The sequence below is a fragment of the Ornithorhynchus anatinus genome, chromosome 12, assembly GCF_004115215.2.
Source record: "Ornithorhynchus anatinus isolate Pmale09 chromosome 12, mOrnAna1.pri.v4, whole genome shotgun sequence".
Lineage (NCBI taxonomy): Eukaryota > Metazoa > Chordata > Mammalia > Monotremata > Ornithorhynchidae > Ornithorhynchus > Ornithorhynchus anatinus.
Window position 1 is genome coordinate 20,300,092 of NC_041739.1, and position 255,687 is coordinate 20,555,778.

General features: G+C 43.4%; 3 protein-coding genes across 7 annotated transcripts; 1 reads left to right on the top strand and 2 right to left on the bottom strand.

Annotated features, from left to right (window-relative positions):
- Window positions 1-58,059: 58,059 nt before the first annotated feature.
- Window positions 58,060-101,497, bottom strand: FHDC1 (FH2 domain containing 1). 2 transcript variants are annotated; one of them, XM_029076976.2, is made up of 12 exons: window positions 101,436-101,497; window positions 92,326-92,990; window positions 78,989-79,050; window positions 78,259-78,361; window positions 74,695-74,780; window positions 74,508-74,608; window positions 72,628-72,698; window positions 72,418-72,525; window positions 71,301-71,371; window positions 68,657-68,774; window positions 64,480-64,644; window positions 58,060-62,320 (listed from the first exon to the last, which is right to left on the bottom strand). In XM_029076976.2, the coding sequence occupies exons 2-12, from the start codon at window positions 92,836-92,838 to the stop codon at window positions 60,215-60,217; spliced, it is 3,504 nt and encodes a 1,167-aa protein (XP_028932809.1). In that variant the 5' UTR covers window positions 92,839-92,990; window positions 101,436-101,497; the 3' UTR covers window positions 58,060-60,214. The 2 variants fall into 2 exon arrangements, with proteins under 2 accessions (XP_028932809.1, XP_028932810.1); XM_029076977.2 differs by lacking the exon at window positions 101,436-101,497 and adding an exon at window positions 99,865-100,056.
- Window positions 101,498-114,766: 13,269 nt separating this feature from the next.
- ARFIP1 (ADP ribosylation factor interacting protein 1) lies at window positions 114,767-228,279 on the bottom strand. 4 transcript variants are annotated; one of them, XM_029076511.2, is made up of 10 exons: window positions 228,242-228,258; window positions 205,081-205,160; window positions 194,894-194,995; window positions 169,597-169,705; window positions 162,513-162,629; window positions 160,655-160,767; window positions 153,004-153,225; window positions 146,736-146,893; window positions 136,888-137,062; window positions 114,767-116,605 (listed from the first exon to the last, which is right to left on the bottom strand). In XM_029076511.2, the coding sequence occupies exons 2-10, from the start codon at window positions 205,156-205,158 to the stop codon at window positions 116,450-116,452; spliced, it is 1,230 nt and encodes a 409-aa protein (XP_028932344.1). In that variant the 5' UTR covers window positions 205,159-205,160; window positions 228,242-228,258; the 3' UTR covers window positions 114,767-116,449. The 4 variants fall into 4 exon arrangements, with proteins under 4 accessions (XP_028932344.1, XP_007669984.2, XP_028932345.1 ...); XM_007671794.4 differs by lacking the exon at window positions 228,242-228,258 and adding an exon at window positions 206,477-206,577; XM_029076512.2 differs by lacking the exon at window positions 205,081-205,160 and having other exon boundaries at window positions 228,242-228,279.
- Window positions 228,280-240,422: 12,143 nt separating this feature from the next.
- TIGD4 (tigger transposable element derived 4) lies at window positions 240,423-241,967 on the top strand. The gene has a single exon (XM_007671820.2). The coding sequence runs from the start codon at window positions 240,423-240,425 to the stop codon at window positions 241,965-241,967; it is 1,545 nt and encodes a 514-aa protein (XP_007670010.1).
- Window positions 241,968-255,687: the final 13,720 nt, after the last annotated feature.

Here is a 255,687-nt window from a genome sequence, read left to right on the forward strand (position 1 = left end):
ATACATCAGACTGCTCAAATTGGAGTGGGACAATCAGGCTGCTTCTTTTGGAGTCCTTTCTTCTTCAAGAAAGATCCTGCCATTTTAATTCCCCTGGTAAGCCTCAGGGAGCCAGCAGCAGCTCAAAACAAGTCTTTACTCAGCGAGGCATTGAGCCGCAGGTGAGTCACTCCTACATAGCGCCCTGCAGAAGCACAGTGCTCAGAGAACTTCCCCCAAAGAGAGCAAGATGGGCACGCTGTGAGCATAAACAAACCAGTACACCAGTGAGTGAAGTTCCACGGGACCAACCTCCCCTGGATTATCTCACGAGGTGGAGCTGGGGATGCCAAAATTCTTTTCTAAGGAAACTGCACAGTCTGATTACCCACACCCATTATGTCCAGGGTGAGGACACTGGGGCCCCAGGTGGGAAAGGGAACTGGGGTCACAGATGACTGATTGTTCAGCTGAGCTGAACTTGAGGAACAGCTTGAAATAAATCGGGTGTGGGAGGGTTGTCCTAGATGAGCTGGGGAACCCTGGAGTTGTGTGGCATTCATTTATAATTTAAGGTTGGGATCTTGTATATTTCATTTCTTCTGAAGTTTTAATTTACTGAGAACTAAGCCTTTTACTTCATCTAGGAACAAAGAGATCAAACTGGAGGGGGAAAAGACCAAAATACTATGTGCTAGGTTAAATACAAGATGATCAGTTTGGATACAGTCTATGACCACATTGAGCTCACAGTAGTAATCCCTGTTATACAGATGATGTAACAGAGGCATAGGGAAGTTAAGTGACTTTCCCAAGGTAACAGCAGATAAGTGGCAGAGCCTGGACTAGAATATAGTTACTTCTGACTCCTGGGCCCTTGCTCAATCCACTAGGCCACAATTTTCTGGTGAGAAATACTTCCAACCCTGGAATGAAGTAGTAAAAATGTCAAGGGCAAGTGAATTTTCTCCATTCTGTATATCTTGTTCATGTAAACCTAATGGTGGCGGAGTCTTCCGTCAGGATGAATGGATGAGGTGCAGTGCTGACACCTTAATAATAATATTTAAGTGCTTTCTGTGTGCAAAGCTATTCTAAACCCTGAGGTAAATTCAAGATAATCAGGTCAGACACAGTCCCTGTCCTTCATGGGCTCACAGTCAAAATAGGTGGGTGTAAAATTCCCATTTGACAAATGAGGAAACTGAAGCACAGAGAAGTTAAGTGATTGTTTAAAGGGGGAACATGGAAGTCACCCCAGTTTCCTACCACCTAATTGTGGCCCACATATACATATTTATGTATGTGTGCATAAATATATATATATATATATATATAAAATATAAAATTGCTGCTATTCTTATCCCTCTGGAGCTCTCACTGAAAGTCAATTTCTTCCACACTCTGCCTATGAAAAATATAGTGGGGTACCTTCCTAATCTCTTGTCATTTGGGGGAATATTGAATCTCAGACTGTAAGCCCGTCAAACGGCAGGGACTGTCTCTATCTGTTGCCGACTTGTTCATTCCAAGCGCTTAGTACAGTGCTCGCACATAGTAAGCGCTCAGTAAATACTATTGAATGAATGAATAAATAAAAGTCTACTGTCTACTTAAACATCAAGCTGTCAAAATACACTACTATCTCTCCATCAATAAGAGACCACAAAGGGCAGCTTCAGTTTCTTAGAATTTTAGCTTAAAGTTAGGGAGCATCGAAAAACATATCTTACTGCCAGCAGAACATGTGCTTGGTTTGAATTTGCACTAGTGGTGACGGTTTGCCCTAAGCCATCTACACTCTCTGGCCCTACCTCCCTGCGCCCAAGAGATTCTTTGCAAGATGGCTGGTGTGGCTGGCAGATTCACTCTTTCATCATGGAATAGACAAACTGCTAGACCACAACAGAACAGAACCCAGGACTCTCCTGAACCCACACCCACTTCATAAGCCGCTGTTCAGAATAGCACTCGGCCAGCTTCGGTAAGGCCCTTTTGCTTTCTTGCCAAAAAACTGTAGGAAAGAGATCAAAGAAAATGAATAATTCCACCAGCATATATGCACATTCTCCTCATGGAGAGAGTTCTTGGTCCCAGCATCAATCTTTCTAGCGAAACCCCTACCTAACTGTAAACCTAAACAATAGAGTTATGAACTTTAGGCAGGGATTGTGTCTACCAACAGCTATTGTACTTACTAAGCATGTGGCATTCAGTAAAGGACTCAAACACCTCTGACTGATTGGTGTTTGAACATGAAGGTGACACTTCTCATACATATGCATTTTGCCTCCCCTCCCACAAAGTCATGCTTTCCACAGAAATTGCAGTCCATCCTGCCCATTAGTTCATGACCACAAGCAAAGCCTGCCTTAAAGGCCCTGTCCTTCTGTAGGAGCCTGCCTTTTGCCTCTATGCCTAATCGGTTCCTTAAATCCTAAGCAAAAAACACAACAACCACAAACAACTTTGCTAGCCCCACTACCCCCATGAGGACAAAGAACTCTCTCGTTGATCCAAACTGCCTCCCCCCTAACCAAAACTCCCCCAAATTGTGAGAGTCAGAGCAGCTCAACAAGGACAGGAAGAAAGGATGCTGGTCATGAGGGAGCTTTTCTCAAGGGCCCACTGACAAGAATCTAAATGACTTCATGTTGAAGATTGAGCTGCAAGGTAACATTGGAGAAGTGCTGGAATGGGAAATAATAATAATAGTATTTTGCTAAGCACTTACTATGTGACAAGCACTGAACTAAGTGCTGGGGTAGACACAAGATATTCATGTTCCTATGCCTCATGGGGTTCCCAGTCTAAATAGGAGGGAGAAGAGGAGTTGAATCCCTATTTTACAGATGAGAAAATTGAGGCTTGGAGAAGCGATTTGTCCATGGTCACATAGCAAGCAAGTAGCACTGCAGGATTAGAACCCAGGCCCTCTCACTCCCTGGCCTGTGTTCTTCCTATTACATCACCCTGCTTCAAATGAATTGTTGCAACATTTCATTATTGAGAAGCAGTGTGGCTCACTGGAAAGAGCACGGGCTTTGGAGTCAGAGGTCATGGGTTTGAACCCCGGCTCTGCCACTTGCCAGCTGTGTGACTTTGGGCAAGTCACTTAACTTGTCGGTGCCTCAGTTCCCTCATCTGTAAAATGAGGATTAAGACTGTGAGCCCCACGTGGGACAACCTGATTCCCCTGTGTCTACCCCAGCGCTTAGAACAGTGCTCGGCACATAGTAAGCACTTATCAAATACCAACATTTGAGCCCAGACAAGGAACCCCCACCCTTACCCCTGAAAGCCACCATGGAAATGACTGTGTGAAGTTGATGAGTGAAAGGGTCTTCCCCAGCGGGGTGGAAACTGGGATGGGGGTAGAGGGTGCTGGGGAGGTGCTGCTTTTATAGCCCTGTCTTCTCCTTTGCCATTCTTTCCTAAAATTTGGTTACCCAGACCAAACCCAGAAAACTGGGGTCCCAGAGCTACTGACAGAAATTCTCATGCTGGGTAATGACTCTTCAACCTCTGCCCCTAAAAAGTCATCTGCCAAAAAGACATACAGTACCTCATCTTTCCACCCAAACCCTGTCTTTCCTATAACTATAGACAAAACCACTAACTCAAGAGTCTGTGACCTTGGCATTATCTTCTACTCATCTCTCTCATTCAACCCACATACTCAATATGTGACCAAATCCTGATGATTCTACCTTCTCTCCATTGTTAAAATCCACCCTTTCCTCTCCATCCAAACTGCAATTATGCTGAGCCTAGCACTTATCTTCTTCCACCCTGATTCAACCTCCTCACTGATCTCCTCCTGTCTCTCCCCACTCCAGTCCATACTTTTCTTTGCTTCCCGGATACCTTTTTTAAAAAACAAAAGCAAAAATATTAAGTCCATGTTTCCCCACTTCTCAAGAACCTCCAATACCCAACTACCCCTGCATTAAACAGAAATGCCTCACCAATGGCTTTAATGCACTCAAATCAGCTCACCCCTTCTTACCTTGCTTCACTGGTTTCCTACTACATCCCAGTCTGTACACTTGACTCTTCTGTCAACTTACTGTACCTCGATCTCATCTGTCTCTCCACCAAACCCTTGCCCATGTTCTCCCTTCTGATCTGGGAACCCTCCCCCTCCATATGTGACAGACTACCATTTTCTCTACCTTCAAAACCTTATAAAAATCTCAACTCTTCCAGAAGGTCTTCCTTACTTAAGCCCTCTTTTCCCTTACTCTCCTTTCTGCATCACTCATGCACTTCGATAATAATGTTGGTATTTGTTAAGCGCTTACTATGTGCAGAGCACTTTTCTATGCCCTGGGGTATACAAGGTAATCAGGTTGTCCCACATGAGGCTCACAGTCTTAATCCCCATTTTACAAATGAGGTAACTGAGGCACAGAGAAGTTAAGCGACTTGCCCACAGTCACACAGCTGACAAGTGGCAGAGTTGGGATTCGAACCCATGACCTCTGACTCCCAAGCCCGTGTTCTTTCAACTGAGCCACGCTCTTTATCCTTTATACGTTCAATATTCACCCCACCCTGATGGCACAAATCCATAATGCATTTATATTAATGTCTGTCTCCCACTCTAGACTGAAAGCTCCTTGAGGGAAGAGGACGTGTCTACCAATTGTTGTATTATACTCTCCCAAGCCCTAAGTACAGTGCTCTGCACATAGTAAACACCCAATAAATGCCACTGATTGACTGATTCACGTGGCAATTGTCAGTGAATAGCTCCCAGATCATAGTAATGAGAGAGAAGAGGAAAAAAAAGCTGCACGAGAGAGACAAAGCAAATAGAATGCAAATTTTGCAGCTCCAGAAAGTGTTATTTCAAGGTCGGAACTGAGGCAGTCAGGGTGACAGGTGTTCACTGTCAGCATGGCAGCGGCTGCTTGCCTCCCCGATTTCTCCCCCAGCTAGGCACAGGAAATCTTTTCATTTAAGCCATTGTCATGACTTCAAAGCTAGCATCTCGTGGCCCTCTCTGAGCTCCAGGCCAAGAAACTTGTGTGTACCTGCCTGTTAGTAGTCTTGACTGGAGTCCATTCTCTTTCGGGACAACAATGGCCAGTGGAACTTATACCAACCCTCTGGAGACTGAGATCAACAGCATCTTCCTGTAGGAAGCTGGGGCCGGAGGGTGGAGGCGGAAGGGCACGACAAGCTATTGCCACTGATGAAAAAGCCACCCCAGATACAGGTGGAGTTTAGGAGGAGGAGCTGGAAGCCATTGTAGGGACAAGGTATAGGTTCCTCTAACCACCCACCTCCCTATCCCTAGGAGGACTGCTGATCTCCAAAGTAGGATGCCCAAAGCTAATCCAGCCAGGGTCACTTGCCAAGACCCACCCACTTTCCAGTTGCTCTGATGATGCACAGATGACTGGCCTGGGAGAGCCTGTGGGGGCGAGGGTGTCCCAGGCTGCAGGCATCTCCCTCCTGGATGGAGAGGGATCCCAACGATCATTATCAGCCTCCTCACGCCCTCAGGGCTCTGACAAATCAAGTCCCTGAGGCTCCATCCTTCTAGCTCAACATTCGTGTGAAAAGCCCAAGGGTGGGGAAGGCACTGACAGCAGCTGGCAGATTCCAGCAGGGTCTCTCCTCTTTAACATTATGCTAGCTTTGCATAAGACTAGCAATGGGAAGTAGTGTGGCCGAATGGAAAGAGCATGAGCCTGGGAGTCAGAGGCTTTGGGTTCAAATCCCTAATCCTCCACTTACCTGCTGGAATCTGCCAGCTGCTCCCTTTGCATGCAGCGAGCCTAGTGCATAAGAGCACGGACCTGAGAGTCAGAAGGATGTGGGTTCTAATCTTGACTCACCTGGTCTGCTGCGTGATCTTGGACAAGTCACTTAACTTCTCTGTCCCTCAGTTCCCTCATATGCAAAATGGAGAGTCAACATTACCTATTCTCCCTCCTACTTATTCTGTGAGTCCCGTGTGGGGCCTGATTATCCTGTATCTACGCTGGCGCTTAGTATAATGTTTGGCATAAATAATAATAATGATATTTAAGTGCTTACTATGTGTCAAGCACTGTTCTAAGCGCTGAGGTAGAGACAAACTAATCCAGTTGGACAGAGTTCCTGTCCCTCATGGGGTTCATGGTCAATCCCCATTTTACAGATGAGGTAACTGAGGCACAGAGAATTTAAGTGACTTACCCAAGATCACACAGCAGACAAGTGATGGAGGTGGGATTAGAACCCACATCCTTCTGACTCCCAGGTCCTTACTCTTATTCACTAGGCTTGCTGTATGTAGTAAGCATTTAAATACCGCAGTTATTATTATTAGATCTAAAGAAATGTCGTTGGGAAAGAGGTCTTGGGTTAGGCTCATTCCAGAAGGATTTTTGGCTTGTCAAAAGGAAAGACCTCAAAACTGACCTTCTGTTAAGACCTGTGGCAACTACAGTCAATCAGTACTATTTATTGAGCACTTACTGTGTGCAGAGCACTGGATTAAGTACACTAAAATTTGTTGTCACAATCCCTGCCCTCAGGAGTTGACAATCTGGCAGAGGAGATAGACACGATGATAAATTACAGGAAAGGGCATCAGTTAAGTATAAAGCTACATACTTAAGTGAGATACTGGTCATAGGGAGATCTGGCTTCACTGAGAATTAGTTTCCCCCAATCTCTCTGTCAGCCATATTTGAATGGCGGAAGAGAATAAGGTTCCTGCTAGGGATGCTTATTCCCTGTTCTCAGAAAAATATTAAAAAAAAATATGCGACTCTCACCCATATTACGTTTTTAATTGGCAGCTCTTACAATCGTGAGGCTTGGCGACCCCTTCCGTATCAGCCCACGTGGCTGTGAGAGGAGGGGAAAACATTCCGGGTTACAACGGCCCCAGCAGGATCAGGTAGAAATGAGGGTCTGAAGGGGCAGGCAGTCAGTCCCTCAGTTATCAGCTCGTTGTTTACTGAGCCTCTTCAGTGTGCCCAGCACCATGGATACAGAAGCCAAACTCTTCTACTAAAAGACCTCCTTTGGCCCAGGGGAGCCCAAGAGAAAGGTCTCCGAATCTGCAGAAAGACCTGGCCACCAAGTGAGCTCATAACAAATACCTCCTCGTCCTATAAACCCATCAAGACCTGGTCACTGGAGACGAATCAACTTTGGGGAGGCTAGTGCTGGAGCCAATTGAGTTTCCTTTGACTACTCTGGGCCTGCTTGCCAGTAACAGAGGCAGCTCTCTTGGAGCTCTTTGATCATTGGTTGTTGGAAATTTGGCATGAGGTGCAGCCACTTGCATCCAGATTTCAATGAAAGAGAAGTGTCACTGACTTAATTTTGTTGTTTTCCAGAGATTTCAGAATTGTTCCATCTTGTTTTGAGAGCAACTAAGCAGGTCTCCCCTGAAGCCAGTAGCTTGGAAGGGCTGTCCAGTTGTTAGCTAGTTGCCCTTTTCTTCATTTTCCGGTAACTAAGGAGTTCAGTGAGGGAAGGACATTATGCTTGGGTTCTCATCCCCTCTGCACAAAGAGTATGCCAGTTTCAAAGGGAAACCTGTCCATATCCACCACTACCCTCACCACTGCCCCATCTCCACCAAAATACTGAGCGGCCATGCAGAAGACACTGAAATAAAGTTATTAATGATGAATGAAGCCACAGGTTATACCATGAAGACTTTCAAGAGACATCAGAGTGGCCCAGATGAGACTGTTGGCATCTGGCAGTTGGGCTCAGAAGGGCCCCCTATGTGGGAATGGAGGAGGGGGGTTTGGGCAACAGCTTAGGGTAGAGAGAAGAAGAAGAAGAGGAAGGGTCCTAAGAAGGGACTTCCCCTTTGGTGAGCTTCTTTCCCTGCCTGCTCAACCTTGGGAAAATGAGTTGTGCCAAGCTAGGCAGAGCGCTTCTTTTCAAAAGAATCAGTGGAGTCAGGAGAAGGTCACAGATGTGCCAATAAAGGACCAGGTGCCCCAGTTTCTAGGAGCCATCCAGATACAGAGGCTCTGGGGTGTGGGAAGAAGGGATTGATAAACTGATTGATTGATTAACAGAGAAGCAGCGTGGCTCAGTGGAAAGAGCATGGGCTAGGGAGTCAGAGATCACGGGTTCAAATCCCAGCTCTGCCGCTTATCAGCTGTGTGACTTTGGGCAAATCACTTAACTTCTCTATACCTGTTACCTCATCTGCAAAAGGGGATTAAGACTGTGAACCCCATATGGGACAACCTGATGACCTTGTATCCCCCGGGGCTTAGAACAGTGCTTTATAAAGCAGCATGGCATAGTGGCTACAGCACAGGCCTGGGAGTCACAAGGTCATGGGTTCTAATCCCGGCTCTGCCACTTGTCTGCTGTGTGAACTTGGGTAAGTCACTTCACTTCCTCTGTGCCTCGGTTACCTCACCTGTAAAATGGGGATTGAGACTGTGAACCTCATGTGAGACAGGGACTGTGTCCAACCTGATGTGGCTTGTATTCACCCCAGTGCTTTGAACAGTGCTTGGCACATAGTAAGCACTTAACAAATACCATGATAATTATTTTAGAGAAGCAGCGTGGCTCAGTGGAAAGAGCGCGGGCTTGGGAGTCAGAGGTCATGGGTTTGAATCCCCGCTCTGCCGTTTGCCAGCTGTGTGACTTTGGTCAAGTCACTTCACTTCTCTGTGCCTCAGTTACCTCATCTGTAAAATGGGGATTAAAAACTGTGAGCCCCATGCAGGACAACCTGATCACCTTGTATCCCCCCCAGCACTTAGAACAGTGCTTTGCACATAGTAAGCGCTTAACAAATACCACATTAGTATTATTATTATAATTATTATTATAAACTGTAGACCTATCAGTTAAGTTTCTTTTTCTCTCACTTTGCCTCTCATGGAATATCAGCCATGTTAACCTTCACTGGCCTTGTTAGGTGTGGACAATGGTCCCTCAAAATGACTTACTAGCCTAGGAGAAGGAAAGGACAATGGAAGTAACCACTAAAGCTCCCACCCCAAGAATCAGTGGAACTGGCAGCAGAAGGCAGATTTGCCATTTTGGCAAGAGTAAGAAATTGACAGCTGGCTAGATTGGAGAAACTTGTTTTGGGGGGTGGGTGAGAAAATTCAGAAACTTTTGCAAGTGGGAAGAATATTGAGGAGGTTGTTGTTAGGAGTAGATACACTGCGGAGGACTTGGCAGGAGACAGGGGAATGAATCACAGAAAGAGAGGGCTAGAAATTTGGGGCCTGAGTCAGCCCAGTCTGCCCAGGCCCAGCTTGCCCCTGGCCTGTTCCAGCCCATTCTAGTCCCAGCATGTACTGGGCCAGTACCAACTCCATTCCCACTACACAAAGAACTAGATCAGAAGTAACTTTATAGAGTTATTTATCTTTGCCTTTTATCTCTCTTGCATATGTCCTTAACTCCCTTTTCTTCATTATACTCCCTTCTCCATCCCTCATATGACACCTGAGCTCTAATCATTTCCATTTTGTTACTTAGACTTTAAGGAAGCAGCCTGGTGCTACCAAAACTCATCCTCAAACAGTACCCAAACACAGGCTACAGACTGGAGGAACTGGGGGTGGGGGGGGGGGGGGGGGTGTTAGGGGAGATTCTAACAATCCAAGATTTGGGGGTAATATTAGAATCATCATGGCGTTTTCAAAACATCTGCTACCCAACCTTTGACTCTACTCAAGAGAATTAAGGATATTTTCCCCGTGGATCTACCAAGGCCTTAGGGAAAGATTCACAGATTTTTATTTTTCATGGTTCTACAGAGGAGAGCTGTTGCTTCAGAACAATAGTTTATTGTGTGACACTGCTAACCTGTGGTGGCTCCTCAGAACATTCCCCACTGCTGGTTATAAAAATCATTTCATCACATTACAAGAAAAGGGCAGAAGAGATGACAGCTCTCCTATTTCTCTGGTATGGTAAGGCCACATGGTTGGCCAAGGCTTCAGCGGTAGCCCATGGTTTGGGAGACTACGGCCTCAGCCATTGGCTTCCATGGCCTCTGCCTTCCCCCAACTCTGTGCTACTCAGATAAGGATACAGTCAATCTCTTCTCTCATCGCACAAATCCCTTAGGGACGACAAGCCCCAACTCCCACAGAAAGGAATCTGTGGAACTTCAAGCAATGCAAAACTGAGTTTCCATTCTTGGAAATAAAAACTGTGCTCCACTAAATTCCATCATGGATACTTGCAAAGCTTAATCCTATCCTCAACGCTTGTGTGTGTGTCGATATTCTATATGTGTACATATTTAAAATATTTGTTCAACTGTTTAACCTGCTTATATTTTTCTTCCTCCACTTCTCACTAGCTGGAAGTAATTTTTATCTATCTCTCCATTAGATTATAAACTCCTTGAGCGCAAGCAACATATATGTCTTGCTTCTGTTGCGTTTTCCCAAGCCCTTAGTGCAATGTTTAGCAGTCAGTAGGCATTTGCTAAATGCCATTGATTGGTATTGACATGGATTTTTTTTTTGGAGAAAATTTAATCTTTGTATTGGAATCTTGGATGAAGCAAGCACTTAGAACATAGTTTTTTGCTACAGCCTATTAGCAATGTTCTCATTAGCATCACTGAACTCAAATAAAAATGACTGTAAAGCTGGACTGTTCATTATGAAATGGCTGAGGTTTATCTCTGGGCATTGACTTGCCCTTGATGACATGTAAGAACTTTAATAAACCCATAGCCTTTAAACCATACTTTTTCAGGCTATGGATGCTCACAGACTCAATAAATGCATTTTTCTAATGTCACTTTAAAAAAGGTGTGTGGAGGGGGAAGCTCCCCCATTTACCTTAATCTTAGTTGTAAGAAGTCAGACCTGCAGGAAAGGTATCAGAAGGTTACTGAGTGAAAACAGCAAACTAAAACAAAGTCGGTCAAGCAGAACACAACTGGTGATTTGGTGGGCTAAGCCAAAATTTATAAAACTCTCATTGGCAAGACTGAACATTTTTGAGTAGCTGATCAGATCAAAGTTTACCTACAAGCTATATTTATGTGGTAAAGACCTGGAGGAGGAGAGTCTAGTCTAATTAGAATTTTGCTGTTCTCTCACCCCCAGAAAAAGGATTTTCACACACTTTGTGGAGCTCAATTCCATTATTTTTTGGAGGGGGGAGAGGACAACCCTTCCCAGCTTTCAAGTTCCATACTGACCTGATAAGGATAGCGCTCCGAGATAATTGAGTTGAACCTTCCCCACTTTGGCCTTGACACCAGGGCAAGGGCAAAGCCAAGGCTCCTTTCTCTGTGTCCTTTTACCAGCCTCCAGTCAGGTCCCTTCGGGTTCAGGGCTCTGCCTTCAGGAATACGGCTAGTAAGAGAAGAAAATGAACGGCCTACATTGTACACCCAGGGCTTCTCCGCATAGTTTTGCATAGAGAGCCTTAATGCTTATTCACTATTTGCACACAATCCATAGTCTCCTTCTCTTCGTTTCTGCCGTAGAGACTTTGGCCTTAATTTACCTATCACCTGGGCCTGTCTTGCAATTAACGTTTTCACCTGAAACCTGTGAACCTGGCTTGCTATTGCTTCCCATCAAACAATAGAAAGCAATTTCAGCAGGTACTTAACTTAATAGGTCTGAAACCACACCTTCAAGGAGATCTTTCTGCTTCTTTAGGAAGTACCCTGCTCCCACATTTATTCATGGCTTTCACAGTCAATTCCTCAAGTATGCCCAATGCTTAGTTTTCTTTAGCTTCGATTACTTTCTTGCACAGAAAATGAGGGAGGGGAACTTTAGGTTCTGTCAAGATTTGCATATTTAACCTTATCAACAAAGTCCACGGCTGCATCATCATAATAATAACTAGGGTATTTGTTAAGCACTTACTATGTGCCAAGCACTGTTCTAAGCGCTGGGGTAGATACATGGTAATCAAGTTGTTCCACGAGGGGCTCACAGTCTTAATCCCCATTTTACAGATCAGGGAACAGGCACAGAGAAGTTAAGCGGCTTGCCCAAGGTCGCACAGCAGGAAAGTGGCAGAGCTGGAATTGGAACCCAAGTCCTCTGACTCCCAACCCTATGCTCTTGCCACTGAGCCACGCTGCTTCTCCAATAATTATGGTATTTGTTAAGTGCTAACAGTGCCAAGCACTGTTCTAAGTACTGGGGTAGATACAGGGTAATCAGGTTGTACCACGTGGGGTTCACGCTTTTAATCCCCATTTTACAGATGGGGTAAATGAGGCACAGAGAAGTTAAGTGACTTGCCCTAGGTTACACAGCAGACAAGTGCCAAAGCCGGGATTAGAACCCATGTCCTCTGACTCCCGCAGCCTGGTTGAGAAATGACTCGAGACTCATCCATTTTATCCACTGGTAAAATCCAGCTTCACTGTCCACCACCACTGTATTGCCCGGATGCCTATTTCATCCATTTTCTGTAGCATTTATTGTCAAACACCCTCAAATAACATGCTGAAGCCCAAGAAGGAGGCAATGTGAAAAGATGAGATTAGATAAAACTCATTAAGACCCCCAAACTCAACTGAAATCACCTTTAAATGATCTAGATGATTGAGGCACTTGAGAGACTGTAACAAAGTAGAATTAAAGCAGTGTTTTTGGTATCATTAGCGATAAGTCTTTGAGCCCCAGTAATCCCCTTACCAAAATGCGGGTAGACTTTCTGTGAAACTATTCCAAGCAGTTCAGTTCAGATATCGCAAAGCAGCTAGCCTTGTTCCCCAGGATCCCTGCCTCCTTTCTACAATCTCCCCCTTCCTTGAGCCAGTGTCTGTGTGGGCAGGTGAGGGCCTCATCAGCCACTGAGTGGCTCACAATCCCTTTTGCCACCTCTCTGACTCACAGTTGCTCCTTGTTTACATGAAGCTCCTCAGCCTGGAACTCCCTCCCCCTTCCTGCCCCACAGACCACCACTTTCCCCACCTTCAAAGCCCCACCAAAATCTTATCTCTGCCAAGAAGCCTTCCCTGAATCTCTTATCTCCCCACACTACTTGCCTTCCCTGAATCTCTCCTCTCCACCCTATTTGGCTTCCCTCCTGCATTACTTTTACACTGTACCCATTAAGCATTTTGCTTCTCACCCAACCCCACAGCACTTATGTACATATCCTTATACTCTGTCCCTTCCCCTAGCTATCATTTATTTTAATGTCTATCTCCCAGGTGAGATTATGAACTCCTTGAGGACAGGGATCTGTCTCCCAGGTGAGATTATAAACTCCTTGAGGGCGGGATGGGTCTACCTGTTCTATGGTATTGTAGTCTTCCAAGGATTTAGTGCAGTGCTCTGCACACAGCAAGCGTTCAGTAAATACTACTGATGTGAGAGTGACTTAGTAGGTGGAATTAAAGCAGCTCTTCTCCCCCCTCCCATCACCCAAATGGGACTACTTAGTAAGAATTTTGAGCAAGTCTGGCTCTGCCCAACCCACAAACATTGACTAGAGTTCTGTTCTTGTGCTGATATCTAGGGCTATATATTATTGTCTTTCTCTTTTGGAAATGACACTACTAACCACTTAGCCTTATCTTCGCACGCAAATATGACTGACAAGATCCATGCAGGATCAACACACTTCCCTGCCTTATTTACAGGTAAAGGGTACACTCCTTGAGGCTGGCAGGTTTGTCGTACATCTTGCCTATCTCTTTTGTCTTTGTGTGTTTGCATGTTTGTGTTCTTGGCACATATCCCATTCTATGTGTGCTCCCTTTAAGGTCTCTGTTTCTGTGTACACGTTTCTATATAACCCCTCTCCTGTTTTCTGCCCTCCAACCTGGTCTGTCTGTCTGCCTACTGCACTTATCTCCCAGAGGTCCACCGCTATGTCTCATTGTTTGAGACTGTGCTTCACTATGTCCAAAAAATATTTTTTCTACCCTCAGGGATTACACGGACTCCCTTTCAGTTCTCCATACAACTGCTTAAGTGTCCCGCTGTCGTCCATTTTCCTCACTTGTCTACCCGGCCGAGCTGCGTTTCTGGAAGCAGTGTTTCAATGCTAGAGAGCTGATGGCATTTGAGATCTCATGGTTGGTCATCCTACCCTGCCATTTGATGTTGCATAAGATTAACAGAGGGTGCTGATGAAACCAGTCCAGAAGCTTGATGTGTCTTTGGTAGTAGATCCACACTTCACAGCCATATCGAAAAGTGAATATCACTGCACCTTGGGGACCTTCAACTTGGTACTGAGCTTGTTGTCCTGCCGTCTCCACACTCTGTCCTGTGGTTTGATAGGCCATGCTGTCCTTTTTTATTGTTTTCTCTGTACTGGCAGCACACTGCTTACACTTGATTGCTTCCGCTACCTGAAATTTATTTCAATGACTGTCTTCCCCTGCTTGATTGTAAGCTCTCTGAGGGCAGGGATTGAGTCTTCATACTCTAGTCTCTCAAGGGCTTAATACAGTGCTCTGTACAGAGAAAATGCTCGATAAATGCCAGTGATGATGACAATGATGATAGATCAAAGATTAGGACAAGGTAGAAGAAAGTAAGAAAAAAGAACAATTTAACACAAATATTTAATCAGTTCTTATGTTGTGCTAAATACTGAAGTAGTTATACAATTCCTGCCCTATACAGGTTTATCAATCCAAATTTATCCTAATTTCTATTTAGAAAAGTATTCTTTTCAATATGCGTGATGGTAAATATCAGAGATCAAAACAGTGGTTAAGAGATCGATATGGTGACTTAATTGTTTTGGTAGACAAAGCTGACGCCATGCTGAAGAGGAAGAAAAATAATCCATTGGCATAATCTATGAGTGTTACATGCATTTTGCATCCATCTGAGCAGTTCTTTTCCTCACCATCTGTCTGGCAGAATCTCCTGACACATAAAACCCAACATCTTACTTTGCCGAGCTCTGAAAAAGGTGTGAAACTTGCTTTTGAATCACAATAGCAGGAGTGAGGAATCTGAGATCTTCTCTAAGAGTTGTAGAACATAAACTGAAGTGAGAAGATGATCTGAGTCTTGGTAAGTGGGCCCCAAAAGTCCGTGATTCAGATATGTAAAATATATTCCCTGCTGCAGGTGCTCTGGGGAGGAGAACCAGAGAGTTTTTCAACTCAAACGCTCCTGAGGCCCATGCCTGGTCTCTAAGCAGTCTCCAGAAGGCAGTCTGGGCTTCACACAGGTTCAGTATCCCTTTCCACCATGGCCATGGCCCAAACAATAGAGACTGGCAGACTCTCGAAACATGGGTCTTGATATCTCATGTCATCACAGTATGAGTCATCATCATCATGTGCAAGCCTGCCTCTTGCCACAACAAAGATGGGCCCTTAGATTGCAGCTGATTACTGTGGCTTCTCTGATTTCTATAAAGACCTCATTGTGGAAGTTATCTGCTCCCCATTTCTAACCTGACAACTCCCTTCTCCTCTTCCTCATGCTTTTCCTTTTCCCCTATGTCTTTTTCCTGCTCTCTCTCTCTCTCTCTCTCTCTCTCACACACACACACACATTTTAAAAATGACCAGCTCATGCTGTTTCTACAAACACAATTAGGTTATCTTTAAGGCAAACTGAAAATAGGAAAACCTTCATTGTAGTCACCTAATGACTCATCTTAGGGTTTAGTTAAAGTTAACAATGGGGGAAAACACTTTTGATCAACAAATATTTGGTAGTCTCTTCATCCTCTTTCCCTGCAGAGCAGAAGACTTCAGGCAAAAATCTCCAGTAATCCACCAGAGTCTAATTACTGACACCTCACCTCAGTGCAAGGCACTGAAGTTAAAGTTAAAGATGGCTGCCACAATACAAAAACATTTCCTTCACCATCGTCAATGGTATTTATTGAGCGATTACTATGTGCAGGGCACTGTACTGAATGTTGGGGCCAGTACAAGACAACAGAGCTGAAAGACATATTTCCTGCCCAGAACAAGCTTGCCAAAGAGAAATAATGCCTTCCCTGTATAGGCTGAGACTTCGGACTTCTTGTCATAAATTTGCCCAGTGTGAAAACGCTGTGTTTCTTTTCAGAACAAGGATTAAACACACTGCCTTTGGTCCCCGTGATCATTCAGTCCACTCTGTATTCTAGACTCAGCTGTTTTGGCAAAGGAAGAGTTACTGGCTCTCAATAACTCCATGCTATTCATCGCTTCTACCCAGACATTTGATTGTTTCTACTTTCAGATCGACACATTCATTACAGGTGGGGTCAATCACCAAGAAATATTGAACACGTCACAGATATGTTTACCTTTCCTCTCAGGAAGCAGATTGTGATTTCAGCCAAACCCAGTGACTGTTGGCCCAAAAAGGTTAATTGCCCATGAAGCACATCAGAGGAGCCAGAGAGACAGTGCTCAGCTCAGCAGGGAATTATAATGCCCCGGCAGTATTATTTTCCAGTGATAATCACCCCCACCCACCCTTCCCCTCTTTACTGTTTAGTTATCAAATCATGGATCTGGGAATGTGCCCCAGATCACAAGCCCACATGGAATATCTACAAGTTGTCAGAATTGGGCAGAGAAGCAACTCAAATGGTCAAGTGAGAGGTGGGCAGAGAAGCACAGCTTGGGCAAGAGAGGAAAAGGCTAAAAGAATCAGAGAGAAAAGGGATTCAGGGTCAAGGAACTAATTGGTTCCAGGAATCAATAAGGTGAGGAAGCAACTGGAGAAAGAAGAAGGGAGAAAAATAAAATTTGAAAAGAGAGAGAAGGGCCATGAAAAAGTGGATGGAAAGGAAAACAATTCTTCTTTCACCTCAGAATTCAAGAAGAGAAGTTCAGTTTCCATTGAATTTCTTTAGTTTAATCTGTACCCCGGTTACTTTCACTGCTTAGACCCAGCAGTTGGAGAACACTTTTTTCAATCTTCCCATGGCTCCAGCCATAATGAGAAGCTTTCGATCCAGCCCAGGCGTTTTCCATCTTTTCAGAAATTCAATATTCTTTCTTGGGAGAGCTTCAGTCCATCATCTGGACCAGAAAGGAGACAAGCATGACTGTCAAATGAAAGGACTTCCTTACATAGGAGTTTTGCTGAAATTCCTTTAGGATCATATCACAAAACATGAAAGTTGACGTGCTCCCTTCCTGAATGTTTTTGGTGCTGTCCCAGGAATAGCTGATCTTCCTGGGCTCTGTTTACCTTGGCTTCCTCCCCACTCCACCAGATCTCTGATCTACCTGATAGCAACACTCAGTACCTCCTTCCCAGGTGTCTACAAAACCATTTGTAGACTGGATCAGAAACCCAAGGGCTCTTTTTTTTATGATATTTGTTAAGCACTTATTATGTTCCAGGCACTGTACTAAGCTCTGGAGTAGATACAAGCTAATCAGGTTGGACAGTTTTGGTACAGTGCTGTGCACATTGTAAGCGCTCAATAAATACGATTGAATAAATGAATAACCAAGAGTTGACTGATGATCTCCGGTCATTTAACGATGGCCATGCTTAGGCCCAGTCATGAAGATTGGAACCTGCACGATTGTAGTGCTAGTGGTTTGCATAATGTCACTCACAGTCTCTCACTCCATCAACCATATTCTTCTGGGACAATGGATACAAGTGAGAAGAGGCAGGCAGAGACTAGTCTTCTTCTGTGCTCTTCTTCCCAGAATCTCTATTTCATCTTTCTTTTTTCTACTTATGTAGAGCCACTGGAATCCTTTCAGGGTTGCACTTGAAGAGTTTCCAGTGCTCTACAAATCTCGACTATGGGAGGAGGAATCAAGCAGAGGCATATCCATTCCATTACTAGCTTGGCCAGTGGCTAGTGAGTGGAAGACAACCTGCTACAAGTCAAAACACCTGTACTGAGCAGCAGTGGCATGGGAGTGTGTTGAGGGCAGAGACTGCATGGAAGAAGGCGATGGTAAACCAAGGAAACTGAACGACTGCAGATGGAGGTGGGGCTTTCTGGGAGAGATGTGTCCATGGAGTCACTCTGGGTTGGGAATGACTAGATGGTATAAGACAAGAGCCTCTGGCCTCTAATCACTTGCATTACACTGTACTAAACACTGGGATAGATAGAAGCTAATCAGGTTGGACATAATCCATGCCCCACATGGGGCTCACAGTGTTAGTCCCCATTTTAGAGATTAGGTAACTGAGGCACAGAGAAGTGAAGTGAGTGAAGCCCAAAGTCACACCCTTGGTAGACAAGTGGTGGAGTGGGGATTCAAATCCAAGCCCTTTGACTCCCAAGCCCAGGGTCTTTCCACCATGTCATGCTGCTTCTCTCCTCAGGGGCTCAGTTTCACTGCTTCCACCCCTGTGGGAAAAAGGAAGCAGCAAAACAGGGTGCAAGTCAGAGAGGGGAGCCCACCAGAGGGTGAGAAGCTCCAGGACTCTCAGCCATGGATGGTCACTTCCCCCCACTTCCAATCACATAGTCTTTTATCTCGCTCCCCCTCACTCCCTCTTCTACTTGACATGATTGTAGTTGCTAGGATAAGGTGGACAGGAAGCAGGGAAGGAAGGAGGAGTACCCCATGTGCCCTCTGGGCTGGGCTGGTTCTGCCTAAATGACCAAGCACATCTGTGATGCGGTTAGAATAAAACTGTGTGAAAATTAACAGAATGGAATGAATCAACTCACAATTATTTTGTGGTGATCAAGAGGAAGGCTTTTAGGCCTGGGAGATCAAACCTGAGCCTGTTTGCTAGCTCATTAACACGCCTTCCCTCCCACATACTCTTTGTGGTATTTAAATACTGGGGTCTAAAGAGGCAATATATCAATCCCCCGGCTGGGGTTCTGGCCCTGGACTCCAATCCCTAAAGGCAGCAACAGTGAGGATGCAGGAATAAAAGGGTGGGGGTGGGGGGTGAGTCGAATATAAGAGAAGGAATGAAGGAAATCACTGGGGAGCAGGATAGGATCCTCAGGTGCTGTCCAAGTCCGATGGCAAGCAGATATCATATCAGAGAGCATATTATCATATAAGCCATCTTACACCTTCACAGCATCCTTAGTGATTAATGAGGATTTGTGCCCCTGGGGAAATTCCTCCCCCACAGGGATACTGAGCCATCCAGCTCTGAAAATGATGAGAATGAGATGGCTCAGACAATTGGTTGGCTGATAGGGCAGTGGCCTAGTGGAAAGGGCTTTATTATTTTATTTGCTGCTGCATGACTTTAACTTGCTTGTGCCTCAGTTTTCCCATTTATAAAATTTATAAAAATGAGGCTAAAATAAGTATTCTCCTTCCCACTTAGACTGTGAGCCCAATGTAGAACAGGAACTGTGTCTGATCTCCTTATACTGTGTCAGCCTAGTGCTTAGGACAGGGCTCCACATTAATAATAATCATGATAGCTGTGGATTTTGTTATTATTTCCTGTCTACAGGCCCCAGAGCCTATGTCTTCATATAAAACAACCTGAGGGTCAAAATGTGAGAACAGACAAAAAACTGACTAGAAAGTATACTTGCCCTCAACGTAGGAAGTGATATAATCTTCAGGAGTTTTGCAGTTCCAAGGACAGTTGTTGGTTTTGTGTGGCTTGGACAGCTGGCTTAGGAAGGCGTTTGATCATGACTATTGTTTCATCACTTCACAATCACACACTAACTGTTTCCATGGCCTTGAGATGGCCAAGTTGCCAGGCATACAATAGCTAAGAGAAAATTATTTTCAAACCCTCTGTGCATTTTCCCTATAAGTGAGGGTTCTTCTTTTTCCAGAGGTTGATAAGCTTCACAGTATGTGTTTTTCCAAGGGATAATTATGCCTTTAGGAAAACTGAAGCCGCATATTTGTGTCCGCAGTAGTCAGGGAATTGTTTATTTTCTTGTAGCCACACCCTGTGATTAATTAGCCAACCGACTCCATGATTCTGGTGTCCAGGAGGTAACCAGCATCATTTCACAAAAGGCAAACATCTCCATGGTTCCAAGCAGAGGGAAGAGGAGAGCAGGCTGGACTGTAAGTTCCTTATGAACAGGAAACTTGTCTACTAACTCTGTTATATTGTATTCTCCCGATCACTTAGTACAGTGCTCTGCTCACAGAAAGTACTCAATAAATATGATTGATTGATTGATTGAAAGTATCCATGGAGCTCACATCCAGGTGTTGTTGAGTCAATTAGTAGAACAATGGCTCTTTCATGGTTGGCAGGTGTTTCAATTTCATCACAGCTCCGGAAGACAGACGAGAGTGGGACAGGATTGGTCTCTACAGACCTATCAGAAGGGAGGGTTGGAGGAATCAGTCTTCCACCTCACAGTATAGGAGGTTGTTGTATTGCACCCTCCCAAGCGCTTAGTACAGTGCTCTGCATATAATAAATGCTCAATAAATAAAACTAAATAAATCAACTTAAGTATATAAATCCATAAAACTGATAGAATAGGATAAAGAAGCAAGGCCTTGTGGAAAGGTTACTAGCCTAGAAATCAGAGGACCTGAGTTCTAATCCTGGTTCTGCTGCTTGCCTGCACGGTGACCTAGGACAAGTTGCTTAACTGCTCTGTGCCTCAGTTTCTCAACACAGAGTAAGCTCTCAAGAAATACATTTCAATGAATAAAATGGGGATTGAAATACCTGTTCTCCCTCCCTCTTAAAGTGTGAGCCCCTCATAGTACAGAGACTGTGTCTGCCCTGATCATCCTGTATATGCTTCAACATTTGACATGTAAAAAGCATTTAAATACCACAATTAGTAAGATAAGTGAAGGGCAAAGAGGATGCCTGGGTCTTCTGGGAGAGAGGGAGAGGGAGAGGGACTGTATACCTTGCAGGTTGGGAAGAAGGTGATCGCTACCCCAGAGACCTTCTGCAATATAAGCAGGGCCTGATTTACAACTCCTTGAGTTGAGACGAAAAGGATTCATGCTTCTAAGTTTATACCCTGCTTCAGCTTTACAAATCATAAGTTTCAGCTCTACGACAGTTTCATATTTGGCCCAACTTCCTTTTTCCAACTCACTTTACAGGGCTTCACCAGAGAGTCCCTGTTATTGAGTCAAGAAACTGGAATTCTAGTCCCTGCTCTGCAAGTAGGGGTGACTGCTGTGGCTAGGTCAAGAGTAGGAAAGGTTCCTGCTATTCATTCATTTAATCATAGGTGAGGGGTTGGGGGGAGACAGATGAGCTCAAGGTACTATGAGTAGGTTGGCATTACAGGAGCCAAGTGTGCAGGCTGGGTTGTAGTAGAAAATCAAAGTAGAAGGGGGGACAGTAATTGAATGCCTTAAAGCCAAAGATAAGGAGTTTCTGTTTGATGCATAGATGATAGGAAATCACTGGAGGTTTTTGAGGAGCAGGGAGGCTTGGATTGAACTTTTTTTGGAGAAAGTGATTTGGGCAGTAGGGTGAAGTATATCCTCTATTTCTTTTTCCTATTTGTAATACACTTAAGTGTCTGTTTCTCCTGTTAGATTGTAAGCTCCTTGAGGGCAGGGATCTTCTATTCTGGTTCTATTGAACACATCTAAGCACTTCATTCAGTCATATTTATCGAGCACTTACTGTGAGCAGAGCACTGTATTGAGACCTGGGGAAAGTGTAGCACAATTAAAAACAGTGATATTCCCTGCCCACAACGAGCTTACAGTCTAGAGGCTGGGAGATAGACACAAATACAAATAAATAAAATTACAGATATGTACATAAGTGCTGTGGGGCTGTGAGGAAAAGTAGACTTAGCCTGGGAAGGCCTCTTAGAGCGGGGAAGCGGGAGGCTTTAAAGGGGGAAAGAGTAATTGTCTGATGGATTTGAGGAGGGAGGGCATTCCAGGCCAGGGGCAGGATGTGGACTAGTGGGTCGATGGCGAGAGAGATGAGAATAGAGGCACAGTTAGAAGATTAGCAGTAGAGGGGTACTTCATACAGTGCCTGGCAGACAGTAGATACCCAATTGACTGATAGACTATTGCTTGAGTTGGTGCAGACGTTTTTATCTTAGGAGAATTCTTTGCTCTTTCCAGGAAAGGCAGCTGTTCCCCTGCCTGCCCACAGACCTCAAGAGAAAGTGACCACAGGGTTGGAAAACACCTGAGAGCTTAGTGATCCAAGTCCTAATTCTCTAGTCCACAGGTACCACTTTATCTGTTGTGGGGTCTTGTGTGAAAAGACAGCACTCCTCCTGCCATTTTCCCACAGGGACAAGTTGGGAGAAGACAGAGCTGTCACTGAAGACACAGTGAGGAATCTGTGGTTGGGAGGAGCTGGCTGACATAGGGCCACAGAAACAGGGACTGCATGATCAGGAGAGGGGGTGGGGGCTGGGACTGGAGGTAGCAAAGCATTGCATAGGCCCTTCTGGGACCAGCTGGAAGTTCCCAGCACATCACGGGGGCTTCCTATGTCCACAATAAGCAGCGTGGCCTCGAGGATAGAGCCCGGGCCTGGGAGTCAGAAGGACCTGGGTTACCTCATTTGCAAAATGGGGATTAAGACTGCGAACCCCATGTGGGACATGGACTGTGTCCAACCTGATGACACTGTATCTAACCCAGCACTTAGAACAGTGTCTGAAATATAGTAAGCACTTAAAAGATACCGTTTGTTTAAAAAAGGAAAAGCTTGCAGATTTCCCTTTCATTGTTTTATTCAAGGGTATGCCTGTCTTCCGGCCCTTCTGCCCTCTTCACCGAAAAGGGCCCAGCCTGAGATGGGTGAATTCCTGCTTGTTGTAAACCCTTCCACAGAAGAGAAGCATCGTGGCCTGGTGGAAAGAGCATAGGCCTGGGAGTCAGAGGACCTGGGTGCTAATGCTGGCTCCCCCACTTACTGGCTGTGTGACCTTGGGAAAGTATTTCACTTCTCTGTACCTCAGTGTCCTCATCTGTAAAGGGGAGATTAAATATATGTTCTCCCTCCTGGACTGTGATCCTCAAGGGAAAAAAGACTGTGTCCAAATCAATTATCTTATAATCAATCCATCAATGGTATTTACTAAGCACTGTGTGCAGAGCACTATATTAAGCCCTTGGGAGAGTACAACACAACAGAATTAGCAGACACATTCCCCGTCCATAATGAGCTTACAGTCTAGGGGTATTGTATCTACACCAATGCTTAGCATAATGTTTGGCTCATAGTAAGTTCCTCACTCTAGGCTTCGAGGCTCTCCATCACCTTGCCCCTTCCTACCTCTCCTCCCTTCTCTCTTTCTACCGCCCACCCCACACGCTCCGCTCCTCTGCCGCCCACCTCCTCACCGTCCCTCGGTCTCGCCTATCCCGCCGTCGACCCCTGGGCCACGTCCTCCCGCAGTCCTGGAACACCCTCCCTCCTCACCTCCGCCAAACTGATTCTCTTCTCCTCTTCAAAACCCTACTTAAAACTCACCTCCTCCAAGAGGCCTTCTCAGACTGGGCTCCTCTTCTCCCTCTACTCCCTCTGCCACCCCCCCTTTACCTCTCCGCAGCTAAACCCTCTTTTCCCCCTTTCCCTCTGCTCCTCCACCTCTCCCTTCCCATCCCCACAGCACTGTACTCGTCCGCTCAACTGTATATATTTCCATTACCCCATTTATTTTGTTAATGAATTGTACATTGCCTTAATTCTATTTAGTTGCCATTGTTTTTACGAGATGTTCTTCCCCTCGACTCCATTTATTGCCATTGTTCTTGTCTGTCCGTCTCCCCCGATTAGACTGTAAGCCCGTCAAACGGCAGGGACTGTCTTTGTCTGTTGCCGACTTGTTCATTCCAAGCGCTTAGTACAGTGCTCTGCACATAGTAAGCGCTCAATAAATACTATTGAATGAATGAATGAATGAATGAATGAATGAATGAACAAATACTACAATTATTATTACACCACTACTGCAGCACTAGTCGGCACTGACTCCTCAGTTTCGTTCCTCTGTTCCTCTGATTCCTCTGTTCTTGGAGCTGGACCCAGGGAGCATTGGCATTTTACAACATCACCAAGGAATAGTTATGAACCCTTATGGGTGCTTTGCAGTATTATGATGTAGGGAAAATATAATAATAATAGTTAAATACAATATTCCAAGCACTGCACTAAGCACTAGGGTAAATACAATACAAATAGGTCAGACACAGGCCCTATCCTTCATGGGACTCTCAGTCTTAGATGAAGAGAGAATAGGTATTTGGTTTCCACTTTGCAGATGGAAGGAAATGAGGCACAGAGAAGTTAAATGACTTCCCCAAAGTCATGGAAATCCAAACATAACCCCTGGATGATAAATCCTTTTTAAAAAATGGTGTTTGTTAAGTGCTCACTATGTGTCAAGCACTGGGGTAGATACAATTTTATCAGATTGGACACAGTCCCTGTCCCATATGGGGCTCACAGTATAAGTTGGAGGGTGGAGTATTTAATTCTCATTTTGCAGATGAGGTAACTGAGGCACAGAGAAGTTAAAGGACTTGACCAAGGTCACAAGCAATTGGCAGAGCCCGAATTAGAACCCAGGTCCTCTGGCTCCCAGGCCTGTGCTGTTTCTACTAGACCATGCAGTGTCTCTAAATACTTATGAAAGAAGAATAAAGAGAGTCAAACAAGAACTCAGCATATGTGCCTGGTACAGATATTAATTTTTGAAAGAGGCTATATAGCCTGTCCTCACTTTGCCAGCTTAAGGAAGAACTTTGTTGAGAAGAAGTAGAGTGACCTAGTGGATAGAGCATGAACCTGGGAATCAGAGTACCTGTTCTAATCCCAGCTCTGCCATTTGTCTGCTGTGTGACCTTGGACAAATCACTTAACTGCTCTGTATCTCAGTTACCTCAGCTGTAATATGAGGGCTAAGACTGTGAGTCCCATGTGAGACAGGAACTGTGTATAACCTGATTTGTTTATATCCACCCCGGTGTTTAGAATAGTGTCTGCCATATAGAAAGCGCTTTAACAAATGCCACAATTTATCATTATTATTATTATTATTATTATTATCGTTATTATTATTCTTCATTCATTCATTCAATAGTATTTATTGAGTGCTTACTATGTGCAGAGCACTGTACTAAGCACTTGGAATGTGCAATTTGGCAATAGATAGAGACAGTCCCTGCCCAATGAGGGGCTTACAGTCTAATTGGGGGAGACAGACGGACAAAAACAAGACAACATAATCATGACAAATAGAATCAAGGGGATGTACACCTCATTAACAAAATAAATAGGGTTATAAAAATATATACAAATGAGCACAGTGCTGAGGGGAGGGGAAGGGAGAGGGGGAGGAGCAGAGGGAAAGGGGGCTTAGCTGAGGGGAGGTGAAGGGGGGAAGGGGGAGGGACCAGAGGGCGGAGGAGGAGCAGAGAGGGAAAAGGGGAAGCTCAGTCTGGGAAGGCCTCTTGGAGGAGGTGAGCTCTCAGTAGGGCTTTGAAGAGGAGAAGAGAGTTTGGCGGAGGTCAGGAGGGAGGGCATTCCAGGACAGCAGGAGGACGTGGGCCAGAGGTCAACAGCAGGATATTACTGTGAGAGCTGTGCTACCAGCTACTGTCCAAGTAGGGAAATGGTCTCCCAGCTGATGGGACTTGTCCCTTAATTCCCTCCACCCCTGATGGCTCCCCCAACCTCCTCTGCCCCAACTGGAGAACCGAGTGAAGATCCAGAAAGTGAGCTTTGTCCCACACTGTTGTTCAATTAGCTCGTGCCCACTAACGTAATTTTACTAAGAGAAACAGAAATGCCTGGAGCTTTGTCATCAGCTAGGGTAGGTGTACACTTGTTGCTCAGAGCCCACCCCCACCAGCCAACGCTTTTACTTGTTCATGCCAATTCTCTCCCTTTGGACAAGTCCTCTCATAATTAGGGCAGGCACTGCAGATTTTGTACCACAGTGAACTCTTTAGTGGTATGATTTAGGCTACATTCAAATTAGCTTCTGCTCTCTGCTCTCGACTTTCCCTTCCTATCCGCTGCTGGAATTCTCTAAATTGGAACAAGGAGTCCCCCCGTCCTATATGGTCCTTCCCTCTGGGCTCCAAGGACCATTTCCCTCTGTGTGGAAACCAGGCTCAGGAGAAGTTCGTCCATCACGTTCTCCCACCCCCAGCGAACCAACCAACATGTCTAGTCAGCTCCAGCCCTGGGTGCCAGCCAAAAACCAAGTAGGGAAGGCTGTGTACACATGTCTGCAACCTTCAAAGGGTTAAACATGTAGCGACAAAGTGGTAAGCTTTTGTTGTAGCAGCCAAGACCCTGGGTCAGGTTAATGAGTGTTGGTGGAGAGGGTTGAAGTGACTGAGGAGGCCCCTTTATCATCTCCACCACAGACCTATTGTGTGATTTGGTGAGATGCAGGCACAGAGCAGCTAGGCCTCCAGCAGAAAGAAAGGCCAGCATCCCTGGCATTGGGCATTAAAATGTTTCAAGAGAAGCAGTGTGGCCTAGTGGAAAGAGTATAGGCCTGGAGTCAGAGGACCCGGGTTCTAATCCCAACTCTGCCACTTGTCTGATGTGTGCCCTTGGGCCAATCACTTAACTTCTCTGTGCCTCAGTTCCCTCATCTGTAAAATAGGGATTAAGACTCTGAACCTGATGTAGGACAGGGACTGTGTCCAACTTGAATATTTTATATCTACCCCAGAGCTTAGAATAGTGCCTGGTACATAGTAAGAGCTTTATAATCATTATTATTAAATACCACAATTATAAACACACTAATCCACCAAAGAAAATGTGAAGAGGGGACCATATCATTCAGGACATTAAGATTTAAGGATGCCGAGGGTTAGTGGAATGATGACTTGGAAGCACAGGGCTCTACCTCAGCTCCGCCACTAACTGATTTCAACTCTCAACTCCTCACCTGCCCCTCCACCAATGGCTTTCCGTACCTCACTCCTTCAGAAGGAAACTCCTGACCACTGGCTTCAAAGCACTCCCAATGCTCTCTCCCTTTTACTTATCTACTCTCTTCTACCACTACACCCCAGCTCGCCCTCTTTGTTTCTTCTCATTGTGCCTTTTTCTAGACTCTTCCACCTGCAATGCCTTCCTCACTCCCTTCCTCTTTCCTGGCACTCATTCTCCTTTCAAATCAGCAGAGCAAAAAACTTTCCTGAAATCCCACCTCCCCCTGTAGGCACTGCCAAATTGGCTTCCTCCCCCAGATCATTTCCTCCCAACTACCGCCTCGGATTTATATGGTCATGGCCACCCCTAGCATGTTTTTACATATTAATTTAGGTGCTCCATTATTTGAGCAATCATTTATCTCTGTTTCCAGTTTCTTTTTCCTCCTGTCTGTAAATTGACTATGATTTCTGTAGGAAATGATAAATGAGTCTCAGTCCTCTCTCTTCTCCTGCATTTTGAGGAGGGTGAAGAGGTCAAGACATGAGGCATTCGACAGATCACAAATTAAGCTCTGAATTCAATCAATCATTGGTATTTATTGGGCACTTATTGAGGGCAGAGCATTTTACAAAGATCAGGGGAGAGTACACTACTGTAGAAAAGATAAACACGATCCCTGCCCTCAAGGAGCTTTCGGGCTAGAGGGGGAGACAGACATTTCAATAAAATTACAGATGGATATATATAAAAATGCTATGAGGGTAGGATGAAAATCAAGGATTTAAGTTCACTGTGGACAGGGAATGTGTCTGTTTATTGTTATATTGTACTCTCCCAAGTGCTTAGTACAAGCTCTGTATACAGTATGGGCTCAATAAATACAACTGAATGAATGAAAAGAGAGGGCTTAATCAGGGAGACTTTAGAAGGGCTTTGTAGATGAGGGAATGATGGTCTGTTGGATATGAATGTGAGGGGGGCAGTTCTAGACCAGAAGGAGGGCTGGCAAGTGGTTGGGAGAGAGAAAAAGAAGCCATCGAGGTTCAATTAGTAGGTACACATTGGAGGAGACAAGTGTGTGAGCTGAGTTGTTCTGTTTCCCACATTAGATAGCAAACTCCTTGACAGCTGAAATTGTGTCTTTTGCTTCTACCTAACCGTCCCAAGCACTTACTGCAGCGTTCTGCACAGAGGAGAAAATAAATGAAATGAACTGACTGGTCATTACTTTTGGCTTTGGTTTTCTCACCTATCTAATGGGAAAAATTGTTAATAATTCTTGACAAGTTTCTGGCTATTATTTTCTGAATTATAATTCAGAAAAAGTTAAATTCTTCCCAGAGCCCCTATTCCCTCCTTCCTTTCCATCTAGCTCATTCAGAATCATTTTTATTTTCCAGTTCATTCATTCATTCAATCAATCATATTTATGGAGCACTTATTAGGTGCCAAGCACTGTACTAAACACTTGGAAGAGTACAGGGGTCATTCAAGGCCATTTCGCTCACAATCAGCAAGTCTTCAGCCTTACCACCATCTTCCAGAAAACTTTCTATGTCACTCTTCCTTCCCTAGTTCCCAAACTTAGGAACCTCTCTGGGCAAACTATTCTCATATGCCAAGACACGGCTGTTGAAGGCAGAGAGCCTGCAATGCTGCTTTTGTCTTCTGAGTTAGCTCCCTGGAGCCTTTTAATTCAGCTTCCCATTGCCACCTTAGGGAGCCCTGCTATATTTAGGGGCAAAGGGCAGGTAATGTGTCACTTTTTTTATTCTGTACTTCCTAAACACCTGTTGCACTAGAGTAATCCTAGCTCTGCCACATATCTCCTGTGGGATCTTGGGAAAGTCACTTCACTTCTCTGTGCCTCAGTTATCTCATCTGGAAAATGGGGATTTTACAGATGAGACATGGACTGTGTCCAACCTGATTAGCTTGCATCTACCCCAGTAGTCAGTACAGTGCCTGGCACATAGTACGCACTTAACAAATACCATAAAAAAGTCTGTATGCTCAGTAAATTCTGCTAATAACCACCACTATGACTGAAGCTTTCCCAGAATCACTTTCAGGAGATGTTTCCAAGTGGATGTAGTAATTTGTAACTGAATCCCGCTCTTCCAGGTATATGGAAGAGGAGAGCCTACTTCGTTGGGCAGCCTTAATCCCCTTCCAGTGCCCCATGAGTTCTAGTTTCTGTGCAGGGCTGCAGGCCATGAGACAATGCAGGAAAGGAAGATGAGGCCACTGTTGCGGACTCTGATCAGGTGTGACTTCTTGGAGTCATTTAACACTAGCCTTAGGGTACTCATCACTATTTAGGGCGGGGGTGTCTTCCTATGGCTGACAGGAACCAGGTGCCATGAGCAGATTGCCTTTTCACTATTCAAATCCTTCCAGGGAAGGGCAGACTGCCTGTTCCCACCGACCGATTTGTTTGTATGTAAATAAGCTTCTTCCCCAAACCTGTTCAGATTTCCTTAGGGGGAGAAAAAGACAAGAGACAGATCTTTACTCCTACATAAAGTAGGAGGCAGTGTGAACTAGTGGAAAGAACAGGGGCTGCAGAGCTAGAAGACCTGGTTTTTAATCCTGGCTCTGCGACTTGCCTTCTTTGTGACTTTGGAAAAGTCACTTAACCTCTCTGTGACTTAGTTTCCTCGTATGTAAAATGGGGAGAAGGTCCCTGCTCTCCTTTCCTTTGAGACGGTAAGCCCTATATAAAGCAAGGACTGTGTCCAATCTGATTATCCCCCCCCTTGATCTCCTCTATCTCACTGTCGATCCCTCGTCCGCGTCCTGCCTGTGTCCTGGAACACCCTCCCTCCTCAAATCCTACAATTGCTGGCCCCCTTATTGAAGGCACACTCCCCCAAAAGGCCTTCCTTGAATAAGCCCTCACTTCCTCTTCTCCCACTCCCTTCTGCTTCACCCTGACTTTCTCCCTTTCTTCCCGGCCCCACTGCACTTATATGCATGTCTGTAATTTATTTATATTAATGTCTGTCTCCCCCTTCTCTAGACTGTAAGCTCGTTGTGGGCAGGGAATGTGTCTGTTTACTGTTGAATTGTATTCTCCCCAGCGCTTAGTACAGTGTACTGCACACAGTAAGTGCTCATTAAATAAGATTGAATTGAATGAATGAACATGGCTTTCACCTTTCCCCACAACTCCTGTATGCCCCCGACCCCAAATCCACTCCTGCAGTTCCATGAAACAAGAGCAGAAACTCAAATAGCAGAAACGCAAATGCCTGGTGATTTGCTGGCATGGGCAGCCTTCATTGTCTCCTTCCGTTCCTTCTCTGTGGGCAGCTCTCTTCTCACCCTGAAACCCAGTTTTTACCCATTCCAGTGACCACTACTACAGTTAGCATTCTGTTTGAGAGTTGGAGCCCATTTTTCAGCCTTCAGGAGTCCCGTCTTGAGCCAGAGGGCCACAGGGCCACAGTCACAGCCGGCCACCGAAACTCTTCCGCATGGCTGGAATCAGGTTTCAAACTTCACGACCCGCCTCACTTTTAAGGTCAGGTCATTTGAGCATAACAATGAGCGCCCCTCACCTTTTTGCCCTCCATGTCCTACCCCTCCCACTCATCTGCCAGCTCCATCCTGAGTTAGGAATTAGGAAACCACCCTCCCTATTATGTTTTCTTTCTTTTTTTATAGAAAACATCAGCCACATTCCCTGCAACTCCCCTCCCCGCCTACAAAGTATATGAACAGCCTTCAAACTGGCTTCTCCTCCCTAGCTCTGGAGAGAGAGCCAGGTTCAGAAGGACCAGGCTCTGCAAAAAGCCACAGTGGAGCCGTTCTGGAACTGGGCTGAAAAATACCAGTGCCTTGTGAGTCAAGCATCTGAGTAGATGGACAGTCTGGGAGAATAGCCGCCTCCAGGCGCCATGTGTTGCAGGGGACGCCCACGTGAATCACACGGCTCCATTATCAGGGAAAGATCTTTAGGTAGGGAAGCGGACAGGCCACAGGCACTCAAGGCTGTCTCCATGGCCACAGGCGGAGGGCTCTTTACTGGGCATAACCTCATGCTCTCTTGCAGGACTGTCACAGATAATTATGGTACTTGTTAAGCGCTTACTACTTGTCAAGCACTGGGGTAGACACAAGTTAATCAGGTTGGACACAGTCCCTGTCCCACTTGGAGTTCACAGTCTTAATCCCCATTTTACAGATGAGGTAACTGAGGCCCAAAGAAGTGAACTGACTTGCCCAAGGTCACAGAGCAGACTTGCGGTGGAGCCAGTATTAGGAACCAGGTCCTTCTGACTTCCAGACCTATGCTTCTATCCACTAAGCCACGAAGCACAACCACAGGCCTTTTTTTGTTATCAGAGCTCTCCAGCATACTCAAACTTTGGGGTCTTTTACAGTCAGGTCTGAAGAGTTGTTCCGGATATGGCGGAGGCTCCTATTAATATTAATAATGTACAATAATAAAGGCATTTGTTAATACCTTGCTTTCCATATGGAATGATGTAGGCTAGGAAAAAATGATGTAGGACAGAAAAACTTGGTGGCCATGAAGTTGTTAAAATCTGCAGGAGGTTGCTGAGGGGAATCTTTTAAGACCGTATGTTTCGGGGCTCTGCTGGATGCTGTTCCCATTTTATAAGTAAGAACACAGAGTCAGAGCCAACGACCAAAAATGGAATCGCAACTGGGCCACATTTTAGAGAACAGATTGAAAATCATGCTAACACTCTAAGTGAAACAGATTGTGTTCCACCTGCTCAATAGTCATGTCCTCTAACTTTCAGCAAACTTTCCATCTTGGTTCCAGACATATATAGATCTGAGCTCTGTCAACTTCCTGGGAAATGCGGTTAAGTGACAATATCATCCACTGATTCTTTGTCAACTTCACTGAGGTAACTGAAAGAACACTAAAAATGGCATTTCAAAATTCACCATATTACTATGGAATTTTTTAATGTTTAAGGCTAGACATTCTGAAGACTCCCCAGGCGTGCTGAAAAATCAAAATATTGTTACGTGTGGTATTAAATCAATCCCGGGCCACAAATTCTTAGATGACAAGGGGGACAATTCACTAGCCCAAGAATTAGAGCAGCTGTTTGGCATGGCTGTATACTGAATATTCTCAGTGTTCTTACACTTGGATGATCAGTTCCCTGTGGGACAGAGTGGGTGCTCATTGATCGATTGTGCCTCATATCTTTCATTACTGCCAAATGCAGTAAAATCAACTTGATAAATGTCAGTAATAATAACATTGTTCTTTGTCACCAACCATAGATTATTTGAATAAATGGAATCTGGGGAGGGTAAATAACAAGAAACTGAAAGGCCTCTGATTGCTAACTAGAAGGAGGGGACAAACGGACACAACTAAGCAAGCATTTTTAAAAAGCTTTTACAGTATTAGTTGAAAGGCCCCATGAGAAGGAGTTTAATAAAAAGTAAAAGAGAATGTAAACTGTACTTGCTTTAAGGAAATGATATTAAGGCTATAAGAAAAGCCCAGTCCTTCTTGCCCAGATGAGATTGGGGAAAGGACGGAGGAAACATAGAGGCAAAATCAAGAGCTGAGACGCTGGGAGAGATTTCCAAGCGGGAATACCGAAAGGTATCAAATGTTTGGAGGAGATGAGTCCAGAAAGCTGAGGCAGGAAATTAAATGTAATATGCAAAGGACTTAAAGAGAAATAGAAAAGCATTTTTTAGATGTATTAGGACCAAGAGCAGGATAAAGAAAATACTGCCCACTTTTAGACAATGAGAGAAAAGCAGTAATAAGTAGCACCCAAAAAAATTTAATCTTTTTACCTCCATTGTTACACCAAACAAATGAACCTGAACCAGGAATAGACTGAGATTGGGAAAGACCTAGTGGAGAAGGAGAATAATAATAATTTTTTTTTACTTTAAGTGCTATGTGCCAAGTACTGAACAAAGCAAATGGGATAGATACAGAATCAGCAGGTCCTGTATGGAGCTTACAGTCTGAGGAAGGAGAACAGGTATTGAATCCCCATTTTGGAGATGAGGGAACTGAGGCACAGATAAGCTAAGTGACTTGTCCAAGGTCACCCACCAGACAAGTGGCAGAATCAGGATTAGAACCTAGGTCCTCCAACTCCCAGGCCCATGCTCTTTCCACTAGGCCATATTGCTTCATGTCAACTTGATGTTTTCAATTTGGAGGCCCTAATGACTCCCATCTCTGGTTACCAAAAGAAACCCAGGACTGCTAGCTGCGAGAGAGCATTTGATTATTCATGGTGAACTAGGGAAATGCCTAAGACTGGAAAAAAGGCCAAAATAGTCATGCCAATGTGTGAAAAGGGGAAGAAGAAACAGTGATAGGAATTTCAGGCCTTTTGTATCCAGAAATGCTCTAGGAAGGAAAACAATAACTTGAAAATCAACTTGCAAACACTTCGAGAAGAAGAAGCTAGTTAACAATCAACATGGCTTCACAAAAAATAAGTCCTGTCAGACAAATCTAATCTTCTATGACAGAGAAGTAGATCAAGGGAAAGCAATAATGTAATCTTTAGCAAGGCTTTTGCTTCTATCCTGCATGACATACGCTTTCATAAACTGGAATAATATGGTCTAGACCACAGTGATTAGGTGGGTACAGAGCTGAAAATGGTTATTAGAGGATCAGTGTCTGTCTACAGCATATAAATGGGTTCTGCAGAGGCTGGCCGAGTGTTGAAATATATTTTCATCAATAACCTTGATGATGGAATGTAGAGCTCACTCATTTAGTTCACAGAAGACTCCAAGAGGAAGAGATAGAAGAGAAGAAAGGGGAGAGAAGAGAAAAGAGAGAGGGAGGGAAGAGGAGAAGGAGAGAGAAATCAGCATAGTGTAATGGAAAGAGCATGGGCTTGGGAATCAGAGGACCTGGGTTCTAATGTCGGCTCCTCCAGTAGCCTGCTTTATGGCCTTGGGCAAGTCACAACTTCTCAGTGCCTTGTTACCCCATCTGTAAAATGGGGATTAAATCCTCCTCTCTCCAATTTAGACTTTAAACCCCAGGTGGGACAGGGACTGTGTTAAACCTGATAAACCTGTATCTACCCACAGCACTTAGAGCAATGCTTGACATATAATACAGTATTTGTTAAGTGCTTACTATGTGCCAAACACTGTACTAAGAGCTGGGGTAGATACAAGCAAATTGGGGTGGACACAGTCCCTGTCCCAAGTGGATCTCACAGTCTCAATCCTCATTTGACTGATGAGGTAACAGGCCCAGAGAAGTGAAGTGACTTGTCAATATCACACAACAGACAAGTGACAGAGCAGGAATTAGAACCCATTACCTTCTGACTCCCAGGCCTGTGCTCCATCCACTATGTCATGCTTATTATTATTATTAGCACTTAACAAATACCATTAAAAAGTGGAGGGGGGGAGTGAGTAGGGAAGCAGCATGGCCTATTGGAAAGAACATGGCCCCTTCCAAGCTCAACCAAAGCTGGAAGCAGTGTGGCCTAATGGAAAGAGCACAGGCCTGGGAGTCAAAAAATCAGGGTTCTAAGTCACTTCACTGCTCTAGTCCTGTTAACTCATCAGTAAAATGAGGATTGAGATGGTGAGATCCACATGGGACAGAGACCATATCCAACCCGATTTGCTCATATCCACCCCTGCTCTTAGTACAGTGCCTCAGTTTCTTCAACTATTAAGTGGGGATTAAATACCTGTTCTCCCTCCTACTTCGACTGTGAGCCCCATATGGGAGAGGGACTGTGTCCAACCTGATCAACTTGTATCTACCCCAATTTAGAATTATGACACACAGTCAGTGCTTGACAAATGCTCAGAAAAAAAAGGGAGGGAAGAGAGAGAATGATGAAGTAGGAGTGTGGAAGAGGAGCAAGTAGCTGAAACAACCAGGACTTAGGAGAATCAGAATTTGAAATGATCTTGGTAAACTGAGAACTGTACTCAGAATAAGCAGAATTAAGTTTAATACAAGAAAGAGGGATTCTGGCTCTTTGCAAGTAGACTTAATTCTCCTATAATGCTGGAGTTTCACTCCAGGTCAACACTGCATTGAGGAAAGCACTCACTATGGTAATCGAGCAATGGTATTTATTGAGTACTTATTACGTGCAGGTATCACAATTATTATTATGAAGTACAGTGATGTAGATCAGTCTTCTTTTGATTAGTTTTGGATAGACACTGGAAAAGTGTGAGCATCAAGGCAGGGAAGGAGATGTCCCCCTGGGCTCCCTAATAGAGTCAGAGTGGGAGTACCTGCTTACATGGAGCAGGGGAGACCTGCGGTGTGAAATGCTAAAACAATTTTATGCTGGGGGGTGGTGGGAGGGACGGGTGTCTGTGATTCGATTCCAGCCTCCTGAGAGTCAGTAAGCCTGCCTGCATCCTGGGGAGAGGGGGGGAGGGCCGTGTATGTATATGTGTCTGTGTGGTGGGTTTGTGTGGGGGACAGACGGTCTTTTATTAGACCTGCGCCTGCTGCTTGCTGATGGTCTCCTACAAATCATACAAGGCTTTCACTTTGATCTAATTACCAAAAACTCTCTGCAAATCCCAAGCTGGAGAGGCATAGCCGCCAGCAGAGAGGTTAAAGAAAGGACAGTGGGGTGTTCACAAAGAGAAACTGAGCTAACTTTTCATCCACAGAACCCCTCCACCCCAAGGGAGAGGCCCCAGTCGCAGCCCCGAATGCCCCCAGCAGCATCACCCTGCCCAGACCTCCAGAGAACAGGCCCCCTCCACCCACATAGAGGCTCTGCTCCAGGACCAGACTTCAGACTAGAGGAGGCCCAGACGTGGCTCTCACCTCCCATGGGGAACAGCCAGGCCCGGGAGACTTGAATCTTAACTTCCCTTAGCTGAGAAGGATCCCAGCTGGTGGAGAGGCTGGAAGGAGAGTGGGCCATCAGGCCTGCCTGGTCCCAGCTGAAGGAAATAGAGTGACTTTCTGCCTCCTCTTTCCCGTCACTCCCATCCCTGACACCAATTGGCCAATCAGGATTTGAGTGCTTATAATGTGTGCAGAACAGTGTACTAAGCAGTACAGTGTTCAACTTTCAGCAGTAGAGGGACCGGCAGTTACAGTGTTCAACTTTCAGCAGTAGAGGGACTGGCAGAATGGTGACTAGTCCCCCGCTTGTTTCCAATCCTCCTTGTATTTTGTGATTCCCTCAGAGTGGTGACTTTATTGTTATATTCTACTCTCCCAAGCACTTAGTACAGTGTTCTGTACACTGTAAGCACTCAATAAATACGATTGTCTGACTAGCGCAGTTAAGATTCAAGTCTCCCGGGCCTGGCTGTTCCCCATGGGAGGTGAGACCCACGTCTGGGCCTCCTCTAGTCTGAAGTCTGGTCCTGGAGCAGAGCCTCTATGTGGGTGGAGGTTGCCTATTTTCTGGAGGTCTGGGCAGGGTGATGCTACTGGGGGCATTTGGGACTATGAGAGCGGAGAGGGGTGAGGGGCCTAAATGGAGGCATAGCCCCTTCCGAACTCAAACCAAAAGTCAGAAGACCTGGGTTGGAATCCCAGGCCTGCCTCTTGCCTGCTGTGGGTCCTTGGATGAATCACTTCGCTTCTCTGTGCCTCAGTTTCTTTAGCTGTAATATGGGGGTAAAATACCTATTCTCCCTCGCACTTAGACTGTGTGACCCTTGTGGGACAGGGACTATAACCAACATAATTATCTTGGGGCTACTCCTATCATTAGCAAATAGTAATTGCTTAAATATTTATATTATTATTAAATAGTATTAGTAGAGTACCCTGTGCCAAGTGGGTACACAATAAACTCTACTCTTACTTTATAATCCCCCACAGAGTTTATTGAAGTCCAGGGCTTTGACTGACAATGTAAGCAAACGGAGCAGAAACCCCGCTCTTCCTGTTTCTTGTGCCCTGTTCCTCAGTCATTGGTGTTGGATCCATCCCAGAACAGCCTGGAGGACTCTGCCCTCATTCTTTGCCCAAGCACCCCACCGGTTAACTGAGAGGGCTCCTTCTTCCAGGATTCGGCTTCCATGAGCCCAGGGCAACGTGGGACTCGGCACAGACAATGAACCTGTAAAAAGCAGTGCCACTGGAGGAATTGGAAAGGAAGAAAGAGGCAGGGATACGTCAACTAGGCCGTTAACGGAGTTAGCCAAGAGGTCCCTCCTGGTGCCATTTCAGGGTCTGAACTTGATGCTTTCTCTGAAGCCTCCTTGTGCCCAAAACCACCATTACTTGAAGAAGTCCATAAACAAGCAGAACGAGGCATCCCGCTCACGGATGCGGTTTCACTCTGGAAAGTGCCATCTTCAAATGGAAGAACAGCTCTACTGTTTACAGCAGCAGTAATAATCCCTGAAATTTGTAAAGCGCTTTGATTTTATCAAAGCACTTTCACATTATTTACCTAGTTTTTATGCTCACAACGTACCTGAGCCATAGCGAGAGACAGACAGTATTATGCCCATTTTACTGATGAAGAAACTGAGCCCCAAGGTGGTTAAGTGACTTACCACAGGTCATACAACGAACCAGTGGCAGAGCTAAAACCAGAACACAGGTCCTCTGATTCCCAGGCTTGTGTTTTTTTTTCCCCACTAGATTACATTCCACATCTTGTGTACATCCCACCCTACTTTGGAAAAGAGGAGGCTCTCTGCCCCCCTGAGAATGCTACTCCTGCCTGACTCTAGTCCTGCTTGCTTTTCCCTTCTGACAGGCATGGCTGAGTGGAAAGAGTCTTTTTATCTGGGAATAAAAGGACCTGGGTTCTAATCTCTCTTCCAGTTCTTGCCTGCTGTGTGACTTTGGGCAACTCAATTCAATGCTTTGCCTCAATTTCATCATATGAAAAATGGGGATTAATGTCTGTTCTTCCTCTTACTTAGACTGTGAGCCTCATATGGGACAGGGACTGTGTTCCACATGATTAACTTGTACCTACCCCAGCACCTAGACCAGTGCTTGACACATAACAAGGGCTTGACACCACAAAGATAATTATTATTATCCACTCAGCACTAGTGCTGCTTCCATGTAACAGAGGGAAAGCTGACTCTAGGCTCCAATCTCACCTCTGCTCCTTATGAGTCTAATTTTTTTCCAAAGCTGCCTTGCCCAGGCAGTCTCAAGGAGACTGTAGGACTGAAGCTGTCTGTGCTGGGAAAGGAAGAAGGAAACGGGGGAGAGAAAGGAGTGAAGTTGATGCAAAGTACCTTCTCCTCTTTGGAGACCCATCTGCAGCTCCCACTGAGATCAGCCCCAAGGGCACAGAACCCCAGAATACACAGGCACACACACAGCTGTTTCCACCCAAATGCAGATCCTTTTCTGCCCTCATCCAGCCTCCAGTTTTTGGAGCAGATGGGGAGCAGAGGTGAGATTGGAGCCTAGAGTCAGCTTTCCCTCTGCTACACGGAAGCAGCACTAGTGCTGAGTGGATAAAAATAACCTTTGTACATACCAAGTGCTTAGTACAGTGCTATGCACATAGTAAGCACTCAATAAATACTAATGAATGAATGAATGGTGGAATCTGCAGTGCTTTGAGGAACTATGCTTCCTGGGAGCCAGGGGAAAACACTCCGTCCTAAAAGAGAGGTGGAAAGTCCCAATTTTCCAGTATTTTTTCCAGGGCACCCACAGATCTGATGATAGCTGCAGTAGGTGATGAGGAAAGTGAGGAATGGAGAGAGTGGGGAAGGAGTTTGCAGGCTGAAACCTCATTTTCCCCTGCTCATCCTCCCGGACACCCTACAGCCCAGGCTAAATATACTGTAGTCCAGTGCGCTGTGATTTGGCAGCATTTCTTGGGCCCACCCACTCTTTTCTCAAGGGCTCCCTAGCACAGGGAGTCAGGCTGATGGGTTCAGTTGGGGCTCAGGCAGCTCCCTTCATTCCCCCATTTGGGGTAAGTGGCACAGCTGCTGAGGGACCCTCCCACCCCCAAATCAGAAATGAGGCTGCACAATCCCTCCCAGTAGTCGCCAGGTGTACCCCAAGCCCCCAGAAATGAGTTTGGACACATCCACCATTGGACTTTGGCTTGCCTCCAGTCCAGCAGTCTGGAACCGGCTAATTAGGTGGGCCAGGTCAAGCTGAGTCTCTGCATTTCCATCCCATATAGCATTCTAAAATGGCAGCCATCAATCAGTGGAAACACAGACTTTCCCGGAGCCCAGGAAACTCCTTCCCACTTCCCCAGAATTCCACAGCAATGCAAAATGAGTGTTGAGGAAAGTCTAGTTCGGAGAGACTCTTTTGTGGGAGTGTCCCTGATCCCCACAAGTAGGGCCACCAGACAGCAGAAGCACCTCCATGGAGAACAACTATGACTTGTTTATTCTTCCAAAAACCCTCAGCACCTCGTTCAGAGCGCGGGCCAGTGTGGGGCCTTCCACACACTGCTGACTGACACTGACACTTTGCAATCGAGGGAGATTAGTTCCTGAGTGAGATTTGGGGTCTCTCTGTGTGGACCCAGGCCAACAGGGAACTTTTCTAACAGAGCTCCTCTATCCCTGTCCTGGATTCCTCTCCCTCTCCCCTCCCTCCCTCCCTGTCCTGGCTTTCCTTCAGATTTATTGATTCCAACAGCATGGATAATTGTCTGTCATTTGGAGCAGTGATGTATGGTGTTCATTTGACTAACTTTCTTTATTGTACTAATATGTTATTCATGGTCTGTAAGCTTTCTGTATTATGCATGAGGATGAATCAATCTGGAGAAGAGGTTTCCCAGGAGTGTCTTCCCTCTTTTCTGAAGTAGAGCTACAGCTGTCTCTTCTCTTCTTGGCCCTGCGGTTCTCAGACTGGGGAGAAAGGTCTCTTGTCAGATTAATAGTAGTTTTTATTAACTGCCTACTATGTGCCAAGTATAAGGAGCGTGAGAGGCAGCGTGGGCTAGTGGATAGAGCACGAGCCTGGGAGTCATAAGAAACCCAATTCTAATCCTGGGTCCGCCAGGTGTTTGCTGTGTGACCTTGGGCAAGCCACTTCACTTCTCTGTGCCTCAGTTAATTCACCTGGGGATTAAGACTGTGAGCACAATACGGGACATGAACTGTGTCCCACCTATATCTATCCCAGCATTTAGTACAGTGCCTGGCACTTAATGCCGTAAAAAAGTATAATCAGATCAGACAAGTGTTTATTACAGTGCTCTGCCCATAGTAAGCACTCAATAAATACCATCCCTGTCCCACTTGGAGTTCACTGTCTAAGGGGAAGGAAGAACAGTTTTAAATCCCCATTTTAAAGTTGAGGATTCTGAGGCACAGAGAAGTTAAGTGATTTTCCTAAGGTCACATAGCAGGAAAGTGGTAGATCTAGGATTAGAACCCAGGTCTCCTGAGTCCCAGTCCTACGCTCCTTCCTCTAGGCCATGCTGCATTTCTTTTTCTGGGCAAAGCTGGCAGCCCCTCACTCATCTTGTAAAGGTCAAGGTCATGCATGAATGCTTGAGCTTCATCAACATTTGCCTGAGTCATGGGCTGGGAGGAAGGCAGGAAGGAAGGTTCTCTGCCCCCTCCTTGCTTCCCACTTCTGTTCCCAGGGACCAGATGGCTCTATTCTCTAAAGCAGGATTTTTTCAGTGGCTGCCAAGTCCAGGCTCCTGGGGGCAGATGCTAGGAACAGGTTTGGGATGCTTAATGGCCTCCAACTTCCACTGGCCCCAAAGCTAGACACTGAACTTTACACACTGTCTAGAATAATAATGAGGGTATTTCTTAAGCTCTTAGTATGTGCCAAATACAGGACTAGATACAATCAGATCAGGCACAGTCTGACCCACCTGGGGCTCACAGTCTAAAGGAGGCAGAACAGGTACTGAATTCCCCTTTTAAGATAAGGAAACTGAAGCACTGAGACATAAAGTGACTTGCCCAAGGTCACCCAGAAGGCAAATGATAGAGATGGAAAATGCATCGCCCCTCCCAATAGCTCAGGATTTTACTCTCCCCCTGACTCGAGTCAGGCTGAAATCCAGAGAAGGGAGAAGGCCTGAAAAGTCACTCTGATCTCTCATGCGCGAATACCCAGCTCATTGCTGTCTCATGGCCCAGGTTTTAAAGCAGAGGCCTGAGAGACACACACAGACACCACTCACTTCTGCAATGTATTTCCATCCCCAGAGAAAGGCTGTGTGACCCCTGCTGTTATTTTTTTCCTGATACATACACTATTTGCCTTAGTCTACCTGTCGGATAATGCACGTTAAGAAAGGCCTCTTCATTCTCAGCCTATCTCCCAGAAAAAGGGTTTTGAATAATACACCGCATGGGAACGCCAAGCCCATAAACAGCGGCTACTAGGAATGCATCAACCAGAGTCCTCCAACAGGAAAGCTAAATCTAGAGTCTTGCTGTCTCAAAAAGACCGAGCAAGTCACAGGTTGGACAAGTAAGGAAAATGGGGCACTATGAATCAGCCTCACCAGCTCCTGTTCTTGAAAAAGAGAGAGTGACCTCACTCTACCTCAAGGCAGGGAAAGCGACTGGATTGCTCACATCTGAGTCAGGCAGAGAATGTCTGTTTGCAGAAGTTTCTCCCTAGGCAGACAAAGGTGGTTCTATAGTTTTTGCCTGCTTGGCTTGCTATTTCCACCTCCTTTTCATTCCCCTTCTACTCCTCCTTCCCCCCCACCTCCCCTGCTTATCTCTTTGTAGCCTCAGATGAGTCACAATATGGTAGAAAACTATCTTGGTAAATGGCTGACCACAAAAAATGCTCCAGGAGGCTGTGGAAATGGGAGGAAGAGATTACCTTTGTGAGGTCACTCCCAGCGACCACTCTGTCTTGATTTTGCGGGGGGACAACATAGTATTGTTTTTCCATTTCCTCTCAACCCCACAAAACTTCACTCCAAGGATCTGTGCAGAAATATTGGACAATCCTCTCTCCACAACCAAAAATGTACCAGGAGAACCCCCTGGAAGGAACTCTCTTCTGGCCATCCTGTACCTCACTAGGAAACAGTTGAGAATTCTGGACTTCCACGGGAAAGATGTAGATATGCCCAGGGCTTGCTGGGAACCCAGACTTCATGCATGTCTACCAGACCCTAGGAACCAACTTTGACCCCTGGAGGGAAGCAAGCAGATCTGGGCCTTTGACAATGATGATGATGGCATTTAAGTGCTTACTATGTACTGAGCATTGTACTATGCATTGGGGCTAGACACAAGATAATCAGGTTAGACATATTCATTCATTCAATCATACTCACTGAGCACTTACTGTGTGTAGAGCACTGTACTAAGTGCTTGGGAGAGTACAATACAAAAGACATTCCCTGCCCTGTCCCACATGAGGCTCACAATCTAAAGGGGAATACTACTACTAATAATAATAATGCTTTTTTGTTAAGTGCTACATGTCAAGTACTAAACAAATCATTGGGATAGATACAGGATCATCAGGTCCTGTATGGGGCTTACAGTCTGAGGAAGGAGAACAGGTATTAAATCCCCATTTAACAGATGAGAAAACTGAGGCACAGAAGTTAAGTGACTTGAAGACCACCCAGCAGAGGCAGGATTAGAACCCAACTACTCTGACTCTCAGACCCATTCTCTTTCCACTAGGCAATGCTGCTTTCTCAAACTGATGTTGACCCTGGTCGTTAGCTCCAGAGTTCCCAGACCAGCAGTGTCGTCCCAACTGGCTCAGTGCCAGCCTCCTGCTATTCCGTTTCCCCACTATCTGCTGTCTCATCTGAGGGCTGGGGAAAGAGGAAATCCAAACAACCAACTACACTGTGGAGTGGAAGAAAGGGCAGCATGAAAAGTGGGGATTCCCTTTTTCCACCCCAAAGAGGTAACATAGCTAGAAAATCTGGTGTGGTGAATGAAAGAAATCTTCTCTTTGCAGAACTGAAAGATCATTATGTTTCCCCTTCAGCTAACGCTGCTGTGAGCTACTACTAAGATCTTCTTGACTTTAAAAGCTTGACATTTCTTTGAATTTCCGGAGAGGAAAAAAAAAAGTGCTCACCATTATACTCACTGTGCACATGAATCAAAGAAAGAAAAACATTGGGATGACCTGGACATGGGCCACCAACTGAGTTCCCTATTATACAGAAACCTCATTTCTCCACATTGTTTCCTTGCAGGCATTAGCTCTAGATGGTGACACAGGGTACTTCCTCATGTCCCAGTTTGCAACGTGGCAATGGATTCCCACTCCCCGCCCCTCCCCCCTCCATGCCAAGAGACAAAACCAGCTGGAAACAATGGGGCACTTTGTCAGTCGGGTGGGGCTGGGTTGGGTTTTCCATCTCCCTTCAGAGTTTACTCACATCAATCAATAATATTTACAGAGCAACAACTATGTGCAGAGCACTGAACTAAGCACTAGGGAGTGTGCAGTACTTAAAGGCAATTTCTGCCCTCAAGAATGTTGCAATCTAGTGGAAGAAGAGAGAGAATGAAAGAGCTAACGGAAAAGTAGATGTGTGGATGACTGAGTGCTTCAATTTTAAAGCCTCTTCAATTTTAAAGCCTGTAAGTCAATATGTAGCCAAGTGCTTCCTTTGGTTCAGAATGCTGAAGTGGTAGCTGGGAGCATGTGACCGGGGATAAGAAATATTATTGGGAAAGGCCTCCTAGAGAGGGTGGGATTTCATAAGGGGTTTAAAGATGGGAGAGAGGCTGATTTAAATGAGAAGGGAGTTCCAGGCTAGGGGAAAGGCATCACAGGGTGTCGGAGGTGTAAGATGAGACTGAGACACAGTGAGTAGGGTAACTTGAGAGGAATGATAAGTGTGAGCTGGTGTGTAGTGGGAGAAGAGAGTGGATAAATAGGAGGGAGAGAAATAGTGCACTACCGTAATGTCAATGGATAGGAGTTTATGCTTGGGCAGAGAGAAATGGGCATCCATTGAAAATTTGAGAGAGTGAGAAGAGATATGCAGAATGGCTTAGTGGAAAGAGCACAGGCTTTGAAATCAGAGGTCATGGGTTCTAATCCTGACTCCATCCCTTATCAGCTGTGTGACTCGGGGGAAGTCACTTAACTCCTCTGTGCCTCAGTTACCTCATCTGTAAAATTGGGGTTAAGATTGTGAGCCCCATGTGGGACAACCTGATTACCTTGTATCTATCCCAGTGTTTAGAACAGTGCTTGGCACCTAGTAAGTGCTTAACAAATATGATTATTATTAATGATGTTTTAGAAAGAACAATCCATGTAGGAGAGTGAGTTATGGACTAGAGAGGGAAGAGAGGCTGATTCAGAAGTCTAGGTGGGGTGTGTGAGCACCAGGAGGCAGTTTGGATGCAGAGAAAGGGGTGGATTCAGAAAACATGAAGGAAAAATGGACAGGATTTAAAAATATGCTGTGGGGGGAGAGAAATGAAGAGTTCTTTTTGCAATTCATTATTTTAATTAAGGTATTTATTAAGTGTACACTATTGGCTAAGCACAGGGGGAGTTACAAGATAGTAATTATCACAGTCTCTGTTCGGTAAAGGGATCCCATTTTAAGAGGAGGCAAGTGCAGAAATCTTATCCCCATCTTACAGATGAGGAAACAAACCTAGAAAAGTTTAGTGGCTTCCTCAAGGTCACAGCTAGGAAGTGGCAGAGCTGAGTCTAGAACCCAGGTCTCCCGACTCCCAGTCCGGACTCTTTCCACTAAACCATGCTGCCTCCCAGAAAGGCTCAGGTTTCAGAGTGAAACCAAGATCCTCTTCAGGAAAGTGGAAAAAAAAAAGAACAAAACACCGAACCACCAGGTCCCTTCAGGCCCTCTCCACCACCTTGGCTTGCCCAGTTACATCCTAAGGAGTTTGAATCTAAATTTATAATGGAATGTATGTGCTAATTCTGCTGTATGGTAATAATAATAATAATGTTGGTATTTGTTAAGCGTTTACTATGTGCCGAGCACTGTTCTAAGCACTGGGGAGGTACAGGGTAATCAGGTCCCACATGAGGCTCACAGTTAATCCCCATTTTACAGATGAGGTAACTGAGGCACAGAGAAGTTAAGTGACTTGCCCACAGTCACACAGCTGACAAGTGGCAGAGCCGGGATTCAAACTCATGACCTCCGACTCCCAAGCCCGTGCTCTTTCCACTGAGCCATGCTGCTTCTCTGGTACTCTCCCAAGCTCTTAGTACAGTGCTCTGCACATAGTAAGTGCTCAATAAATATTGATTGGGCAAGTCATTGGCCCACCAGTTCTTCCCTACAGCGTTCTATCTCCACCCAAGGTCAGTGGTCTAGAAAGTACAGAACAGTCCTAAGAAGTCTGGTGTGGGTATCTGAAGACTCCTCAGAACTGCTAGTTTTGGGGGTCTCTCCAGGGTGTGAGTCATGGTCTGTGGGCTAGAACATCAATTCTATTTATTGAACACTTACTGTGTGCAGACCACCATACTAAGAGCTTGGGAGAGTTCTGTACATCAGAGTTGGTAGATACATTCCTGGGCCTTAACAAGCTTAAAGTCTAGAGGGGGAGACAGACATTAATGAGAGATATGTTTAGAAGTGCTGTGGGGCTGAGGGAGAGGTGACTAAAAGGTACAAATCCAAGTACCAGGGCAATGCAGAAAGCAATGGTTGACATCTGGAGACAGTGGGTATTGGTAATAGTATTGGTTAAGCACTTACTAGGAGCCAAGTACTATACTGAGCCCTGGGGCAGCTACAAGAGAATCAGAAGAACTGGGCACTGTTCTATATGGGGTTCACAGTCAAATGAACGCAGACCCTCTGAGTCCCAGGCCCATGCCCTTCCTACTAGGTCATGCCATTTCCAAAGCATGCAAACAGAACACCCTGAGTTTCTCCCCAAAGGAACAGACCCCACAAGAGCCCCTTGCTTCTCCAGCTCCATTTCACCACATTTGAGATGGAATCAATCTGTTTTCCTCCACTGTTCATCCCATAGCCTTTCCTCATTCTGGAGACTCTATGATCCAGGGAGATTGACTTCCTGCAGAACTTCAGCTGCAGGTGCCCTGGCCTGTTTCCCCTATTCAAGAGCTTCACTTGATCCTCATCCAGTATTAGCCTAAAGGGCTTTGCTGTATTTATTTTGTGCAGCACTGGACACTCAGCTTTAGAGCTGGTACATTTTATATCCTGTGTGGACTGGGAGTGAGGCTTCATGAAGGGAGGGGTGAAGCTAGCAGGGAAGAGAGTTTACCTTTGTTGTTCTGTGTTTTCCTTCCTTCCAGAGCAACCACCTCTGACCTCAAATGAGCTCATCAGCTCAGCTGGATGGATAAGCCCAGGATCTGGAGAGTGCTTTAGCCAGTGAAATTCAAGAGAGCTGGGGAACTAGAAGAAGGGTGGTCAGAGGGGGGACCAGGGCAGGAGGGAGGAAGGGAGAGGAAGGGGGGGATCTAGGGCGAGGTATGAAGAAAGAGGAGAAACTGAGGCAGAGGGTGGAGTTGTTTGGTGGAACAATTTCTGGAGAATTTCATGCTGAGGTGTATCAATGGGAAGGGACAAGGGTCTGACACCCTGCACCTGGCCAAGGAGCACTTTGCTATGCCTGAGATAAGGAGGGTAGAGACTGAAGTTTCCCTTGGGAAGACACACTCCCCTTCCCTTCCTGTTCTTGGCCATGCTATTAACAGCCTTTTCAGAGTAGCTGCATGTCAAAGGGAAAGATGTCTTATCACAGGAAACATTAGAAAAGTGTTAAATTCTAGTTCTCACTACCAAGAACAGAAACTGCAGCCCAACACATCCGCTGAATGAAAGTTCTGCTTCTGATAGCAGACAAGTGTCTAACACCATGGGACCCATCTCCCTTGGGTTTAAGGAGCACTGTCATTGTTAGACTGTAAGCTCCTTGAAGGCTGGGGTCTTATCTACTGAATCTATTGTAACGCCCTTTCCCAAACACTTAGTATAGGGCTCGGTCCAAAATAAGTGCTTAATAAATACTTTTAGTTGATTAAGGACCACCTTCTCCACTCTTACCTTGAGAAATGGGCAAGGGCACAGAGGTGTCTGCCAATGCTGAGACTTCACAGATATCCAGTTCTGTGAGCACAAACTGCAGTACCCACTGTTTCACAATACAGATCTCTGGGGCTTAAGGGGACCAGGAAGAAGAGCAGGGGTGATTCAGCACAACCTGCAGACATTCAAGCCTGTTCTGCTGCAGGTAAGTCAGATCTTCCCCTTTGTCCCCTCAAACCTGATCATGGCAGGAGTCCAGAAAAGATATCTTCACAAAGCATCCCAGAGACCCTCTCCAAAAATACTCACATTCACAGTTCCAAACCCCCCATAAGCAGCTGCAAATTCAACCAAAGGACAACTCAGTTACAGTCTACCTTCTTTTAGGCATTTAAATAACAGTCCGAGACCCTGAGAGAAGATGGAGGGATTTACCCCAGGTGGTGGGAGGACAGCAGCAGTAACTAATAATGAGGGAGTTTGGAAAGCAGGTTGAGCCCTTAGAGTGATGCTAGTACCAGGCAGAAAGCAACCTGGGTGACAGATTTGCTAGCCAATGATGCTAGGTCTGGTCTGGCCCAGCTGCTGCCAGTTCTGAGGATGAACTGGACTGCATCATTCCTGGCTCCTTTATTTCCTCTCTCACACCTACCCAGGATAGCAGGTCCCACTCCAGTGGAGGGGGAGAAGGGGTCTTGGGAGGAAAAAGTGACTACCAATCAGGATTGAACTAAAGTCTCCCTTGACAGCCATGCCTTCTCCCTCCTGAGATCCAAGGAGACAGTGGCCCAACGGAGGTTGGGTTAGAGATAAACAGGCAGGGGAGAAATAGAGGAAAGATTGTTGTGGTCAGGGAACATGTCTACTACCTCTTTTGTATTGTGCTCTCTGAAGCACTTAGTTTAGTGCTCTGCATACAGTGAGTGCTCAGTAAATACCACTGAGTGATTGACTGATGGGGAGATGAGGAGAAAGATAGAGGAATAGGAGGATGTTGGTAGTGATTGTGGCCATGCTGAAACAGGTCCTGCTGGGCCCCAAAGCAACTTCTCATGTGACTAGGCCATGGATTTTCAGCCTTACTGGAATGTCCCAGTCAAAATCTAGAAGTGACAGCTCAGCAGCTGCTGCTCCTTTGTAGGAGGAGGAGAACCTCTTCAGTGGCTGCACCTGTAGACACTACTGCCCTCCTCGCCATGACTGAAGGCCTCTCTTCTGCTTCCCCAGGGATAGTCTTAAGCTCTCTGTCAGATCATCATCAGTGTTATTTGTTGAGTGCTTACTATATGCAGAACACTATACTAAGAGCTTTGGAAAGTACGATACAGAGTTGGTAGACACAATACTTAAATCTGTCTTTTGGGTGAGCCTGGAGGAGTTACCGAGACATTACTCGGCAGTTTTTGAGAAGGGTGATGAGTGCAGTGTATGGTGCCTGCGTGAGAAAGCCCCGGGCCTGAAGGATTATGTCAGCAGCTAAAGCATTTGGCCCAATCTCCATTCTTCCTCCCATCCTAGGGTCCAGCCAAGGGTGAAACTTCACATTCACTTTTCCGAGCAGCTGCTTCATTCCCTGGGCTCAGGACACCTGCTCCGAGCGACATCACTTCCCCAGCTTCCTTTCTCTTAGCATTTGTTTTCCAAAGAGGGAATCGAAAGCCCAGACTCGGCTCACGTGGCCTGAATATGGGGACCAAGTCCACTTCAAGGCTACTGGTGCAAGATTGTTCTGGCTGTCTCTTTACAAGCTCTCTCATGTGGAGTGCACAGGTGACTGCTCATGTCATTTGGCAACCACAACGAGAAACAGCCAGAATTGGGTCTGCTGCCAGGGCCTATACTTTGGAACCTTTCTCAATGGAAGTGAAGAGGGTATTAATGTAGGCGATTAATTGAGCTTCATTAGAGAGGCAGGAGGCACCATAGGCCGAAAGGACCTTCTCACAGCTGCTTTGTGGTGGGGTGGGTGCCAGGAGAGAGATGCCTCAGCACCCATCTCCTGACCCTCCAGCCCCTAAGCCCTCACCTTGGCAGGTGGAAGGTGAAAAGGGAAGGAGCAAGAGGGAGGGGAGTGGGAGGGTGGGAAGTGAGAGGGGAAAGATGCTGGTTGGCATGTCAATGAGGAATTTGGGCTTTTTAAAAATCCCATCATGAAGCAGAGGCATTCCCACCAGCTGTGCTGGGCTACAACTCATTCCTGACTCTTGACTGTAGCATTAATTCCCCTCTCTAGACTGTAAGCATGTGGTGGGGAGGGAATGTATCTTTTATTGTTACAATGTACTCTCCCAAGCACTTAGTGCAATGCCTTGCACAGAGTAAGTGCTCAATAAATATGAGAGACTGACTGCAGCATCCCTATGCTCCTGAGGAAGCATCCTCTTTGGTATCTTTGAGGATGTCAATTTGGCTGGCAGGGAAACAGGAGGGAAGGATCCTTGCTGACAAGTTCTCTGCAAGAGGCAAGACTTACAGGTTGGATATGTCCCTTGCCAAATGTAGTTTTGTATTTGCTTCTGACAAGAACATTATGTTATTAGAAAGAGTACTTTGTATTTACATTGCACCTCTCATCCAAGATCAAAGCCTTTTCCCATAGTGAACTTGTTCACCTTTAACCCCCTGCTGAAGTCAGCAGGTGGCAAGTACCAGGTGTCACACCCGTGGAAGCCCAGAGGAAGCCCAGTGAGATGTTCAGAGTGTCAGCAGGGAGTCAGCAGGGACCTGGAGACAGAGCTGCCTAACTCTGAGACCCTCACCTCAAAGATTACACTGCTGACAGAGTTACTATCCACCTGTGTGGGAGGGGTTGTAAAGACTGATTCGGGATGACAAGTCCTTCCCACTCCGGGAAGTGCACGGAGTCTGCTCTTTGTCACCATTCAAATCTTCCTTTTGGGGCTTGCTAGTTGCCTGAAGCATTTGACCCAGGCTCTGACTGTCTGCCAGTGGCTGTAAATTGGGGTGTTTGTCTGCAGCTCTTGTCCCCCTAGCATGCCACTGTTTCAATCAACCACTTAAGTATCCTTCTGCTCCACCAGCATACACTTTCTCCATTTCAGGATTAGCAGTGTGGGCTAGAGGAAAAAGTCAGGTCTTGGGAATCAGGAGATCCAGGTTCTAATCCTGACTCTGCCCCCACCTGCCTGCTGTGTGACTTTGGGCAAATCATTTAACTCCACTGTACTTCAATTTCCTCATCTGAAAAGTGGGGATAAATACCTGCTCTCTCCTCCTCTTGGACAGAGTGTTCTGTGTAGATCAGGGTCTGTATCTTATATCTAACCTGGTATTTAATAAAGACCATTCTTTTTCATTATTCAGCCCACCATTCAGAGAATCCTACTGGCATAGCTGACTTTTCAATTTTGAACCTGGGGTTTCTTGAGGCTTCCAGGGAACAGGATGAAAAAAGACAGGAGAGTGAGAATGAATCTGGTCCCTTTCCTTCCCCAACCCTTACCCTCCAAGAGACACAACCAGAAACCCCAAACCAACTAGTCACAGAACACAGCCAGAAACAGACCTGGAGAGAGAGAGAGAGAGAGAGAGAGACAGGGAGAGACAGGGAGAAGCAGATCCACTCAGAAAATCAGGCAGACACAGAGATACTGGCAAAATGAGACAGAGTGCCTGTCTCACCTGCTCCTCCTGAAGTGAGATTCATCTGTTATTCTCCATCATCAGCAGTGTTTATTCATACCTACTGTGGGCACAGTGCTGAACTGTTGGGGAACATACAATAAAAATAAGTCATGATCCCTGTCCTCCAGGAGCTTATCATCCAATGGGGAAGACAAATAGCAAAACATACACTAGGAAAGAGAAAGAGGGTAGATAGAAATGGTTAAAAAAAAACAGGCAAAGCAATTAATGAAATGTACAGTTCTCCAATGTTCATAAAGCAAATCTATCAGTGGTATTATTGAGTGCTTACTGTCCTCAGAGCACTGTATTAAGTGCTTGGAAGATCCCAACTCCACAGTTAGTAGACAAATTCTTTGCCCACAGGCAGCTTACAGCCTAGATGGGTGACATTAAAATAAAGTACAGATATGGATATAAGTATTTTGAGACTGAGGGTGGGGTGAATATCAAGTGTTTAAAGGGAACAGATCCAAGTGCATGGGCAATTCAGAAGGGAGAGGGAGTAAGGGAAATGAGGGCTTAGTCGGGAAGGTCTCTTGGAGGAAGTGAGATTTTTAATAAGGCTTTGAAGGGGAGAGTGGTGGTCTGCTGTTTATGAAAGGGGAGAGAGTTCCAGGCCAGTTAAGGGGTCAGTGATGAGATAGATGAGATCAAAGTACAGTGAGTAGACTTGCTGTAAGTCAACAGCCCTGGGGCCCAGACAGTAAGATACTAGGTTACCTTGACCTTCTCCTGAATGATAGTTGAGATATTTATAGAGCACTTTTCTCTTGTATAAGTGCTCAATGAACATTACTTCATTGGGAATGAAGGTACTTTGGTCTTGAGGGTGAGTTCAGAGTCTTTGCCAGTAAATGCATTTATAGATCCAATAAATTATCCACACTTGAAATATTTGTATATTTCTGTAGCACATTCATCTCTACACCCCCACCCCCCAGTGTTTATTGAGCATCTCTGAGGGCAAAGGACTGTCCCCAAGGGCAGTGACCAGCTTGCCATTCTGAAAGAAGTGGAAGTGCAGGGCCCTGCCCAAGCTCACCCTGAAAGGGAGAGGAAGAACCAGAAGTAAAACTCCCTGTCCCTGTCATTTGCCCACAAAGCCATACCACCCTTGACACCCTTAGGCTCCTCCTCCCCCTCACAACTCAGTCCCCTGTAGAGAACAACTTAGCTCAAACTATATTCACCTCCTGGTCAGAGCATCTGGAGGGGTACCCTGTATCCTTGCCCTGCATTCCAGGTTGGCTTGAGGGCTTTCCCCTCAAAAACCACCTCCTTCACCCCTTGTTTAACTCAGCAAGTAGATGCGTCTTGGCAGTGTGTCTGTCTGCCATCCAAAGGTGAATGGTGTGTGTGATAGCTCCAGGGACCCGATCTCTAGGGGCCCCATTGGAGGCCCTAGAGCTGCCTCAGGCTCTTTAGTGGCTGTGCCTATGAAGAGCTGGGGTGGGCTGGGGTGGAGCTGCCTCTGGAGTCAGCTGCTACACACTCAGAGCAGCTACACTCAGAAACACCCAAGTAACCCCAGCTGGGGCTTGGTACCTATACCGGAGGATGGAGGCCTAGAACTCTAAAAGCCAGGGCCCACAGCAGATCAGGTCCAGTCTAGAGACCTCTTCCCTAGCACGGCAAAAACTGAGCCATGCCCTGAATAGTGTCCTGAGTGGTGCCTTGAACAGTGGCCTGATCAGGAGGGTGGCCTGTCCTTGAGACCTACAGTGGGGGACTGGGGCACACAGCCTCCACTCCCAGCAGGACAGACTTCAGGCCTCCATCTTTGTCCCTTCCATCATTTTACTACTTTCAGTACCGGAGATGGCTCTTTTCCAGTTGGTACATGGGCATTGGCATCAAAGGCTGCTCTCTTCTCTTTGGCTATCTAAGGAATTACTGGCAAAGACAATCCCATGCCTGCAGAACCACTGCCCCGAAATCCTACAGCAGTCAGGGGACATTGTACCAGCTGTCTGAGCTCCTGGGAATAGCGCTTTCCTTCGGGGAAGTTTGTCTTTGGCATCAGAATCTGAATCAGTCAAGGCTGACTACAGATGCCTCTAGTGCCTCCCCATCCCACTCTGTGGGGGCCTACAGGGCAGTAGCTGAGGCAAAGCTGGACCAGAAGAGAGCCCAGGCTGAATCCTCCATTCCTCACAAACCTCCAATGGCGACCCATCTCTCTTCGCCTCAAGCAAAAGCTCCTCACAGCTGGCTATGAGATTCTCCACTCATTTCCCCATTTTACTTATCTGTTCTCATCACTTAGTTCTCCTCAGCTTATACTTTTCACTCTCCCAAGCTCCCAACATTCCCACTATGGTCCGGCATTCCCCCAGCCTAGTACTTCCCCACCATCAACTCTGCCTGAACTCAGCCCTTCCCATCTAAAATCCTACCTTCTTCAGGAAGTCTTCCCCGACTTAGTCACATCAACAAGAGCCACCCTAGCTCTTTATTTCATTCTAATCTTCAGCACCTGTATACTTATGTATATTTCTATTTTTGTATTCAATTATTTAAGCTATTTTATCATGATGCAACTACAGATTCCTTCTCTACCCTTCTTTCTTCCACTCCCATTTTTAAAGAAATTTTTGTCTGTCTCCACCATTATATTGTAAACTCCTTGAGGGCAGGGAATGTGTACCTTGCTTCTGTTGTACTCTCCCAAGTGTTTAGTACAATGCCTCGCATTCAGTATCACTCTGCTGCAGAGGGAAGAGCAGTTGCTCTGCCATGGTCCTTAGGAATTGTTGATGGCTTCTAGTTTAAATGCCTGGACTGAAATTCGGTTTTTTCATTGAAAAATCTCCATGTGATTCCAGGATAGGAGGAGACAGGGATCAGAACTGGTGGCTTGGCAGCTAGAACAAGTAGTCTGGATCAGGAACCATCTAACTATCCTATTCCAAGGCCTGCTGTTGGCTTATTGTGTGTCTTTAAGCCAGTGACTTATCCTCTCTGGGCCTTAATTCCACCACGTGTTACGAGAGGATGGCATTTACCACCCACCTCATCTTGGGAGCAGGTGAGTAGGAATGACTAACTGTCTAGAAAGTACTGAGCATCTTGGGAGAAAGGCAGTAGCTGAACTCAAAGTATGACTATTATTATAATTATTATTAGTAGTGCAGAGGTTTGGGAAATAGCCTAAGAGCAATTAGACTCCTTTTACAGTGTTGATCAAGGATACGGACCTGGCATTTGGAGCTTCAGTATTAGGATAAAGTTGCAGAGTGAGAGATGTCTTTGTTCAGTTCATTTCCGAGGAGAAGAAGCCAATCATTGGTCTTAACTGAGCAGTTACTGTAAGCAGAGCACAGACTAAGTGCTTGGGACAGCTAATATCTTCCAATAAAACCTTTGTTGAATCTGCAAAATTTTCAAGCACCTCGTCGGCCTGAGTCTCTTCCTGGAAACCACTTGGGCCATGAAACCAACTAGATATTTTTACAGTTGTCTCAGAGGTCACATTGAGGGTGGGCAGTGGTCAGATGTTACAATGATAGAGAAATGAATGGAACCTATATTCTTTTCTTCCTGCCCAACAAAAAGGGACATTGTGGACAACTGGGTGAGTGACTAGTTCCCAAACTATCAGGTATTTCCCAATGGCAATTTTAGATGAAAATGTAAGCTTGTACCTCTGCTCCACCAATCCAAATCACTGCAAGTCGCCTCACCACAACACAACAATCCTTTAAAGATAAGAACAGTGAGAGATGGAGATTGGTGCAAAGTCAATGGAATTTGATGTTCCCAGCGGTGAGCTACCCAGAGTGCCTGTGGGAAACTACAATACCCCATTCGCGCCGCTAAAGCTAGACTGTAAGCTTGATCTGAACAGCGACTGTGCCACCAACTCAGTTATATTGTAGTCATCCAAGTATTTAGTACAGTAAGCACTCAATAAATACAATTGATTGTTTGATTGATAAGGTGACTGACAATGCTTTACACTAACAGTTCTGGAAATTCCTGTGTCCCACCCCAACCCTGAGAACCTCCATTATTTACAGAGAATGGCTGAAGTCTGTGGGAGTATCTTTCAGTTTCCATTTTGCACAAACCCACTCACACACTTCTCATCTACCAGACCCAAAATCAGCACCTGAGAATCTGACCCCATTTCCATCCCTATCGGTATGATCGGCAGCCAGATACTGGCCTCCCTCCTCCTATGATTGTGAGTCCCATGTGGGGTAGGGACTATAACCAACCTGATTAACTTGTATCTACTCCAGCATTTAGGGCAGTGCTTGACACACAGTAAGCACTTAACAAATACCATCGTTATCATTACTATTATTATCCGATTCCAATGATGAAAGAAGAGCAGCGCCACCCATGACTTCAAGCAAAGCTGACATAGCCCAAGCTAAGGTAGCACGGGACTCGTGGTGCTTATGGCCAAGAGAAATGTACATTAATTAATGAGTTGAAATCTGGGTGAGGGGCAGGAAGGGTAACCCCTCAAAACAGCAGACTTTTTCCTAAGAAGGTTCCAGAACCCACAGCACAAGCACGCACGCACACACACATAAACACGGTGCAGGTCAGTGTCGTTTTAGTCATGCCTTTGGAAGCCAGACCTGTTTAGTACTTACTTTTGCAAAGTGCTAAACAATCACTAAATTACAGTCTCTCAAATCATCAGCTGTTGCAGATGTACTTTGGGTAGTGTCACTTCCTGACTCCTGTAACAGTCATCCAGAAACCTCTGCCATCAGAGATTGGGATTCCACACTTTTAGGTCAAAGACTTAGTTGACTGAGGGAGCACAAGTTGGGGTACCTTGGGGAAAAGGTCTACAAATTACCTCAGTTTGGCTATTGCTCAGACATTTAACCAGAATGTAACCCTCTAAGAAACCAGCTCAGGAAGAGACTGGTGGGTTGCCTTTACATTGTGCTACAGTAAAGAGTAAGAAATGGTCCGGGAGTCTAGCTAGGAGTCATAAGGACCTGGGTTCTAAAACCAGCTCTGCCACTTGTTTGCCGTGTGATCTTGGGCAAGTTTCTTAACTTCTCTCTGCCTCAGTTACCTCATCTGTAAAATGGGGAAGTAGACTGTGAGCCCCATGTGGGACAAAGACTATGTCCACCTGATTACCTTGTATCTCCCCCAGTGTTTAGAACAGTGCCTGGCACATAGTAAGTGCTTAACAAATACCATTAAAAAACAAGAGAGTTATGTTCTTTTGGAGTTGACCCAGCTCAGTACAGCATCATTGGATCCACTGGGGTGTTGAGGGAATACCTAACAAGTCCATTTTTCTACAAAAACGGTCAGGACAGGTCACCACCGCTCCTCAAAAAACTTGTGGCTGCCCATCCACCTCTGCATCAAACAAAAACTCCTCACCCCTGGCTTTAAAGCACTCCACCACCTTGCCCCCTTCTACCTCACTTCACTTCTCTCCTTCTACAACCCAGTCTGCACACTTAGCTCCTCTAGTGCTAACCTTCTCACTGTGCCTCAATCTCTATCTCACCTGTCTTGTCAAGGACCCCTGGACCACTTCCTGCCTCTGGCCCTCCCTTCTCAAATCTGACAATTACTCTTCCCTGCTTCAAAGCCTTCTTGAGGAAGCTTCTCCTCCAAGAGGCCTTCCCAGACTAAGCCTCTCCTTTTCTCTTCACCCACTTCCCCCCGCATCGCCCTGACTTGTTCCGTTTGTTCTTCCCCCCTCCCAGCCCCATAGCACTATGTAGATATCTTTATTTGCATTGATGCCCCCCTCTAGACTATAAACTCACAGTGGGCAGTGAATGTGTCTGTTTATTGTTGTATTGTACTCTCCCAACTGCTAAGTGCAGTGTTCTCCACCCAGGAGGCGCTCAATAAATACGATGGAATGAATCAAAGATGATGGTGCCTGATCAACTAATTACTTTGGTCCATAGTTATCAGCCTTGCTAATAGCAGGTGTGATAGTCTATGGTCTCCAATGGTAAGGCCAGCCCTCTCCAAAAGAAAGCTCCATGTTTTGGGAATTTCCACTGAATGCCATGAGTGTGAAACTTTATGACCATTTTCCTCCCGAACAATAACCTTGAATAGTCTTGATACCCTGAGGCGTAATGTACTCTCCCAAGAACTTACCAGAGTGCTCTGCCCACAGTAAGCATTCAGTAAGTACCATCTAAGTGAATTCTATCTGAGAGACTTGTTGGTACTGCTCTGAGACAAAAGTCATTAAAGGAAAACCCAATCAGTTTAAACAACTTGAACACCTCACCTTTCATCTGGAAGCAGAAAACCATGGAACTAGGAGTTTCACTCCAGTGTTGAGGCTCTGTAAGTTTCAAATGAAAGACAGGAGGTTCATTTCCTCCTGCCTTAAGAAAAGCACGAATGATTCTAACTGAAAGAAGGCACTAGTTACAGGGCATTTTCCTGAAGGATGTTTTCATATGAACGAACTTCTGCTTTATTCTTATTGCTCTTGTGCTTTGTACTCTGCCCCCGTTCCAGCATCTCCTGGGAGCAGAGTCCAATCGCTCATCTTACAGAAGTAATGAAGAGCAAATGGAGATCCAAAGGTGAAAAGGACTGTAGTTGGAGAATGACAACATTCTAGTCACGTGGGTTTATGGTTCCGATCCCAGAAGGAGTAAGAGCCACCTACATCCCTATTTCAGGTTATGTATTTTTAAAGCAGCTCCCCATAACAGCTCACCAGATCTATAACTTAATAAATCGAGGGTGCAGAAGGGGAAAGATGGGCCTGATGATCTGCTCCAGTCCCTAGCAGATAGGAAGCACTTAATAAATGCCCTTTATTAAATTAACCGGATTCAAACCTGCTTGAAAATAAAGAGCCTTATGGAGAATTGAAGATACCACTACCCAAAGCAAGTATAAAAATATAAGGAATGACAGCACTTTGAAAAGTGTTCGGCACATAGTAAGTGCTTAGCAAATACCAACATTATTATTATTAAAAAGACAGTTTTTGCTGGGTGGGTTATAACGGCCACGGTCAATGCCAGGATTATGGGCTTGGTTGCCAGCCTTGTCAGCAATAAAAAGATGATCAAGCTGGCAAAATTAGGGTCTGAACCAGTTCCCGGAAACAGCAGCACAAGCACTCCTAGAGCACATGATGATCCAAGGACTTTTTAATCCTTTTTTAGGATCTGCCTCCTTCTTAGGCCTGAAACTCTTCTGCTTAAACTTTCCTGCTCTTCCTTCCCCTCTTCCTAACACCTTCCTGAAGCAACCTAGAGATGCTGACACCAATGAAGAGTGGGAAGGAGATGAAATTACACTTCATTCCCCTTTTTCTGCTCTTGCTAGTGTTGGAAGGCCTAACACAACACCCTTGCCATCTGCTGCTGTCTCTATGGCTCCTTCCTGAACCAGTCTGAGAGGTGAGCAGTGATTTCCCAAGAGTGCACTAAGCCCAAATGCATGAAGACACACAGTAGCAGATCCAGACTTGCTGGCCCCACAGAGATTACACAGAGCTTGGCCAGAATACGGGGAATGATTTGAGAGGGTAATAGGTGCCGAGCGTTCCTCGACCTCCCGTCATTTTGGATGCGTACTTGTGTTTCCACAATTCTGGCCCAGATCCCACTCTTGCCGTGGCAAACAGGGAGAGGCCTTGACAAGCGCTTAATGAAACTCAGGTTCTGGACTTTAAAAAAAAAAAAAAAAGACGTCATCTCTGCCTCCTTGGCTTCCTGCTTTTTAAATCAGGGCCACTTTAGATCTCATCCCCTCCCTCCCTTTGGGCTGGAGCAGGCTGAATACTCTAAAGCCCAGATCACTACTGCGTCAACAGAAAAATCCCAGGATAAAACATGACTCCCATAAATGGGAACTTTATTAAACTACATATTACTCAAAGATGTATAAATGGCCCATTAAATACATTCAGTTCATCTTACACAAATTTATATAGAAACTTATTTACATTCTGCAACACATTTAAATTATTTTTTCCAAGCTTACTACCAATAAAAGGTAATAAAATTAATCACCTGCTTACACAGATGAAAACAAAGAGGAAATACACAGGGCTGACTGAATAAAACACCACTTCATAATAAGTTTGTAAGTATAGAGAGCCCCAAAGGGTTATTTGATTTTTAAAACAACTCAAATGAGATCCTTTCTTTTGAGTGGCCTTAGAAATAAGGTCTTTGTTTTGAGATGCTCTGGTTTGGCTAGAAGCAGGCCTATGGGAAGAGCCAGATATCTTTTGGTGTGATTGGAGCCTGCTCCGGGTTTTCTTCCCTTTCTCTGAAGCTTTAGTGGTCAGTTGCCTTATGTATTTGTCAAAATGTTCACTTATTTGGCTGGTTGTGGAAGTTCACTCTGAAAGATGAGAATTTTCAATGGGCAGTTAGATACTCCTGAAGGAGAGAAACATTCATCCACCAAATGGATCTATTAGTAAATCGGCCAACACTTGGCTAAACAGATCTGCCCCGGCTGAATATAAAAATGAGGTTTCTTTAATAAAGGAGTAAAAAGGCAATTTTGCTTACAATTTTAAAAAGGTTTAAACAATACGCCCGGTTGCCCATCTAGGTTAGCTACCTCTGTTGGGTAACTAAAGGGCATTTGGTAAAGCTTGCTCAAAAACATTTCTTCCTCCTCTATACCCTCATTCCATCTTTTCTTTTCTGTAAATTCCCTTTAAAAGTAATTTTCTTAGGCCAGACATTTTTTCTTTGTTTTGGCTTCTTTCAGAATTCAAAAAGCATCACCAGACAGCGAAAGCTCAACGTACAAAAGACCACACGGTGTAAACAGTGTGTTTCCATGCTAAATAATCACACTGGTGACAAAGAAAGGAGGAAGGCCGGGAAACTGGAGGCTTTTTTCTACCCAGAGCTTTCACAAGCCATAGCAGCATTCAAATAACTTTACAGCAGATATCAGGGGGTGGGGGGAAGACTGGATGGCAAGGACTGGCCAGTGCTGACCTGAAAGCGGCTAGTCGCGCTGCTGGGGTGTGAATGATGTGCGTCGTTAAAGGCAGGGTGGCACCGCTGAATTCCATGAAGCCAGACAGGTTGGCCAGAGGCCGTCACTGGTCCGCCTTTGGCCGCTGGCCTCATGCCCGGCGGTGACTGTTACTTGTCAGGTAGCATGGGGCGGGTGGCCAGGTCCACACATCCCCCCGCCGCTCAGCCATTAACGGCCTGCACTTTTACATTGAAGATGAGGGAGTCAACAGTGAGAGCCAAGTCTCTGCCCGCAGAGCTCTTCCCTCCTTCCTCCCCACATGCGCAAACACACACACACACACACGCATACAGCACACACATGCACACGGTACACAAGCATGCTGGGAATTTGTTGAGAAAATGAAGCCAACCGTGAAATGTCCAGGTCCCACTTGAAGGTTTGCAGGCTGGCAGGTCCTGCTGAGTCCAATTGCCAGCAATGGACTCTGCAAGAGGCACACCAGACTCTTGAAGCCAGGGAATCGAAGAAGAAATCTTCATTTGAAGGGCATTTTTTTCCTGTTCCCCAGAAGGCATTTCAATGCTGACAAAGGAACCCACTAACACAGACGTTAATTTTCATACTGTATCTAAAAAAACCCAAAAAAAACCAAGCCTTCACTGTACAAAAACTGGCCAGAACCTTTTCTCTTTTTTGTTTTCACCAATGCTTTCTATTTTATACTTTCAAAATTCTTCAAGACATTTTCCTTCCTGGGACAGAGGAGCACTTAATCGCACATATTTCTGCCATCTGGGTGGGTGCTTCGGCCTGGACTCCCATCACAGTAGCATCACATACATTCAAAATTTTATTTACAGTCAGAGTGAGACCAGAACCCAACAGCCTCGTTCCTCAGAAGATGTACCTTTCAAGACAGGTGGCACCAACGTGCTGGGTTTGGTGAAATGGTATCATTTCCCCATCCCCACAAAATGGGTTCACATTCCAGGTGCCCAGGGAAGCAGGGATTGTGGAAGAGGGGCTGAGCCATCATTTCCACAGCGGGTTCAAGATTTTCCCCAGGGTGGTCCTACTTCCCTCTTTTAGTTTATGAGAGGGCTTCTCCGGTGGACCTCTGGCCCTCCCAGGACCCTCCCCTCTTGGTCCGGGGCTCTCGCTGGGCTCCGGGCCCCGCCTGGCAGCTCTGGCGCTGCTGGCTCGCCGCAGGACACCACTCTCCTTTGAGCCGGGGTCCTCGGGCCCTGTCTTGACCTTAAGCTGCCGCTGAGACGCTGCCCGCATCAGGCTCGGCGGCTTGGAAGCAGGAGGCAAATCCGATTTCAAGCGCCTGGAGGAAGAGGCGACGGTGTTCCGGGCAAAGCTTGGCGTAGGGGGAGGGACGCGGGGGGCGCTGGCCACCGGGGGGCTGGGGGCCGCTTCCTCGGGCCCCTCCGGCTCCCGGGAGTTGGAACGGCAGATCTTGGTCTCCTCGAGCTTCGGTTTGGGGAGGTTCCTGACGGGTTTCGCGCTGGGTTTCTTGAGCGAGCTCCTGCGCTGTGGCGGCTCCCTCCCTGGGCGGGTGGCTCCAGAGGCCGGGCCTCCCCTCAGCCACCTCTGCTCTTCGATGGCCACCACCATGGACCCCACCGGCCTCCTGGGCGAAGTATCCGCGGTGCCCCTCACGGAACTGCGCCGGGCCAGCCGGGCATCCGGACCACTCGAGGGGCCTTCTCGGGGGGCTCCCCGGCCCGGCCCCTCGGGCCGCTTCCAGCCACCGGACCCTCGGCTGGCCTTGGAGATGGGCACGACCTTTCGCATGCTCTCGTTCTCAGAGGAGTTGAGGGTCCTGATGGACTTGGCGACTGAGCCTTGGCCCCGGGGAGCGGTCCCTGGCTTCGGGGCACTTGCGGGCTGATCTTTCACAGAGTTTCTCTTCGGTGCTACAAGGTCTCGGCCTTTGGCGGCCCTGCACCCTCCAGTCGGGCCCCGCTTGGAGTTGGGCTCGTCCCTCCCGCTGAACAAAGCGGGCCCCTCTCCCACAGAGCTGCAGTTGGGGTCGGAGACCAGTCCGCTCCCTTTCTCCCCCTCCGGGTCACCGGACCCAGGCAGGACAGGGCCACCAGCTGCCTCATCCTCCGTCTCTCTGTCCGCAGTCTTCACGTCGTTTCCTTCCGAGCAGTCTAGGGTCAGCGAGCAGTCAGTGGTATCTGATATGTAAAACACAGGCCCGGGTTCTTTACTCTCTGAGTCACTTGTGTCCAAGGATGCGGGGGTGGTACTAGTCGGGAGTGACATGCCAGCTCCCACCCCGCGCTGATCCAGACCGCTCCCTTTCCAGTCAGCTGTATCCCGAGAGCAGGGGCTGTAGGGCCCAGAGCTGTCGTCGGCAGCGCTGAAAGACTGCAGGCTTATGTCGGCCTCCAGCGACTCCAATTCCATGGGGCTGAAGTCCTCCATGGTGACCCCGGACTGCTCTCCCGAACCCCTGGGCCCTTGGAGATCGAATCGGATCAGGCTTCCCACCAGTTCTCGCTCCTCGATTTCCACGGCCAGGGGGCAGCGGGCAGGGGCCGAAGCAGGGGCACTGCCTCCAGGACCACCCATCCTCTGCGGGTGATTAGCATTGGCCCTGTTCTGGGCCTGGTAGAGTCTAGCGCTGGTCGAGCGGGGCTCGTCCAGGTCCTGGAGGAGGCTGGGCTGCAGCGGAGGGGAGTTCCCACTGCTGCCCCCAGGTCCCGGGGCTGGGTCTAAGTGCACGTGGTTCGAATTGAGATCCCTGGTCTCCTGGGCCTCCATCCAGGTCTCCGCTGGCCAGGCTTGGCGGGCGCTGGCCCGAGGGAGGCTGTTGAATTTGTTGGGCTCCTCGCCCGTGGAGGTCTCCAGGAAAGTCAGCAGCTCCCGGTCCGCCGACGTTCCCAGGGACAGCCGGGAGCGCCGGGAGTTGGCGGGGACCCGGGAGGAGGGGCTGAGGGGCCTCTGCTGCAGGAAGGGGAGGAAGTCTTCCAGGCCTTTCTTTGTCAGCAACTCCACGTCGTTCTCACTGCTGCTCCTGCCGAACCCGCCGAGCTCGCCAGCAGCCCAGGACCGCCGCTTCCCCTCCACCTCCTTCAGTTTCTGCAGCTGGCGGAGTTCTTGTACCTCGCGTTCCCTGTTGTCCTGCGGGGAAGAAAGAGAGGGGCAGAGACATCACTGAAGGGGTCAAACACTACAGGGGCACATCTAACCACCTTTAAATGTCTTCTGACTGCAGCCTGGGCAGGGCGCAAGGCACGTTTAATAACTTTTGAGGCCACTGCTGTCACTTCTTTCCCTGCTCGCCCTCTTCCCTCCATCCCGACGATACAAAGCTTTTCCCATGCAGGCTCTCGTGGTGCTGGCAAGCAGAAGGAAAGGGAGAGTAAGCGTGGTGACAGACTCGCTGACATGGTTCCTGGTTCCCATGAGCCAACTCCCGAGTGCCAGCCAACTTCGAGCAAGACTTCACTCAGCAGGTGGCTTGCGATTCAGGCATAGGCTCCATTCCCCCAAATAAATCCACTTCTAATATTCACTTGGAGCCCCATTGGAAGGTGTGGAAGTGTCCATTCTGGGAACAGGGCAACTCTTTAGATCTGGAACACCTGGTGTCTACTATCAACGTGCCTGGGGGTGAATGCTCAAAGATGTTTACAGGTGCAAATGGCTGTCCTAGCAAATGACAAAATCTGCAGGGCCAGCAAAGGTGTTATGAAGGGAAAAGTGCTCTTCCTCCACCCTCACTTTACCCTCCCCACTGCCCTAACAATCTCCCAGCCGCACCCAAAACACTCTTAGGGGGAAAGGGGGAGGGGTCTGCTCAGTTCTTTGAATGTTTTGTTAGAGTGGTCTGACATATAAACTCAGGAACCTTATAACCCAAGGAAGCTGTAACATCAGTTTCTTTGTTCCTTAAAATAACCTTGACTATGAACCTTGACTATGGCTGGAATTTCTCTCTTTTCCTTCGGAATCTGGCCCCACAGCCACCACCACTGGACAACCCTGCCTCTTCCTCTCCCCCATCTACTCCCTCAGTCCTCCTGCAGGGCTCCTTCCCTCCCCCACTTTCTTTTGTGCCTTACTCTGGGCCCAGATGTGGCAGGGGTGGGGCCAACTTCACTGCTCCCACAAACAGCTGCACGAGGGCCATCCCGCTGCAGATGAACCACACAGGTGGCCTCATTAAAAAGAAAAGGCTGTTAGGAATCCAGCAGAGAAGCAGAGCCTTTGAAAAGACCATTGCCCCTGTGCTTCCCCAAGCCTGAGCTCACTGCTTGGATGGGGAATGTAAACATGATTAAGGGTTGGGCCCCCTTTCTGGGCTGAACTATAGGGAGGGAATCCTAGGTCTCCAGTAAGATCAGTCCAGAAGGAGATGAGCTACACGAAGCAAGCATTTCAACTGGACTAGGGAAAAAAAAAATCATTCAATCGTATTTATTGAGTGCTTACTGTGTGCAGAGTCTCAGACCATCCCTACTTCCTTGGCTTCTGGTCCACCAAAGGACTACTGTAGACCAGACTTGGCTCGGCCTCACGAGTGGGCTTCTGTGCATGCCAGTGTGGCATAGAACTCCAGCTCCCAGGGTTTCTTCACCTCTAGGGCAGGGTTTGTCCCTGGCAATAACAGTCCTGAGGACTTGAAGACAGTCCAAATGTAATGCTTATTTGTCTCTCCCGCTCCTGGTGGAGAGTCAACCAGGACCTTTCTGACCTTTCCTGCTGTTGGATGCCTCACAGTTCTGCCGCAGAAGTGAGAAGGAGATTCGTGGAAGTAGAAACAATTGGCACTTGGGATGAAAAGAAGCTGTGTGGCTAGCTGGCTTCCCATAACAGCCTAGTCTTCAGCTTGTGTTGGGAAGGTGCTCTTTGGCAGAGAGTTTCCATATTTATCAGGAGCTGGCAACCAAGGCCCCTGAGACAGGCTTCTAAAAAGGACTTTTGCTTTCACTAAAAAGTGTTTTCTGAGAGCTAGGAATGCATTAAGGGTTTTTGTTAAAGTGATGCTCAACAAAGCAATAAAAGCAGCAGAATGTTTGGTGGCCTGTAAGGATGTGAATGGGCTGGTCTGGAACAGACCCTTCCCTGCTGGACACTGGCAGGCCAAGACCTGGTTGCCTGGATTCCCTGGCCTCCAGTGCCAACTAAAACAATCATTCCTATGGCGGCGGAAATGCCAAAACTTCCCACAGCCTGAGCCAGAGGATCGATATCAACATATGGAAGTCCGTCTATAAGGAGGGAGGGAGAGAGGGAGGGTTCACTTCATTTCACATAATTTATTCAGTCTTCCTTACCTTAACGGCTTTATTGAATTTGGTACAGAAATCCCGAAATATCTGGAAACACTCATCGAGTTTCATGGTTTCTTTGTCTTCACAGAAAAAATCTATCAGGGTATGAGCCTCCTCCTGCAACACTTGCTTCCACTGCTCCAGCTCTTTCAGTTTTTTTAAAGCAAACTGCAGCAAAAACAAAGGGGCACACTTTTGGTCAATACCAGCAGATAAGATGCTGCTTAAGTGAGATATCCAACAGCTAATTAATCAGTCACTGAATAGTATTTATTGAGCACCTACTGGGTGCAGAGCACGGTCCTAATAATACACTGGCAGAGTACAATGGAATTGGTAGACATGATCCCTTCCTGCTCACTGTAGTTTACTACAATCTCAGGAGGGGAGACAGACACTAAAATTAATTACAGGCAGGAGGAAAAATAGAGTCTAAAGAGATATAGTAAGGGCTGCCAAATTGCCACCAAGGGCAAAGTGGAAATATACAGGATAATATCTATGTTGCCTTCCATTAAATTGCCACTGAAAAACACTAGTAAACACTAGAGGCACTAGGCTTCATCCAAAGACAGTCATGGCTTTGGCTTATCCTTTCCACTCCCCCAGGGCCCTTAGCAACAGAAGAAACGGGAGGATGCTGAAATACCCCATCCTCTTAACTGGGACCTGTCCAGAGTCAGGAGACTACAGAGTTGACGCTCCAGATACCTCAAGTTGACAGAAGTACTTCTGGGGCCTCTCTGGCGGCTGGATGTCAACCCTAGACTGTAAGCTCATCTCTAGACTCATTGTGGGCAGGGAATATTTCTGTTCATTGTTAACGTTCTCATATATAGTTGCTACACTATAGACTGACCCCAATTTTGGCCTGTGCCCCTTACCAATTAATTCATCATCTTTCAGGTTCTTATTTTTTCCTGATTTCCCCGAGTCCCCTGATTAACAAAGGCCTGGACCATTCAAGGCATCCGTCCTTCAGCCATTTCTACTCTTAATACCTTTAAGTGCTGCTTTTTCTTGGGGTTGGAATGGTTCAAACATCAGAGCAGACAGAAATGGAGAAAGAACCAGTGAACTTCCTTGAAGACCCCACGGAAAGTATTTAAGTATATTCTTATATATATTACTTATACTAAGTACTCTCCCAAGTGCTTAGTACAGGGCTCTGCACACAGTAAGCGCTCATAAATATGATTCACTGACTAACTCAGTGGTTGATTGACTCCCAAATCCATAAGGGGTGGGATTGGGTCAGACTGAATCTAGAGGATACGGATGGCTGGAGCTTGGGCGCCCGAAATTCTCTGGGTCCCAGAATGGCAACACCAGTGTAGATCCACCCAGGACTCAGGGTAATTATTCCCCAGGGCTGAAATTTAAGGCACTAAATATTACAGGCTTGGTGCCACCTCATAAACTTGGAAAAGGACAGAAAAATAATTCAACTCAACTAGGAGCCCAGGTAAACAGGATACGTTTCTGAGTGTGGACTCAAAGGAACAAAACTGGTATAAGATTTCAACCCCAGAAGGTGAACAAAAAAGAACTACCCAGGCTTAAGGGAAGTGATCCTCTTTACAGTTTTTATCTTCAACCTTCACTTAGGGCTTATTTCAGCCCAACTGCCTACCAAATCAAAAGTAAGAGTTTCTGAAAAAGGATCCAGTTACGCCTGCAAAGTTGATTGAGCGACAGTTTAATTCAATTACAAGTATCTGCAACAAAATCAGTTTTAATTTCCCTACTGAATTTGTGAAAGGACTATAGCCTGATCCCAATTTTGGCTTGTGCCCCTTACCAATTAATTCATCCTCTTTCAGGTTCTTATACTTTCCTAATTTCCCTCAGTCCCCTGATTAACAAAGTCCTGGACCATTCAAGGCATCCATCCTTCAGCCATTCCTACTCTTAATACCTTTAAGTGCTGCTTTTTCTTGGGGTTGGAATGGTTCAAACATTACAGGGCAACAGAGAACTTCCTTGGAAATGTTAAGAGGACTTCTTTCACATTTTAAAATGTTCTATGGGAGAGGGTTGGGTGGGTAGGGGAGTAGAGGAATGGAAGTTTAAGTATCAGAGATGAACTGGTATCTGAACATGCACAGAAAGCTGCAACGACCAACATTTTTGTATTTATTTATGTGACTAGTACGGATTCTTTTTGGTTGCACTGTCCAAATCAGCTGTCCTTTAAGAATATAAATGGAGATGGGAAAACAAAAAGTAAAAACGACGTTGTAAACCAGAACCCTGGAAGAAGCAACCTACTGAATTAGCAGCCCAGGGCATTAATGTTGCGGGGGGGAAGGGAGAGGCGAGGAGTGGTGTGTGGGTGTATGTGTGCGCACGCGCAAACTGTACCTTTATGGGGAGAAGAGAATTAATGAGAGGATAAATCTCGGCATGTTATTCTTGCAAAAGAAAAAATGGAATAGTGCCAAAAATAGAGAAAAATAGTGTTCTTGACAAGAATATACATGGAGAGCTAACTCCACCTTGTATATCTGTACTCCAGTTCCTGGTAATGATTTGACGAAGGCAAGCCAGAAACAGACAAAAAACCCAGCAGCATCAATTCCAGAACTTGCACCAAAAAAAAAAAAAATTGAGAAAGAGTGCAAATGAAGGATTGAATAGTATGAGAAAAGCCCTTGTTTATAGTTGGCACCTGTCCTAGCAAGCTTCATTTCTTGTGGTTCTCAAAGTAGAGAAACTACATTTTAGGGAGGGGAGGGAGGTGAAATATGCTTAAAGTTTTTTTGAGGCTCTAGTTTCAGTTGATGTCAACTGGTATATTAACTGTCAAGTTGGTCTCTATTACCCCAACCTATCAAGAACTGACAAAAAAACATCAGGGCCAATATTTACTGATTCAGATAAGCTAAAAATGTACCCTGTCTGAACATATTGATGGTTATACTTTGGGTTTAAATCCAGATGATCTAAGGAGGGGGTCAGGTTTTAAACTGATCTTGCCTTAGGGTAGAGGATGGCTAACTAGGTATGGAACCACCTTCATTCTTCTTCTCACACATCCAACAGAACTGATGGAGTCTTTTCCCCCAAAGCATCAACTGCAGTGGCAATTGACAGCCCTGTACCAAGCCTAATGGAAATTCAGTCCGCTGTCTGGCCAAATTGATCTCTTCCTTGGTGTAGTCCTGACTGTTAGCAAGCTATTTTATAAAGCTATCACATCTGTCTGTCCTCTCAGCACCTCGTACCGAGCTCACAATAAAGCGTTCCCCATACTGCTACTGACTGACTGACTCTCAGTGCCAATATGATCTCTGGCACACAGATACATTTCTGACATTTAGACTCATTTTCCAAAAGCACTTGAAGCAGCGTATGAATTTTATTGAAAGCTAAGAGTTATGAAAAGGTGCCACTTTTGTTTTTAACAAGAGAGATAAAAGGAGTATGTCATCCAGTGTAATTAATGAGTCATGATGAGCTGACACAAACATGTCCACTTGACTACTCTTTTGTTTATGTTATGCTGATCAACTTCTTGGACACACCCTGTTGGCCTATTGTATTCGCGTGTTGACGTGAAGGCTGCAAGATTTTACTGATTCCATTATGAGATACTCCAAAAATTTCACTTTGGGTCTTAAAACAACCAGAAGAAACAAACATGATCACACCTAGGTTACAAACTCGATGCAGAATTTCAGCCTCCAGCCAATGTTTTTGGCAGAGAGCTATAAATCCCAACAACTATGGCTTAAAAGGAAACCGCCCAGTGCAAAGAAAACTGCCAGACATAAGCATAATAATCCGACACGTGCAAGTTAAATACAAAGCAGTGATGTCATGTAAATTAGCAACGATGTTTGAGACTCTTATCTGGGTCAGTCATTCCCTAAAAATGGAAAAAAATTGACTCTTGATTTCTCGGGGTTCATGCCAATAGTACTCACTACTTAAAAGAAGGAATCTTTCCAGGATTAATGGCTGGCAAAAATAAGAACCCACAGACCAGTGATTCTAAATTACTGACTTTGGAAGTTCCATCTCTAAAAGGAAGTCTACCGCTTGTGCACAGATGTGCGTGTACACCCACACTCCCCAACTCCCCCACCCTCCCCCAGGTGCAAATTTTGCCAACTTGGGAAGTTGCTGCCATACTATGCAGTTAAAGGGACTCGTAATTTTTGGTTCCTCTACAGACCTGAATAAAGTCTTCCATCTGCTGAAACAGTTCAGGATCCCGCTGGATATTCTCCCTTAGACATCTTGTTCTGGCCGACAAGGAGTGAAGCTCTGCCTCTGTGTTATCCAGAGATAACCTAAAAGAAGAAAGGGGAGAGTGCATAATTCATGCAAGGAAAGAGCTGCCCATTATGTCAGATCTTTAGAAATCATTGTATGCCTTTGAGATATACATCAAAGGAGGTCTTCCTTGCCTGGAAACCAAAGCAGAATAGAAGAGGAGAGTTAACTGAGGAGCCAGGGCCTCCCAAGTCCTAATTCTTATATGTTTTTGAGAGAAGATGCTTTCAAAATGAGTATAACATCTCTTTGTCCAGCCCATTAGGCTCTCAGGTAGAGGGGGAAGTCGGAGCCTGGAACTGGCTTCCAGGTGTTGGCTCCTACTTCGGGATATGACTTCTTTACAATGCGGGCCTAATGAACACCAAATGGGCTCTCTGGTGGTCCCTGGGTGTGGGTGGGCAATATGGCTGAGACCAAGAATATGTCTTCCCCCCTCAGTTTATCAAACCACATTCCCACCTGAAAAGTCACGCCTCCAGGATGCATTCCCTGATGAATTACCCCCACTTTCCCAACCAGGCCACTCGGAGCCAACTCAGCAATGGGGTATGCATCTCTGTCTAGTTATCTGCATCCACTACTTAGGCTTATATTTTCTCTCTTAATTGTGATGCATTTTTTATTTGATATTTGTGAAGCACTTACTATATGCCAGGCACTGTACTAAGCGCTGGGGTAGATACAAGCTAATCAGGTTGGACACAGTCCATGTCGCACATGAGGCTCCCAGTCTTAATCCTCATTTTACAGATGAGGTAACTGAGGCACAGAAAGGTTAAGTGATTTATCCAATGTCACACAGCAGGCAAGTGGCAGGATTAAAACCCAGGATTAAAACCCAGGTGCTTCTGACTCCCAGGCCCACGTTCTACCCACTAGGCCACGATGCTTCCCACATTCATCAATTTATGTTTACTAATTTCACCATTAGTTGGTAAACTCCTTGAGGGCAGGGATTGTGCTTCCTTCCTACAGCAGGCCCTCTGCATACAGCAAACCCTCAAAATGCAATCAATCAAATTTACTGAGCTAAGCGCTTGGGAGAGTACGATATAGCAGATTCAGTAGACACGTTCCTTAACTGCAACAAGCTTACAGTCTAGGCAGTTGGTACTGATACAGCTCTGAACCATCGAGAACTGGACGGAATACCTGGGTGGCCCTGCCTGTGGACTGGTATGACTGGGATCCTGGGGGCTCGATCTAATTCTGGCAGAGTGCTGTTGGGAACTTTCTAAAACTAGCTCTGAATACACAAGCAAGATGATCAAAAAGTAGCAATCTTCAGTGCTTTAAGGCTTAAAGAATTTATTCCGTCCCTTATGAGCAAGCTCTACGATATACATATTGCGGATAATACTATCACACGACAGAGCCCAGGAGAATAGCTTCCATAATCTAAAATGGGCAGAACCGATATATATTTTTTTATTAGCAGATTGTCAGTTAGATCAAATTTAATCAGCAAGCAGTTCCCACTCATTAGAGGGTGCTCGCATAAATTTCCCTTAAAGCTTTAACCACCCATAGCTCTTAGCACTGTAGCTCAATAGCATCTACTCCAGTCAGATTTTTTGAGGATTGCCAAAAGTCTGTTGCATCACTACAGAGGTATAAATCCACGTACTTTGAACTCTTTTGTAGGTAGAATGTAATACAGTTCCTAACCCATGCTTAATAATGCTTCTCTTCATTAATGCAGATTATGTTTTGTTCTAAAATATTAAAAGTTTCAATAATAATGATGATGATGGCATTTATTATGCATTTACTACATGCCAATCACTGCACTAAGTGCTGGGATAGAAGATAAATCAGAACCGGTCTATGTCCCACATGGAGCTCCCAGTCCAATAATAACAACTGAATAACTGTGGTATTTGCTAAATGTTTACTCTGTGCCAAGCATTGTACTAAGTGGTGGGGTATATCTACGATAATCAGGTCAGGCATAGTTTCCCATCCCACATGTGGCTCACAGTCTAAGGGACAAGTATATAACCCCCTTTTTACAGAAGAGGTAACTGAAACACATTTAGATTAAATGACCCATCCAAGGTTACACAAAGCAGGCAAGTGGCAGCACAAGAACTAGAACCAGTTCCTTGGTCTTCCAGGTCTGGCTCTTTCCACTAGGTGATGTTGCATCTCCTCTAAGAGGAGAGGAGAATAAATACTTTATCCCCATTTCACAGATAAGGAAATTGACACATCAAGAAATTATCCAAAGGCACATAGCAGACAAGTGATGGAGCCAGGACTAGAACCAGGGTCTCCTGCCTCCCTGTCCCATGTTATTTCCACTAGATCATGCTGCCTCTAAAAAATGAATTAATCAAAACCCCACAGTTTATAAGATATGTATCGCCCACCTCCTGATGCAAATGGAAATGGAAAATGGAGCCTTGACAGCTAGGTGGGTGGCACCTCAAAATTCCCTTCTGAGGCCAAAAGCTTTGCAAAGTGCTTTAAAGTCCAGCAAGAAAAGTGGCAGAGGCTTTCACATTCTCACAATAAATCTTCAGCTTTTCTTTGCTTACCTGGCAGCATCCTGAACATGGTGTAATTTTTCTGAGAAGATTAGGAGAACAACATCTTTCTTTTGGGCTTCCTAAAACAAACACCCAATTTTTCTCTTTCAGTTATAGCTCATATTAAAATATTTCAGAAGAAAAACAAGTTCAAAAAAGAACCCATTTAAAAATTACTGATTAAATTTTCCTCCTTTTCTAAACAATTAAGTTACTGAGAAAATGAACTGCAACATCTTGAAATATTAGATAGTACATCCTGTCTAAACACAGATGATAATTCATGTATATTAAAGCTGTCAGGGCTTGATTGTTGAGTGGCCCCTGTGTTTCTGACAATAACTAATATTTCCTGACTGGGCACTCCCAGGCCTTCTGCTTTCGCCATTTAATGATCAAGATAGCTTCAGCTGTTACACCAGTTTGCAAGTTGAGTTTAATCACGAGGTGTTTGGGCTCTTTTCCTTGTCAAAGGGAGGAAAGGGAGTGATTACTGACTGATGAAACTTCTCACTACATGGGCAGGGACGCTTCCCAATTGCAGCAATTGAAAACATAAAACCAAAGTAGGAAGTAAATAAATCCGTCGTGATTAATGACGAGGCTTTCATTTCAATGGCTTGAAAATGAAAAATTTATAACACAAAATGGGTCATGCGAAAATACAGAGGGGGTGTCGTGCCCCAATCCCAGGTTCCTTTGACATTGTGGAGTCACTGAGGACTCTCTGCAACAGGAAGGTAAAGACTCCTAAATTGTTCAAGCCACATGAGCACTGGCCCATGAGGCTAAGGATTGGGGCAGACTTTTTTGTCTTCCTCAAACCACAGGCTGCCCTCGCTTGCTCTAACCATTCCTGAGAACATTCCGACTGGTCAAAGGATGGAGTGGGACCATGCTATCATCTGTCTAGAGTGGCTAAGACCTTTACAGTGCTGATATTTTCTTTCTGATTTCATGTCATCAGTACTCTAAAAACATTGCTTTTTAATTATAAACCTCTTCGGGGACAGACTAAATCTCCCCTCCCCCTCACAAAATAGCTTCTATGAAAGGTCATTCAGGCCCCGATTATATTGATGTTACTGACTTCCAGCTTCCCCATGGGGCTGTGGTTTTTACATACCAGAGCCACAAAGTGCAGCAGATTCATTCCAGGCTTGTTTGCTTTGGTGTCTGCTAGTTTGAGCAAAGAAGACAACTTAAAACCAACCGCATTGCCAGCATAACCTCCCTAAAGAGACAAATTGACAGAGATAGTATGCACCTTTAGCAAAGTGGAACATCAATGTTTGAAAACTGGGCATGCTGCGTTTTCATTTTGAATTGTACTTACTGCGTTCATAATATTCCCGGCCTGGAGGACTAAATGTAATATGGAATGTAACTCTTCACATGACATCAACTCTGTCAAGAGAAAAAGAAAACCATCCTTCAGAGGATTTTTAGCTGGTGGAATAGAGATTCACTCGATCCAATCACTATGGCATATTCTACACCAAATTATAAAAGGCAAAGGTGGAGCCCTAGAGTGAGCAGAAAGGTTGTGAGAGGTCAAATTTGCCATCAATGGTGACGTGCAAATCAGTTGTAAAGAATTTTCAACAGTCATTACTGCTGACCCTTGCACTTAATTTCAAAACTCTGTGTTTCACTGGCAAGAGATTCATCCAATCAAAAAGAAGGAAAATGAGGTTTATTCCAAAAAAGAAATTGTCCAAGTGATTTTTAAATAATGACTTTCCTGAGCACCTTTGCAAAATATGGTTTTGGCCCAATTTAAAACTGAGAGTTTACTGTGTGCAGAGCACTGTACTAAGCGCTCAGGAGAGTACAATAATTACAGAGTTGGCAGACATGGTCCCTGCCCATAACAAACTTGCAGTTACTTGCCATTCATAATTGCCATGAATTCGTGGGGATTATTTCAATGAAAGAGAATATACGAATAACCCCTTTCATGTTATACAACATTAATTTTAATAGGCTTATAGTGATGAAAAATCCCAAAGAACTTAAAACATGTTTAAAGAAATCCATTATTGTTTATAGACACAGATACATATAGAGTTATTTTTGCTGTAATGTACGGGTGACATCCTTGACGTACCTTGCATTAAGGAAAATTCACATTTCGTGTTATGAGTCTGACAGCATGGGATAGTAACCCAACTGACACTCATTGTGGAAAGAACATTTCCCGATCCCCAACTGCATTCTATCAAAGTAAATTCAGAAAATGGGGCTGGGTTGCCAAGAATGGCTGGGACTCCTGGGTCCATTTCCTACCTATAGCCCCATCCCCTGAGTGAGATTGAAGGGACTACTTTTATCTCACTTCCTGGCAGGAGTCCAAGTTACATGGGAGGTCAGAGAAAAGGGAAAGGGGTTGTCTCCACATAACCCCCAAATTTTAAAGACATATGTAATTTTTACTCTTATCAAAAGTGAAGAATTGCATTGCTCCAAAACCAAAATAGACCTGGACTTAAGACAGACCCTTAAAATATAGTTCAGAACAAAAAAATAATTAATCCCTCCATCCACCTTTCCTTACACTTTTGTGTCTGGTACTTGACTCTTGTCTCCACAAACCAACCTTTGGATCATCATCATCATCATCTCCTTCCCTTTTCCCCATTTTTCTTTAAGCAGAGAGCGGTAAATGAGGCCAAGCCCCTCATGCCATCTCTATGAAAAGCGAATCTGTCTCTCCACATTTAAAGAATAAGAAGGAAGTGGGAATTCTGAGCCAACGAAGTTCTGTCTGAGGCAGCAGGGATTACAGGGTTTAGAATTTGCCCTTTCCCATCTGCCATCATCCCGAGCAGTCATAAACTTAAATTATCTACTGTGGAGTTTTTATTTATTTTGAAATTCTGAATTGCTGCATATTAACCTTTGGCCTTATCTCTGGTCCTTCTCTCACTTTATGCATGGTTGAGAGAAAAGATATCTAATACCTAGTGACTTCACAGACCACAACGCTTTCTACATGCATGACAAATTTGATGACAACACCTCAAAACCCCCAAGTACCTCACACCACACTACTAAAGAGACCTCAAAAAATCTTCCTATCTCACTTTCTAGACATTATCAGCAACTGGAGATATGAGTTTCTGAATTTTCCCATTATGACTCCTCTAAATAGCAACAATCAAATGAATCTCAAAAATACATAAAAACAAAATGCAAACATGAAGACTGAATTACCCTTCGTGGCCGCTCTTAAAACTGTCATGTCTTTGTATAGAGAGGAACAAGAAGGTAAAAATTCCTTCTTTAGCACCATGGCTTCCATCCGAAGAGAATAACTGAAAAACAAATGAAATATGGTTTAGAATACAATGTCAACATTGAAGTGCTTACCAAGAATAGAATAAACCTAGTACCTCCTTACTTTGGCACCTGGATTAGGAAGTACATAAAAGAATCAGCCAGAGACAGTTTGGACACATCTCCACTAAATGCTTTTAATTTCTTTACCTAGAAAACAATCGAAAGGGGAATATAGTGAGCACAGTATACAATCAAAGTTTAATAATTGTTTAATTCTACTGTGAAATGTTTACAGAAAACATTATTTCAGTGCAAAATTGAATTTAATGCCAGCTGAACTTGAGCACAATCACACAAATTTGATTTCTGTAAATATTCTGAGACGCAAGTGGCCTACAGAGATAATGTCCAAAGGAAGGTAAAAGAGGAGAGCGGTTTGTTGGGGAGAGGGGTGAAGTAACGAGTGGAGACCTGGAGATATCTGATATCTTTCTCATGTAAACTCATTATGGGTAGGATACATATCTGCTAGTTCTGTTGTATTGTACTCTCCCAAGTGCTTAGTACAGTGCTCTGCATACTAAGCGCTCAATAAATACAACTCATGGATCTCTGTTGCCTAGCAACATATTCTGGCCCCTGGACTGCAGAGTTTTCAGGTCACACTTGAGGTCTATTTGTTTTATAAGATCCCTAGTGGAAAAAATAAAAACAAACCCCATAAACTGATAAAGCTCAGACCTCAAATGTGCTGGTAATGGGTACATGTCTACTTTCTCTTCTCAATTTAGAAAACAAATTCTCACTGAAGGTCACCCAATAAGTGCTGATAATCAAGAGCCTCTTGTCCCCTGTGCCAACTGAACTTCAGCCTTACCTGGTAGCAACTGCTAGCCAGTGTGTAATTCCTGGCCCTGTCGTGAAGGAGGATAATTAATCTGAGCAACCAAAAACGACACGGTGGTATGACAAGAACAACCCCCAATCTGTATTTGCATTGGGCTTTAGCCATTAGGCAAGTGTAAATGCTCCTGCTACTCCCTCCCTGCAGCACAGCTATTCTGGCTTGGTTTAGGGAGAAGAGAAGGAGTGTGGAACATCAGGGAGTGACTGCTGGAAGAAAGCTTACAGCTGAAAAAGGGAGGGTGCGGTGAACCGATGCCAAGAAGGCAGAACCGTCCCTAATGTAAACAAGGAGAGAAATTATTACAGTACTTCTAGGCTCTGAGGGGGGTGGTTCTGGTGCAGAAAAGTGTCAGTTTTTGCCAAATTCAGTTTCGAGGTTCTACTCTCTGATGATTCTCAGACCAGGACCTTATCTGTAATGTTAGGTAGCTGCTCAGGGTCGAAAAGAGCCTCAAGAAGATAGACATGTTCCCTGCCCACAAGGAATTTATGGTTACTTGTCATTCATAATTGCCATGAATTCTTGGGGATTATTTCGATGAAAGGGAATATAAAAATAACTCCCTTCATGTTATCCAACATCAGTTTTAATAAGTTTATAGTTCCTTGTGGGTTTCAGTAATCATGTTCTTAGCTTTAGAGACAGGCTCCCACAACCCCGTGTCCCCTCTCCCACTTGGGGTGGACCAGTGTGAATTTAAGGCCAGGAGGGGCGTTCTCCTGTGGAAGAAGGGTCATGGCTGGGTGTGAGGGGGGCGGCGGATGTCAGCACATTGTATTAATCCCTTTACTGCCCAGCTAGATAGCAGCACAGTTTGAAAAAGAAAAAAAGATAGGGGAAGGGAAGGAAAAGGGCATGCGTGCTTGGAAAGGGAAGCAAGAGCCAATTCAAATCAGTGTAAGAGTTCAGGAAGGTCTATAATTATATAATCAGAGCTGGGCCACAGGTGTTAAACTGTCCAGTTTGCCCTTGACCTCTTCCAAGCCACAAGGAAATCTGAAACACATTTTTGGAACTGCTAATTTGGGCTTTAAAAAAATTCCTCAATCTTTTACAATATTTGCTGTAATAATTTTTTTATTAGAAATAGGAACGAAAGACACTACAACAACCTCACTTCATCAATCCCCTGAAACTGGCAGAATGCAGAACATTTGCCCCTCATCCAACTCTCTAATGCTTTTCAGATCTCCAACTGCCTCGAAAATACCAGTTGTCTACACAAACCAGACTTTGCTACCAGGAAGAGGTGGTGAAGGCGCTCTAGCTAATATGTTTGAGGCTTAGAACATGAAATGTAGAATTGATAGGTTTAGTACCAACAGAACCCTAATTAGAAAAACTCAGGAAAGGGCCTGATTAAGATAACCCCCAAATTGAATCAAAACAAACAAATACTTTAGCTTTTGTCAAAAATAATCCTTTTCCATATTACTCCGATTGAGTCTAAATAACCTGAATGGCTTTTTCATGCCAATGAGTAAGAAATTATTTAATATATAAGATCCAGAATAAATGACAATTTTAGGACTCCTTTTATCCAAAGATCACAAAACTCTTTACCGAAAACTTTAATTAACTCTCGCTTGTTCTTACCCTGTAATATTGCTATCTACTTTACAAATAAGGAATCTGAGGCACACATAATTTATCAAACACGCTTCAGCTCAGTTACCCCTTAACTTCTTGAGCTTGACATTCATTGTAACCCTATAGATGTTTAAAAATTCCTGCTTGAAATTTTGAGAGAAAATTGTGGTGGAGGAACTGGAAAATGGCCCCATTGTTTAACACATGGCTTTGAAAGTCAGATATTCAGTAATGAGTTTGATATGACAAAGCCTGATTATCGCTCTAAAACCACTTTTTTCCTGTTCTTTTGCTTTTTGGACGACAAACGCAAATGTTTTCCTTTTAGAAAAAAACAAAAGTCTAAGTCTCCTCTCCCGCTGAGGGAGGTAAAGGTCTGAGGGATGGAGAGGGCGTGCCGTGAGGATCCTGGAGGAAGCACAGAACACCACGACTGTGTTCCTTCCTGCCAAATCCATCTGTAACCTTGGGTGGTGATCAGAGGTTGGTGAATGGCCCTCCACCCTACTTCCACCGCCAATCCCCCCAACGGACATGAATGTGTATCAAGTGTGTGAGGGGGGAGGGTGGAAAAGAGGGTTCCAACCTAGAAGAAAGAAGTCTGAATCTACACAATTTGTCTGCCTTGTGCAATGATTCCTACACAGTCCAATAAGGGAGGGGGTCCTGAAGACCCACATCAGAAACAAATGGAAAGAAGGGGCAGCTCTCCAGATCCTCTGCTCTCCTTCTCACCATTCAAAAACGTCTCCTGCGTGCAAGGCACTGTACCAGGCCCTGGGTATATACACACCCAACCCCTGGGCGTGAGTATTGCAAAACCTAGCCAAACGAGTCCTACGCCTACTGTCCTCACATTCGTTCCCCCAAAATGGTCAGGTTGCCAGTTCAGCATAAGGTCTGGTCCCCACACAGCGGGCTTGAGGATTATTTGACATCTCTGGGCACCAAGCCGTGCAATTCTCTGTAACAATCCCAGGGAAAAGGGAGATAATCAGAAGCCTAACTCAGATGAAGAAGTCTCCTTTACAAATGCTTTATATTTTTACCAACATCAGGAGAGCCCCCTTTAGGCAAAAGCAAGGGCTCTGGAACGGAAACATCCACCCATTCACCCCCAGGTGTCCCAGGGCAACGCACACATCATTAACCTTGCTACTGGAACCCTGCACCCGTGGCCCAGGTTACCTCTTCTGACTCCGGCAAAACCTTAAGAAATTCCCGCAACGTTTCTGAGCCGTAGTGTTCGCTTTTTCCCCGGTGAATATCTTCGACTATGAACTGAGGAGACCTTGAAAAGACAATTGATCAAATCCCATTTCAAATGTTGGCAGGGCAGCTTCAGTGGCACAATTAAATGGAAATGAAAACAACCGTGCAACCCCACCCTTCCCATCCTGCCTTCTTCCCACAGTTTGACAGGCTGCTTTGTATCAATAGTCACAACAGCTGCTATTGCCAGGGAAACAGCGTGACTCTAGTGCTCTGTTCAATGTTGCCTTTCCACCAAGGAACACTTCTCAAGCAGCCTAGGAAGCCTTTAGAAGCACCAGTTCACTCGCAGGGAGGAAAAAAAATAGATAAAAACTTCTTTGTTTCACTCAAGCTCTCATTTCAGGAAAAGGAACCTCCTATAGAGACCAATCTTTTCACATTAGCTCTCTTGAACTTACCAGCTTTTTGCCTCTGCTGTTTTAACCTCTTTACTCAAGGAGCAGTGCTAATAATTAAACTACGAAGAAAAATTTTGTATACCATACAGTAACCAAGTCTAGATGAACAGCTAGGGGGAGAAGAGAGGAAGGGAAGTCACACAGACATCTCAGAATTTAATTATTCACTCATGCCCAGCGTTCGATGATGACAGCACTACTATTAGTAATGTTAGGTTCAAGTGAAGAAAAAGCAAAAATCTTACTTTTTGAATTGCTTGAGAAATATTCCAACGTTCATACTTCGTTTTGCATCCAAAATTGTACTCTGAAAAACAGCACAAAGCTAAGATTCTTAAAATGCAAGCAGGAGGCAAGGGAAAAAACTTACAACGTACCAAAGTACCAAACTGTTTGTGATAAGAGAACTGTCAGCTGCATACAAGCCTACTAAATAAAAGATAGGCCTGGATGTCCAGAAGAAAGCTTATTCAATAGCAAAACAGCATACTCTCGGCACAACATGTGTCATCCGCCACAACAGCCACAATTCAGAAAGAGATGTCTGAGGTGGGTACACAGAACTGACCTAGCAGAGTCAATCTATCCCTGAGGACATGAAAACTACACTTTCAACCAAGTAGCAAAATAAGCAAACTTGCAATTTCCTATTTCACAATCACTCTACCTTATCATTAAAACAGAGTCTTCTGTCCTAGGAGACACATGGAGTATGCAGCAGCAAAAATCTTTGGGGACCATACAATGTCAATACATCCAAATAAAGCTCTCAATTCTCAATGACTGTTTCGTGAGATAAATTAGCATTTGCATTGCAATGAATCACCATAACAATAATTCTTCCTTAGTACTTTTCCCTAATTAGTTACTTGATCTAATCGGAAATTGGAAAAAATTTGTTTTTTTCCAATTGGAAAAAGCTTTTTTGTTTTTTTTGCACTACCCTCTCACTTCATTGCTCTGGAAGCAAAAAAGTAAACGAAGAAATATATGTCCAGGATGTGTGGGGTAAAGATAACCCTAAAGCTGCAACAATTTTTTCCTTTTGTTTTTTACTATAAGAGAGACTATGGCTACAAATAGGAATGTTGTTCTAACCCTTTTCCTTTCCAAATATATGTTATTCATTCTAGACAAAAGAGACTCACATTTCCCACAAAAATGCCTTCTCTGGACTTGTCTACATATCAACATAGAACCCAAAGAAGCCAACTAAACCATCCTAGACAATAGCAAGCCACCTCCAACTGCAATGAGAAGCAATGTGAAGCAATGAGAAGCACAGACCTGGGAATCAAAGGACCTGGGTTCTAATCCTGGCCCTGCCACCTGTATGACCTTGGGCAGGTCATTTAACTTCTCTGTACCTCAGATGTAAAATGTGAATTACGACTCTGTACCCTAAGTGGACTGTGTCCCACTTAGTGCAGTGTCTCCACATAGTAAGTGCTTAACAATTACCATTTTTAAAAAAGTAAAGTTTTACTAGAGAATGTACGTTTGCTTTCATTGACAGTCATAAACAAGTATATAATTTACTAACCAGAGGAATTTATATCATGTTAATTTACAGTTATCATCTATCAGCCATAAAAACAATTTCAGATCCAGAGATTAGCAGACTCTTTTTTAACAACTCCACCGAGTGCTACTTTCAGTTCAAGTTCAGTGTGAAATATGGGGGAGGATGGTAAAGGAAGCTCAGGAGGAAAAAATAAAGAAAAAAGTTAAAAAAAAACCCAGCAATGAAAACTCAATGCCCTCATTGCCTTGAAAATCATGCAAGATTAAAAAAACATAAACAGAGGAATTAATTCTCTGCATCAAGAAGAGCTCCACTAGGTAGCTAGAAAAGCAACATGGTCTACTGGAAAGAGCAAAGAATGCGAGTCAGGAGACCTGGCTTTTGATCCCAGCTCTGCCACTTAATTGTGTGTGACCGTGGGCAAGTCACATTTGTGCCTTGGTTTCTTCATCTATAAAATGGGAATGAAATACCTGTTCTCTCTCCCCCTTAGATTGTGAACCCCATGTGGGACAAGGGCTGCTTCCGATCTGCATATAGTTTAACAGACCCAGCCCTTAGTACAGTGATTGGCATCTAATAAGTGTCTAAGTGGGCAGGGAATGTGTTTATTGTTATAGTGTACTCTCCCAAGCCCTTAGTAGAGTGTTCAGCACAGAGTAAGCTCTCAATAAATATGACTGAATGAATGAAGAAGTAACAATTATTATTTATTGCTAATCCACTATAGTGGCCTGATTCAAAACTGGAGAGGAATTAAAATTGAGAAAAACATTTTTTTCTTTAGGTTTTGCTCAAAAAAATCTACACTTCAACTCCAAGCTTACCCCTAAACAGCATCTCCATGTTTCTTTTTTAGGATGGGTGGTATTTATTAAGAGCTTACTATGTGCCAGGCATTGTATTAGCATTGGGGTAGATACAATATAATCAGGCTGGTTACAGTCCATGTCCCACGTAGGTCTCACATTCTTAATCACCACTCTACAGGTAAGGTAACTGATGCAAACAGAGAAGTTAAGTGACTAGTCCAAGGTCACAGAGCAGACAAGTGGCAGAGCTAGGATTAGGACCCAGGTCCTCTGACTCCCTAGCCCATGCTCTAGCCACTAGACCACACTGCTTCTCTAACTCCTGCACTCACAGAGTCCCTCACTCTCCTTACCTACCATTCTCCTTCTGAACAGTAAAGGAGACAAGAGTGAGCTCTGGGAGTGAGACAGACAGAGGGGCAGTCTGATCAACGTTGGCGACAAAGAGTCCCACACGGTCTGGTCAGCCTACGGACTCTGGAGCTGATGGCTTCAGGCTACAATGAGCTGCCCCAAAAGAAACAAGGCCAACTGGGGCTGAACAGCAGCACCCCAGAACCCTGTAAACATTTACCTCAGGCTCAGAGGACTGAAAGCAGAGTGGAGGAAGGGGTAGTTTAACCAGGCAACGCTGCACCCCATAGTACATGCCGGGGCCTATCGTGCTGAATACACTTGCACCCTGCTTGCCGAGCAGGTATATCAGGGATTTAAAGAGGCAATGCCCACTTTAAAATCTTAGGGCCTCCTACGCCCTAGCCTTTAAAAAAGCTGGGGTTTCCAGCCCAAAAATTTTCACTGCCTACTGGGCCTGGGAGGGAGCCATTTGGGGTCACACCTAGACAAGGCTCTGATTGGCGATAGTCATCATTATCGTGGTGATCATTAATGGTATTTACTGACCACTGACTATGTGCAAAGCAGTGTACTAAGTGCTTGGGAGAGTATAATATAACAGAACTGGTAGTCACATTTCCTGCCCACCTATTCATTAGTCCAGGCTTCCTCCCATACCATCATACCCTGTCCCCAGGCTTTTCAGACTCAACCCCCAAGCCTCTGTTTCCCTGCTCCTTCTCTGCTAGTCCAGGTGACTGAGGAGCAACAGCAACTTAACGCTTTCGGTTTAAGGCCCACATATGAAAAAGCAAATCAGTAGAAGGTGTGCTCAATTTTGAGACTGCCGATGGAAGGATACATGAGATTGTTGCTCTTTTTTGATGAGAATCCTAGTTTTTGGGGATGCACCACCTAATTCCCCCTAACATTTCCCCTCCACATCCTTAAGTTTATCTGTGGTAACACATTCTAGACAGCTCATCCACACCCCCAGAACCTAACTACCCTGGTGAGCAGAGTTTACCCATAAAGTGGGTTAAAGGACAAAGATACCTGTTTCATGCTTGCAAAGAGGGGTTAGATGACTAGTTTAACATGACTTGTTTAATTTAACTCTTGGGGAGTTAAAAAGAGATGTCCAGCAAAATTAACTTCTCCACCAAAGGGTGTGAGACATGAGACACAGAGAAGGAGAGAGAGATAAACTGCATGCAACTGTGATTGCAGAGTTTTAGAGGCAAACTAAGGAAGTGCTTGCTTTAAAATTGTTCAGAGAAGTTATGATTACAAATATTTTGTAGAGCGACAGAGCAAGATAAATTGACCAGGCATCCACCCTGGGGGACCATCACAAAAATCTGTGACTTCTTCCCATCACCCAGACAAATCAATTAAACCATAAATCAATCAGTTGACCAATCAGAGCTATTTGAACACTTACTGGGTGCAAAGAACTATACACTCTGCATTGGAGAAAGTACAAGAGAAGCAAGACACCCATTCCTTGCCCTCAAGAACCTTACAATCTGAGGCAAATGTGTTTGGCTTCTGCCATGACAGCAATCAATCCATTTTACTGTGTGTAGAGCACTGTACTAAGTACTTGGGAGAGTACGAATTAAGAGAGTTGGCAGACATGTTCCCTGCCCCCAGAGAGCTTACAGTCTAAAGAGGGAGAAAGACTATAAATAAATTACAGATATGGACATAAGTGCTGAGGGACAGAAGAGGTAAAAAGTCCAGGGGAGCTGGCAGTGAGCCTGTGTGGGAAGGCTTGTGTACCAGCAGGGCACACCAGTAACTCTTCTGCCCCAAAACAGTCAGAAATGACTGTGCCCAGTACACAAGGTTTGCTGACTTAGGTGTTCTCTGGGAAGGAGAAAGGTTCGTCCCTACCAACTGAAAGGAGGGGTGATAGCGATGGTTCTGGCCACCACAAGGCTGGGATTACGGCCCGCAAGAGGTGCTGCCACCTGCTTCCTGGGCTCCGTGCCACTACCCTCTAGGCCCAGAGGAAGTGAGCAGAATCAATCATTCAATGGTATTTCCTGAGTGCTTACTGTGTGCACAGCACTGTACTTGGTGCTTGGGAGAGAATTATATAACAGAGTCGGTAGACAGGATCCCTGCCCTCAAGGAGCTTACAGTCCAGTACTCCCATCTTCTCCAGCTGCATACTATACCTGCAGCAGCAACTCAGCTGGGCACTTGTTTCTTTCGGGGCAAGGAATTGTCCTCTCACCTTCCAGGCCCTACACAAAGGCCTCAGCCGTTTCTGATTCCAAGGGAAGATGGGAGGAGTTGGTGCCTGGAGCTGAGAGGTTCCCAGTTGGGCTCTGCTGCATGTAACAGCCTGACCCCGGGGCCGAACTCCCTCAAACACAAAACACACTTAGCCCACAGTACAAAATGTGTACATCTAAAAGTCCTTTGTGTGTGCATGTATGTGTGCCTGAGTGTGTTTGTGTGACATTGCCTTTCAATATCTTCCTCACCTGGGCTTCATGGTTTTCTCTCTGTATCTGCTCCTGCTTCTCCCATGACCTGCATTTGGCTCTTACTCCAGCCTTTTTCTCCTTTCCCTCAATCCTCTCCCCTCCCCCACAGATAATTGTTGGGATTAATTATCACTTCCACTGGAAATTTGATCTCTTCCCCCCTCCCCGTTAACTAGAGAAAATATGGTCACTTTAAGAAGTATTTGGAAGTGAATCAAAGAGATGGTGATCGTCTATGCTGGTATATAAATCAGCACATTAAGGTTCCTGAAGAACTTCCAGTATCACGGAACTAGGCAAATTCAGGACTCAAGTCGAACTCTTCCAAGTAAAAGAAATCTCCCTCCATCGTCTCAGAAACAGCAAGCCAGGTGGTGCCTCTAGTTCTCCTATTATGCAGGGTTTGTACTCTTGCAGAATACTATGACAGAGAAAACTCACAATGCAGAGCTCACCATGTCTGATATTACATGCATGCACACAACCCATTTCTTTCGACATTGAAGCACACTGTGTCTAAACAAGCTTGCCTTGCCAGACTAGCGTTACCTAATTGCCTTACAACATTTTAGCCAAAATGCCTAGGGACAGCACACGCTAAGGTTGAATATAGGGATTAAAAGCCCATTTAAACAGCCCTTTGTTCTCTAGTGTTAAATAATGAGAGATCTCTAGTATGTTAGTTCAAAGTGTCCTTTTGCCAAATGGAATATGAAAGATCTCTCTCTGAAAATCAAGCATTTATACAGATCAATCTATATATATGTTGATATACACACAAATAGCATTTTATATGTAGATATAGATGCAAAACATTTAATGTAGGTATATATATAAAAACATTTAATTCATAGTAGTTTGTAAACTATTTACATTATTATTTGATTATTCAGGAATTCTGTCTACCAACTCTGTTGTACTCTCCCAAGAACTTAAGTACAGTGCTCTGCACAGAGTATGAGCTCAATTAATACCATTGATTGATCATGTAACTATTATGCTTTTAATATATTCATATTTTGCTCTTTTTTATATTGGGAAGGGTATCATTGCACGTCACACCATTTCCTGTAGGAAATCACTCTTTGTTTAGTGCTCCATTGACTTTCATGAACCCAAAGTCTCACTTCACTGCAGTGTGGGAATAAAACAGACAGAAGTCGGGGAATGCCTTCTGGAGCTAAGGCATTAATTAGCAGGGAAGGTTTTTGACCAAAGTACCAACTAAAGCATCAGAAACCTTCTAAAACATCTTTTGTGGTGGACAGGCTCAACAGAAATCCTGAAAATGGCTGGCTAACAAGGACAGCGAAGACTGCAGCAAGTACCAAGGAAGCTAACCTAGCAACCGCCTGCTGGGCTATTATGCCAGAGCACAGCACCTTCGCTAGGCTGAGGCTGCTTTGGCCACAGCTGGGTTTTGTTCATAAATTTTTTGTGTGAACTTTACAGTGCACTGCACCTCTGCCCAGCTACTTGCTTTTAGCACCCACTGTCCCAGCGAAAACAAAGCTGGCATTATAGACAATTTTTTCTGTTCTAAAATGGTATTTGTTAAGCACTTACTATATGCCAGGCAATGTATAAAAGCTGGGATAGATACAAGATAATCAGGTTGGACACAGTTCCTTTAATCCCTATTTTACAAATGAGGTAACTGAGGCATAGAGAACTTAAGCTACTTGACCAAGGTCACACAGCAGTCCAGTAGCAGAACTGGGATTAAAACCCAGGTCCTCTGACTCCCAGGCCTGAGCTCTTTTCACTAGACCACACTGCTTCTCTGCTTTTCATTTGCACAGTTCTCAGATGGAAAGTCTTCTTGACTGGACCAAGCCTCATCTGCCACTTATGACCGGAGACTCCCTCATCCTGAATACACAAAAGGCAATTACTGAATCAGACCACGATTTGGTCTCTGACCATGGAGGAATCTGATAACTGCCTTCCTTGACGTCTGTTTTCAAGGCTACAAATAGGCCTTGCACCTCTAACTTTTCCTCTGAATCCCTAAATAACCATCAGTGTTATTTTCCCAGGGGCAGCCTAATCAAAAATGGCTTCCCATGTTTTCTTGTAATTATTTAGTTTTATTAATACCTGTCTCCCCCTCTAGACTGCAAGCTCGTTGTGGGCAGAGAACGTGTCTGTTTATTGTCACACTGTACTCTCCCAAGCTCTTAGTACAGTGCTCTGCACACAGTAAGCACTGAATATATATGACTGAATGAATGAAGTTCTCAAAAATGAAAGGAAGAAATGAGGTTTCTGTTTTCAAGTCATTTCTATATGTCAAAGCAGAGTGTCCTGTTTACATATCTTCTTGGCTAGAACCTTAAAAACAGCATCAGGAAAGATTACTGTTCTTGTTAGGTTCTGGGGAAAGAAACCCAAGACTCTCCACATAAGGGCCAATGTGGCACTACACTGATTTCAGGGTTTTAACTGAGATTTTAAACAATTTTCAAAAGTTCCTGTAAAACACCACATTTACAATCTCCAATTTCCAATGATGAGAACATTCCTAGTCCCCTTGGCCTGTTGCATGTTGTGATCCATGGCGTTAATTCAGAAGGGAGTGTGGCTGATTTCCCTACTGGCAAAATAGCACTGTGAATTTGGCGACATGGGTTACATCAATACAGCTCAAATGAACAGGAGGATTGAACCACTGTCTTTGTAAAAAGCCCAGATGATCATTTAGGCCAAAAAGTGAATTTTTTTGCCTGGATTATTTGATTGAAATAATAACCTCTAAGAACAATACAACTGGATAATCACCTAATTATCCACTTTCACTTGAGCTTTGTTAAAAATTAACCCTTGAATTAACCCTAAATATTCTCCCCTACTTTGCTTTTTTTAAAAAAAGATGATACTAACTTCAAATCACCATTATTATATTAAATTACTAAGTATGCTGTCAATTTTATTATGCTAAATTGCCACTTGCTATTTCCATTATGATGTGCTTCTCATTATCTCTCCACTAGGGAGGTGCACAGTTCATGAGAAACTTTCAGCTGCATGCAATATGCAGGGGCCCTTATTTTTTCATCCTTTTTCTGCCTGAATATCATCTAACTTTATATTTTTCTCATTCTTTCCTCAATGTGGAATGCTTTTACAACTTAAAGCCTTTTCTAGATTAGACAACTCTGCCAATAAAAGCGTTCTATTTCTTTTTTGTTTCAAGTATTTCCAATTTCAGCATTTGCTTTGATCCCATTTTACTTCACCTTCCCAGCTGAGTATTCCACTTAGTGCTTAACCTGGGAGTAGGCTGCTTTCCTGCTGATTAAGACTCTTTGATTATCTCCATTGTACTGTTCCAACTTCAAGAAGACATCCCTCAGGAAATCATTACAACACTATGTAACGCTCACTGCATTTCTATCTTTTGCCATACTAAAGGAAAGACTGTGGGAGAACTTTGGCAACAGAATCTATAATTTGGCAATATTGACTATGGGCTATAGTGGTTTATTTCATCCTTCATATTAAAAGGTCTTTCTCCAAAGGAGGAACTTTTTTAATCCAGAAAAAAATCAGCATTTCACCTTTACAATGAACAACAAATCATTTTCCCCTCAAAGCTTAACCTGGTAGCCTAGCACGGAGAGCTCACCACCTTCAAGAGGCCTTCTCAGACTGAGCTTCCCCTTTTCCCTCTGCTCCCTCTCTGCTCCCCCTCCACCCTCTAGTCCCTCCCCCTTCCCCCCTTCACCTCCCCTCAGCTAAGCCCCCTTTTCTCTCTGCTCCTCATCCCCTCTCCTCAGCACAGTGCTCATTTGTATATATTTTTATTACCCTATTCATTTTGTTAATGAGGTGTACATCCCCTTGATTCTTTTAATTGTGATTATGTTGTCTTGTTCTTGTCTATCTGTCTCCCTGATTAAACTGTAAGCCCGTCATTAGGCAGGGATTGTCTCTATTTGTAGCTGAATTGTATATTCCAAGCACTTAGTACAGTGCTCTGCACATAGTAAGCGCTCAATAAATACTATTGAATGAATAAATGACTGAATTGTCCCAGTTCTTATTCCCATTTTCACCTATAGCTAGATACTTCTGTTTCTTCCTTGAGGCAAGGAGGCCAACAGTAAGGTTGGTAGTTGTGCTAGTATATACAGGAAGCAGAATTTCTGCAAATCATGTGCCCCACTGGGCCAATGTAACTCTCTCTCTCCCCCTCTCTCTCTCCCTCTGTCTCTCTCTCTCTCTCTCTCTCTCGTTTGACACTGTAATGCTTGGCATCAATGTCCTGATAAACTTTTCCAGTGGATCCTAAAAGTAGACAAATAGGCTCAAGTTAAAACAGGGAGGGCAAGAACTTTAAATCAGTCGAGCATCAAGTTCAGATGGACATCTTTCCTCACCCATGGGATTGTAATTTCTAGTGATGGGCAAACTTTGGAATGTAGGTCTGCCTCCCTGTTTAGGAAGCGTAGTAACTACAACACATTTGTCAGCTTGGTTCTATATTTTATGGGAAAACAAATCTACTTACTCCATAGTAGGAATTGATTGTGAGTCACTTGAGGAACAGGGTCCATGCCTAATTCCCACTTGTGCTTAATATAGTGCTTCACGTCCAATAAGCACTTATTCCTCCTACGAATGACAAACCCCCCTGGTAAACAGGCTTTTCCAGGAAGACACAGGCTTTTCCAGGAAGACACCCTGACACCAGGCTGGATCTCACCCAAACCCTTCCTTCTGGGGGGGGAGGGGGCTACTTTATTGTCCCCGATAATTCTGAGACATTTCTGTGGGGTGGAATGCCGCCGCTGACTCCTTATCATGTCCTTCCTCTGGCCTGCAACTCCCTCCCCCTTTATATACCACAGACCACTGCTCTCCCCACCTAAAATCACATCTCCTCCAACAAAGTCCTCTTTTCCCTTACTTGTTCTCCCTTCTGCATCGTTAATGCACTTGGATCTGTACTGTTTAAGGACTTGACATTCACCTCATCTTTTGCCCCACAGCACTCATGTACAGCACTCATTAATGTATTAAGTCTGGCTCCCCCTAGAAACTGTAAGCTTCCTGTAGCCACAAAATGTGTCTACCAAGTTGTGTTGTACTCTCCCAAGCGCTTAGCACAGTGCTCTGCACTAAAAACCCTCTAGAATGTACACTCGTTGTGGACAAGGAACAAGTCTAGTGTTACACTGTACTCTCCCAAACACTCAGTACAGTGCTCTGCATACAGTAAGTACTCATTAAATATTATTGATTGATCGGCACCCCTCCATCTCCAGATTTGAGTCTGTCAACTCTGAACTGACCATTTCCATTTTCAGAGGGGCAGCATGTACAGGGGTTCAGTGGAAAGTATAAAAATGCACCACCCCATCACCAGAGACTACATCTCTCAAAAGACCCAACACTTTATACTTCTACCCTGGCTGCCCCATCTGAAGGCAGCTGGGAAGGGAAGGGCTTTGGGAGACAGGGGAACTGAAAAAAGTAACGTCAATATCATCAGCAATTCGGGGGCATCTACTGTGTGCCTATAATAGGCGGTTGGGAGATCTCAATCCCAGACTGAGCCCCTCCCTTTTCCTCTGCTCCTCCTCCCCTCCCCCCTCCATAGCCCCTATTCCCTCCCTCTGTTCTACTCCCTTCCCCTTTCTACAGCATCTGCATATATCTGTATATATTTATTACTCTCTGTTATTGATATGTATATATTTATAATTCTATTTATCTATTTTGATGGTATTGAAGCCTAATTGTTTTGTTGTCTGTCTCCTCCTTCTAGACTGTGAGCCCCTTGTTGGGTAGGGATTGTCTCTCTGTTGCCGATTTGTACTTTCCAAGCACTTAGTACGGTGCTCTGCACACAGTAAACACTCAATAAATGCGACTGAATCAATCAAGGCAGAAGGCATGGCCCCCTTCCTCATGGAGTTTAGAGCCGAATGGGGGAGTTTACATCTCAGAACAGTCCTGGTCATTAGAGTATAAACTCCTAGTGCGGCAGGGGCCGAACTGACCCATGCCCTCCACTGAGGGAGGGGACACAGCCATTCGGCAAACAGGCAAATTTCCATGATGCGAGATCAGCAGGCACAGCCTCTAAGGGTGAAGCTTCCGAGGATAAGTGACATCTTGTGTAATAGCATTAGGAGTTGGGTTGGGCCACATCAGGAACAATTCTGCTTCTCCACTCACCCTATCCACTCCCTGAAGTACAGTGGGAATGACTTTCGTACTAGTTCAACCCTGAGCAAGACTTCGATGCTGAGTGTCCCATTTAGTGAAATACCTCAGCTATGACTGTATGATCCAATGGAAATCAGAAAAGAGCAAACACTAAATACCAAAAAAGAAGCTTAGTAAAACATTTACTCTTGGCCTAACATTTTTCAGCCCAGTGAAAATATTCAGAAGCTCGATAATTAAATTTTCTGAGGTTGGTCATTCTTACGATTGTATTTGTTAAGTGATTACTATGTGTCGAGCGCTATTCTATGTGCTGAGGTAGATGCATGTTAACCAGGTTGGACAGTCACTGTGCCACATGACGCTCACAGTCTCAGTAAGAGGGAGAACAGGGATGAAATCTCCATTTTACAGATGAGGAAAACGAGGCACAGAGAAGTTAAATGACTTGCCCAAGGTCACACAGCAAGCAACTGGCAAAGCCAGGAATACAACCCAGGGCTTCTGATGCCCACTAGGCTCTTTCCACTAGGCCACACTACTTCTTATCCATGGAACCTCTTGGGTGGAGAAGGAAATCAGAGACAGGACAAAGGGAAGAAATTGAGGCCACCTCCTGGGAGATTTTTGGTGGGGTGCAGGAAGGGAAAAAGGGCTGTGTGAACTTGGATTAACCATGGTTCTATTCAAAGTCATTTCCCATCTATCTTCCACCAATCCAGATTTAACAACCCTTAGAAATATTCTGATTTCTTAAAAATGCTAATGAACAAACATCACCAGTGGTATTAGCCTTCTTTGCTTAGAAATACCTTCTTCATGCTGTCTACACAGTGGAACAAAACAAGGCAGAAAAATGCAACATTGGTATAGCTTTGGACCCAACCACAGTGAATTTACAAGTAACTGAACCAGGAAGAATAGTTGTCCACAGAGATCCACATTTCTGTGAAGAAAACGTAATAATGCAAGGGCCTGTTACATTCCACAGTCAATACCCATTTCCAGTAAGTTCAGCCCCAACTTTTGACCTATAGATTTTACATAGGTGAGGAACGTATCTACCAACTCTGTTGTATCATATTCTCTGAAGCACTTAGGGTAGTGTTCTACACACAGTAAGCATTCAATAAATGCCTTTGAGTGACTGACCTCCCTTTCTTCATTACAACAGCTAGGTCTTTCTTTCATTTGAGTAGGTATTATACATAAATACACTCATCTAACTCTCCCTATTGGTTTTCTGGTTGTTGTGGAATTTTTCATTTCTTTTCATTTCCAAGCTCTATGTTTTGGCTAAAATAAGCTTAGCTTTATGGTTCCAATGTTGCTTCGTCGACTCTGTTAAAGCCAACAAGACCCCACTGTAAAATTTCCTTGGAGGAAAACTGGCGCTGTAACACTCACCCATTCCACTGCCCAGGACCTGCCCACACGTTGGTTCTTCTAACAAGGTGTAGACAAACCAGGTAGCGCTGACAGATGGAGGAATGTTTGCTAATCCCCTAAGAACAATCAAGCCCAAACGTGTAGTGAAAACCCACATTATGGGAGAAGTGGGTGTTTTTGACTGTTTACTTTCTTCCGTCTAATCTGAATCACTGGTTTCTTCTGAAATAATCCACTTTTGAACCTTTTTCTCTCAAGTGCTTAATATAGCGGTCTGCACACTCTATAATACCTTTGATTGACTGACTGATTGTCCCATCTGTTTTACACCCTTTCCTCACGCTTAGAAATTTCCCTAAGTTTTGAAAGTTGAAATATGGGAGAAAAGGGAAATGACAGAATGAACAATAACCCAAAACATAAAAAGAACTAAGTAAATTTTTTAGGGTATTTGTTAAATGCTTACTAAGCACTGTTCCAAGGATCAGGGTAAATACATATCAATTGGGTCAGACACAGTCCCTGTCCCACATGGGACTCATGATGTAAGTAGGAGAGAGAACAGGAATTTCGACCCCATTTTACAGTTGGGGAAACAGAGGCACAGAAGTTAACTGATCTGCCCAAATTAACACAGCAGGCCAGTGGCAGAGCCGGGTTGAGAACCCACACCCTCTGACTCCCAGACCTGTTTTCTCTCCACTCGATCTCACTGCTTCCCATGGAGAGTGTCAAGATTCCCAGAGTAAAATACAACATGTTACAGCAGATTTTCCAAGGGCCTACCCTCAGACACAGACAACAGGAGGAAAAGCAAGTCTTGTGGGGATCTGAATTCCTACCTCTTCCTTAGCATCTTTGAAGGATGAATTCAAACTTCCACTTCTCCTGAAAGCTGGTGAGTTGGTGTCCTCCTGCTGCCCAAAGAGCTCCTCAACAGTTTTTGTATCAATCTGGTAGTGGTGTTGCTGCCTTGCAGCTATTGTCCATATGTTGGTTTTACCACGAACTTGCTCTTCTGGAATTGTTTTCCAGAAGAAATTCCGCATGCGCTTTTTCTTACTAAGGTGGCCGTGTCCGTTGTAAAAGGGGGAAGGAGGAGGTAATCCTGGAGGAGGTGGTGGTGGTGCAGGAGGACCCCCTGGCAGGGGTGGAGGAGGAGGGGGTGGGGGAGGAAGAGGAGGAGCAAATCCAGCATCTGGAAATGGACATGGTGGAAGAGGAGGGGGAGGAGGAGGTGGAGGAGGTGGAGGTGGCGGTGGAGGTGGTGTTTGCCCAATCATTAATCCAGCTGTAACAGAGATATCCCCATTTTCTTTATCACTGGCCAAGGAGACACAATTCATAACATGCATCGTTCGGTTGCCGTCAATGGAAGTAATGTCTTCGCTCCAGGGGAGCTGCCTGATACCTGCAACAATGAAATGACCATGCGTGTCATACCCTTTCAAATTCTAGTCTGCCATCCAAGAGAAACGTGCAGGAGCTGCGATGCCATCTTCAAAACCTGCAACAATAAAACACCATTGAAATTCACTGCTGCCAGAATCCAGTAATAGTTTTACTTTTTCTCCTAAAGTTTAAACAAGTGATAACGTTCTGCTTCTCCTAACCAGCCCACTTATTCCTCCCACTCTTCTCACGCTGAATGTTGATTTTCAGAATCTTGGGAGTGTGCTCAAGAGGTTCTGGGAACCAACCGATATCCTTGCTGATGGATTCCATAGCCAAACCGAAGACCCACTGTGGGCTGGAGGTAGAAGGGAATGGGAAAGAGAATGGATCCAAGGACATCTATCTGTGGCCCTTAAGAGTTTAGACTCACTCTCTGGTAGTGTAACACCCATCTCACACACTAAACATTCATTATCCAGCTAACTCCTAGACTCATTCTCTGGTAGTCTAACACCCACCTCACAAACTAAACATTCATTATCCAGCTAACTCCTACACTAACATACCAATCAATCACCTTTTATTTAATTAGTTTACAATGGGGGGGTTGCTTTTGTTTTTATTTTCTAGTTTGGAAGACTTTGGTAGACTTGCATACATGAAGAAAAACAATTCATTCCACATAGATTTGTGGGAGCCTCTAAAGATCAGTTCTCCCAATCAGTTCAATTTGAAGACTAGAGAATTTAGTGTTTTATTTTAGTCTTGAGACTAAACCAAAACGTTCAGAAGCTTTCGTTTTTGTCAGTCATATTAAAGAACTGCGTTTTTTTAATTGAAAAGATATTTTTTAATTTTCATCTTATATTACCTGCTTTCAAAATTATGTATTGAACACCAACAAACTGTTAAATAACTTTAAATTAACTGGATAACAACTTTACTTAGCTGGATATCTCTTACTTTGCTCAGGTATGTAACTCATTTAAAAATATTCCATGAAGTATGCAAAAAATTAATTTAAGTGTATCCCTAGCAATGTTAGAAAAATTAACTTATGGCACTTAAGTTTCAAAATTTTAAATGAGTTTTTTGAAATTTTGGTGCTCATGGTTTATTGTGAACCATTAATACAATAGAAAAATGAGTGTTTAAAACCAAATTAAAAAAAAAAATATTTGAACATCTAAGTTAACAGAACCACACAAATATAAGGATGGGGCGGGGCCGCCTACGGTCAAAATATTAATTGAAAGCATATATAACCCAACATCTTTACACTGACAAAATGACAACTTTCTACCCAAAATACACTAGCAAATACATATTATGGCATAAAAGGTAACAGCACTTTCAAAATCAGTAGGATTAAACTACGCTACTTTTACATGTAGCACCCTTGAAAGAAGTGACACCACCATTTATAGTGTTTAGTTATATTTGAAGTCTTCTCTTTTCAATAAGGCATTGGCTATTTTGGTAGGTTATTCTTGATTATATTTTCAAAACATACAATATGTAGCAAAAAACAACCTCTTCTATATACCGTTTGTCAACCACATGGATTATGGTTTCATCCTACTAATGCCAGTCTAAAACCTTCTCCAGTGAATATTTGCTGATGTGACTAGATTGTAGTCCTCTAGACTGTAAACTCATTGTGGGTAGGGAAAGTGTCTATTAAACTGTACTCTCCCAAGTCCTTTTAGTATAGTGCTCAGTACACAGTAAGCACTTAATAATAATAATAGCTGTGGTATTTGTTAAGTGCTTATTATGTGCCAGGCACTGTACGGAGCGCCAGGAGGGATTCAAGCAAAAAATACGACTGATTTGATTGATTGATGTGACGGGACATTATACCAGTCAGAGACACTCCCATGTAATTTGTTTGGAAAGAGGAAATAACACACATTAGGACTAAACACTAGTACCTTCTAATGTGTGTAACCTGATTACCTTGCACCTACTCAAGTGTTTAGTACAGTGCTTGGCACACAAAAAGTGCTTAATAAATACCATTAGGATTATTATCATTATTGTACACAAGTCCAGAAGAAGAAAACTACTAACAAAGCTCAAAGATATGCAATAACTGATGACTCTGTATTTCCATTTTTCTGACTACGGTGTCCAAAAAAAGGTGATTCCCTAAGAAATAAAGACTTTTGATAGTTTTGCAGTATCACTACCACGACATAGCATTTTCTCATCTTGATTTCCTCCTATCCACTGTAGCCTCCCCCATCGGCTTCTGAAGAACCCAGTTCAAGGTTAATAGTCGGCCACTATGGAGTATAGTAATTCTCTAAAGGTACATGATTGACCCCATGAAAATGGAGTTTCAGGTGAATTAAAGATGTTAAGGAAGAGAGCGTAATCTGTCATTAAAATTTTTCAACACTTTCTGAGATGCAGGCAACCAAATGTATACAATTTTGAAAGGGATGAAAGAAACAATATGTGATTTGAAAAGAGCCCTTTCCAAAGTCAAGGTATAGGAAAGTGCTTTCCAGTGCACCTGAAGAGACAGCTTAATAATAACGATGGCATTATACACTGGCATAGAATGACAATGAACATGAAATTAATTATGAAATTAATTCCTCCTCCATCCTTAAGGTGTCAGGGGCGTCATCCATCCATCCATTCGGGATAGGCTGAAACACAAGTGGAGCCTATGTTTAATGTCTCACCAACCCCTGAGACTAAAATCCAACAACATGGAATACAGCCCTTCCAGTGGGAAGTCCCTTACCAGTTCAGAGGGCACCGTGAAATATTGTTCTGGCAATTTTAATCTCTTACTGTTAGCCACAGAGATGTTTACTTTTCTTCTGGACACACTGGGCTTTCTATTCGGCAAAATGGGGTCACGTTGATTCAGGCAACATCCCCATTTTCCATGTTAAATTGTGGTTCAATTCAAACTGCTCCCAACTATGCTGGATTTGATGTCAGACTCCCTACCTAGTCCACCAAGGTCTACTGCAAATACTCGAAGCACTACCAAAACTATTAATTAAATTGGAAGGGATGAATAAAGGATCCTAAAATAAATATGGCCAGAAATGTCTTCAGAGAAAAATGACTGCAAAAATGACCTCACTCCAAGATAGGGCCCACCCTTGAGCCCGTATTAGAAGACATTATCTTGTAAAGTCTCAGCAAGGGGACAAGAGAGGTCGGGAAAGGGCAGAGAGCGTGGGGAAAATGCAGGTTTTTCCCCACTAGAAAACAACTTTCACAAGGATCGGGGGGTTCCACGGTCTCACCAATTTGAGATGATCGCGCACCCTGTGGCGAAGGGAAGACTAAAGATCACAGATGAAGAGCGGGAAGCACCAGAGAAAATCCATCAGAAAACCCTTGCAACATCCTCTCATTACATGAGTCACCGCTTCAGGCGGTGGCAGAGTAGGTGAGCTCACACCCTTTCTGATGATGAATGAGAGGGAACTAAACCTGGCCTGGAGAAGGGAGACCGACCAACCCAACATAAACACACACATGGGAGAGGAAGACGGGGAAAAAAACCCCCACCAAATACTTGTCATAAAATTGAAATTTTACTAATCAAAAAAGGGTACAGGAACACCCTACTCTAAGTCAAATTAAAAGGTCTACTAAAGGTTTGCCATACTACGAGGGATGGCAAAATCTTCAATCCGACAGAGAACGTAGGTATCAATACAACCTTCCAGGTGCACTACAGATTGCCAACGTCCAATTTTCGGTCTTGGCACATTTGCAAAACTTAAATTGATCTGTTCATAATGAAAAGCTCAAGACACTGCGTGTGTCTTCAGTCAACACATTGAACTTGTATACGCAACATAAATACTTCACAAAGCCAGGATTCTTCAGAGCTAGAGACAAGGCAGAACATTAATGCCTAAAACGGTTTGCAAATTTTCCACTTTGTTTCTTCTACCGTTTTGTCCGTTTTTGCAGGAGAGGGGAAAAAGAACCCAACAATCCCGCTGTATTAATGCCTTTGTACAATAATCAAGTAACTGTATGTGGTACCCCGAAAGGCAATCCGGGGTGCGAAAGAAACATTCCAGGGACAATTGTTGGTCCCGAATCTGGAGAGGTGGTGGAGGGGATCGAGGACTTGTTAGTCGCTTTAGAAGAAGTAGTTTCCTGGGCCGCCCTGTGTCGTCCACCTCACTGACCCCGCCCAGGCACCACAGCCATCGTGGCGACCCCAGGCCTCTCCCGAGAGTGCAGGCCGCAAGGTCACAGTAGCTAAGCAAAGGAGCCAACTGGTTGTTAGCCCTGTTTGGATGAACTCCCCAGAGGAGGGGTAGGAGATGGGGGGCAGAGGGGAGTGACCCCCAGACCTTCCAGGGTTTCCTGGAGAGACTCACGTGGCTGCCCATGCAAGGGTGCCCAGAGGGTGTAGGGGGTCACAAGTTGGGCCCAAAGAGCGAGGAGCCGGGTGCCCTGGGTTCCCTGGTTCTGGGATGGATGGTGCCCAGTTCAGTGCCCCTCGTGACCAGGGTGCTACCTCCCCCGGGGCCTGGACCTGTCTCTGTGTATGTGTGTCAGTCAAACGTATTTACAGAGTACTGTACTAATCGCCTGGGAGAGTACGACACACCAATACAACAGACAATACAATACAACATTCCCTACCCACATCGAGATCTGTCCCGTCTCTCCGTGTCTATGTCCGAGGACTGGGGGTGGGGGGGAGTGTGTGTGTGTGTGTGGTGCGAGGGCACAGGGGGCAGAAGGGGAGAGACACCGGACTTCCGAGATGAAAGCGCCGAAGTAGGCGGCAGCCTGGGCTTAATTTATTCATTCAATTGCATTTATTGAGTGCTTACTGAGTGCGGCACTGTACTAAGCGCTTGGATAATTTTGCTGTTTCCCCCTTCGAGACTGTGAGCCCGTTGTTGGGCAGGGATCGTCTCTATCTGTTGCCCAAACGTCTATTCCGAGCGCTTAGTCCAGTGCCTTGCACACAGTCAGCGCTCAATAAATATGATTGAATAAATGAGTGAATGAAAGGGGGGGGGGACGCACGTGTGCCGCCGGAGCCAGAAGCAGAGCGGGCCGGCCGGTCCTTATTCATTCAGTAGTATTTAGTGAACGCTTACCATGTGCTGATGTGCTGAGCACTGTACTAAGCGCTTGGAATGTACAGTTCAGCAACAGAGAGGGACCATCCCTGCCCAAAGACAGGCTCATGTGCATTCATTCATTCAACAGCATTTACTGAACACTTACTATGCAGAGCACTGTACTAAGCGCTTGGGATGTACAGTTTGGCAAGAGAGAGACCATCCCTGCCCAATGAAGGGCTCATGTGCATTCATTCATTCAATCGTATTTATTGAGCGCTTACTATGTGCACAGCACTGTACTAAGCGCTTGGACTGTACAGTTCGGCAACAGAAAGAAACAATCCCTGCCCAATGATGGGCTCATGTGCATTCATTCATTCAACAGTATTTATTGAACGCTTACTATGTGCAGAGCACTGTACTAAGCGCCTGGAATGTACAGTTCGGCAACAGAGACCATCCCTGCCCAATGACGGCCTCACGTACATTCATTCAACAGTATTTACTGAGCGCTTACAATTTGCAGAGCACTGTACTAAGCGCTTGGAATAAATAGTTCGGCAACAGAGAGAGACAGTCCCTGTCCTCGCTCGCCTTCACTGCGCCCTAAGCAGGGGATGGTCCGGCACCTTCACTGGCCGGGCTCACCCGGGCCCAGGACACCCCAACCCGTGCCCAGGCCGCCCCACCCGTGCCCAGGACACCCTCACCCGTGCCCAGGCCTCCCCCACCCGTGCCCAGGACACCCCCACCCGTGTCCAAACCGTTCCGAAGCCCCCTAGACCCCGCACTCCGCCCCCAGCCCATTATTGGGCAAGGACTGTCTCTCTTGCCGAATTGCACATTCCGAGCGCTTAGTCCAGTGCTCTGCACCTAGTCGGCGCTCACTAAATAGGAAGGAACGAATGCAAGCAGCCGCCAGGCCGGGTGCGCCCCCAAGTCCCGGCCGCCGTCCACTCAATCGTATTTATTGAGCGCTTACTACGTGCAGAGCACTGGACTAAGCGCTTGGAATGGACAATTGGGCAACAGAGAAGGCCCATCCCGGCCCAATGAGGGGCTCACAATCTCGCCGAGCCTCCCGGAGCCGAGGAGAAAAGCAGACGCCGCCACAGTCAACAAGGCCGGGATGATAATAATAACTAAAAATAATAATAATAATAGTGGTATTTGTTAACCGTTTACTCTGTGCCAAACACTGTGCTAAGCGCTGGGGTAGATACAAGCTAATCAAGTTGTCCCACATGGGGCTCACTGTCTTCATCCCCATTTTACGGATGAGGTCACCGAGGCCCGGAGAAGTGACTTGCCCAAGGTCACACTGCAGACGAGGGGCGGAGCCGGGATTAGAACCCACGACCTCTGACTCCCAAGCACGGACTCTTGCCACTAAGCCACGGAAGAAAACGACACCCGCACCCCCAGTGGCACTTCTCCCCGGAGGGCCATTTCACCCGAAAAGCAAAATAATAAAATAATAATAATAAATCACGCCCGGGCGTGTGCTCACCCACCCGGCGGGGTGGGTAGGGCGAGTCCCCCTCACCCTCCCGGTGCCCTTAAATTTCCGCGAAGGGAGGGCGCTTTAAATCAGAAATAATAATAATAACGACGGCATCTGTTAAGCGCTTACTAGATGCAAAGCACTGTTCTAAGCGCTGGAGAGGATACGAGGTGATGAAGTTGTCCCCCAAGGGGCTCACAGTCTTCATCCCCCTTTTACAGAACTGGGGCACAGAGAAGCGACTTACCCAAAGTCACACGGCTGCCAAAGCCGGGATTTGAACCCATGACCTCTGACTCCCCCAGCCCGGGCCCTTTCCACGCTAAAGAAAATCACCCGCCAGGCCAACTCTGCCCACCGACCGCTGGAGAGGAAAAAAGGACCGGCCCGGGCACACCGCCCCTCACCCAAGAGGAAGGCTGGGGTTTCCTGGGTGCAGCCCGCCACCGATCAGCCAATGCGGGACCCCGCGTCTGCAGGAAAGTTGGGGGGCCGTTGGGGAGCAGCCTCGGGCGGGGGTCGTTGGGGCTGCAGCAAAATTAAAATCAACCGCTCCTGCAGAAAGGGATGGTGCTCGGCGCGGGCGACCAGCTCACTTCTCCTCGACACAAACTCTGGGTCTGTGTGTGTTGGCGGGGAGGGGGCCGAGGTGGGAGTGGGCGGTGCAAACTGCCCCGGGATCTGCAGCTGTGCAAAAGGGAGGGTGCTCGGAGCGGGCGACCAGCTCCATTCGTCTCTGCACAAATTGTGTGTGTTTGCGTGCAGGGGGCAGAAGGGGGAATGGGCGGTGCAAATTGCCCTGGGATCTGTAACTGTGCAAAAGGGAGGGTGGTCGCCGCCAGCTCAATTCGTCTCCACACAAACTGTGTGTGTGCTGGTGGGGAAGGGGCAGAGGTGAGAATGGGCGGTGCAAATTGCCCTGGGATCTGCAACTGTGCAAAAGGGATGGTGCTCGGAGCTCAATTCGTCTCTACACAAACTCTGGGTGTTTGTGTGTGTGCTGGTGGGGAAGGGGTAGAGGTGGGAATGGGCGGTGCAAATTCCCCTGGGATCTGCAACAGTGCAAAAGGGATGGTGCTCGGAGAGGGCGACCAGCTCCATTCGTCTGTGCACAAATTGTGTGTGTGTGTGCGCGCTTGTGTGTAGGGGGCAGAGGTGGGGATGGGGGGTGCAAATTATCCTCGGATCTGCAACTGTGCAGAAGGGATGGTGCTCGGAGCGGGCGACCTGCTCCATTCATCTCTGCACAAATTGCGTGTGTGTGTGTGGTAGAGGTGGGAATGGGCGGTGCAAATGGCCCTGGGTTTCATTCAATCGTACTTATTGAGCGCCTACTATGTGCAGAGCACTGTACTAAGCGGTTGGAATGGCCAATTCGGCAACAGATAGAGACGATCCCTGCCCAGTGACGGATCTGCAAGTGTGCAAAAGGGATGGTGCTCGGGGCGGGCGACCGGCTCCATTCGTCTCTGCACAAACTGTGTGTGTGTGTGTGTGTGTAGGGGGCAGAGGTGGGAATGGGCGGTGCAAACTGCCCTGGGATCCGCAACGGTGCAAGGCTTCCTTCCCCCGGGCCCTGCCTCCCCCACCCCAAGCTGCGGCTGCCGGCGGCGCGACGCAGAAATGGCCTTAGTGCTGATGTGCACTTTCCGAGCGCTGAGCCCAGTGCTCTGCACACACTAAGCGCCGTTTGGAGGGCGAGCCCCTCGTTTAGACTGTGAGCCCGTCGTTGGGCAGGGACTGTCTCTCTCGGTGGCCCAATTGTACGTTCCAAGCGCCCAGTCCAGTGCTCTGCACCTAGTGAGCGCTCAATAAACCCGACCGAATGAATAAATAGGATTGGACGAATGAGTGAAGGGGGGCGGGTGGGTCGGCCGCCCCCCGCCTCGCCTCGCCTCGTCCTCGGTGGCATTGCATTGCCCGGCCCCTGCCCGCTCCCCGAGCCGCCTTCCTCCTCCGGCCCCCCGGTGCCGCTCACCTCTCTCCTCCCGGACCGGCGTCGGGGCTTGGTCCCGTCCCTCCCGGGCCGGGGCTGGGGCTGGGGCTGGGGCTGGGGCTGGGGCTGGGGCTGGGGCTGGGGCCGGGGCCCGGTCTTCCCATGCCCCCGCCGCTCCGGTGCTCCCGGGGACCGAGCCCGGGGGGCGGGGCTGCCAGCTCGCCCGCCCAACTCCTTACTCGCCCGCCTCCTTTCTCGCCGGCCCGCTCGCCCGTCCGCCTGCTCCCTTTGCCCGCCCCAGCTAACAATGCTGCCTCCTTCCCCTCTCCTCCTGCTTCTTGCACTTCTCCTCCTCCTTTTCCTCCTCCTCCCCTCCCTCCCTCCTCCTCCCCTCCCTCCTCTTCTCCTCTCCCTCCTCCTGTCCCTCCTCTTCTCCTCCTCTCCCTCTCCCCACTCTTCTCCTCCTCTCCCTCTTCTCCTCCTCCTCTCTCTCCTCCTCTCCCTCCTCTCCTCCTCCTCTCCCTATCCCTTCTCTCCCTTTTCCTCTTCTCCTCTCCTCCTCCTCTCCCTATCCCTTCTCTCCCTTTTCCTCTTCTCCTCCTCCTCTCCCTATCCCTTCTCTCCCTTTCCCTCCTCCTCTTCTCCTCTCCCTCCTCCTGCTCTCCCTCCTCCTTCTCCTCTTCCTCTTCCTCTCCTCCTCCTCCTCCTCCCGGGGCTCAGGGCAGCCACGCCCTCTTCTCCCCTCCCCCCACCTTGCGGTCCTCTTTCCCGGCGATGGCGATGGCGAGTCCTGGGCGAGGAAGAGGAGAGGGGAAAGACGGGGAGAGAGCCGAGGAAACCCGCTCCTTCCCAGGGGGTTATTAGGAGCTATTAATAGCTCCGGGAGAAGGGACCCTGGGGAAGGGGGAAGGAGAAGACGGCGCCTTCATCCTCCTCTCTTTCCCTTCCTTCTCTCTACCTTTGCTTTCATTCATTCAGTCGTATTTATTGAGCCCTGACTGTGTGCAGAGCACTGGACTAAGCGCTCGAAACGTACAATTGGGCAACGGAAAGAGACAACGGGCTCGCAGTTTAAAAGGGGAAGACAGCAAAACGAAACAAGCAGTTTGGCTCAGTGGAACGAACATGAGCTTGGGAGGCAGAGGTCATGGGTTCTAATTCCGGCTCCACTGCTTGTCAGCTGTGTGACTTTGGGCAAGTCACTTAACTTCTCTGTGCCTCAGTTCCCTCATCTGTAAAATGGAGATGAAGACTGTGAGCCCTATGTGGGACAACCTGATTATCTTCAATCTACCCCAGAGCTTAGAACGGTGCTTGGCACATAGCACTTAACAAATACCAACATTATTATTAAGTAGTCAGGCATAAATAACAACAAAATAGATAAATAGAATCATAGGACCTGGGTAGTTGGGGGATCTGGGGAAGAGGGGAAAAAACCCAAAAGCCAATCTATATCAGGAAGGCATGGCTGCTCCCAGGGCAGCATTAAGATCCAAATGATTTTTTAAAATAACCCTATCAAAAAATCTCTTCTAGAAAGTCATTTTCCCACCTGGATGAGCCAAACTTTTGAACAGGGTGCACTGTCATAGCTGTGGGGCTAGGATAAGTCTAGCATGGTGGAAGCTTTGTTAAGGGGCTGCAGGTCTTTCCTGGCCGAGCCCCACTTGCTCTATTGCCTTTAAGAGGCCTCTTTCTGTCTAACAGACAGAACTACTGGTATTTCATTTTAAAAAAAATTACCCCCCCAAAACCCCAGTCCGAACTGACGCTGACATTGCATGACGAAGAAAGCTAGGCAATATGGGGGGGAAAAGCAAGAGGAATATTCTTAAACTTCATTATTGTGAACTTTGACACCAGCGAGCAAGAAGCGATGTTGTAGAAGTCTCTCCTAAGCTGAACTTTGACACCAGGGAGCAAGAAGTGATGTTGTGGAAGTCTCTCTTAAGCAAACCAGCTCTGTCCAAAATAACTGCTGGAGCCAACGACTGGATCAACTGTGCTTTTTGCATTCCTCTCCGTGCCTTTCCATGTGGATTTTCCCGGTTCCACCCTCAATCACTAGGCTAATTTCCCCAATCTTCCAAAGCACCATATTCTGGTTTAATGATCAGACAGGATGGATCAGCATCTATAAAAGGAGATATCTCATCCTAAAGGAATATACAACCTAGTTAAAATGACATCTATATCCACCTTTAATGCTGTTGTTGTTTATTCAGGTGTACATTTGGTTATTAATTTTGACTACTTTAGTTGCAAGCGACTTTATATCTGCCCCCCAGAACAATGTAGGTTCCTTAAGGGCAGAGAACATGTCATTTCTTTATTCTATACTTCCCAAATGCCTAGTTCAGTGCACTGCACCAAGTAGGTACTGAATACATACTATTACTAATTACTACTACAATTTTTAATTTAAGTAGTACTATAATAGAAATAGAAGAATAGAGATACCATAGTAAACCCCAAATCAAATCAGTGCAATGGGGGATTGGGTGAGTGGGAGCCTTGTAGCCTTCCCTATAAGCGTCATACACTTAAATTCTGCTATTTCCTCTGTCTGTAATTAATTTTAATATATTTCTCCCTCACTAGACTGAATGCTCCTTGACAGGGTTCAGGTGTGTACAGTACTGATGGGGTTCATTCATTCAATCGTATTTATTGAGCGCTTACTATGTGAAGAGCATTGTACTAAGCACTTGTAATGTACGATTGGGCAACAGATAGAGACAATCCCTGCCCAACAGCGGGTTCGCAGTCTAAACGAGGGAGACAGACAACAAAACAAAGCAAGTAGGCATCAATACCATCAAGATAAATAGAATCATAGATATATACATAATTAATAAAATAGAGTAATAAATATCCATGTCATCAGGACTCTGAACTTTTTACTAATCTTAGGAAAAAGTGTTCTCTGAACTATTTAAACTATTTACTCCATTCACTCTAATACTCTGAATTGTATACCCACTGTAAAAACACAAGTATTGGCATCAAAGTTGCTTTGTTCCCTTCTCAAGGGGTTAGACTTGAATACTTGGGCATTATAAATTTCTGCATTTGTGTGAGGGGAGGAGTAATCTGAAATTATCGTTTCACAAAGGGATGAGATGAGGTAATTGAACACTCAGTGACCATTGTCTCCTCAGGTTCCCCTTCCCTCCCCAGAGCAAATTGTCTCTTGTATTTTTGTTTATATGTATGGGCGTGAATAAGGGGAAGAGGGAGAAGGGAGGAGGGGAAATTTCACCTGTTCGTGTTTTGTCTATTTTCACATTCAGAAGGCTTCAAGGAAGGGTTCTTGGGAATATGTGCTAAATATATGGTGTTAAGTGATGATGTCTGCAGTTTTGAAGGGATTTTTCATTCCAGCCTCTGGCACAAGGACCCCTGAACTCCCTCCTCAAAAACGTAAACATTGTTTTCATTAATAGCAATCAGTTGCTGATCATTCTAAGGCTGAACTACATAGCTTTAGCTTCAGCTACTGAAGAGATATGGGGAACTGTTTTCTTTTCTCTAAGAGGTAGGAATAGCAAACAGTAATTTGAAACTATGACACAGTGAGTAGGGACAGTCCACAAACAGAAACTCAAATCAAGGAGATCCTTTTATGGGGGGGGGGGCTGGAGAGGAGATGTTATCTCTGTGGTGCTTCACTTACTTGAAAGTGTCTTTGCTTTTCCCAAATTGTAAAAAACACACACACACAAACCCTGAATTCGTAGGAATAAAAAGTAAAAAATCCAAGATGGTTTTATAGTTATTACTCTACATCCTCTAGGCCAGCCCTTTGTGGTTCTGTCCAATGCACAGCATTAATTCCTTCCAATTAATTTAATACGGTGTTATTGGCACGACAGATTATGAAACTAGGAGCAGTGTTGCTAAAAAAAAAGTTTCTAAATAAGTTTAAGGGAATGTTCTAAATGTTAGTTTTTAGGCCCAGCAAAGAGTGCTTTCCTGGATCAAAAGCCAGTTCTTTCGCATTGAGCCTCTCGGGAAAGATGTCCTGTTGGAGAAGGAAACCTCTATCTTTATACTTCTGTGGACTGAAAGTTACCATCATAATATGGCTTTCTAGTTGTGGCTTTAAGTCCGAGGAGGATGTCCACATCACAACATTTACCATCACAATCAGGACTTATTAGCATCCCTCTGTAGACAGAAACAATGGACCAGGCATGGGAGGGGGTGGGGGCTGGCCAGTGGGGTCAAACCTGGGACTTCTTTGCTTGCAGTTACACGCTCACCCCCTACTGAAATGCATAAGGAGAATCCTGCATTGAAATCCAGCTAGGAACTGTGAGGGCAAAACATGCAAGGATCTGTCTGCCTTTCAAGGGTAAGAGATCGAAATGCATTTTTTGCCTTTATTCCAGAATTGGTCTCCGTCCTGATTCTTGCCAAACCACTGAAATCACACAGATTCCATTTACTTGGCATATTTTATCCTAACAGGTTAATGTTAACTCAGAGATATAGGGACGATTGAGAAGACCAAGAAAGTTGCAGATAGATTCAATTAAAATTTGCTTGAGGGGGTGGGTCTTGCTCCATACTGATTCTGGCTAACATCTGTGCTCACTGAGCCATGCAGTACATATTATGGCTAGGACATTGGGAAATAGCTTGGCATGGAGCATCTTTCTTAGCAATGTCTAGGCCACACACAAAAATTGTAAATTCGGTTTAATTGAGAGAGAGAGGGGAAGAGGATGGAGAGAAGGTACTGGGCACGTTCCCATTTCCAAGATGAAGATATATTTCTCAACCACTTTGTCTGCTCTCACTAAAGGAAAGCATATGAAATAACTCTTTCCCTGCTCTGCCCACAGGAAGGCTTCCGACCTGCTAAATGAATATGCTCAGTTCTCCCATAACAGATCTTTTCACTAAGGGTTTCAGAGAGAGTACTGCTCAGAAATTAGAAAATGTGCTTCTGATAACCTGTCAGGAAAGAACGTTTTTCCGTATCAAGGAGCTAATCAGACCCATGCTTTGAAATACCTGGCTGCAGTACTTCAGGAAGACAGAGTGAGCTTTTCTCCAGCTGCTTCTTGTCCCCCAAGCCCAGGGGACAAAATCTTCTGGGGTCGAACATCATGCAATGACCCTGGGCAGCTGAGATCCTGAGATCTTCCACCTGTCGGGAAGACGGTAGAATCAGCCCTGGTGAAATTTCAGCCAGACTTGTCCCCTCTCAAGTTCTGGTCCGGTTGCTTTTCCGGATTCTGCTTTCTCTTCAGCCTCCCCCATGCTGCTCCAGTCGATGGAGAAACCTGGATTCCTGTGGGACCCCTTGACTCCACCAGGGAACAGACGCATTAACGGAGTCTGCGGGTCTTGACGAACGTCTGTGGAAATGGCCATCCGGGAATTCCTATAAGCTAACAATGACACCCTGGTAGCACACAAACATACAAGAGTTAGGCAACTATGATCGGTCTGTTTTTTCAAAATAGGTCCTAGCTACAGGCTGACCACAAGCTTGAAGGTGAGGACACATTCCAGAGGGGAAACTGAAAACTGACTCATAACACAGTGGGAAAAGGGGGATTGAAAGGTCCCTGACCACTTGGAGGAGACCAGGCATGGGACGCTGTGGGGACAACATTCCCTGCCTGCAATGACCGTACAGTCTAGAGGGGGAGATGGACATTAATTTAAATAAATTGCAGCTATATAAGTAATCAGTTGTATTTATTGAACAGAAATTCATATGCAGATGAACTGTATAATTTGTCTGGAGTCAGGACTGAGGTAGAATAGATCTTTCTAGAAGATCTATGCTCCTTTACCAGCGATTTCAACCCAGAAGAAAACAAGGTCAGGGTTGGGGTCTGCAATAAGGTAGTGCAGTACCTTTGGGTTGAAGCTGCTTGTGTTTGGCAGGGAAAAGGGTTGCTTTCATTGTTCCTGATCATGAGTACAAATATTCATTCCCAAAACACTGAAAACCCAAAACAAACATGAGAGCCTGATGTTATATCACTGTATTAATTTAGGAAAAAGACCTAGGCAAGTTAAAGCTAGAGCCTGGCTGTAAAGCTCTATTGCTGAATGCTCCCTGGCCTTGTGGGTTGAGGCAGGAGCCTCTGGTTGAAATGGTTTCTTGCCAGGGGAAGGCACACTCACCTCCTCCTCCTTCAGCTGCTTGGTCCCTTTTATTTCTCTCCAGGGAAACCTGTAGGAGACCTGGATAAAATTGAGAGTCTCAAAAGACTTGGGAAAACAGAGGTGGGGTTATAAAATAGAAAGCCTTACTATTATGGGCTCTCGTTATATCCCGGCTAGACTACTGTGTCAGCCTTCTCTCTGACCTCCCTTCCTCCTCTCTCGCCCCGCTCCGGTCTATTCTTCACTCCGCTGCCCGGCTCATCTTCCTGCAGAAACGATCTGGGCATGTCACTCCCCTTCTTAAACAACTCCAGTGGTTGCCTATCAACCTCCGCTCCAAACAAAAACTCCTCACTCTAGGCTTCAAGGCTGTCCATCACCTTGCCCCTTCCTACCTCTCCTCCCTTCTCCCTTTCTACCGCCCACCCCGCACGCTCCGCTCCTCTGCCGCCCACCTCCTCACCGTCCCTCGGTCTCGCCTATCCCGCCGTCGACCCCTGGGTCACGTCCTCCCGCGGTCCTGGAACGCCCTCCCTCCTCACCTCCGCCAAACTGATTCTCTTTCCCTCTTCAAAACCCTACTTAAAAATCACCTCCTCCAAGAGGCGTTCCCAGACTGAGCTCCTCTTCCCCCTCTACTCCCTCTGCCATCCCCCCTTTACCTCTCCGCAGCTAAAGCCTCATTTTCCCCTTTTCCCTCTGCTCCTCCACCTCTCCCTTCCCATCCCCACAGCACTGTACTCGTCCGCTCAACTGTATATATTTTCGTTACCCTATTTATTTTGTTAATGAATTGTACATCGCCTTGATTCTATTTAGTTGCCATTGTTTTTACGAGATGTTCTTCCCCTTGACGCTGTTTAGTGCCATTGTTCTTGTCTGTCCGTCTCCCCCGATTAGACTGTAAGCCCGTCAAACGGCAGGGACTGTCTCTATCTGTTGCCGACTTGTTCATCCCAAGCGCTTAGTACAGTGCTCTGCACATAGTAAGCGCTCAATAAATACTATTGAATGAAATACTATTGAATGAATGAAAAAAAAATCAAGAAGCTGGTGAGATAAGGATCTCTAAAGATGAGATCCACTGATGCAGAAGCGGCAGTAGGGATATTTAGCGCCATTTTAGAGATCAGAGGCTCTCAGCTGGTGGAGGAGGGGGAGATGGGTGGTGGAATCAGGTGGAAAAAAATAATTATATAAAGAAACTGACAGCACAAATCTATTTTGACCTCTTTGTATACATATTTTCCAACCCCCATTCCCATAACGCTCATGGTTCCTGGTACAAGATCATCTAAGTAAGAACTGACTTGGCTACTGCTGTACCTGAGTGCTGGGGGAGGTCTCGGTTCCTCAGCCTCCTCAGTAGAACACAACTGTACGAATCCCTATGGTATAATCAACAGTTTAAGGTAAAATGTTTAGCAAGATTGGGTCTGGCTTTCTTGACCACTGGAGCACATTGACCATGCTAATAACTAAAAGGGACAGTTTTTCATTTGGAGCCAGGGGGTGGAAGTTGGGGCAGGAATTTTAGGGAGCTTGAGGACTGGTAGAGCACAGACTTTAAAGAGCTCATAGACCAGGAAGCCACTGTGTTCGGTCTTTTCAATCCTGATTGTAAATCTCTCAAGGCCCAGGTCTAAAAGCTGGGATGCCGGGGATGGGGGCATCACCCCTGTGGGGTGGATACCTATGCTAATAATAATGTTGGTATTTGTTAAGTGCTTACTATGTGCAGAGCACTGTTCTAAGCACTGGGATAGATACAGGGTAATCGGATTATCCCACATGAGGCTCCCAGTCTTCATCCCCATTTTACAGATGAGGGAACTGAGGCCCAAAGAAGTGAAGTGACTTGCCCACAGTCACACAGTTGGCAAGTGGCAGAACCAGAACTTGAACCCATGACTCTGACTCCCAAGCCCGGGCTCTTTCCACTGAGCCACATTAGAGAAGCACTATGGCCTAGTGGATAGAGCATGGGCCTGGAAGTTAGGAGGATCTGGGTTCTAATCCTGGATCTGCCACGTGTCTCCTGTGTGACCTTGGGCAAGTCACTTAACTTCTCTGTGCCTTAGTCACCTCATCTGTAAAATGAGGATTAAGACTGTGAGCCCTATGTGGGACATGGACTGTGTCCAACATGATTAACTTGTATCTATCCCAGTGCTTAGAATAGTTCTTGGCACATAGTAAGCACTGAACAAGAGCCATAAAAAAAAGAAAAAAAAATGATTAAAGCCATACTACGCTACTGCTACTACTAAATAGTGGTGCTAACTGACAATGCCAGTGTTCAACAGAAAAATCTAATGGAGGGATCTCCTGTGAGATCCCAACTGATAAACTTGGATTTACAACACGCTTTTGTCTACTATAAAACATTCCTGCTTCACTTGGCTGCTCTTTCTTCTCATGCCCCCTCCCCATTTTCTTTTAGGGTATTTGTTAAGCACTTACTATGTGCCCAGCACTGTTATAGGAAGAGCATCATACCACTGACACAATGAAAATGGCCTTGGGACTGGAAATCAGTGTTTGGAGGGTCAAAGAACAATAGCCCAGCCAAGGAACAAACACATCACTCCTACAGTAATATCACTCCTACAGTACCCAGGAAAGATACCAGTCTCACCTTTACAATATTGCCAAGATCCGGCCCTTTCCTCTCCATCCAAGCAATTATCTTACTGGTACAAGCTCTCATAATATCCCAGCTAGATTATTGTGTCAGCCTTCTCTCTGATCTCCCTTCCTCCTCTCTCCCTGCTCCAACCTATTCTTCATTCCGCTGCCCAGATCATCTTCCTGCAGAATCGCTCTGGGCATGTCACTTGCCCCCTCCTACCTGTCCTCCTTTCTCTTTTTCTACTGCCCACCCTGCACGCTACGCTCCTCAGCCGCTCACCTCCTCATCGTCCCCTATTCTCCCCTATCCCGCCCGACCCCTGGGTCACGTCCTCCCGCTGTCCTGGAATGCCCTCTCTCCTCACCTCTGCCAAACTCTCTTCCCCTCTTCAAAGCCCTACTGAGAGCTCACCTCCTCCAAGAGGCCTTCCCAGACTGAGCTTCCCCTTTTCTCTCTGCTCCCTCTCTGCCCCCCCTTCACCTCCCCTCAGCTAAGCCCCCTTTCCCCCCTTTCCCTCTGCACCTCCCCCTCTCCCTCCTCCTCCCCTCAGCACTGTGCTCATTTGTTTATATTTTTATTACCCTATTTATTTTGTTAATAAGATGTACATCCCCTTGATTCTATTTATCATTACTAAGTTGTCTTGTTTTTGTCCGTCTGTCTCCCCCAATTAGACTGTAAGCCCGTCAATGGTCAGGGATTGTCTCTGTTGCCGAATTGTACATTCCTAGCGTTTAGTACAGTGTTCTGCACATAGTAAGTGCTCAATAAATACTATTGAATGAATGAATAGGATTTTAGAGCTATGCAAATTTGATTGGAATCAGATGGGAATCCTCAACTTTGGGCACACTTTGGCTGGGAGAAGAACCCTTAATAGAGGAGAAAGTAGGGAATGGGAATGTGACTGCACAAGGGCATAGTGAATTGAGGTGCCCATTTAGCCACTCCGATCCTACTTGCCCAGTGCCCTGCCCAGTGGAGAACTAGGACTGCCCTAGACCAACCGCAGGACTTGTCCCTCCCCCCCAGCCCTCCCCTAATCTCTCCCTTCTTGTTTCCACCACTTTCCCAACACCTTTAAGGAGAGACCAAAACTGTTAGTCTTGCTAAGAGTCTGGTCACTACATCACCTTTCTCCCTTCCTCCTCTTCCTCCTCTCCCAGGTTCATCCAAGGTTTGTGGCATTATAGGTCCCACCCTCGTGGTGACAGCAGGACATCCAGGTAGAGGTGTTTTGAAGGTAGGAGGAAATGTGATACTGCAGAGAGGGAGAGATCAGGGCTGGAGATGAATATTTGGGAATCATCTGCATAGATGTAGTAGTTGAAGCCATGAGAGCTAATGAGTTCTCCAAGGGAGCGGGTGTAGATGGAGAACAGAAGGGAAGCCAGAACTGAACCTTGAAGGACACCCATAGTTAGGGGACAGGAGGCAGAGGAGGAACCTCTGTTTAATTGATCAGTTGCAAGCCATGGTAATGGCAAGGTAATTTACCAAAATGGGACAGGGTGAAGGGGTGGGTGCCAGCTTCAAGACACAAAACTGCTTTATGATGGAAAGATATTAATCAAATACTCCTGGCAGACAGTGAATATTCCCAAAAATGAACTGATTTAAAATGAAGCACCATTTTCCAAATGTGTTGAACTCACACTTTAAAAATGTAATGACATAAATTGTGCAACTTCTTCCAGAGATGAGGTAATGAAGAGAAGGCAAATTCCAGTGCAGGCTAAATTTTACAAAGGCATTACTCAGGGGTCAGAAAACAGTGACTTAGAACACTTTTATTAAGGGGTGTAAATGACAACTCTAATTATATAATTAGTTAAAACAAACACAACACATTATTGTTTGATCCTGAAGTTAAAATGATCTTTGAACTCATCAGGTATACCCTTTGTTCTTTAAAAGGAGAGTCATTTACAACAAACTTTTTAGCGCATAAACTAAGAACCAGTAAGGCTATTTTAAAAAGATGCAATTGCTTCTTTCAGCCAACATTTAGAAAAGTTCAGAAAAGGAATGTTTTTTTTTTCCCCCAACAGTGTCCTTAAGCTGTACAGGAGACAGAAATAGCATATTTATGTTGCAAAGACTTGAAAAGCCAAATCCTTTTGTACAAATGATTCTGCTGAATAGGTCCAAAATCTGTTCCCCTTTGTCCAGTGACCATAATTTAAATAATCCAGGTTATAATGTTGAATTTCAACCTCACATACACCCTTAGGTGACCAGCAGCATTTTCTTTCAGTATGAAGGGCAATATGCCCTTTTATTTTATATGATATCCTTAGCTTGCGGAGCCCAAGGAGGTAGTGTAGTACATATCTATCCTCTGAACTACACTGCATAGTATGGCAATTTTAAGTTTTAAGTTATGAAATCGTTCAAAAAAGAAATCACTATACAATTAACTCAGACATCTCAGGTAACTCTTCCTTCTAAATGAAAAGTCACCTTCCATCATTACGTCCTTTAGTTGGCTAGATTTTTCTCTACTGAAATATTTCAATTCAGTGACTACATACAGTTCAAAGACATATAGATTATGCATTCTCTTGCCTTTTGTTACCGCTCTTAAACTTTCGTAACAAACTTCTGGAGTGTCTCAAGTCATGGCCGTGCCTCAAGCCTTGCAAATTATGGGTCTCAATGTGTCCATTTTAGCAAAAATCCTCTTTGTAGATATTGTGTAAGTACCTAGGAACACTATTTGGAGACATCTTAATCTATAATTTCTTCTCCTAGAATAGTCGCTGAGACTTCTTGCTGGTGGTACAGCTAGCCCTTCTGCATCACCACCACCTTATAGGCTGGGTATGTAGTGCACACATACACTGCTTTCTACAGTGCTTTCCCCTGCTTTCTACAGGGGAAGCAGCATGGCTCAGTGGAAAGAGCCTGGGCTTCGGAGTCAGAGGTCATGGGTTCGACTCCCGGTTCTGCCACTTGTCAGCTGTGTGACTGTGGGCAAGTCACTTCACTTCTCTGTGCCTCAGTTACCTCATCTGTAAAATGGGGATTAACTGTGAGCCTCACGTGGGACAACCTGATTACCCTGTATCTACCCCAGTGCTTAGAACAGTGCTCTGCACATAGTAAGCGCTTAACAAATACCAACATTATTATTATTATTATTACAGTGCACATCTAAGGACTTAGGTGAATCAACGGTGGAAGTTTTAGCTATAATAATCATCACTGTGGCATTTGTTAGTATGTGCCAGGCACTGTACTAAGCACTGGGGTAGATACAAGATAATCAGGTTCCATATCGGGCTCGCAGTCCAAGAGGGAGGGAGAAGTACTGAATCCCCACTTTGCAGATAGGGGAACTGAGGCACAGAGAAATTAAGTGCCTCACCCAAGGTCACCAAGCAGGTATGTGATGATGCCAGAATTAGAACCCGGGTCCTCTGACTCCCAGTAGGCCACACTGCTTCTCTAAGCTATCTACTCCTATATTCTAACCTCCTTAAACATTAGTGATAATAACCTTGATGAAAAAGCAAAACTGTAGACTGGAAACTCCTCTGTAGACTGTAAGCTCCTTGTGAGCAGGGATCATGCCTATTGACTCTGTTGTACTATACTCTCCCAGGCACTTAGTACAGTGCTCAGCACCCAGTAACCACTCAATAAATAGCACTGATGGATAGATTGATCACAAATATTTCCATTCCACACTCGTTAGAACCAAAAACTGGTAACTATATTGCCTTGATCTGTTAAAACTCTACCAAATGAGTTCCCATGGTCTAGAACAAAAGCTATAGATTGGGAGCCAGGAGACCTGGGCTCTAATCCCAGCTCTGCACCTTGTCTGCTGTGTGATCTTGGGCAAGTCACAACTGCTCTGGGCTTTTATTTCCTCAACTGCCAAATGGAGATAAGATATCTGCTCTTCCTCCCTCTAAGACTGTGAGTCCTGGGTGAGCCAGGGATAGTGACTGGGCTCATTATCTTGTGCTTAGCACGTAAAAAGTGCTCAACAAAGATCATCATTATTACAGTTATGTGGAGAAAATTGGGATGAATGACAGTAATCTCAAACTTCCTTCATGCTATTTGAACCTCTTTGGCTTTTCCTTAGAGCAAGCTCGTTATGGGCAGGGAACGTATCCGCAAATTCTGTTTTATTGTTCTCTCCCAAGTTCTTAGTACAGGCTTCTGCACACGGTAAGTGTTCACTAAATACCACTGATTCATTTTTTTAAAGTATTAACAAAGCCTTCATTTTTACAGTTCACCCAATTCTCTCACAACCCAGAGAAGCACTCTTGCCAAACCTCGTGTCAAGAACTCACCAGTTTGGACTCCGCATGCCCGCACGCACAGGCAGTTTCTTCCAGTAACATGGCCCACTGCATCCAAGAGGAGCTTTGCCAGAAAAAGTTCCCTAACTCCCCAAAGATGGTCTAACCAAAGTGCTTAGTGGAATGTTTACTTCGGCAGGACTGGGTAGGTTCCCCTTCTCTCTGCCTCACAAGAGCAATCAGTGGTTATTTGCTTTTGAGCCCAATATGGCTCAGGATTGTGCATTCCCCACCACCACCCTCCTTTCACTACTCCACAAACCACACCAAATCAAGAAACAAAAGACTGCAGCAAACACCTTTAATAAGAATACAAAATTCACACTGGGGCACGTTCTGGGGAATGTAAATGAACTATTATTACAAGTAGTAATTCTGCCAAAAGAATAAAATAAGGTTCTGCCAGAATACAAATATACAATAAGGAATGATTTAAAATAGGTTGTGATTTACAGTCACGTTACATTGCGTTAAGCACTGAAAACAGCCATATTAATAAAAAGCCAGCTGAAAGACATTTGAACACATAGAACATAAATCCTAGAGTTCTTGGTGGTAAATAACAGTTATATTTAAAGTACTTCATTTCAACACAAAAAATATGGGAACGTGTGTATGAGATGGCTCCCCTGCCCCAAATGATATTAATTTAAAAGATCTATGACAAAAATCAATTTTACATTTAATAAGGATTACAATACTGAAGAAATATTGCAACTTTCAGAGAGCAACCTCATGCAAGGAATTCTGCTCTGTAACTAACATAGTACTGGCCCTACTTCACTGTTTCCCTCCTTGCTCTTCCTATGCCCACTGAAAAAAAAAAAAAAAAAAAAAAAACCCCAAAATTTATTTCAACTTGATTTGTAGACTAAAAACTAGAACACACCCCAAACATCCCCACAGGGCCCCTTTCCTGGCTTGGAACTGACCTCCTAGATATCTTGAAAGGACTCTCCTGTGGATTTAGTTTCCCCCACTCGAACAGGAGTTATCCACTAAGGCACATACCTGTGATTTAAGGCTAAGGCGGTATTATTTTATATGGAAAGTACATTATAAACTGCCTAGGAGATCACTGCTATAGAGCACTGCTACTGGATGGGCACCTCCTTAAACCTGGCCAGACTCTAGGTACTGAACTGCCAAGTACCTGGACCAGGAAACCTCTCTTCTGTGGAATGGCAGGTGACCTTCTTAAGTAAATTTCATGCAATGAATCAAAACTGAGTCTGCTAATGCATCAGGGCTTTACCCTGCAAATGACCTACTGAATGTAAATGCAAGACATTGATGCCTCATGGAAGTGACAATGTGATTCTTGCTTCTCTAAAGAGTTTCAGGCAAATTTCCAATATCCCTACAGACTCACCTTTAAAGAAAGTACTTGCTGCATTTTGCTCTCCTCTCCAGCTGCCTCCTCTGCCTAGGTGCTACATCTAAGCTTAAAATATTACTCTTCAAAATAGTTTTACTCTCTCCTTTAAAACAAATTCATGAAAGTGAATCTTTTAAAGATGTTTACTATATTCATATATATAAAATATCAGCTGTTGATACAAATCATGTAAACCTCCCTTTGGAAAAATGACAGCTAGCCCGTGTCTCAAGGACCAGATGCCACAAATTTTATCACATCAGTGCAAAACTATATTAGATGTTTTCGAGCTACAGAAAAAGCCATCAATCCTTACATACAAAAGGAGTCTCCAAAAGGGAAATTATAGAAATTATGTCTAGGTTATAGAAATTATGTTTATATTACAGTTCCCCACATTCCCACAAAATTGAAGCGTTCGATCATTAAAGTATTAAAAAGAGAGAAATTAAAGCTATCTGTGCAAGAATCACTTCAATGGTTCTTCCTCCACCCTGCCCCACTCCCCCCCCCTTCAATCCATCCCCACCTGCCCCCTCACTCCTGATCAGGGTTAAGGATTCTTGGTCTTCCTTGATTTTCCTTCCAATTATTGCTCTTCGAGCCAGGATGGAGCATCCACTCCTGGAGTTTTCAATTTGATGTGGAATTGTTTAAGTGTCTGTTCAAGCTGCTTCTGATTCCCGGCAAAGTAAGCCGCGATGGCATTGTGGAAAAGAACTAGCTGATTATGCAACACCTTCACCTGTGGACAACAAGGGCAGGAAGTTAGGGACATCATAGACATCATTATCAGCATCATGAGGATACATGCCAATGAAATCTCTTCATAAATTAAGTAGCTCGAGCCCTGACAATTAAGAAAAAGTTTCTGCCTACTGATCTATAACTGCTAAGTTATATGCTTGGAGCACTCGAGGCATTCTTTAAAATCACCTCCCCTTAAATGAAGGGGAATTTAGAGAGTGCTTATAATTTCCATTAGACAGAATTTGAATCGCTATTACTTAAAATGCATATTTATAGAACTTAAATCAGCATTTATGTAAATAACCATTTTCATACCAAATACAGAATACAGCATTAAAAAGTTAAGGCATTCAATAATTCTAAAAAGATACTTGTGGAAATGCTGTCTGCAAAGCAGAAGAGGATATTAAAGTATTTGACTCTGTAGTTGAAAGGTTTTTCCCTCTAAGGTGACTTGGAAAATAAAGCACACTGCAGTCAGGACTTTCCATAAAAATGAACTGATTCATATGGGTTGTCCTTGACCTAAAATGAGCGGCATCTAAGATGTTTCTACATTTACACCTTTGCTTCAGCTTTACAACACATGGGTTTCAATTTTTTAATATTTGCCACCTATATGGCTCCAGCTCCATGGCATGGGAAAATGGAGGGGTGCATGGGAGTCATGGGAAAATGGGGAAACAATCTTAAAAGCAATGAGGTAGCAGTGGAGATGAGGGGAGGAAAGTTTAAAGAGGATAGGGGAAGCACAGCAGAAAGATTACCAGATGCCAGGCATCACCAGGGAGGGTTGACACATTCATTGTATTTCCAAGGAAGTAAAAATCAGCTAACCAACCGTAAAACTTCTCAGATGCCAAACAGATACATTAATGTAGCTCTATTCTTCATCTATAATTGATTTACTATAGAATATTGGGTAAATTTGGTTAAAAATACGGTAACTGACCTTGGTACAGGAACCAACCCCCCATTTCTAGCATTGTTCTTATGAAAAAATTGGATCCAATTTTAAATGTTTCAATTTAAGATACAGCTTCCAGGAACCAACTGTGTTGTTAACTGGAAAAATGCCTCTACCATGAATACGTAACTTTCATATTTAGCCATTTTCAAATATGGCTTCCATTGGCTTATATAATGGGCCATGTTTTCCAATGTCACTGGAATGAATCTTCTAGCAGCCAGCACAGCTCTTAGAAATTGTTGCTTATTGTTCTGCCAGGATTACAAAAAAGACGAGGAATTTCCAGTAATTCTATTTTTTCCAAACACATTCCTCATTTAGTGCATAGCTATTTTCTTCATTTAAAAATGTATGTTTAACAGAAACCTGAATCAAGGGCAAAAAAAAAAAAATATGGCCTTCCGAGGAGGAAGACATTTTTCCCACGAGGAACTAGATTTCCATCTTTGTAATATCATTAAATCGTATTTATTGAGCGCTTACTGTGTGCAGAGCACTGTACTAAGTGCTTGGAAAGTACAATTCAGCAATGGAGAAAGACAATCCCTGCCCACACTGGGCTTAGAGCCTAGAAATCAAATATTAAACAAAATATACATGATCAGAAATACAACACTGACTTCTCACTACTCAACTAGCTGTGTTTATTTTATCCTCCTACGACCTAAAAATACCAGCACAGAGGGGTAATTAAGTGATCATGAAAATGAGGCTAATTGCACCCTCTGGGTGCCAGGCCCAGTTTGAAAGTAAAACCCTCGTAAACAACTGAAGCAGCTCCATAAAGACTCACAAGTTCATTCCTACAATTTCGGGTCCAAGCTTCCTGCTGTCAGGGTTAAATGATACTATACTGGGTTGTCGTTTCACCATAGATCTAAAGAAAAAGTAGAGGCCAAATCTGCTTTCACTCCTGATTTAATCAGTAGTTGAATTAGAAACAAGAAAGGCTAGACTAGACTTCTCAAAACCTGTGAATCATTTTCCCTGGCCAGACAACTTATTAAGAAATTCACTGAAAATGAAACAATGAAACTGCTCATATGCTTCTCTCCTAAAAACATTGCTGGGCCTTGGTATCTTCCAAGTCACTTTCTGTAAAATTGTTTCCACAGCCTGTAAGATCATCGTTTACCCTGGATCAGGCACTAGCCAGGTTGACATAAAATACCTAGAGCATAGCTCTCTCTGGGGAAGTTACAAACCCACGAAATTACAGCTTTCCAAACTCCCTGTCTACTGACAACTGATGGGCCCCACCTGGAAATCCCAATGGTGCCCATCTTAAACTAAATGGAGCACTCCAAAAGGAACGTCTTTCCTTAATGCCTAGATTTAGAGCCGGACCAATCATCCTCAGGTGTGTCACAAATACTCTGAACCTCATTTGCTCTCTTGGAGGGCCCTCTTACTTCCAAGCAATACAGGTTCTTTCTCATTCAGACTGGCTGCAAGACCAGTAGAACGATGATGATGGAACTCAAGGGACTCCTGAATTCCCAACATAGACAAGCCAGTGCACTTGAAAATGAGACAGGACTCAGTCCAGTTGCAGAGCTGATATAGCATTGCTTAGTGAATAACACCTGTATTCTGCAGGAGTGATTTTTTTTGCGGGGAGGGGGTGGTGGTGAAAAATATTCTAAAAAATCTAATCTCTTTGATGAAGTGACCACTGTTAAATAAATGGGATTAGAAATATTACTGCAATGATCTCCGGCCAGCCTTCGCTGTGTCTGAGCAGTGGGACACAGAAATCATTATTATTGTTGGATTTGTTAAGTGCTTACTATATGTCATGCACTATTCTATTAGAATAGAATTCTATTCTATTAGAGAAGCTGCGTGGTTTAGTGGAAAGAGCCTGGCCTTGGGAGTCAGAGGACATGGGGTCTAATCCCTGCTCCGCCACTCGTCAGCTGTATGACTTTGGGCAAGTCACTTAACTTCTCTGTGCCTGTTACCTCACCTGTAAAATAGGGATTACACGTGGGACAACTTGATAACCTTGTATACATCCCAGCGCTTAAAACAGTGCTTGGCACATAGTAAGCAGTTAAATACCATCATCATTATTATTATTATTCTATGCACTGGGGTCGATACACATTAATCACGTTGGACATATCCCCTATCCCACCTGGGGTTCTCAGTCTACGTAAGAGGGAGAAAAGGGATTGAAGCCCCACTTTATAGATGAGGAAACTGAGGCCAGGAAAAGTTAAGTGACTTGCCCAAGGTCACACAGCAGGCAACTGGCAGAGCCGGGAATAGAACCCAGGCCCGGCTCTTTCAGGAGGCCACACTGCTTCTCGTTGCTCTGTATGCACCAAGGTTTCCAGATATAACCAGGGAGCTAGAGCCTGAGTATAGTTTCCCCAAAAAGCAATGAAAATGAAGCAGTCTGTCTACTCAATAATAATTATGGCATTTGTTAAGCACTTACTATGTGCCAGGCCCCATATTAAGCACTAGAGTAGATACAAGCAAATGGGTTTGGATACAGTCTGTCCCATGTGGGGCTCACAGTCTCAATCCCCATTTTACAAATGAGGTAACTGAGGCACAGAGAAGTGAGGTGACTTGCCCGAGGTCACACAGCAGACAAGTGGCAGAGTCGGGATTCGAGCCCATGATCTTCTGATTCCCATACCCCGTGCTCTATCCACTAGGCCATGCTGCTTCTCACCAATGACCCCCTGAAAACATTCCCACCGAACCCAGAGAGATCTCTAAAGGAGAATTCAACTGAAAGGCCTCTCTACACAGGAACCCAAAAGAAACCTCGAAACAAGAAATCTAGTAGACCTAATAGTTCAAAACTATATCAAACCTTGAAGACAAGCAGAGTAGGCTTCCAACTATTTGAGCCTCCAGGGTGTCAAACACACTGTTGATTCACTCACAGGTTCTAACAAAAAGAATTTTCCCTCTTCCTCAAACGGAGATAAGTTAACAGATAAGGAGCCTCTGACACACTATGGAGCTCACCGGGAGCTAAACTGAACTCCTGGAACAACAGGAAGACTATTAGCTTTATGCTAGTTGGACCTCAGAGGTCTATAATCTGACAATTTTTTCTAGGAAAATACCTTAAACCATACAGAACATAGGCTTGAATCTGGTAACCTTATCTTGCCTTTCAATTTTTTCATTTGGAGCCAGAGAGATGATATGTAAAAGGTTGAGAACAGAACTTAAATATGACTGTGCTAACAGGATTAGTCACACACATTTTACATCCGTTGATCACAGAGGACTTTAAAAATACTTCCATGTTTCATAATGTCCTATTATTTTACTAAATCATTTCCCTATCAGTTCTGGGTTTCTTACATGAGAACTGTTTTCCATAACCTTCAGTTCGCTGTGTTTCAGCTGTTGTTCTGCAAATAATTTGTACAGATGAGAATTTAGCTGTCAGGTAGAATTTAGTTGTCAGGTATTATATAGTCTGTAGGAATAATGCAATTATGTTTTCTATAACTACTAGTCCTAATACAAAAATGCAGCATTTATTTCAAATAGTCAAAGAGTGTCACATTATTCTCATTTATCTCTTTGAGGAAGGGAAGGGGCAGATCATTTTATAGATGAGACAAGCTAAGATCACAGGTGAACTAGTATTAGTCTCCTGATTTCCAGTTCATTACTCTTTCTACTTTCAGTCCACCTTATCTCTCTAATTAGAGAGTGTATGTTTTTAAAATATATATTTAAAATGAACAAATTAAAAATAAAACCACAATTTTTATTTCAAATCCTCTCTCTAGCATTTAATTCTAGTTCCCCTCAAAATTCAAAGACAGATTTCAAATTAATTAAGAGTATTTGGATTGGGAGGATTTGGGAGATCAAAATTCCAAGAGTTAGATGTCAGCTCAAATCCGTTCTGCAAACCCAAGTAACTTACTGGGTCTCTCAAATTATGTAGACAGTAAGACGCGCTCGAGCGTGCACACACACACTTTTAAACACAGTTTCTTTCCCCCATTCGATCAAATTAATTGAGCACCATACTAAGCACTTGGGGGGAGCGCAATATAACAGAGTTGGTAGAAATGATCCCTGCTCACAAGAGTTTACAGTCTAGAGGTGAAGCTAACACCCTTCCTGTCTCCACCCCCTACCCTCACATGGAAAAATTAGTCAATCATATTTATTGAGTGCTTACTGTATGCAGAGCACTACACTAAGCACTTGGGAGAGTACAATATAGCACATTCCCTGCCCACAGTGAATTTTCAGTTCAGGATTAAAGCCTCAACAGAGGAACCCAAAAGAAACCTCGAATCAAAAAGAAATCTAGTAGGCCTAGTAGTTCAAAACTATATCAAATCTTGAAGACAAGCAGAATAGGCTTCCAACTACTGTACAAGAACCATCCAGTCTCCTAGTTTATGACAGACTAACAAACAGCCTGAATTCTCAATCTATATACCAACCCACACTTAGCATATGGCCAAGTACTTCCATTAGTTAGCCAGCAGTGAATTCTGCAACTCAGGTAGCCCACTGTTCAGAGATGCTACAAGAAGCACAGAAGAATACTGAACCAAGAAGTTCAGAATGTCTTAGAAGACTGAGTAAAGCACCAATATGGCAACAAGATTAAGATTAATTGATGAGCTATTAAATGACTGCAGTATCCAGCCTTCTATGTGGGTCAGTGGGAGTCTTTCACAAGAAGGCAAATGTCCTAGCACTGAAATGGACTGAGGGTCCAAGAAAGCGTCAAGAAGCCTAACTCAGTTGGCCTTATTGGGTTTGGGACAAGAAGCAGCGTGGCTTAGCAAAAAGAGTACGGGACTGGGTTCTACTACCAGCTCCGTCACCTGTCCGCGGTATGGCCTTGGGCAATTAATGGGCATTAAACTCAGCTCCCTTTGACTGTAAACTTCAAGTGGGGCAGGGACCATTATCTTTTATCTAACCTAATGCTTAATAACAGTGTTTGGGACATTGTAAGGGCTTAACACATACCACAGTTTTTATTTCAGCCATGGTTGAGAATCAAGAACACCAGGGCTTCGAGGCACACTCTCTGTGAACACCACAGAATGATCACTGATCAGATGCTCCATGAGATCTGCATTTTGAAACCGAGGTTCCTTCCTAGAAGAATGCATCCCCAATTATACAAATGGAAGTCAGTAGGAAAATAGGTTTTGTTATTTGAACTTCTCAGCCAAGTATCCCATCACCATATCAAGTATTTAAATACAAAGTCCAAGACGTGAGAAACCGGCTAATATTTGGGTTAAGGATGAGGTCACCCCGATAAAACACATTTATGTTAAGTGGCTTGTGATATTCATTAGCTATTTCTCCCAGTGATCCAATGAGGTAAGTAAACATTATTATCCATGACGTAAAGAAGAGGAAAGAAACGTGGGCTGTGCAGCTCCGGAGCCTGAAGGAAGGGAAGGAGAGAAATCTCCTCAGATGGTCTTCACAGCATCTGACAAAAGTTCCAGATGACAACAATGAAAAATGTCAGGAACTTTTGCGAGGTTTGTTTCTTTAAAAAAATACTATTACACTCCATCTTGGTATGGATATTGGTCTCTGTTTTCATGACTGATCTTCTCTCAGCAGATAAAAGTGCCAGAAGCCTGGCTAATACGAAAGCAGCATTACCATACTTAGCCTTCCATTAGGGTTGTGATATGTAATTTTATTAGTCCATAATAACTGTGGAAATACCAGTCATGTCAGAGCAGCCGCGAGTTGAGACAGAGGAGAGGTACGATCAGAACTAAGGGTGTGGGCAGTGGGAAGGGAGCGAGAGGAGCAAAGACAAATACAAAATGCAAGAGGAGGTGGGTGAACAGATTTTACTTCACTGACTCACTAGGCGAGATTTCATCATATCACAGGCAGGCATAAGGTAACAAAACAGGAAGTCATGGACAGGATGGAAGTCCTCCATTCTAAAAAGCCTTCTGTAAATCTTCCTGGTGAAGCAACAGTAAATGTAAATTCCAGAATATCAGAACCCAATTGAAGTGTAGAACTCTGTCTTAGCGGTGTTTTCAATCACGTTTTGGCCAGAGTGCAATTTAGGGAATGTCCTTGGGACAATATTAATTTGTCTAGGCTTGATGGGCCATGGTATCAAAGAAGCTGCTTGTACACATGTGTGTGGTGTTGGAACAGGTGAGCCAAACAGGGCAAGTTTTCCTTAATGGAAAGTTTCGCAAGAACAAAGCCTTGTGTTGGAGAACAGGTTGTACCACGTTTAAGCCACAAACTATGGACAGATCACCAGTCCTTTATTTCCAAATCCAAACTTGAAATTATAAACACACTCTTTGACATTTTCCCTCTAAGCTCTCTCACCTCTCTCTTCCGAGGTGAGAGCTGTGTTAGAGTACTCTGTGTTAGAAGAATGGCTCTTCCCTTGTTTCCACAGCTCTTTCCTCTTCTACTCAACTATCCTTCGGTGTTCCTTACAACGTACCAATAATCTCCATTCTTTCTGTCACCCAATTTTCCAGGGGTTTCCTCATCATATAGTTCCCTCATCACCTCCTCCCCTTATAACCACCACTAAACCTGAACCCTTGGTTCCTTTTTTGTCTCTCACACAAGATTTCATTTTTTACCTCTTTTGTTCCCGGGAAAGCAAGGAGTGTATCACAGCTACCCAAATGAATACGATGTCCAAACGTTCTTACTAATACTGGGGCATTGTGGAAAATTCACTAGATCTACTTAAATTAGCTGTGGGGCAACATTTAAATGTTGACTTAATTTCCTTTATCACTGCATTCGGAGCAATGAACATTTTATTCAAAAGAAATTCCACCTCAATTTCAGTTTCAGAAACACCTCAATAACGTGATTCAGAGCTGTAGCCACTGTGGTGTGGCTGCACTTGGTTTAAACAGTCTGGCAGAGGGCAGCCTTAGGAGATTTCAGGAATGACTTCATTCTCATCCTGATCAGATCTGGCCAGACACCATAAGCACCAGGATTCTCAAGTCAAGCCTATGCTACAATCCTCTGGACTGTAAGCTGCTTGTGAGAAGGAATCATGTCGACCGTCTCTATTGTATTGGACTTTCCCAATTGTTGGATTGATGGACGGAATCTATCGAGATATAAGCCCTCCTTTTATCTCCCTTCCAAATAAATTTCATCTTCTATTCCACTTCCATAATTTGAGGAAATCCAGAGTTAGGAGGGTGGGGGCATCTGGTTCCAAATTTGTCAAGAAATGCTTGTCCGTAACCACAACGGCCCAAAACTAATGGAGTTATTCACAACATCTTGCACTTGCTAGATTCATCGCACAATGACTTTCAAGGTATTTTTATTTTGGTTAGTTAATTCTCTCGGCAATTTAATAAGTAAGACTCTGGCAACTGTGGGAGTGCAGGAATCAGAATATTCTAAACACCCATTTTTTATTTGAACAGATTGTGATCCTGTGCCCATGACAGTTTCTGTTCACAAATAGAGTTGATTCTTTCTCTGGAATTGTGCCTCTCTTAAAAAAAAAAAAAAAAAAGCAAACTTTTAAAACTGGGTCACAATAGTGTCTACAAGTTTTCATAGCTACCTACGATTTAAGAGACTCTGCTTTCTAAAGTTTTTGTTTTTTTAGAAATAATGCAGTTCTGTAGATGTTAAGGAATACAGAGAATCAAACCAAAGAAAACTCCTTTTGTGCAGCAAGAGTAATGAGGTCATTTAGAATTAAAATATATAAAGCCTCATAAATAAAACAATAAAATTAAATACTTTTGAAGAAAGGGGGCAGGCAGACAAAAGTGAGGGCTTGCTGCTACCTAATTGGAGTGGGGAGACAGGATGGAGGAGGGGAAAGGTTGCTAAGTGACAGGGAGTTAACTGCTTCTAAATTCTACCTGTCCCTTCCAGAAGTGCCCTTATTTCAAAATAGTCATTTCTGCTATTACACCGTTATTGTGCTCTTGAAGAATCTTGTGTTACGGGGAAATCATGATCTAGTATACCCAGTCTTACATGTCCTTGCAGAACCTCAAGTTAAGAAGAACCGAGGCTGCAGAACTCGCCCTATGTCCGACACCCATCTGCATGCTCATAATGATTTGTCTGACACAGCATAGTGCTCTTACCCAGACATATGCATGTTGCTGCAAGAACATTCCCTAATTCTACTGTCAGATTCTATCCAAAATTAAATACACTGTTCGTGTCTTCTGTTGTGGGTCCTTCCATTGTGTTTTACCCAAATTATGTAATAAAGGCACTTGGTACAGCAGAAGTGCCTGTACTTCACCACTGGTAATTTTCAAGCAAACCTGAAAGGGCTGGACTATTTCTCTTCTGCTACTTACAAACGTTATCTTTAGAACTGAGAGAGGGCTGGAGCATAAGCATTAGTGAATAGTCAACTGACCTGTAACTACAGATTCAAATCCAAGGGTCTTCCCTGAATAAGCCCTCCTTTCTCCAGCTCCCCCTCCTTTCAATGTCATCTCTGCACTGGGATCCGTGACCTTTGGGCATTTGATATTCGTTCCACCCTCGCCCCACGGCACTTATGTTCACATATATTATACATTACAAATTATTTATTTATATTGATGTCTGTCTTCTCCTCTAGACTGTAAGCTTGTTGTGGGCAGGGAACTTGTCTACTTAATCTGCTGTACTCTCCCAACCACTTAGTATAGTGCTCCGCACAGAGTAGGCACTCAAATACCAATGATGACGATAAGGGGAAAAAAAAATCCATGTTTCAGTTCAATCTTTCCTGGACACTCGTCATCTCACAAAACCTGACACATTTTGGCATGATGTACATAGGCAGCGTGACCTGGTGGAAAGAACGTGGGTCTGGGGATCAAAGGACCTGGGTTTTAATGCCAGCTTTACCACTTACCTGCTGTGGCAAATTACTTAACTTCTCTGTGCCTCAGTTTCCTCATCTGTAAAATGGGGGTTCAATACCTAATCTCCCTCCTACTTACACTATGAGCCCCATGTGGGACAAAGATTATGTCCAACTTGTTATCTTGTATCTGCCCCTGTGCATAGTTCAGTGCTTGACACAAAGTGCTCCACAAATACATGTCTAATAATTCTTATTAGAGGCATATAAGACATTCAATTAGTTTGGTCAATGCAGCTAACCATTCTGGAAATTCTGCTCCCACCCCGCCTCGCAGTCTTCAACATTTCTTCCTCTTCCAAAATTGATTCATCTGGATAATTGCTCTCCCTTCCAAGCTAATCCCTGAAACTTTGGTGTAGCATCATCCTTTTTTAAAAAATGGTATTTGTTAAGTGTTTACTCTGTGCCAGGCACAGTTCTAAGCACTGGAATGAATACGAGTTAATAAGGTTGGATGCAAGCCATAGCCCACATGGAGCCCACAGTTGTTTACAGATGTCATTTTACAATCTTTTGCAGTCTTGTTTACAGATGAGGTAACTGAGGCACAGAGAAGTTAAGTGACTTGCCCAAGGTCACACAACAGATACGTGGAGGAGCCGAAATTGGAACACTAGGTCCTCTGACTCCCAAGCCCGTCCTCTTTCCACTAGGCCACTCTGCCAAATATATCTCTACAGGCAAAAACCCTGCTCTCAAAGACACAATATGCAAAATTTGGAGCTCTGTATGCACTAATCGCTGACGCTGCCCAGGACCCATAAGCCCTCTCTTGTCATTACGTCCAATCAGCGCAAGGGAAGTCAATTCCCTCCCTGCTCTGCTCCTCCCACCGCTCCCCAGACACACAGTGAAAGCCTACTTCTCTATGCAATCTGAAAGCAGCAGGGAATTGTGGCGTAGGAGGAAAGGCAGTCTAAAATCTCTGCCTTTCTACCTCAGCCCAGTTCTGTGCTACTTTAGAATGTGCCAGAGAATCCTCCGATTAGGCAGTGCTCAGCCCTGTCTCATGCAAATGCGTATGGGCCGCCTGCCCCTCTACATTGCCCTCAGCGCCCCCACAAACTGGAAGATACCTTCTCTTCTCTAAGCAAAAGCATCTTAGAAAATCTTAGAAATCTCTATGCTTCTACCTTCTCCCCAATTTTGTGCTGCTTTTGGATGAAGCAGAGAAACTCCCTACCCCCCAGTAGTGAGGGAGGAGGAGGAGGTTGTCATGGCTGCTCCCGAGGCTAGAATCTTAACTCCATCACCAGCTAAAATTTGGGGATTAAAAAGTCTTGCATCCATTTTCCAGAGAGCAGATGAACTTTTTAAAATGATTCAAGACCCTGAGAGAGAGAGGACTCCAGTGGTGCGCAGAGATGTACCGAAGACTTAGAATACTACAAAATGCTTAATGAAGAAAAGAAGGCTGCTATTCAACCTAAATTGGACTAATTTTTCCACTCTAGTTAAAAGCACACCACCACTTGCAGAAAAACAAGCTGCTACTTTTGCAGGCTCCAGCAAAGACTAATAATCACATTAAAACTCCTTGTGATGTTATGCTTTGAATTATTTTAAAAGAATAAATAATAGGTTAGTGTGTTTAATGTTACAGAACACTCCATGTAAAGGAATTTCATATTATCTTTCTAGAGGTTTTAGAACAAATTATGATTTACGATATACGTCTACAGGAACACGTACCCAGCGATACAATGATTTATGATCTGTCCCCATTTTTTAGAGAAGGTATCATGCGGTATTTAGAAATCTTAGCATACCTTAAAAACCATTCTGCATGTAGCCTGGAAAACACACTCAAAGTTGATTTCTTGCTGATTGGCTAGGTGAAAAGTAGGCAGATTTTGTTTTCCAAACTATGCATACTCTCCCTTGTTTACTAGATTTCCTTCTGCCTGGTTCTGAAGATGCTAAGAAGGTAGCGCAGATGTGGGCCTCTCCCTCAGGCACCCACCTTTGCTTTGGGGAAAATAAGCAGGCCATTTGAAGCTAAACCAGTTTTTTTCTTTTAAGTGTAGACCTGAAAGACAGTTGCATCACTTGTTTGTTTTTTTACGATACTTATTATGTGCTTACTATGTGTCAGGCACTGTACTAAGCTCTGGGGTAGATACAAGATATTCAAGTTGGGCACAGTCTCTGTCCCACATGGGACTCACAGTGTAAGTCAGAGAGAGAAGGATTTAATCCCCATATCACAGATGAGGTAACTGAGGCAGATAAATTAAGTGATTTGCACAAGGTCACATAGAAGACACGTGATAGAGCTGGGATTATAACCCAGGCCTTAGCTCTTTCCACTAGGCCATGCTGCTTTTCCTTTAATATGTTCTTTTCAATATTAGTCTCCTGGACAAATGATCTAGATTTCCCAATTCTCATTATCTACAATCTATTTTGATTTAAGGTTACATAAGAATTCAGCACTAAGTCAGCATTTGGCTAGTGAATGGTTCACTGGTCAAGATTAATTTTAGAGAAACTAGGCAAATATAATTATCCATTCCTGTTGAATCTGATATCATTATTCACCTGATGTGAGCATTTACTGTTATTACTTTCTGGTAATAAACAGATTCTGTCCAAGAGCGTTCTCTAAAACGGCACAATGTTAAAACTAAATGTACTTAAAAAAAATTTTTGGTACATACTTTTACTGATTCTGGTTCCTCTGCTTCGATTAAACAGAAGCCCATGTTGAGAGGGAAATGAAAAGTCTACTGACTGAAAGAAGTCTTTAAATGGCCTAAGGGTTGACCTTTCTGAAATTAGGAGAATGGTCAAGGTGACCCCCAGGTCCCTTTCACCCCCAGAATTCTGCGATCTGGAAAGGGCCGAAAAAGCAACTTCCTGACATAAGCTTTAATAAAAATCTTGATCCATAAACAAAGAAAAGCAACACGGCCTAGTGGAAAGGGTAAAGGCTTGGGAATCAGAGGACCTAGGTTCTAATTCCGGCTCTGCCAATTACTTGCTGGGTGACCTTGGGCAAGTTAGCCAACTTCTCTGTTCCTCAGTTTGCCCAAATATAAAACAAGGATTAAATACCTGTTCTCCCTCCTCTTTAGACAGGGAGTCCCTTATGGGACAGGGCCTGTGTCTGATGCAATTAACTTATATCTAACCCCAGGGTTTAGAACAGTGCTTGACACATAGTAAGTGTTTAATAAGCAATAATAATAATAAGTAACCACAACAAGGAGCTAAGCGTTCTGGTTCCTGAAAATCTTGTTGTGACCACTCCTTGTAGAATTGTCCTGGGGTTGTTATGTTGCTCTGAGTTCCCCTTTAGGAAAAACTCTTTAGGATATCAAGTCTATTGTCGATTTTTTTGTTTAAACTACTTGAGGGAAAATAGGTTCATGATGAAATAACCCAAATTAGAAACTTCAGTTTGGATTAAGAGCACCAAAGTACAAATCAAAATGGGCTACAACAAGTTTAATGGGTTCATTCTTAGTGGCATGGAAATCACGTTATTGGAACACATAATAATAATAATGATAATGTTGGTATTTGTTAAGCGCTTACTATGTGCAGAGCACTGTTTTATGCGCTGGGGTAGATACAGGGTAATCAGGTTGTCCCACGTGAGGCTCACAGTCAATCCCCATTTTACAGATGAGGTCACTGAGGCACAGAGAAGTGAAGTGACTTGCCCACAGTCACACAGCTGACAAGTGGCAGAGCCAGGAGTCGAACCCATGACCTTTGACTCCGAAGCCCAGGCTCTTTCCACTGAGCCATGCTGCTTCCCACATGATAGTGAAAACTTGATCATGCTGAACTGAATATAAATCCTCTCCGATAAAGGTCAGCCTGAAAGGGAATGGTAGCTATTGGTTTGCTTGCTCATTACCACCTCCTTAGAAGGAATACTTTAGTCCTGGCAATCTAAAGAGGGTAAAAAATGGATAGTTTAATGAATTAGAAAACCAATCTGTGTCCACCTGAAGGGTGCACCTCATTGCTTAGGGTTAGCCTATGTACACTTTACCTATTCCTATATTTAAACGAATTCTTTAAAAAAGAGCTTGCCTTTCACAGTTCTAGGTGAGTGACGAAAAAGACTTATGGATTGACTAGGGAGCTCACTGGTGGGAGGAAGACTAGAGTGGGAAATTCAGACTCCTTCACAGGGTAAAAAATAATATAACATATAGACTCTAAAGGGAGGGATAAATCTGAATTTAAATAAGGCCAAAGAAACATTGGTGAGGAGAAAAATCCAACATGAACTTGCAATACAAAATAGCAGAAAGAAATCAAAGGTGTATGAAACCAAAGGTCTGTATAAGGAAAGTACAGGACTACCCGGTAACTCTCCTTTATAACAGTGTTAGGAAACTACTGCCTGAATGCAGGATTCTGTTTCTGACAGCCTAATGTTAGGAAAATGTAATGAAACTGTGGGAGTTCAGAGGTGGGTAACCAAAGAAAAAAGGGAAAATATCTCTGAGGTGACAAAAATGAGTAAAATGTAGGTGTTTTCACAAAGCAGCACCTAGAACAGGGTAAAAGTATCCGTTTCCCATTTTGTCATCATGATATACGTAGATATGATGGGGCGAGAAAGGAGAAGGAAAAACATACGCTAACAATAATTAAACCTATGGCAGAAACACCCAGAATCTGGATCCCAGTGTAAAATAATTGGAATTTTATGCTAAAATAAGTCTTAAAGCTGGCAATGGGATAGATTACTTAACTGAAAAAGTATTTTCCACATAAAATTCCAAAAAAATCAAGTCTGTGTTATGTGCTTTTAAGAAGCATATATTCATACTGAAAAGCTGAGAGTCAGGACAAATGCCCACTGTGTGGCTCGGAAGAGATGAGATTCTGTTATTTCACACTGTTTCCAAAGGCGTTTTAGAAAAAATATTCCCTGCTAACAACAGTTAGTGTGTGTGCTCTCCACAGGGGATTCCTTTTCCTTGGCTCTGAAATGACCTTCGGGGCTTCTGGTTACAGGCTCTCTGACAATTTCTCTATGGTCCAAAGATGTCGTACACATCACTCTCTGAACTGGAGCAGATGAGGCACTCATAAAATTCAAATGAGGAGGATAAGGATGAACTATCCCCACTATCCTTGGCTTATAAAATAACAATTCAGATACTTTTACTAGTAAGGCTGGGAAAAGGAGCTGGGAAATATACCTTAATAAGACATCAAACACAGAAGGTGCCACTAATGTGGGACCATGAAAACTCAAGAAAGAATAACTAGCATAATTCTGTGCATATACAATTAGTCTGTTCTGACTCAGTGTGTCATTTCTTGCACTTATGTACTTATTTATGTTCATCCTCATCACTTCCGTATATTTATATTGGACTGGTGATTCATCTTCATTTTTCCCGATTCCACTGCTTAGGAATATTTTTATGTCCATCTCTCATTACAGTGAAAGTTCCTTGTGGGCAGGAAACGTGTCTTATGCATCTATCATTATTTGCAAGTGCTTAGTAGTGTGCACTACATTCAGTAGTGAAATCGGTTGAAGGGTTGGTCAGATTTGGGGTATTGATAATTAGTAGGGGAAGATTTTAGGAGGGGTTTAAAGTTGGAGAGGTCTGGGAAATTTGGAAGGGTGGGGAGTACCCAAGGCTTGGGGATGACATGAGCAAGGGGTGAAAGGTGGATAAGATGAGAATAGGGTATAGCGAAGAGATACAAGAGCAGAAAGTGAGGACAGGGGAGCCACAGGTGAAGAGAGTCGGAAAGGTGGAACAGCCGAGGGTGGAGAGCCTTTAAGCCAATGATAAGACATCTTTACTTGATGTGCACAGAGCGAGGCAGCCATTGGAGGGTCCTGAGGAGAGGAGGGGGAGGTGGGCTGAGCTTCTCTTTGTTCTCCACATCAACCTTCTCTACCCCCGGACCTAATGCCAAAAAGGAGGCTGACAGAGTTAAAATAGTGAAAATTTAGAAAAGTGCATGCTGTTCATTTTAAGCCCAAAACATCTGAAGTTAAGGGTTGCCTGTATTAGTAAATCATTCCTGAGAATTTGCAAAGAACGTTTCTCATTCTGTCATGAAAGTTGCAACCTTTTTACAAATTGGCAGGTGGGTACAAAACAGACATATCAATCAGTGGCACTTATTAAATGCCTATTGAGTGCCAAGCACTGTACTGAGCACTTGGAGGAGTACAACAAAAGCAAGACCCACATTCCCTTGCAAAATTGTATTTATGAGACCCATATATATTTTTGGCACACGGAACAGAACCCCTCCCCCGACCCAACCTGTTTTCGAGCCCGAGCAATGGCAGCCTAGACTGCATTTCTGAGATGAGTGCTGCTACCTGTCTCCTCTTATTGTTCACCTCTAATGCCCCCCTCTGTTGGGTCAAACTCTAACCTGACTCCAATTTAAGTCTTTGCTAAAAGTCACCTTTTCCAAGAGGCATTCTCGGACTTGATTTGAAAAGGGAGGGGAGTTTTCAGGAAGGGTGAAGGGAACGAGCGATGATGGTTCATGGTTGGAGATGAGAATGAGGTCCGGTAGGAAGGTTGGCTTGGGAGGAGCAAAGAGTGTAAGCTAGTGTAAGGGCATGGAAGATGAAAAGAACCAATACATAAACAGAGAGCTGGTTCCGAGCTTTGAAGCCAACAGCTGGGAACTTCTGACTGATGCGTGATGATGGGTAGCCACTGGACATTTTTGAGTGGGGAAATGTTCAGGATATTTCAGAAGGTTTAGAATATTTACTACTTGAGCAGTAGGATATAAAACCAGACTGAAGAGGGGAGAGATTGGAAGCAGGGAGATCAGTGAGGAAGTTCATTCAATAGTATTTATTCAATAGCATTTATTGAGCGCTTACTATGTGCAGAGCACTGTACTAAGCACTTGGAATGAACAAGTCGGCAACAGATAGAGACAGTCCCTGCCGTTTGACGGGTTTACAGTCTAATCGGGGGAGACGGACAGACGAGAACGATGGCTATAAATAGAGTCAAGGGGAAGAACATCTCGTAAAAACAATGGCAACTAAATAGAATCAAGGCGATGTACATTTCATTAACAAAATAAATAGGGTAATAAATATATACAGTTGAGCAGACGAGTACAGTGCTGAGGGGACGGGAAGGGAGAGGGGGAGGAGCAGAGGGAAAGGGGGGAAAAGAGGGTTTAGCTGCGGAGAGGTGAAGGGGGGGTGGTAGAGGGAGTAGAGGGAGAAGAGGAGCTCAGTCTGGGAAGGCCTCTTGGAGGAGGTGCGTTTTAAGAAGGGTTTTGAAGAGGGGAAGAGAATCAGTTTGGCGGAGGTGAGGAGGGAGGGCGTTCCAGGACCGCAGGAGGACGTGGCCCAGGGGTCGACGGTGGGATAGGCGAGACCGAGGGACGGTGAGGAGGTGGGCGGCGGAGGAGCGGAGCGTGCGGGGTGAGCGGTAGAAAGAGAGAAGGGAGGAGAGGTAGGAAGGGGCAAGGTGATGTAGAGCCTTGAAGCGTAGAGTGAGGAGTTTTTGTTTGGAGCAGAGGTTGATAGGTAACCACTGGAGTTGTTTAAGAAGGGGAGTGACATGCCCAGATCGTTTCTGCAGTTGATTCAATAGTCCAGTTGGGAGATCACATGTACTTAAACTTGGGTTGTGGCCATAAATACAGACAGAAAAGGGGCATATTCGTGAAAACTGTGGTAAAAATAAGAGTCAAAAGTGACAGCAAGATCATGAGCTTCTGGGATTGAAGGATGGTGATTCGATCAGCTCACAAACATATCTATTTCCCATTTATAAAACTGCTTTGTTATATTTGTCTCAATTCTATTTATTCTCTCTCTTGAACCAATTGTTTATTTGGCAATTTGTATCTGCTTGCTCTCCCTTTAGACTGCAAGCACCTTAAGGGCAGGGACCATGAATTTTACTTCCAAGGTGTGTTCCCAAACATACATAACAGAGCTCTATACATTGGATGTGCTCAAAAAATGCTGCTGCTATTTCTTAGCATAAAGAAGCTAGGGGACCTGAGTTCTCATCCCAGCTCCACCACTTGCTCACCGTGTGACTCTGGGCAAGTCACTTAACTTCTCTGTGCCTCGGGTTTCCTCCTCTATAAAATAGGATGAAATTACCTGTTCTCCCTCCCACTTAGATTGTGAGCCCCATGTTTAGACAGGGATTGTCTCTGACCAGATTAACTTGTATGTACCCCAGCATTTAGTACTGGGGTACAAAGTACTATAATGTATCAAACAACACAATTTTTACTATTAACATGCATATTTCACTGAATCGTCCTGAACGGTCTCTCTCTGAGCTCCTGGAATTTGGGACAGGTTTTTGGAAGCACCATGGGATCCAGCCTGTGCAGAGCTCAGAAGGAGGAGAATTGTACAGAAACCCAAAGCGGAAGATAAAACATTACGTATGAGAGCTCTCACTCCCCTCGTTTGACCTTCTCAAAGCAGACTACAGCTGTACAGGTCTTTGCTAAAAGAACAAAATGTATTTCAAGTAAAGACTGAAAAAAAAATAAAACTAAACCAGAACCTAAGCCTCTGCAATGAGTCCAAGTCCTCTTTCAAAATACCTATCTGGAACAATACATCTTTATATTCTTAAACATCTTGAGGAAGACTCTCAAGGACAACTACCTGTTTCGAGTTTTCCCACAGCAAAGTAAAAACAATTAAAAAAAAGGTGCTTCCAGGATTTTTTATGGCAAAAACTCCTTGAAAATATGGGTGATCTTTTGTGAGCCCATTGTGGGCAGGGATTGTCTCTATTTGTTGCTGAATTGTACTTCCCAAGTGCTTAGTCCAGTGCTCTGCATACAGTAAGCGTTCAGTAAATACAAATGAATGAATGATTTTTAAAGTGAACAGGAAAATTGGGCACAGGACCTATGAAAATATGATGATCTGAGCCAAAGCTCTTCTACAGCAGCTGGGTAAATAAATGGTGCAGAACAAATAAGGGAGGGAAATTATAATGAGGCAAAAAGAGAGGAATATTAAGGGTGAACAGGTGAATGAATCTATAGTCTATAGTTCTACTATTGTTCTAGGCAGGGGAACGGCAGAGATAAGGATCTTCATGTGCTTTGGGTAGCTAACACTCTTCCTCTTTGGGCAGTCACACCCAAAGGCTGTCAAAGAGTTAGATAAACCACTCCAATAAACACAGTCGGGCCTTACACCAGGTCTTCCTGACAACTCAACTCTCCCCTTGCCAACTGCTGCCAAAATAGGGCAAGGACAGAGTAGGCCGGAATGGAGTGAGTACACCACGTAATACCATATGCAGGGACAGCCCACGCCCATGTGAAAATGGCACCAAAATGATGTAACATAACATAACTTCAAGCTAGCGTATAGAATAGCATGGCACCCTGACGTGCAGACCTTTTTGCCTAGCCCCTGGGGTAGCAGGTCCAGCTATGAGCAGCGTGGCTCACTGGAAAGAGCACGGGCTTTGGAGTCAGAGGTCATGGGTTCGAACCCCGGCTCTGCCACTTGTCAGCTGGGTGACTTTGGGCAAGTCACTTAACTTCTCGGTGCCTCAGTTCCCTCATCTGTAAAATGGGGATTAAGACTGTGAGCCCCACGTGGGACAACCTGATTCCCCTGTGTCTACCCCAGCGCTTAGAACAGTGCTCGGCACACAGTAAGCACTTAACAAATACCAACATTATTATTATTATTATTATTATTATTATTATTATTATTATTATTACGAGACGCAATCACGAAGGTCCATATCTGGGGATGGTTAAAGGGAGAGTGACTAACAGCCACCTTCCTCTCTATCACCACCGTAGAGAAGCAGCATGGAGTAGTAGCTAGAGCATGGGACTGGGAGTCAGAAGGCCATGGGTTCTAATCCAGGCTCAGCCACTTGTCTGCTGTGTGACCGTGGCATGTCACTTCACTTTCCTGGGCCTCAGTTCCCTCATCTTTAAAAAGGGGATTGAGACTGTTAAACCCCACATGGGATAGGGACTGTGTACAACCCGATTTGCTTGTAACCACTCCAGTGCTTAGTACAGTGCCTGGCACACAGTAAGTGCTTACCAAATACCACCATCATAGCTCCTGTCCAAGCTCTTAATGCCGTTTTCCAGGCTTGGCAAAACATGGGTATTCAGTGTAGATAAGGACCCAAAAGTGATCGATCTAGTAAGAAAAAACTTCTTAAAAGCATGGCCACTCCATGCCAATAGGCTTTTTTGAGTTCATTTCATCACCCTGATTTAGGGAAGAATGACCTTTTATGTGAAAGCCTAAGGGAGAGTCAGATAAAAGACAAAAACCCCCATCTTTTTGCCTAGATTGATTTTCCCACCCACCAATCTGGAAGTGTTTTTACCTTAAAGTTGGAGCTGCAGCCTCAAAACAAAAATGTTCATTTCAAAGGAGCAGAGACAAGATATTTCAGAAGTTAGATTGTTATTTTACCTTATTTTCTTCTAGAAATTTTAATTTGATAGAAACATCGTTGCGCATTTTATCATATTTTTCCTTATGGGCCTGGAACAGATGCTGTGACTGCTCAATCTTTGGCAGAGTGTTCGCATCACGGGGTCCGAGATTCAATTCCTCTAAGTCTGTGCGGTATGCGTCATATTCAATCCTGGCAAAAACAAAGTTCATTCAATTCATTTAATTGTATTTATTGAATGCTTACTGTGTGCAGAGCACTGTACTAAGTGCTTGGGAAAATACAATGTAAAAATAAAGAGACACATTCCCTGCCCACAACGAGCTTACGGTCTAGAGGGGGAGACGGACATTAATATAAATAAATTATAGGTATACACATAATTGTTGTGAGGCTTGGAAGGGGGATGAATAAAGGGAGCAAGTCAGGGTGACACAGAAGGGAGTGGGAGAAGAGGAAAGAAGGGCTTAGTCAGGGAAGGTCTCTTGGAGGATATATGCCTCAGTAAGACTTTGAAGAGGGGGAGAGTAACTGTCTGTCAGATTTGAGGAGGGAGGGCATTCCAAGCCAGAGGCAGGACGAGGTCGGTGGCGAGATAGACGAGATCGAGGTATAGTGAGAAGGTTAACATTAGAGAGTGAAGTGTGCAGGCTTGGTTATAGTAGGAGAGTAGCACGGTGAGGTAGGAGAGTAGCACGGAGTGGTAGGAGGGGACAAGGTGACGGAGTGCTTTAAAGCCAAAGGGGAGGAGTTTCTGTTTGATGAGGAGATAGATGGGCAACCACTGGAGTTTCCTGAGGAATGGGGAAACATGTCCTGAATGTTTCTGTAGAATAATGAACTGGACAGCAGAGTGAAGTATGGACTAGAGTGGGGAGACAGGACACTGGAATATCAGCAAGGAGACTGACACAGTAATCAAGATGGGATAGGATAAGTGACTGTATTAACGTGGCAGCAGTTTGGATGGAGGAAAGGTGGATTTTAGTGATGCTGTGAAGGTGGAATCTACAGGATTTAGTGATATTTGGGTTGAATGAGAGAGGAGTCAAAGATATGCCAAAGTTATGGGCTTGTAAGACAGGAAGGATGGTGGTGCCATTTACAGTGATGGGAAAGTCAGGGGAAGGACAGGGTTTGGGTGGGAAGATAAGGAATACTGTTTTGGATATGCTACGCTTGAGGTGATGGGAGGACATCTAAGTAGAGATGTCTTGAAGGCAGGAGGAAACGCGAGACTGCAGAGAGGGAGAGAGATTAGGGCTAGATATGTAGATTTGAGTATCATCCATAAAGATGAACTGGATACAACAAATTTATCAGACAGATGGGAGTGGCAGACATTGACACAGTACACATATATTTTGAAGGGCTATTTCTCTAAATATATTACATTATTTTATGAGTTAGAACACAGGAATAGAGAGATGCCACTAGTGGGTCACACCAATAGTCCATTCAGCCTAGTTCTGTCTCTGACAGTGTCGCCAGGATGTTTGGAAGAACAGTGTGATAGCTTCTTTCTTTCATAGCCATCTTAATGGCTTTGGGAGACTTGATCCCTAATTTTCCCTCCAGCAGCTCATATGGACCTCTCATCAAGAAATTTATTTGAACCCTGACTGAACCTAATGATGCGTTTGGCCTGCACAACTTCCTGTGTCTAGGAAATTCCATAAGCCTGCTCCCCTCTGAAAAAGAAGCATTCAATGGATTACAGCTGGTGTCAAGTCTGAAATACCAATATTCCATTTCTCAAAGTCAGCCTGCCATCTTATACTGCAAGACTTACAGGTCTGCTGAAAATTTTAAATTGAGTATATAATACTACACGGAAAGCTATAAAAAGGAAAGTTATTTTAGAGCAGTTAAAACATTTACTTCACGGGAGGCTTCAGAGAAAACTGACCCCTCAAACAGGCTTTAATCTTGTCCCAAGAAAGACCACTGGAAAAATGCCAGAGAATGCTATGGATACTGCCAAACTAAGAGACCAGTTCTTTTTGGGATGCCCACTAGAAGATGAACTCAAGCAGCAACTGGTAAAGTCATCATCCATTATAAACCTGAACTGGGAGAAGAGACAGGGACCATTCAATATTTGCCTAATCCCAAATTGATAACAATTTCTAAAATCAATCAACAAGTATTTAATGAAATGGAAGAGTTTAAGAATATGTACATAAGTGTGCTAGGGTGAATATCAAGTCCTTAAGGGATACAGATCTAAGTGCAAAGGCAACATGGGAAGGGAAGGTGAATAAGGGAAATAGGGGCTTAGTCGGAAGGGGATCTTGGAAGGGATATGATTTTAGGAGGGCTTTCAAAGCAGAAAGAGTAGTGATTTGTCAAGGGAGTTCAGGGTCAGAGGAGGATGCAGGCAAGGGGTTGGCAGCAAGACAGATGGGATCGAAGTACACTGAGTAGGTTGGTGTTAGAAGAGCAGAGTATGTGAGCTGGGTTGTAGGAGATTAGCGAGGTGAGGTAGGACAGGAAGAGCTAATTGAGTACTTTAAATCAATCAGTGGTATTTACTGAGTACTTAATGTTTACAGGGCACTGTACTAAGCCCTTGGGATACTACAAAAGAATTGTTACACATTTTCCATATGGAAAAGAGTTTTTGTTTGACATGGAGGTAGATGGGCGATCATTGGAGGTTTTGTTTGACATGTCGGGTGGGGAGAGACCGGAGGCAGGGAGGGCAGCAAGGATCAGTCAATCAACTGCATTTACTGACCACGTACAGAGCACTGTATTGAGTGCTTGAGAGAATACAAAACAAGAGAATTGGCAGGTGTGTTCCCTGCCCATAATGAGCTTACAGTTTAGAGGGATATTATTATTATGGTACCTAAGTGCTTACTATGTTCCAAGCACTGGGGTAGGTACAAGTTAATCAGGTTAGACACAGTCCCCATTCCACATGGGACTCACACACTTAATCCCCATTTTACAGATGAGGTAAATGAGGAACAGAAGTGGAGTGACTTGCCCAAGGTCACAGACCAAACGTGTGGTGAAGCTGGCCTTAGAATCCAGGTCCTTCTGACTCCCAAGGCCGTGTTCTATCTACTAAGCCATGTTGCTTGATAAGTGCTTGGATCAGTATGGTAGCACTTTGGACGGAGGGGAAAAGGGTGGATCCTAGAGATGTTGTGAAGGTATAACAGACAGGATTTGGTGACAGATTGAGTACGTGGGATGAGTGCGAGAGAGGAAGCATATAGGAAAATTCTGAATTCTAAATTCAAGCAATTTTTAGAATCACTGGGAATGCTAGAGAACAGCAGCAGTGAAAAAAGCAGGTAGAGATACAATTAAGAGTCAAGGTAGGTCTTTTAGAGCAAAGACAATATGCCAACTGTGAAACGAAGAAGCAGAGCTACAAACCACAACAGTTTCAACTAAAAGTGGTAAAGACTACTGACAAGGTACTAGTCCTTTCAACTAGACCCACATGAAGACCTCGATATCATGAGCTTTGCTATTTGAAAAGATAAAGACCCCCGTCAAACGGCAGGGACTGTCTCTATCTGTTGCCGACTTGTTCATCCCAAGCGCTTAGTACAGTGCTCTGCACATAGTAAGCGCTCAATAAATACTATTGAATGAATATTCACCAGCTTGAAGAAACACATGAATGTTAAATGGTTATCTCTGATTATAACTAAACAGAATTAAAGAAATCCCAAGTTTATTATGTCTTTGTTGATTAGATCACCTCTACATAAATCTTTGCACAAATCCATTTGAATTCATTATTTGCCTTCTTTCAGTTTTAAGCAAATTAAACTAATCCCAGAAAGTCGGAATTTTAGTAATGTTCCCACACTCTTTAATTTTGCACAATCACTTCACATCTTTAAATCACAGCAAGACAAGACTGGAAGCAACAAGCTTTGAATCTTATTCCCATTAGCTTTAAAGACCCCTGCATGGTCTAACCTCTTTTTTCCCAATAAGTACTAACTTCTTTTCTAGGGGAAAAAAAATACAAGTATTTATTTTTAAAAAATTAGTATTCTCTGCTTTTACGATCTAAGGAGACTACACATTAGGAGCCCTAACACAATGTCCCTGTTAAAACTAGGTTGCTCACATCTTTCCTACTTTTACCCTGTAATGATAAAAGGAATAGTCCCTCTCAATTGAGTTGTGTTCATCTCGCTCCCTTTTATTTCAAGGCAAAATAGGGCCCCACTGCTCCTTTGAACTTTTTCTCCCTTCTAGCACATGAATGCATAACCCTTCAAGTGCTTTCAGCGCGATGTGTAAATACATGAAAAACAATCAATGCTTTGAACACTTAGGAGAGTTTATTTAAAAGATATGATAGCAGCATGAATTTTCATGGTTTGGTATGCCCCTAAACCAGGATACTTGCACAATAATTACCAACCTGAATGATGCTGATTATTCAGGACCTTTTCCCCCAAGAACTTAACTTTTCTATGCTTCAAATTTGTCTCCTTTAAAATAGGGATGATTTCCCCCTCAAATTCCAACCTTACTTCAAAGGGACATTAAATTGAATGAAAGTGTTTGCTAAGTGATTTGTCCAAGGTCACACAGGTGATAATTAATGGAATAAGGGCCGAATTCTCATCTCCTGGCTCCCAGTCCAGGTCTCCTTCTATTAGCCACTGCCTCTCTGAACCCTACTGGGGGGCAGGGAGGAGGGAGAAATAATCCAAAGGTAATAGTTGAGGCAGCACTCACCAAAATGACCCCATAGACGAAAGGTAGGAGAGGTTGAGGAACCTGGCTTCATCCATTTCATTTGGTGAGTTGTTTTAGGGTAAAAACAAAATCTCACTCCCTTGCATTCAGATGGATTTCTACACTGAGGAAATTTTGAAATGAGTAACTTGAGGGTCCATACCTTTTCCTTTGGGGACTTAGGGAAGTCACCAGCTACACTGATTAGTGACTTACAGGTATCTAATCTTGGATGAGAGGGCAGTAGGACTCCAGAGGATTTACAATCCTGTCACAGAATCTTACGCATGATGCTTTGTTTGCTCTTTTCCACAGAAAAGACTCCAATTAGGCCTAGAGTTTAGAAGAAGCAAGGAAGTTAGACAAAAAAAATCCATATCAATTTTGCTTTGGTCATCCTTCACAAAGACTTGGAATGTGATCAGAACAAGTGTGAAATTTGCCTCTTGATAATAACATTAGGATCTCACTACACCCAGTCCTCCTAAAATGCATGGGGGTGGGAGGAGGAAAGGGGGGGATGACAATGATGCATCTATCCTCCTAAAACCCAGGTAAACTTGCCTATAACACTCCTATTATCTGATGCTGTACATATGCACAAAAAAAAAATTCTTCTGAGACCAATGACAGGCTTGAGTTGCCAGATGAGCATTCTCTAACAATGTTCTAGTCAAAACAGTGAGAAGCAGCGTGTCTTAGTGGAAAGAGCATGGGCTTGGGAGTCAGAGGTCATGGGTTCTAATCCTGACTCCGCCACTTCTCAGCTGTGAGACTTTGGGCGAGTCACTTCACTTCTCTATGCCTCAGTTACCTCATCTGTAAGATGGGGATTAAGATGGTGAGCCCCACGTGGGACACCTGATTACCTTGTATCTACCCACATAATGCTTGGCACATAGTAAGCACTTACATACCATTAAAAACCAAAACAAAACAAAAAACCAGTGAAAACATGCATTCTGGTGAACTGGCTGCATCTTTTCCACTAGCAGTCAGTAGGAGTGTGGGACAAAAGGAGGGGTACTAAAGGAGGGTAACTTGAGGGTATGAACAGCAAAGAGGACTTTCTACTTCTTTTCCTATATGACCACCACTTGGCCATCACCATTTTTAGACAGCCGAGCTGTAATAGCTGTCATAGCTAGGGGTTGATTCCTCCTCTTCTACTGGCCTGAACTCGCCAGAAAATCCTCACCACTACATTTCCCACCGTAGCAAATGGCTTCCCAGCAACCAGAACTGAGAAGCCTCAAATTCCAGCCCTTCCCTTGGCAACTTGAACACACCTATCTCTCCATTAACACCAATTTTTAAAGTAAAATAGAATTCTGCTCAACTGGAAAGCCTCATCTATCAGATGAAAACCACTTTTCACACAGAAGGCCCTCCATAAATACAGTTAATTGTCTGAATATTCCCAACAGCTAGAAGAATTTGAGAAAAGGAAAGTTTAGGGAAACACATGAAATAATGGTGCAGCTATATGAAATACACAACTGCACATACTAAGCCTATATAAACTGCCTCCAGCTACCTCACAGTGAAGATCTGCTCCTCATTCATAACAAGAAAATAATACTTCAACTTTTAAAAGGTTACTAGTGCAGCTCAATTATCATAAACCCAGATTTATGCACTTTAGGTTTGGAGGGGAGGATCGGGGGGCTCGATTCAACCTTTTAATTCCAAGACTGGTTGTTGTCAGTACTGGTTGATGGGTGGATGGCTTAAGTGAAATGAACTGATATCCTTAGTTCTAGGGCAGGTGGCTACATCTAACAACCTTTAACCACAATTGATCCCCTTGTTGGCAGTCCCTGAAGAGAAGGAAACTACTGAATGGGCCGTTATTGAGACTTGGTATTCCCCGAACACCAGAGGGCCTAGGAATATTCACATACAATACATAATAGACAACACCCAAGGCCAATCAACCAATTGGTCACATTGCCACTTTTGGTCTGGATCAAATAGATGACCCTTGGCCCAAAAGCCAGCAAGTTCTGACTTTAACAGAGAAGCAAAGTCTATCACTAAAGAACTTTTAACCTTGAGATTCTCTTAGAATGCCGGTCTCCAGTGTTTCAACTTCATGGAGTAACTCCACCAGTTAATGGTCGGGCTAGTTCATAAGACAAAAAGCCATCTGCCAGACTAGATAGTCACACTCCAAACTTTGGATAAGTGAGTCACATTTTAACCAAAATTGAAACAAATACCATTTACATAATTAGGTTCATCAGTTATTCATTCAATCATATTTATTGATCACTAACTGTGTGCAAAGCACCATACTAAGTGCTTGGGAGAGTACAACATAACAATAAGCAGACAAATTCACTTCCCACAATGAACTTACAGTCTAGAGGGATATAAAAGGTTTATTTTAATTTAGTTTAAATAACAGTGAGGCCTATTGTCAAGAATAGTGTGAAGCAGGGACAGGTTGGAGTGAAAAACTGAACTGATACTGCATGTGCTGGACTCATGCACCTAAAGGTTTTAGCAGAGCCAACAGAGGAAAGCCCAGGTTCAATCAATCAGTATTTACTAAGCAGCTACTGTAGAGAGCCCTGTACTAAACGCTTAGAAGAGTAGAATGAAATTACTAGACATGATATCTGACCTCAAAGAGTTTACAATGCAGAGGGGGAGAAAACCAACACTAAAATAAATTACAGGTAGAAGTAATAGAGCATATAAAATGTACCTATAGTTCTTTGGGGTTGTAAAAATGTAAGTCCTTAGGTGGCACCAATGGGCTGATTGGGGAGTTGGGGGACAAAAGGTGTGGGGATTAGAAATTAATTGGGGCAGGTCAACTGGAGGATATGTAATTTCAGAAGGACTTTGAAGATAAGGAGAGCAGAGATAGGTGGGATATGAAGTGGGAGGAGTCCCAGGCAGGAGGCAGGATATGAGCAAGAGGTTAGGGGTGGGGGAGATGAAAAAGAGGCACAGTGAGTGGGTCAGCTGAAGAGGAATAAAGCGTGTGATCTGTGTGCAGGGGAAGAAAGGACTGGATATGTATGAGGGGAAAAAACAGACTGAAGGTCTTAAAACCAATTACCATAAATTCCTGATTGATGCAAGGGGAGTGGATAATCACTAGATGCTTCTGAAGAGTAGAGAGACATTTGCAGAATGTCCCTAAAAAATGACCTGGGCCGCAGAGTGAAGTATACACAGGTGAGGGGTGAGACTGGAGAGAAGGTGATCAGAGAAGAGGCAGATGCAATACTCAGGCTAGGATATGAAAAATGCTTGGCCCAGCAGGGTGGCCATTATTGAGGGAGAGGAAGAGGTTGCACCCAAGAGATGTGGTGGAGGGGGAAACAACAAGATTTGGTGACACTGAACGTGGGGGTTCAAAGAGAGGGAGGAGTCAGGGATAAACCCAAAGTTCAGGCTTGAGAGGTGGGGAGGATTGGGGTGGTGTTAATGCTAAGGGAAAACTCTTTCCTCTCTAATCAAGTGTCCATAATGTTTTAGGTAAAGCACCAAACCAGGGGTAAAGAGTAACTTTCCCCCCAGGCACTTGGGAATGCATCACCTGGAACAAGGATAACACTGGAGAGGCAAGGCAACAGGGGCCAAGAACTCATCTTAAACTGTCTCAAAGCATCCCCAGGAGAGGACAGGGAACAATGAAACTTCACAGGACTCCCAAGTCTATAGATTCATCATCTTGGGTCCCCCAACTACGTAAAGCACAAGGATCGAATCCTATTTCACCAGTTCCTACCTCCTATTCCTAGTCAATAGCACTGAGATATGAGTAAGAAAAGTTTTACATGAGAGAAAAAGAAGATTCCTGAGTTTTGTTTAGTTTCTTTATTCTTGCAGCTATGGACTAAGGGTTTTGATCAACCTCAACTGTAGGTAGAACTTCAAGACTTGACTGGGGGCCTGTGCCGGCACTCTGTATTTTGGGGGAAAATCTGCTATTAGTAGAAATACCTCAAAACACAGGTAACCTGAACTTTAAAAAAGGAAGAAAATCCAAAGCCAAAAAATTATTCCAGAGAAAATTATATGTAGCTTTTTGTGGCAGCAATATTTAAAACACAATTAAGATTAAATCAGTTTATCTGCTTTTAAGAATCATGGTAAATTTTACTGATTCATTCAGTAAAGATTTAGTCTCCTGAAAGTTTTGGAAACCATTCAGTTTTTCTCAAAAGAAAAAACATTACTTGTCATACAACAATGGAGAAGCTGCAGAATTAAACATGTCCCGCTACATTAAGCACATAAGTAATAATAATTCTTAGCATTATAAAGTGCTTTTCATTCAACTTGCTCAAAATGCTTTTCAAACACTACCTCATTAATCCAAGGAACTTTCCTGGGAGGTTGGCAGCAAATATCTCCACTTCACAAACAAAGAATCTGGGGGACCAAGAGATTAAGCACCTTGCCCAAGTCAGGTAGCAAATCTGACAGTAGAAAATGAACCCACTCTTAATTCCTAGTCTACTGCTCTGACCTCTGACCAGCGTTGAGAGATTTTTGCCTGCCCTTTGCGGATAAAGATTGTAAAGGTTTTGAAGCCAAACTAGATGCACCATGAATACTTCCCCTGGACTATTTGAAAAATAGTAATAGTGCAGAGGATGACATTAGTGTCAAGGCTGGGGGCAATATTTCAATAGCCCCAGGAAAACTGACACTCACCGCCTCAGTGGGGAGAAAGGAGGAGAGGGCTGTCAAGAGGTGGAATTAGCTCTTTAAACGGAGCCCCGGTCCCAGCCCTTACAGTCCCTCCCAACTGAACGATCCCCCAACTGAGCCTGCAATGTTCCAGGAGCTTCTTCACCCCTCCACATCAGGGCCCGGCTCTTTGTCAGTACAAGGGTAGAAATCTTCAGGGTGAGCTCTGAAAAGGGTTGCTGAATTAAGTGGTTCCTTAAAACTGGTGGCCCTGGGCAGCTTCCCCTTTGCCCATCACTAAAGCCAGCTTGGGTTATTAGAAATGTCCTAGTTTAAGCGAATGTCCGATTCCCAACTTTCCTCATCGTTGGATTTTCAATGTTGTTAGCATAATTCAATTTCCAATGCCTCCAACACAGGGACTGCCTAAATTATGGATAATTGGCTGCTCAAAAGAGAGCATTAAAATTGCCAAACATACACCTACCTGGCACTTTCATATTGCTTCACAGTCATCAACGTATCCTCGATTGTTTTGTTCACCAATGTGTTCACACTGGCAGTGAAAAAATTAATAGCCCCAAGAAGAGTTTCTCCATTTTTAGCCAGAAGTTTCTGGGTATCTGCATTGTAGCCAAACTCTTCCTATAACAAAGAAAATGCTTAAGTTACATATCCAACCCAGCTATTCATTAGCAAATACGAGAGGAAAAAAAAAAATCTAAGCTTATCACTAGTAGGAAAATATTTAATCTGGAAACTCGACTTTAACCTTCAAGGCACCAGTTTGTTCCTTCAGTCTTTAAACAAATAGAAAAAAGAATTATTTGACAATTAGCTAAAGAATTATGAAAATAACTCTAGGCCCCATCTCATTGACTATGAACACCACAATATATCCACACAATTAGGAAGTATGAACTTTGGAGACTTTCTCGCTATTTATATTTCATTTTTAACGTACTGTAGTCACAAATGCTTTGGAATGTATATGGATCACCATTTCAACAGTGAAATACAAGCAGATAGTTCTTAGACTCAACTTTAATAGTGAATGGCTTGACCTTGGAACCATTGAGTAGGGAGCAATACTTTTCCTCTGACTAGATTTTATTGAATCCAACTTTCCACTGCAAATTTAAACTACCTCCATCCAAAGGCTAAAACCAATTATTCTCTTGCGTAGATTATTTTGGCTTAGAGAGCAGGATATATTTATTTGAATAGCTTCAGCAACTAAGAAGTGATCTGATGTACAAATGGGCATGGCGTTAAAATTTCAGTTGGGGAGGTAGGCATCAGTGTCAGAAGTTGATAATCTAGTACTGCCAAAGCATGAGACTCGTGAAAAATTACTCAGGCCCAGTTTCCTCCCACTCTTCATTCCAATCACCAGCAACAACTCAATATTCACAATCTGTGCTGGAGAGAGAGAGAGAGAGAGAGAGAGAGAGAGAGAGAGAGTGTGTGTGAACTAAACATTCATTTCTGAGATGTCAGAGGAATTCTAAATGGTATTAATAATAATAATAATGTTGGTATTTGTTAAGTGCTTACTATGTGCCGAGCACTGTTCTAAGCGCTGGGGTAGATACAGGGTAATCAGGTTGTCCCACGTGAGGCTCACAGTTAATCCCCATTTTATAGATGAGGTAACTGAGGCACAGAGAAGTGAAGTGACTTGCCCACTGTCACACAGCTGACAAGTGGCAGATTCAGGATTCGAACTCATGACCTCTGACTCCCAAGCCCGTGCTCTTTCCACTCAGCCACGCTGCTTCTCACAAATCGGTTTTACAATGCTTGATGGTCTGCTAATCAGCTCAACTCAGCAAATTAGAGTTATTACTAATACTGCATTATTAGCATTTTCCTCCATGCAAGTTGGGATTATGTGGTCTCTCAAATTCCAAGACCTGGTTATTTTCATTTCATGGGCCTGGAAAGTAGTCCACAATCTCAGGGTGGCACTCAAGGAAAATGAAAGGAAACCAATATTTTAAAATTAAACTAATTAAAAATTAAACAGAGTTAAATAACAATAGCTACTCCTTTACTACTGATTGATTGATTGCTGCAAATTGTGAGTCACATGCCAATGCCTGATTAAATCATCACTTAGGTGGGGTGGAGTAGTAGAAAGGCTTCAGTTTAAAATGTGCCCATTGTATCACAGCATCAAATAAAGATCCTTTTATAACCTGTGCATTGAACCAGTAAAACACGTTACCATGAAACTCTACTATAGCTCAGTTCCTTTGGCACTGCTTAGGAGACAAAAGCAATCGGTAAATACCAAATAAAACAGATAAAATAGAAAAGATTCAGTTCAGAAAACAAAACAAAAAAAAGGGAAGCTTCCTCTCCTTCCAGACTTTCCAGTTAAGCATACCCTGCCGAACCAGGTCCCAGTAACAGAAATTACATTTGTCACAACCCCTGCCCTCCATGGCCCTTCAGAATCCATTCTGAAGTTCCCATGGGAGACACTCAGAAAGTCCCTATCCAATTCAAGATCACCGTTCTTCAGTTGTCAAGAACTACGAAGTAGATTAGAAGGAAAGAAGCAATAGGTTCAACGGACATGGTGGAAAGATGCTTTGGAATGTGGCAACAAATGCTTATCAGATTGTAACCCATCATCAGAAATTACCTTGGAACAGATTGGAAGAGGAAACTGACCACATTTTAACTGATAACAGAGAAGGGTTGCAAAATATGAAGTTTTTGGCCTCTGAATAAAAAACATCTAAGGGATCTCACCTTCCTCTACAAGAACAGAATTTCAAATCTACAGGTGATAATTGGGAATGATAGACAAAACTTAATTTTTCATATTAGAGATAGCAGTTAAAAATGGTAACACTTAGATCACACGAAAATGGTAGTGAATCAAGTAGAAGTGTGCCAGAGAGAATTCCTGCCTACTAATCACTGAGAAGAAAAATTTAATCAATCATTTGTATTTTGAGCACTTACTGTATGCAGAGCACTGTACTAAGCGCTTATGAGTACACTCTAACAGAGTTGGTAGATAGGTTCCCTGACCACAGTGAATTTTACAGCATAGAGGATTTAAAGGATATTGACCATTCTAAAGTCTCTGAAGAAGCAGTATCAGCTGAGGATATCTTCTCAACATTAAATCCTCTACGGGCTGCCATCTCCTTGTGACTACACCATTTTTTCCTGTACATGCGCCTCCCCAGAAACATCTGCAGCAGACATAAAATGCCATGGGGGCTTCCCTCTAGACTGAAGCTCCCCATCTATACTGCAAGCTCTAGGTGGGCAGGGAGCATGTCTATCATCTCTGCTGCATGGTACTCTCCCAGGTGCTTAGTAGAGTTGCTCTGCACACAAGTGCTCAATAAATACCACTGATTGATTGATTCTATGTCCAGAAAAAAACAAAACACACTGGACCCTACTGGGACTGGAAGGAAATCACCTACCGGAGTCTTAAACAAGTTTATATTTTACCCTTCACACTACTGCAGGCCCAGACATGGAGGAAAAGATGTTCCTCTTCAAACCCAGGCTTAAATTGGTAACAAAGGAAGGCTGCATCCTGCTCTAGACCCTGCTAGAGAGTTAAGGGGACACTCTTCTCATTCCCAGAGTTGCAAAGGACACCCTCATGAGAGTTGAAACATGTTTTCTGCTGGATAATCCTTTTCCCTAGCACTCTCTCATTCTACAAACTCCTCTATTCTGAGGGTTTTTCCTCCCCAGATAGCTTCTTCCCCTGATTATCTTTTCTACTAAATACCTTGCCTCTCTAGGTCATGGCCTAGTGGATCGAGATGGGCCTGGGAGTCAGAAGGATCTGGGTTCTAATCCCGGCTCCACCACGTGTCTGCTGTGTGATCTTGGGTAAACCACTTCTCTGGGCCTCAGTTACCTCATCTGTAAAATGGGGATTAAGATTGTAAATCCCACGTGGGACAGGGAGTCCTTGCAATCTGATTTGCTTGTATACACCCCAGTGCTTAGAACTGTGCCTGGCACATAGTAAGCGCTTAACAAATACCACAATGATTATGTTCTCACTTTCCCACTCCTCACAAATGCCATATTAAACTAGAACCATTCTTCCTCTGTCTTCTGCCCTTCTGCCCTTTATCCCCACAGTTCTTCTTCCCCAAATGCCCTCTTCCTCCAGAAATAATGATAGGTGTGATATTTGTTAAACATTTACTATGTACCAAATGCTGTACTAAGTGCTGGGATAGATACAAGATAATCAGATTAGACATAGTCCCTATACCACATGGGGCTCACAGTCTAAGGGGGAGGAAGGACGGGTATTTACTCCCCATTTTCAGATAAGAAAACTGAGGCACAGAAAAATTAAGTGACTTGTCCAAGTTCTCATGGCGGGCAAGTGACTGGGAATGGAATCTAGGTCCTCTGACTCCCAGGCCTGTTCTCTTTCCACTAGGCCACACTGCTTCTCCAATGTCCTATCCCCTTAAACACCATATTCCTGGAGATCCTCTCTCACACCCTCCCCCTCAGGTTCCTTCCTTGTCCTTCTGAGCCCTTGCCCAAAGGAATCTTTTGCCTCTCATAGATATATCGGACCATGGAAGACTAGGTGGAAATGAGGATCCTGGGAAGAGGGAAAATGGGGGATGAAGGTATTTGGGGCAAAAGGAGCAAGGAGTTCATGGTAGAGAGCACTCATCATCATAAACAGCATTTACTCTATACCTACTGAGTGCAGTGCACTATTCCAGGATATAAGTGAGAGGGGGCCCTTGGCAGCAGAAGGCAAAGCCCCTCTCCCAGCCCCCCAGTACTTACATACGTATCTGTAATGTATATTTTTATATTAACAACTGTCTCCCCCTCTAGACTGTAAGCTCGCTGTGGGCTGGGATTGGGTCTGTTATAATGTAATAATAATAATAATGTTGGTATCTGTTAAGCGCCTACTATGTGCAGAGCACTGTTCTAAGCGCTGGGGTAGATACAGGGTCATCAGGTTGTCCCACTTGAGGCTCAAAGTCTTCATCCCAATTTTACAGATGAGGTCACTGAGGCACAGAGAAGTTAAGTTGACTTGCCCAAAGTCACACAGCTGAGAAGTGGCAGAGCTGAGATTCAAACCCATGACCTCTGACTTCCAAGCCTAGGCTCTTTTCACTGAGCCACGCTGCTTACTCTCCCAAGTGCTTAGTACAGTGCTCTGCACACAGTAAGCGCTCGATAAATTCTGACTGACTGTGAGCCCACTGTAGGGTAGGGGTTGTCTCTATCCGTTGCCGAACTGTACTTTCCGAGCCCTTAGTACAGTGCTCTGCCCACAGTAAGTGCTCAGTAAATATGACTGAATGAATGATGAAAGGATCGAGATGCCTTGAAGAAACAGAAGAATGGGAGAGAGATGGCTGCTGGGTATGGGAGATGGGTATGGCTTAAGAATTCATCTCACCCATAAGAAAATGTGACTTTCAGGATGCTCTGAGAAGCAGCCATAAATAGTAATTATGAAGATCCCCTACAGAGAAGCCCAAGTTTTGTTTGGGCCTTTTTTAAAATTATAGACTAATTATGGAAACATCTTCCTGGAATGAAAATAACCAGGTTTTAGCAATACAATTATGTTCAGGTAAATAAAACTATACAACAGAGGGCAGGCATATCATTATTGGAAATGTTGCAAACAATTTAGGTTTAAGAGGCAGAGACAGATTTTTACCACCCTGAGAAGAGAAAGTTCACATAGGAGTCCTTGGTTACCAAAAGTTGAGAATGACAAGAAACTGAATGGCCATTTTAGGATGGAATGTGCTGAAAAAACAAAAGTAGTTCACAGTCTAAGAGATGTGGTTCTCAATACACTTCAGGTAAACAAAGCATAAATCAAAAAATCCGGCCAGGCTCATGTCTCCCTAACCGGAGGCAAGAGACATGGCCAAGTTGGGCTGATTTTGCAGCTTCCTGGGCGCACCGCCACTCGTGTGATGGGGTCAAGTGCTGGAGGCATGGTGGGAGTTCCTCTCTAAGTCACGAGGAGAAGGCTCACTGCTCTCCTCTCTTCAACAATACTTCCCCGCTGTTCCCTAGTGCCTCCTGCTTCTGCCCACTCCAGTTGAGCAATCTTGCCAACGGCCCCCTCGTTTGTTCTCCTTACAGTTCTAATTACTCACAGTAAAACTGGATGCAAAGTCTGAAAGTGAGATGCGTATCAACACTCCAAAGAAGAGTTGGTGTCAGTTACTACTTCTGTGCAATTACTGGAGCCCCAGATGACCAAATTATTCTTCGTTAAATATTTACCAATATTCTGATTGATTCTTATGGGAATCTGATAATTAACAACATTCCCAGACAAAGCCCCGCTTTTCCTCAGCTCGCCCTCCCTTCCGCATCATCACAACTCCCTCCCTTCACTCTTTCCCCCCTCCCCTCCCCACAGCATTTATGTATATATGTATATATCTATAATTCTATTTATTTATATTGCTCCCTGTTTACTTGTATTGATGTTTGTCTGCCCCCGCTAGACTGTGAGCCCGTTGTGGGCAAGGGTTGTCTCTCTTTATTGCTGGACTGTACTTTCCAAGCATTTAATACATGTTCTGCATGCAGTGAGTGCGCAATAAATACAACTGAATGAATGAAAAAAGTTTGTCACATTAGACTGACATCCCATTCCAGCAACCTTGCCAAAGGCAGTTCTTCCTTTCGGACATTTACTGTTTCCTCCACTGTTTTAGATGATCGACCTTACAAAAGAATCTTACATGGAGTTCCAATGTCTTCAAACTCAGGTCCGCAAATGCATCTCCAAGTTGCCTCTGGGTGTGTACCATCTGGTAGAGTTGGGTGGACAAAGTCTGAGCCAGTTTCAATATGTTTTCATACTTTTTCTTGTTATCTCTCAATATATCAATCTGGGCTTCCAGTTCAAGGTCCACAGTTCTTGAGCCACGGCCTAGTTTTTCAGAGATAATCTGACGGGTGCACTAAAAGAAGAAAGATGCACTTTATACTCAAAAATGGTGAAAATTATTTAACAGCTCAAAAGCACATATGCTGTAACATGGTGTAAACCTGCCTTGGCTTCCAAGAAGTGATTGAGAGAATCTTACACAATCCTCCCAATTTAAGAATGCACACCAAACGGGGAAATTGTCAGAATCCTCAGAAGTTTATCGGCACTCAGCAAGAGTATTCACTGGACAAGTCTCAACTCTTTCTAATAAGAATATTTACATTTGTTTATAGAAAGTATTTAGAATTAACTAGCTAATTATATTCTGTCAAATGAGGGAACTTATACAATCAAATATTATGTTTGGTGCACTTGTCTAGATGAAAGTATCTTGTGTGCCATATATACAGGAAGAAACAGCATTACGCATTTCAAATAGGAAAGTATGAGCTCTAAATCAATCAATAGCAATTACTAAGCACTTGCTTTGTGCAGAGCACTCTACTAAGTGTTTAGGAGAGTACAATTCGATAGAGTTGGTAGTCCCATTCCCTACCCATAAGGAGTTTAAAGTCTAAAGTGGGAAACAGACATTAAAATAAATGACAGATTATGACAGCACCATTGACAATGACCAAATGACAGCACCATTCTAGCCCCACACATATTTTTTTATCATTTCTCACTCCAAATCCCTTCTCACCTTTCCCCAAAATAGCTAATGCCCGAAAGGATGCATATTTTAGCACTATGCTATTTTCACGAAAGTAGACGTCCAAAGGCTCGTTTTCTGGTAATAATTTAGCTACAAACCACCTGCCCCAACAGGGAGAGACCAGGGAAATTAATTGTATATGTTAAGTATTTTTGAAAGCCTACCCATCCTCAAACCAAATACTAAGTGCTTATTACTACCAGAAAAAATACACAACCTAGTTGATAATCCAAAGGAAGGTCACTTCAGATTTAAGCAGAACCTCTGCCTACTCTCCTGTGGCTATTCTTCAGTTTCAAAGTCTGCTGTGGATGCAGAATTTGAGTTGAACTCTTAAGAAGGAGTGGAACTCTTAGGGAGGGGGAGAGGAAGAGCAGTGGGTGTGTGAAAGTTACAAAAAGAAAATAGGGGAGATTTAGGGGAGGTGCCATTCATTCCAGAAGACAGTGTAATGTCACTGGGATTTTGTCAAAAGAAAATGGTGACAAAATCAATAGTAAAAGATAGTTACAATTAAATTATCCTAGTAATATCATTTATTACCACCCCCGTGCCTCCCTTTGAGTCTTTTTAAGTCCCACCATCATGTTAGCACTTTATTTTTTTTTCTCATAAAAGTAATAAAATCTACACCCAAAATCATGGATGACCCGAGGAGTTTTTCTAAAGTAAGGTCAAACAGCTAGGGGTCACAGAAAGAGCTTTTGAAAAGGGGGCAGAAAGCAATGTCCACTGTTGACCAAGTGGCAGATGATGGCAGAGAGATAAAGGGCAAGAGTAGTCACCAACAACTTGAGGTTGTAAAGAGGTTTAATGAGGAAATGTTTTTTGTTTCCAGGAGATTAGGGAACTGGAAGGAAAAACAAAGAGAAAAGGTGTTGGCTTTCAGACTGGAAAGAAAATTGGATAAATGGATCTTACTACTGTAAGTTAAAAGTTGGGCTTGATAAACTAGTATTTTTAAATCTTGATATTGTAAATTAACAATTCACAGCTGGGGCTACTTTTAGGGAAAATACTGGTGTTAATCCAAATGACCAAGTATTGAGTTTGAACACCGTTTGTTTAAGGTTTCTTTGTATTCTGTTGCAAAGAGTACTGTTTAGGTCACATTCCATACAGCAGGGAAAGCAGCTCACACTACCCCCATCACCCTCCTTTTCTTGGAAGAAGCCTGGCCTAGAGGCCCTTAAATCGGGCTGTTTCTTTCAACTGCTTCCTTATCCTCATCAGTTTCATAACTAAATATAAAATAAATACTAAATTAACAAGAAACCCCTAACTTCACCTTCCCATTTTATGAATTCCTTAATGATCTGGTAGTATTTTCCAAGTCTTTCTCAAATTTGCCAATGAAAAATCATCTGGACTCTAGTTAACTTAATTGGGGGGTTGGGGTCAGGGCTAGAAAGAATAGTTGGGTAATTAGGCTACTCTCATACTGTAGTTGAATACAAGCTTGAGTTTTAACTTACTTCAAGTCATACACCAAGCCATTACCACACCAGGGAGAGCAAGATTGCACAGGAATAGTTGCAAGATATTAAAAGGTTAATTAAAGTGGAGGACAGAGAAGGAATACGGGAGAGGGGGTGGCAGGGGAGTGAAGAGAATAGGTGAAAATATTAACAAATGAGCAGGGGAAATAGGTCAGGCAATAAATAACCTAAGGAAGACAACTAGAAAAACAGGACTGAAAGTTTAGAAGACACTTGTTTAGAGAAAGTAAAGATTAATTTGATGAGGGTGTGAACACTGATCATAGAGTCTGAAAGATTTTTTTAAAGGGTATTTAATGCTTGGGAAAGGTGCCAAAGAAACAGCTCTGGAGTCTGAAGTCCCAGCTATTCATTTAGAAAAGAATGATGCATGGTTCTTCACCCTGCCATGTCCTGAAGCAGAAGGAACGAATTCCTTTTTCAAGCTTTCTTGGAGGAAACAGCAAAGTCGCCTTGTCATTTTTTGAGGTGGAAAGGCAACTATTAGAAACTATCTTAAAATGGCCAATCTGCCACAAGTTTTAACACTGGAGCTGGGTTGCATACCACCACCAGAGAATAAAGGAACAATATCACTTGCCCAGTTTCGCATAATTTGGGGTATCAAAAATAAGGAGAAAATACCAGTCTGAGATGTTTTCCTCACGGACACCAGTAAAGTCGATCCATTAGCGAGCTACTCAGTCAGTGAAAAAAATGAATAAAATGATGGCTATGCCCCCACCTAAAATTACGGGGTGACCTGGAATCCCTGGTCAGTGACTTCAGCAAACAGGGAGTGGGTAGCCAGTCTGAGAATGCATGGTATGGGTCTATGTAGGTGGTTGTCCCTGGTTGCCCTAATGGGCTGCTAGGATTTGAAGTCCCAGGTGCTGAGAGGGACAAGCACCCAGGTATGGGAGCCCAATAGAATGCAGTGTGGTACCTACACTGCACCTGAGCCACTGCACTGAGAATACTCCGCCTGCTAAAGAGGTTCCAGCCGCTGCCACCGCTTGATCGGTTTAAAGGCGGGTCTAGTTACAAAAGAGGAGAAGCAAAGCATAAAATTCTGAGGCGTTTCTTCAGGAGAAATAATTAAGACACAGAAACACCTAGTTTACAAAGTTTCCACTTGATTAGTAGAGGAGGAGTGGGCTAGGTTTGAGATGGAAGTAATTTATTACTGCTCAAATTTGATAAAAATAATTACAGGGAAAGTTCCTCCTTCCTTCATGCTTTCTGGTATGACTGATAGTCAAGTACCCTTAGGCTAATGTGCAGTGGGTCAAAAACTCATTTAGACATCTGTTTGCCCATGTTTTATTGGATGACCAAAGTGAGTTTTCCTTAATCAAGTGTTTAAAAAACCCAAACTTGATTATCACTGGAATGTGTAAAGCTGACCAATACTTTTAAAAAAGGTTGTACTAACATCCAACCAACATAGATTGACATTAATATAACTCCTATGAGCCTGAGCCTGGGGAAGAATAGGTCAAAGAATAATACTAAAATTTAGGTATGGAATAAGGTAGGCTTAGGCCACCATGAAAACTAACATAGGCATTCCTACATGGGGCTGGAAATAAAGTAAGCCTTTAAGTGATTCAAAAGTAAACATAAAAGCTCACCAATGCCAAACAGGATTTCATCCTATAAAATGTGTTTTAATTTTAAATAGACGATGCGACCTACCACAGCAGTACTGAACACTTTTACCATGAACACCAGATGTGTCAGGTTAATATTTATTTTTAAGCATTTCCTCTAAGTCAAGCATTGTAGTAGGCACTAGGGTAGATACAAGATGATCAGTCCCTTTCCCACCTGGGACTCAAAGCTTCAGTAGGAAGGACAAGTATTTAATCCCCATTTTACAAATGAGGAAACTGAGGTACAGAGAATATAAGTGATTTGCTCAGGATCCCACAGCAGGTAAATGGCAGGGATGGAATTAGCGCACACAGCCTCTAACTCCAAGGCCCATGTTCTTCCCACTACGTAACTCTTACTTTTTGTGAATGACTTTGATGGGAAAAAAATGGATGACAAAAATTTTGGAATTTGATCAAATAAAAAAATCAGAAGAATGAGAGGATTATTGTAGTGGTGAGCAAATCTCCCAGGACAAACAATTTAGAGAAGCAGTGTGGATCAGTGGAAAGAGCCTGGGTCTGAAAGTTAGTGGCCTAAGTTTTAAACCCAAATCTACCACCTGCGTACTGTAGAAACTTGGGCAAGACCCCTAACTTCTTTGGGCCTCAGTTCCCTCTTCTCTAAAATAGATATTCAATACCTGTTGTCCCTCTACTTAGACTGTAAGCTCCACGTGGGACAGGGACTATGCCCAACCTCTTGATCTTGTACGTACCCACTTAGTACAGTGCTTGGAATGCCTATTATTATTATTACTACGAGTCAAGAAAGAGCAGAGTGGAAAGACAGGAATTGAAAGAAAGGCACGTTACAGATGTAAGCAATTGTAGACTCTGAGTCTTGGAGATTGCAATTTTTTTTTGTTAACTTCTACTGAACGTTCCCAAGCCCCCACCCTGCTCTGGATGTAGTAGACACTCAATGAATATCGATGACGATTATGTCAGCGATAGTAGTATAAGTGAAACTCTAGGGTTTGTTTCATAAATGTGCTCTTATTTTCCTTGTACTGAGATGTTTGAAACATGTCATTTGAGATGCTACCTCAGCAGGCAACTTCCACTCTTGGCAGAAAAAAAGTAACTGGTAACTTGTCTGCTGAGTGACCTTGGGCAAGTCACTTAACTTCTCTGTGTCTGTTATCTCATCTGTAAAACGGAGATTAATATTGAGTCCCAACTGGACATGGACTGTGCTAACCTGATTATCTTGTACCTACCTCAGCGCTCAGTACAGTGCCTGGCCCTTGTAAGCAAGTGCTCAACAAATACCATAAAAATAAACAAAAAAACAGAGAAATTTTCTAATGCCAGGTTCCTTCCTCAGATATTTCAAGCACGAAAATAAAGGGAAAGGTTTCTCAAGAATGGGTTCAGGTGTCCTAATGTTTAGGGGTACTTGAGTAGAGAAAGCAAGTCAATTAAACAGGAGGGGCAGGTAGAGTAAGGGATTTAGGCAGATTTCAATATTTGAAGATCCCTGGGCACTTTCCACAGGTTTTACATGGGTATAAGCAAAATCAAGTATAGACTTGATAATTTCAAACAATACAGGTTTAGCTGACCCTGAGGTCACTTTCCCCAATCAAATAAATCTGTCATTTCAAACATTTCAATGGGGTGTAAACACATCATCCAATCTTAAGTTAACTAGGATTTAGCTCTTATCCTGCAATACCTAAGCCAATGGAGACAAGCCCTAAGGGCAATGAAGGGTGGGCAAGAAGTGGAGCAAGGAAGAAAGAAGCATCTCATAAATGAGGTACCCAGTGCTTTACAGGTGCCCAAGAATTAAACAGCAGAAGGGGTCCCTTTAAACTCTTTTATTTCCAATCCCTCTTCCTATTTATAAAAGGCAGGAAGTGAGAAAGTTTGGGAAAACAAAGCCCCTTGACCAAAAAAGACTGGCTCCAGGTGCTCTCAGTCTTTAATAGGATTTATCTCATGTTAATTTTTTTCCCCAACAAGCTAGCAGAGTAGCCAAAACAAGTAAGGTGATTCTGGAATAAAAAGACAAAATAAAACACAAATCACAAAACCACGTAGTATCCTTTGACTATGAAGCTATGCTCAGCAAGGAGTTAAACTGTAACTTGTCCAAAGAAAGAAAAAGTAAACAGAGGAGGGATTAAAGTTTAGGGAGGGGAGGGGAAGTGGGGGGACGGACATCTTTTTCTCATCCTTCAAAGGGGCACAGAAGAACTCTGAGTTTAAAATATTCAAGGGCAATTAATCTTAGCTATGGCAGAATGATGCCTAAAATTCCCGGGTACCAGAGTGGCATCCTAAAAGAAAAGAGACTAAACCAAAGTTTTAAATAAGACACATCAGAAGAAAGATGTTTTGTTGTTGAGATGCAATTCAGATAACATATTAATATGAATATATCATCGAAGACAAGCGCAGAGAGCTTTCTGTGGGTGCTTAAAGACGAACAGATCTTAAAAGGCAAGGGGCTTGGAGTGCCATACTTAATTTAAAATATAGCAGGACAACCAAGGCCCTAATCAGTTTACTAAAAAAAAAAAATCACATTTACGGAATTCTTAAGTACTCAATACATTATGATGATTAGCTAATGGATCAAATTGATAGGCAGTGACATTTCCAACCTCTTCTTTCTCTCCCTCCTATCACTTTTCATTTAAGGTGTAGTCTTCTGGATAAATTTAGGAACACATTTTAAAAATACACTCAGTTCTCCTTCTATGTGGGGCATGTAGTCTTGCAAAACCCGCTTTAAAGAAAACTCATGCCCCTGGCAGAGGCCTGCACACAAATATTCCAACACTACTGTGGCTTGAATCCAGACAAATTCATGTTGTCAGATGAAAATTTCCTAATGCGCTAATACTGTCCTAATCAAAACTTGTAGTAAGACTACATGAGTTGGCTGAATTTGGATGTATAACTGGATATTTTCATGGGCTAAGAATCCACCCTCTCTAATAGCATTCAACAAATTTGTTCATTTTTCTAAAGTATAACTGCTGAAAAAGGCTTTGTTGAAAGTTTTGGTCATGAATGGAAACACTGAAGTGACAATCAATTTAAGCCTATTTCAATATTATTTTCATCTATTTACACTTCTAACACATTTATATTTTTAACAGTAGTGATTGCATATTTTCTATGACCTAAAGCATTGTGCTGTGTGCCAGGGCAGACACGGGGGCTCACAATCTAAGAGATGGGGAGAGTAGATATACTCATTTCACAGATGAAGAAGCTGAACAAAGAAAGGTTCAATCATTCAATAGCATTTACTGAGCACTTACTGTGTGCAAAGCACTGTACTAAGTACTTGGGAGAGTATAACAGTTAACAGACAAATCCCTGCCCACAATGAGTTTATTGCCTAACTTCACAAAGCAGACCTAATGGCACAGCAGGGATTACACTAGGGGTCACTCTTTACATTCAGACACTGACTCTAATATATAAATATTGGAAACTATTCAATGTTTAAATTCTTCAGTATTTTCTCCTCTGTATTCAAGAGGCAGCAGGCTACCTCTCAGGTTTCTTATATTACAAAAGGATCATTTTATACAACATTCACAGTACATTGGAAATTTACACTGTAATTTTATCCAAAAACGTGCAAACCTTGTATGTGTTCAGACTCCATTTTCTTACAAGTTCTAATTTCTCCATAGCAGGATTTTTAATTTCATCTGCTAGAACAACTGGTCCACTTTTTTGCTGTGTTCTCTGGCCATCTATATGATTGTGACAAAAGCAATTGGTAAAGGCAAATAGGGAAGGAAAATACAATGACAAATACAATCCAGGCATTCATTAATAATTTTCAGGAAATGCGATTACTGAGATCTTTAAGGTCGGCTTTCACGCCAACTAGAAACAACCTTGCAGTTCTTTGTTTGCAAATTTCAAAAGCAATAATAAACGATGTCTTTCTGTAACTGCCTTAGTTTTCTTGAATCTCATTGATTTTCGGTAGTAAAGGTAAATTAGGACACAGTAAATATGCTCAATTAATTACATGTTCTTCACACTAGTGAAAGCACCAAAGTAATGAATTGTCTGTCACTGGCAACAAGAAGATCAAAGACAAAAAGATGCTTCAAAAGATTCTAATATTTGTTACACAGAATCAAAACATCAGTACATCTTTGTATACTACATAAAAGGGTTTAAATTACATCTGAATTTAACCTCCCCAAAGATACACTGATAACGTGTTGCTACAAGAAAATATACACAAGATAACCGCAAAACAGAAGGGGATACCAAAAAGAGCATCACAAACAGTGAATCTGGATGCATCATCTCTACTCTAATACCTTATAACAAGGGAGAGTAATCTTACATCATGTCTGTCAGAAAAGACGACCCCATGCCAAATATCAACCATGTTCCTCAATATAAAGAGATGTATTGAGGGTCTTCCGTGGCTGGCTCCCCAAAGCTATTTATATCCCTGCCAGGATTATAATGTGATGCTAGTGAACAAAGGACTGTGATGAAAGAGCTCTTTTTCATTTCAGATAGCTCACTTATGAAAAGAGGCAAATTCTACAAATAAAGCCTGTGGGGTTTAAAAATGTTCAATCTGCTTCAACAGTTCACCTTCCCTACTATTGCTCATATTGAAACACTAAGAGAACCGAGGCATATCTTTCGAATCAAATGCATTCAACAGTCACCGACAACTTCCTGTCAAAATGAAACATGAAGGAGAGGCAAAGCTTCTTTAATATCTTTTGGCTTCCTCCGCTGCCTGATTTTTTTTTTTTTAAGTTCTGGGCCCTTGCTGATTTTTACAGCTGAATCCTGGGAATGGTTACAATACCATCCCAAACATCATAAAAGAAAAACTGCTTTAACAGAAAACTAAAGGCTGAAAGCTAGTTGGTAGGCAAGGCTGTACATTTTAAACTAAGTTCTTCTTAAACCAGAAGAAGCTGTGTACCTCCACAGCAGCTTACCTCGGTACAATTTAAACGTAACATACATCACCCACATCCTTAAATGGGACTTGTAAACACTAGGTCAGAAGAGGAAACACATTCCCTCCCTTAATAATTATCCCTTGGCCCCCACACTCCCTTCCCACCAAAATTTCCCCAAGGAGAGAGGTACATTTGCTGGAAAAATGACACAAAGCTGGGAGCTGCAAAGCTAGGGAGTTGCAAAGCACAGAATAACCTATACATCTCACTGTTAAGCAAGGAAATTTTAAAGGAGTGTACATATTTCACTACCTTTATGTATCTTGTAATGAGATAATTTTCCAAATTTGGGTGATCTTGCAGGTTTTGGAAAAAGGAAGCAGGTGTTAGGTGAAGACAGTGCCAAATCTGCTAAGAGCTAAAAATGACAGCCACCAAAAAAAGCAGGAATCACACACATCTAATATACAAGGGAAATCATTACAGAATTTAGGGAATTAGTGTAGCTCAGCAAGGACAAAAAGGTGCTATCCAGTCCGTGCTGTGAATACCTGAAGGAACAATTAAATCACTTCCTTGTCCAGCCAGTCTGCTAGCTGCAGCATTACTAGGTGGTATAACAGATGACATGGGTGGTGCTGAGGAACCTGAAAAGGGCATATGCTTCTCTATGGGAAAAAAAAATCAATATTCATCTTAGAACACTGTATATTTTATGCAGTACATAATAATTTTCACTAATAGACAAAAGCTTGTTTTAGTAGGATATTCTAAAACTGGAATATGGATGATGCAGTGTCAATTTAGAATACTGGGTGGTTACGCCGATGAAGACTACTTCACAGATGTTTTACCTGGAGCTAATCATATCTTCAATTATTGGAAAACGAGTGACCCAATTTAACAAATTTAATATTTCATAAGACTTGGATTTTGCATATTTTCAAGACTGGTAATCAATTATCAGGTTCTACAGAAAACCCGAGACGTGATGTCTTTACCTGCCTTCGCCAATTAAGACCTCTTTTCCCCAGCTTGCTCTCCCTATCTTATTCATCTATGCACTTGGATCTGTGACCTTTGGACAATTTGATAATCACCCCACCCTCAACCCTACAGCACTTATGTACAAACCTTTAAATATTAGAAATCATTTACTTATATTAATGTCTGTCTCCCCCTCTAGACTGTAAGCTCATTATGGGCAGGGAACATGTCTAATTCTGCTATATTCTCCTAAATGCTTAGTATAGTGCTCTGCACATATTAAGTGCTCTATAAATACCATTAATTGATTTAGAGATTCTAGATTTCATTCTGTCAGAATATCAAATTTTAAAATTATTTCAGGAGCTATATAAATAAAATTTCTGAATACAGGACATCAGAAGTATCTCAGGTTTTAAAACTGTATTTTATGCCATTTACTTCCGAGCATTTACACTTGGAATAATTAAATATGAACTGTAGTTATACTACTGACAGAAAAAGGGAAAGAGTGGCCTGGTACTATCTTCAAAGATCCAGTAGACAGTCACAGCTTTGTACTCTTAGACACTACAAAAATAAAGCAAATCACCACACAAAAGTCCAGGAGTCAAGTAATATACTTTTAAGATACCCCATAAGATTCATTACAGGCCCTAAATCCACATCGGTCATTAGGTACACATTTATTATAATACCGAGTAATTGACCTTCATTCTTTAAACTTTTAAGATACATTAACAGTTTCTAATCCTAATACAAAAAACTTTACATTTCAGTATCATAAATTTATATCCAGGTATTTAAATATAAGCTTCAAATGTTGTAGTTAGCTTTCTGCTTACTGTTATCTAAAAGTCATACAAAGCAGGAACAGAGTTGGAAGGAGTCAGGAACTAGTACTTCAGTTTTCTTATTTCAATATCTTCTTGGGCTTATCATCATATTTTTCATTAACTTTGGCAGTGTTAAAACAAGAAGCTGCCCTGGGAATACCAACTTCTGATGATGTAAAATGTAATGTAAATGAAAAAGTAAAAAGGCCTCTTGGAATAAGACATGAGGGAAAGGTCAATTTGATACAATTTTTTAAATCTGACTAGAAGATATTGGCAATTATTTTGAAAGTGAGTCAGTTTAACCCTTGCTAAATTTGCTCCTGAATTCAGAGATCAATCAACAAAGAATTCATTCTAGAATACCTAGATATAAAATATCCTGATGGGTCATCTCTTTCTGGCCTCTGGATTCAGGCAGGAAATGGCTGCCTCTCTAACTCCTAAATTACTTTAAAGAATTACAAACAGTCCATATTTCTTGAGCACCTACTACGTGCAGAACGCTCTACTAAGCACTTGAGTGTCCAACAGAATTAGTAGTTATGATCTCTCCCCTCTGAGGAGCTTGCAGTTTAGCAAGGGAGACAGACACTAAGATAATTTTAGATCAGAAGGAAAAGGGGATAGGTACAAGAGTGATTAAGTAATAGGAAATATTCCTAGGAGTGTGTTTAATATCCCTTGGTAGTCTGTTAACTTGTAAGTATTCCTCTGAACATTTTCTTCAAATATGGAAACCAAGAATGAATCATCTCTAGCGAGCACTTAACCAATGCCCAGTACTGTGGAATGGTTACTTTACGCCTTAATTTTATTAGTACATAACTATAGCATGTTGTTATTATTTTTAAAAAATCCTAAAGAAATCATGTTTCGTTGCAGCCATCCCAGAGCATATTTATTCTAGGATTAAGACTTGTTTATAAACAAATTAAAATGATTCAATGTTGACCCCTTGCAGTTTAACAACCAAATGGCATATAGTCTGGTATTACCATACCCTGACTTGTGCTTTTCCTTAAAAATAAACAAGAGAAAACAAAATATGGCATTTATATGGTTCTGTTTAAAACAATTTAAGAATTCTAAAAATAGAAACTATTTTTGGTGTGGTATTCGATGAGTTTGGTCAAATATTTAGTTTACGGATTTGTGATTGTTAAATTCTAGCAGCAAATACACAGTGGGTTTTAAACAGACCCAACAGCTGCTCATTAAGTATTCAGGCAAACTTTTCAAATTCATATTTTCCTCTAGATGAAAAGAGAATTATACAATGATTAATTAAGAACTTTATCTTCCTACATGTTTTCTTTAATCTTCAAACTATTGAAATATTAAAGTGATACCACTGACTAATTTATGCTTTGTTTTTAAACAGCCGGCTTTGAGCTATGAGAATACCATAGTGGTATTCTCATGCTGCTGCTTAATTGCATTTAAAAGGATATTTTAATAACCTAATGGCTTTTGATGAAAATAACACTCACAAATAGTATAGAATTCGACTCAACATTCTGTGCCAAACAAGAAGATAGAAGGCTTTCTATAGCAGATAAGAAGATTTAAAAATAATGGTGAGGATTTTAATAATCTCATTTACCATCAATAAGCGGTACTGGACTTTGGCAGTGGGATCAGGCTATTGTCCATTGGACTTCTGCAGGGAAAAACTGAAATAACCTTTGAGAGAGGTAGGCTTGTGTCCTGAAAGTTTCCTAAACCATGAGGAGCAGTGGCAAAATCTGCTCTGTTGGAAGCAAGGGGTGTTTCTGCATGGCATCTGCTCACTGGGCAAGCATTAGCCCTGGGTCTGCCCCCACTTCAGTAAGAGAGTGGGCTGATGGCCACCCACAGTGTGGCCAGGGGAAAAGTGAACTGGGCTAATGGAAATGGAGGTTGAGTGTGCACTGTCGGGTAGCTGGGAGGCTGCTTGAAAGGGGACAAGCTTCCAGGAGTTAGAGAGAGGGGAGAGGAGAAGGGCAGAAGCGTATAAAGCAGAAGCAAAAATAAAAGGGGTGGGGTGGGTAGAGACGCAATGACAAGGGGGAAGGTCTGGAGAAGGACAGGGAAGGAAAATAATGTACATAGAGATATCTATTGTGGAACTAACAGGAAAAACAAAAGATAATGCAAAAAAAAGATTCCAAGGGGGTAAAGTGGAACAAGAAGCAAGAATTACAGAAGGTACAAGAAGGACGATAAGATGCTAGTAAAAATGAAAAGAAAAAAGAATAAAGGAGAAAAAAGAAAAATGAGAAGTGATCAAAAGAAAATAGAAATGTCTGAGGACTATAGCATGGATTTAGTGAAAGAATGGATAGATGGGAGGTAGTAGCAGATAAATGGATCAGAATGGGTCAGGTGGCAGACACAGGATGGTAAAATAGGGAATCCTATGTAGGTTTGTGGGTGGGTAAGTAGAAAAATTTGGAAAGGGGTTGGTAGTTGGGAGAGAGAGAAGGAATTTGGTAGGAAGCTAAATCCAAAGGAAGTGAATTTTACTAGCACATTTGTCAATTATATGTCTGTTTGTCTTTCCCGTGATACTGTAAATCCTTAAGTGCAGGGACTCTATGCTTTTACTTCTTCTCTATGGTCCCCAAGAACTTATTACAGTGTAGTTGATTGCTGACCACCCACTTTGCCTTGGATTACTATTGTATCCTGGTTTTGCCAGCACCCTAATCTCTTGACTCCTCTCTAAATCTCTAACTGCTCCTCTGTTTCTTTCGCTGGCGTGATTTCCACTTCTCATCTCCTAACTGTGGGTGTTTCGCAGGAATCTGTTCTGGGTCCCCTACTGATCTGCCTCTACACTCTCCCTTTTGGGGAGCTCACCTCCTTTCATGACTTCAGCTTCAACCTCTACCTGCTTCCATGACTTCAGCTTTTGCCCCGATGCATGTGATTCCCCAAATCTACCTCTCTAGCCCTGACTTCAATCCTACTAGTCCACTTTGTGCCTCTTCCAGCTTAAGTCCCCTTGCTGGCTGGCGGGACCTCAAACTCGGCATGTCCAAAACTGAACTTCTCACCTGCTCTCCACATAACTTTCCCACCGTAGTCAAAAACTTGACCGAAATCTGCCACCTTGGTGCTATCCTCAAATCCCCTCTGTCATTCAGCTTTCACAACCAATCAACTGCTAAATCCCGTCAACTATTCCTCCAAAACATTTCCTCGATCCAGCCCTTTTCCTCCACCCAAACACCCCTCCTGGCTCCACCGTGGATTAAGCATACATCTGAATCAGCCTCCTCATTGATCTCCCTGCCTTTGGGCTCTCTCCTGTTTCAGGACGTACTCCTCCTTACCACCTGGATCATCTTCCTGAAACACCACTCAGCAGAGGTCTTTCCACTCCTCAAAAATCTCCAATCGTTGCCTGTCTCCTTCCACAAACAAAAACTCCTTACAACTGGTTTCAAGGCTTTCCACCAGCTTTCTCTATCTTAAATATCAGCTATCTTCACCTGCTACTCCTCATCTCAACTCCTGACTGTCCCCTGCTCTTTAACAAGTGCTCAAAATATACCACTGATTGATTTCTTCCAACCCCCAGGCCTATGCTGTAGGCCCAGTCTGGAACTTCCTCATTTTCCAAACCTATCACACCTCAGCTCAGCTTACCTTCAAAGCCCCTCTAAAATTCCATCTCCTCCAATAAATCATACCCAATTGATTCTCCAAACCCCAGCATAACAATGTTGCTGCCATCTCTAGCCTTAGCACATATGCATACACACTAATATTCTATTATACATTCAATTATTCTATCTAATTTTGGCAAATTTGGTCAACTCAGTATCTGATCATACTCCTCTTATTATTGCCACAATTTTAAAGTACTTTAATGCCTCCCTTAAGATTAGCTTATAAACTCCTTGCAGGCAGAAAATGCATCTTGTACTTAGAGGGCATTTAGTAGGTACTAAATAATACTGTTACTATTACTAGTTCCACTGACAATTATGACAGTAATGTGGGACTCTAGTGGAATACCCTGCTTGAAATGCTGGATTTTTTATATGATTTTTCAGCTTTGAAACCTCTCTTCTGTAGCATCATTTGGTCTAGTTCATTCATTTTTTACTTGGGGGAGGGGAAAAAAAAGGTTCCAGAACAGTCAACTTCCAAATCCAAGCCTAGATGTAAGAATGAGGACAGAGGATAAAATTTCTCAAAAATGCTGGTTTGTGAAGCAAAACTGGGGACAAAACAGCTGATTGCTGGGGGAAAGGGAAGATAGAAAAGGAGATGTATAGTGAGGGTTTTTTTTTTTTTAAGGCCTGCATATTTGCTTTTCTGCTCTTTACTATTCCACTTAACTGTAAGCTCCTCCATGGCAGAAATCACATCTACCAATTCTACTGCACTGTTCTGTCCCAAGTGCTTAGTATAGTGCTCTATCTATAGGAGATTATCAAAAAGTACCACTGACCCATTATGACAGTATTTCTCAACATCTATTGACAAATACACAGGAGCCATGTTCCCTTGGGACATTCCTTCAGAAAACGGTCTACTTGATGATGGTGATCTTAAATAAATCCTCCAATTCCTTCAAAATAGATTTATTTTAATATTACTGGGCCTCAATGAGAAATCAATTGATGGTATTTGAGTGCTTACTATTCATTCATTCAATCGTATCTATTGAACGCTTACTGTGTGCAGAGCACTGAACTAAGTGCTTGGAAAGTACAATTCAGCAAGAGATAGAGACAATCCCTACCCACCAACAGGTTCACAGTCTAGATGCAGAGCACTGTACTAAGTACTGGGAGAGTACCACACCAGAATTTAGAAGACACGTTCCATGCCCGTGACGTGCTTACAGCCCTAGAAGGGGGAGATGACACTAATACAGAGAAAACCACAATCCTGCGAAGCTACACCCTTAGACATCTCATCCTTAGACATCTCATCTTGAAGCGCATTCTTGCTGACCCACCTGATGGATGTATTCTGATCATATCAATAAGTCTCAAACCACCCACCAACCAGTACCACAGTTCTAAAGATAAGAAATAATCTATTTTGGACATTCTGAACATTTAGAGAGTTTGCTTAAATCTAGTAGCTGTTCTGTTCAACCATTTTCAAAATATATAAAGCAGTAAAATTCTCTGGAAACACTGAGGTTCTGAACATTGAGATTCTATATTTTTTTTTCCAACATTTCCAAAGATTTTACTATTTTGACTATTCTGGAAAGGGTTGAACAGAAGGGTTACTAGATTTAGACACTATTCCACATACTATGAAGTACTTCAAGGAAGAAATTTATTTGTCTACAATAACAGTGAAACTATATAAACAAGGGAATGGGGGTGCTAGAGGGATTTTCCTTCAAATACTGGATTTAAAATATGGTACTGTACATTTGCACACATACATCCATTTTAACAGTAAAATAACTAATAGGACTGAAAATTGTTCCACTGAAATGGTTCAACAATATTTAAGGTAATTATAACAAAAATCTAACCTTTGATTTAAACACTTCTTAACAATTTTCTAAAATATGGCAGGTATAGAACAAAAGATGTTTATGTTATGAAGATAAAATTAGACAAAGGGTATGAACAGGCTTTCAAACCTAAAGTACTGAACAAATTTGAGGTGCTATTCATTAAAAAACTAGGCAAGATTATTTAATATAAGATTTAGATGGTGGCTGAACACTGTTTAAGGAAGAAGTAAAAACCGATGTTCAGTACAAACTTAAAAGATGGAGATATTTCTCCATTAATTCTCCACTCCCTGCACATTTTAAAAACAAACGTGTAAAATGCACACTTACCTTGAAATGGTCCCGCTTCAACAACGCCTTCTTTGGTGCTGTCAAAGCCATGAGAAGTAATCTGGGTTTCCGACAGACCGAGTCCAGCTGGTAATGAACGCTTCAACTCCTTGGAAATATGTGAATAAATGGGAAGTTGCATATAAAAATCCCAAAGTAGAGAACACTTAGGCATAATGGTATCCTTTTTTCCACAGTCTTATCTAAACTTCTCAAGCATCTGAAATTATGATGTCACAGCATTCTAATATGATGTGCTGGCTGCAAACACTCTTTCTATAAAGATGCTATTACAAATATTACAAATTCAAATTTGCTTCTGATTTAAATGACACCTAGATGTTTAAAAATTATCTTTCAAATTTCTAACAAAACACGCTGTCTTTCAAAGACAGTTCACTGAAGGATGATTCTGGTGCTTAGTATAGTGCTTGGCATATAGTAAGCACTTAACAAATACCATTACCATCATAATAAGAATTACTGCTAGCAGTTAGTCATTTTTTAAAATCAGAGCGAAAGAATCCCTGATTAGACCAATGTATGACTAACAATCCCACCTGCACTGTGAGTACCTCCAGACGGCCCTCAGCTGAATGGTTGTTTTTGTGCCTGTCATTGTTTTCACTTCTTCCTGGAAAAAGCCTCAGGCAGTTCTGAAGTCACCCCATTTCTGACTGCTGCATGTCGAGCTGGCCTGCCTTCAGCAGCGATCTCCCAACTGCCCTATTACTCTATTTCAGCACATCCTAGAGCAGTTGTTTGGGTATCCTGCTGCTTCCATTCTCCTCACATGTCCTGCATACTAGGGATCTGGCTGGATTCTTGATGATATAAAAAAAATGTCATTTGTTAAGTGCTTATGTGCCCAGCACTGTTCTAAGCACTGGTACAGACACAAGGTAATCAAGATTGTCTCAGGTGGGGCTGTAGAACCCCATTCTACATATGAAGGAACTGAGGCACCAAGAAGTAAAGTGTCTTGCCCAAAGTCTCATGGCTGACAGGTGGCGGAGCCAGGATTAGAACCCATGACCTCTGACTCAGGTCCCTAAAAATGAATTCTCAGGATAACCAGTGGAAACGTTCAGTAAAAATAATGAGGCTTTAGACCAAGGTTAAAAAGAGCAGTTTGGAGTTTTATTTCTTCCCTCTACAAGTCATTTCTGAGATCTTACTGGATGTGACCTGCTTTATCATTGCTCTTACCTAAAAAGATGGAGAGTGGCAAATAAATTGAAGAAAAGAATCCATAATATACCCAGTGAAATTCTGATGAAATTTCCCACCCATTACAATTTGGATCTTTTGCTGGTTACATGCCTTTAAAATCCTGGGCAATGTTATATAGTCTTAATAACCTCAAAAGAAAAATTAGAAGGGATAAATATAAAATATCTAATAGAGATAAACTCCCAGACATCATCCAAAATGATCCAAAAGGAGAATAAGCAAAGCTAGCGGAGAGAAATGAGGCAGATGGACTAATGTTCAGAAATCTGCTTCCATCTTCAAAAATCATTTCAGTACAGAACTGTTCTGGGCATTGCATAAATGTGATTAAATCACTGTGCTTCACGGAGTGCTTCTCAACATAAAAATAAAATTTTGCAATCACACGGGATAAGGTTTGCTCTCTTAAAAAAAATAAGAAAAAGGGAAGTGGCAGATACAGTTCTTTTACCTTGGATTATTACTTCTAAATCCCAATCTCAATCAAATAAAGGGGAAGTAATGATAATAAGCAACTAAATTTTAAGACTTTGATGACATTTAATAATCACACCCTACAAAATAAGCAAAGACAGATAACTAGATCATGAATCTTCGATACACACAGTCTCAAGAGAATGAAATTATTAGATCAAAGGCATATCCTCAATTTCTAAGTAAACAACTTTAGTTCAGCTATTTTGATTTAATGCCGGCAGTGAAATTGCAGGAAGTCATGCTGTCATATTCTGCAACAGAGGCCACATGTTAAGCACTTCTATAAAGCAAGCCTTATAGACCTTTGGGAAATCTAACCTAAAATCAACAAGCCAAGGATCATTGTAGTACAAAAGATTATTACCATGAACAAGATAATAAAACCTTATATTCAACTGTATTAATAGATATTAAATTTTCTAGGGAAGAACTGTTAATATTCATGATTGCCAAAGAAAGAAGAAATCAGATTCCCCACACCTGCTTTCCATCGAACCAAACACGAATGAAAATTTAGGGGAAATTTAAAAGAACAAGTGTAAAGAAAAGGGGGATAAAGAGCAATAACAGCTATTGTCAGAAAAGCAACCTCGAACAAGAGCAGGGATCAATTTGTTGTGGCAACACAACACCCTCTTCTTTGAAAAGGAAAATTAAATTTATTTGAGCGCTGGTGGATAGAGCACTATACTAAGCACTTGGGAGACTGGCAAAATCACCCTGGTGTTCATATTTCCATTTCAAATGTTCTGCAGGGTGAGCACAGCCACAGAAAAAACACACCGAAGAAGAGATTCATTCATTCAAAAGTATTTATTAAGCACTTACTGTGTGTAGACCACTGTACTAAGCACTTGGGAAAGACACAGTGACAATCCTTGCCCGCAATTAGCTCCACAACCGGGCATCAGTGGAGCAAGAAAAATGAGGCAGGGAGATGAGGAAGGGAGATGTGTTGAGGGCATGAATTTGTACATCAAGGAAGGGATGGGTTGCTAGGAATTCTGGCCGGGGGGAGGGAGGGTGCTCAGATCAGAGGTCGCTGTGAGGGGAAAACACAGATCTGCAGAGTGAAAGGATGTGGGTAAAGTGGCATTTTGGAGTTGTGATGGTAAAAATGGTTCAGGGACTTGTGATGACTCGATTCCAGTTGTCATATAATAATTATGGTAATGATTATGGTATTTGTTAAGCGATTATTATATGGCAGCCACTATTCTAAGTGCTAGATACAAACAAATCGGGTTGGACTCAGTCCCTGTCCCATAAAGGGCTCAGAGTTTCAATCCCCATTTTATAGATAAGGAAACAGAGGCCCAGAGAAGTAAGTGACTTACCCAAGGTCACAAAGCAGAGAAGTGGCAGAGGTGGGATTGGAACCCATGACCTTCAGACTCTCAGACCCGTGCTCTATCCACTACACCATGCTGCTTCTCAGCATGGTAGATGGGTGAGGAGTGGAAAGAATTTAACTGCTGAAGATACAGTTCCTTAGACATCCATGTGAATAAGTACTGACAAAATAATAACTTTGCCTAAATCAATCCATGGTATTTATCAGGCTCTTATTGTACTGCACACTTAGGAAAGTACAATACAGTACAGTTGGTAGATGAGATCCCTGCCCACAAGGAGCTTTAGGAAAAGCCAATACCCATCTTGCGGGCGGAAGTCTCAGGTCGCTATTTCTCTCTCGTGTCATAAGACTGGTATTTATCAGGTGTTTCCTGCAAAGCCTCTTAAAATCCTATTTTTTAATATGACAGATTTTCATCATCATTAACGACATACTGAGGGCCTACTAATGGGAGCAGTGCATGTGGGAAACATACTAAAGAAGCAAAAGACATGAGCCCTTCCCTTTTGGGACTGTCTGTCTAATGGGGGAGATAAGCAGGGGGCATAAATGTAGGTAATTAACACATAAACAAATTAATAAGAATGCAATTTTGATACTCTTTTTAGATTTCATTTATAATAACCATTTCGGGATTTGTTTAATGCTTACTTTTTTGCCAAACACTGTATTAAGCCTCGAGGTCAATTCAATACTAACAGATCGGGTTCAGTCCCTGTCCCACAAAGGGCTCACAGTCGGGGGAGGAGGAGGTAGATAGAACAAGATGGGATATGCACTTAATCCTCCATTTTACCCAAGAGGAAACTGAGGCATAGATAAGTTAAGTCACTTGCCCAAGGTCACATAGCAGGCAAGTCCCATATCTAGGCCTTAGTCTTCCCTTCATTGCCCTGATTTGATTTTACTCACTCAGGATTCAACCTCTGAGAACAATATAAAATGCTACGATAGCTATGACACCTGCACTGTAACCAACCCACCTCCCACACATATTCTTCAGTTTTCTGGCATCTAGAGAATTATTTTACACATCTATTGTGAATATACTCCAACTCCTCTCCCCCAGCTATTCGACTGATTCCAGACCAGTCTAGAAGAGAATCAATCTTGGAATCTAAAATGCTAATCAGTCCATTTTCATAAAGCACTGATTTCCCAATTCCAAATATTTTAGATAGATTGCATCGGGGGAGAAGGATCCATGCAGCAAATACCGCTTGTGAAGAGTTTCAGGGTCTGGAAAGGAGCAGCAAAGAAGAAAATTGAATGAAGAGCAGAAAAAAAAAGAAGCATGAAAGAAAGGGTGATACAAATTAAATGAAATCTATCCACTATTGCTAAGCAACATAAGCTTTCACAAATAAACAACTACAATATGAGACTTTGAAAACCCTTGTGATTGCCAGTCTTGCACAGTAATCAGCAGAGTTCTTTTCAACACCTCAGATGCTTAACCTAGTGGCATTTTTGAGGAAATAGGCTAGATGAACATACTAATCTAAGGAACTGCATTTTCAGCATTGAGAACAGGGCTTGGCACATAGTACGCACTTCAGAAATACCACCATCATCATTCTGACTACTAAATAAGTGATGATATTCTACATGTCCAATCCAAACAATTCAATACAGTTTGAAAAATGAAGGGGTCATATTAGGGAAAGGATAATACTGCTTTCTGGTCTCATGGGTATTTGGAAAGGCCAGGTTTCCTTAAGATCAGCCTCTTCAAACCTCAATCTTCCCCTTACACTTGTTACAGGAAAACCTGATTTTCTTAATTTGCTTCTATCTTTTAATCTGATGTCATCTTTTACAATAATGGCAAGTTCATGATCTACAAAAGCTTTAGCATGTGTTTTTATTCTCTCTACCATCTATCAATATCATTTATTGAACACCTACTATGTGCAAGCAGGGTACTAAGTGCTTGGAAGAGTATAACAGAAAGGAATTTACAGTCTAGGAGGACACAGAGAGAGACACTATAAGTTACAGGTAGGAAGTAACAGCGTATAAAGCTATGTATTTTTTATGGCATTTAAGTGCTTACTACAAATCAAACACTGCTCTAAATGCTGAGGTAGATAACAAGTTAATCAGGTCATTAACTGTCCCTGTCCCAAATGGGGCTCACAGCCTAAGTAGAAGGGAGAACAGGTATCAAATTCCCATTTCACAGTTGAGGAAACTGAGGCAGAGAGAAGTTCAGTGACTTGCCAAAAGTCACAGCGCAGGCAAATGGTGGAAGCGGATCAGAACCAGGATCCTCTGGCTACCAGGCCCATGATTTATCCACTAGGCCATGATGTTTCTCCTATGTATATAGAAGTGCTTTGGAGAAAGTGTCCATACCCAAGTGCTTAGGTGGTGGTGAAGGGCTGAGGAGGCAGAATGAAGAATGGACTGGAGGGGGGAAAAACTGGAGACAGAGAGGTCAACGAGCAGTCCGACAGCAGTTTAGCCAGGTTATGACAAGAGCCTGGAACAGTATGCTCGTCGTTGGGAGCGAGAGGAAGGAAAAGATTCTGGAAATGTGGAAGAAAAATAAATAGGATTTGGAGACACAGTGAAAATGAGTTTAAAGTAAAGTCTGTATATTTGTAAACTCAGAATCAACATAGTGAATTACCGTATGAATTCCCATAGCTCCGGTGATTTCCAGAACTTTTTCCCTTCGTAAATCAGAATATTCTCTTTCCAGTGCTGCAGATCACTGGGATGAACATTTCTGATCTCCATTTTATCTGAGACTTATTTTACCAACCATAATGTAAATGACGGTTTAGGTCTTTTTCTGAAGGAGTCAAAAGAGAATCTTATCTACTTTTCTTTTTTAACTACTGATTTTTGCTAATAATAATCACATCAAGAAAACAGTTAAGAATCAAATACTTAGCTGGCTATTTTACATATATATGTTGCTATTATATTACTTGATCTTTTTAGCAACCACAGTTGCCTTCAAAATTATAATGAAGGCTTAGAAGAGATTGAAAATTTATCAACCGAAAAAAGGTACTGCTTAACGGTTCAGGATTTCAATTTACTTTTTTTGGCATTCTATTTGAATAAGGCATGGCCCAAGTTATTTTTAGGGTATTTTATTATTTTAAGATAATTTTGTAAGATATACCCGCTAGGAAAAAGTTAAGCTTTTAATACCTGGATATTAACCTGGCTGTCAGAATCAAAATCTCATGACTCTTAAACATTAAAATTTTGACAGCAATCACTGAATAGACGATCAACTTTAACTTCCCAACTTCAGAGATAGATTGTTTTGTACAAATAGCCAAAAGCACCCTCCGCTCCCTGCTTTGGAGATTTCTGTAATACAGAAGGTAATTCTTATTGTAAGTGATTTTATCAGTATTTTGAATAAGAAAGAACAATTCCTCAGGCTTGAAGGTTTGCATGTTTTTCCCTGGGAAGGAAGTTGAATTGATATATTTTATGTTCTGAAAAGTTTCTTGGAATCTTAGCTTGTGCAAGCTGAATGATTAGCCTGGCGCGGGTGGTGGGCATGGGGTGGGTTTGGTGCGTGGGACATGCAGCACCTGATAAGGGCTCCTCTTGCCCTCTGCCCGGATCAGTTTTTAAACCTAATACTGTGCCACACCCTAAAACACAGAGTTTAGCAAGAGGTAATTATAAATCATGACATGGTTTCATTACTATAGTACACTTAAAATTCATAGTACAGCACTATCATTAGTCATGGGTGAGTCTGAAACAGAGGACTGATGGTGTAACTAATTATAATTGGTGGCAATTAGCCACGGACAAAGTTTGGGAGTGTACAACTTGAGTCTGTTGTATACGTAGCCAGTATATTATGGCAACCCAATACCCCATCAAGCCAAAATAATATTCTCCCTGAAAAACTGAGAAGCAGCATGACCTAGTGGATAGAGCATGGGCCTGGGAGCCAGAGGGTCTGGGTTCTAATCGTGGCTCCACCACTTGTCTGTAGTGCTTCAGCACTTAGAACAGGGCTTCAGTGCTTAGAACAGTGCTTGGCACATAGTAAGTGCTTAACAAACGCCATCATTATTATTATTATTGTGTGACCATGGGCAAGTCGCTTCATTTTTCTGTGCTTCAGTTACCTCCTCTTTAAAGTGGGGATTAAGACTGGGAGCCCCATGTAGGACATGGACTAAGTCCAACCCAATTATCTTGTATCTACTCCAGCATTTAGTTCAGTGCCTGGCACACAGAAAGTGCTCAACCAATACCATTAAAAGAAAACAAAAAACTGAACAAATTTTTGAAAAACGTCTTAGGTATATAAGGTACAAGAATCTGCAAATTGTTCATGCCAAAAAGACAAATTAAATGAAGGCTTTGAGCAGTTGCTGTGCAATTCGTCATATCATACAATTTAAACTGAAGGAGGAGGGAAGAAAAGAAAAAGGAGAGGAGGAAAGAGGGCTAAGGAGTGAAATTCATTCATTCAGTCATACTTATTGAGATCTTACTGTGTGCACAGCACTATACTAAGAGCTTGGAAAGTACAATTCAGCAATAAAGACAATCCCTGCCCAAACTGGGCTTTCGGTCTAAAAAGGGGGAGACAGACATCAGAACAAGAAAACAGGCACTAATGTAAGTAAATACAATCATAGATTTATGCACACCAAAACAAGTAAAAAATGAAGAGAGATGGTGAAAGTGACAGAGACAAAACACAACCTTGGTTCTGGTTCATTTGGGAACAGAAATGTGAGGGTAAGTGGCAGAGTAGCAAAGTACTGAGTTGGCTGTGGTCGTGCCTCACTTCTCCCCACCTCCCCTCACCCCATCCCTTCCTCCAGCTCCTACTCCTCCTAACCCCCCTGCACTGCTCTGAGACACATCAGCTCATGGGGGGTGTTCTTGTCTCTTGTCCCCAGATTTCCCTGACCAGCATGTGGCGAATCTTCGAGTGTGATACCCAACTCCTGTGGAGGGCTTCTGAATTCTCCTTCCCTGCCCGGCTTGGTCGCTACTTGCTCGGGCACTGGGTAGGGGGGAGGAAGGAGAGGAGCAGCTCTGGCTTGTCAGGCCTCCCAGTGAGGACAGAGGGAACCCCCCAATTCCGGGCCGGGCTGCATCCTGCCACCAGGGACCAAAGAGTAGAGCCACCGTCTCAATTTCCCCTCACCCTTTTCTGGCTTAAAGGGACAGGATGGGAAAGTAGTGAGGAAAAAGATAAGGGTGACCCCCTCAGAGTTCCAAATCCAGCCACCGAGTGCGTGCCTGTGATCGACAGCCACATCTGGAATCATGAAGAACCACATCTAACCTATAAGCCATAGCTTCCTGACCCCAGTATAAGTAAATTATGTCATCAGGATACATTTTCCAAGCAGGGAAACAGGTTCTATTTTTGAAAATTTCAAGTATAATTTCAAAATTTCCATTCTGTCTATTGGGAGGATAGAAAGAAAAATGAACAAAGATTGTATAAGTCACTTAACACCACATTTAAATGGAGTCTTTAAGAGGAAGAGACTTCCGTCCTGCCATTTCACCTCCTCCTCCTTTCTTGATTTTGCAGTGAATGCTAGAACTTGTGTCAGTTGTTTCTATAGCAACAGGAGAACGTTACCAGATTTGGTGGCAAGATCTGGAATAAGTAGCAAATTCCAAACATAAATATCAGGAAGAGAAAAAGGAAACAAAGGACTACCCAGATCAATTAGGTTATACCTTACCATAAATTTGCTTCACAATTAAATATACACAGATCTTCCATCAGGTATTTTCCACTTATGTGCTTTGAGAGAACACTATGGCATGTTCTGGGCAGTACAAGAAGTGATTTGGAAAAAAAACCCAAAACAGTTGAGCAAAGGTGTGTGGCAGCAGCCCTGCAGAGAAATAGCTGTGTTACAGGGAAATGAGCATATTAGAACTCTAAAGCAAATAAGTCACTGCTATGAGAGGTACAGAATTAAGTTTCAGTACTCTAAAATTTGAATTAAAAGTTGAGCATGATGAACAGTGAAAGAACTCACAGTACTGGGTATCACAGAAACCCTAGAACTTTCAGATATTCTCCTGAAAATATATACAGATATATATCTCTCTACATAAATACATAGAGAGCGGTAGCTATTCACAATCTCAAAGCATATATACTCTTTGCTACTCTGCCACCTACTCTCGCTTATCCCAAATATATATATCTATATACAGATATATAGATATATCTAAATATATAGATATATTTATATAGCCTCAGTAGACTATATTCATGAAATATCATGATTGTCTAGATCTTGGAGATTGAAATGGGACAATGGCGCAACTCGAGACAGGAACTTGAAGTTGGTATAGATCACTTGGAAGCAAATATCGCCAAAGCCTATGACCTTTCAACAGATGACCTTTCAACAGATGACCCATATCCCTTCCCACTCAGTAAAAGCCCATAGAGAGAACTACTCTGAAAAATAGACAAAGGACAACGCCATTATCTCTCCAAACTGCAAAGACCTCACCTGAGAGATTTCCCCAAGCTTCAACTAGCAGAAACACTGGTTATTGTCCAGGCCATATACTTCTCTTCCTTCATTGTAGGTCTTCCCAAATTTCTTTGTGTATACACCTAGAGACATAAATACAACTAACCAGACATTCGTGAATATAAGAAATGGGATAGATCAGCGGCTTTTCTACGTGTGATCTCTAGGGTGCTTGAATCAGTGGCATTTACTGAGTGCTTACTGTGTGCACAACACTGTACTAAGTGCTTGAGAGAGTACAAGAGAGTTGGTAGACACATTCCTTGGCCACAAGGAGCATGAAGAGTCTAAGTACTGTCATCTGTCTGGATGAATTATTCACTCAATTGTATTTATTTACTGAGCGCTTACAGTGTGCAAAGCATTACACTAAGCGCTTGGAAAAGTACAGTACAGCAAGAGAGAGAGACAATCTCTGTCCACAACAGGCTCACAGTCTAGAGGTGGGGGAGACAGCCATCAATACAAGTAAACAGACATCAATATAAATAAAACTAACATCCTTATCTTTTATTTTTCCAGAAGCAATCCTTTATGAGACTCCTGTCTGGGAATTTTTACAAACTCCTCAAGAACCTGACACTTTCTCAACTGCACAACTTCCAGTGATATTAAATTCCATATCCACTCCTCATTCCATAATCACCATTACTTGCATGCCTTGAGCATCTGGTTCAATATTCTGTGCATAAAAGTTGTTCTTTAAATACTGATAGTGTTGTCCTAAAGATAAGCTCTGGACCAGACTCATAGTAGCCCAAGCCAAGTGGACAATCATGCTTCCTGGTTGGCACTGCCCAGGCAAACCCAGGACTCAGAGCAGCCATCCAAATCACGTATTCTTAAAATTTTAAACACTTCAATAACAGGTTTTCTTTAAATGGCAATCCAATTTCTAAACCACATTATCTTAATTAATAGAGGCTCTTCAAGGAACATCGAATTTGTATGCAACAGAGCCATTAAAGTACCAGAATGATCTCCCATAGTTTCAGTACTAGCCAAAGAGCATAATAATAATCTTCAAGATTAGTATTATAGATACCTGAAAGTCTACGTATGAAACCTTTTCAAATGTAGCCTAGCTAGAATGAGTGGCTCCTAAAGTGGGCTTCCGTATTTAAGACAGCAGTTTTAACCCACTCATTACAGCTCTGGCAGATCGGTGGTTACAGGCTACCTCATCATCTTTCATCATCATAATCATCAATGAGATTTCTCAAACCCCTACTGGATGCGAAGTATAATATTAGTCCCTTCAGAGAGTTCACCAGAAGCATGAAACACGGTCCCTGCTTCTAGGTACCCTTCCAGAAAATTCTTAATTCAGAATTTCCTTCTAGTGCAGAACCAAAAAATCTACTTCTACCTACCTAGCTTGTTTCTTACTTCAACTAAATATCTGTAGCCATTTTCCTATGGTGTGCACCACTCCATTTTAATCTTAATTTTATCTTAAAAGCAATTTGAACCTGAATTGTAAGAAATTCTAAAAGTTGCATTGCTATGCTAATTTAAGTATTGCTTTTACCTTGCTTTCTACCTGGTTTCTTCTCTTTTTACACTGTTCATATTGAACTTTCTCTTTTCCATCTGATTTTTAGTATTTAAGACTTTTCATCCAGGTTTTCCTGCTAAAATAGCTATTCAACATGAAACCCAACTTAAAGGTCTTATTTCTTAGAGTACAATACAGCTATATCATTTTTCTCATGAGGAAATGCACCATTTACAAGTCACAGACATATTTTGGGGCTGTGAGGGGCCTAAAATCTGGCTATTCCCTTCATGTTTATTTTGTCAACCTTGTCTTTTGTTTGTTTGATCTTTACTTAGATTGCAAACCCCTTGTGGACAAGGGACCGTGTCTATATCTCATCTGTAGACTTCTTTCCCAGTGCTTAATGCAGCATTTTACACAAGGAAAACACTTACTACTACTCTATTACTTTAGCACCATGTCTATGCTAAGATCACTACCTGCCAAATTACCAAATTCCTCCTTTCAGAATTTGGTTTCCTTGGAGGTCTCATTTAAAAACTGAGAAGGGTAAGGATTTGAAAAGCGCTCTTTAATATATAACAGAAATGAGCACAAAAGACTCCCGTCTTGAGAATAGAAGGTGTCAAGCGTTACAGAAAATGCTAAAATCAAAAGGTGAGCTTTTCCATTTTTGTACTTCCTCCAAATGTTTTTTCTCTTGCTTCAGGAGCTAATAATTACTGAGACTTCTCCTAACTGGTATTTTAGAGTCAGGTTTAGCATGTACTTTATTCTTCTGAAACATTCTCCTACCAAAATACATTATGCTTCCACATTGCAGTTCTTTTACCTATTATGCTGACTGGACTTTACATCAGTTTCTTCAGTTACATTTAAAAAAAAGAGTTTAGGATGAACAGAACTGTAAAAATGTGACTTTCTCCATACTTACGCTCAAAGGGGAGAAATTTTGTAGAAACAATTACTAAAATTCTAAATAAAAATCCTATCTTCAGTCAGCAGGGTTTCTTTCAGTAAGTACAGTCCCAAAAAAAGCTAGGACAGATTAGTTCCCCCAGCAACAACCTTTTCTAGAAAGAACAAAGCTCCTAACATCTGAAAATAGCACCACTTTTAGGTATGAAAAGATTTTAAGTTTCAGCAAACAGAATGACTCCAGTGATCTTGAAGAGCTACAAATGCATCACTTCAGAGTCTTAACAGAACTGTTATTTTGACAGTGGTATGGCATCCATATGCAGCACACAAAATGACAGTGTACTGGGGGGTGCAGGGTGAGGAGGGTAGGAATGCGTGACTTATGAGAAATTTAACACACACCACACACACTAGAGTCTTATTAGCTTTTACAAGCTCTCTGTCCCCAATCAAAAAAGTTCCTTTGGTGCTACACTGTTTTATTTCCTTTATAACTCTGAAGATTTCTAAATATTCCTTAATTCCTATCTGAACAGTTCAAGTGTTCATTTTAAAGGTTCTGTTTTGCACTCATAGTATACAACCCCCATAGCTGGCATAAAATTGGCTTATGCATTTACTGAACTGGATATGAGACAATGAGCACTATTATATCCAAAACCAGAAACTAGTCCTAAATGCATTTCTTAATGGGTAGGATTCAATCTTAAACTCAAAAAATACTGACAAGATATGATAATTTTATACGGAAACTGATTATGAAGCTCAAGCCTTGTTCTCGAGAGCACATTAAAACTGAGAGAATACTTGTGATATTTTTCATAATTTTTACACAACTTGACAATTTTTCAAATAATTAAGAAAGGCCAGAGTAAAATACTGTAAGTTATTTCCAAAGCAAATTAAAAGGTTACAAATATTCTTAAAAGATTCCCTATTAAATCATTGCATTTTTATTAAAACTGTCATCACTGACACACGCTGCTCCTTTGCCTTGGATTTTTTCCTAATTCATAATCAAAATACTCACCTTTTCTTTTTCAGTTTTACAAGCTTTGCTGGAACTAAAAATGAAAATAATATTCTGCAAATGAATTAATTACATTTGTGAGGCTTAAACCCTCAATTTTAAAGTATTCAATTTTTAATATTCTAGAAGGGCAACAGTATCACAGTTATAGTTTCCACTTCACCCTACATAATTGAAGATAAGTGATCTCAATGATCATACTTCAAGCCCAATATGTACCTGAATACTAACAGTAATTATGATGATGATGATCGAATTTATTAAGTGCTTATCCGTTGGGGTAGATGGAAAAGATCAGTTCTGACACAATCCCTGTCCCACACTGGGCTCTCAATCTGAAAGGAAGAACAGGTATTTTTTTCCCAAACTGGCACAAAAGTTAAAGTGATTTGCCCAACACCACAAAGCAGGCAAGTGGCAAAGCTGGGACTCAAACCAGGATATATTGACTCCCTAGTCCTGTGCTCTTTCCAATCTATGAACACAGACCTGTCAAATAAACAAAAACACAACTAAATTGGACCTGCCTGGACTTGGGGCCAGGCCCCTGGCAGTAGCAGCTGAGAAACTGTAATTTAAAAACAGCTTCCTCCTAGTCAAAAGTTTACTCTGGAGGACCAATGAATGTGACATCTGGGGACTCTACTCACAGTATAAGGAAGTGCAAACACACAGCAAAAAAGATCTGTCCTTCTTTGAGCCTGCCTTAAAAGTAGGTATTGTGGATGAGAGACACTTTGGAAAATTGCCGGGATGGTCTTAAAACTGCTGACTGCAGGCGTGTAAATAGCATGTTGCCCATTGGCAAAGGGAGATTGGGTGACAAGCTGTGTGGCAGTAAAGATGTGCAGTAGGTAGTCTCTCAAGCATTGATACTACTCAATCAATCAATAGTATTTATTGAGCCCTTACTGTGTTCAGAGCTCTGCAGTCAGCGCATGGGAAAGTACAATAAAACAGAGTTGGTAGATGTGATCCCTGTCCACAAGCAACTCATTGTCTATATCATCTCCCTTGTGCTCAATGGAGCACAGCAGAGCTCAACTTCAAGGTTGGACTCCGTCTTAATTTAAAGTCTTGTTCATCAGGTTCACCAACTTCTTTTCAGAGTTTTCTCAACTTATTAGCAACTCAGCCTGGGTAGACTTTTATAGGGAGGGGGAAGGGGGAAGAACTTTATTCGGTAGTAAGATGGTTGAATTTTTCTGAAGTTTTCTCTGTCTTTTAAATAGAAATACTAACAGAGTAAAATATTCACTCAAGAAATAACACCCCCCTTTTCAAATGCTTATTACTTTCTCTAAAAAAAAAAAAATCAACTGAAAATGTACATGCTTAGCATAGCCCAAAAAGTGAGCAGTATGTGGGGGCCTGACTCTTTATCATTAAAAATTCCTTAAAGTATAAAATATCAGGCGTGACATGACTGGAGTTCTCGGTATCAAGGAAAAATAAAGCCAATTCTGAACAAATAACTGTGATTAATAACAAAATTAATAGAAGAAACATCCCTTGGAGTTTTTCTGAATTCTAAACTCCACTTATAATAGAAAAAAGATAAAAACCAAAACTGCCCATTAACATAATAGCAGCTGTGAGAAATTTGGCAGAAAAAAATATCTGTACACAAGCATAATTATATATTCACCATCATGATGAACTGGAAACAGGGAACTGTAGTAGGTACTTGGGAACATACAACAGAAGTCAAGATTTTTTGTTTCGTAAATAGTATTTGTTAAGCACTTGCTACGGGCAAAGCACCGTACTAAGCGCCGGGGTAGCTTCAAGAAAATCAGGTTCGACAGAGTCCCTGTCCCACTTGGGGCTCACAGTTGAAGACCCTTGAGGAGCTTACAATGTCCTAGTGAAGGCATACTTTAAGATAAAGTCTGACAAAGGTTGGAACACTTTTCTACCTGGACTCATCTACCAACCCCATTGCTGCCTGTAACAGCTGCAGAAGCTCACCTAGGACCAAGCAGGAGGGCCGAGTTCTGGAACAGGAGAATGCTGAATGTGAAAAAAAATGCACCCTCTGTCCAGATTTGCAATGCCTAGTGGAATGATGATAGTGCCAGTGTCTTCTAGCTTTGGCACCCTAGACACTCCTGCTGGCAAACAAGTGACGACTGACAACATTTCATCCTTCCCACTCCCCAGCCTCAACTCATCAAGAAACGGGGAATGATACAGTATACAGCTCACTTGAACATTCCTACTCCATTCCTTGCACTTGGATTTGCACTCTTTATTCACCCCTCCCTCAGCCCCAAGGCACTCAGGCATATATCCATAATTTATTTATATTAGTGTCCGCATCTCCCTATAGACTGTAAGCTCACTGTGGGCAAGGAAGGTGCCTACGAACTCTATTATATTGTACTCTGTCAAGCTCTTTATACAGTGCTCTGCACACAGTAAGCACTCAAATACGACTTACTGATAGACTGACTGATTCAACCTCCTGCAATGCTCCTCTCTCCATCTCCGTCTCTCTCCATTCTGTTTAGACTGTGAGCCCGTTACTGGGCAGGGATTGTCTCTATCTGTTGCCGAACTGTACGCTCCACGCGCTTAGTACAGTCCTCTGCACATAGTAAGCACTCAATAAATACTATTGAATGAATAAATCTCGTGCTTTTGGACCCTCTGAGTTTCTCATTAACCCCTGCCTCCCCAAGACTAAAAGGAATACAAATTAAACTGTCAGGAACCAACCTATTTCCCTGAAGTGTTTGGGAGCAGAGAAGACCTGGAGCCAGGCCAAACCTTGCAGGGGAGCCCCAAGACAGGCTAGTCCCGACTTGAACCAAGAGGCCAGAACTTGACAGGCCACAGGAATGCAACTGACTCCAATGACTGCCATTTGGAACCCAGCCAGTCACGGAAAGATAGAGTCTCCAGGCCACTTGGAACACCTGACAAGATGTTTAGTTGGAGAGAGAAGTCGTAGAACCTTGGTTGCCTACCTGCCTGGCCTTTCCTTCAGTAGCTCTAGCATTGAGAAAATCTCTCAACATTTCTGGCCGCACTAACTGTCCTGTAAGGTGTTTGCCACTTAAAAAATGCTTAACGACTACCACAATTATTAGGAGGAGGAGAAGGAAGGTGAGAATGCTGACAGTTGTAACTATAGGGATAAAACATTGCCTCACATCACTGACAAGATGCTGACCAACCCTATTTATTCAGTGTTTAATAGGTGCAGAGCACTCTACAAAGCCCTTGAGAGAGCACGGTATAAGAGTTGGTAGATGTGTTACTTGACCAGCAGCTACTGCACAACTTTTTCACATGAGTGTAAGCTCATTGTGGGCAAGGAATGTGTCAGTTGTTGCACTGTACTCTAAATGCTTACTACAGTGCTCTGCACACAGAAAGCACTCAATAAATACAATGAATGAATATCCGATCCACGGCTCAAACTTTTTCCTCTCTCTGGAGCTCTTTCCCCCTTCCATCCATCGAGACTGCAGTTAGGGTTGCTTAGTTCATAGTGATCACACAGCGACTACACAGTGACATTGCTGGGTATACTGGAATGTAGTGCAACGAGTCCATTACTCTGTGTCAGTTTTGCTAAGAAGGTTCTTTAAGGGATCTGATCTTATTGAATCTACTTTCAATAGTATTTATTGAGCGCTACTATGTGCAGGGCACTGTACTAAGCGCTTGGAATGAACAAGTCAGCAACAGATAGAGACAGTCCCTGCCATTTGACGGGCTTACAGTCTAATCAGGGGAGACGGACAGACAAGAACGATGGCAATAAATAGAGTCAAGGGGAAGAACATCTCGTAAAAACAATGGCAACTAAATAGAATCAAGGCGATGTACATTTCATTAACAAAATAAATAGGGTAATGAAAATATATACAGTTGAGTGGACGAGTACAGTGCTGAGGGGATGGGAAGGGAGAGGGGGAGGAGCAGAGGGAGATGGGGAGAAAAGAGGGTTAAGCTGCGGAAAAGTGAAGGGGGGTCAGTAGAGGGAGTAGAGGGAGAAGGGGAGCTCAGTCTGGGAACGCCTCTTGGAGGAGGTGAGTTTTAAGTAGGGTTTTGAAGAGGGGAAGAGAATTAGTTTGGCGGAGGTGAGGAGGGAGGGCGTTCCAGGACCGCGGGAGGACGTGGCCCAGGGGTCGATAGCGGGATAGGCGAGACTGAGGGACGGTGAGGAGGTGGGCAGCAGAGGAGCGGAGCGTGCGGGGTGAGCAGTAGAAAGAGAGAAGGGAGGAGATATAGCCACACTGAAGGATTCATTAAGGAAGGCAGAAGCTGGCGGTAGACAATATTTTCAGTCTTTTGAGAAATGCAGAACAAAGCAGGGCCTGGGAACCAGAAGACCTGGGTTTTAAACCCGGCTCTATCGCTTGCCTGCTGTGTGACCCTGGGCAAGTCACTTAACCTCCCTGTGCCTCAGCTTCCTCAACTGTAAAATGGGAATTCAGTGGCTGATCTCCTTCCTACTTGACTATGAGCCTCACGTGGAACAGGGACTACGCCTCATGTGGGACAGGGACTGTGCCCCACCTAATTAACTTGTAGCTACCTTGGTGCTTAAAACAGTGCTTGAAACATAGTAAACACAGAATACCATAAAAAAAAAAAACCCAACAAAAAACAAATTTCCAGCACAACAGACTGCAAGTGTTATTCATAATCTTTGAGATAGTAATCAAGGAACTGTTCACTCTGTGATATGACAAACAAGAAATTAAAAAACGCTGCTTCTCAAATTCGGCCACCGGGGTCACACTGCAGTCATCAAAAGGTTTCTACGTGGATCTAAAAACACAGCATTAAAGAGAAGGGCCAGACCGGATAGAGACAAAAACTGAGGGACACAGAGATGCAGACTGTGACATAAATAGCAAGGATATTTTAGAAAATGTTATTTTTCCATGGCTTCTACTGATTTTTCCAATATTAACTTATTTTTTAAAAGGAACATACCCAACAAAATGTTCTTTCAGAATCTCTGCTAAATATCTTTTTGTAGTCAGGATAGCCCAATGCTTTAGAGTCTGAAAGATATAACTGAAGAGAAAAGCTACATACTAACCTGAAGCAGGAAAACTACCCACAGCAAAAGATTTTTATGGCTGTAAAGTGTCAGTCTTTCATAATACTCCAATATTCATTTATTGTTCACTCAGCAGGCATAGCCAAGCAATGAATGAATTCAATAATATTTAACACCTATTGTGTGCAGAGCACTGTAATAGCATTTAAGATTCAGCTCAATAAAATTAAGAGCCATAATCTCAACCCTCACAGATCTTAAAATCATGCAATCAATAGTATGTTTATTAAGCAACAGCTATACACATAGCATTATACTTAAGGCTTGGGAGAGTACAGAAGAACTAACAGACATGGATACTGCCTCTCGGGAGTCTAAAATCTAGAAGGAGAGATAAATACTAAAATAAATTGCAGGTAAATGCATGAGTAGGGGCAGGAGTGATGAGTACTTAAGTGTCTGGATGACTTGAAAAGTGCTGAAGATGGGATGAGGGGATAGGGTGGTGGAGGAAAGACTGATCAGGTACGACCTCCTGGGGGCAATGTGATTTCACAATCTACTGGGGGAGTCAGACATACAAATTATATCTGTATTCAGGGGTAGCAGCAGAAAAATGCAGCTTTAAGTGGCAACAGTAAGAGTATGGAAAATGAAGAAATGGAGTTCAATCAGTACACAACATGATAGGACAGGGTGCCCATGTACAGCTAAGGGCCAAGTTGGCTGTTGGAATGAGGGGATTAGGCTTGGAAACAATGACCTAAGAAGATCTCCTGAAGAAGACAGACTTTCAGGAGGACTCTGAAGAGGGAGAGGCTGGAGTCTGATGGGTGGGATGGTGGAGGGAGTTCCAGAGAGGAAAGGGTCTGAACAATGAATCCGATAAGGAAGAGTCAATAGCAAGGTTAGTTTAGGATTATCCCTCTGACAGATTATAAAATTTGATTCATGGAGGATAAAAAGTCCCATATTATTCCAATTTTGAAGGGGACATGGAACCCAGGGGCAGAATCTCCTCCATTACCCTTAATTCACCTTTATGCTTTTCCAAACCTACACCTTCACCTCACACTGCTCAAAAACCTTCTAAAATCCTCTGGTAGTTTAATAACTGGATTCAGGGGTAAGGAAATGTTTTATGGCTGGCATTATGAACCTTAACCAAGTGGGGCAAATTTGCCTGCTTAACCTCTCCCAGGACATGGATGTGCTTCCTTCACAGGGAACCCAAAGCCTCCTAATCAGGTTCACACATTTGCCTCTGAAAAATTGCTTGCCATTTCCATTTTAACAGCTGTTTGGCTTCTATATAAAACCTTTTTTTTAAAAAAAAAAACTCACTAACTTGCTATTATATAGCTAGGAGTTGCATAATATTCACACAGCAGCTATTTTTAAATTCACCTTAATGGCTGTTAGATATGCCTATTATATCTCATTTTAGGTTGTTAGAGCAGCCAACTACTGACATGAATCCATGACATCCAGTTCTCCTATAGTGTGGGGGCTGAGTTCTTGCAAAATTCCGCATTAAGGAAAATTAACCTGGTAATTGTCACCATTCCCGATGCCACGTATACATGAACAACCATTTCTCTCCAAACTGCTCTGTGCTGTATCCAGAAGAAGCTCGCAGTGCCAGAAGAATGTCCCCCAATTCCCAAACAATATTCTAGTCAAAATTTAAAGTGAAAGCCCGTGTTGAGATCGAATTGAGTGCATTATGACCACCGGGAGCTCTTCTGATCCACAAGAAAGCTTGCAGAAGCTGCAAATGCTTAGCCTACTCTGGGCCCCTGAAATTTTGTATTTGTTTCTCTGATCTCCAAATCCAAAGCTTATTGATAAGTGAGTGAATGTGCATTTTAAGTATCTCAGTGAATTTTTCACTCAGCTAATCTCCCTCAGATGGTCCCACCCAGTAGGGTGCCGTACGTATGTGTACTTAAATGCTTTCTGATGATTTTTCTGAGCATTTATGAGGAGACTTCTCCGAAAGTGCTTGGAGGGAGGGAGTGGAAATGGAAAGGAAGCATGTAAAACTGTTTGCAACCACCTGGCCTTTTAAAAGGGCCATGTAAAAACCATTCAGTATTCTACATTCTGCCAAAATCTGTGCTTTCAGCCAAAGAGGTGTATCCCAAAGCCCACGAGGGGAGACTGGAGGAGGGAGAGAGCAAGGAGAAGGCAGAGCAATTGATTCCACAGAAGGACAGACACAGACTGTCAAAGGGACATTGTGGGGAGAAGGGGGAAATGATGAACAAGGGTGATCAAATTACAAATAATGATTAGAGTTTATCTTTGCCCCAGTGGGTGCAGGGAATTGAATTGAATGTTCTGTGGTAGTCTCCCTACACCTATCCTAGGGGTTAGTAGTGAATAGGAGAAGGATGGAAGAGAGAAATCAGAGCTAAAAGGAAAGAGGTTAAGGAAGGTGTAGCATTAGGTTATAAAAGAAATGTTAGGTCAAGTGATTATAATCAATAGCTCTTATAGAAGTAATTGTAGTAAGAGTATTTATTAAGCAATTACTGCATTCAGAGTCCTGTGCTAACTGCTGGGAGAAAATTTACAGGTAAACGTTAACAGTCCTTGTCCCTCAGAGGGCTAAATATATAGCTGATTTTGGTAATTGTAATAGGATTACTATGTGTCAAGCACTGCTTTAAGCGTCGGGGTTGATACAAGTTAATTAGGTCAGACACAGTCCCTGTCCCATATGGGGCTCACAGTCTAAGAAGGAGGGAGAACTGGTATTGACTCCCCATCTTACAGATAGGAAACTGAGGAAAAGAGAAGCTAAGTGATTTGCCCAAGGTCACAAAGCAGGCAAGTGACAGAGGTGGGATTAGAACCAAGGTCCTCTGATTCCCAGGACCCTGCTCTTTCCACTAAGCCATGCTGCTTCTCAAGTACTGTATCATATTAATATTTAAACTACGATTCCAAATGCCACTATGTGAATTAGACCATATGAACTGAAGGCATATATTGCAAAAATATCTAGGAGTTCCTCCCAAATGTGACAAAGCATTGCCATTCTTTCCAGAATACACACAACTTAAAATATTAAACTGCTCATCTAAAGTGCTGACCCTTCACAGTATAAGGCTCCCCAAGTTAAAGATTAAATGAGAACTTCAAGCAGACTCAAATGCCCCATTAATATGTTGGTGACTAAGTCTTGGTTTTTAATTCATTTCAGTGTAACTCAGCTCTTGAAGTAGAAATATAATTTGTACTAGAACAGCTTGGAAACATGAAAAATATACCCAGAAAGTTCTTAAAACTACTGAGCTTGGATTATAAAGTTTGGGTTTGAAGAATGATAAGAGGTAGAGTGGATTAATTATTCATTTACAAATCCTTATCAGGTAACTGGTAGGACAAATTAAACTGCTGACATTTCTTGCTATGTGGTATAACCCTGAAGAATTAACATATAGGGACATTTCTTTTCCCCTATTAAACTCAGAGGGCTTCAATTTGCTTCATCTCTTTAGTGAATGGCACCACACCCCTCCTATTAATGCGTGCTCTATCACAGAATCCACTTTTCAGAAGCAAGTTAAAAAAAAAGGGCAGTGGGTAAAATGAAGTTCTCTCTAGTAAATTTCAAAAGTTTAAGTCAAAATGAATTTATTTTCCTTTAAGGTGCTAGTTCACATTGAAATCTCTCCTTATCTACTAAATTTCAGTCATGTTCTATTCCTACTTTGTAAAGGGGAAAACAAGGGTCACCCTGACCAATCTCATGCACTGAGTTAGTGATTTGTTCTGAGGGAGAATGCAACTGGTCTAACTACTAGTTGCCTTACAAACCTGAGTGTCTTAAGAATATGCCACACACAATTCGACATCACCTGTAGTGGACAGAGCACAGGCCTCAGAGTCAGATCGTGGATTCTTATCCTGGCTCCGCTACTTGTCTGCTCGGAGACCTTGGGCAAGTCACTTCACTTCTCTGGGTCTCAGTTACCTCGTCTGTAAAATGGGGATTGAGACTGTGAGCCTCACATGGCACAGGGACACTGTCCAACCTCACGCGCCTTATATCCAACCCAACGACTGGTACAATACTTAGCAGATAGTAAGCACTTAAATACCACAATTATTAACTAGAAACTGAGCACTTATACTTCCACTGAGTGCAGCCTAACTGCACAGAAGAGATGAGTTTGATGGATTCTTTCAGTTGGCACCTGCAGGGCCAGAAGAGGATGGAGAGAGTCAGAGAGACAAGTGTCACAACCCAAGGATCTGGGCCAATCCCAACACCACAATGGTTGAGGATGTAGTGCCTCGGTGCTTTGCCTAGCATCAGTACGGTGCTGCTAACGGCTTTGGGCGCTTCAGCCCTGGCAAACCACCCCGGCTCACCAAGAGGTCATGCTGCCCTAGGGAAGGGGAGGCAAGCGGCCAAGCAGTAAATAGAGCTCACAGCAGAGTGACCTGTGGATGCAACTGGGGAAGCACAGAGTCCAAGGATACACTCACCTCATTCTGGAAAGGGCTAAATGTCATCCCTGCGGGTCCCACCAAGAGTTCCACCAGGCTCTCTAGCTATCTGTTGGTTCCCCCAGTGTTTTCATGGCCTTGCTAACAGGGTTTCTCCTAAGGACAAAGAAGTGCTTTGGCCTCTTACCTTTCTGAGCATCAAAGAAAGAAAGCTCTAAGTGTCTTAGAAATGCAGGGAGATTTTGAAATTGCCTCACCTACCTGGAAGTGAGAAAAGTTGATGAATTTCATTTTGTGAAATTTTCAGATTTTTTTTTTTGACAGTTCACAGGACACTCGGGCTAGTGTTAATAGTGAGCTCTATAGAAATGTTTCCTATCTTATTTTCTGACCACAAGGTTATGTGGTCTCAATGCCCTTGGTTGAATTTTTTCATTTTAAGATGATGGCACACTAGCTATGTGTACAAGTATTGTAACCAATAGGAGGTACTTATTGAGCACTTACTGTGTGCAGAGCATTGTACTAAACTCTAGGGAGACTATAATACAACAGAGTCGGCAGACACATTCCCTGCCCACAGTGAGCTTATTAAACATATATGAGCAAAATCATCTAGGAGTAGACCTGCTAAACACAACTAGAGCAAAAAATATCTGGAGATCAGATTCAACCTCAAGCTGGATCAGCACTTTAGTGAATTTAAAAAAAGCCAGCACCGTACAGAAATATATTAACAGCAGTATGCCTTAAAAGCTCAGGAAGAAATCCTTCCTCTATACATTGCACAAGTCAGCCCTTTAGAGTACCGACACCAGTTTTGGTCACCATATCAAAGGTTGAGAAGGAATTTTTCAGTAGAAATTATGACATTTATAGAGTAAATATAAAGTTATAATTTTGGACACGGTCCCTGTCCCACATGGGGCTCACACTCTACCTTATCCCCAGTTTGCATATAAGGAGACAGAGAGAGGTTAAGTGATTTGCCCAAGGTCACTCAGCGTTTATGATCCTTGCCCTTACAATTACACTCTAGTGGGGAAGACAAGATACAAAAATAAATTACAGTTGGGGAAAGCAACAGAATATAAGGATATGAACATAAATACAGTGGAGTGGAATGAATACTTAAAGAGCTTAAGAGGTATAAACTCAAATACATAGATGATTCAGAAAGAAGGGAAGGCTTCCAGGAGGAGATGTGATTTTTTTGTAGAGCTTTGAAGCCGGGGACAGTAGTAGTCTATGTCACACAATCGGTCACACGGTAGGTAAGTGGCAGAGCTGGGACTCAAACTAGGACTGCCTGACTGCTAGTCCCACGCTCTTTACGCTACACCATTCTGTCTCCCAAGGACCTAGAGAATCCAGAGAAGAGCAAGAACAACGTTGACAGAGACAGAAAATAAGCTCTGTGAGAAATGCCAAAATAGTTGGGGCTAGTTAACCTGAGCACGATGACTTGATTGCCCTCAAACATACGAATGCAGAAAAATAAGAACCAGTTGTCGTGATTATCGATTTTCTATCTCTGAAGAGGAATGATCAAGAGGAAATAACCACATTTTCAAGCAAGAGAGGCTTTTGGTGGAAAATAAAGACAAATTCTTGACTAACAAACTCTAATATAGTACCATAGGAGGCTGTGAAGTGTCCAACTACGAAGATCTTTAAGAAGGAATAGACAACTACCGGCTCTGAAAGATTTAATATTTCACTAGTCCAGAGATGGGAGACTAAGATTAAATCTCCATGACTTCACAGCTTATGCCATAGCAACCTCTAACGGACAGCTAAGCAATAGCACATTAACTAAAAGCAGCAGTGGATAGAGCTATTAAGTCAAAGAGAAGACAAGGGGAAGGAAAATAGGAAAATACGTGCTCGCTCAAGAGAATAAGCTTCCATTTAATAATAATGGATGAAAAGCCTTTTAAGGCCAAGCCTAATGAAGTTCTAAGTTATCCCTTTTAAACAATTTCTTGAGTTAAGGAAGAAGATAAATCTGATGTGAGCTTGCTAGATGTTAAGTTCATGTGAGCGATGGGTGTGATTCTCCCTCAGCTTTTAAGCCAGGTTCTGAGCCTCACTGAACCCAGGCTTGGTTGCCACCTGATGCCTGATTTGCAATTGGACATCCAGCTTGCAAAGAAAACTTTATAAAAATGGTTGTTTTTACGCTACAAGGATTCCTCCAGTAGACCGGATCTTAAACATGCTGCAGAATCACTTTAATACAGCACACTACCACTTTCTCTAGTGTCCTCTTCTATCCAGAAATTGTTCATCTTAATAACATATATTCTCCCATTAATCCCTCACAGCACTTCAGTAAGGGAAGTGGAGGGTCACTCTGAGAAGAACAGTTACAAGTTCGATAGCACTTACTGTTCTGGATCTCTTATGTATAAGAAATAGGCTACGTCAACAATGTCATAAATTTTAAGGCCCAGATATTTTAAAAGCAATTCAATATAAGAAAAAGAAATGCCTAATTAAATGTTCTATTCCAAATGCTTTTAGCTTTCTAGCTCTGCTCTCTGCAAATAGGTTCTCAAAGCTGAAATGAATTATTATTCATGAAGTTATCAACCATGAACTGGTTCATCACTATTATACAACTGTAAATATTAATAAATTTTTCCGCACTGAGAAAATGACCCAAATATAAATTTTCTCTGTTACTTAGACCTAGGTATTTATTCATTGATGATGAATTAGTAAATTGTTTTTAATTAGAAAACAAAAGACACAATACTGTCCATACCCTATTGAAGCCATGTTCATGGGTATCTTCAAGTTCTCCATTACTCGTCACCGGAATTTCTGCCGCTGAATTTTTAGGGGATTCTTGAGCCATTGTGGATTCCTAAGAAAGAAAACAAACCAAGGTAAAACTTCACTCCTCAAATTGCACATATTTAAGGATTTCTGTTGTGACTACATTTATTAACAATAGTAATAATAATGATAATAATGGTATTTGTTAAGACTTACCATGTGCCAGGAACTGTACTAAACGCTGGGGTAGATATGAGATAATTAGATTGGACACAGTTCCTATCCCACATAGGGCTCACAGTCTTCTTCCTCATTTTACAGATGAGGTAACTGAAGCACAGAGAAATTAAGTGATTTGCCCAAGGTCATACAGCAGACAAGTGGTAGACCTGGGATTAGAACTCAGGTCATCCTGAAATCCAAGCCTATCCTCTATCCATGCTGCTTCTCTAATTTTGCATTTTTGCATTTGCATTTCAAAACAATCTCTACCAATTTAATATATAATTGTTCCCTGTGACTGAAAAATAGTACTTGATAGTGATTGTTATTCACGGATGCAGGTGTCGGCGATAAAGAGCAATGCATATCCAAATACTCTGCAAGCTACCGAATGCAAAGTGGTAGCTGCACTTTTTTTCCATGAGGAAAAAAATTAAATAGGAGATGAACCATTTTTCTTCTTTCTCAAACAAAAATGGCAAAGAAGGCACTTTATGGATGTCGAGAAGACAAAGCAGGGGTAAGAAATTGGAAAGAGTAATGTGTACATGGTTGAGTAACAATGGGTGATTCAGGAACCAGGAATGGATGAGAGTAAGCAGGACTCAAAATGGACAGGAAATGGGGAACGAGGATGATAACAGAGAAGTTAAGAAGAACTGGCACCTAAGATGTACATCCAGATTTTATGGTTTCCAAGACAAGTGACATATCCTTTACACAAAAAACTATGTCATAGATGTGAAAATTTAAACCACAAAAAGTGGGTTTTGCTTCATTGGAATTGACAGAATCTCCCATGGAAAACAACCAAGAGGCCTTGGTCCTATTGCTTCTGTGATTACTCAACAACTGAATTCGGATTTGGGCCATTTACTGTTGCAATCTCCTGTTCAAGCCCAACCTCCAAGGCTTGTTGAACAGGTTCATCCTTCTTGCTCCTAAACTCCTCCCATCACTTAGCAAGATCAGGAAAGATAGGTATTAAGCTTCCAATTTAGGGTATGGGTTGTGGGGACCTGGATATGAGGACATGAATTCTTTTGGTGCCATCATTTCACTACATACAGCAGTCACCAGAACCAGACTGAATATACATTGCACCTAAGGGTTCAGTCTGCTGCCAATAAAAGAAGGTAAAAAGTTCTTGCCCTTGTCACCAAGCCTGCAAAGCAAGATTAAATTAAAAGCAGTCATTTTCTAAAACTCATGTTCTTCCTCATTTTTTTTTTTAGAAATAGGTAGTGGGGAAAAGGATGAGAATGGGAAAGAAGAACTGCAAAGAAATCACTGCACTTTAACGTCAGTTAAAGGAAGTTGTCACCCAATCTGTTATGAATCAATCATTAATCGACCTAGTTTTAGCAGAATCTGTATTGTCCAGAATAAAAATCTTGTAAAAGTCTAATTTAATAATGCATTTTAAAGCAAAATCTAAAACACTAATTAATATCCTATGGTGGCAGTAAATTTAGCTATTCATATTATATTATTATAGGCTTTATTTTTTCCCCAATTTGAAAATTTTCAAAGTCATTTTTTAATCCCTAAAATCCAACAGCTGGACATGGACCAGAAATTGGAGGAAGAAAAGCTAATATTTCCTGGGAGCAGCATAGGTATGATGCCGTCCTTGGTTGTCTAAAAAGTACAGCCCACAGGAAGGAGTGAGACAGAGTGAGAGACACAGAGACAGAGAGAGAGAGACAGAGAGGCCTCATGGCACAAATAAGCAACTGGCAACATACAAAGACTAGGGTGTGCATATATCTACATACTCCCCACCCACAAGCAAGCACAAACATAAGGCATACAAGTTCATAGCACATTGAGATGCACTCCACCCATGCCAATAACATCTATTGCCCCTTACATATTTGCCCAAACACACACTCCACCTGCCCACCCAACCCACACACTACTGTGAGATACAAGAGCTAACAACAACTAACATTTCAAGTCACAACAGAGGCCAATAGGGAAAAACAGTATCCTCTCAATTTTTCCCAGCGCTGTGACTGCCCTATTTCACTCAGGCTGCAGACAGGTATTTTTTCCCACACAACAGCAACCGGTGTTGAGAAATGGAGAAGGGACTGTTTAGTCAAAGATTCTTAATTGTTGCTACAAGTCTATGAGATAAATTAAAGACCTTCAAAAACAATGGCAAAGAAATCCTACTGCAACTTAAGCCGTTAATTGGAAGGGACTGCCTCCATCACTGTCTGTCAAATTTCACTTAGAATGAGGTTTGGTCAAGTACCCGGAAAAGCATCTCTAACCTGTTAGTTCACTCTGCTTATGAGTTGCTTCTCTTTGTGATTAAAAGTTGATTTTCCATATGCCACAGTAAAACTAATTTTCCAGAACAGTAGGCATGTTATATTTTAGGTTTCATTTTTTTCCCCCAATTCCAAAGATTTCTAAGTCTTTCTTATTATCCCTAAAATCCAACAGTTTGACAGAGACCAGGAATCAGAGGGAGAAAAGCTAACAATTCCTGGGAGTGGCATAGGGATGATGTCTTTCTTGGCTGTCCAAAAAGCACAGCGAGGGGCAGGGGGATGGCCTCCTGGCACAGGTAAGCACTTGGCAACATACAAAGACTTGGTGGATGGTGGCCAGGAAAAGGTCTCTTTGATAGGTTTACCATTTCCAATTGATCATTTTGATGCCTTTCAGGAGGCACTGGGACATCATGGCATCCATTCACACACACCAACTCTCTGGGTAATTATGTCCTGAGTCCTCTTGGCCACTCGGGCAACTCGTTTCAGAGGGGAAAACAGAGAGGAGAACCTGGTGCAGTCTGGGGGGGATGAAGACAGCTGACATGACATCACCCTTCCCCCTTCCCCACTGTCAGACTGGACCCAGAGACCCTCCAAACCTGTGACACTGCCCACCACCCTCCAACCCCCACATCTGTCATATCCAGATTCCTAACCTGCCACCTTGCCAGGTTGCTTCCAGACTTTCCTGGGCTCCAAGGGGAAATATATATTAACTGTTTTTGCAGTCTAAGGCACACTGCCATTGTTTCCTTTCACCAAATAAAGAACCAACAGAGATGATTACCAGATTACCAAAAGATTTTGATTTGAAGGGAGGACGGGAGGGAGGAGTGAAAAAAAAATCTTTTCATTCCCTTCAGAAACAACAGTGTAAAGGGAAAGTCTCTGCTCATATTTGCTTACTTTGAGGAGATTTTTTTTTTTTAGTTATTGTCAACTGCTCAGAACTTGAATGCCACCCAGGGAGTCAATGAAAATTTCCACCAGGGTGGAGATTTTAGCTCCCAGTGTCCTGGCTATAATCCAGCCTGTACAATTAAATTCTGCCTGTCTAATTTCTACAGCCATTCCAGCTGGCTAGGGTATTCTTCCGCTTTCTTAAAATGTCATTATTTGGATAGTACTTCTGTATCCTGATTAAAAAAAAACTATGACTGCTACTTTTGCTAAGAAACAAATATTTTGCATCAAATGAAATGATATGAAATGCATTGAGTTCATTATTGAAGTAAATTAGAAGGAATTTGCAGTTGACAAGAGAGTCAGAATTTCCTCAATTTTTTCCATGGGCTGACCCTTTCGGGTTTTTTTTGTTTGTTTGTTTTTTAATGTATCTGTTGAGTATTTATTATGTGTTGAAGACTGTTCTAAGTGCTGGGGTAGATACACGTTAATTAGGTCAAAAGCAATTAGTCCCACAAGGGGCTTACAGTCTAAATAGGAGGGAGAAGAAGTATTGCATCCCCATTTTACCGTTGAGAAAACTGCGGCACAGAGGAGTTAATGACTTGCCCAAGGTCACATAGCCGGCAAGTTGCAGAGCCAAGATTAGAAGTCAGGTCCTCTGATTCCCATGCCCATGCTTTTTCTACTCCCAAGGCCTTTGACTCTTCCTCTGATAGTACTGATGTAAGAATAACAGGCAACATTTTTGGAACTAGAGACCAAAAAAAAATTTTTTTAATCTAACAATAACCTAAAAGTGACTAATGGAAAAGCCAAGGATATTCTGAATTAAGGCCAAATGTTAAGAATACTATTAAGCATGTTTGGTCTGTTTTTCAGCCTTGCTACTGATGGAAGAAGCTGAGCCAAAATTTTTAGGGAAAATACTAACTCCAGGCACTCTAGATGGGGGGGGGATCTGATTATATTTGGAGAATGCATTGCCATTTCACAGTTAAAGCACACCCTCATGTGGCCAACACATGTATCATCAGGTAGCTAACCGTTGATAGCATGTGGAAGACATACCAGATATCTTACTAAATATTCCAGTTTGGGCCAAAAAGTCACACAATCCTCGGGTCCTGTGGATCTCGGGGGAATTGAGGAAATCCAATCTGGGTCACAAGTCCTCAGAAAGGTGTGGGGGCTCTGAAATCCAAATAGCGGAGAGAGGTCTGGGATGTTGGTTCTGTTCACATCCTTCCAGGTTCGTTAGTTCCTGTGGGGGCTTTGAAATAAAAACATTTCCCAGCCCGTGTTTCCTGGTGCAACCACAATGCAAGGAAATTCTTCCGAGGGTACCCCAAGCCCTCTCCAAGATACACCCATCGGGGCGTAAAGATGGGGAAGCCGACTGAGTCACAAAGGGGCTGAGTTTCAACCTGCCAAATATTTGCAGTGCAGTGTAGCATGACAAAACATAGATTCAGTATTTCATCATGCTATTGCCTTGATGGATTTCTTTTGGTTTGGGAAGTCCTACCTATTTAAACCCGGATCTAATCCATCTTAAAACAGATTCAGCCTTAAAGGCTAATGGAAATTCCTCCCCTCGATCTCCGCAAGATGTTGATGACTTACTAATTATTGGGATTAACTCATAATTATTTGGGATTTATTGAGTATATATGCTACTCAAGTGCACAGTGTACAGTCCAACAGAAAACTTCTTTTTGATAAAATATTTACTTGACAAAAACATCAGTTGGGACATAGGTCTGACTGACTTGCCAAAAAGTTGAAATCTTATTTCAGAAAGCCTAGCAACCCCGTGTGCTGGGGTTTTTAGGGAAGATCTCTTTCTACAAATATTTTTCCCCAAATTAAACTTAGCAGAAAAATGTCATTCCAGAATACCTTAAAAATGCAAGCATGCAAATGCTAAAAAAAATTTCAGGAATAAATCCAAATCAATGGAAAGGGCACGGGACTAGATTCGGGAGACTGGGATTCTAGTCCGGGCTCTACTAACGGACCTCGGGCAAAGCATTTAGCCCCTTTGAGCCCCAACTTCTTTATCTGGAAAATGAATTCTCTAACAGGAATTTTTATTGCTGTTATCAATAATAACAAAAACAATAATAAAAGCAATTGTGGTACTACGCGCTTACTATATGCCCCACACCATATTAAGTGCTACTCAATAATCAGGCTGGACATCATCAAGTGTCCCTCATCAGCCTCACAGTCTAAGAAGAAAAGAGAGCAGATACTGAATCCCCATTTTACAGATGAGGGAACAGAGGTACCGAGAATTTAAGTGATTTGCCTAGTGCCCCCAAGTAGACAAGTGAACAATGGATCTGGGATTAGAACCCAGGTCTTCTGCCTCTCAGACCTATGGTCTTTCTACTAGTCCGCAAGTGTAGCTTGCGTGGCAGCAGCGTGGCTCAGTGGAAAGAGCACAGGCTTTGGAGTCAGGGGTCATGAGTTCGAATCCCAGCTCGGTCACTTGTCAGCTGTGTGATTGTGGGCAAGTCACTTAACTTCTCTGTGCCTCCGTTACCTCATCTGTAAAATGGGGATTAAGACTGTGAGCCCCACGTGGGACAACCTGATTCCCCTGTGTCTACCCCAGCGCTTAGAACAGTGCTCTGCACATAGTAAGCGCTTAACAAATACCAACATCATCATCATCATAATCCGCATTGCTTCCCTGTTGGGAGGATAAAATGAGATAATATGACAGTGTTTGGAAAAAATTAAAGTGCTATACAAAAAAAAATCATGAAATTCAAAGTAGATTTAAAAATCAAAATCAAGTATTTACTATTTCTGATGCTGCAAATTCTGATATTGCACGATAAATTTAAATTTTTATTTTACTTTATGGCATTTGTTAAGTGCTTACTATGTGTCAAGCACTGTTCTAAACACTGGGGTACCTACAAGTTAATCAGGTCTGACACAGTCCTTGCCACAAAAGGGACTCACAATTTGACATTTTGGGCCCAAGAAAGTTGAGCTCAAAGCCCCTCCACTGCTCTAGAGACAATGTGAACCCCTCCCGAGTCCCTGTGAACACAGGCACTGCCTCCGAGCTGTGGGGTTCGGCAAGTAGGAGCCACCGTGGAGGGAGACAGGACATTAAAAAATAAACGTATTGGCCATAAAGGCATCCTGTGCCATTTGAGGACTAGCCTCTCTGCCTCACAAGCCCATAAACTTGGTATCTTTCTCAACTCACTTCTTTCAGTCAATCCCTATAGTCAATCTGTCACCAAATCCTGCTGGGTGTACCTTCACAATATCACTAAAATTCTTTCCTCTCCATCCAAACTACCACCATGCTAATCCAATCACTTATTTCCCACCTTGATTACTGCATTAGTGTTCTCGTTGACCTTCCTGTCTCCTATCTCTCCCCCCTCCAGTCCTCACTTCACTCTGCTCTCCAGATCAATTTTCTGAGGAAAAAACCCCAAAAACATTCAGTCCATGTCTCCCCACTCCTCAAGAACCTCCACTAACTGCCCATCCATATCCACAAGAGCATAAACTCCTTTCCATCAGCTTTAAAGCAATCATTCAGCTCTCCCTCTCTATCCGGACTGGATTATTGCATCAGTCTCCTCTCTCATCTCCCATCCTCCTGTCTCTCCCTGCTTCAGTCTATATTTCACTCCGCTGCCTGGATCATCTTTCTACAGAAACACTCTGGGCATGTCACTCCCCCCCTCAAAAACCTCCATTCATTGCCTATCAACCTTCGCATGAAGCAAAAACTCCTCACTCTTGGCTTCAAAGCTCTCCATCACCTTGCCCCCTCCTACCTCACCTCCCTTCTCTCCTTCTACAGCCCACCCGATACACTCCGCTCCTCTGCCACTAACCTCCACACTGTGCCTCATTCTCACCTGTCCCGCCACCGACCCCTGGCCCACGTCCTACAGCTGATCTGGAATGCCCTCCCTCCTCACATCTGCCAAACTCTCTTCCCTTCTTCAAAGCCCTACTGAGAGCTCACCTCCTTCAGGAGGCCCTCCCAGACTAAGCCCTCTCTCTGCTCCTCCTCCCCTCCCCATTGCCCCTACTCCCTCCCTCTTCTCTACCCCCTTCCCCTCCCCACAGCACTTGTGTATATTTGTATATATTATTTATTATTCTATTTTTATTAATGATGTGTATATATATCCATGATTCTATTTATCTATTTTGATGGTATTGATGCTTGACTACGTATTTTGTTTTGCTGTCTGTGTCCCCCTTTTAGACTGTGAGCCCGCTGTTGGGCAGGGATTGTCTCTATCTTTTGCCGAATTGTACATTCCGAGTGCTTAATACAGTGCTCTGCACACAGTAAGCGCTCAATAAATACAACTGAATAAATGAGTCTTACCTCTATGATCTACTGCAACCCAACCCACATCCTTCGCTCCCCTAATGCCAAGCTACTCACTATAACTCGATCTCATCTATCTGACCACCAACTGCTTGCCTACATTCTCCCTTGGGCCTGAAACTCCCTCTCCCTTCATATCTGACAATCCATCACTCTTCCCATCTTCAAATCCCTCCTAAAATTCACATCTCCAAAAGGCCTTCAAAAACTAAACTAAAACTTTATTTCCTCTGTCTTCCCCTGTCAACTACGCATTTCACTTTAAGCATTTTGTACACATCCTTACATTCTATTTCCCCTATCTGTAATTTATTTTAATGTCTGTCCCCGCCTGTAGAATGTAAGCTCCTTATGGGCAGAGGAACATGTCTACCAACTCTGTTGTGTTGTCTCCGGAGCACTTAATACAGTGCTCTGCATACAGTAAGTGCTCAATAAATAGCATTGACTTATTGATTTATTGGAAAGGGCCATCAAAAGAAGTTGTAGAGACTCCATTCTTAGAAATCTTTAAGAAAACAAAGAGTTCAACCTTCCTGAATAGTACAATAAGTTACCTGGTTACAGGGAGTGAGCTAGGCCAGATAATTTTTCCCAAGGTCTCTTCTAGTTCTCAGGATTCTATTATTTTTGAGCAGAAGCAGCAACTTGGCCTGGGAGTCAGAAGGACCTGGGAATAATAAGGACCCTGGGAATAATAAGGACCTGGATTCTAATTCTGAATTCACCATTTGTCTGCTGAATGACCTTGGACCAGTCACTTCACCTCTCAGGGCCTCAGTTACTTACCTCATCTGAAAATGGGGATTTAGACTGTGAGTCCCTTGTGGGATAGAGACTGAGTCCACCCTGATTAGCTTGTTTCTGCTTAGTACAGTGCCTGCCACATAGTAAGGACTTAAATGCCATTTTTAAAAAAAGAGAAAAACAGAAATTCTGATGTACTACTTCCAAAAATCCTCATTCACTAAGGCTTCCTCATTATCATGGGGATTCAGCCAGAGCTGGGTGGTCCCAGTTGGGCCAGACAAATAGAGTTTCAGCTATAAATTTATTAGAAATAAACAATAAGGTAAAATCTATGATTGGCAGTTGCTAATAAAGGTTTAATTTACAAAGACAATCAAATGCTCGCATCAAAGCAAAAAAGCTGTAGATAAAATGCTAAGGACAGCATATTTTAAAAAGCAATTTTATTTTAGGGCAAGAAGCAAATTTTCATCACTTTTCAAAACCAAAACATGAAGATAAGCAGCCAAAAAAGAAGTCATACTCTATTCTCAACTATTATGTAATATGTATTCACCACAGAACATATCTAGTTCACACTCTGGTAATCCATAAACCCAAGGTAGCTACATAATCTATTTTATTATCTGTCTCCTCCTGAAGACTGCAAGCTCCATGTGGACAGGGATTGTTTCTACCATCTCTGTTGTACTTTCCCAAACACTTAGTACAGGGCTCTGCACAAGGTAAGTGTTCAATAAACACCATTCATTGTTATTTGCCAGAAGGGTGGGTTAGGGTTTTTATTCTCTGAGAAAAACATTTCAATGATTACATATTTACCTTTGCAACTGAATATTTTACAGTAGTGGTTCTATATAAGGCATGTTTAACTTTTTCTTCAAAGAAAAGCCAAACTAAAGCTAAACACTGGGTCTGTCGTTTCCCATTCCACCCGCCCTTTGGGTTCAACTCTGTGGACTTCCTCTTTATTAACTTCCTACCGAGGCTGCAGTCAAGCCATTTATAACTGCCAGGGGCCATTTCCAGAGCCAAGCACTCTCCTTAAGACTCAGACCTAAACATAGATTGGCTGGTAATGCAGTAGATGTCTGACAGGCTTTTTTTTCTTCTAGGGTGCAGGGGGCAAAGTCAATCAAAAACCTAGTCAAAAGGCATTTACTGAGCACCCACAAAGTGCTCTAGGTTGTCGGATGCAGCTGACTAGGCTGTGGCTCACTCCCATTTCTATAACTTTGATCACGGTGCCCAGCGCTGTTCTAGGTGGTTGCGAGTTGTCGGGGGCAGCTGACCAGCCTGTGGTTCAACACCAGCCCTATAACTTTAATCAAGTCTGGAACTGTTCTGAAGCCTCAAGCAAGCTCTGAACAACTTTCAAACTTACCGTACATCTATATCAAAAGATAAAAATTGCTTGCTATCTTTTTTATTGATTTAGCTCTCTGCCAGACTCATTTTCCCCCCATATGTTTCACGATTCCAGCACTCTTCCCCTCCCAACCTCTCGAAAACACAAATCCCACAATCTTAAGGTGTACTATTATAATTTGGACGGCCTGAAACCGTTACTGATTGATTGGTTGATTTTTCAAAGCAATGTCAATATCACCCAATCACCTCAGAGTCAGATTTGGCCTCTTCTCGGGCTGGATGAGATGTCTCAGTAACTGTGGAATCACTGCTGTGGTCAGACATACCTAGAAGTGAAATTTGTTGGGCATGCATTAATTTTTCAAGTTCCAGCATGCAAGGCCCTCAATGCTGCCAGCTCATTATTGTTCCTCTATCATTAAATCATTTTCTTTTCATGCTTACAATTTGAGTATATTATTAGCCATCCTTATCCTTGACAGCAGGTATATGACATATTGTAATGCCTGAAAACTTTGTGGGTCATCTTAGCAAAAAAAGAGTTTTCCTTCACGGGATATGCAGCACAAAATGGATTATTTCATCCATGTTACAGTTTAACCCAGACCTGACTGCAATATCAAATCCAAGTTTATTGCAGTTCCATATCTAAGTGATTATAACCTGAGGACTGGAAGAAAATCAGGGGTGAGGCATCAACAGGTGTGGGGGACAGGTGGAAGGAGAAGACAAATGAAAGAGAGAGAAGGAAAGAAAATAGAGGGATAGAAAATGACGAGCGAGAGACAGGGAGAAGGAAGATAAAAACAGGACTGTGAAGAGAATCAATCAATCAATGGTATTTATTGAGTGCTTACTATGTGCACAGCACTGTAGTAAGGGCTTCGGAGAGTGTAATACAGCAGAGAAGGACCTTGCCTCCTCTGTTCCTGATCAGTCGATCTCCATTCAGTCAATCAAATGCTATTTACTGAGTGCTTACTGTGTGCTGAGAGCTGCACTCAGCACTTGGCAAAATACATTAAAACAGAGTTGGTAGATTCAATCCCCATCCACAAGGAGCTTACAGTCCACAGGGGGTAACAGACATTAAAACAGATTACAGATAAGGAAAACAGTAGAGTATAAAAGCATTTATTCAAGTACTGGGGGGCTGGGGTGAGTATCAAAATGCTTAAGGGGAACGCAGAGGGGAAGGGCAGTTGAGAGAAATAAGGGGCTTAGGGCTCTTGGAAGAGATGTGATTTTAACACCTGTGATGCCTGCCACCCTCTGCCACCACTGACCCCATGGATGGCAGCAGTCGGAGGACGCAAGTAGCCATGAGAACATTCACCTGGCCCTCCCAGACCTGAGGTGGGGGTTTCCAGGGCAGCTGGAGAGCGCATTTTTCTTTGATCACCCCAGAAGCTCCCATCCTCATCTCGGCAGGGCCCATTCAACCTCAGTGGTGACGGCGGTGACAGCAGTGGCTGCCGCTAAAGAGGAAGAGTCTTGCTCTTGGTCAGTGACGGCAATGACAGCTGCTGTCAAACATTTGCAAGAAGGGGTAGGGGTATGCGGGAAGTATGGTTGGGCTAAGGCTAAAAAAGGGCAGAACACTCTGAAGGAGACCAAAGAGAAACCTACTGATGAAACTTACCGATATAGCTGTGCGTGCTTGCTGACAGTGAAATGTTCCCTGATATGCTCCCCTCCCTCCAGAGGAAGGTTTAGATAAGGGGATGCCCAGGACAACATTTCCAGATACTCTGGTCCACCCACCGAGGAGTTGGCAGTGTCTAAAAGCTGGCAGAAACGGTTTCAGTCAGTCACAGGGGACGAAAGGATAAAAGGAGATAGGATGGCTATCTGGTGAATAAGCACCCTCTATGCTCACAGAGGACAGTGATATATCAAGAGAGCGTATGGGTTGAGATGTCTGGAACCACTCCATCATCCAGAATCCCAGGCACAGTGATTTCCCAGATTCCCACAAACACACCTTGCCCTTAGCCCAGCCAGCTACGAGTGTGAGGAGGATAGTGTGAGTGTCTGAGCGCGAGAAGGGTAGTATGCATATGAGGATGATAGTGTGCCTGGGTGAGTGTGCGGAGGACAGTATGCCTGCATGAGTGTGAGGATGACAGAATGTGTGTGTGTGTGTGTGCGCAAGGAGGAAGATCGTTTGCATGTGGGAGGAAGATAGTATGTCTGTGTAAGTGGTAGGGATAATATGTGTGTGTGACTGAGGAGGATGTATGTCTGAGTGAATGTGAGGAGAATACATGCCTGAGTGAGTGTGAGGAGGATACACATCTGTCCCCTTTTCCCTTCCTGCTTGTAAACCCCAACGTTTCTTCCTGGCCAAAGCAGCAGGAATGGGAACAACAGCAGACCAAGGCAAAAGAAAGTGGTATAGGGAGAGAGAGAGAGAGCACAGTCCCTTCCCAAGCCATTGTCTGTCCTTCCACTCCTGGCCCCAGTCCTGCACCTTAGGCTGGGGCAGGGAAGTGAAGAGGAGGAAAGGGAACGTGGATGGTGGCCATGCTCACCGTTTGAAAAAAGAAAGAAAAACACTGGACCTCAGTGGGGGCAAAGGAGGGTTGAAAGATGGGGCTGAGTCTGGGGGGCAGCAGGGAGGTGGACAGAAGAGCAACTGGGAACACAAGAGGGCCAAGAGGGATTGAGAGTGTCTTTTTTCTTACCTGCCGCCTCATTAGGATGGGTTCTGGAACCTCTCCTTAATTAATTTATAAGTGCGATATTTGTTCTGTCCTTACAATGTGCCAAACACTGTGCTACCCATTAGGGGAGATACAATACAGTCAGATTAGACACAGCCTCTGTCCAGCATAGGGCTCTGAGCCCTAAGGGATGAGGAGAGATGGGTACTTCACCCCCATTTTACAAACGTAAAAACGGAGGCAACAAGATGTTAAATGTCATGTCCGTGGTTACCCAGCAGGCAATGGTGGAGCTGAGATTATAACCCTGGTCTCTTGACTCCGGGCCCTGTTCTTTTTCCGCTAGTCCATGCTGCTTCTCATCATATGTAAAGTCTTTGGACAAACATACTCCACCATACATTCATTTATGGTACAACCACATTTGCAAGGAAAATAATCTGCTGGCAGATGCAGCTCCCCTTTCTGGCCCAATGATCCAGAGGGGTTTCTCTTGCCCCAGCCCAACAGTCCAGCATGAGCAAGACAGGAGTCTGCGAGGACAGACTGGTAGGGTTGAGGCAGGTGCTCGCCAGGCTTAGGGGCCAGGGCAGAGGCAGAGCCACCGTGCCCCATCCTCTGCCACTGGTCCGGCCTGGGCCAAGTGCCATAGCTGCGGCTACTGGGCACTGGCACCGTAAGACAGGAGAGGAAACAGGGCAACAAGGCAAGGTGAGCACCTCTTCGTCTTTCATTCAGATCCCAGATGAAGACCACATGGCCCCAGTACAGACTGGGGTCTATCCCCTTCCGGACCCTGGTGCCGGCCAGGGCCTTTGCGAGCCATTGGAGGTCAGCAGGAGCTTCCGTCTTCAAAGCCATGCAGCCTCAAAACTCCACCCCCTTGAAGGTGTGCCTCAAATTCACCTCTAAACTTAAAATGAAAGTTGGCACTCCCAAATAAAAGTACAGCTATCTCTCAATTATTCAAGTTCTGATAACCTATACGTGGATTATCTAGGCCAAGGATGTGCTACCCGTAATCATTTATGGTATGACTGTGGCCATTTAGGTTTCTCTGCCCTGGGCCAGGGCCCAGAAATGCTTCGTTGCCCACTCTTGCCTCCAGACCTCACAGGCTTTTGGGATCAAGAGCTACAGCAATACTGGGAGACAACACTGCTCCGCCAGACACACAGACAGGTCTGGTCCTGGATTTGCATCCCCCACAGGGGCCAGCGCTCCAGGGCGGGGGGCAGGGCAATCAGCGAGAAAACAGGGAGGTGGAGGCAAAGGAGAAGGATTCAAGACTGGAATCTCCCGGACTTGCAGCATTCAATTATAGAAGTAAGAACCTGGGTAGGTCCAAGGTAGAGAGTAAACTCCTTGAGGGCAAAAATCTATGCTTATTTACTGCTAAGCACGTAGACGGCACTCACTAAATGTTAGTGATCAATGGCATTTATTGTGCACTTACTGTGGGCAGTTTGCTGTACTAAATGCTTATGGATTGATGGATTGATTCCAAGCAGCAGCACACTGGGTTTCTGTAGTCTCTCCTCCTCATTGACCTTCTGGACCCGTCTCTCCCCACTCCCATCCACATTTCACTCTGCTGCATGGATCGTTTTTCAACAAAAACATTCAGTCCACATCTCAGCTCCTCATGAACCCCCAATAGCTGTCCATCCACCTCCACAAGCAGAAAATCCTTATCATTCACTTTAAAGCACACAGTCACCTTGCTGCATCCTACTAATCTCCTACTTCAGCCCAGTGCACACACTCAGCTACTCTAGAGTCAGTTTACTCACTGTGCCCCACTCTCATCTGTCTCACCGCCGACCGCTTTTCCACATCCTCACCCTGGCCTGGAACTCCCTCCTCCTCCTCCATATTCACCAAACCACCACTCTCTCCAGCTTCAAAGCATTGCTAAGGTCGGATCTCCTGCAAGAGGCCTTCCCCGATTAAGCCCTTTCCCCCACAGCTCGCTCTTCCTTCTGCGTCATCTATGCACTTGGACCTGTGACCTTTGGACATTTGATATTCGCCCCACCCCCAGCCCCATACGTATGTACTTTTCTTTAAATTAAATTTTCTTTAAATTTTATACATTATTTATATTAATGTTTGCCCCCCACTCTGGACTTTACATTATTTATATTAATGTTTGCCCCCCACTCTGGACTTTAAGCTCATTATGGGCAGGGAACGTGTCCACTAATTCTGTTGTACTGTACTCTCCTAAATGCTTAATACAGTGCTCTATATACAGTAAGTACTCAGCACCACTGATTGCTTGATTGATCCCTGCTCAGAGATAGTTAAATGATTATTTTAAAGAGATCAGTGAGCAATTAAAGTGGAGCAGCACAATTTTAATCTACATCTATCAGCTCGCTTGCAACTCTCTTCTGCTTGAGATTTTGGGCAGGGTGTTGCCTTCAAGCACGAGGGGCTGTAATTCAATCAGGCCAGATTTTGACTTCTTGTTCACCCAACCTGGTAAAAGACACTCTGGGGCTATTGGAGGATTTCAACTACCTATACTTTCCCAGGCATTAATTAGCAGGAATGTTTTCCTTGAATGATTCCTTGCTCCAAGACACCCAAATGTGATTATAAAGCATCTGATAAAGCAGTTATTCAAACTCTGTTTTTCCTCTCACAATTACAATAGGGACCATAGAGTCACCATTCAAAAACTTGCCCTTAACTGAAACAAAGGAAAAAGCAATGCAATAAGGTTGTGATTCTGGATTTATTCACTATCATTCAAAATAATCTCTCACTTAAAAGATATGGCTTTCAGAAAATAATCTGGCTTTAAAGTGATAAAATATCTCCAACTATCAAGCTGCTCTTCTAGCAGGAATTAATTATCTGAGATGCTATTACTGGTTCCAACCTTCTCATTGACTCTGGCAAAGATCAAAAATGTCTTTCTTCTTTTCTGATTTCCAAGGCTGAGTGCAAATTCCAGCTTTTCTTCCTTTCATAACCAAAATCCTACAGGGTTACTCAAGGCCCCCACTCTCCCACTTCCAACATTAGCCAGGGATCTAGAGGGACTGAGGAAGAAGTTCAATCTTTGGGATGAAAAACTGCTAGGGTGAACTGCTCCCCCACACCCCCAACCCTTCCACCACCCACACACCTTCTTTCCTAACTGTGATGATTCTCCCACCCCAAACAGGTTGGACAAGTCTAAACCAAATGATCTTACACATTTATGTAACTCCTCTTTGCCTTCATTTTCCTACCTGAATGTGAAGTCATACTGACCAACCCATTTTCCATCAGTAGTTTCTGCAAATAAATGAGAGGATGGACTTTTTCAGGGAAAATTAAATAACCAAAAAAAAAAGTCCTACTACTGCTGCTGCAGTTGACATAAAATGGGAAGCAGCATGGCCTCGTGGAAAGAGCATGGGTCTAGGAGTGAGAAGTCCTGGGTTCTGATCCCAGCTCTACCTCTTGCCTGTAGTGGGACATTGAGCAAGTCACTTTATTTCTCGGGTGTCTGTTTCCTTTATCTGTAAAATGGGGACTCAATACCCATTCTCTCATTTAGTCTTTGAGCCCCACGTGAGACAGATATTTTGTCTGACCTGATACCCTTGGATTGAGCCCAGTGCTTACTACCGTGGTTGCCACATAGTGAGTGTTTAATAATACAATAATTATAATAATAATAATGTTGGTATTTGTTAAGCGCTTACTATGTGCAGAGCACTGTTCTAAGCGCTGGGGTAGATACAGGGTGATCAGGTTGTCCCACGTGGGGCTCACAGTTTTAATCCCCATTTTACAGATGAGGTAACTGAGGCACAGAGAAGTTAAGTGACTTGCCCACAGTCACACAGCTGACAAGTGGCAGAGCCGGGATTCGAACCCATGAACTCTGACTCCCAAGCCCGTGCTCTTTCCACTGAGCCACACTGCTTCAATAATAATAATGTTGGTATTTGTTAAGCGCTTACTATGTGCAGAGCACCGTTCTAAGCACTGGGGTAGACACAGGGGAATCAGGTTGTCCCATGTGGGGCTCACAGTCTTTATACCCATTTTACAGATGAGGTAAGTGAAGCACAGAGAAGTTAAGTGACTTGCCCACAGTCACACAGCTGACAAGTGGCAGAGCTGGGATTTGAACTCATGACCTCTGACTCCCAAGCCTGGGCTCTTTCCACTGAGCCACGCTGCTTCTCAGTATCATTAACATATATGTGTTTTAGTAGAAAGGGTCGCATTTTCAGCGTTACCTACTATTAGCTGAACTGCTCAATCTCCTTTTCATCTAAGAGCCCAGGCTTGGGAGTCAGAGGTCGTGGGTTCTAATCCCGGCTCCACCACTTGTCTGCTGTGTGACCTTGGGCAAGCCGTTTAACTTCTCTGTGCCTCAGTTACCTCATCTGTAAAATGGGAACGAAGACTGTGAGCCCCACGTGGAACAACCTGATTACCCTGTATCTACCTCAGGGCTTAGCACATACTAAGTGCTTAACAAATACCATCATTTTTCTTATTATTATCAAGAAGATCATTCAACATCTTCAGGATGGATGGCTCTCTAGATATTGCCTATGAGCCACCTAGGTGGTGCTTGGGGAATCTGGATGAAGGTCACTAAAACTCAAAGAACAATCCACTTGGCCCACATGAAAATTAATTCTCTACATCTAGTTCTAGAGTGTTAAGTGAAAGTATTCTAAACAAAGTGTAGCTTCCCAAAGAAAATAATGTGATTTGCATTAATGAATTCTCAAGATCCTAAAAACTGAATATAGTAAAGTGATAAAAAATACAGGTATACTCTCTAAAAGCTACATAGCAATGTAAACATGAAAATTATTAATTCTCCCATCTAGTTCTAGAGTGTTAAGTGAAAGAATTCTAAACAAAGTGTAGCTTCCCCAAAAAAAAATGTGATTTGCATTAATGAATTCTAAAGATCCTAAAAATTGAATATAGTTAAGTGATAAAAAATAAAGGTATATTCTCTAAAAGCTACAGAGCAATGTAACATGTACCAATAACTTACCAATGAAAATCCATATCATAAAATATTATGAGTGTAGGTCATTAAATGTTAATAAGTGAATGCACAAAAAAAGCACCTTACGGAAAAATCTACTATGATTTGATATTCAGCTGAGCTCAGCCTACTCGGCTTATTTTATGTAACTCAAAATGTTTGCTACTTGCAGCACTTGACACTGGTTCAATTCCTCTTTTTAATATTCTTTCTTTCCTAAAACCTCTGCTCACTGAGCTCCCTGAAGGCTGAAAACTGGACTAGTTATTTCCCAAAAGACTGCTACTCTGTTGTTTTATGAGAGATTTGCTTTGAGGTCATTACATAGTGTGATCTATCAGATAGGTAACGTCAGTGAACAACAATAATTATTATTAGAAGATAGTTGTTATTATTAAATAAGAAGAATAAAATCAAGTTTATCATTTTGTACTCTTGGGGATGATGTCACTTCTAGCTTCATTTCATCTTTATTGCTGTATTGTACTTTTTAAGCTCTTACCACAGTGCTCTGCACACAGTCAGTGCTCAATATATACGACAATGAATGAATGAATCACCATTTGCTACCCTCCTTAGCTTGCAAAACTAAAAATATATTATTGGCTCTTGTTACATCTTTAGTCTCTCTTTCTAACTTGCATTCAAAACAAATTGGGGTTGACTTATTTGAAACAGTCCAGTGATCTTCTTAGGCTGTACACAGGTTGCCAAGGCAATAGTTAATAAGTAAAATTTAGCTCTTATCACAAGCCTTAGTAAAAACAAAAAAAGGTCTATGAAGATCAAAATATATGACTGAATCATAATGTCCTATTAAAGAGACATATTTGTTGATTTAGTCACACACATTTACACAAACCCTGGGTTGAAGAGCTGACACTTTTCAAATGGTAGCAGGAAATTACATTTTCTGTTAATTAATAACTTATTACAAACAAGTTCAAGCGAGAACAGGCTTCCAAATGCTCAAGTGGGATTTTTCAATGATACCTTTTGCCCTCCAACAGTCAAACTAAACTTTCCACCTGAAGATAAGGGCATGAGAACTCAGGAAAGGTAGGTCACAGAAAGGAAGCAGTGCCATGGTGCTGGGAGGGCTTTGTTTGGGTGTGGGATTGGGGGAGAGAAAGTACAAACATGTAGAAGGATTCCAAATGAAGAGCCAGAGCTGGGGGGGGACTTGGCAGCTCCAAGGCTATTTTAAGTGAATAAAGTCAGAGCTGCTGGGGAATGCTGGATCTGTGTCCACCATGCCCGAAAACATACAGAAGAAACCCAATCATTCAATCATATTTCATTCAAATGCAGTTATTGAGTGCTTACTGTGTGCAAAGCACTATGCTAAGTACACATTCCATGCCCACAACGTGCCTTCATTCATTATCAGAAAGTTGTGGGAAGATGTATCTTTGGCATTTCTTCCTCTTTCATTAAAAAAGTGCACCAACATAGAAATATTCCTAGAATGGGGAAAATTCTCAGATCTCCTAAATTCAATACAAGCTTGAAACTTAAATATAAAGGATTCCTTCCAATTGCTTACATTCTGGTAAAGAATTCATTGAGTAACCATTTCATAGAGCTGGTAATCTTCATGTTAGATATATGTAAACCTTTTCTTCCTTCTTACAAATCCAAATGCATAGGACCTTGGCTTCTAAGACAATATGATCATTTGACAAAGCTATTTTTACAGCATTCTCAAAATTCTCCAGGTCTAACAAAACTAATGCTCAAAATCACAGTGCCCTTTTAGTCAAACGTTTATTTTATTCATTTTCTTGGAAAAATTAATTGGGAGGCAGAGTAAGAGATATGGTATAAGATTAATTAACGCAGAGACCCATTCCATATCTAGTTAAAGATACTTATACTCCTGTCCTTCCAATCTTTGAACTTCCGAGTTACGTGGGGTCTTGTGACAACAAAGAAAGGAATCTGAAAACACTGGCAAAAAGTCAGAGGGACAAAGTAACAAGAGAGATCATATGCACATGTAGGTTTTATGAATTATGATTTTATTGGGGGAGAAATGTTCAGGATATTAGGGACTTGGAGGAAAGCAAATTATAACTTAATAGGTCATACTTATGAAACCCTAGTAACTATATTCTCAAAACAGAAATGTCCTTTTTGGACAGGTAAACCCTGGCACTACATAACTGGATCGAGTAGCAGCAAACGTTTACGAAAGGCTGATATTAAACAGGAGATAACTAAGGCTTTAAGCTAGTAATTAATATACTCGGAATCTTAAGAGATGCCTTTATACGTTTTCACAGACAAGGAAGCATTATGTAAGCTCACAGAAAAATGCAATGATTCTACTAAGTGCAATGCCACGCATCTTAGAGAAGCTTGGTCTGCAAAAAAGCAGATGTACAATCAAACCGAAACATACAAAACACTAACAGTGGAAAAATAAAGTGCACTGAAGTGATGCGTGGAGATCCGAATTAAACAAATATTACTGAGTTAATTCAACAGTGTGCTGGGTTTTTTTTGGTATGCTATTTGTTAAGCACTTACGTGACAGGACTGTGCTAAGCACTGGGGTAGATGCAAACTAATCAGGTTGGACACTGTCCTTGACTCACATGGGGCTCACAGTCTTATTCCCCATTTTACAGATTAGATAACAGAGGCACAGAAAAGTGACTTACCCAGAGTCACACATCAGACAAGCGGCATATCGGCACTTTAACCCCAACTTCCAGGCCCATGTTCTATCCAGTAGGCCACAGTCTACTCCAATATACATGCCAATGGTGGTGTATCTCTAGCCAAGTGTCTCAGCATGAGCTCCTCAAAAAAAGTGATTCTTGCCAAGGGTTTTGAAGGAGTCAGGGTGCCTTGTTGGCTGGAGAATGGGAAGTTGCCCCAGATACATGCATTAACAGAGAACAATAGCAGAAGATAGTGCTATCTAAAGCACCAACAAGGTTCTCAAGCAAATTAAGTCATAAGCCTCTTAGACGTACCAGAGTCTGGGACAGGGAGAAGGAAGCCCAGAGGACGGCACAGGTCCAAAAGAGAGGTCAAAGATAGAAAGAGACAGGGCACAGTACATTTTCTGTTTGAGAGTTGGGAATGCTGAAAAAGAAGAAGAAAGGGTGTGGTTGGAAATGTTGGAAGAAAGAAGAAAATGTCCAGTTGGAGAATTTGCTGGGAGGAGATACATAAGCAGACGCGTAAGCAGGGGCAAAAACATGAATAGGTTATTAAGGGAAGAAATCTTTTGAAATTGATCTAAAAAGCAACAGGGAGACACCAAAAACCAGAGGAAAACAAATGCAAGATGCACGGCCTAGTGGAGTCATGGGAGTTCGAGGTTCTGATTCTGGCTCCACCTCTTGCCTTCGGTGTGAATTTGGGCAAGTCTCTCAAAGTGTCTATGCTTCGGTTTCCTCAACTATAAAATGGGGATTCGGTCCTACTCCTTCCTATTTAGTCTGTGAGCCCCACGTGGGACAGGGACTGCATCTCACTTGATTGTCTTGTATCCGCCCCCCAGTGCCTGGCCCATAGTAAGCATTTAACAAATACTGTTATTATTTATATTTTGAAGTGAACTCAGGGTAGAGAGATGAGAAAAACAAAAGACAAATCATTCAGCTACCTGATTACCAAGTATTCTGTAGCGAGTAATAATACAGTATTTTAATTAAAAATGTTAAGCCCTGGGAAATATGCAAAAGTTGTCTTCTGTTGCCAACCTGATTTACTAGCACGAGTATGCAGTTTACCGGAATACCTATCAAGCTGGATGGAAAGGAAGATATAGGGCATTAAGGGCTGGAGCGTTATACATTTGAGGCATGAGGATAGATGTCAACATATTACGGTAATATGGTGGTCAACAAGAAGGGAATTAATTTTATCAGGGAAAGTACAACTGGAACTCTCCTAAACAGTCAATTCCACTAAGGCATGTTTTCACTACGCAATCTGGAGAGAACATGATTTAAGACTGAGAAATCAATCGTATTTACTGAGCGCTTACTCTGTGCAGACCACTGTGCTAAGTGCTTGGGAGAATATAATACGGTTGGTAGACACGTTAGTTCCACGGCCTGAATTTCTTCTAAGCTTAGTATGATCCGTACGTTGGCGTCAATAGAGTCAGTGAAGGAAGGAATAACTGTGTTGTACATGGAATTGGTCAAGCCAAGGTGCTGCTTTGCTAACCATTCAATTAATGTTAATTAAGGGGCATTGGCATTTTCTTTAGGAAATGAGACTTGAAGTGAGACTGGACGGATACGGTTAGTGAATGGGAAGAGGAGGATGTTCGTTATACAGAGATCCTTGCATTAAGATGGTCACTGGCTAGACAGGAGGGTGTAGGTTTAAGGTGCAAAGAATGGTTCAGTTAGGTGGGCTATATATTAGGCAACCATGAAAACCCAAAAGTCACCATTGTGCATTTGATGCAGTGTGCCATGGGAGAGCTTTTAACAGCAGAGTAAAGTGTTAGGATGGAAAGAGCAACAAATAAGCTGCTTCTTTACTATTTATGGTTAAACACTCTAGTCCGTAAGCTTGTTTTGGGCGGGGAATGTGTTTATCAACTCTTATTTTGGACTCTCCCAAGCGCTTAGTACAGTGCTCTGCACACAGTCAGCACTCAATACCACTGATTGATTGGCTGATTATGATGAATCTATTTTTAACTGAAGCAGTATAGTTGTTTCCAACAGTAAAAATAGAAAGTTTAAAGTACCATGAAATGGCCAAAAGGAAGATCAAATCCTAAACTTGGGACAGAAATGGTTTTGAGGCTCTCCACAGCTTACGTATCAGAGGATCAGTTTCCTCATCCAGAATTCCCCATTGTGCATTTTTCTCTCCTTACATCTCGCTCCCTCCTAGTTCATGCTGTTTCCCTGGGCCTCAACTCCCCAAATGCACCTGACCCCATTCTAGCCATCTTTAAAGAACTCCTAAAATACTCCTTCTCCATGAAGCCTTGCCCAAACAAGTTAAAACATCAATCAATGGTATTTATTGAGTGCTGACTTTGTCAGAGCACTGACCCCAGTCCCTGGGAGAGTACAACACAAGAGAGTTGGTAGACATGTTCTCTGCCCACAAGGAGCTTCCAGTCTAGAGGGGCAGTCCAACATTAAAACAAATGACAGAAATGTAAATAAGGGCCACGGGTAGGGTGAAACACCCCAGTCTCTTCAGACCAACATACAGCCATAGCACTTAGATCTCACCCTCAGCCTTCATGTGCATTCACATACTTTTATTAATTTGTATACTTATCTATATATTCAATTATTTCCTCAGCAGCTTCATCTTGATGTGCTCGTGCTACTTCCTGCTTTATAAATGCCCTTCTTTTAGGTTTCACTGTGTGTAGATAACTTTTGTCTGTTGCTCCTATTTGACTATTCGCTCCTCAAAGGCACGGAACATGTGTCATGTTACTCCTTCAGTTTCCCCCAAGGTACAGTGCTGGCACTCAGCAGACACTCAATAAATGCCACTGGTTGACAGGGAGGAAATGTTAGATAGATACTGCACAATTTCTAACTGGGGTTCAGGCCTGAGGCCAAAACTCTATTAGATCTGTCGTTACACCAACATTACGGTGTAATGCCAGGAGCTCGGTCAAACAAGCGCCAAGGCAGAGCAGGAAGATGGGGATCTACAAGTCACAGAAACACTTGCTTGGACTCAAACTGACTCTATTTATTGCTATTGTTCTTGTCTGTCCGTCTCCCCCGATTAGACTGTAAGCCCGTCAAGGGGCAGGTACTGTCTCTGTTACTGATTTGTACATTCCAAGCGCTTAGTACAGTGCTCTGCACATAGTAAGTGCTCAATAAATACTATTGAATGAATGAGTATGCTCAGCAAGGTGAACACTTCCAGCCACTCTGAGATTTTGGATGTAATTTCTGAGACGCCAAAGGAGACTCCCACAGGGCAAGGTTGCCCTGGGATGTTTGGTAATCCAACCCAGGGTCTCTCAGCCCATTTGTCTGATCTACCAACATTACTAACTAATGGCAACATTAGAGGCCATTTTTCCCACATGTGTTCTCACTTAAGAATAGATAACCAATCAGTGGCATTTACTGAGCTCTTACTGTGTGCAGAGCACTGTACTAAGCGCTTGGGAGTGTACTACAGAACTGGCAGACACGTTCCCTGCCCTAATATAACCAGATTGCATTTGTCCGTAATGCTAAAGTGAATTACTAATTAATATTTACGGAAAAGTCCTAAATAATATCACTGGGAACGGTAAACCAATCCAGATTATCGCAGGTGGTTTTGGTCTGTTGGCTCACTGCAGAAGACAGTGAGCAAATCCTTGAACAGTCTACAAGGAAAAAAGAGATAAAAGACAGCACCATCCCTTAAAGAGATTACAAACAAATAAGCGAACACACCAGATACAAATGTAAGTACTGTGAAGTTACAAAGTGTATGTACAACCACACTACTAGTAGATACCTTGAATAGTAAATAAGATAACAAAGGAAGCACCTTGCTCAGCAGTGAACATTTTGTAGAGAGAGGTAGGTGGACACCCTCAGGGGGGCCGTAGACGCTGTGGGCCCTCCTGGACTTGGCTGTGGCGGGGGGCGACACCGACCACTAGGTTTGTCCCCAAGGTTTATTGGACTACGTCATCCCAGCCCTTGGAGTCTGAAAGGAACTGGAGGCAACCCGGCAGTTCTACTCCTTGCCCGCTGCTGGCAAGATGTGGCCCCGGCCCTGGGCCCGTCAGGTTGGGTCCCTTCCCCCCCAACCCCATGGCTCCCATGGTGAGTTAGCTGCCCCCGCAGGCCCGGGCCAGCAGTGGTGGCCCAGAAAGCAAGCCACACTGGCATCACAGCTCGGTATCAGCCTAGATCAACACAGAGGCAGCGACAGAGGACGGTGTGGAGGCAGGAGACGGTGTCACTGCAAAGTTTCCAATTCTCATCGGCGACTGCGAAAGGACGCACAGCCCCAGAAACATAACCATGGGACGCGGGCACCGGGGTGGCTTCCATCAGTTCCCCAAGGGGTAGAAGGACCCCAAGGACTGACTTCTTTTTAGCCAGGTGGGCCCCAGAGTCTTCCATCCCCCTCCCCGATACCCACTCCAGGCCCAGTGCCCGGCACAGACGCCAATGCAACAGGGAAGGGGGAGAAGGGTGACTGCTTTTTTCCTTTCCCTTCCTCTTTGCCATTTTCCCTCTTCCCCTTCCATCTGCTTTTCCTCCCTTCAGCCAGGCCCAGTCCTAAATTCACCCTATCGCTTAAAATGTAAAGTGGGGCCCTGGATAGATAAATGCTCAGGTGCTGATGGCTACTAAACAGACTATCCTTTGGGGCTAAACATTTTCAAGCTTTCTGGAAATTAACAATGGTAGTTAGTTGGGCTCGACAAGGACCTCGGGTAAATCTATTTAATCATTCAAGAAAATTCATTTTAGCACATTTGGTGGGAAGTTAGCCAGTGCCAATATTCAAGAACATATGCATAAATGCACTAATTACTCAATATAGCCTAGTCTTGGCTTTCTGTGCTAACAGAAAAGTAGCACATTACACCTAAAATGAAACTGAAGAAGATTCCAAAACTCTCCTTTAAATACTCATTTCAAACTCCTCCCCAAGTCCTTTCTTCCAGATCTTAAAACAGAGTAAAAATCAACATTTAAGTTTTATCGCCTTTCCCCTCCCTACTCGCAGACTAGTAAGCAGTGAAACTACCATCGATAGGAAGAGAAAAAAAGACCAAGTGGTTTCCAAACCTCTTAAAATTTTAGTTGACTGGGCTTTTAACAAAAACTATCACTCCCTAAGCCTATTTCCTCTAAGAAGGTCCCTCAAACAACATAAAAGAAATAAAACAGTAACGACTTCACAAAGAACACTAAGAAAATAAGTTAGGGAACTCTAAATATCCTGAAATTGTTCTTCAAATTTAAATGACCATACTGAAAATGCAGAAAATACCAGAATAACCCGCAGTGTCTTCCAGAGTGGCTGCATTTACTGTGGAAAAATCTATGTATAAAAAAATTAAGAAAAAACTGTAAGGCCCTGAGATATGTTGTCCTAAGAATAAGTGGTCAGGAAATAAAACTGAAGTTCCAGGAAGTTCCTGTTGGTAGCTGAATGTTCAAATCTCGACTTCCTCTGTTGGAGGCAACTAAAGGAATCATTACCAAAGATAGGCTGAAACAAGAGACTGACCTAGCCCGAATGACCACTGAGCCATTTATATTAGCTGCAACATTAATAAAACATTCTCTGCTAGCCTCAACAAAGGACTGTATAAAACGTGTTCAGTAATCCATGGAAAAGCCAGATCCTTAGAAAACTCAGTCATCCTGGAGAAGAAATTATCTGTTATCTTTACCAGTACGTTTAAAGATGGTAGCCTTCTAAAGGTAGGTTAGGTAACTGGTGGACTGAATTAAATTAAAGCAGAACAAGGAAGTCATGGGGAAACATAACCACTATTACTTATTTCATTTTATCGTCTGCCAACAACATGTGACTTAGGCATCATCGCAACATTTAAAACGTGTATCTTCAGTCTCACAGAGTATAGGAAACTAAGGCAAATGGAAAAGTGAGGATAATACACCATTTTTTTTCAAGCTCAGGCACCTGGTGCTGAAATAAATGCAACTTTGTCCCTTCAACAAAGTTACATAAATTAAATAGTGCCATCAACACTGCTGCTTGAGGAAGCAATCTTTACCCCTAAGATGGATCAGTTGAAATCTAGAGATTACCTACTGGGGAAAGGTCAGGGTTCTAGCCTCCTCAGGTACCAACCTCTAAGGGATCTCACGGTAAAAAACTCTTCCTGGAGTCCCTGGAAGTACTGGGCCAGAGAAGGCATGTCCCTCTTCCACTATATATAAAAAAAACCAACGCTCAATTTAAACAAGTAATCTGGTCACTTAAGGCAACATCTAACAGTATAAGTACACCCTGCGGGGCAAACTCATGAATAGACTCTACCCAACCCTTTACGAGACCTGCTCATGAACCCCGGTTTAAGTCTCTTGTCCTCTACTGGCTCAACCTCGTAGAGAATGAGCAGAGGTGGACAGGAAGGTGACAAAAACATGACTAAACCACTCCCAGACTACTACACTGATTCAACTTTGATTAAACACATGTTTACAGAAACACCAGGACTCCAAAAGAACTGGGAAAATAAAATCGGTAACATTTCTGCCAAAAAGTAAATTCAAGCAGTAGTTGACACTAACGGTGCATGCTGGGTGAAGATCAGCAGAAGCATTCAGTACTGAGAGGCTTTAAATGATAACAGAAATGCTGATCTTGCAATTCTGCAAAAGATGCCAAGAGAAGCCCATGACAATTATCGTTTATATCATCAGTTTTAATTAGGGCTTTGTGAGCATGGCCAGATCTACAGTGACTTGACTACCTCCTCAGTTTCCCCACTGATCTCCCTGCCTCCAGCCTCTCCCCTCTTCAGTCCATACTTCACTCTGCCGCCCGGATCATTCTTCCAAAACATTGTTGGAGGTGTTTATGAGAAGCAATCGATCAGTGGTAATGTATTGAGCGCACACTCCAGCTATGTAGGGAACAGTGTCACTACGTGCTGCCAGAGGCAGGCCTTTGGAAAGCCTTCCATTCCGGTTGCCAGTTTTCAATTGTGCATAAAAGTCCCTCGGGGATGAAAGACTGAACCCTGTGAGTGCAGCTCGCAGCAGCCATGCTGCACAAATCCGGCTAAATATTAATCAGGGTGCCGTCCCACAGTCCCCTTTCCCTCGCTTACCCACAAGTTCATCCCTTCACTCATCCAGTGGAACGATAATAATAATGGTATTTGTTGAGCGCTCACTATGTGCCAAGCACTGTTCTAAGCGCTGGACTAGGGTGGGCAGAGCAACAGTTAGAAACTCGAGGGGAACCACCCCCTCATCCAACCCCCAGCACATCCCATGGCAACCCTGGCCTAATCTCCAGGGACTGTCCCATGCGGGGCTTCGTAATCTAAGAGAAACATTGACCACTTAAAAATAGTTGGGAGAAACATCAAAAAAATGAAAACAATTAGGATCTGTGACGAGAAATGAAAGGAGCTAGGGTTATTTAGCTAGAGAAGAGAAGGCTGAGACCTCACAACACAAGTGTACTTCCATATGGTATAAATATTATCTTTCAGAGGACCGTGACCAGCTGGCTTCAAACGCCTCTCGGGCATGAGATGAAATGAATGGACTTTAGCTGCCACTCGAGGGATTTAGGCTAGGTACGCTCGGTTCTGCCGGAACGCACGCTTTCGCTATGTGTTTTGGACTGAGCTCAAAGGTAGAATTAGAGACCGTTCAGTGGACAATGTGCACCTGGCCGGATTCGGCACGATGCGGTGTCAGAACAAACTTGTACGCATGCACACCACGCAAGGCGAATACCAAAATGGGAGTTTTTCTTGAGGGGCGAGGGGTGGGGGAGAACCTGCAAGAACCTAACCTTTGCATAAGAAATCATTTCCTGATTGTGAAATTGTCTGCCTGGATTCCCACGGGAGGTTGTGGGCTCTTTCGTTTTCTGAATTTCTTTAAAAGCAGGGTAGAGAGTCATCTACCAGTAACATGGAAAGAAAACGGGTAACCATAGTACAAAGGCACAGATCGATCTACAATGACTTCGCAAGAGTATTTCCCTCTGACAACTAAGACAATGGCTGCAGACCAGAAAAGTGAAGTTTTCTTCAATCAGCACGTGTACTAGAATATGTGTACTAGTTTTCTTCCATCAGCATGTGTACTGTTTCCCCCAAACAGAAGGGGAAAGTATGGAGGCAGAAGGGCCAAAGCCTGTACCCCATTCAGCATCTAGGGCATTGTCGGTCTCAGATAAGCATTAAATAATAAAGGACAGCGGACTTTCCATCTTGTGTTCCTATGTGGATTCTAAGAGCATTAGCTTTCGGGGCCCGAAATAACCTCAAAAACAACAGACCAAGACCCTGAGTGTCAACATACCAGACTTCCTTTAAACAAGAAGGAACTAAGATGAGACACCCAGGTTTTGAGGTTGCTATAGCTCTCTCTGCACATCACTTTTCTATGCTCAAATACACAAGCATCCTGATGTTTACAAATGTAAAAGTCAGCACGGTAACCAGTGCCAAAAAAAAAGATACCGGAGCAAACATACAAATTCAAGAACTGACCGGTTAATAAGGAGAAGAATCAGAGAAAATGAATTGTACTTTAAAGAAATAGGCGAGAAAGGCATTTCCTTTGGTAGTCCGGCTGTTGCAGAAAGGAGGAAAAAAATACATTTCTTTCAAGTTATTCCATGGCAAAAACTGCCCGGGAATTTGACAGCTTGAAAGCTGTAAGCTTGTCAAACGGCAGGGACTGTCTCTATCTGTAGCCGACTTGTTCATTCCAAGCACTTAGTACAGTGCTCTGCACATAGTAAGCGCTCAATAAATACTACTGAATGAATGAAAGATGAGAAAACACACTGATCAATCACATTTACTGAACGCTTCCTGTATGCACAGCACTGTACTACGCGCTTGGGAGAGTACAACAGAGTTGGTAGACATGATCCCTGCCTAGAGTTAGTTGACGGTCTAGATGGGGGAGAATGAGAAATACACTGCCACAATCCCATTAACATCAGCTGCCTTAAAACACAAGCAGCTAGCATATTACCTAACCAATTCTAGACACAGGCTGTCATACCGACAAATAATAATTATAACGATGGTATTTGTTAAACTCTTACTATGTGTCAAGCACTGTTCTAAGCGCTGGAATAGATACAAAGTAATCAGGTTGGACACAGTCCCTGTCCTTCATGGGGCTCGCAGTCTTAATGTCCATTTTACAGCTGAGGGAAAGGAGGCCCAGAGAAGTGAAGTGACTTACCCAAGGTCACACAGCAGACAAATGGCAGAGCTGGGACTGGAACCCAGGTTCTTCTGACTCCCAGGCAAGGGCCCTTGCTCTATTCACTAGGCTGCGCTGCTTCTCGATAAAGAGATTGCAAGTGTGGTTTGGTCACACCCTTCCAGATGTGACCACGGGTTCCTGAAAGGGATGTCATCAAGCCTCTTCAAGTCAAGCTGGAGGGGAATGAAGAAGCTAAACCTGCCGGTCTGACCCACACAGTCCCCGCTCTACCTTCCGTCCTGACTTTGACCCCTGAATCATCATCAACATTGAGTGTTTACTGTGTGCAAAGCACTGGACTAAGCACTTGGGATAGAAAACTACAACAGAGTTGGTAAATATGTTCCCTGCCTCAAGTGAGCTCAGAATCGATCAATGGTTTTTACTGCACGTTTACTATGTGCAGAGCACTGTTCTAAATCTGGAGATGAGCTGGGAGTTCCTGCAGGCCATGAGCGGAGACCTGAAGCAACAGGAGATTGCAACATTCCTTCCCCGGGATTCCTCGGATGACGGAGAAAGCAGTGTCGTCTAGGAGCACGGGCCCGGGTTCCGATCAGCCTCCGGCACTTGTCTGTTGTGCAACCTTGATAAATCACTTAATTTCCCTGGGCCTCAGTTACCTCACTTGTAAAATGGGGACAAATATTGCGAGTCCCACGTGGGGCAGGGCCTAGATCCAACGCGGTTATCTTGTATCTACCCAGCGTTTAGTACAGTGCCGGCACAGAGTAAGTGCTTAACAAATACCATTAAAAACAGCAATGATAAGACAGGGAAGCAACTTGTACTCTCCCAAGCTCTCAGTACAGTGCCTGGCACCTATTAAGTGCTAACAAATACCATTAAAGACAGCAAGGATAAAACAGCGAAACAACTTGCACTCTCTTCCAAGCGCTTAGTACAGTGCTGGCACAGAGTAAGTGCTTAACAAATACCCTTAAAAACAACAAGACAGGGAAGCAACTTGTACTCTCCCCAGCTCTCAGTACAGTGCCTGGCACCCAGTAAGGGCATAACAAACACCATTAAAGACAGCAAGGATAAAACAGCAAAACAACTTGTACTCTCTTCCAAGCGCTTAGTACAGTGCTGGCACAGAGTAAGTGCTTAACAAATACCATCAAAAACAGCAATGATAAGACAGGGAAGCAACTTGTACTCTCCTGAGCTCTCAGTACAGTGCCTGGCACCTAATAAGTGCTAACAAATACCATTAAAGACAGCAAGGATAAAAGAGCGAAACAACTTGCACTCTCTTCCAAGCGCTCAGTACAGTGCTCTGCACACAGTAAGCACTCAATAAATATAATTACTAATAACGATAACAGAAGCAGCATGGCGTAGTGGACAGAGCACGGACCTGGGAGTCAGAAGGTCATGGGTTCTAATCCCGGTTCCACTTGTCTGCTGTGTGACCTTAGGCAGATCACTTCACTTCTCTGGGCCTCAATTCCCTCATCTCTAAAATGGGGAGTGAGACTGTGAGTCCCATGTGGGACCGGGACTGTGTCCAACCTGATTTGCTTGTAATAATAATAATAACAACAACAATTATGGTACTTTTTAAGCACTTCCTATGTGCCAAGCACTGTTCTAAGCACTGGGGTAGATACAAGGTTAATCAGGTTGCCCCACGTTGGGCTCACAGTCTTCATCCCCATTTACAGATGAGGTAACAGACACAGAGAAGTTAAGCAGCTTGCTCAAGGACACACAGCAGACACGTGGCAGAGCCGGGACTAGTATCCACATCTTCTGCCTCCCCAATCCGTACTCTTGCCACTACACCACGCTGCTTCTCTGTCCACCCCAGCGCTTAGTACAGTGCCCGGTTCGCAGTAAATGCTTAGAGAAGCAGCCTGGCTTAGTGGCAAGAGTCCGGGCTTAGGAATCAGAGGATGTGGGTTCTAATCCCGGCTCCGCCACTTCTCTGCTGTGTGACCTCGGGCAAGTCACTTCATCGTGCCTCAATTCCCTCGTCCGTAAAACGGGGATGAAGACTGAGCCCCACGTGGGACAACCTGATTCTCTTGTATCTACCCCAGCGCTTAGGACAGTGCTTGGCACATAGGAAGCTCTTAAATACCATTATTATCTTTAACATACACCCCAATTATTTTGTTTTGATGCCTACCTCCCCCCTTCTAGACTGTAAGCCCGTGGTGGGCAGGGATTGTCGCTATTGCTGAATAGTACTTTCCAAGCGCCTAGTACAGTGCCGTGCGCACAGTGAGTGCTCAATTCATTTATTCATATTTATTGGGCGCTGACTGTATGCAAAGCCCTGGGCTAAGCACTTGGGAAGTACAACTGGGCAACAGATAGAGACAATCCCTGCCCAACGACGGGCTCGGACGGCAAAACAAAGCAAGTAGTCAGGCCTCAAATAAATACTGTCCTCCTTTAAGACTGCGAGCCCGTTGTTGGGCAGGGATTGTCTCTGTTGCCCAACTGTACATTCCGAGCGCTTAGTCCAGTGCTCCGCACACAATCAGCACTCACTAATTTAGCTGTCTGTCTCCCCCTCCTAGACCGTGAGCCCGTTGTTGGGCAGGGATTTTCTCTATCTATTCCCCAGTTATACATTCCAAGCGCTCGGTCCAGTGCTCCGCACACAGTCAGCGCTCAATAAATACAATCGAAAGGGTGAATACGGACGACTGAGCGAATTCTTAGGATGGTGCGGAGGCGGCTGCTGCTGCTGCTGCCAGCACACCCGGCTGCTTCGTCCCACCCCCTCGGAGACACGTAAACGGTAGTGACCGTGAGGCCGGAGGGACAGGCCGGCGGGGAATGGACGATTGGGCAACCGGGAGAGACGATCCCTGTCCAACCACGGGCTCACGGTCTAGAAGAGGGAGAAGAGACCGCAAAGCTGAAGCAAAGGATGTTCAAATGATTTTCCTTGGGTCATCCGGCAGGCAAGCGGCAGAGCTGGGATTGGACTCCGATTCTTCTGATTGCATTCGTTCACTCCATCGTATTTCTCGAGCGCTGGCCGTGCGCAGAGCCCTGTGCTGAGCGCTCGGGATGGACGATTGGGTAACAGACAGAGACGATCCCTGCCCAACAAGGGACTCACAGTCTAGAAGGGGGGGAGGCAGGCGGCAAAACAAGTGGACGGGTGTCAATACCATAAATAGACTCACAGAGATATACACCTCATTAATAATATAATAGAGGGCAGGGGGCAGGCAGGGGGGAGAGAGGGCAGGGGGCAGGTCGGGGGGAGAGGTCAGGGGAGAGATCAGGAGGCAGGCCGGGGGGGAGAGGCCAGGGGCAGATCGGGGGGAGAGATCGGGAGGCAGGTCGGGGGGAGAGGGCAGGAGGAAGAGGGCAAGGGGCAGGGGGCAAGGGGGAGAGGCCAGGAGGCAGGTCGGGGAGAGAGAGCAGGAGGGAGAGATCGGGGCGGGGGGAGCGATCGGGGGCAGGTCGGGGGGAGAGGGCAGGGCAGAGAGGTCCAGAGGCAGGCCGGGGGCAGGGGGCAGAGGGCAGGGGCCAGGTCGGGGGGGAGGGAGGAGGCGGGAGGCCGGACCCAGTCCTCGGCAGCGCCTCCGGCGGCCCCTTCCCCGTCCCGCGGCCCAGCCCGGAGACGGAGGCGGAGGCGGAGGCGGAGGCGGAGGCCGCCCGGGCCTCGGGGGAGAGGTGCGATGCTCCGGCCCGGCCCGGCCCGGCCCGGGCGCACAGAGAGAGGCGCGCGGGGGGCGAGTCCCGCGCACAGCCCTTTCCCCCCCTCCCCTGCCCCCCGCCGCAGACACGCGGGGCCGGCTCGGGGGGGGGCCGCCCTCTCTCACCTGCGGGGCCGCCGGGCAGGCCGGGGGTGGCGGGGCGGGCGCGGCGGAGCCCCACGGCGCAGCGGCCCAGTGCGGCCCCCCTCCCTTTCCCTCCCCTCCCCTGCCCTTCCCCTCCCCGCTCCTCCCTTCCCCTCCTTCCCCCTGCGCCAGGCGGCGCCGCCGGACCGGAAGTGACCCAACCGGAAGCGGCGCGAGCCCGGGACCGCCCGGCGCGCGCTCTCCGCCGCCTCTCCTTCCTTCCTTCCTTCCTTCATTCGCTCATTCCTTCCTTCCTTCCTTCCTTCATTCATTCGTTCGTTCCTTCCTTCGTACAGCTGTTCATTCATTCGTTCACTCATTCATTCACTCATTCATGCGTCCATTTATTCATTCGTTCCTTTACTCGCTCATTCATTCGTTCATTCCTTGGTTCAGTCGTTCATTCGTTCGTTCATTCATTCATTCATTTGTTCATTCATTCGTTCACTCATTTGTTCATTCATTCGTTCACTCATTCATGCGTCCATTTAGTCATTCGTTCCTTTACTCACTCATTCATTCGTTCATTCCTTGGTTCAGTCGTTCATTCATTCGTTCGTTCATTCATTCATTCGTTTGTTCATTCATTCGTTCACTCATTTGTTCATTCATTCGTTCACTCATTCATTTGTATAGTCGTTCGTTCGGCCATTCATTCATTCGTTCTTTCATTTATTCCTTCCTTCCTTCCTTCGCTCCTTCATTCTTTCGGTTCTTCATCCTTTCCTTCATTCGTTCCTTCCTTCGTTCATTCATTCATTCGTTCGTTCGTTCATTCAGTAGTATTTATTGAGCACTTACTATGTGCACAGGACTGTACTGTTTGGAATGTACAGTTCAGCAACAGAGAGAAACCATCCCTGCCCAATGACGGGCTCCTGTGCATTCATTCATTCAGTCGTATTTATTGAGCGCTTACTACGTGCAGAGCACTGGACTAAGTGCTTAGAATGGACAATTGGGCAACAGAGAGAGACCATTCCCGGTACCAGTGATGGGCTCATTCGCATTCATTCATTCAATCGTATTTATTGAGCACTTACTATGTGCAGAGCACTGGACTAAACGCTTGTAATGGGCAATTGGGCAACAGAGAGAGACCATCCCAGCCCAATGACGGGCTCACCGTCTAAACAGAGGAGACCGACAGCAGAGCAAAAGAGAACAAAACAAAAGCAAGACAACATCATCAAGATAAATAGAATCAAGGGGATGTACACCTCATTAACAAAATAAATACGATGATAAATAATATATACAAAAAGCACAGTGCTGAGGGAAGGGGAAGATGGGAGGGGGAAGGGCAAGGGGGAGGGAAGTGGAGGGGGATCAGATTGATTCAATCATATTTATTGAGCACTGCCTGTGTACAGAGCGCTGGACTAAGCGCTTGGAATGGACGATTGGGCAACAGATAGAGACGATCCCTGCCCGACCACGGGGTCACAGTCTAGAAGGGGGAGACAGACAACAAAGCCGAAGCAAAAGATGTTAAAACGATTTGCCTGGATCACCCAGCAGGCAAGTGGCAGAGCTGGGATTAGACCCCAATTCTTATTGCATTCAGCGGTATTTACTGAGCACTAACTGTGCAGAACACTGGACTGAGTGCTTGAAATGGGCGATTGGGCAACAGATAGAGACAATCTCTGCCCAACAACAGGCTCACAGTCTAGCAGGGGGGAGGCAGACAGCAAAACAAAACAAGTAGACAGGAGTCAATACCATCAAAATAAATAGAATCATAGATATATACATATCATTAATAAAATAGAGTACTAAATGGTGCCGGCCCCCTCCTCACTCTCCCTCACTGCTGCTTTCCCACCTCGTCGGCCATGGCGGCAGGCTCAGGACCCAGGCCCCATTGCCCTGATGATGGCCCCTTTCCCCGGGTGGGGGGGGGGGGGTTTCCCTGCCTCACCATCCTCTTCCTCCGGCCACACTGGGGGCAGGGGGGAAGTTACGATCTATCACACGGAGCGCAGCGATCGATCGGTCAATCAATCCCCTCACTTCCTCATCCTCTGTGCCGTCCCTTCTGTGTCATCTACGCACTTGGGTCTAGACCCGCTAAGCGCTTCAAAGCAGGCTGGCGTAGTGGGTACAGCCCGGGCCTGAGAGTCCGAAGGTCACGGGTTCTAATCCCGGCTCTGCCGTTTGTCTGCTGGGTGGCCTTGGGCAAGTCCTTTCTCTTCTCTGGGCCTCAGTTCCCTCATCTGTAAAATGGGGATTGAGACGGTGAGCCCCCCGTGGGACAGGAACTGTGTCCAACCTAATTTGCTGTATTCATTCATTCAACAGTTATTGAGCGCTTACCATGTGCAGAGCACTGTACTAAGTGCTTGGAAAGTACAATTCGGTAACAGATTGAGACAATCCCTGCCCAACAACGGGCTCACAGTCTAGAAGGGGGAGACAGGCAACAAAACAAAGCAAGTGGACAGGCATCAATAGCATCAGAATAGATAAATTGAATTGAATTATATATACGCATCATTAATAAAATAAATAAAATAATAAATATGTACAGATATACACAAGTGCTGTGGGGAGGGGAAGGGGGTAGTGCAGAGGGAGGGAGTAGGAGCGATGGGGAGGGGTGGAGGAGCAGAGGGAAAGGGAGGGCTCAGTCTGGGAAGGCCTCCTAGAGGAGATTGTAAACCCGTCAAACGGCAGGGACTGTCTCTATCTGTTGCCGACTTGTTCATTCCAAGCGCTTAGTACAGTGCTCTGCACATAGTAAGCGCTCAATAAATACAATTGAATGAATGAGGTGAGCTCTCAGTAGGGCTTTGAAGAGGGGAAGAGAGTTTGGCAGATGTGAGGAGGGAGGACATTCCAGATCAGCTGCAGGACGTGGGCCAGGGGTCGACGGCGGGACTGGTGAGAACGAGGCACAGTGTGGAGGTTAGTGGCAGAGGAGCGGAGTGTACCGGGTAGGCTATAGAAGGAGAGAGGGAGGTGAGGTAGGAGGGGGCAAGGTGATGGAGAGCTTTGAAGCCAAAAGCTTCACCCATCCCAGCACTTAGTGCCTGGCACATAGTAAGCACATAGTAAGCACTTAACAAATACCATTATTATTATTATTTGATATTCACCCCATCCCCACAGCATTTAATAATAATTGTGGTATTTCTTAAGCATTTACTACATGCCAGGTACTGTACTACTACTACCAAAAATAATAATAATAATTATGGTATTTGTTAAGCGCTTACTACGTGCCAAGCACTGTTCTAAACGCTGACTATGCACTGGGGTGGATAAAAGTAAGTCAGGTTGGACACAGTCCCTGTCCCACATGGTGTGCACAGTCTCAATCCCCATTTTTCAGATGAGGGAATTGAGGCACAGAAAAGTGACTAGCCCAGGGTCACACACCAGACAAGTGGCAGAGTGAAGATTAGAACCCATGACCTCCTAACTCCCAGGCCCGCCTTCTATCATTCCTCCATCTCTAGACTATAAGTTCTCTGTGGGCGGGGAATGGGTCTCTCAACTCTGTTGTATTGTATTCATTCAGTCAGCTGTATTTGTTGAGCACTTACTGTGTGCAGAGCACTGGACTAAGCGCTTGGGAGAGTACAATGCAACAGTAAACAGACACCTGCCCACAATGAAGTGCATAGTCTAGTGACTTAGTGACTTGCCCAAGGTCACACAGGAGACAAATGGCGGAGCCGGGATTAGAACCCAAGACCTTCTGACTCCCGGGCCTGTGCTCTATCCATTATACCTAGAAGCTGGGCTAGAGTAGCAGCTTGGCCTAGATGAAAGAGCAGAGGCTTGGGAGTCAGAGGCCTTGGGTTCTAATCCTGGCTCTGTCACTTGTCTGTTGCGTGACCTTGAGCAAAAGTCACTTAACTTCTCTGTGCCTCAGTTCCCTCATGTGGAAAACAGGAATTCAATACCTGTTTTCCCTCCTACTTGGACTGGGAGCCCCATGTGAGACCTGATTATCCTGTATCTACCCCAGTACTTAGTACAGCGCTTGACACATAGTACTTAACAAATACCACAGTGATAATTATTATTCCTTGTGCTGAGAATCCAAGGGCAGCTGGTAATAATAATGATGATATTTGGTAAGTGCTTACTATGTGCCAAGCACTCTTCTAACTGCTGAAATAGATACAAGGTAATCAGGGTGTCCCACGTGGGGCTCACACACTTCATCCCCATTTTACAGATGAGGGAACTGAGTCACAGAGAGGTGAACTGTCTTGCCCAAAGTCACATAGTTGATTAGTTGCGGAGCCAGGATTAAGGTTGGTATTTGTTAAGTGCGTATTATGAGTAGAACACTTCTAAGCACTGGGTTAGATACAAGGTAATCAGGTTGTCCCACGTGGGGCTCACAGACTTCATCCCCATTTTACAGATGAGGGAACTGAGGCACAGAGAAGTGAATTGACTTGCCCAAAGTCACATAGTTGATTAGTGGCAGAGCCAGGATTAGAACCCATGATCTCTGACTCTCAAGCCCGGGCTCTTTCACTAAGCCACACTGTTTCTCTGTGGGAAGCTGGCAGGTGGGTTTGTTATTAAGCCTCAGATTTTGAGTCCCGGGGAGGAGAGGGACTGAGTCAAATCTAGTTCTCTATATCTGCCTTGGGGCAAAGGGAGTGGTTAGCTTTTGATTCTGTGGTTAAATTTAGAAGGGCCAGTCCCATTAGCTCCACTGACAGGCTAGGGAGGTGTCCCCACACTCATGAGAAGATACCTTTAATCATACTTAGAGGAAACTTCTGATCAACAGAAAAAGTTTGGCTCAGCCAGAACCAGAGTCCTATGGTCCAGATTTGACCAGATCTGGGAACTGCTCCAACAAAGCTTTATGAGGTTAATAGAAAAGGAAGAAGTTTTCGCAACTGGCTGAAGCCCATGCCTATAATATCATTTAAAGGGGAACTCTAAAGCCTAACACTCACCATCCAGGAGTCCTTCCTTCTCGCCTCATACCCTGTAACACTCGGGTAGACAAGCAACCAAACCTACCACTTCCCAAATCCTCTTTTCCATCTAAATATCCTAATGCAACCACCATCCTTTCTGCTTCGAAAGCCACAGCAGTACCCTTGACTCCAACATCCACAACGTTTCTACAATTTGCCATTACCGGCCTCCATACAGGTCTCCCTGCCTCCATTCTCTCCCTTCTCCAGTCCACGGTCCGATCCTCTGCCTGGATTGTTTTCCCAAAATGTCATTCTGTACACATCTCCTGACTCTTAAGAAACTTTCAGTGGCAACCAGTACTTGTCAGCAAGCAAGAAAGCCCTGACCATTGGTTTTCAGTCACCCTCCAGTACTTATCCATGCTCTTCTCCCACTAGCTCTCTTCACTCCTTTCATCGTCATCATCGCCATCATCATACTAATAATTATGGTATTTGTTAAGCACTTACTCTGTGCCAGGCACCCTTCTAAGAGCCAGGGTAAGTACAAGGTAATTGGGTTGGACATAATCCCTGTCCCACCTAGGGCTCACAGTCTTAATCTCCATTTTACAGATGAGGGAACTGAGGCACAGAGAAGTGAAGTGACTTGCCTGAGGTCACACAGCAGAGAAATGGCAGAGCTGGGATTAGAACCCATGACCTTTTGACTCCCAGGTCCATGCTCTATCCACAAGGTCATGCTGATCCTCTTCTCAACATCAGCATTATCACTTGTATATTCAATCATTTTTTCAGCTGGTTCAACCTGACATGGGTACTCTATCCTGTTACTGTTCTTCCTCCTGCCCCTATTATTTTTAAATCATTGTCATCCATCATCTCCCCTACTAGATTGTTTGCTCCTTGAGGGCCAGGAACATGTATTGCTGTTGTGCTCTTCCAAGAACTTGGTGTTCAGTGCTGTGCACTAAGCAGCCACTCGGTCAGTACCATTAATCGACTGAAGTCCCTGGACGGGTCCTCCCCAGTGGCAGAGCGTTCAAGCCAACCTCCCTGCTTCAAGCATCCTATTAAAGGTCACAGGGTGACCTGGTGGACAGAGCACAGGTCTATAAATAAGGAGATTTGGATTATGGTCCTGGTTCTGCCACTTGCCTGCTGCGTGAACTTGAGCAAGTCATTCAACTACTCTCTGCCTCGGTTTCCTTATCTATAAAACGAGGACGCCCCCCCTTAGCCTATGAGTCCTGTTTGAGGCAGGGATTGTGTCTAATCTGATTGCACTGTATACACCCTCGTGTTTAGCATGGTGGTTGGCACATTGTAAGTGCTTAACAAATACTATTATTATTGTTACGATTATTAGTAATACCATTACTATTATTATTGTTGCAGTTATTATTACTCTGGTTACCTTCTATATGGATTCCTGTTCATTCTATGGAGCCCCACTCTCACCTTGAGCTATTCTGTAAGGAAAGCTAGATATTTTCTTTTGTGAGGGAAAATAGAGAATCGTTTTTCAAAGGGTAATAATGCTGAATTTCATATATCCAGAAAATGGCTTCCGATCAATCAATATTATTTATCCAGCGCCTACTCAGTGTAAAGTGCTGTACTATGCATTTGGGAGATCAATCGATGGATCAATCAGTGGTATTTATTAAGCACTTACTGTTTGCAGAGCACTGTGCTAAGCGCTTGGGAAACTGTAACACAATAGAGTATGGGGAGGAAGCGATCTCTTGCCCAGAAGGAGCTTATAGCCTACAGGGGGAGACAGACATTAAAATAAATTACAGTTAGGGGAAACATGGGAGTAAAAGGATATTTACATAAATGCTGTGGGGCCGGGTGAGTATCAAAATGCTTTAAGGGGGTACACAGAAGTGATGGAGGGGACGGCAGGTAAGGCAAATGAGGTTTAGTCAGGGAAGGCTTCTTGGAGGAGATGTGATTTTAGGAGAGATTTGAAGGTGGGGAGAATGGTGGTCTGTCTGATGCAAAGTAGGAGAGAATTTCAGGCTGGAGAGAGGTTGTGGGTAAGGGGTCAGCAGTGGGATAAGATGCGATCGAGGTACAGAGAATAGATTGGTGTTCGAGGAGAGGAGAGTGTGTATTGGGTTGTTATAGGAGCTTAGCAAGGTAATATAGGCAGGGGAGGTGACCGATTGAGTGCCTTAAAGCCGATGGTGAGGAGTTTCTGTTTGATGCAGAGGTGGATGGGCAACTACAAGAGGTTACTGAGGAGTGGGGAGAGGTGGACTGAACTGATCTGGGCAGCAGGATGAAGTGAGGACTGATATGGAGAGAGACAGGAGTCCGGGAGGTCAGAGAGGAGGCTGAGGCAGTAGTCGAGGTGGGAAAGGATAAGTGCTTGGATCAACAGCCTCTCTCTAGGGCTACTGTTGAAGATCTGGGGGGAATGTTTAGCAGCAAGAAGATTAGCAGCAAGAGATTTGATGACTTCCCAGAAACACGGTGCTCCACACTGAGAGTTGGCTGGGGAGAGAGAAATTTAGAGGCCCTTTTTTTCTGATCCATCCTTCTAAAATTAAATTTGCAGCGGCTTACGTACCACAACCACATGACTTACACTGCCTCCCATTTTCCCAATTCACTGGGATCAAAGCATCAAAAATAAATCTATAAAAGCTGCATCAAGTACATCGTAAAACATCATAGGAGCACAAAAAAGGCCATTTCTAGGTTACACCAATAGCCCGGTATAATAATAATAATGTTGGTATTTGTTAAGCGCTTACTATGTGCCGAGCACTGTTCTAAGCGCTGGGGTAGACACAGGGGAATCAGGTTGTCCCACGTGGGGCTCACAGTCTTAATCCCCATTTTACAGATAAGGGAACTGAGGCACCGAGAAGTTAAGTGACTTGCCCACAGTCACACAGCTGACAAGTGGCAGAGCCGGGATTCGAACCCATGACCTCTGACTCCAAAGCCTGTGCTCTTTCCACTGAGCCACGCTGCTTCTAGCTGAAAGATAGCTTCTGTAGACTCCCAGATTGTGTTGGCTTTCTGTGTATGGCTTCGTACTGCACACATTGTTACTATAGAAACACTCACTGAATTCATTCAATTGCATTTATTGAGTGCTTGCTGTGTGCAGAGCACTCTACCAGGTGCTCGGAAAGTACAGTTCAGCAATAGAGGCCCTGCCCACAATGGGCTTACGTTCTAGAAGATGAAATACGCAGGCTAATTTGAAGAGCTACATTCCCTCCCAATCAATCAATCAATCAATGAGTGGTATTCATTGAACACTTATTGTGTGAAGAGCCTGTACTAAGAGCTTGGGAGAGCAGCACAGAGTAAGTAAACATGAATTCTTGCACTCAAGAAGTTTATAATCTTCCATGGGAAAGGTGAATGTACTGCTCAAGATTCCAGCCTAACTACTGATGACTTGTAGAAGAATGATAAAACAGTTGAAATAAAGAATATTTTGGGTACCGGTCACAGGAAGTTTTTCTGTTTTTTTTAAATGGTATTTGTTAAGCGCTTACAATGTGCCGGGCACTGTTCTAACCGCTGGGGCTGATACAAGGTAATCCGGCTGGACACAGTCCCTGTCCCACAGGGGGCTCACTGTCTTATGCCCCATTTTACAGATGAGGTAACTGAGGCACAGAGAAGTGAAGTGACTTACCCAAGGTCAAACAGCACACAAATGACAGAGACAGGAATAGAACCCAGGTCATTCTGACTCCCAGGCCTGTACTTTAGCCAGTAGGCCATGCTGCTTCTCATAGGAGGTGACAAGGGCATTTTGCATACGTTTCTAGGGTGGTTGCCAACTGCAAAAATATCCCCAAGCTATACTTGGTGAACTCGTAAATGCCATGTGAGACCAACAACCTTCTTAAAGGGGTGTTGGCACCCTCTAGACATTCAGTACCTATTTGGAATTTTTGCAATTTTTTTTTTGCAAGACTGAGTTTGGCCTCATTTACTCTCCCGGACCAGACCCAGGAAGACCTTGGCCAGTGGATGCTTGATTAGAGGTGTGTGTTTTTTTGTTGCTGCTGGACCCAGGCAGATTTTGGTAGAATGGTAAGTGGCTCTTTGGCTTGTTGTGGTTACAATAGTAATAATAATAATTAGGGTATTTATTAAGCACCAACTATGCGGCAAGCACTCTGCTAAGTGCTGGGGGAGCCACAATCAATCAATCAATCAATGGGAACTTTCTGAGTACTTACCTTGTTCAGAGTACTGTTCTGAGCCCTTGGGAAAGTACAGCAGAGTTGCTAGATGCAATCCTGGCCCACCAGGAGCTTACACTCTATAGGGCGGAGCTTATAGCCTAGGAGAACACAGGATAATCATATTGAACACAATCCCTGTCCCATGCAAGGATCATAGTCTAAGAAAAGAGTTGCAAAAAGGAGAAGCTGTCATTTCTATTTATAGAAAGAATTTCAATCCTTCCTTTGGTTACATTTTAGGGTAAAGCTAGCAGTTGCTTCCAGGGGGATGCTGGCTCCAGAGGCATGCGAGGAATGGTGATTGACTGGTTTTCTCTGTGCAGGCTTGTCGAATACTGTTTTGAATGGATGGGAGGCCATTAGAAGACTGAAGTTTAAAGGAAGCAGAGGGATTTCTCCACTTTCGTTACAAGAAATGTTGACTGGTACTTGAACTGGAAAAGGGTATCATGGAAAGAAAAAAGAATGCACACACTTTTGGATAGAACACTTGGATGGGGAAGGGAATGTTCTTCTGACAAGGTAGATAAAATCAGTCAATCAGTCAATGGTATCGTCAACGCCGGCCCACATCCTACCTCTGACCTGGAATGCCCTCCCTCAGTGCTCAGAACGGTGCTTGGCACATAGTAAGTGCTTATCGAATACCACTGTTATTATTCAAATTCACAAAACAACCACACTTCCCCACTTCAAAACCCTACTGAAGGCTCACCTCCTCCAAAAGGTCTTCCCAGACTAAGGCCCCTTTTTCCTCAGCTCCCCCTCCCCTCCCCGATGCCCCAATTCGCACCCTTTGTTCTACTCCTTCCCCACCCCACAGCACTTGTGTATCTATGTACATATCTATAATTCTATTTATTCAGTAACAGGCATGTTTACTTGTTTTGATGTCTGTCTCCCCGCTTCCAGACTGTGAGCCCGGTGTGGGCAGGGATTGTCTCTCTTTATTGCTGAATTGTACTTTCCAAGTGCTTAGTTCAGTGCTCTGCACACAGTAAGCACTCAATAAATACGATTAAATGAATGGTGAGCACTTACTATGTGCAGAGCACCACGCTAAGCACTTGGGAGAGCAGAATAACAGCAGAGTGGGTAGGCACATCTGCATCTCTAAAATCCAGGTGGCACATGCATCCCTTATGCTTAGAATGAGAGGCGGTGGTTTCATTCATTACTTTTTGTATTAAAAGATGGCTTTAAGATAATGTAACTCTTCATGTGTTTGAGTGGGAATAAAAAGACTGGTAGATGAACAGCAGTCCTTTCCACACTAGGGAGAAATGAAGATAAACCTTTGGTTTGCAGTTGCAGCTGCTAATATACTGCCCGGGAGATGTTTGCAGCTCAGCACGCTAAACTAAGCAAAAAGAAACACTCCTTCTGAACACTTCATTCAGAAGGTGGTAAACAGATGGGATTGGTTACTTCAAGAAGAGTTTGGGGAAATGAATAGATCAAAGGTGCCTGATGTGCTTCTAAGAGAAAATGAGTACTTTATCAAATGGTTCTGATGTCTACAACAGGCAACTATCACATGTATCTCCAAACATCTGGTGGTCATGGCTGGAGACAAAATCCTGGGCTGTTTCGTTTAATTTTATGTTCAGCCTACCCAATACCTTGGCTCAGGTTCCCCCTTATGTGGAGGGGAGTTTTCCAGCGGCAGCAGCAGTAATCGTTGCTCTATCAGGATGAAATGGAAGTCATATGGCCAGCCAGAGCCATTTTTCAAACTGGAGTTATTTCTGAAAGGACAGAATTGGACTTGTACGCCTCTTCAATTTATTTGGTTGAGTGTTTCCTTTAGAAGCAAGAGGGAAACAGCATGGTCTCATGGAAAGAGCACAGGCCTGGGAGTAAGAGGACATGGGTTCTAATCCTGGCTCTGCCACATGTCTACTCTGCGATCTTGGGAATAGTCACTTTGCTTCTCTGTGCCTCAGTTACCTCATCTGTAAAATGGGGATTAAGACTGTAAGCCCCATGTGGGACAGGAACTGTGTCCCACCTAATTACTTTGTATCCTCCCCAGTGCTCAGAACAGTGCTTAGCATACAGTAAGCACTTAACAAATACCACAGTTATTATTATTATTATTAGACGAGGCAGACTTGACTCCCTGCAGAAATATCCACTGGGGATCAATTTGGAGTCATTTTTAGTCTGTCTATTTTTGTTGGGCACATTTTGGCAGCCGTTAAATTGGGCTGGTTTACTTCAGTAGCACTTGAAGCAGCATTCATAGACAAATGGGGATTTACAAATACACAGCAGATGTAGAAGTCTTTTAGAAAGAAGTACTGGGAGAGAGGGCAAAGGTCTTGGAAGAAGGGTTTCATCTCATTGCTTCTTGATATTAAACTACTGGGATTGGGAGCTGTTCTTTTCAATACAGAACTGAAAGAGTAACAGTTTTGATCCCTGTTTCTAACAGTTCCGAAAAGCTGAGGAGGAAACCCTGAGAACGTGAGCCTTTCAAAAGTTCTAGGGTGATTCTCACCCCTCACTGAACAGGGAAGCACGCAGCCAGAAGGAAAATGAGATAAAACAATTCTGCATGAAATCATTTTGTGGGGAAAATAATGATTCCTTTTAACTTCTGAGTTACTCTATGGAAGCAGAGGAAACTAAAATGGGAAAGATAAATGGGAACATCTTGAAAGATTGACACTCCAAAAATACATCTGCAGGACGAGGCAGGCTTGACATAATGAGACTTCTATTTTTGTTTGACTTTTGCATCTTTGATTGGGAGGAACTGGGCTGCAAACCATCCCAGAGAGAAACTTTCTGTTGCCTTAACCTATCAGGATTGTCGCCGCAACTTAAATTGCTTTTTAGAGGACTTCGTTTAATAGGGAGCTAATATTTGGACAGGAATTTGCCAGAGAGTCCATTAGGCTATTAGACACTTTGTCAGGTTCCTGAAATGTGAAGCACTCCTTCAACTCCAGCCCACCGCCAAACCAATCTTAGGAAAGAGCTGCTCCCCAAATCAAGGCAAAGCTGTCTTCGAAACTACCGGACCCAATGGCAGAGACTTCAGCGGATCCTTCGCCTGAACCTGTAACGAGGAAAAAGAAGAGTCTGTCCATCGAGGAAAAGGTCGACATCATTAATGCTGTTGAAAGTGGCAAGAAAAAAACAGATATTGCAGCAAAATATGGGATAAAGAAGAATTCATTATCTTCGATTATGAAGAACAAAGATAAGGTTCTGGAAGCCTTCGAATCTTTCCGGTTTGATCCTAAACGGAAAAGACTGAGAACTGCTTTTTACACGGATCTGGAAGAGGCATTAATGAAGTGGTACCGAATTGCTCAGTGTCTGAATGTGCCAGTAAATGGGCCAATGTTGCGGCTCAAAGCTAATGATTTTGCCCAGAAGCTGGGACATAGTGATTTTAAATGCAGTAATGGCTGGCTGGACCGTTTTAAATCAAGGTATGGTTTAGTGTTCAGAGCTCAGCCCGTGGAAGCTGCGGCAACTTCAGCAGATGCTTCGACGGTCTGGCACCAAAATGTGCTCCCTTATTATTTGAATGAGTATCGTCCCAAGAATGTGTTTAATGTGAAGGAGATGGGGTTGCTTTATCGGATGCTGCCAACGAACACTTTTGAGTTTAAAGGGGAAACTTGCTCCATTGGAAAACTCAACAGAGAGAGAATAACACTGCTGGTTGGGACCAACATGGATGGCTCGGAGAGACTCCCTTTACTTGTCATCGGGAAAAACAAAAATCCCCTTTGCTTTAAAGGGATAAAATCACTACCTGTGGAGTATGAAGCAAACAGAACGGCATGGTTGACCTCCGAAGTGTTCGAACGGTGGATGCGGAGGCTGGATGATAAGTTTCAAGCTCAGCAACGCCGAGTAGTTATTTTTGTCGATACTCTTCCAGCGCACCCAGAGGTGAAGAACCTAAAATCAATTGAGTTGGCATTCTTCCCTTCCTGTTCATCTTCCAAATTTATAGCCATGAAACAAGGGATTATTAAAAGTCTGAAAGTCAAGTATCGACACTGTCTCATCCAAAAATTTGTAAACTGTGTGGAGGGCAGCAAGGAGTTTACGCTCTCTCTCCTGGATGCAGTTGACACTTTACACCTGTGTTGGAGGACAGTAACTTCAGAGACGATTGTCAGGAGCTTCGAAGAGGCGGGATTCATGTCACAGAAGGGAGAAGGCAACAAAACACCTATAGAGACTGAAAGTGACCTAGATCTGATTTCCCACGCTCGGGCTGCGGGAGTGGAATTTCCAGAAGGTCTTTCTCTAGAGGAATATGCAGCTTTAGATGATGATTTGGTGACATGTGAAATGGTTTCTGACAGTGGGCTGCAAGGGACCAAAGACGAAACTCTGGAGGAGAAGCACTCTTTCACCTCTGATGAGGAAGAGGAGGAGGAAGATTGTGGAATTCCAGGAACTGAACTGCCTTTGCCATCAAAAAATGAGGCCCTGACTGCTTTAGATACCTTTAAAAGATTTCTTAGGAGTCAAGAAATGAATGATGGACTTCATAATTCCCTTGCAGACCTTGAAAATTTTATTCGGCATACATCATCTAAATAATGCTGAGAGATGAATAGCTTTCCCATATTAATAGTCAATTAAAAACAAAAATGGAAACTTGGCTGTTAAGGATTATGCAGTTTATTTGCAAGGATCTGTGATTTGGAATTGTAGATAAAATAGAGTGGTAGTTTCGAGCTGAAAATCGTGACTGTCAACTACGAAAATTTCTTTTGAATTTGGAAAAATGTAAATCCTGTCCAATTCTTTTCTGTTAGGGTGAAAGAATGGTATTCACCGTAATAAAAATGACCCTCCAATTCAGAGATACAAGTAAACTGAATTGATGGACAGTTTCTAATCTCTATATATTCAGTTTCCAAAATATATACTAAAGGAAATAATTAAAATCTATAGCTATTGTAGCATTTTCTTATGCATATCAAGTAGTAGGCTTTATCTTCTAGGCATTTAATATTCTGTAATGTTAACAATGAAAATCTACAGCTTACTTTTCAGTAGGGCAAAGTGTGTAATTGTAAAAATATAATTCAGCCAGGCACCAGAATGTACAAAACCCCCAACACATATTTTTAAAGGGTCATTAACCTGTGAGGACTCAAGTACCATAGATTGTAGTGATCTTTTACTATCTCAGGGAACTTGGATTCATGCAGACCTTTAATCTGGGTGCAGGAGTTACTTTCATTTTGTCTTGATTAATGGGAAAAATGCAATTAGTCAATGCAGCATCTGCATTTCAAATTATGCTGAAGTCCTGGGAATTTACCCTACCTAAAAATAGAAATAACTTTCATCAAGTTAATATGCAGTTGGTCTTGCAGTTGTGAGATGTTCATAACACTAACATTTTTATTTGTAAAAACCCCTCATATTTAAAAAATATTTTTCTAATTGATCAAAATTGGCTTTTTTATGAAATTTTTTTCGGATTTCACCAAAGGATACCATATTTTAGAAAAATTGAAATGTTGTATAAAATGCATTTGATCGTATTTAATCATTTTTCAAATTCAAATCTGATGATTTTAATATTAAGTTTCATTTTGGAAAGTTAGATTCCCAGAGACTGAATTTATTTTTAATAGACTGTTATACTCACCTATAAAACATGATTTCAAACTTACAGCAAAAACAATGGAACTATGGAAGTTATCAAATACTACAACATCGATGAATATTATAGCTAACCCTTAATTTCTTGTTATGGTTTTGGAGCTATTTTTAGGTCATTAAAAAATATCTATGCTCGTTATGTACTTTTTTCCCTAATCAAATCTGACTTCAGCTGTTCAAAAAAACTTTTACATTTGTGCCTTGTTAATTTGTTTTTCTTTTGATATCACTAGTATTGAGACCTGTGGTTTAGTTAATATTTACCTGGAATGAAAATATTTTCTCAAAAAGTGAAAAATAAATTATTTAGATGTTATAAAAAGTCATTATTTTTAATGAAAATATTTAATTGTTTTAAAATAAGGTAAATTATTTTGGTAACAAAGTGGAATTAAAAGGAAACTTGAGAGATCAACTTCCTTGTTCTCTACTTTAAAGGGCCCCAAAGAAGAGGATTAAAAAGCCTTCAAAGGTAACCCATTCCAGTTTTTAATACCCTTCATTCTGACAGAATTGTTGTGCAGCAGTTTCTGCCAAGTTCTCTTGTTCTGTCCTAAATGGAGACAGGGCACAGAACTTAATCATCCTTTAACTAATAATATGCTTCAAGTTATTATTAACTAACCCTTTATCTTTATCTTTTTCAAGATAACCGATTCTAGTTCTTTTCATGTTCTTTCATAAGCTTGAGTTTCCAACCCTTTAATCAAAAACTTCTTCTGACCTCTTACAAGTTCTCATGCTATTTCCCGGCTCCTAACTTTTAAGATCTAGTCTGGACACAGTCCTATAGAAAGGGTTGGCAGATGTTAGCAAAACAGAAAATGGTCTCTCCGCTACGCTCACATTGCTAGCTTGTTTAACAACAGTAGAGCACATTTGTGTTTTAGTTCTTTTTCAGATGCATCAATGTAACCACCATTGAAGGAAGCAACTTTTAAAAGAGAGAAAAAAACAAACTTTCATAAGTACCAAGGGCCTGAAAAGGCTACCACGGCAACTACAGTAACCTGGCAACTGCTTGCAGGTCTATGGCATTTTAGCACAGCATTGGTACTCTTTTGTGGTTTCTTTGGCCTTAAATGGGTTTTAGGTATGAAATCTCGGTCAGTCAGTCAGTCATTCATATTTACTGAGCACTTACTGTGTGCAGAGCACTATGCTAAGTGCTTGGAAGAGTACAGTATAACAATAAACAGACACGATCTCTGCCCACAGCGAGCTTAGAGTTGAGAGGGAAATTTCTGTACTTCTCAATGTTCATTTAATATTCACTTATTACATTCACTTATTCACTTGTGGAATGCATTGGCCCAACGGGAACATGACTGGAAAGGAAGAGAAAGTGCGAGTGCTGCCGAACAAAACTTTACATGGTAAAAGTGCGCCTTGGCCAAACTATAAATGATTGACTTCCTGGGTGTGCCTGAGCACCCTACTTTCATTGTACATCACCAGTTATAAGCACTGCTTTACAGCACATTCATGGACTTTGCCCTCCGATTGATTCCCACAGACAAGATCTGTTGGTGATCTGTAATGAAGATAGGGTTTTAGAGGCCAGATCTGATGCAGTTTGAGGGCATGGATCAGACATAGATGATGCAGACAGGAAGGGACAGACTTGTCTTCTGGCACAGACCCCTCCCTGGCTAATCTGACAGAGCCCAGGCTGAACCGGAGTGTTTGTGTGTTGAAATGTTTAGTTTTGGCTCTCCGCGAGTTTGTGAGTTTGTCCTCCTGGCCAGGTGCGGCAAGCAGACTTGGAGTGCCCTGTGCTTGGTTGTCCCTCCCTCTGGCTGGGGACAAAGAATCGTAAGCAGTAATTCCCCTCCATAAGCCTCCTCCTCATTACAATTCCCATCCATAAGCCCCAGTAGTTTTTGGGCTCACACAAGCCACAGTTCCCCCTACACAAGCCTCGGTCCCAACTTAACCACCCCAGACAGAGGGGAGGAGAGGAAGGAAGTCACTCCAGAAAAGCTGGAAGCAGTATTTATCAGAAGGTCCCACCTTACCTCCTCCTCAGCTCTGCACCCTCCTCACTAGACTGGCAAGTAATATAGTTTAAAGACCTTGGACAGTAGCTATGTCAGCAAGATATTCTGGCATTTTATAGGATCATCTTGAAGGACTTTGCCAAAAATCCCTTTAGAAGGATCATTATTCACAAAGATGGGTTTTTAATGGTATTTGTTAGATGCTTACTGTGTGTCAGACAATGTATTAAGGGCTGGGGAAGATACAAGCTAATCAGGTTGGGTCCCTGTCTCACATGGGGCTCACAGTCTAAATCCTCATTTTACAGATGAGGTAACTGAAGCACAGAGAAGTTGTGACTTGCCCAAGGTCATACAGCAGAAAAGTGGAGGATCCAGAATTAGAACCCAGGACCTACTAGTACTTTAATCACTTCCTTCACTCAGTTCGTCCTAGGCTCATATGTCATTTCTGACAGGAGACTTCATCATCAAATACTGAATATTTGCCCGTTTTCATTGTTGCAGAAACTACAATATTTCAGTAAGCTTGAAAGTAGGTAAATGGTAAAATAGGACATGATTATTTTCTCTTTTTTGGGGGGGGGGAGGGGTATTTTTTAAGGGTTTACCATACTGTCAGGGACTGTACTAAGTGCTGGGATAGATACAAGCTAATCAGATTGGACACAGTCCATGTCCCACTTGGGGCTCACAGACTTAATCCCCACTTTATAGATGAGGTAACTAAAGTACAAACAATTTAAGTGACTTGCCCAAGGTCACACAGCAGACAAATGGCAGAGCTGGTATTAGAAGTGCCTTCTGACTCCCTGGCCCATGTGCTATCCATTAGGCCATGCTTCCCAAATAGCAAAAGATGGGGGAAAAGTGTGTTTAATATCACTTGAAGAGTCAAAGCGAAAGTCTTAAAATTGTAGGGAATTTCATATGATTTATAAAATTTACATAAATTTACAATCTAAGAATTTCAAACATCTTAAAATCAATCCCTCTTCTACGTTTGCCTGTCAAGACTTACTTAAAGTGTCTTCTGCTTGAACATTTCATGACATCACAAACTCTGTAAGGATAATACAATAGCCTTACATTCAGTATTCTGTTCTCTTGGAGAACTTGTGTCAAAAACAAGGCCAAAATACAAAGTGGACATGGGTTAGGCCTAAAATGGCAACCTTAGCATTTTAGAATAATATAGCTTTGTTTGCAAGCTATGGTTCTAATTCAATGTTTCGTTGTTCTTTCTACATTTTCTACTTCATTCCTTCAAATTGTCCGTCCTATGCCTAAAGAATACCTTATTTTATCTCAAATATAATACAGTGTTTTTATTAGTAGGCAGATATATTGAAAGAATGTAAGCTGTAAATGAATTAATTAAAATAGAGTTAATTTTAAGTGACCTTCAAAATTGTAAATCAACTTGAGAGGGGCTAAAACAAATTAGCTTTCTATAACTCAAGTTGGGCTCCTAGTCACTTCTTCCTCAACTTTGGAAAGAGATTGGGAATAAGGTAGGAGTATTTATAAAGTTATGTTGCATGTGTGCCCAGTGTAACAAAATGCCATTATTCAGAACGGATGGTGGCTGGTTTTTCGGCCTGAAGTTGGACCGTTCCACTTGCCAACTGGTGTAGATGAGCTGTGGCCTTCACAGCTCTTTTGTAGCAGTTGTCAGAGGACCATTTATGGCTTAGTGGAAAGAACACCAACCTGGGAGTCAGAGGACCTGGGTTCTAATCCCAGTTCTGCCAGTTGCTTGCTGTGTGACCTTGGACAAGTCACTTCACTTCTCTGTGCCTCTGTTTCCCATCTGTAAAAGAGAGATTCAATGCCTGTTCTCCCTTCTTCTTAGCCTGTGAGCCCCACGTGGATGGGGACTGTGTCTGACCTTATAAAACCATATTTACCTCAGCATTTAGAAGAGGGCTAAACAAATAAAATAATAATCATAATAATAAAATGTGCTCAGCACCCACTTGTGTCAGAGCACTACACCTTATGATAGAGAAGTGTAGAATTAAAGTGACACGTTCCCTTTACAATGGGTTTGTACAATAAAATAAGATGTATTCCTATACTTTGTGATTGAGAATATGGGGAAAAGAAGGAAAAGCAAAACCAAGATGGTCTTTTAATTAAATATTTTGAATAGAAGAATAGATAAGAGCATTTTTGAAGACCTTTATCTGGGTTTCAATTCATGATTTACATGTAAGTCTCTCTTGCATTCATCCTCTGTTGTCACTCCTAAGAAGTCTTAATATCCTTTATTACCTGAAGCTTCTCTATTTCATTGGTTTGAGAGCAAACTGAAGGGCCAAAGTCATTATAGGTTTCTTAGATGAATTTCCTTTGGTTCTCTTTCTCTTTTCACCTCAGGGGATTAATCAAGAATCAAGTCATTTAAAGAACATTTGACTGCCTTTCTTTTTTTCTCACAATGATCCTAGCTCAAATATTGGTGATTTTGATTTTGACCCCCAGGGGATAATTTTCCTCCAAAGCTTTGGCCACATGATGCTGAGCCTTTTTATTTCTAATTAATAGTTTCTTATTTTCAATAATGTTTTCCATGTTTTCAATAGGCCCTGAACAGATGGAAACTCAATTGAGCCAGGGAAAGGCACAATTCCTAATTAACTGCCCAGATAATGGTTTCACTGGGGTGGGAATAAAACAAGTGCCTTCAGTGGTCTTTGTGAGACCCTGGGTAGGTGATGTTAAGTATTTTAATCAGGCAAACCAAAAAGCAGACACTTTTTTAATGTCTTAGCGGTCCCCACTCCAAAGAAAACCAAAGATGAATAAAGCCCTGGGCCCATCTACAGACACCTTGCCATTTTTCCACAGGTCAGTAAGATAATTATATTTTAAAAGCATAGTATTATCAGATTAACCTGTAAAAGTCCCTTTTGAACCCCCTAGACAGCTAAAGCTAAAGCTAGATGTTAATTCTGAGAGAGAGGATTGCATGCGAACTGGAAACTAATATTCAGAACACAGGTTATCCGGCAATGCCTGTTATTTACCATAATGGTTTAGTGGTGTGCGGGGAAACAGAGACCAGAGGGTGCTCGGAGATTTAATGGCAAATGAGAAGAAAAACAACTCACAATCCAGGAACCAGGAGGATGTTGTATTGACTAAGTCAAGAATCAAAGTTCACTCGTCAACAAAATGAATTTTTTAAAAGGTCTGAATTTAGAGAAAGGGTTAGGAAAGAGTTGGATTCATTCATTCATTCAATAGTATTTATTGAAACCTTACTATGTGCAGAGCACTGTACTAAGCGCTTGGATTGCACAATTTGGCCACAGACAGAGGCAATCCCTGCCCAGGTTAAGGTTGGATGATTTAGTTAGTCAATTTTTAGCATCTTTTTCATTTACTGTTGGTGTTTGGATGTGTTGATGTTCAACTATGAGTTGCTTGATTGTTGATGATTTGTGACCGCGTTACTCAGAGACCATCTCATTTCCACAGCTTATTATGGTTGCAGTTTTATTCAGACATAGATCTGAGGAGAGCTTATCTGCAGCAGATTTTGCTCTACGGGTTAAACTGCTGTTTCAAATAAATACTAACATAGGAGAAGTTTTCATTTAATTATCTGTAAATTTCATCTTTTTATTTCAGGTTTCAATTAGATACTACATTGCCTAAACATTTTCAAGCAAAATGTGGCTTTTTATCCTTTTTTAAATTTCACTTTGAGAATTTTATGAGTCTATTTTTAAATGATTAGTTCCTCCTGTAGTCTTACTGTCAACTCCAATCAATAAACAGGACTCACTTCTAATCTTGTTTTAGCAGTGCCTTGAGCATGTGATTCCTGGAAGCTTTCTCATAGAACCAGGAGGAATTAGAGCATGCTTTATTTGGATTCTTGCCTATTCTGGAAGCGAGTGTCAGGGAAGTCAGAGCAATGAATCAGGGACACCTTTTTGGCCTTCAGAACCACGACTTATTTTCCACTTTCAGACAGAGGGGAGCAAACACTGATTCACCCAACCATTATAGACTGAACATTTGGGTTCAGATGCATATGGACAAGCAAATATTTGGAGCTTGGTAGAAGCCAGTGTGCCCCTTAGAGAGCAACAGAAATCAGTGTGATTATGTTCAGTCTGAATGGGAGCCTTATCAGATGGGATTGTTGCCATAGAGCAATGAATCAACGTATTTATTGAGAGGTTACTGTGTGCAGAGCACTATATTAAGCATTTGGGGTATATGTCCTTCCATTTTTTGGTTGTTTTTTTTCCCATTGTGGCATGTTTTCATCAGAACTGGAACTTTCAAACCACACTAGAGCAAATGTGAGAGAAATCTCAATTTCATTACAGTCCCCAAGATGCAAATTTCTCCCCTTTATGTTGTAAACTCCTGAGGGCAGGGATTCTGTCTCTTTCTCAACTGTACCCTCCTAAGATCTTAGTAAAGTGTTCTATTGATTAAGACTGATTACTGCAATCAAATACATTCTTGAGGGTATGTTCTGCTGCTGATGATAAATATACTTTTCTTTTAATGGCCTGGTGTAGGTTTGATGTGACTGATCTCAAATATGGCATTTGGAGTGGACATTAACTGAGAGAATCGAATGAAAATATCACAGACCAAAACAAGAGAGAGTTACATTTTAAGGAAAAGTATTTTGGGACTTGGGAATTTAACCTTAAGGTGTGGTTGGAAAGCCACACGACTCATATTACATTTTTTTCTTTTTCTAGCAAAGCAGCTAGCTGAATTGTGGGGATAGGATAACTCTATTTTTAAAATACTACCCATCCCAAATCTCATCATACATTGAAAATATTAGAACCAAGGATCAAGCTGACTCTCCTCTAAGCCAAATTTTCCATGTATTTACCCAGTAAACCCACTTTTCAAACGTTCTACATCTGGATGCTGAGTTTCTCATTAGCATATGTGAAAATCCTACTTCTACATTAGTGATTTTAAATGTCCCTGTTAAAAGCAAATCTTAAAACTTAATTATTCATAATCATAATTTTATCAACCTTTTAAGTAGGAGCCTGACCTAAAATTGGACAATTTAAGTTCTTTCTAGGGAGAGTGCATCCAATCTCTTTGGTTTCTTTGTTTTTATTAAATGAATAACATTTGGATCATGAAAAATCTTATTTTGTTGTGTCTTGGGAGCAGAGCTGTGAGTTTACCCAGGGGGAGACACAGAGCCCCTGGGAGTACTGAATCTGACAAGGAAAAGTGGAGTGCCCAAAAGCTGAAAGTAGGGGATGGTCTAGAAGCCTTGGGCTCAACTGCTTTCACTAATAATAATTGTGGTATTTGTTAAGTGCTTACTATGTGCCAACCACTGTACTAAGCCCTGGGGTAGACACAAAATAATCAGGTTGGTTAGGGTCCCTGTCCCACAAGGGGGTCAAAGTCCTAGTAGGAGGACTAGTAGTAGTAGTAGTACTAGTAGTAGTCCCCTCTGTCTATCCCAGCGCTTAGAACAGTGCTCGGCACATAGTAAGCGCTTAACAAATACCAACATTATTATTATTATTAAGAACAGGTATTAAATCCCCATTTTATAGATAAGGAAACTGAGGCGCAGGGAATTTAAGTGACTTAACCCAGGTCACTTATCAGTCAATGTAAATGTAGAACTCTTGTCTTCTGTCTCCGGTACCCGTGCTCTTTCAACTAGGCCACACTGCTTCTCACTAGGCCATGTGCTTCACCAGTGAGTGTATTACAATGGGAGAGCTGGAAAGTTGGTCGCTGGTCTTGAGCAAGAGTCATGGTGAGATCAATTATCCCTTCCAACCACTAAAAATGGCTTCCCTTCACTTCTGGAGCCTGAGGAATTTCTTTGTGGCACAAAACCACTCTGGCAGGGGATTTGGAAGGCAAACTAAGGGTGTTGCTGAATTTACCCTCACTCATCCCTGAAACGCTAGGAGATCCTTGGCTATTTCTCAAGGATCAGTGACCTCAGTGTTCATTTAGGCATTTCATCCAGTGAGAGAATGGGATAGAATAAATTGCATTCACAGAGACATGAAATGTCTGGGTTATAGTAGGAAAGGAGCAAAATGATTATATAAAACAGATATTTAAGCAGAAAAGGCATAGCAATAAGTTAATTTACTGGTTGCATAACTCCCAAATGATGCCTCAATCAAAGTTACTCCAGCTGGAATAGATACTGGAAAGAGGGTGGGAGGGAAAGAAAACCATCTCTTACAAAGAAATCCATTGTGTATGAACATAAATGAAGGGCTGCCCAACAATAATAATAATAATAATGGTGGTATTTGTTAAGCACTTACTATGTGCAAAGCACTGTTCTAAGCACTGGGGGGATACAAGGTGATCAGGTTGTTCCACATGGGGCTCACGGTCTTAATCTCCATTTTACAGATGAGGTAACTGAGGCACAGAAAAGTTAAGTGATTTGCCCAAAGTCGCACAGCTGACAGGTGTGTCAGTGTGTACAGTCGATTATACTGTAAGCCCGTCAATGGGCAGGGATTGTCTCTATCTGTTTCCGAATTGTACATTCAAAATGCTTAGTACAGTGCTCTGCACATAGTAAGCGCTCAATAAATACTATTGAATGAAAGTGGCGGAGCCGGAATTTGAACCCATGACCTCTGACTCCTAAGCCCAGGCTCTTTCCACTGAGCCACGCTGCTTCTCAAGAGACACTGCATCAGTTTCATTGTCCAGGATGTTGCAAACAGTGTTTTAGGCAGACCCAATGCACACAAACACTCACACCCCCTACAATCACTTTCATTTTGTACGTGAGCCAAAAAGTAAGGCAATCAATCGAATATATTTAACCTGGATCCATATATGCCCGGCACTCTGTGAGACATTCTAAACAAGCTCACCCAATATCATCTGAAGGGCCACTTCCTATTCATCCATCAGCAGCTGACAAAAAAAAAAGTCCTCTTGAAGACTGAAGTGACACCTCTGGCTGCTAGTGGCCCATGAGAACAAAGTGTCCAATCTTGAATGGGTTGTATTCACCCACTGCCAGTTCTTACCATCCTTCCAATAGCCTTCTTTTCTGCAACAATCTGGTTTCAACCCCCTCTTCGCTCCCTCATGTTTACTTTCTCCAGGTTTGCCAAAGACCTGGTCCTTGCCAAACTTAACTGACTTTTTTTCTTTAATGATATTTGTTAAGCTCTTACTATGTGCCATGCACTGTTCTAAGCACTGGGTAGATACAAGGTAATCAGGTTGAACACAGTCCCTGTCCCACATGGGGTTCACAGTCTTAATTCCCACTTTACAGGGGAGGTAACTGAGAACCAGAGAAGTAAAGTGACTTACCCAAGGTCATACAGCAGATAAGCGGCAGAGCCAGAAATGGAACCTAGGTCCATCTGACTCTTAGGCCCGTGCTCTATCCACTAGGCCAAATGACTCTTCTGAACTTTAATCCTCCTCAATCTTTTAGCTGCCTTTCTCACTATGGACTATTCCCTTCTCCTGGAAATACTATCTGAACTTAGTTTTACTGGCATGGGTTTCTCCTACTTTTCCCTTTACCCCTCTGCCGGCTCTTCTTCAGTCTTTTTCACTAGCTCTTCCTCCACCTCTCATTCCCTTATGGTTCTATTCTAGGTTCCCTTCTCTTCTTACTGCATCCCCTTGGCTTCCAATACCACCTCTGTGCAGGTGACACCCAAATCGATCTTGCTATCCCCAACATCACATCTCCTCTGCAATCTCACATTTCCTCCTCCCTCCAGGACATTTCTATATTGATGTCTTGCTGGCACCTGGAGCTCAATATGTCCAAAGTAGTAGACATTCCGTCTACTCCTCCTCATATTTCCTCTTAAATCCTCTTCTCTATTTAATCTTTCCATTGCCATTGATCACACCACCATCCTGCCCATCCCTGCAGCCAACCTGGGCTCCTTTGACTCCTCCCATTCATTCAAACTCTATATTCAGTCTATCATCAAATCCTGTTGGTTTTTCCTGCACAACATTTCCAGGATCCACCTCTTCTGCTCTGTCCAAATGGAAATCAAACTGATTTCCAGGTACTTGCTTTAGCCACCTGGCTTGACTCCTCAGTTTTCTTGCAAGTCTCCCACCTGCACTCTCTCTCCTCATCAGCCCATACTTCACTCTGCTGCCCAGATCGCATTTCTCAAATGTCTTCCTGCACATTCCTTACTGTGCTTCAGAAACGCTTAATAGTTTACCCATTCCTCTTCTCATCAAGCAGAAAATCAAGACCACTGTTTTTAAGGCACTTAAAATCAGCTCTTTTCTGCTTTCCTATCCATTCTCTTCTCCCACAGTATGCTACCTAGCTCTCTTTGTTCTTCTTAGGCTTACTGTACCTCATTTTCATCTCTCCCACTTCTGACATCTTACTCATCTTTTTCATCCACCTGGAACACCCTTCCCCTTCAAATCTGCCCAATGACAGCTTTTTCCAACTTGAAAACCTTTCTGAAATCACATTTCCTTGAGGAGGGATGCCTTCCCTAAGTAATTTCCTTTCTTCTCAGGCCATTTCTCCCCAAGTACCCTATAAGTGACCTATGCACTAGTACACCTTCACATCTTCTGAACGTACCTTACCTATTTCTTAATCACAAACTCCAAAACAAATCCATTTTTCCTTTGTTGTCCTGTCTGTGAATTATTTAGTGCCTGTCTCCCCAGCTAAGCTCCTTGAGGGTATTTTTCCAAGTGTTAGTATAGTGTTCTGAATACAGTAAACACCGAATAAATACTATTGACTAAGTGATTGAATCCCTGCTGCAGATGACTGAAGGTCTACTACCACCTCCAAAATGACTGAAAACATCCTACTTTATAACTTCCGAGCCATCCATCAGCATCAAAGACTGCTTCCTTCTGAAGCACTGCACATTCCCTGCCTCTGTTGCTTAAGATAATACTGAGATACAGCAGGAGGAACCAGCAGTTATCACTCTGAATGGAAATAGGGTGGTCTAGTGGATAGAGCATGGCTTGGGACTCCGAAGGACCCACGTTCTAATCCCAGACCTGCCACTTGTCTGCTGTGTGACCTTGAACAAGTCACTTTACTTCTCTATGCTTCAATTACCTCATCTGTAAAATGGAGATTAAGACTGTGAGACCCATGTGGGATTTGGACTGCGTCCAACCTGATTAACTTGTACCTACCCCAGTAATTAGTACAGTGCCGGGTACATAGTAAGTATTTAACAAATACCATTTTAAAAATCAGCTATAAACCAAAAAAAAACCCTCTTGACCAAAAAGTTCTTTCTCAAAACCTTTGATAGCCCTAACCATGGCCCCACAGTCCTTGGGATGGAAGCAGGTGAAAGACACTAATGTCCTCAGCCTGGGGCTTCAAAGCCAGAGGATGGAGAATTTCTGAAACCTAATCCTCTCAATGTCACATCATAAATGATTCCACTGTTTGTTTAAATGGTTCATCTTGTTTTGATTCTCACTGAGTAGTTTTCCTCAAAGACATCCTGCAGCCAAGAACTACTGGACAGAGCCAAATACTGATCCAAAATCGGTAATGGGGAAATTAAAAGACATTTAAACTAGAATCATACCAAACTGCTTTCTACACTGTAAGCTCGTTTGGGCAAGGAATGTGCCTACCAATTCTTGTTCACTAATTCATTCATTCAATAATATTTATTGAGCATTTACTGTGGGCAGACCACTGTACTAAGCACTTGGAAAGTACAATATATTGTATTTTCCAAAGAGCTTAGCACAGTGCTCTGTACACAGTAAGCACTCAATTAATATAATAATAATAATAATAATGTTGGTATTTGTTAAGCGCTTACTATGTGCCGAGCACTGTTCTAAGCACTGGGGTAGACATAGTGGAATCAGATTGTCCCACGTGGGGCTCACAGTCTTAATCCCCATTTTACAGATGAGGGAACTGAGGCACAGAGAAGTTAAGTGACTTGCCCACAGTCACACAGCCAACAAGTGGCAGAGCTGGGATTTGAACTCATGAGCCCTGACTCCAAAGCCCGTGCTCTTTCCACTGAGCCACGCTGCTTCTTAATATGATTGATTGATTGTACAACCGAAAAAATGAAAAAAATGCCAAACCTGTTAAGATAAAATGAAGGTGAATGTGTATTCCAAAGGTAATTGAGGGATTAACCAAACAGCTAAACCTGGGGAAACAATCAATTGTAGCTTAAACTGAGCCAACACCTGCATCTATGGCTACCCACAGAGTAGACTCTGCCTGCTGCTGGATTGCAAATATGAGCATTTTCAACTTGTATCTGCTATTTAAATGATTCACAAATCAAAGAAGAAAGCCTAGGTTGGTCAAATTTAAAACTGATGTTTGTTGGGTGGCATATTACTAGTAAGGAAGCCCAGAGCATTCACCATAGCTGGCAGAGAGAATTTCCTTTACCCTTTCAGGAGATAGCAGATTTTGTATCTATCACTTCAACTCAGGTGCATTCTGTTAAATGTAGATGATCCGACTTGAACTTTCCCTTTATCTTCACTACAGTAGCACCTGGTCTCTGCTCTCCTTTGGAAGTCTTTAAAAATAGAACAGCTTCTTACTGGTCGGGGATGGTTTAAATGTGATCCCATTTGATGATTGAAGGTTAAAGGAGAAGGAGTGAAGGCAA

Bases quoted from the DNA above. Each gene is read 5' to 3' on its own strand.
- FHDC1 (XM_029076976.2), bottom strand. From the start codon at position 92,838: ATGCATGTTATGAATTGTGTCTCCTTGGCCAGTGATAAAGAAAATGGG. The intron at 72,699-74,507 runs GTAATTCAGTCT...TTCTCTTGACAG, and splicing joins TTTAAGAGCGGCCACGAAGG to AGTTGATGTCATGTGAAGAG. The intron at 71,372-72,417 runs GTATGTAAAAAC...TGTTTGTTTTAG, and splicing joins TGCTGCACTTTGTGGCTCTG to GAAGCCCAAAAGAAAGATGT.
- ARFIP1 (XM_029076511.2), bottom strand. From the start codon at position 205,158: ATGTCTGACCACAGCAGTGATTCCACAGTTACTGAGACATCTCATCCA. The intron at 160,768-162,512 runs GTATTCACAGCA...ACAATCATATAG, and splicing joins TGATTTAATTGTTCCTTCAG to ATGGCCAGAGAACACAGCAA. The intron at 116,606-136,887 runs GTAAAATAACAA...TGTTGTCCACAG, and splicing joins AATTTCTAGAAGAAAATAAG to GTGAAGGTGTTGCATAATCA.
- TIGD4 (XM_007671820.2), top strand. From the start codon at position 240,423: ATGGCAGAGACTTCAGCGGATCCTTCGCCTGAACCTGTAACGAGGAAA.